The 288,358-nt window shown below is 45.6% G+C and overlaps 1 protein-coding gene and 2 long non-coding RNA genes across 6 annotated transcripts; 1 reads left to right on the top strand and 2 right to left on the bottom strand.

Annotated features, from left to right (window-relative positions):
• Nucleotides 1–45,801: 45,801 nt before the first annotated feature.
• On the bottom strand, nucleotides 45,802–178,438 carry RREB1 (ras responsive element binding protein 1). 4 transcript variants are annotated; one of them, XM_012737731.3, is made up of 13 exons: nucleotides 178,146–178,438; nucleotides 115,727–115,841; nucleotides 112,343–112,466; nucleotides 111,510–111,722; nucleotides 106,506–106,595; nucleotides 105,311–105,474; nucleotides 82,965–83,109; nucleotides 82,261–82,397; nucleotides 67,361–67,550; nucleotides 61,655–64,559; nucleotides 54,307–54,471; nucleotides 47,563–48,369; nucleotides 45,802–46,360 (listed from the first exon to the last, which is right to left on the bottom strand). In XM_012737731.3, exons 4-13 carry the CDS (start codon nucleotides 111,678–111,680, stop codon nucleotides 45,906–45,908), a joined length of 5,229 nt encoding a protein of 1,742 aa, XP_012593185.1. In that variant the 5' UTR covers nucleotides 111,681–111,722; nucleotides 112,343–112,466; nucleotides 115,727–115,841; nucleotides 178,146–178,438; the 3' UTR covers nucleotides 45,802–45,905. The 4 variants fall into 4 exon arrangements, with proteins under 4 accessions (XP_012593185.1, XP_012593184.1, XP_012593188.1 ...); XM_012737730.3 differs by having other exon boundaries at nucleotides 178,150–178,438; XM_012737734.3 differs by lacking the exon at nucleotides 178,146–178,438 and adding an exon at nucleotides 177,512–178,128.
• On the top strand, nucleotides 177,493–179,692 carry LOC142876319 (uncharacterized). Its single transcript, XR_012923210.1, has 2 exons — nucleotides 177,493–177,578; nucleotides 179,147–179,692. It is a non-coding gene; the product is annotated as an uncharacterized LOC142876319 (long non-coding RNA).
• A 46,743-nt stretch (nucleotides 179,693–226,435) lies between these two features.
• LOC142876392 (uncharacterized) lies at nucleotides 226,436–231,152 on the bottom strand. The gene is made up of 3 exons (XR_012923291.1): nucleotides 230,295–231,152; nucleotides 229,809–230,045; nucleotides 226,436–226,723 (listed from the first exon to the last, which is right to left on the bottom strand). It is a non-coding gene; the product is annotated as an uncharacterized LOC142876392 (long non-coding RNA).
• Between the last annotated feature and the right edge of the window lie 57,206 nt (nucleotides 231,153–288,358).

The following is a 288,358-nucleotide window of genomic DNA, read 5'->3' as shown; positions in this document are numbered from 1 at the left end:
AGTTATGTTGACCGTCCCTTGGATCAATGTTAAAACGCAAACTGCAATTTTATTACAGAGATCAGCCTGTTTGTCCACACCTGCTTTTAGTGAACAGTAAAATCTCTTTGTAAAGTTACCAAACTGAAGAGTCAAGATAAATAGAATATAAGTCAAGCAATGGCTTATACTGTAGCCATAGCAAATGAGGCCTACAGTGTTGTAGGATAACTTAATCTATTATTGAGTTAAAATGCCATATCCAAATTTAAAGCTAGAAACCAAATCCCCAAAGAGAAAAAGATAAAATCAAAGCAGCTTATACATAGTTATAAATGATTATTGCCATTGGCTTGATGGAAAAGAAGAGAAATCCATGTGTGTAGATTTTTTTCCCCCAGAAAAGTACAAATTATATCTATTTGGAGGAGTGCATTGGGGGAAAAGTTTTTATTGAGGCCCAAGCAAAAGGAATTGGGTATCAATAGAAATATGGTGTTCAGAGTAAGAGTGGTAATAGTTCTACCACGTTCTGAAAAGTTTTGCCACATGCAGAGGGCTCTATTTAAAAAGAGATTTTGACAAACTGGTGGGAGAATGGTGAAGAGGGTCTAGAGCTCTTGTCGTATGTACAGACATGAGTCTAATGCCTAACACTTAGTAGATATTCAGTTGATGTTTGCACAAGGAGGAAGGAAGGAAAACGAGCAGGAAAGGTAAGATCACTAAGTGAGGCAGAGGGAGGGAGGGAGGGAGAGGAGAGGAGAGGAGAATAGGAGAACTTCAATTTCCTGAGGCTGTTTGGCTAGGAAAGGTAAAGGCTTGGAGTGAACTGATACTTCTCAATATTTGAAGGGCATTCATGTGAAAGAAAAATAATATTAGTTTTGTGTAACTTCAGAGAAAAGAATTAGGATTTATCGGTCACAATTGAATGGGGAAAGACTTTTTAGCACAAAATAAGGAAAAGCTTTCTAAAAACAAGAAACATTTTTAAATGGAATGTGCTACCCTACCAAAGTAGGGAGAATTCTTTCTCTCGATTCTTTCAAGTAAGGTGGGTAAACTTCTATCAGAATTATTATAGAAAGCAATTATTTCCAGCTTGGGGTGGAAAGTTGAATTAGATGTCTATGACTAATTATGAGAGCCAATAGCTGCCCCTATATTCATCTGTTTAAAAAATTCACTCCTGAGCTCATTTCTATTCATAAACAAAAACTGGAACTTGCAGAACTAATTCTTACACCTTTACAGTGCTATGTGATAGGAAATAAATTCATGTAGTAAAAATTGACATTTATAATATATTTTTAAAGTTATTTTTCATAAAACATAAAAGGGTAATTTTAAGAAATCTAGACGTATTCACACCAAAACTTTTCAAATATTAATTTTAACTAAAAATATAAATCTCTTATGGGTCAAAGATACAAAATTTCAGCTAGGAGGAATAAATTCAAGCAATCTCTTGAACAACATAGTGATTATAGTTAATAACAATGTACTATATACTTGAAAATTGCAGAGAGTAGGTTTCTCATCACAAAAAAATGAGATGTGAGGTAATGCATAGTTAATTAGCTTGAGTTAGCCATTCTACAATGTATTCATATTTCACATCATGTTGTATGCCAGAAATATGTACAGTTTTTGTCAATTAAATATTTAAAAGGATAAAATCTCTATATAAGGATAATCTGTTAGAAGTAATAATGTTCATAGTCCATATAGCTATGTGAAAGTTCATATGAAGAAATTAGGCTACAATCTATAGACTGGCAATGAATCTTGTTATTTCTTATATTTTCCATATGCTGTGTACATATAAAGCTAGAGGCTCTTTTATTATGAGTTAGGAGTGTGGCCAAAGACAAATTGAAAAAGACAAATGAAAAAAGTACTAATTTATCTGAATAAATTGCTGAGATAGAAGAAGACAAATTATCACGAGTAAAATTTAGTGTTCAAACTTTTGAGACACTCTTCACCTGTTGTGTGACCAAATAAAGGTTATGCTGCTTGTTTCAAAAAAAAAAAGAAAAGAAAAAAGTACTAATAAACAGTTTCAGTTTTCCCACAACTTTCCTTTGTCAAGGAAACAAAGGAGGCTCTCTAAGAATCAGTCTTGGTGGCTGTCCCAGATGTCTGCAATACAAGACTTCACCCTCAAGTCCAAGATTAACGTGTAAGAGTCTGCTTGCTCCTCCTGTTATAGCCCAGAAGGATCACAAAGGATTTCGTACCATGTACTGCTCACCTGGACTTGGCAGCCCGGCACAGCCTGACCTTTTTGGCTGGCTGGCTACTGGCTACAGGGGCCATTCACATTTTCAGCCCTTTTAAATGAGATCTTTTAAAACTCTTTTAAAGCTATGCAAATGAGTTGGCCAGACTTTCTCCTTTCAAAAATGACAACAAATTTCATAGGTTAACATCTTTTCCTGTAACTATTCTAATATGTCTAAACCCAAGACACATTGATTTTTATGCAGTCAGACCGGAAAACTTCCCTTAAGTCTTTACTTCTCTGGAGATTAATTTTCGGCACTTTTTGAGAAACAACTAGAACCACTAATCAGGCTGAGATCACTAGCAAAGTGGAAGCCACGCAGTCATAACTGTGGCTCTTGGAATTGCTACTTCTTCTGCACTGTCCTGAAAACATGATGCCATCAAATATCTGCTTAAAGAAAACTCAGAAATGTTTCTCACCACTGCCCTCCCCTGCCCAGAGTCACTACCTATTAATGTTACTGAATTTATCCTTTCTTTTTTACAGGTTGGAAGGAAAAACACTATACGTGTTTTAGAGCTGCATTAATTGCAGTAATTAACATTGTTTATAATGATAAAGTTCTAAAAAGCCATATCTAAAAAGAAAAATAATTTTTGAGAACTGAAAGGCTAAAACAGGGTGAAGACTTCTGCCAAGAAAATTTTTTAAAAATCATAAAATCATGAAAACAATTATTACACTTTTGTGTTTATTTTGTAGCAATCACGTAGTTTCTAATATACAAGGGAACAGATTGATGCATACACTTTTTAAAGAAAATTTGGTAATATGCTCTTGCATTATTTGTATGGCTTTGAATGGCTGTGCTTTTCTAACTACATTTTAATTTCTGTTATACATTTATATTTATTTCAGATAGGCATTTATTAATTTTAAAACTTTCCTTCTACCCTATTAAAAGTTGCACTGAAGATAGGCATTCAAAAGAAGACTGTACTTGCATGCAATTGAACTGAAAATTTGTTGAATGAATGAAATGTGTGAAGTAACCCAACTTACTAAATAGAAATCACTCAGTATTAAGTTAAAAGCCTGCAGATTTCAGTTTTACTGATTGAAGTTCTATCTACCCAGTTCATTTCTAAATTATGTATCAGTCCTACATACTCTGGTACCATATATGAAATTAAAACTAGTTTTGTCACTATATGTTTTATATTCTTATTTTTAATAGTAGCTTCAAAATGTTTGTATGGACAAAGAATGGGATGGCCATCAGTGTTGGCAGCAGGCATGGAGAAGGGATGGGGTGAGGCATTGTGAAACTACTGTTACTTAGCACTTCAAAGAAAATTGAGAAAACATAAATTTTTCTTTCCAAAGAATGGTGGTGGAGGGCAGTGGCCACTAGAAGTTAGGGGAGGATGCTGATTCTCCAATTAGGCCATTTCTTTGTGTTGCCATTGCCAGTTCTTGACTTTAACAAACAAGGTCACTGAAATCTTTACTTTCTTATAGGGATGATTTAAAAAAAAAATCTATCCCTCTCTCTGAATTTCCTGAGATACAGATACAGAAGAAAAGACTGCTTAACAATTTCTCTCTATCAAAACAGTGAGAAAACTGTGAGAAATCAAAACAGATTTGTCCATTGAAGTTAGGAACAAACTCATCATGCCTTTCTTCCCATTAACCAACCCACTCTCCAAAAAGCCAGATTAGGTCAAGGTTACTTTTGAGAATTTTGTGCTTTTTGTTTCAAAATCCATGATAATTTCCTGTTTGCAGATTGCTGATATTTGGTGAACAATCTTTTTTTTTTTTTTTTTTTTTTTTTTTTTTGAGACAGAGTCTCACTTTGTTGTCCAGGCTAGAGTGAGTGCCGTGGCGTCAGCCTAGCTCACAGCAACCTCAATCTCCTGGGCTTGAGTGATCCTTCTGCCTCAGCCTCCCGAGTAGCTGGGACTACAGGCATGCGCCATCATGCCCGGCTAATTTTTTTATATATATATCAGTTGGCCAATTAATTTCTTTCTATTTATAGTAGAGACGGGGTCTCGCTCTTGCTCAGGCTGGTTTTGAACTCCTGACCTTGAGCAATCCGCCCGCCTCGGCCTCCCAAGAGCTAGGATTACAGGCGTGAGCCACAGCGCCCGGCCTGGTGAACAATCTTTTAGAGCCAATTCTTCCTTTCCAAATGAATCTGGCATTCTGCCTACTAGCTTGGAGATGTAGAAAAGAAGAGAGGAGAGGAAAGAATTGGAAGGATGGGAGAACAGAGACATATTGTCTCTTTAACAGTGGAGAGCTAGAAAGGGCCTTGGAGATCATTTTCAATAATTCTAAGAGAATATATGGACATATTTTTGTACTGTAATGGCAAAAAGTAGTGATCTCTGGAAGCCTAATGGGAGGATTTAAATGATTATATTTACTTAAGGAATGTTTCATACTACAAAATGATTTCTATTGTCTATTGAATATAAATGATTTATCAGTAAGAAAATGCATAGTAATATTTCTTAAAAGTGCTCATTTAGCAGGATTCAAAACAAGAGCCAAGCAAATCCTGGAGAGAAGATTGTGTGACACAATGCCAATAAAAACGGGGGTCAGAGGCTTATATTTACGTAATTTTCTTTACTTTAGTGTATAGCTTGTTAATAAATAACTTTGTCTTTTGCCTTTCATCATCTGTAAAATAAATAATACTTTTAACCATTCTTTCCACCTCCCTTTCCCAGATTTGTCTGTCTTTATCCATCAGCCGTGTGTTTTGGGAGACCACGTTGGGCTGATGATTGAACATTGATGAATGACTTAACTAAGGTGATACCCCAGAAAATGCTTAAAATAACATGAAATTATAATATCTAAAATTAGTTTGTAACACTAACAATCATTAAGCCCAGTTGGGTGTCCTTCCCACTTTTCTGCCTGCACAGCTCAGGCAGCATTTTACTTTTTGATGATTTATTTTCCTCATTGTGCCTGCTAATTATACTCAATTTGATGTGACATTATCTGGGTTAAAATGCTAAGGGAGAGGTACGATTATCCTTTACCTCCTAGAAAAGACTTAATGCAGTAAAGGGTGAATCACTTATCACTTCAGTAACGTACTGCCAAACAAAAAAGTGTGTGGTGAAGATTTCATTTAGCAGGGATAGAATCTGGATTGTTCAATAAATCCTCGTATTAGTTGGAAAGTTTATAGCTTGAAAGAAGGATAATATAAAACAGTCTGTCCATGTGACTCATGGATTGTCTCTTGCTCAGTATTAGCAGTAAAAAAATACTTCTTTTGACTTTACCATAAGTATATTGAAATACTGTTGATATTTATAGAATATATAGAAATAGATGATTGTTGCCTAAAAAGTTAGAAACCAAATCTAGCTCATATTTTTTTCCAAGAAATCATGAAAAGCTTTTTTTTCATGTTCAAAAGGTTACCACTTGCACATGCAGAGTAGCCAACCTGCTTGTCCTCTGGTCAGTACTTGATGACCAGAGCACATACAAACAGAATCCCCTTTCATTGCTGTTGTTAATTGTGAAAGAGCTTTATTCTTCCCCATGTCCCTAAATTCAGAAACTGGTACAGTTCCAAGGTGTCCTGAATACAGATATCTGGCTTTGGATTAAATCTCCAAGGAGTTTTATATTCACTCACCACTTCCTGTGGAAGGAAAAATTGTAATAATCATTACAAATATCTTGAATTGTAAACTTAGAAGCATTGTTAGGTTTTTTCTTCCTTAATTATTCAGTATTGAATCAATAACTTTATTTTCTGATTGTAAAATTGAAGCTCTTTGTTTTTCTTTATAGCAGATTTTATTTTATTCACTTGAAGGCAAGTTATTTAATATTTTCAAATGAGATTGGAATGTTATGAAATAAATATGTATTTGGATTTTATTTCCATACTCGTGAAGAAAAGGCCATAACTTGCATATGTAGATTGTAGCCCAATTTTTTCATATGAACTTTCACATAGCTATGTGGAACATTAACATTATTGTATACATAGAGAGATGTAGATGCTCAGAGAATGAACTGAAAATGTGGACTTGTCGACAGTCATTTCTTGCAAAGAGGGAGGTTGATGCAGGAGTGGTGAAGAGACATGGTCACATCAGTCCATTTATATGTTTGTTGTTTGAATATCTTATTTAAAAAGGGCACATGTATTGTAATTGCAAAAATCGGTAGATTTTAGAACAAAACTAAACCAACAAGAAGTTGCAGAGCATGAAGTTCTTATGGGTGGCCCATGAAAGAACCACACATAATCAGGGTCCCTGACTGTGTCTATTTTAAACTTCTGTATGTGACCTACAGGACCATGGATGTCAGCACTGGAAGGGGCCTTCGAGATGCCAGCAGCTCAGCCAAGGTATCCTTGCAAACGAGTCAAAATATAGGATGTGGGGGCGGGGTTGAGAGGGGACGATGGGATACAGACGCAGAAGGGCACCCCAAAGCCAATGGAAACTTCAACTCTTCTTTCACTTTGACCTCAAATAACTCTGCCATATTAAATATGTTTAAACCTTCCTAATGTAGTATTGAAGAACCTTTCCAAATGCTGTTTACTCCCAAGTCACTCTTCCATATACCCATGGTGTAGCTCTCTATCCATACCCGGACTATTCTTTCCCCCAGGCACAGAGAATCTTACAGTTTTTTAGTCCGATATGCATAGAGACAGACTTCTAATTTCCACAGGCTTCTGACGGTAGAAGTAGTTTTGAAGAAAGCCAGAACCCGTGCAGCTGGTGTTGGGCTTACTTGGTATTTAACTCATGTTCAAGTTTCACAATGTTTTGTCACCATGTCCTACCTCCACAACTAATGTTTAAGTCTCCCTGGGGACCAGAGTTCCCGCAGCACCCAGCTTGGCCACCTGCATGCAGTGGGTACAGATTCCATGTGACCCTGATTTTGACGTTAACTACAATCACTCTCCATCGCTGTTCCCGTGATATTTCCAGGAATATTTAGGTGTGCGAGGTGGAGAGTCATGAGTTAGAGAGAAAAGCTCTTAGCTGCTTTAACACGCCTGATGCCTCTTTCAAAATTTCCTATGTCAGTTGAAAATGAGCACCTTTTTCTAAGAAGCACAGGATATTCTTTACCTTCTTGACAAACACCAGTTGTGTTGCTTAACGACATTCTGAGAAAAGAGATACATTCTGAGAAAAGTGTCGTTAGGAGATTTCGTTGTGCAGGCATCACAGAGTGGATTGAGATAGGACAGCCTCCTGTCACCCAGGCTGTGCCGTGTGGCCCACTGCTCCCGGGCTACACACCCGCACAGCACGTGGCTGCTGAATACTGCAGACAGTCGTAACACGATGGCAAGTATTTGTGCATCTAAACATAACTAAACATGGGAAAGTACAGCAAAAACATGGCATAAAAGTTTTTAAAAATGGTGCCCTGGTAGAGGGCACTTACCACGACGACTGCATAATCACACATACTTGTGCTGCACTAAATTTGTAAAAAATAAAGTAACTGCACTTCATGAGGACAGCTGCGATGTCACTAGGAGATGGAAACTTTCCAGCTCCGTTATAAGCTTACAGGACCACCGCTGTACGTGCGGCCTGCGGTTGGCTGAAATGTCAGTACACGGCGCATCACTGAGTGGGAAATAGAGAAGACTTTTTGGTGCTACATCTGTGTCAGCCACGCCCATAGGGCCCTGCGACTGCTCTGACCCAACCTGGCACCCCTGACCCTGTCAAGCAGTCCCTGACCCCGACCCCGCACCCAACGTGCCCGGGAGCCGGTGGGTGCAGGGCCAGGGACAAGGTGCCTGAGACAGACGCCTCTGTCATTGGCCTGGAGGTGCCCACGCCTCATTCTGAGAATTGCCTGCAGGTGGCTTCGCTCTGGGTGTCTGCACCGATGTAGCAAAAAGGAAAGGTTCTTCTAGGAAGGGGTGGGAAGTGCTGGAGGCTGGCTGAGGGTTTGCCCGTGTCTTTGTCACAACCCACTCATCTGCTCCAGGCTGTGGGTAAAGCTTCATTCACCGCGGCACATAACTCAGCAAGTCGTCCTGTCTAAGGAGGACGTAAGCCGCTCTCTTCCCCCGGTGAGTTTGCGTCGCGGCGGCGCCTCACCGACATGCACTGCGCCCTGAATTCCTTCTGGCCATTGAATGCACCTGTTATAAAGTCCCGATGCTCAGGTTCTACTGCTGATCAACGGACCCTGAGTCTCTGGAGATGGAGCCCGAGCCGCCGCCTTTTTTAGAAGGTCGATATGTGATTCTAACGTACAGCCGGAGTTAAGGACCACTGGGCCAAGCGGTCATCCCAACTCTCTTGCTGGTAACTGGTATTGGAACATTCACACGACTGTCCTAGCTGTTGAGGCATGAGGAGAGGTCTGCAGGAAGCTTCTGGAAAAGAGCCTACAACTCCTAAGGAGGAGACCGTATCTCCTCCATCTTGTCAGGACATGACACTTGGCAGAGCCGCTACTTAGAAAAGCTTCAAGAGTGAAGCATGTGGGAACGCAGCCCGGTGTACGGTGTCTGGAGTGTCCCTAACTCTGAGCTTCTCATGGCAGGTGATAACACAAAGCCTTAGTATTATACTTAGGCTTACTTGCGGCTTGGTTTTGAGTTGTTTGTAGAGAAAACATTCTTACCGGTTCCTGGGGGTGTTCTTTCTGCCCCTGGGGAAAGAGCTTAGGAGCCAGGTTCCTGGTTCAGGCACCCACTTCCTGAAATGCACTACCTTAGTGCATTTCCTCTGTCCCTGCACCATGTTCTAGAAGGTTTGTGAAGCCCTCCTGATGCCAAGTCTGGATGAGGGGGAGGGGGAGTTGCTGGAAGTCAGACTTGATTGTTCCGCTTCTTCTGGAAACTGAGGTGCTTTCCTCCATATACAACCAGTCAGTTGATCGCCAGGCCCCAAATTAGACACTGTCATCCATGTGCTCGTGATGTCTTGACACCAACCTATAGATGAGATCATTGTCCCATTTTCAGAAGAGGAAGGTGAGGCCCAGAAAGGGCGCACAGCAGCGAAGCTGGGGTTGGGACACTCTCTTCAGTAGAGCACAGCAGCCGGGTGTCTGCCGGTTGCCAGGCAGGTGTGGTCACTGGGGAGGTGACCGTGAAGCCGTGTGGTGCGCAGGATGGAAAGACACTGCCTGCCTTTGGTGTCAGGCACACAGGAGCCCATCTCTGCTGTGTGAGTGTCTATCAGAGTGACCTCAGCATAGTAGCCTACCCTTTGAGCTCAGCTTTCTCCATGTAACATGGGGGTTAGAACATCGTCCCATATTTATTATGCGAAGGCAGCTGGTGGGGGCCTGCGTCTGCCGGGCTCAGCAAATGCCAGCTGTGTCCTGCTCACCCTTCCACAGCTCCACGCTAAATGCCCAGCTACTACCCACAACCTGCAGGGGCGGTCACAGAGACTCACTGAGACATGAGCGTGTGTCCCAGTGGCAAGCACAGAAGGCAGAGGGAGGTGGACCCCACAGTGCGAGTGGTGCAGAGGCTGGACGGAGCCAATGGGGCCAGTGCCCGGGAGCAGACCGGCGTGGAATGAGTGGAGAAGGCCTTTGGGAACCCTCGCTGGGCAGCTCCAGGGGACCAAGCTCCTGCGTGGCGCAGGGCTGGTTGAGTGCGCTCTGCCCTGGTCCGTAGGGCCTGACACAGGGAAAGCCTGATTGGCTGATGGCTTGAGCCTCTGTGAGTCAGGCTTCTCTAAAATTGCTGGCTCTATGGAGGGTAGTGCGAACTAGAGCTGTTTCCAGAAATCAGTCATGCCCTGCGCCTTTGTGCTACATCTGAGCGTCTTGACAGGGCCCTGGAAAATACAGGCTCAGGGAAGGGGACTGAGTCATCCCCGCCTGACTGTAGGAGCCAGGGGCCCACTGCCCACCTCATGTCTCCGGGAGGTGGCGCAGTGGCCCCTGCTAACTGGGAGCTGCCACCAGCTGCCCCGCCCCCTGCCATGGTGTTGTCTGGGGTGAAAAAGGGTTTGTTCTCTAAGGAATGTAAAGAGGAAATTCCCCAGGTACCGAGTCCAGTCTCTTAGCTCTGTTGCCCCCAGTTGGAACTTAACACTGAGTGGTGCCTGTGCCGGGGGACTAGGTGATAGGAAGCCTGGTGTCCTAAGTCATAACCTCATAGCCGCAGGCCCAGATGGGGAATCATGCTGTTCCCAAGGCTCCAGCTGTGGGACTCTTTGAAACCTCCAAAGGACCTGAGCTGTGGCACACAAGCCATTCCTCCAAAAGGTCCTTGCATACAGCTTTCCCAACTATGCATTGGCATTATTAAATATAAAAATAAATTTTATTCCGCGGATGCCCATTTTGTGCCTGCATTGTACAAGGTTCTTAGCCTATCTTGTTGCTGACTTGCACAGCAACTCTATGAGGCAGGTATTACTGTCACCATTTTAGCGATTAGGAAACCAAGCAGAAGTGGAAATAGGAGCTCAGAGAAAGTGGCAGAGCAAGCTTCAAACCCAGGGCTCTGAGAATACACAGAGCGTACCCTGCTCGCTTCATCTGCGGCCTCTCACCCCCATGGGCTGCACGGCTGCTCACTTTTCTTGGCAAAACATCCGACCCCCAGTCCCAACTTTGCATCCCCCCTCAAATATTTGCGCCTCCCCCTCCTCCCCCGCCAGGGCCTGGCCCTGCCTTGTCTGCCCTGGCAGCAGTGCCCTGTCCCCGCCCCAAAGGACCCTCCTGCCTGTGCTGTGCCCACCTGCTGCGCAGCCTCCCAGGCAGGAGCCTGGGGCAGCGTCAGAGGGCGGGGCCGGCACTAGCCCCCACCCCCACCCCCTCTGTGACTGCCCTTGCAAAGCCCCAGAAACCTCCCACCCCCACCCACCCAGCGTCTCCCAGGCTTGAGGTGCGGGGCTGGGAGTGCCGGCTCCCACGACCCTCAGAGCTGGTTCATGGGGCGATGCTGGGCGTGCCAGACCCAGGCCCTTCACCAAACCGCCCAGCACTGTCAGGGGAGTGATGTCTCCCAGCAGGGCCGTTATGAAAATCAGATTTAAAAAACTTTATTGTTCAAACAATGGTAGTTATTCAGCCACAGCCCCGGCTGCCTTGTGACCAAAGGTAAGCATTTCTTTCACCCAGAGCAGCCATTCTGTGGACTTGGTGGGAAGAGAAGCCCTCCCGTTCCCTGAGACTGGCGACCCCATCTCTAAAGCCACTGCGGCTCTGGCCTGGGCCACACAGACCTGACATGCAATGTGCAGGGCGGTGGCTTCTGACTCAGACTCCCTGCTCTGGTGCCACGACTCACAGGTGAAGGGCACTGTCCCCAGCAAGACAACCTTCACCTCAGGCACCAGCTGCAGGCTCTGGGGTCCCCAGGCCACCTGTACTTCTGACCAGGTGGCTACACAATCAGGGGTTCCCATGACCCCTTTGGATTTGATAATTCACTAGAATGACTCCCAGAACTAGGAAAGCACCACACCGATGACAACAGTTTTATCACAGAGGATACAACTCAAGACCAGCCAAAGAAAGGGCACCACAGCGCAGTCTGGGAAGGCTCTGAAGGCAGAGCTCCCAGGTCGCCAGGGCACATCCCCTCCCACTGCACCGATGTGCTCACCAGCCAGGCAGCTCCACCAGCCACGGGGCTCCAGAGCTTTCCTTGGGATTTCATGACACAGTCATGGTAGGTTGAGCCATTGGCCTGGGGTTAAACTGTCTTCAGTCACCTTCCCTCCTGGAGGTCAGGCCCAAAGCCCTGACCCTCAAATGCCATTGTTGGTCCTTCCAGTGTGGCCATCACCCATCCTGAAGCCATCCAGAGCCCCCACCACCAGTCACCTCATTAGCACAAACTACCAGGCCACCCTGTGAATTACACTCCTACCCTCGGGAAATTCTAAGGATTCAGAGGCTCTCTCCCAGGGGCAGAGGACACAGGCCAGTGAGATTCTTTACTACACAGGAGCAGTGTGGATGTCGTGTGAGCATTTGTGCACACCTGTGCATGGTCCCCAGTTCTCTAGAGGATAAACCTACAGCTCCTTAGCATCTCAGGCAAAGTGCGTCGTCATCCCTCATCCCTCCAAGGCCAGTGCTCCTGGCCTCCTCGGGGAAGCTCTCTCCAGCTCCTTGGAGCAGACTGGTTGTTCAGCCTTTGGGAAACCCAACCTTCAACATGTTTCTATGACTTATTGTAACTTTTCTATTTGATACAATGCCCCCCCGCCCCCCGCTCAATTAAAATGATTTTTTGGCTATAAGCAACAAAAAAACTGGCTTAAAGCATAGGACATTCCTAGTTTACTTAAGTTCACAGGTAGCTGGGCCAAGTGGTCATCGTTTAACGGGGAAGGTGGCAGCTGCAGCATGTCGCCCGCCATCGTGTGCTTCCACAGCAGGGTCCTAGGCAGGGAGGAAGGAGCAAAAGGACTCTGTCCTCGTGCCCCTGTCTCCCTCATCAGGGAGGAGCATTTCCCAGCAGCCTCCAGCAGGCTTCCTTTGCATCCCACTGGCCGACACAGGGTCACCAGCTCCTCCCAGACCAACTTCTGGCCGAGGGAATGAGCTGTGCCTCTGAGCCGACCAAGAGCCACTCCTTTGAGCCGCACGCGTTGTTCCCTGAGCATAGTCGGGTCCCCTGGAAGGACGGTGGTGGGCATGGCGGGTGCATTTGTGACATGGATTGGGCGCAGAACGTGTCCTTCCACAGGAGGAAGGCAGCAGGGCACAGGCAGGGAAGGAAGAGGCAGGCCATGGCCGGAAGGAAACAATGAAGAAAGATTTAAACCAAACAGGAACACCAGGTTCCTAGCTTGTAGATTTTTTAAATTGAATGAACTTTACAACTAAACCCTATGTAAGATTCCTGGTCATTTATCAGTATGACTTACTACAGCTTAACAGTGTTCAAAGTTTTTGGAGCAAGCAGATTATATATGTGTGTGTGTGTGTGTGTATGTGTGTGTGTGTGTGTGTGTGTGTGTGTATAAACCTGGATTGTTTGGGTTTTCTTCATTCTGTGGGTCAGTACATCACACAGGCAATCCATTTCTCTCCAGAAGTGACTTGCACCGTACACCATTAGACCTTGCCTAATCCCTCATTTTCTCTTAGGAAAAATGCTCCTCTGCTTTGTAGAATGAAGAGTCGTGCTTTCTTTGGAGATTGACACGGGCCAGGAGAGAATTAAGTATGTGCTCCTGAGAACGTAATTTCCTCAAAGGCGTGGCAGCCCCAGTCCTCGCTGCGCGCAGCGTCGCTGACGTGCTCCTCGGGTCAGGGTCTCCGCGCTGCGTTCTGGGCAGCCGGGCTGGACAGCTCTCCTCCCGCAATGCCTGCGTCATTACGATGTCTAGACATAGAGTGGGGGCCAGGCCTTGTGGTCCTGCCTGCAATCCAAGCACTCTGAGAGGCTGAGGCAGAAGGATCGCTTGAGGGTAGGAGTTCAAGACCAGCCTGACCAAGAGCCAGATCCTGTCTCTACTAAAAATAGAAACAAAATTAGCCAGGCGTGGTGGGCGAGCGCTTGTAGTCCCAGCCACTCGGGAAGCTGAGGCAGGAGGATCACTTGAGCCCAGGGGTTGGAGGTTGCTGTGAGCTAGGCTGATGCCATGGCATTCTAGCCTGGTGACAGTGAGGCTGTCAAGAAGGAAACGAAAGAAAGAAAAAAGAAAGAAAAGAAAGAGTGGAGTGGGGTCTGCCGGGCAGTGGGTGGGGAGTGGATCCCAGCTAGTTTCAATGGTTTTGACAATGAAACTCACCTAGTGTGTGTTATTTGGCTTTGTTCTTCAGGGTTAGATCCTTCCCAAAGTCAAATTGAAACCCTCTGAACTGGTGTTGAAAAAGAGGCTGACCCTTTACTAATGTATGTGCTTCAAATCATGTGAACTGAAACCGGTGGACTTCCCACAGCCCAGCGGGACCCACCTTCCCAACCAGCAGCCCCGGAGCCACGAGCCCACAAGGCAGCACCTGTGCTCGGGGCTGACTCAGCATGGAGGGTGCTGGACCCCAAATGCACGCCATTCACTTCAGACCCTGTCCCTTTAACCTATTTCCAATACGCAGTGGTAAAGTAAATCCTTCCAATTTATACCCAAATAAAATTAAAAACAAATACACATACATACATATATAAATATATACACACCTACATGTATATGTACTCACACATATGATTCTGGGTCTTACCTTTTCATTTAATATGACTTGAGGAACTTGCCACATTACACAGTTAACTCTTATCACTTCACTCTGTTTAATAGTTGCGAAATATTTATCTAGTCTTTCTCCTATTTATAGACATAGGAGTCCGCCCATGTTTTTAGCCTTGCAAATAATGCTGCAATTAACATCAACATATAGATAGACAGGAGATAGAGATTGATATTTATCTCTCATATCTATTTATGGATATTAATATCTAAGGTTGATATACCTCTATAAGATCTCTCTGTAGCTATATATCCTTAAAAATACGTTCCCAGAGAGTAAATTGCCTGAGAAAGGATATGTGCATTTTACATTTTAACAGGAATTCCCTTTTGCCCACCAGAACTGTTGTACACATGTACCTTCTCATCAGCAGTGCGGGAGGCTGCCTGGTGCACCTCCCATATGCTGGGTTTGTCAAGCTGTGTTTGTTGCCAGTGTTATGTAAATAGCTGGTTATTCTGCACTGGCATGTTGACTTGCATTTCTTTAATCACGAACGTAAATGAGAAATCTGTCCCATGTCTGAGGTCATGAACTGGCTGTTGATAGTCTCTATTTTTCAATAGAATTTTCCTCTGTTACTTATTCATATTGTCGACAAAGCTCTCTTTACAATAAGGAAATCATTTGAGTTGCAAAACTTTCCTCCATGTATTGTTTCTTTTGGGGTTTTATGAATTTTTTATGTAAAAGTTTAAACATTTTGTTTTTATAAAATTTGCCAATAAATTTCATTACTTCTGGCATTCCTGACCGGCAAGAACTACTGTGGGAGCTTCCTGTAGACTTGTCCACTTCTTCAGCCGTGCCTGTGTCACGCGGCCATCCCTGGAGGCAAGGGAGGCTGAGCATGCGCAGTACTTACCTCTGCGTAGAGACGGGAAAGGGAGAAGGTGAGAGCAGGGTTAGCCAACAGCGTCTACACGGATTCTTCCCTGATGCCTCTCCATCCTTCCCTTCTGTTTGCATCTCCGATTTGTGGTTCCTTGGTGCCTTCTGAGAATGTTTCCAGTCATGCTAGTGGCTACCACAGTGGGTGGGAGCATTTCTGTCTCTTCAGTCACAACAGATGCTACATTATTTTTGTATTTACTTTTTATAATTCTGAATTCTTATGTAATGAACATAATGTAATAATTTTATGTTTTAAAAGAACGATGGATGTGGAAAAATCAAATAACAATAATATGGAAATTTAACTCTTACAGGGTAAACAGAAAAGATCCCTGGGTTCATTTATGTTGAAACCAGTGTGGGGATGAGAATACAGGAAGTACTACAGAATCATGAACTGACAAGGGACCTTGGAGAGGTCATTTAGTCTAACAACTTTTTTCTATTCGCAAAGGCCCAAAGGAAACAAAGGCCCCAAGACTTGGTCAGTGATGCTCAGTACATCAGTGGACAAGTGTCAGCAGACGCCCAGGTCCCCACTCCCAGTGTAGTGTTCCCTATTCTAGCACATTCCTCCTCTTGCATGAACTAATGCATCATTTTGAATGTGTTTAGAAACCTGCAGGCCATAGTGCAATAAATATCCTCCTTCCTTTGAGAAGGGAGTTAAGGTGGCGCCAGGAAGCTTTCCGGAGGACTTGTGGGGCTGCCCCTCGGCCTCCGCTAACGGGGCGCCCAGGGCCTATCTTGTGCTGTGTGCTCTGCCCCAGAGCAGGGCCCTGCGACCGTGCAGAGGCTGCCATTCACGAGCACCTGCCGTGTGTGCCGGGCACGCAACTCCACTGCTCTTACTCCTCGCAGCAGCTCTGCAAAGGAGAGATGATTCGTCCACTTTGGACGTGGATATTATTAGGGGTTGCGTTGTGTCTCCTACAAGGGCATGTTGAATTGAAACCCTAACCCCTAATACCTCAGAATGTGACCTTATTTGGGAAAGGGCCATTGCTGATGTAATTAGTGAAGTTAAGATGAGGTCATGCCAGGCGGGGTGGGCCCTCTGTGCAGTGGGCTGCTGTCCTCATAAGGAGGAGCCGGACCCACAGAGAGAAGTCCTGTGGTGACAGAGACAGACTGGAGTGATGCGTCTGCAGGGCAAAGAGCGCCAAGGATTGCCAGCCACCTCCACAGCTCGGAGAGAGCAGAATCCTGCCTTCGCCTCGACCTTGGACGTCCGGCCTCCAGAGCTGCGAGACAGTACCCACCTGTTGCTTCCCGCCACCCCGTGTGTGGTAGTTTGCCATGGGCAGCCCCAGGAATCCAACGCAGATACAGAAGCTCACAAAACAGAAAGCATGCCCAGAGCCGCTCTGCCAACAAGTGGCTCGGCCAGGGCTCAAATTGGGGTTTTTTTGGTTCCAAGAGAACCATGTTTTGGCCGGGTGCGGTGGCTCACACCTGTAATCCTAGCACTCTGGGAGGCCGAGGCGGGCAGATTGCTCGAGGTCAGGAGTTCGAAACCAGCCTGAGCAAGAGCGAGACCCCGTCTCTACTATAAATAGAAAGAAATTAATTGGCCAACTAATATATATAGAAAAAATCAGCTGGGCATGGTGGCGCATGCCTGTAGTCCCAGCTACTTAAAAAAAAAAAAAAAAAAAAAAAAAGAACCATGTTTCATCTGTGTTCCACTCTGCTCACCTAAGCCCAGGTGGCCTGGGAGGGCAAGCGTGACCACTGCCGCCCCACTGCGGCCCACGGAGAATGCCGAGGGGGCGGGGGAGAGAGCCCAGGAGAACGCCTTCTCTTCTGAGCTTGGCGCTGGCAGGCAGGCTGGCCAGAGCAATCTCGGTCACCTAGAACGACCACGGCTCCGTGTGCAGCAGATGTTTGTCCTGGGAACACACGGGGTCGGACGAGGCTTGATGACAGCGACAGCAGCGGCAGAGGAGCAGCTCAGGTGAGAGCTTCACACTTTCCAGGCTGCTCGGCAAACGTCCTGGTTTAAGAGTTTCCAGGCTTTGAGACAGACATGGTGAATGTCATTGTCCCCGAGCAAGCACTACTCAGAGGGTGAGTGACTTTCCTAGACATGCAGCAGAGGGGTGGGGATCCGGATGCCGACCCACAGGACTGGCTCCACACCCCGTGCTGCCCTAACAGACAGTCTCTGGGCGGCTGAGCTCAGGATGTGGGCTTTGCTGTGTGCGGGAAGTAGGTCACTTCGGTGCTGGGTCTCCTTAACAGGGTCTCACTGTCAGCTTCCTGGAAGATGCATTTGTTGTTTGGACTTTGGGCCCAGGGCCGTTTACCAATATTGTGACCAGGAGGAGGAGGGTCGCCTGGGCGGCTCCTCAACTGCAGGGAGCAGAAAGGGGCTGGAGGCTGAGGGAGGTGAAGGGGAGGAGGTGACGGTGGTGCCCGCCTCCCTCTGCTGGGAAGTGTGTGCTCAAAAACAGCTAGTCTACAACAGCCCTTCCTTTCCCCAAATCGGGTGTCTGGTGCTTGGCACCAAGTGCCCCAACCTCTCCTCTCACCTCCAGCCTCCTGTCCCCTAAAGCTGACGCCTTGTCCAAGCCCACGGCTGGAGGGAAGCAGGTGGGAGAGGGAGGTGCCTGGGAGGGCAGCCTGTGCGCCAGGGAGAGGCTCCAGTGGGTGGCACTTTGAGCAGCATTCTCAGCCTTGCCACTGCCAGTACGTTGTCCCCAACCCTTCCTCAGCATTTAGTGACCTTTTATTAAGACGTCTCTGTTTCCTTAACCCTGAGAGGCCTGGGGACAGTCAGGAGTCAGGGCTCTTCTCAAAGTGTCTAGATTTGTGAACAGAAATGTTTTCCATTCAAAAAAACAAAGGGACAAAGAGACGACTGTGGAAACTTCCTGGGGTGAACTGATCTCCTTCCAGTGCTCTCTCTCTCTCTCTCTCTCTCTCTCTCTCTCTCTCTCTCTCTCTCTCTCTCTCCCTCTCTCCCTCCTTCTCTCCCTCACTTTCTCTGACTTCTCTCATGCTGTCTCCCTCCCTTCTCCCCTCTCTGCTGTCTGCCACTCTCCCTCATCCTCTTGCCCTTTCTCTCCTCTCTCTCTCTCCTTCTCTGTTTCTCTCTGTCTCTCAGCCTCTGTCTCTCCCCCTGCCTCAGTTTTTCAGACATCACAGAGCAGAAAAGGAACTTACCTTGTAAGCCTCACCCCGGAGAGGCACCCCACACACTGAAGACGGTGGAGGGCGGTGAGGTTAATCATTTCACAGAGAGAAACTTCTCTCTGCCGATGGCAGAGAGGGAAGAGGTTGAATTCTTTACTCACTGAGATGGATAAAATAAAATTAGAGAAGTCGGGTCTACAAGATTAGCAGGAAAGAGAAATACCGAAAGAAGAGCTCATGGAATACCCCCAACCTGTGTCCTTCCTGGCCCCTGGAAACCCGCATCTCAGGGAATTTTATCTGGGATAAAATTTTATTGAGGCAGTGGGGAAAAGAGGGTTCTAGAAAGAACTGTTACAATCAAGTAGGCGCTTTGCATTTCTGACCTCAAACCTGTGCAGACAATAAATGGAATTGTCTTGATGCTCAGTAACTGGGATCCATTTCTCCTTGATGCCGTTCCACCTGTTGGCAGAAGCCTGTTTTCAGCCAAGTCAGGCCCCCACCCTCCCCACCCAGCACTGTGCTGCGCACAGAGGCCAGCGTGCTTTGCATAGCCCACCGCCTCCAGGAAGCCCCTCTGGCTGGTGCCATGCCGGGCACCTGGAAACCTCCTGCACAGCCTCGGCCCACCTCCCAGATACACTGTTCTGTTTTTTCTTTCTTGGTAATTCCCTTTTACCCTGCAGCCATTTCCCCTGTTGCTACTGTGCCACGAGTCACCCAGGGCTTCAGAGAAAGTCTGTTCACAGCGGAAGAGGCAGAAGTCCTGTGCCTGTGTCACTCTCGGGTCCCACAGGAGAAGGACAGCTCCTAAATTGCTACCAGGCTGTTTGATTTTTGTCGTCTTTGCTATGACTTCAGGTTGCAGAAAGATCAACCAAAAACTAGAGTCTTGGCCCTCAAGAGTGCTATGCCATGTTTTGCTCATAATATTGATAACACACATGCGCGCACACACACCCACACCGCTCACCCCCACTGTTGGTCACTGCAGGAGCCTGGATGTTCCCATCACGAATGGTAATAAATGGGTGATAGGTGGTAGGTATCAAAAATCTTAAAACTTTGAACACCCATCGGCTCTACAGGAAGATTTTTAATCCTATATTTAAAAAATTACATATGCACCTAAAAATGTATGTACACAATTGTGGTGTTATGATGCCACAATATATATATTTTATTTATATATGCACATAAACTGAAACATTAATAGGAGTAACTATAGATTATAGGCAATTTAAACATTTTTTCTTTTTGTAAAATGTTTACAATGTATTTTCTATATCTGTATTATCTGCAATCAAAAATTTTGAAAGAAATTCACTGTATGGCCAGTGGAACCTAGAATCATTTTGAATATTCTGTTCTTTCCATCAAAATGTTTTCACGAGCAGAAAGCCCAACAGAAGAAAGCCCAGCACCAGCCTTCCTGACTAACGCAGGCTCAAAGGAAGCTCTTCGCAGCGAGAAACATGCTGTGTTCCTCACACCTGCCCAGTCTGGCAGTGAGGCAGGTATTTATTTTTAAACTGGAGCTTAAAGAAAATACCTCCTGCTGAATTCAAAATGAATTCATGCACACACACAAAAATCAGAAACAAAACCTTCCAAAACAAATAAACAAAAATGCCGCTCTCTGGCATGCACCCTTCCAGTGAACACTACATTTGCTTTCAGGTTGAGCGTCTCTTACCTCCCCATTGTTCCTCTTAGAAAACGAATCGCCGAGTTCAGTCACATGAGCCACACAGATCTCACTGATCACTGGCAACACTGAAATCCAAGATCAGAGAAACCGCACCAGCCCGAGACCAAGCCTGGGAGGGAGAATTGAAAAGGACAAGGGAACCATGTCCCACAAGGACTCAGATGCACACAGAAGAGGCATTTAATAATATACATACACTGTCAAGAGTCGTGAAGAAAAACTTGTAGTTTGGAAGTTTCTTAGTGAAAGGAGAGGGAATTCTTACTATGTATCATTATATGAATATATTAATATTAATTTTTGGAGGACTATACTTCACAGAAATGAAAAACCATTTGACATTGAATAAATTGAAACTAAAAATACATTTGTTCAACTTGGGGAATTAATTTCATTTTTGGTTTGATTTAAGACATTTCAATATGTTTTGTTTTGTTTTGTTTTGTTTTGTTTTGTTTTGTTTTTTTGAGACAGAGTCTCACTCTGTTTGCCCGGGCTAGAGTGCCATGGTGTCAGCCTAGCTCTCAGCAATCTCAAACTCCTGGGCTCAAGCAATCCTCCTGCCTCAGCCTCCCAAGTAGCTGGCACTACAGGCATGTGCTGCCATGTCTGGCTAATTTTTTCTATATATTTTTAGTTGGCCAATTAATTTATTTCTATTTTTAGTAGAGACGGGTTTTTGCTCTTGCTCAGGCTAGTTTTGAACTCCTGACCTTGAGTGATCCTCCCACCTCGGCCTCCCAGAGTGCTAAGATTATAGTCATGAGCCACCACGTCAGGCCCCAATATGTGAACTTTAAATTTTTAATTAAATGAAAGATACACATGAATATTCTTATTTTATGAATATGCTGGCTTTTCATCGGAGACTGAAGCCCTGTGCATGAGCCCCACAGTTACAGTTTTGAGTGATGGTGCAGATGACACCCGAATTTCAGCTCTTTCAATGTTTCCAGAACTTGTTTTCGTCCATCTTTAAGAGTCTGCAATTCATTAGATGTAGTCAAAATACCTCCTATTGTGGCACTATGCAGAGAAGTAACCACCTCACTTGGCCTGCTGGCCTCTGCCTGGGGATGTAGGTTACAGGTTTGGTCCTTGGCCACTCTGGGACCTGAAGCCCTCATCTTCCAGAGGGGAATACTGACAGTATCTCAGGATCTTCTCAGTATTGTTGAAAGATCAAAACCAGATAATGGGCCGGTGCAGGGTACTGCTGTTACTCGGTGTCCAGAGCTGATGGCCACCAGAGTGAAGAGCCTTCGGAATGAATGACATTGGCAATGCCGTGCATTGTTCCCCTCCTTCTGAGTAAACTCTCCACCGGGGAAGCAGCTGGGCATCCAGGGGGCCGGCTGTGGGTTACATCTTAGAACTCCATGGAGCACCACCACTTTCCATGAAATTAAGAAATTCATTCCGCACCTGCCCACCATTTTTATTTTTAATGAATTCTTCTCCCTGCTCTGGCCTTGGAAACACTGGCCCTCCCACTGGCCCTCCGTCTTCAGAAACAGCCCTTCTGGCCACCCTGGCGCAGGGTGCACTATGCACGTCCCCCCGCCCCCGCGCCGCGCCCTGCGTTGGCGTTTAGCTGGCAGAGCCCACCCAGCGTTTGCTTCGGTTCCTCGCCCAGCGGCGCGGTCTCCGTGACCGCCGCGGGACCGTGTTCTGAATCGGGTTGGTTGACGGCCCACCGTGGGAGAGGGTGTGGACGACACTTGGCAAATTGGGACGAAAGTCCAATTCATATACATATTTTAAAATCTGTTGCTGTCCTTCACATTTTTCTCCTGAAAACCATATAAAATTAGACCTGGAATGATCAGCCCTCATTTTATGATGAGAAAACTGAGGCTCAGAGAAATGAAGCGGCCCCTGGAGCCAGGTTAAAGGATTGGGTAGGCCCCAGGCCTGGCGAACCTGGTCCGGACGTCTGGCCCCGCGGCCCTCCCGAGCCCGAGCTCGCCCGAGAGCGCCGCCCTCCGCGGACACCTGCGCCTGGCGCCCTGCAGGAGTGCGGCCCTCCGGAGTCCAAGCCCGAGCCCTCCGCGGACACCTGCGCCCTGGAGCCCCGCAGGAGTGTGGCCCTCCGGAGTCCAAGCCCGAGCCCTCCGCGGACACCTGCGCCCTGGAGCCCCGCAGGAGTGTGGCCCTCCGGAGTCCAAGCCCGAGCCCTCCGCGGACACCTGCGCCCTGGCGCCCTGCAGGAGTGTGGCCCTCCGGAGTCCAAGCCCGAGCCCTCCGCGGACACCTGCGCCCTGGAGCCCCGCAGGAGTGTGGCCCTCCGGAGTCCAAGCCCGAGCCCTCCGCGGACACCTGCGCCCTGGCGCCGCGCCGCCCGAAGCAGGGAGGGGCCGGCGCCGGGCAGGCCGCAGCCGCCCTCTCGGTGGGGGCTTCCCGGCACCGCAGGTCACCCCGCTGCGCTTCCGGAGCGACGGCGCCCCCGCCCGGCCCCCTCGGGCTGGAATCTGTTCCCGCTGGGGGAGGCGCTCGCTACCCCCGCCCCGGTCAGTTTTTCTTATTTCCCTGTGGCGCCTGGCCAGAAATCAAAAAGAAAATTAAAGAGACCAGCGGGCCCTAGCATGGAGGGGCCGCGAGCCGGTCCGCAGAGCCGGGCGGACGAGGACGAGGGCGCGGCCCAGCGCGCAGCGGAGCGCGTCCTCCCGGCGCCCCTGCTCCGTGGCCTTTCCTCCACGGACGATGTTGGAGATTGTTTCACAGCCGCATCGATATCGGACAGGTATACCCCAGGTTAGAGTCACCGTATTAGGATGTGTGTTTTTCTTCTGATTTCAAAAGAAAAGGTAAGCATTTTTGAGGCTCCTAAAGCAGCCGGCCGGCGGCTCCTGGCGGGCCGAGAGGCGGCCCCTCAGAGCCCGATGGGCTGCAGGCGAGGCCCGCGGCCTGAGTTCCAGAACTCCTGTCTCCTCCTCTCGGAAATGGGGACAGTCGCCCGCCTGTCGCCCGGGCTGCCGTGAGGATGGACAAGACAACCGTCCATCAGCCTCCGCCGGCTCCTGGGAGACCGGCCTGCAGCACTCGGTCTGCACCAATTCTTGGTCTTGTCCCTTCTGAAATCAGAGACAATGACATAGCAAGATCCAGTTTTCCTCATTCTCAGATAATTTTCCTCCCCTGTGCCGCACTCCCTCTGCCCTGGCCAACATGTTCAGAGCAGCACTGAAACTTCCCTCCGGGCCAAACGCTCTCACTCTCCCCCACCTGCTGTACAGACACAGGCCACCCAGGTTAGAGTAACCACCGTGGGCATCTTTTTAAAAATTCACTAACTAAAAGTGCTACTCCAATCCTGAGAGACAGAGGAGGAATGTATGCCCCAACTAGTGGGCATCCTGTAGCATCTGGGCCTGCCTTACTTATTTGTCATGAAAAATTGCGAAAGACTTTGAAAGGTGCAAAAGCAAAATGGTGGGTTATGTTTATAAATCTGTATATCTACGACTCTTAAACAAGATGGGTCTGAACTGTGCGAGTCTGCTTTTTTTTTCAGTAAAAGCCATACTGAGGGTGCATGCCTCTCGTGCCTTCCCTTCCACCTCCTCCACTTCCTGATTTCTTTTTTTTTTAAATAAAAATACATTTATTATTTTATGTCCTCAAATGCCTGTTATCAAAACCATTTTCTATGTCATTTTTTAAGTGTTAAAGTTTTCTCCACAGAAGTCTTAGTTTTCTTTGTTAATTCCTAAATACCTTAAATTTTTTATTAAGAGGTACTTATTTTATTAATTTTCTTTATTACTGATGTTGAGAAATGCTATTGTGTTGATTATGTAGCTTGAAAATGTGCTGAAATGTCATTCTAAAAGTTTGATTTTGTTAGTTTTCCTAAATAATCATCTCATCTTCAAAAATCTCTTTTACCCTCTCCTATGCCTGTTTTTATACCTCTTACTATGTCTGGACTGTTGAATTATGTTAAAACTAATGGTGGTGATGATTTTTCCTCAAATTTGGACTGAAAGTCCCTTTTTAAAACCCCCAGACATAAAGACTGGAAGTAAAATGTAAGTTTATAACCTTCTGTTATCAACAGTGGATGAACCCAAAAGCCACTGTCCCTCTTTTAAAAAGTCCAAGACAGCTCTGGGAAGAGAGAAGTTTGGAGTCTCATTGGCTAAAGGACTAGGAAGACTTCTCCCCAGAGAGGATCATGAGGCTGATTTTGTAATGCAGAGCTATATGTGGAAAACTCTAGGTATTACAACATTTCCATGGAAATCAAAGAGACAAAGACCCAGACATTTGGGTTAAAAATCATAGAAAAGAAAAGAGTCATATACAAGAGGCAAGAAGATCTCTCTTCTAACTGGTCTGGTATTCATTAGTACTTTGATCAGAGTAATCCAAAGTCTACCATATTGGAAGTATTCTGGAATTCAAGGTTTTCTCTTAGACTTTAATATTCAAAGCTTTGGCTTGTCCTACTGGACCAGGCTTGCCTAGGAGATAGAGCTACAGCTGTGACAGCAAGGGTGCTGATAGAGGAACCCTATTCTCCTAGCTGGGACCTTGTGGGTGAGAGATACTGATATAGACAGTGGAAGGAACAGGATATCTCATCTTCATCAGGAAAACTGTACACTTCCATGATTTGACCTATGTCGTAAGAATCAGGGAACAAAGCAGGAACAGAGGCCACCAGCCTCTCCAACTGAAGATCCTGCATTTGGAAATCACTTGTGGGACTCTCAGTGAAGGTACACCTACATGCCCAATTAGAAGGATCCAAAGACTGAGGTGCAACGTAGCTACAGAAACCTGAAACCACAGGAAATAAAGAGTAAGGATTGGTGAATATTCTGGATGAAGTGGGCATATTTGTCGAAAGAATCTGGTTTGGTTGCTTTGATGATTGCTGTTGCTGCTGTTGCTGCTGCTGCTGCTGCTTCCATTTGAATCGTCTGTTCCTGAACCAAACCTTCACTGTTATCTCTGGTAGGTTGAGTTCCAAAGCTAGATCCTTCTGGGTATTTTTATTTGGGAACGTGGTCTGGCCAAACAGAGCCTCCAACTTTTTATACTGTTCTTGAGTGAATATGGTACGTTCCTGGTGTTTCTTTGATGTTGTGGGCCTAGCTGGATCCTGAGGTAACATCAAGTTCATGTTGGAATCATTCATGTTGATAGAAGGGTCTGGCTGGGGACTCTCTGGGGTTGTTCTCTTCATCGGAGGTTCTGAAATCTCAGGTGGAAGGCCTGCTTCTTAATCACACTCCACATATCACAGCCGATAGGATTTTTTGCTGCAGACTGCACAGTATCTTTCCTGAATTCATCCTCCTGGGGGGAGAACATGCTGTCAACGTGCGCTCCCCTGGCTCAAAGGGTGACTGTTGGTCAAGTGGTGTCAACAGAGCCTGTCAGGAATTCCCTTGGAGTGCCCATTTTCAATCCTGCTTGGTCTGTCTCTCTGGAAATGCAGTCTCTTTAGTATCCACTTCCTGATTTCTAAGGGTCCAATCAGCTGAGCAGCCTGGGGAAAGAATGCCCAAGGGCTCACTGCTCTTCCTTCATCTGGTTGTGGAGTCAGCGCGTATTCCACTGAGTTCCTACAATGTGGCAGGGACGCAGGGCGAACAAGATTGCAGTTCCAGGCCCAGGAACTCGGAGTCCCATCACACTGTGAAGAACAGTATTGCATAGTGTGTTTTCTAGTCTGTTTTATTAAGCTGAGATCTGCTCATGGGCAAGGACGTCATGTTGAGACTCTTTCGACTGTGAGCAGCAGACGAGTGCTGGGGCTAATGTTAAAATGCTTAAAATGGGGAGATTTACTGTAAGGAGACAGGGGCGTGGAGTATTCAGAAAAGTCCTGAGCTGGAATATAACTGGGCCTCAGTAAGAGACTAGAAACATTACGCTGAGTGAGGAGGAATCCAGAAAGGCGTCTCTCTCCTCCGCCTCGGCTTCTCCTTGCCAGCCTGCTCCATTCTTCATTTTTGCTGTAGCTGCTACTTGGTAGAAAACAGCTTTGACAACCACCATGTTCTATGTGGAAGAAGATGAGCTCTTTTGCTCAGCCCCCATTCTGAATTCCCAGGGAAGCACGCTGGCCAGGCTGGAGTGGAGGTGGGTAAGGTTATGTCACTCGCTGGCACCTCGTCCCCAAGAGTGAGGGAGGAGAGACACACGCCTGGGAGAGGCCTCCCGGCCCCCAGCTCGGACAGCCCGTGATCGGTGCCAGCCTGCTTGCCTGTGTGGGCCTGGCTCTAGCCCAGACCGGGCACTCAGGACGTGCTCTCTGGATGAACACACACATGAATACAACCAACGCAAAGTGACATTGTAGGGAAAGAAGGCCACACAAAGTGAACCCCACTTTAAAATAATCTAGAAGAATGTTAGCAGAAGAGAGTAAGCCACACAGTCCTGGAATGGAGGCTCCTGGAAGTCAGTGACACTGGACGCCAGACACTGTGTGTTTGCAATCGTGTATGACTGCCACGCAATGGAGAGCAAAGCCGGCACGACTCTTGGAAAACGTGCACTTTCTTAGGAGGCATCAAACAGGTAGGAAGTGGTATTGGAGTGGCATCTCTTTTGAGCTTTCCGTGACTTAGAGGTCTTTCTCAGAGCTTCTCACATCCCTTTAAAATTACTAACATCAACAAGGAACAATAACATGGACAGAGTCCTATTTGCAGTTTGCTTTCTTGTAGCTGTGACCCTCGAGCCCAAAGAAAGTTTCTAACGGAGAATCACGGCATTTTAGAGCTGAGACTGTCCCAGTGTCTCATTCTTAGCCCTAATTTTACCAGAGGATCAGCTACTCGCTGCCAGCTAGAGAGAGTCCCCTGGCTCAGTGTTCTGGAGAATCTCAAGCTTAGTTGCCACCAAAGTCACATGTACACAACACCTAAAGGCCGCACCGTCAGCCAGAGCTGCAGAGGAGACCGAGAGCAAATTCGCTCGTGAAGACCACCCACTACCAGCTCATCACCGCTGATGCTGGCCCCGAGCTGGGCATGCCCACGCTGAGCTGTGTGTCAGTGTGTCAAGCTATGTGTTTGGTATCATCTAAATCAGTTCTGCCGTGCTGATATAGTGACCTGACTTGTGCTCGAATGCCCTCATGGTTGCAGGCCCGGCTGACAAATGCTATGTCAAAGTGTTGAGTCTGCCTTGATGTTCCCTGGTCCTTGGTTCCCAGTGTCGGAGATGAGTGTCCTGGTACCGAGTTGAGCCAGTGATGGAGTGATCACAAACACAAAACCATCCCAACACACAGCATGTATTGCAAAGCGAGAGTACGTCCAGAGGAAGGGACAGGTCATTCTCCCTGAGTGGAGAAGACCCGAAGTCTTAGCACACACTGTCTTTTATATGCTCACTAGTGTGTCCCGCTCTTTCCTGGGTGATTGGCAGGCTGGCGTTACATAACAGGTTACATAACAGGCTACAGAACAGGTTGGGGTTATATAACAGTTTCCTTTCTATGCATGCAGCTTCCCAGAATCCTTTATGAGAAACCTACGAGAGGTCAAAACTATAATGCTAATTAGATTGTAATGAGCCCCAGGTCAGTTGAAGTCACTAGGAGCTCTTCACTGTACGTACTCCCTCCAGGGAAGAGTCCCTGGTCACAAGTCTCTGATGTTGCAGTTTCTTTTCTGCATTCTGATTGGTTCCCACTCTCCACCTTTAGCCACTTCCTCTACCTGCCTTGCCACCTGTTTGCCCTCCACCCAGACCTAACAAAAGCGAGGATGCTAGGCCCCACTGGCCCTGGGGTGGGGGCCCAAAGGAGGTTTCAGCTTTGTATTGTCAGCTGGGTAGGCATCATGTGGAGACATGGTGGTGGGAGAGCTGTAATATTTATGTTAAGTTATATTTATTTTATATATAGCTGTAGGAATGTTTATATCATATAGTTATATCAATTTTTTATATATTAGTTTGATTTAATATGAAATCACATTTAATATTATATGTATATATACAGACACAGTTCGTGATGGGGTATACTTTCCCTAGATTTCATCTACTTCATATCTCATAGACCTTTTTAAAGAAAGACATCTTTGCCATTTTTTAAAAAAATTTTAAGCTGACCATGATCTCAAATCAATAATCTAAAATTTTAATGTGGATCTAAAATTCCTTGAGGACAAAAGTTTGGAGGAAATTGTTCAGTACGATAATTCTGCTTGCATTGTCAAAGGACAACATACATATGTACAAAGTCAATGCATTTTCCTCTAAAACACTGCATGCATTCCAGAAATAAAAAATACTTCTTGGAGAAGCAGTTTCTTTTTGTGAAATTAATTTTATCTTTTCCTGACTGTTTTTGGTTGAATAATCATGAGAAATCTCCCCTTGATGGGGTAATTCTAATTTTGATGGGGAAAAGAAAACTTCCAATTTCTCTTTAAGAGGAAGTCTGCACCTCAGACATGTAATCACTTCCCTGGAAGAACAACTTCTCCTGATAAGTGAATTTTTTTAAACTTAAAAAATTATTTTTTAATGTTTCAAAATCAAAACTGTTGCTAGAATTAAAAAAGCAAGCACATTTTAAAGATTACATTTGTAAGTTAAATGTCAATATGGAGAAAAGGCTGAGTGCAGTGGCTCACTTCTGTAATTCTAGCACTCTGGGAGGCTTGAGGTCAGGAGTTTGAGACCAGCCTGAGCAAAAGCGAGACCCCATCTCTACTAAAAACATAGAAATTAGCTGGACAACTAAAAATATACAGAAAAAATTAGCTGGGCATGGTGGCGCATGCCTGTAGTCCTAGCTACTCAGGAGGCTGAGGCAAGAGGATCGCTTGAGCCCAGGAGTTTGAGGTTGCTGTGAGCTAGGCTGACGCCATGACACTCTAGACTGGACAACAGAGCAAGACTCTATCTCAAAAAAAAAAAGAAAAAGGGAAAAATGTTATGATGGAACTGAGTGTTGATGGCATAAAATTGAATTTTTTACATTTAAAAATATATCTGTGGGCTGGAATATTTGATGCCAGGGAGGCCTCTAAGATATTCCTCAGGATAGCAGAAGGTGTGGTCTAAGCACTTTAACAGCAGCCCTGAAGATGTTCCACATCTCCATCTGGTGGGGTCTTATGGGTTGAGTACACAAAGTCTGCACCTCTAGGTACTGTGCACTTTCCTGCATGTAAATTATACCCCAATTAGAAAAAAAAAAAAAAAAAAAAGGCCGAGTGAGTCAGTGAGTGGAGTAGAGCCAGCTGCTCTCCCTGTTTCCAGAGGCCAGAACTGTGCCCAGCCGCGCACAGGGCTCCGAACGAGCCGGGCACACAGCTCAGGTTTTGACGAGGTGCCTGAAGTGTCAGCGAGTGGCCCGGGCTTCTCCTCACCTCCGTGCCTGGTGCTGAAGGGGGACGCTCACCGCCCCTCTGACGTCCCCTTCACGTGGAGTGGAGCACCCAGTTGCTTCTACTCATTGGATCACAGCTCATCACCTGCTTGAACCTGGAAAGAGAACCTGAAGGTGCCTGGCTGTCCACTCCCCCCCTCTTGCTCTTGGGAACAAGATGCTCATGGACACCTGCGTCCCCACTGCCCAGCAGCAAGTCTTGCAGAGGCAGACCTCCCCGCCGGGAGCAGCTGTGACATTGCCGTGGCTGGGCAGGGAGGCCTAAGCTTTGCCTTCGTTACCAGTCACCAACCCATGCGACTTACTTCTCAGTGAGTGGCAGCCTCAGGCGGAATGAAAGGGGCTGACGAGGAGGCTCCACGAAGACTGACCAGCACAGACACGGTCCTCTGCCTCTCCAGGCTGGCCTGGGTACCTTGCTTTCAGCCTCACGAAACCTTGTAGAATTATCATGTAAAAGCATTGGCTGGTCTTTATTTGTTCACTTTTAAATGTCTTTCACTCCTAAGGAAAATCAAACCCGTTGTTGTTGGGGTGTGAGAATGCTAATTCAGCCTGGCAATGTGGCTCAGGCCTGTAATCCTAGCACTCTGGGAGGCTGAGGTGGAAGGATCCCTTGAGGTCAGGAGTTTGAGACCAGCCTGAGGAAGAGCAAGACCCTGCTTCTACTAAAAATAGAAAAAAGTAAGCAGGGTATGGTGGCATGTGCCTGTAGTACCAGCTACTTGGGAGGCTGAAGCAGGATTGCTTGAACCCCGGAGTTTGAGGTTGCTGTGAGCTAGGCTGATGCCACGGCACTCTAGCCCAGGTGACAGAGCAAGACTCTGTATCAAAAAAATAAAATAAAAAATAGAAAGTATGCTAATTTACCATACCCCTCCCTGTTACGACTTTGCCAACAGGTACAGAAACCAGATGCAAATCAACATCGGCTTTATTCCTGGTAAGGCTGGATTAAAAATCTTGGCTCGAACCCAAGGTCTAAATGGACCCAAACTTACCTGTATCCACCCACCCACGCAGGCCAGCCTCCCTGGCGGGGCAGCACCGGGCTCCTTGGGCTCACCCCTGGCGGGGGGAGACAGGTGCATCCTGTGGCCAGCCTGCTTAAAGCAGCTGTGTGAGAGAGAGAGCACCACGGGGGGAGCAGCAGTCTCCACCTGGAGACCCTCGCCCTTAACGGACAGCAGAAGCAGTCATCCATGCTGAGTAGTTAGGGGTAAGGAGGAGAAGGAAGAATTCTTTCCAGTACTTCCAGAAGGTCAGAACTTTCCTTTCCGTAGGCAGGGGCAGGTGGGCACAGGGAGGGTAGGTCTCCTTTGGTCAGTCGTTCCAGCAGGTCACTGAGAATGCTGTCATGGGCCAACCTGTCCTATTGAACTAGGACCCACCCTAATGACCTCCTGTAAATTTAGTCACCTCTTTAAAGGCCTCATCTCCAGATGCAGTCACATTCTGAGGTAGTTAGGGTTAGGGCTTCAACATGTGAATGTTGAGGGGTACACAATTCAGCCCGTAGCAGCCATGAATCCGAATATATATTATATATGTGGTTGAGGGCTTTGAATAATGAATTAAGAGATGCCATCTCTCAAGTTTAAATGGCCCTTCATTACCTCAGGATCCAGTTAATTTATCTTCAGATAAACATGTGATATTTGCAGCCTCCAAGCTCTTAAAAATACGCAAAGTCCCTTCCATTTTTAGAATTCTAAGCAGGTTCCCGGTGAGCCTCCCTCTAGTATCAATAAAAAATTGAACTCTGGGCCCAGAATTTTCCAACAGTCCCCAGCATGTGGCATAATGCAGAGAATATTGTTCAACAATTCTGGGACACAAAAGGAACTTGTGGGCAAGCGTTCCTGGGTGACTTGGCTCCGCCGACAGGGAGGGAACAAGGGCTCTCACTACGCAGCGCTGGGGAAGGAAAGTTCTGTCCGAGTCCACGGCCCATTCTTGGGGGGAGCAGTACCCGAAACCGCCACCAGAGGGCGGCAACACCAAGCTCACGGCAAGTGGGCGGCACCCGGGCTGCCACTGACTCAGGTCTCCCACTGCCTTTTAGAAAAGGAACAGTCATGCCTTGCAGGTGATAATTTTGCATTTAGGTAGGGCCGGTTAGGGGGACTCTGAATCTTTTCCTCTATAATCAGAAATAAAGTAAGACTTTTGTTTCCCCAGTTCTGTAAAATGATCATGGTTGACATTGTCGGAGTCACCTCTTTTGAAAGGGCTGCATTGTCCCCACGTGTCCCTGGAAATAGAAGACTGAGGGTCTATCTCAGTGAATTCTTAAGTGTCCAGGGAGGCTCAGGAACTGCCATTTTAGAAGGTTCCTACCAACTGAAGCTCTGTGTGCACTGTACATTCTGGGCAACGCATATTTTATACCCATTTTGGAGATTAAGATAATTGAGGCCCAAAGTGGCTGAACTGCATGCAAATGGCAGAGTTGGGATTTGGACCTGGGCTGCTTGGCTGCAAATCTCATAAGCTATCTATGCTGTCACGCTCCAGGATACCCTTAGCTCAGTCCCAACCCTCTGGGCACTTTAGAAAGCTCTGGGGAGTGTTTAAAATTCGCAGTGCATGGCCCCACCTAGAGCCAGGGATTAAATTGGCCCAGGGGGAGGCCCATCACCATCACCCCAGGAGGGATCCGAGTGCTCCCAGGAGCAGCCCCTGGAGAATCACCGCCTTGGAGGAAAAGCACTTGGGAAGGTCAGAGCTACAAAACGTGCGCTCAGCAAGGCTCGTGGGAAGTCATTCATTGGAAACTTGCAGATCAGCTTGACTTGGGCAAAACACCAGTCCCTGCACTGGCCTGCTTTGAGGGGTGAAGCCAAACCTTGGAGCCCCTGTCAACTGCTCAGAACACGCTGAGCCTGCTTGGGACTGAGACTCGGGGCTCTGTGCCCATCTACAAAAGGACGTAGATGGAATAGCTAAAATGTACAAGGTGCTGGGCTGTTTTGGAGGAGACACAAAAAAGAATGTTGCTCCCATCTGTCCTTTGGAATCAGACAATCTAGCTCAGCTTAAAAAAAAAAAAAAAAAAAGGCTGTTATTACAAAAAAGACGTCTTTAGGTAAGAAAAAAAAAGGCAAATATACTCCAGTGTGTGATCAGAGCCAAGTGAGTGAAGGCCAGAGGAGAGCTGGGCAGCCGCCCACTGCCCCGACACTAGAGACGGATGAGGGCCCGCACCTGACGCTCGTCTTCAACTGAGCAGCGTTTTCTTGGGCCCCCCGCATCGCTGTCATTCAGTCTGCGTCCCTCGGTCTCCGCAGGGGCTGCTCTGTGCCTTCGCTGCCCGGGCTCCCAAACCAGCCCCGGCCACACCTTGCCCTGTGCAGATAATCTGCCCCCACAGCGGCCTCGCCCTCACCCTCTGGGTCCGGGCAGGTTGACCACTGCCTCCCTCCCTTAGGCGGGACTGTTCCCGCCCACCTCTGTGAGCGTCTTGCCCCCTTTATCCTCTCTTTCCTCCCCAGGTGTCATATCTCCTTCCTAGGTCTCTAGGGCCCCCCCATCTGTGACCTCATCCACTCCTAGGGCTTCACCTCCCACCATGACTGAAACCTGGCTGCAGCCCTCACCTGGCCCCTCAGCCCCCGACATCTGCACCTGGAAGTCTGCAGCCCCCCCAACCCTCCGCCCTCCTGCTGGCAGCCCCCGGGCTCTCCTCTGGGGAACTGCCCTCTGCCCTGTCCAGGAGGTTCCGGGGTATGTGCCTTGCCTGCTGCTCAGAGAAAGGCATGAGGCCCAGAGACGGGCAGGGCCTCAGACCAGCCAGGAAGGGGACGCGGCCTTCGATAGGACGCACGGCTGGACGTGCCAAGCTGCTGGAACATAAGCCGAGCTGCTGGGGCCACATTGCCGCCGCGGCGGGCCCCACCTGCGGTTGCAGCAGCACGCAGCGAGCAGAACCGGGAGATGGACACACTAGACTTGAACACTAGCCTGGGGTGTTTGGATCTAGCTACATGTAAAGCCACTTTCTGGACTTTCCCCTGATGCAGGCTAACACAGTCTCCTTTTCGGCGAAGCTGGCATGAGTTAGATTTTTGTCACTTGCTAATAAAGGCACCTCGAACAAGATGGAGCCTGCCATCTTCAAGGCCCATTTGCCACCAGCTGCTCAGGCTGGCTCCCTGGCCCCCAGTGACAACGTGCCAGGTTGTCTGAGCCCTCACCTTAATCTCCCTTCACCAAGCAGCACGAGTGTGACCTCTCCGTCAGTCCCCGCTTCCCATCCTGCCGCACCCCTCCTCTGGCCTAGACCGTCGAGGTTCGTCATTTCCCCGCCGGCTTCGTGTGGCACACTGCCGCTAGGATGCCCCCAGAGCGCAGCTTAGCTTGGACACGCCGAAGTTTTCAGGAAGCTTCCGTGGCCCCACCTCCAGCAAGAAAACAGCCCCCCTGCGCCAAGTCTCGCAGCTGCGCGCTCCCCCCTGCGCCTCTTCACTGTTGCTGTAGGGCCGGCCGGCCGCCCCGCCTTCCGGCCACGCCCCGCCTTCCGGCCACGCCCCGCCTTCCGGCTACGCCCCGCCTTCCGGCCACGCCCCGCCTTCCGGCCACGCCCCGCCTTCCGGCCACGCCCCGCCTTCCGGCCACGGCCCCGCCTTCCGGCCACGGCCCCGCCTTCCAGCCACGGCCCCGCCTTCCGGCCACGGCCACGCCACCTGACCTGATGGGCCCCGGGTGGCCAGTCTCCCTGCTCCCTGCGCTCCTTCACGTGACCACGCGGCTGGAATCCTCCCTCCACGAGTTCGGCCTACCTGCCCCTGGCCAGCGGCGTCCCCACCTCTGCGCGCCTGGGTGCGCCGGGCTCGCCACGCTGCTCGACAACGCCCTCCTGGTGCTAGGGCCACTGGCCGTCACCTCGGCCCCCAGCTTCTGGAGGGCACAGCCCGCGTCTTGCTGGCTTGAGATCGCCTCCCCGTCAAGCTCAGGGGCTGCGCGCATTTGCGGGGTGCAGGAAGGAACGGATGCCTGCCCAGCGCGCCGCCTGCTCCCTGCCCACGCCCGGCCCCCTTCTTCCCGTCCTCCTCACCTGCCGGCCCCCAGCTCTGCTGCCAGAGACCGCGCCTCGCCTCAGAAGCCCATCTGCAAACTCTCTTCTTGCTTTTCACCCCTCAGTTAAACACACTCAAAGCACGCATATAGGTAATACAAAACAGGGAACTTCAGCAGGGTGTAATTTAATTTTAGTAAAAAATGGCAAGGTGTTTTCTTCCTTTTCTTCACACCCTCCCCCCGTTTCTCCCTCACCTGCATGCCCTTCTCCCTGCCTCCCTCCGTGCCCTCTGACCGCGCCCGTCTCTCCCCGCAGTCGGGAAGGGTCCACTGCCACGGCCAACTTCCTCCAGCGCGGTCCTAGGGTAGCGCGGACAGAGGGGCGAGGTAGGGGAAAGGCAGTGGCGATGTCGGGAACACCCCAGAGGGCCAGCGCAAGGCAGGCGTGGGAAAGATCGCTTGCTGGTGTCGCCCGCTGGGGCCGCTCTTCCCGAGCTTGGAGGAAGGGGGGCGTCCTCCCGAGCGTGGCAGGGCAGGGCACCCACACAGAGGAGCCGACACTTGCCGTGCGCAGCTGAGTCCTGGCCTCCACCGGGAGCCTAGGGCAGGGTTTGGCACAGGTCTTGTGCGGTGAAGCTCCAAGGACGCAGACCCAACCTTGGTGCCAGCTCCACCGAGCCTCGTTAGCTCTGACCATGAACCCAGGCACCTGTTGCGGGAGGGCAGCAAGTCAACTGCATGCAGACCCAGGACAGCCAGTAAGCCGGGGACGTGAGGTCAGCTGGAAGACGGGCCCCCCAGGACATCAGCAGCCAGGCCTGAAACACTGAGGGGGTTGGGGGCCATCGGTCAGGCCTTGGTGCGGAAACAAAACTCTGGGCGTGGATGGGGGCCTCAGAGACAGGAGAGTGGACAGTGCCACGAGACCAGCAGGGAGCCCAGGCAGGACCAAGGGGCTCAGGGCTGTTGGCGGGGCTGAGGGCAGGGCCGGCCTCTGCAGTGTGACCCAGGCAGTTGCCCGAGCTTGTCTGTGCTCGGAAGTTGGCCCTGTGCTTGGAGTCTCACGCTCTGAGGGCCCAGCCTTGAAACTCTTTATGATATTGTCTTTGAACCAGGGTTTGTGAGTTGAGTCCCACAGGATGATGGAGCGAGCACCAGGGGATTAGGGCCTCGGCTCCCACGTGGTCCTGCCTCCCTCCTCCCCCCCCCCTCCCGGGCAGCCGGCTCCCCTACTCTTGCCTGTCAGTGGCAGTCCCCCAGGCGTGGATGTAGGGAGGGTCGGGTGTGGGCTGCACGTTCAGGGTTGTGGGTGAGACCCCAGGAACCTGCAGGCACTTGCACACAAGTATCCCCCCCCAGGGAGTGTGACCTTAGAGAGCAAATAAAAACCACCATGACTCTCAGAGAGAAATATAGAAGAAAGGAGAAGGTGGTTTCCTGCTTTTTGAACAAGAGCCCCACATTTTCATTTCGAATTAAGTCCCACACATTATGTAGTCAGCCCTGGCTAAGGGACAAGTGAGTATCAGAAAACGGGGCAGCCTGAAGCACCTGCTCCGAGACTCAGTGCTGAGGGCCAGCCCAGCCACGGCTTCTTAGTAGTTCCCATCCAGGGGGTTGCGGGTCTGAGCCAGAGTGGGGTGGGAACACCTGCGCTGATACAGGTAGGTGAGTAAGGAGGCCCCACAGGGGTGCTTGGAGGAAAGTTTGGACACATGTCCTAAGTCTGAAATTGTTATCCCAGCCCAAACAATGGCCCCAAAATTAATATTTGGAAAGAATTTGCCTTAGTGTTAGCCTAAGGGTGAACTAGATGTATACGTGATGGGAGGAATCTGGGATAGTCTTTAACTTTTGGAACCCTGGTTTTCCTGGGCTTTAGCAAATTCTCTGGGAATTTGCTAAATAATGCATATGGCTGGGTCCCACCACCTGAGATCCTGAATCAGAAGATCTGAAATGGAATTTTTAACAAGCAACCCAGAGAATTCTCTTTTAACAGGCAGGCGAGTGGGTGAGATGTCCACATGGAGGCACCTGACAAGCGGGAGAAGCAAGGGTCTTGGAGGTTCTGCGCCGGCTGATGCCTTGTGGAGCAGAGATGAGCCATTGCAGAGCCCTGCCCAAACCCAAAGTCTTGGTGGCGTTTGTTATGCAACTGCAACAGTTGGGAATTCACCAAGTGACCTCGGAAGTATATACACCAAATATATATGTGCCGAATCATGTTTCCATGTTTCATAAAAGCCATGTGGTCCTAGTTTTGTGTAACTGCTTTTGAGTGGACAACACACACCACCTATGTTCTGGACCTTCTGTTTTAGAATTTTTCTGGTGGGCAGTTTCACCCTAACAAGACCACTCATTAGCTGGCTGACCTGGGCAAATCATTTCAACACTTATCCCTGCTCTGAAGGGATAAGGGTTTTCCCCCTTCCCATTTCACTGGACTTAGGTGAAGGCAAGAAACAAAAACTGCAGGAGAACATTCTGCAGTGTGCAAAGTCCTGCACAAACACACCCGAGAATGAGGAAGGAAAAAAGTGTGGCCCAACTAAAACAACAACATTCAATGAGTTAAAACAGTATCTGAGAAGAGATATTAATTTTTTTCTTTCTAGTTTCCTGCAGCTCCTAAATTTTCCGCATTGAGCAGGCATTTCTTTTATGTAAATTCCCACAAGAGCCCTGTGAGGTCCATGGAGGAGGCAGGCGGGGCTGGATAGCAGCTGCAGGCCCTCGCTAGCCCCTTGGCCGAGCATGGGGCACCAATTCCTGCCTGGCAGCCGGGCCAGGCTGGAGGCAGCAAGCAGCAAGCACCGGGGATATCACTTCTCTGTTCAGCTGCGGCTTCCTTCCCGTAAAAGTAAAACGGGAAATGAGTGACCACTTGTTTCTTATTTAGGACGCTGACTTTGGCAGCCCAGAATTGGCGGGGACTGTTTTGTTGTCGTTAAAGAGCAACCTTCAATTACAAGTTTAAAATAAACTTGGTCATCCTCCCAACTCTGGCTCCTCGCGGAGGTGGTAACGGGAGGGAGTGGCCCCAGAGCCTTGTGCCCGAGGCTCTTGTCATGAAGACCGGCGGGCGGGCGGCTGGCGCTGGTGCCCAGCAAGCGGGGGGCCTGCTCGCTCCTTGGCCCTTTCAAAGCAGCCTTGGAATCCATGGGTTTGGGCAAAAATGCAGAAACCCCAATCATGACTTTTGGTGACTCGTGTCCAGGCAGTGGCCACGTCTCCTGTGGGCTGGAGTGGGAGCCCTGGGAGGAGCCACCCCACAGCCCGGGGTCTGCGACCCTAAACACCGGGCTTCGCATCGCTCCTCCTGAGACGGAGTCTGTCGCCAGGAGTGACAAGCCACAGCTGTCTCTGCAGCTGGTGGCCAGGTCCACTGTCTTCTGGGCCAAGCTTTGGGGTCTACACCAGAGCGTCTCACACTTCACTGTGCACATGAACCCATATTAAAATGGGGGTTCTGACTCAGCAGCTGTGGGTGGGCCTGAGGTTCTTGATTCTGACAAGCTCCCAGAGGGTGCCGGTGCTGCTGGTCCTCAGACGACGTGCGAGCAGCAAAGCAGCCGGCGCTGGGCCCCATCCTGGGTACTAGGTCTGCACGGCCAGCTGCCTCGCCCCTGGCCCCGTGCCCTCCGCTGGAGGAGCCTCCATGCAGAGTGGGGACGTGCGACGAGTACCGAGGCCACGATGGGGTCCTGGGGCCACGGGGGGCCCAAGGCTGAGTGGGAAGGCGGTCAGGAGGGAGGAGGTGGCCAGGCTCCACAGCTGCGAGGACAGTGCCTGCAACTCAGGTGATTGCCCACCAGCCCCTCCTGGAATGGATGTGCCCCTGGAAGCTTCGCCCACCCTCGCTGGGCAGCACAATGTTCCCATAAGACTGCAGGAACAATGAGACCCTAACATGCACCTTACGTACACTGACTCATCTAGCCCTCGGGACAACCCCATGAGGCAGGTACTATTGCTATTCCCTTCTTAGGGATGGGGAAATGGAGGCAGGAGGCCATCACTGACCCTGAGAGGCAGATCCGGGATTTGCATGCGGCCAGCTTGTCCCAGGAGACGTGGCTCTTGGCCATTTCTCTACCCCGCCTGGACACAGGGGCAGGCAGCTGGCTGTGTATTCAGGCAGAAGGACCTGAGGTTTGGGGTCCCCTTACCGAGGGCTGGTTTACCCCACCTGCCATGTGGGCAAACTCCCATGTAGGCACCCCCCTCCTCTGAGCTCCCACATATACATGCCTGTTGGTTACGTTGTCTTTCAAACACGAGATGTTCTGTTCACTTATATAAGGCACCTAGAGCAGTCAGATTCAGAGACAGAAAATAGAGTGGAGGTTGCAGGGGCTGCGGGGGGCAGGGATGGGGAGTTGGAGTTCAATGGGAACAAAGTATCAGTTTGGGAAGATGAAAATATTCTGGAGGAGAATGACGGTGATGTGACCGTGATGTCGTGATGACGCACTTAAAAAGGTTAAGATGCTAACTTTTATGTTATGTGTTATGATTAGTATCACCTTGAGACAGGGTCTCACTCTGTTGCCCAGGCTGGAGTGCAGTGACGTTATCATAGCTCACTGCAGCCTCCAACTCCTGGGTGCAAGCAATCCTCCTGCCTCAGCCTCCTTAGTAGCGGGCACTAGGGGTGTGTGCCACCATGCCCAGTTAATTTTTTTCCAAAAATTTTTTGTAGAAATGGGGTCTTGCTATGTTGCTCAGCTTGGACTCGGACTCCTGGCCTCAAGTGATCCTCTTGCCTGGGCCTCCCAAAGTGCTGGGATTACAGGTGTGAGCCACCTCCCCCAGCCTGTTATGTGTATCTTATCACTCACACAAACAACACGTGCTGCTCTAACTTGACATCAGTTGCAAGAGGTAACTACCCCTTAAAGCTACTTCCAGCAGTAGGGGGACAGTGACAAAGGACACATCAGAATGGCCCTGCTGGGGCCAAAATCCTCCAGGCACAGAGGGGCCAATGGTTGCTTCGTGGGCGAAGAGCACCACCCTTGGAGTCCAGTGGGTTAAAGTCGATTGCAGCCCTGGCTCCTCCAGAAAGTTCCAGTTTCTCATATTAAATCATGGGTCAATGACCTTTATCAGGAACACTGTGCGGCAGGTCAGGCGGTGCACGTGGGAGAGGTCTGCACGGGCAGGCGACCCGAGCCGCACAGCACACTTGGGTTCCGTCACGTCTGTCTGTGTTGCGTGCTCGTTTCGCGCCCTGTGGGCCGGCTATCAGGAACCGCGGGGGGCCACCTGGACTCACGTCCACGCAGACCGCAAGCTGTCTTGCGCAGGCAGAGCTGGCAGGCCGCAGCCGGGATCCCAACCCCAAGGCTGTCCCTCCGCTCAGGGAGTCCCACCGAGGACTTTTTGTGCTGCTCCTTGTTCCTCACTCGCGGTCTCAGGAAGTGTTTCCAGCCAGCGGGCGCCGCCTTTCCTGGAGCCTCTGCTGGGTTAGTGGGAAGACAGGCGGGACGGGCTGGGTAAGGATGAGGGCTGTCAGGACGCAGGGGCAGGCTCGGCAGCCAGGGAAGTGGGGGTGAGGAGGCTGCTGCTTCTTGGGGACCCCACAGATGAGCAGGGTGACCCCAGTGCCCCTGCCAGCAGCCACTCGCTACAGCCAGAGTGCTTGCGGGGGGCAGACAGGATCAAGGATTCTTGTCCTTGGCACCACACCCTCTACCACTGTTCTGTGTCAGGAGGGAAGCCCCTCTTTTAAGTTAATTCCTAACACCTAGAAGTCACAGCTGGCCTCCAAGACTGTGTTCTGGGTGGACTCTTCTCCGTAGCTCACACACCGTATTTGATTCAACGTCCAATCTCACTGGCTCCCGTTGAAAGTGTGCCCTAAACCCAGCCTCTTCTCAGTGGCTCCCCTCATCACTCTGTTCGAGCCACTCACAGTCTGTGTGAGTGATAAGGCTCACACTTCTCTGTCGCCCGGGCTGGAGAGCAGTGGCTGCCATCGTAGCTCACCGCGGCCTGGAATTCTAGGGCTGAAGCAATGCTCCCGCCTCAGCCTCCTGCATCTGGCCATTTTAAAAAAAATTTCTTTTGTAGAGAAGGGGTCCTGCCATGTTGCACAGGCTGGTCTCAAACTCCGGTCTCTAAGCAATCTTCCCGCCCCAGCCTCCCAAAGTGCTGGGATTACAGGTTTGAGCCACCGCTCCTGGCCCACTGCCATCTATTGCCTGCAACACTGTGGCCCTGCTGTGGCGGTCCCCTGCCCCCATCCGACCCTCTCGCCCCACTGTCAGCCTGAGGCCAGCGTCCCCTCTGCGCCCTCGCCCACTGCACTCTCGTCTCACTGCAAGGGCCTCGCCCTCCGTGTCCCCTCTAGACTTCTGCGTGGGTGACTTCCTTACTGCTGGCCGTCCCTCAGGCCTGTCTGGCCCTCCTGCCCCCGCCCCCTCGTGGCTTCCTCTTCCCCTTGGATGACTCTGACATATTCTATCTTCCGCCTAATCTGTTTACTGTCCATCTCCCACTGTTGGAGCTTGGATTCCACAAGCAAAGTCTGTTCTGCTGTGTGCTGGCTCCTCAGTGCCAGGACAGTGCTGGGCACACAGCGGCCGCCCTGCAAACACTCTGTCGAATAAATGCACGATCGAGGTTAACTGGGTCTTGGGAAGGAATAGACAACTGAAATGTCCCCCAAAGCTCCGTGTCATCCACAGGCCATACCCACTTTACTTCTGACAACTACAAAAGCAAAACTGATTTTTAAACATAGGCTCCTTTCATTTCCCCCATCTTACAGGTGAAGTAAACACAGAAAAGAGTTCAGAGGAGGAAGCAGAGAGAGCCACAGGTGAGGCCATCGCTGTTGCTCGGGATTCTTTGAAGGCACTACAGAAACCCAAACCAAAGTTTTTACCTAACAGGTTATTCTTAATGATGAAGCTCTTATTAATATAAATCATTATCAGAGCCTAAAAATAAATTCTGCAAAATGTGCCCACTCTGCATGTGCCTAACTCCTTCCCCCAGGACAGGCGAGGAAGAAGCCGGCACGGGTTCGAGGGCCTTCACCGCTGCACAGGCCCTGCCCGCCTTGGCAGCCACTTGCTCCCAGACCCCGCCGGCCAGTGCCAGGCACAACAGTGTAGGTTAGGCTCCGCCCTGGACAGGGAGATGGGCACCCCAGCGTGAGGGCACAGGGACGGAGCCGTCTGCAGGGGGCTCTGAGGTCTCGGGAAGGGGCAGCTCATTCCCCTCCAGGCCCTGAGACGGCCCCAGCCCGCTTCCGTTCCCCCGTGCTGGAAACGGGAAGTAACAGCGCTGGGTGACAGCATTTGCCCAACATCAGACTTCTTTCTGAGTAACCCGCAGAGCTTTTAATTCCTTCCATCCCTTCCCCTCCGAAAAGCCTTCTCGGGTCCCCTGTGCTCCGCACGGAGAGGCGGGGCTGGGTGCGGGCGTGGTGGGCTGCAGGCCGGGCTCCAGGGTCTTTTCTATCTCAGCCGCAGGGACTGCCCCTTGCTTCGCAGTGACCAGGTGGGGATGGCCCAAATTCCATCAGGAAACCAAGTCCATCCACACGGGGGCTGTAAACAGTGCTCAGAGGGGCCAGCAGCACGCTCCCCCAGATAGCGGGCTGTCCCCTGTGAGCTGCTTGTCAGTTCTGAGTTATTTGGCTGTTTTATTTAATACAAGTCAGGCCCTCACTGTTACTTCCTCAGAGCCAGTCTCCTGGTGACAGAGGGGTGCGGGAATACCCAACAGAGGCGCCTGGGACGGCTTAAGCACCGCAGGGCCACAACTCTAGTCCCGCAGCGATCTGGCACTTAGAAGTGCATAGCATAGCACACTCGACACATAATTCTAGCATATCCACAATTAGCTTCCTCCATGACCAACTTCCTTCAATGTTGCTACTTTAGAAGCACTTCCTAGTTAGAGGACATGGAGTTTGCCCATTGCTGTTTGTGACATATTCCTTCTGCTGTGGGTCCTGACCTGTCCCTCCCTGGCTCACCGAAACACGCCTGCACTAGCAGATTTGTTCTCCCTCCACCTGGTGCTCAGTCCCTTGCAATGGGCTTGGAGGAAGAGGGAGGGGCAAGGTGGACTTCTCAGAGGTGGAGCGCAGAAAACAGAATCGCTGGCTTTCGTGGCTGAACGACGACCCCCAGAGTAGCCTGCACCATGGTGTCCCCTTGGCCGCACCTGCTGGCCCTGTGCACCCAGGATGAAGTCTCTTGATCTGAAGCTCGGCCAGAGGCAACCCCATTCTCTCTCGAGGCAGCCGCCCCCCATGACTGCGGCCAAGTGCTTGCTGAAGATGCCGCCCAGGTGACAGCACTTTCTTGGGCACCTGGGACGCCCGCAGTGTCGGGAAGCAGGCCTGTGACTTCCCTACGGCACCTGATACTGTGATCTGCCCCGAGTGGGCTGCGGGTTTGGGGACAGGATTACAGCAAATCACAGGACGGCCACATGACCGGCAATCAGCCGCTTTTAAAATATAACATTTATTGCTTAGATGGTTTGATACAGAACAGCTTTCTTTTCATTCTGAATTTGGAAGTTCTATACAACTGAATACAAGAGGAACAAAAAGTACCAAAACCAAACTTGTGATTCTCTGTTCATGTGGCATAAACCAGTTTTGTACATAACATGTAGCAGCAGTTTTTAAGTTCCCTTTAGAGAAATATGAATTCTACACATTTATTATTGTTTCCTGTTTAATGCATGGGCTGAAATCACTAGGATCAACTTCCTTCTTGAAGAAAGAGGAGAGGAAAGAGACAAACAGAGGGTCAGAACATATGATGAATCTTTCTGAAACTGGCATCCGACTGTTATGTAGCTTCCCCAGCGCTGCTTGGAAAAACAGCCCTTTGGGGTCTTGTTTGTTTTGTTTTCACAGCCAGGTGTTTCATGTAGTGACTGAATCTCAGCATTGTGTCCATTAATCAAAGAGAAAAAACAAAAGAGAAAAAACTTGCACCTCAAAAAACTTTTCAGAAGATCCATATATATATATTTTTTTGTAAAAGCCCTGAGAGAAGGAGAAAGAGAATCAAACAAAATGTATAGAAACAAATTAGCTGGACATGCAAACTATGCTATGATTCACCCAGAGTTTAAACAAATCACAAATTTCACAGTTTAATATTGGGGGAGGGACAGAACAACAAACAAATAATACACTTCTCAACCTCACTAATAAAATGTGGCAAGACCTTATTGACTACGAGGGTACAGATGAAGGCTAAATAAAGCTTTAAATCAATAGTGATTACTGCGAGCTGCAGCCCCGGCTACCCGCGGCCGGGAGCTGATTACTGCTACATCTCACCGCAGCGTAGCGCTTAGTCACGGCTTCTCCCCACAATATTGCGAGTTTAGTGTGGGGAGTTGCAAAGAAAAACAAAACACAAAGAAACCCCAAATAATAACAACAACAAAAATAACAATAATAATCGTAATAATAATAAAAAAAAAACCCTAAGGGATGTATGAACTGGTTTTAACTAAGTAGACCAAGGGATCATTGGTTCTGATTTGCATTCATCTCTACAGTAAATAAAACTTTTGTTTTTAAACTGGTTCATACATCCCTAATACAGTTAAAATCATATATACCTCAACCTTTTTCCTTTCGTATGCAAAGACATCACTTTTCATGACCTCACGACTATCTATCTTCCTTTGAAGTCTGGCAGGTTGGATTCCGGCCACTAGAAACGGTGAAGTGGAGGAAAGGCGCGTGTGGCTCTGTGTGCGCAAGTCTCAGGACAGGAGCCCCGGGCCGGGAGGGACGCGAGGCAGAGGGACGCCCCCGGGGGAGGCAGGAGCTCCACGTGGAGCGGACACAGGGTCCCCGGCAGCAGGCTGGCTCGGCGTCCTCGAGCTCAGCTACAGCAGGACATTCTCGCGGCAGGCGCCAGCGGGGGTCTATCGCCTGCACAGGATGCTCGTGGGGAAAAAGAACTCTGCCTTTTTGCACCCAGGGGTTTGGGCTATTTAAAAAACTAGACACAGCACATTTATATTTAAGCACCAACCCCAAATCGCAGGAAGGTAAATATAAACCTATTTCTCATCTGACATCTTGCATGTGTAGTTTTATTACCAGTAGTAGTAGTTCCTCGCTTTGCAAATGACAGTAGCACAGCTGGGTAAGGCTTGGGCTGGGCTTAGCAGGAAGACCGGGGATACCTTGCTGGTGAGTAACGTGCTCCTCACTGCCCTGCTTTCCCGAAAGCCATCTCTGCAGCGCTCCGGGCACACCCTGGCCTCGCCACGCCTGCTCCCCGGACGCATGCGTGCTCGCTCTCCCCTCTCTGAGCTGCTCCTCGGCCGTGTTCGGGAGGACTGCTCACGGCCCCTGCTGGGTTCTGCAGTCACGGAAGAAAGGCTTGTCTGAGTATAGCAGAAGAGCTACCACCCAAGGGTGCCAGCGGCAGCCACAGGCAAAGGTTTACGTGGGGACCCGGGGGCAGCACAGGTCTCCCAGGACAAATATTGCCCATTTGTTTCTGCTGACTGCAGAGACCAGGAAACTGATTAACTAAAATAATATTAATAATAACATTAATAATACATATACCGAAAGGGGAGACAGGGAAAATCAAATATATGCCATCCATACATGTTTTCCAGAGTCAAGTTGCTTGGGGGAGGGGGTTAAACTCTTCTCTGTAAATTAAGAACAAATGCCTTGAAACTTGAACAGTGACCATGTCTAACGCTGAGAGAATAGAAACACACATGAGGTTGAAGCTAGAATCTTTCCTGGGTTTGGCTTGAAACCATATTGGAAACCTTCATCAACCACATCCTGCAATACCAAGGACCCGAGGACAGCTCCCCAAAGTAGCAAACAGGAAAAAAAGGTCTGTGAGAAGCTATCATCTTATCCCCCTCTCCTTGGGCCACTCGTGAAATTCACATCATTTTCTTCCAGTTATTGGCGATGGTACCCGAGGGTGTGGTTGTTCTTGTTTCCAGCTCACAGAGCGGACAGTACTGTCACAGGTTCACAAGGACAAGCTCACACACAACACAAAGGGTAACGTTAATGCTCAAATGAAGAGGTCCTCTCCAGACAATTCATTACAATATTTGTTTCCTTTTTTAAAGAAGTCATTTTGGAAAAGTGGCGCCCGCGGCGGGCGCAGGATCCGGTGAGTAGCTAAGGCACTGGGCGGCGGCCGCTCGCCGTGAGCTATGGCACTGGGTGGGCGGCCCGTCGCGTCTCTGCTCGCTCCCCGACAGCCGGGGCGCGAGGAAACCTCGTGAGTACAGATTTGGACGCCGTGCTCTGCTGGCTTTCGTCTGTGTGCTGAGGGACGGGCAGGCCGTCACTCCATCCCCAGGAGCTGCGAGGCCCCGTCCCCGGCCAGGGCCGGCTGCGCAGGCCTCCTGCCGCGCGGCTCCAGCAGGTCCTGCCCCAGGGCGGCGGGGCTGTCCGCGTCGGGGTCACCGCGGCCAGGCTCGGCCGCCCGCCCCGCCGAGGCCTTCTCCTCCCTGCGGCTGCAATCCTTGGCCGCGGGGGCCACGCTCTCCTTCCGGCTCCGGGTGACGGCCATGTGGTTGCTGGTGCTGGGAGCCGCCTCCGCCTCGTTCTCAGAAACGGGGTTGTTGCCGCTGTGGGTGGACTCGTTCTCGCTGTCCTCCTCGCCCCGCTCGTCCTTGTCGCTGTCCTTCCCGTGGTGTTTGGCGTGCCTGGCTTTCTGGTGGATCCGCTGGTGGCGAACCAGGCTGTGCTTCAGGGTGAAGGTTCGCTCGCAGGTCTGACACTTGTACGGCCTTTCCCCTGGAGGACAGGAGAAAGAGATGGTGCGTCGTTAAGCTGAGGCCCCAGCGCCCATCTCCCCGGCGGGGCGAGGTGGGGACGAGGCCCTCTCCTGCCCAGTGAGAGCGCTCTTCTTCAGCCGCTCTGGCGAGCCGAAGGGGACACGTACAGGGCCACGCTTCTCTCCTGCTCCTCTCTCCACAGGAGTGTTCTACGGACTCACCCAGGAAACCAGAACCCCGGAAGCAGAGGCCTCGGCGGCACGCAGACTGCCCCGACCAAGTCCGGGAAAGAGTGCAGGGGTGGGACACGCCAGGCAGGAGGAGGGTCTCCCGGGCCTCTGCAGGGCAGCGGCCCCCGCCACATCGAGGGCAGGAATGCTCTCTGCGCCTGGCATGGAGCGCCCCGCGCTTCTCTGACGGCTCACACACCCAGCCAGCAGGAGCGGCTGGACTGTCACCTGTTGGGCCCAGGAATGCCTGAGCCAAGCGTGCAGCCTTCTACCGCTGAGCAAGGGGCTGGTGTGGGGCCGCACACCTGCCATAGGCTGGACTTGAAGGGGAGGGAAGCGGAGACAAGACCAGGCCTGGGGCTTACTGAGGAGGGAGGAAGGATGTTTCTATCTTTTGGCTCCGTGAGTATATCCAGGTCTCCTTTTTTTCTGCCTAAACAAAGGCCCCTGCGGCCTGCACTCTGCGGTAGGGAGTGAGCTCCAAGAGGAGTGAGAGCCCTGTCATGCTGGTGCGGCAGCAGCAGAGGAGCCAGTCACCTCGGCCCGGCTGCTGTGCACCAAGAAAGGAAAGACCACCCGACCCTAATGGATGACACAGCGCCTTCCCCATAGGGGCCTGGGGCAGTAGGTGTCTTTCCTGCCACAGGACTAGACCTGATGAGACTACGTGGCCCCATGTGCCTAGCATTCACCTCCTTCTAGATACCTGCCGAGACAGGGCAGCCACCACCCCATTCTACAGATGGGAAGACTGAGGCTCGGAGGACTAAGGGACTGGTCCTAATGCTCTCGAAAGCACCACTGCTGAGGGCCCACTCTGCTGCCTGGCTACAGGAGGCCTACACCATTTTCAAGGTCTAAGAGGACAATTCCTTAAACTCCCGGTTTACCCGGGCCCTCTTCAGAGGGCACCCCAGCAACCTCAGTGAAGGCTGAGGCCGCCGCCCACAGCGTTTCCGCAGCGGGCGGGCCCAACCGTCCTCCCGCCTACCTGTGTGGGAGCGCATGTGCCGGGTCAGGTCCTGCAGCGACCAGAACCGCTTGTTGCACACGCTGCAGACTTTCTTCCTCTTGTCTGCCTTGCTGGCCATGCTTTTAGGGGAGTCTGTCTTTGGCTTCTTGTCATCGTCACTCTTCTCCGAGGACCTCTTCTCAGCCGCGCCCTCCCCGTCGGAAGGGCCCTCGGCCTCCTCCGCCTGCTTCTCCGCCGAGGCCTCCTCCGCGCCCAGGGCGGGCTCCGGCGCCATCGCCTCGGGCTCCGCGGGCTCGGGCTCAGGGCTGGGCGCTGGCCCCTCGGCCTCGCCCGCCTCGCCTTCCGCAGGCGCCACACCCTTCTCCTCCCGCGGCTCCTGGCGGCCGTGCGCCTTCCTGTGGCGGCTCAGGGTGCCCAGGAACCTGAAGCTCTTCCCGCAGGTGTCGCAGGCGTGCTTCTGGTCCTGCGGGGCAGAGCCGCCGCCCACAGCGCCCGCCGCGCCCTCGGCCAGCTTGAAGTCCATGAGCTTGCTGGCGAGGTCCAGGTCCAGGCTCTTGTTGCTGGCCGTGTCCTCCTCCGCGTCCCCGGCTCTCTCCTCCGAGCCGCGCTCCTCCTCTGGCTCTCCCTGCTGGTTCTCCCGGGCCCCCTTCTCTTCCCCACACACAGGGGAGCCCCATCCCTCCTCGGCTTCCTCCGCCGGGGGGTCCCCTGAGCCTTGGCCCAGCTCAGCGGCTCCCTGCTGGGATGGCGGCTGCTCCTTGTCCCTGGAGGTGAGATCCAGCACTTCACCTGCCGTGGCCGGTGGCTCAGCGTCTGACTGGCTATCTGTGTGGGCAAGCACAGCACGGGGGGAGTTCAGAGGGGTGCCACCAAGGACACCCCTTCCAAGGATGCCAGAGGGACTCACCTAGACCCACCCCGCATCCCCCACCCCTGACCCAGTAAGGACTTCTTTCCCCCCACATTCTCAACACCCCTTACATCCATCCCTGAGGACCGAGATGAACCTGGGGACTTCAGAGAGGCAAAAACAGCCTCCACATCCCCGCATGTGGGTTCCCAGGGCTGGCTGGACCTCCCCTGCCACACACAGGGACGCTCAGCTGCCCCCGCCCCGCAGGAAGGTGTGAGCGACTCAGGCAGCGCAGACAGGGGCTGCGAGTAGGAGAGGGTGCATTCCAGAGACTCGCAGCACTAGGGAGGTTGAGGAAGCCAAGTTGCAAGTTATTTTTCCAGTGCAAAGAGATTATACAAACATGCAACATTCACAGGACCACCCCAGAATCCCCCAAAGCATGGTCTCTCAAGAGTGTCCTAGGACATGGCCCCCAGCCTGCATTCTGTGTATCCACATGGTACATGTGTTCTTGCCTGACAGCTCGCTTCCAGGTAAAGAGTTCAGAGGCTACAGGAGGCGCATGCACACCTGAAGGTTTCTGGCTGCTGTCAGCCCCATGGGTGGTGGGAACATCACAAAGGGAGGGGCTCCGTATGCCAGGCTCAGCAAGAGCGCACAGGAGGGAGCTGACATGAGGGGCTGTGTGTGGTTTGGAGAGGAGCAATTTTGGGTTGCAGGCTCTCGTAGACCCTGATTTCCTGCCTCGATTTGTTCTTATCTGTCCACTGCCCACAGCAAAACTGCATGTAGCAAGTCCACCAGTTTTCAAAGACCCTCTTAAGGGAGGGCACTGTGGCAACATTAATGACACCAAACAGTGTCAAAAGCACTGCCTCACCTTCTCTTTGTTCAGGTTGAACTAGGACTTAATGACTTATTCTTTTAATGTGCTGTAACAGTGAATCCCAAGTTGGCTAGGACCTGCTATTTAGCTGTAGGTACAGTGGCTAATTTACTACTGCAGGGGTTCAGGAGTTCCTTGGATAATCAGGCAGATGGAATTCCTTTTTTTTATAGTACACGTATTAGATGCACCTTCCTCCACATGCTAGATCTGAGTACAGCGCTTGAGCCAGCCGACTCATGCACCTATCCTGGACTCGCACTTGATGTGACCAGACACAGCACAATGTCAATTCTCATCTAGTATTCCTCTTTAATGACCCATTCACAATTATTTGCCATCAAGGTGGCCATGGGGGCTGGGGTGAGAAGCTGGTCCTGCCTCCTCCCGTGGTGTAAAGAGATAGCACCTACCCTGCCTGGGGCTTTTGGCTTACCTACAACCGTCTGCACAACTTCCACTCATTTCATTCATTAGTTTTATTCTGACCGCACCCTTTGGCAGCCACGGTTTGGGTATCAAAAGAAGTTTCAAGCAGGGCGTGGTGGCTCACGCCTGTAATCCTAGCTCTCTGGGAGGCCGAGGCGGGCGGATTGCTCGAGGTCAGGAGTTCGAAACCAGCCTGAGCAAGAGCGAGACCTCGTCTCTACTATAAATAGAAAGAAATTAATTGGCTAATATATATATATATATATAAAATTAGCCGGGCATGGTGGCGCATGCCTGTAGTCCCAGCTACTCGGGAGGCTGAGGCAGAAGGATTGCTTGAGCCAGGAGTTTGAGGTTGCTGTGAGCTAGGCTGACGCCATGGCACTCACTCTAGCCTAGGCAACAAAGCGAGACTCTGTCTCAAAAAAAAAAAAAAAAAAAAAAAAGTTTCAGAAGGAAACATAACTATGGTGTGAATATAAAATTTTTGACAAGAAATGATTTTTGAAAATTATCTGGAAGTTTAAAGATTATGAATCCTGATATATGAAGACCAATGTCTAGGCCACATTCTGAGGAAAAACTAAATGTTTGTTTTCTTGAATCATTTCAATACAGAGCATCTATAGAATGGATTTTGATATAAACTTTACAATAAAAATAAAAAATGCTCGATCTATTTGTAGATTTTGTGGCAATTTTTTTAAAAAGGGTTTAATCTCTGGTAACTTTCTTTTTGTCTCAGAACATCTTATGCTGTTTCCATTAATTTGTTTTTCTCAGCAAAGAACATGGATTATTTTAACTGTACAGAACATATTTAGAATGATAAACCTTGAAAAAAATCAAAATGAATTCTAAAACCAAATCCAAGTAAATATACTAATCAAACTGTTCCTGCTCTTGGGCCCTTCCTTTGTGGGGATAATGGAGTATTCACCCAAGTACAACAAAGGCCAACCCACTTCTCTTTGGACAAAGGAGGCTTGGTTGTATCCTACCAAGGTTCCACTAGGGGGAGTGTTTTAGCAGGGTAGCCCGTGCCTTTCAGGTTCCAAAAAACTCCAATTGATTTTTATTTTTTTGAGACAGTCTTGCTCTGTTACCTGGTAGAGTGTCGTGACATTAGCTTAGCTCACAGCAATGTCAAACTCTTGGGCTCAAGAGATACTCCTGTCTCAGTCTCCCGAGTAGCTGGGACTACAGGCGTGCACCACTACGCCCAGCTAGTTTTTTATATTTTTAGTTGCCCAGCCAAATTTCTTTCTATTTTTTAGTAGAGACAGGGTCTCACTCTTGCTCAGGTTGGTCTCGAACTCCTGAGCTCAAATGATCTGCCTGCCTTGGCCTCCCAGAGTGTTAGGATTACAGGCGTGAGCCACCATGCCTGGCCAACTCCAACTGATTTTTAAAAATTACTTATTTGTTATTTTTTAGTGATGAGGTCTTGCTGTGTTGCTTCGGCTGGAGTGCAGTGGTGTCATCATAGCACCACTGCCCTCCTTGAATTGCAACCTTGAATGCCTGGGCTTAGGCTATCCTCCTGTCTCAACCTCCTGAGCTGCAGGAATTACAGGCACGTACTACCACACCTGGCTAATTTTTATTATTTTTTATAGAGATGGAGTCTTGCTGTGTTGCCCAGGCTGGTCTTGAACCCATGGCTGCTAGCAATCCTCCTACCTGGGCCTTCCAAAGTACTGAGATTACAGGTGTGAACCACTGTGCCTGGCCTCAACTAAGTTTTATTAGTGACTCTTGTGAACAACAGCCTTCACTTCTTCACATATGGTGAATATGTAACTTACAAGGCCACGTCCCATTTAGATCCCTACCCCTTCTCAACACCCAGCCTAAATGCAGGTAGCTGAGCTGACTGATGACTTTTTATACACAATGCTACCTTAAAAACATGCATTTCTCCTCTGTCCATTAGTTCCTCATTTGTGTTGTTAAACATCTAAGAAAACTGCTAGAGGAAGCAGAAGGAATCCTAGTAGACTATAAACTCAAAGCTCCCCCTACAGGACACTGGAGACTCCCCTATTCAACCCAACAATTAGGAAGCTTATTGCTTCCTAAAATTTAAATGTTCTTCCACAGTGGGGGCAGGTAACCAATCTAAATAGTTACCTGACTGGGCAGCGCGCATCGGTAGCAAGGACAAAGGGTATCCCCCAAGGCCAAAGTGGGCCAAGACACCTCTCTGCCCAGGAGACTGAAGAGTTTCAGTTTAAGTCTGAATATTCAATATGGTCCCATTAAGGGAGACCCACCCTCTACCATGGCTTTTTTAGTATTCTTTTGGGGGAAAATCTGGGGAACATTTTATTAAAGGACCTTACATGACTGAAAAGTCAGACCTACATTATAAAACATGTTAGGGAATTTTTAAAAAATGTGATCTAGACTAGGCATATAAACCTAGAAAACCCCTCAAGAACTTCCTTGGTCACTTCCTGTTTTTTGTTTTTTTTTAAAAAGGTCTTCCTCCAAAGCTTCACTTTTAGCTTCATGGGAGGGAGCCCCATATGAAGCCTTCACCCCATCTCCATCAGCTTTGCCTGGTTTTAAAATTTCTCCTTGAAATCTCCAAACTCTACCTCCCTGATCCCCTTTCTCCCCTCTGAAATCTCAGGCCTTTTTCTCACTGTGGATTGCAACCACCATTAAACCAAGCATATTTTCTCTTTGCTGGTTTCACATTACAACTTTTAGTGACTTTTCTTTTCCTAGAGGCTGTGTCCCTTCAAGAAAACCTATACAATTTCCGGGGCAGGGTGGAGGTGGGAAGGGCTTTGATGGGATGTGGAAAAACAGAAACTTTTAACTGTGAGCTTATAATATACCCACAGCATAAAACCTGGTGCTGAGCTGAAGCTGTGCCCACGACTTGGATTTGTCACTGTGTCCGCAGCATCTGGTGTGCCCGCAGACGTCAGCGAGTCCCAGTGAGACCCCATGTGGTCTGAATGCAACACGCACACCCAGTGTGAGTTCCTACACTTTAAACATGGAACCCAGGGGCTCCCTCCAACTCCTCCAATATCAACTGCTTTCCCTCCTTTGGAACTGCTATGGGAAGAATCACACGGCTGTTTTCTAAATCAGGCTGGGAGAGAATGCTCCAGACTGACGGGTAAGACGGTGGCCTGCGGTTACGTTAAACGTTAGTAGGACGGTCTGCAGCAACTGTGTGCTCTGCCAGCATACTGTGGCTTTCCGTGGGTTGCAAAGCAGATCACCCTTGGCTCACGGAGATCTGAGTGGCGGCAAAATTCCGTGGGCATCCACGCCATTACTCAAAATCCTAGTGAATTCTGTGGAGATGGGAGCTGGGGAAGCAGTGAGCCAACTGACCTGCACTTTTATACCCTCAAATGGTCTCTTGAGGACCGGGGGCCAGGCCGGCAAGAGCCCTCATGATCAGCTTGCCGGGGCTCCACGGCAGGGCGGGAAGGCTGAGCACGGCTTCTCCGGTGGAGACGGAGTCCTGCTCCCGGAGGAGCTCGGTTCGGATGTGCCTCGCTCCCTCCATAACTGGGGCAAGAACAAGAGGGCTGGGGCTGGGGCTAATGCCTCCCTCTGTCCACACTGACCCCTGGGGCAGGAGGTGGGTTGTCTCCCAGACACACACCCCCCCTCCCAGGACACAGTTACACCCGAAGAGAACACAGGGGAGTCTCCTTGTCCGCAAGCAACGGGCAGCCTTCTAGGCCCGAAGGACCGAATCCAGCACTGTTCCTACCCAGCGCGCCGGGCAGGGCCGAGCAATGTGTAGCAGGCTGTCTTTTTCGTCTTGTTCTGGGGGTGGAAGATGGAGAACCCCAGCAGTCAGAGAGGATGGAGCGTACTGAACAGAGGACACGAGTAAATACGGAAGCTATAAGGGAAGAAAGGGCGGCAAAAGACCTGTTGGGCAGCCGTTAATCGCTCTGTGGGGGCTGGAGGGAGGAAGCACACGTCAGCACAGAGAATGATACCGGATTCAGGTCAAGCAGAGGTATGATTAAAGAAAGGACATGCAGAGTGCTTTTTCAAACAGGACACAGTTTCATACTGGGAAGAGAGTTACTGAAGAGAAAAGCACTGTGCCCCTCACCACGCAGGGCTCACACCCCTCGTGCCTGCAAACACCCTGGCACCCCAGGCCCATCCCTGCTCCTGAGCAGGCTGCAGAGGCTAGGGTTCCCCAAACCTGTAAGGTTTCACATCCCTTGTGAACGTGTTCACACCAAGGGCTAAAAATTGTAGCTCTTCCCTTACATCCCGCCTCCCAACATCAGGAACAAAGGCATCCTCTGCTGGGAGGGAGACATTGTCCCTAGCAGACCCAAAAAGTCACCTAGGAGCACAGCCATTGTTTCCCGAACTCCCCGGGCTTCTGGCTCAAGAGCCAGTCCCGCTGTACATCTACGCAGACCTGACCCAGGACTGGTCTCCCGGGCCTCATCAGGGCCCACCTTTCCGGGCTGCCAGCTCTGGGCCCTACCAAGTAGCCCACCACAGCTCGGACACTGAGGTTTGCTACAACTCCTAACTGACCTCCTGTCGCCCTCTCTCTCAGTTCTCCATCACCTGGCGGCACTACCTGTGCTATCATGGGATCCAACATCACTCTCTTTTGACTGGGGGATAAGCCCGTTTCTTCTCAAGGAACAGGTGGTAACTCCGTGTTTGCGCAACTGGTGGCGTTCACAGTTAGATTTGGTAGAAAAGAAGGCATCGCATTTTTGACAAGGGAAGGGTTTCTGACCTGAAGCAGGAAAAAAAATATATATTTATCTGGCTTTCTATTGCAATGAAAATGAAAAGTTGCTTTTGATTCACTCTCCTAGGACTATTGGAATTTGTCCCCCCCCCTCACCCTTTCCTTTCAAAAAAATAAACAAAACACATTTTAAAAAAGATGGAGAACACCAATAACTAAAACGATCATTCTCCTGAGTGGAATAGAGTGAGTTTTTGACTTAATAATACTAAAAGAAAGATAACAATGAAACCAAAATTTGTATGTTTAAAGTAAAACAATAGTATTCAATTAAAAGTTTCAATTAAATCTTTTTAATAATAATATATTCAATTAAATAATAGATTCAATAATAAAAGATTCAATTAAATCTTTTACACAATAAAAGATAAAAACAAATGTAGGGATTTTAGAACACAGCAAGAAGACACCTACGTTCTACCACAAAGAGAAAGATGCCCTTTAATGGTCTCTAGCGTGGCGAGTACACAGTGACTACGGATGCTGGGAGATCAAATGGGACGAGCAAGCTGCCCAGGCCCTCCTGGATGGCTCCTGGACTCCCTGGATATCTTGGGGGGCCACGCAGACCCCGCCCGGGGGCCAGCGCCCTCCTGACTAAGGTGGCTGTGGCTCTCCCACACTGAGTTTCCCAGGACAACTCCTGTCTGACTTGCCGAGACGTCCTGCAGTGACCTCTGCCGAAGGTCACTGTTGTCCTAGCTGGCAAGAGATAGGAGGTCTTCTCGTTACAGTAAAGGCTCTTTGTTCCCCTTGCTTGGTAGTAAATGAGTGACCAGCACATAGTGAAGTCTGCATGAGATCATATGCTCCCCTCGACAGATGTGCACGCAAGAGAACACGCTGTAGGCCCTGCGCCGTCCCCACCCCACACCCGGCAGATGGGTGGACCGCTGAGAGAGGCGCAGCCCTCCCTCCCTTCAGTTTTCTGCTTTGGTCTGTCTATCCTCTTTTATTTACTGTAAATACCGGGTTTTAAAATGCAATGGAAGCTCTGCTGCAACTTGTCCTGGATTCCTATGGATGGATGTGAGGAAAACAGAAAGGGCAAGAGGAAAGGGAGGGGAGTGTGGCTAAGAAGGGAGGAGGGAGGGGAGGAGGAGTGCTGGAGGAGTAGAGGAAGGGGGAAGGGAGGAGGGGCTCCAGGAGAGAGAAGACAGTGGCATGTCATTTGCTATGCCATCAGGTTCTTCCCCCCTCAACCAAGTCACTAGACTCCGGGGCCCCAGTTTCCAATCTTACAGGGAAAAAGGTTTTGTGTACTAACAAACAAGACTTCAGAGCTGTGGTCTGGCACTTTTGTGTTGTAACCTTGAGACTGCCACAATCAAACAGGTGAGTCAAGAACTGGCGGGAAGAGTCACCCAGCATAGCTCCCTGGAAACACACATCGTGGGGCCTTCAGACTCCGCTCCAGCTGATATGCACAGAAGCCCGAACCGCTGCAAGTGTCCACAGCCACACAGCACTGCGCGTGTGCAGCAGGGACCTGGCACCTGGGGTGGTCAGAGGGGCGCTTTCTCAGAAGGAAGGACTAGGCTTGGGAAACCCACTGCATGCTTTAAAGCTGCGGTCAGCAAGTCCTGGGCCACCAAGCCCTGACAGCAGACAGTAACTGGTGGTGGCCTGGTGGGAGTCCGGCTGCACAGCAGGAGGCAAAGGGCAAGCGAAGCTTCACCTGTGTTTGCAGCCGCTCCCCACCCGCCCGGCCCCTGGGAAAACTGTCTTCCACGAAACTGGGCCCTGGTGCCTAAAAGGTTGGGAACCACTGCTTTAAAGTGTCCCCTCATATAGCTCGACAGGTGTTTTCTGCTAAATTTATGAAAAACACTCACATTAAAAAAATATATATATCACATGTTTGAGTGACTAGTTTGTAAAGTATTTCAATGTTCATGGTACACCTTTCAAATTACTTCTTTTCGCTAAAAATGGAACATGGTATTTAATAATTTCAAGTAAGAATAAAATACTTTTCCTTTAACATTTTATTGTTACAAGGCAACATTGCAGCTTCTCTGAGTCTGACCAGGTGAAGAGGAAGGAAACCAGGCCCAGAGGAGAACAAGACAGACACTGCTATGACAGGATTCTTGATTTCAAAGAAAACGACTGACTGGTTTCTTGCTGCCACCTATTGCGGGATTTACTCCGTAATTTTCACAACAGTGAATGTGTCACCTACACAATTGGTTAGGACAGTATGGCTGACACCATGTGATGAAGATTCCTATGAATGTTAAATTCAGGGGAAAACATAATGATGCCAAAATATTATGTCCAATTATGAAGCTTCCCAAAGTGTACCCACAAAGAGTGACCTGTGCACCCAAGGCCTATGACGTCGCTTCCTCTCCACAATGTGCGTGTTACAACTACCAGCCAGCTAGCTTTCATCTTCACAGGACAGACAAGAAAGGAAGACAGGCAACTCACACTACACGATGTTATCCAACAGAGTTAAGAGCAAGAGAAGAGTGAACAGCAAGAACACGTGTGCTGAGATAGTGACCTTGGCCACCGAGACCAAAAACGCAGAAATGAAAATGTCGTTCACTTTTCAAAGAATATCAGGGTTAGAAAGGTGGGTTATAAGGAGGATGGAAAATCTGGGAGTTACTTCTATTTTTCTTAAGAAGAAGACACAACTTGAGCCCCCACCCATCCCGCTTCCTCTCCTACCCTCCGTGGCGTGGCCCCCGTGTGAAGGCGCCTCTCTCTGGGTATTTTCTCTCGGTGTTTGGCAGAGGTGTATGTGGGCTGCGTAAAAACGGACAAAGCTGCCACCTAAACAAAGCCAAAAACAGCCAAATACAACTGGTGTGGGAGCTTTCCACACGCAGGCTTGGACTCCTGATCTGAACTCTGATGCTCACTGTCCATTAGCACGGGGAGGGTGAGAGGAGCTCTGTCAACGAGAAGCGCCCACGGCGTCGTCCGTGACAGTGAGTGAGCGGGGGAGTCCAGAATGGACGCGCCAGGATCCCCACTCCGTCACTGCAGGACGAGGAAAGGAGAAAAGGGAAGGAGGAAGAAAATCAGGACAGAGGCCGAAACGGACTGGCTGTGTTTTCTGGCACTCCCTCCTCCACCTGCAGCCTAAAAACACATGAGAGGCTCCCAAGAAGTAAAGGCAGGAACAGTGCACTTTTGTCTCGTGAAGGGTGGCACGTTCAGGGAGAGACAGGTAAGGAACCAGGAACTGTCCCCCTCAGCAGGAAGCTGCAGGCTGGGAGAAAGCTGGAGAGGAGTGGAAGGCGGAAAGGCAGGCGTGTGGGGGGACCATGCCAGGGGTGTGAAAAGCTGACGGCCACGCCAGCTTCCTCATCAGACACAGTTCCTGGAGCCCAAGCCCGAGCCCCGAGCCAGGAGTGGGAAAGCGCTGAGGCCACGCACTCCTTGCCTGCGGCCAGCAGGTGGCCCCTCACCGGGCACTTGACATCGGGTGCGGGGTGGCTGGACTGCAGATCACGTGTGAGACAAAGTAGGGTAACTCCATGAATTCGCTGCGAGGGCAGGAGGCTGGCCTCAGGGTATAGACCGTGTGCTTAAATCGCAGTCTAAACCCGGATGCCGCTCAACACTTCTGGCTGGAACTCAGCTAGATGTTAATGCCACACTTAAAAATAAAAAAAAGTCTTCCCTGTATAACGCCTTTGTTTGCGGGGTGGTTGCAGAGAGGGGTTTAATTTCTGTACTCTTGGTCTCGCCTAGGGAGCCGGGGGCCGCAGAGCTCCGAGCGACAGCAGAGCTGCCCACCAGGAGAAGGTCAGCGCTGTGGCGAGAGGGGCTGCTCAGATGGTTTCCTCGGCTCCTTCTAGTTCTCACGCTCGGCGAATGTAAAATGTTCTCACTCACTGGCACGGGACACGCAATGTAACATGATTAACAGAGGTGATGCTGAGACTGTCCCTAGAAGCTGAACAGTGAAACACAGCAAAGGCAATCCACGGAGCCTGGTGGGCACCAGCCTTTAAACAGCATCTACTCACTGGCTAACAATTTCATAGTCATCATGTCTCCAGTTAGTTAACAGCATTCTGATCCATAGCGACATTCCTCCTCTATCTCAAACCCCTTCCCAATCTTCTGCACTCGGACACAGGCAGCACAGAAGGGGCACCCTGTCCACCTTCCACGGAGGATCAGGTGGCCACACGCAGCCTGACCCTGGGGCAGCTGCAGCTCTCCCTCTCATTCCCAATGACTGCAGGCAGGTTATTCGGCCTCCCCACCTGAGCCTCGATTTACTCCTGGCAAGATGTGAACAGCATCCCCCTCACAGCACTGTCCTGAAAACTGGCCCTTGCTAGGTTTCTTCATCCTACCAAGATCGGGCATTGGGGTCAGGGCCAAACAGTCACATCTATTAAGTTATCAGTAACTCTGAAGGGAGAAGAGGCAGAGTGGACTCATATTTACATCCACCCCATCCCTTCTTACATGAACCTCCCACTTCCCGACGTTACCAAATTTTAAACCAACACTGGCATTTTGGCATCAAAAGTCAAGCAATCCTGAGTGGAGCCACAGGCAGGAATGCCCAGCAGGCATCTGCACAGGCACAAGCACAACTCTTGGAAAGAAATACCGGCCACTCCAGTCCCCTCAGGGAGACCATCGTTTGCTGGGAATAGAAACGTCCGAGAATGGGTGGCCTCATCTGGGGAAAATGCGCACAACAGCCACTAAGCACAGGCCTCTCGTCTGAGACGGGGATCGGGAGGGCGGCAAGAGCCAAGCCAGCCATCAGATCCAGACCACCTGCTTCTGAAAAGTGGTAACAGAAAGACTCACTTCTCCATAAGATTCTCGGCAGCAACAAACAGGTGTCTCCCAAAATGAGTAGCCAAAGAGACTGCTAAGTGGGCCACCTTCTCCTGAAGATGCCTTTGCCTTCCTGAACTGCTGCTGTCATCAGAAGGGTTACTTTACTTTGTCAGGCTTAAATTATCTCAATGGGAAGAAAATGAGAGCCTGAAAAGGCAGTACGTACTTTACAAATCTATTAATAGAAATCCTGGTTCCCATGAAGTGAGTTGTCCCTGGACAGGCACTCCTCATTTGCTACCAATCAACTCCTGGATTTGAGCCTCCACACCAGAGAGAAATGCCGTATCTAAGTGGCAATCTCTTAGATTGTCACTGGCGTGGCCTTAGAGAGACCCCAACCCTCCCTACCATGACTCCCAGCTTCCCTTCCCTCCCCCACTCCACTCTGTAGCCCTCCTGCTATTGCACTTTCATAGCAGCAACAGCTTTCTATGAGCTTCTCCAAAGCTCTGCAGGATCATCAACCCCAAACGGCGAGGCTCCACCTGGGCATAGTACACTGTTCACACTGAATTCCCACCACCTTCCCCTCACCACACTGCCATAAATCTTGATTCTCTGGGGTTGCCATAGTTAGCAAGTAAAAATCCAGCACATCCAGCTAAATCTGAATGTCAGATAAACACCAAATAATTTTTAGTGCAATTATTTTCCATGCAATATTTGAGATAATAGTAAAAAATTATTTGATGTTTATGTGACGTTCAAATTTAACTGTATGTTATCTGGCAATCCTACACCACACATCCAGTGCCATTTGGTTTTAGGTCCCATCGATTTATTAATATTTGGGTGGTAAACTCCAAAAGGGTAAAAAAAAAAAAATCTTAATTTACCCTTATTTGATGATATAAATCCTATGAGAATATTTAGAAAATTATAATTAAGATGAGACTTGTTTAGCCATTTGAATATCAGAAGTACCAGGTATAAAATCATTAAGTATTTTCCTATCCTAATCTCTTTAAAAATCAATTTCTAATCCTAGCACTCTGGGAGGCTGAGGTGGATCACTCAAGGTCAGGAGTTCAAATCCAGGCTGAGCAAGAATGAGACCCTGTCTCTATTAAAAATAGAAAGAAATTAATTGGCCAACTAAAAATAAATACAAAAAAATCAGCCGGGCATGGTGGGCGCATGCCTGTAGTCCCGGCTACCCAGGAGACTTAGGCAGGAGGTTTGCGTGAACCCAGGAGTTTGAGGTTGCTGTGAGTTAGGCTGATGCCATGGTACTCTAGCCCGGGCAACAGAGTGAGACTGTCTCCAAAAAAAAAACAAAAAAAAAAAAACCAACTTCTAGAAACTAACATTTAAAACAAAATTTATCACACAGCAGGTGTTGAGATAAAAAAAAAAAAATTTAAAAATTTTTATTTTAGAGACAAGGTCTCACTCTGTCATCGAGTCTAATGCACAATCACAGCTCACTGCAGCCTCAACCTCCTGGGCTAAAATGATCCTCCAACCTCAGCCTCCTGAGAAGCTGGGTTGACAGGTGTGTGCCACCATGCTCTGCTAATTTTTAAAAACATTTTTTTGTAGAGATTGGCTCTCGCTGTGTTACCCAGGCTAGTCTCAAACTCACGGGCTCAAGCAATCCTTGCGAGTCAGCTTCCCAAAGTGCTGGGATCACACATGTGAGCCACCCCACTCGGTCTGAACAATACTTTTGGGATACCTTTTTGGCAATTTACGTCTGTTACTTAGAATTATTATTTATATTTGGGTGTTTCTCCAGAACAGCTGACAATTTTAGTGCAAATGAAATTTAAAAAATAATTCTACCACCACCCATTGTAGATTTTCAAAATAAACAGGGGAAGATTCGACCACCTTAGCGAACTGAAAAAAAATGACCAATATCACAATTTGCAATATTTCTCTTTAAGAATATATGGCAGCCAAAATAATTTCAGAGTGATCAAAACTTAAATAGCTGAACTAAAGACACCAGATGGAATGTCCTGTGTCAAAGCACCGAGCTCATTATGCCCCAATACCTTGACACAAACAAAGTCCTGATTCTCTGGAGCCACCTCCATGCTTAACCAGTAGATAATCACCCCTCGCCCAATACTTCCCTTCACAGCAGCCCTGGGAGGGCTCAGCCCATGGACATAGGCCACTGTGGGTACCAGAGCACATGAGAAAAACTCACAGCACCATCAAGCAGCCTGTGGCCTCAGACACTGAGGAAGAAGCGAAGCTAGGAGTGAACGGAGTTGGGAGGAGGGCCCCTCGCTTTCCACCCTACCCCCTGCTCTCCTGCTGGCTGGAGCACGGCCTCCCCCAGGAAGTAGGACTCACCGCCTGGGACCCCAGCGGGCCCTCTTACCAGTGTGTGTGAGCATGTGCCTCTGCAAGGAGCTGGCCCAAGGGAAGACCCGGGGACAGTGGGGACAGTTGATCTTCTGCAGGCAGTTGGCGTAGGAGTTCCGCTTTGCCCTCAGCAGCCTGTCTTCTGGGGGACTGCCCTGCTCTTCGTCACTGGGCCCATGGTGGTCGGCGGCCACCTCATCCTGAGCATCCTCCTCTGCGGTCTGCAGAAACGGACTGAACTTGTTGGTGTCGGTGGTGGCCAGCATCTTCTCGATGCTGGCAAACTCCCCGCTGGAGTCTAGGTCCACACCGCCACTGTTGGCTCGGGGCCGGCTCCTCATCCCCCTTTTCCGGCCCCTCTTCTTTGATGAGCCACCTGGCCCCTGCTCCATGGGTGAGGCCACCTCCGGGCTGCTGGCAGGAGGGGGTGGGTCGGTGGACTCTTTTGGGCTTGTGGTGGGAGTGGTGGTGGCTTTGGGGACAGAGCCTCCTAAACCATCAGAAGCCATGTTATTCCCAGCGCTCGTGGGTCCTGGGTCTGCCACCTTGGTTTTCAGCAGGGTGGGGGCCGAGGACACAGATGAGATGATTTGGGCGATGGAGGCCAGTGGGGGCAGCTCTTCTGTCATGGGGGGCTTTGGCAAGAGCAGTGGGGGCTTTGGCCGCAGTGGCCGCAGCAAGGCTGGGCTGCTCAGGAGGGCTGAGTTGCCCAAGAGGGATGGGCTACTGACAAGAGCTGAGGAGTAGATGGGCACGGCCAGCTGAACGGAGCCCTGGAGGGGCTGAGCATGGGGATCCAGGGCAGTGGCTGTTGTAACAGCCGCTGCAGGGCCTGCAGGGCTTCCCAGGATCCCACTGGGTCCCAAAGTCGCTGGCAGGGAAGGGCAGGGGGGTGGACACAGAGAGGGCTGCTCACCGCTCCCTGCATCCTGGTCGGGCTTCTTGGCTTCGCTGGGAGCATCTGTATCCTTATCTCCTTTCCTGAAGTTCTTGGGGATGGACAGGTCGATGGGCTCCATGGAGCAGTCATAGGGCACCAGGGTGGAAGGGCTCAGGAAGGAGGAGACATTTTCCTGCTTCACCTGGACCAGGGCCAGGCCCTTCTGAGAAAAGTCCAGGGGCTCGTTGAAGTCCACTGCAAAGCTGCTGGGGGGCTCCAACTTGACTGGGACGTGTGGAGACAGAGGCTGGGTGGGGCCCCCGTGAAGAAAGCCATTTTGGGGCTCTGGGAAGGCTGCGAGGGGTTTGCGGTCCCCAAAGGCGGTGCAGCCTCCCTCCTCGCCCCTCCCCGAGGCCTCGGCAGACGGCGCCTCCATGGGGCCCAGGCCACCATCCACGGCCAGCACGTAGCTCTCGATGTCGCGCTCGGGAATGTGCAGGTGCTGCTTGAGGATGTGGTGGATGCAGTTGCGCTTGGCCGCGAAGGCGGCGCTGCATTCCTTGCACTCGAAGGGTTTGCGGCCCTTGTGGCCGCCGCCCAGGCCGCGGCTGCAGTGCGTGCGCATGTGGATGCGCAGGGCGCGGTAGTGCTTCAGGTCCTCCCCGCACAGCCGGCACACGGTGTCCGGGGCGCAGAAGGCGTCCACCAGCTCCGCCGCGCTGCTGCTCACATACTCGATGTTTTTCTCGATGTCCTTGCGGGTGGCCTTGAGGTGCTTCTTGCGCAGATGCCGCTCGCAGTTGGCCTTGACAGTGAAGGGGTAGTGGCAGATCTTGCAGATGTAGGGCCGCTCCCCGCTGTGAGTGCGCAGGTGGCGGATGAGCGCCGCCTTGTCGGCCGCGATGTAGTCGCAGATGTTGCACTGGTACGGCGAGATGCCCAGGTGGGAGCGCACGTGGGCGCGCAGCACCCCGGAAAAGGCGAACACCTGGTTGCAGAAGCGGCAGGGGTAGAGCACCTTGCGCATGGCGGGCGTCTTCTTGCCACCGGGCGCTGTCATGATGGCCTTGAGCTCCCCCTCGGTGATCTCTTGCTTGATCTTGGCCTCCATACTCAGCGGCAGCAGGGCCTCGATGATACTGTCCTGCTCCAACTGCGTCTTCATCTCAGGCTGGCCGGGCAGATCCACCCGCGGCTGCTGCAGGAAGAGCTGCGTGGCTGCGTTTGGCGGCGCCCCGGACTTGGACTGCAGCAGGTGCGCGTTGGAGGCCGCTTCCACCGAGCCTTTGAGGAGCTTCAGGGGTGGTGGCGGGAGGCTGGGGCTGATGCAGCCGGGCGAGGCCTGCTGGGCATTGATGAGAGGCGGGGGCGTGGAGGTGGCCACCACCGTCCGTGGTGTGACCAGGGGCTTTGGCTTCAGAGGAGGCATGTGCTTAAAAATCGCCTGCAGGGGGCTGGCGGGGGCCTTGGAGAGAGGCGGAAGACTGATCTGAGGGGGAGCCGAGGCCGCCATCTTCAGAATCTGCTGGATGTCAGCCAGCTCAATGGCTGACTCCCCAGAGATAGGCTTGACCACGATGCTACTGTCCGGCTGGATGATGAAGCCCTTCTGGAAGGGCTGCAGGGACAGATGCTTCATGCTCTCCTTGGTTGCAGGGAGGACCGTGAGAGAACCGCCCAGGGAAGCAGCTTCAAAAGGAGACAGACTCAGCACGCTGGTGCAGCCCGGGTCCTGAGGTAGCTGACACTTGAGTGTCTGGAGCTGTATTGCTTGGTTGTCATCTGGCAGGGGCTCCTCGGTGGGGGCAGGCCTGATGTCTTTGGTGTGCTGCAGGCCCAGCAAGGCCAGGAAGACCTTCTGGTCCGGGGCATCACCAGGCAGGGTCTTGGCCTGCAGTTTCTCCTGGCCCCGGTCCGCAGCAACGTGGGTCTGCTTGTGCAAGGCAAGCGAGGAGAACATGGGGAACGCCTTGTCGCAGGTGTCACAGACGAAGCGGTGCTGCTCGCTGATGCACCTTCGCAGGTTTGTTTCACACCAGGCCTGTGTGGAAACCACCAGCAAAAGCAAGGGCACAAAGGTGAGGATTGAGAAAGAAACCACTAAACACAGATGCAAAAAATATTTGTTGTACAACTGTCCCCGTATACTGCCTTTCTCCATAATATAAAAGGAGGTGACTGCTTGCTTCCTAACCCCAGACTGAATAAAGAAAGCCACAAAACATCTTAAGAATCTTATTTGTTTGATGAATGACATCACTCCCCAGGGTATCTCACCAGAGGTCCAAAGTACATTTAGGTAACAATATCATGAAGCTAGAATTAATTCTTTTTAAAAATGGGTGCATTCACTTATAATTTTGACTAAAATGATACAAAAGCAATTCATGTAATCAAAACGCTTGTACTCCCGTAGTATTCTGAAATTAAAAAAAAAGAAAAGAAGAGATTTCCAGAAAATAATTCTCAAAGAAAGGAATCTGGCCGGGTGCGGTGGCTCATGCCTGTAATCCTAGCACTCTGGGAGGCCAAGGCGGGAGGCTCACTCGAGGTCAGGAGTTTGAAACCAGCCAGAGTAAGAGCGAGATCCCATCTCTACTAAAAATAGAAAGAAATTAATTGGCCAACTAAAAATAAATAGAAAAAATTAACTGGGCATGGTGGCACATGCCTGTAGTCCCAGCTACTTGGGAGGCTGAGGCAGAAGGATTGCTTGAGCCCAGGAGTTTGAGGTTGCTGTGAGCTAGGCTGACGCCACGGCACTCACTCTAGCCTGGGCAACAAAGTGAGACTCTGTCTCAAAAAATAAAAAGAAAAAAAATAAAAAAAAAGGAATCTGGCCCACTTAGGGGAAAAGATATTGGGAACTGATGGTGGTAGCTCATTACTTACATTGGCAAAATATGTATTTGTCTATTTTTATTTCTTTTTGCTTGGAATGAAATGTCTATTGAGAGAAAGTCTTTGGGAAACCAAGTGGCTGTTACAATTGATTGTTATAATAGGAATAATAAAAAGGACTTTGGTTAAAAAAACAACGGGTGCCTTGCAAAAACTAAGTGATGGTGACGCGACAGAGGCTGGAGAACAGGCTACCTCTGTGGTGGCGGGAGAAGGGACGCTGCCTGGGAAGGGCACGAGGGAGGGTCATCAGGGGCTGCACCAGTATACACATATGGGACAATGCACTGAGCAGGAGGGAGGGTCATCAGGGGCTGCACCAGTATACACATATGGGACAATGCACTGAGCAGGAGGGAGGGTCATCAGGGGCTGCACCAGTATACACATATGGGACAATGCACTGAGCAGGAGGGAGGGTCATCAGGGGCTGCACCAGTATACACATATGGGACAATCCACTGAGCAGGAGGGAGGGTCATCAGGGGCTGCACCAGTATACACATATGGGACAATCCACTGAGCAGGAGGGAGGGTCATCAGGGGCTGCACCAGTATACACATATGGGACACTCCACTGAGCAGGAGGGAGGGTCATCAGGGGCTGCACCAGTATACACATATGGGACACTCCACTGAGCAGGAGGGAGGGTCATCAGGGGCTGCACCAGTATACACATATGGGACAATGCACTGAGCAGGAGGGAGGGTCATCAGGGGCTGCACCAGTATACACATATGGGACAATCCACTGAGCAGGAGGGAGGGTCATCAGGGGCTGCACCAGTATACACATATGGGACAATGCACTGAGCAGGAGGGAGGGTCATCAGGGGCTGCACCAGTATACACATATGGGACAATGCACTGAGCAGGAGGGAGGGTCATCAGGGGCTGCACCAGTATACACATATGGGACAATGCACTGAGCAGGAGGGAGGGTCATCAGGGGCTGCACGGGTATACACATATGGGACAATCCACTGAGCAGGAGGGAGGGTCATCAGGGGTTGCACGGGTATACACATATGGGACAATCCACTGAGCAGGAGGGAGGGTCATCAGGGGTTGCACGGGTATACACATATGGGACAATCCACTGAGCAGGAGGGAGGGTCATCAGGGGCTGCACGGGTATACACATATGGGACAATCCACTGAGCATGAGGCTTGTGTGCTTGAAGAATTTCACTGTTGACACCTTCCATCTCAATTTTTAAAAGTGGAAAAAAATAATTTCAAAGTAGTTTTAGTAGATGTTTTATAACAACGGTCCCCAAGCACCACGGACTGGTTTCATGGAAGACAATTTTTCCACTGAAGTGAGGGGGCAGGGGATGGGAGGGAATGGTGAGCTATGGGGAGTGGCTGTAAATATGGATGAAGCTTGCCTCCCTAGCCCCCTGCCACTCACCTCCTGCCATGCAGCCCAGTTCCTACCAGGCCGAGGACCAGTACCAACCTGTGGCCCTGGGGTTGGGGACCGCAATTTTATAAGCAGAGAACAAACACGATTTGTTTCTTACTCAGTTCAACGACCCAAATTGTTTTTAATAGAAACTACAATATTGGAAATATTTATCTGTAATGCAAATAATAAAGAAATATTTTTAAAAATGCAAATTAAAATTATGATAGTATGATAGGGCTGGGATGGTTTACGATTCACAATTTTAAATGCCAAAGCCCCAAGATCAAGCAGAAGGCACTGATGAGCTAGATTTACAGGCAAGCTAATAGGAAATTCGACCCAAAATAAAAGACCACTCATCCCTCTCAACCCAACAACCCAAGAAGAAGCTGAATTGTAAAAAAAGCTGTAATAACAAATAACAACCAACAATATTTTAAGGAAAGGAAACCTCCAGCTAAGTAAGTTTATTCCAACTAAGTGGACCATGGAAGCAGCTACCAGTTGGTTGCATGAGCTGATCAGAATACCTGAGAAATGCGAGGAAACTTCCTACAGGAGAAGTCAGTGAACCCTAAGTCATGGAAGCCAGCAGGAATCGAAGGGTTGTTCTGTATGAAAGGCCTTCCCGTTGCATCCCTGGGAAGCTGTTTGTGGACAAGCGCATTGTGGCGCAGCAGACCTCGATGTGTTCGGAAGGTGACGCAGCAAATGTCACATCTAAGAGAAGAGAGGGACAAGATACGAGGAGGCAGTGAGTAGGAGTTTCCACTGTCCATTAGCCTTATTACATTTTTTGTTGCTTCATTTCAATGGAACAAAATAAAAATGATAGGATATCAAGAAGCCAGTCTGGCTGATTAGCACCAAAAAACTTCCTTTTTTTTAAAAAAATTATATTCTACCAACTTCTGGATATCAAACCTTTGCAGGCAGCACGAGATGTACATATGACCCAAACATCCGATGTCTATACCACGAGAGATAGTTGGGAACTTGAAGCCACCGTTGCAGACTCACTTGTTCTTACCCAAATCACGCAGTGTAGACAGGGATCAGAGGGAGAAGTTTTCTCCCTCTCTTAGCTCAATGGATTCTAATTACTACGTAAATGTTTAAAAGTCAAAAGGCATATATTTATGTAGCATCTAGAGCAATCACATCAGCATCCCTGGCATCTGATAGGGATAAAATGATTATTTTAACTTCTCCAATTGAATTAGAAGTGACAATGATTGTGTATTAAACTGTGATATTACCATAATCACTATCTGAAAGACAATCAGAGCTCTCATCTACTGAGTCCATACTAAGTGCAAGGCACCCTGCCAGGGTAGCAAATATGACACCCCTGGCAGGCAGGTACAGGTCACAACCCTCATCTTGCAGATGAGGACACTGAGAACCAAAAGTGTTAAGCAACATGACTGAGGTAACATAGCCAGTAAGAAATAAAGACGAAATGTGAGCCCAACTTCCTGCTGTCCCCCCTTCCTTGAAAGACTCCCACAAATGCAGTCTACTTCAAAATCATGGCCCTTCACGTTAGAGATGATTGTCACTATCCTAAACGTTCTGGGCCACATGGATGCACAGCGAACACCACGTTATGATTCTGTCTCTGCTATTCATACCAGTGTTGTCTTTTAGGTCTTCACTGAGAACCATATTAAAAAGGATACAATAATTGGGACATTATCAACATCCCCTAGACCTGCAATGAATAAAGTCGTAACTAAAGCCACATGTGGCTGTTTAAATCTAAATTAATTAAAATTTCCTCAGTCACATTAGGCTGGTCGTAAGGGCTCACATGTGCCGGGCGGTGCAGATGCGGCACGCTTCCAGGACTGCGGCCGGCCCTGTTAGACAGCGCCGTGTGCCAAGCAGCATTCCGTGTGCTGACACACACAGGTGTGTTTGGTCCCCACAAAACCTCTAAGGTAGGCTCTGTTATCCCTATTTTACAGTGAGGTAAAGCAACTTGCTCACATTTGTACTGCATACACCTCAATGAGAACTTTTTTTGCTTTGAAATTCTTCTCTGAAAACAGAGATAACGAAATCCCCCATGAAGCAGCCAAACTCACTTTCGCAAAGTGTTGAAAGAAAGAAGTGCCAGGTATGTGCAGCGTGCTTGCCTTATCACGCCGTCGCAGGCATGGCAGAACTCAACCCCGCCACACAGCCACCTCTCCTGCCTCCTCTCCCCACCAAGATCCCTGTCGTCAGCCGATGCATTTAGAACGCCGGCTTCCCCCGAGCCACGCACAGCACAATGTTCTTCTGAGGGGATTCTGCCGAGCTCACCAGGGTGGTCAAGGCGCCAGGGAAAGGATGGATCCAGATAACCCAGAACACTTTTAGGGACTGGAAATCCGCACGCTGGGGGCTCAGATGCCTACGTTTCCAGGGGTCTAAGCCACAGGCTCCGCGACAGATTCAGCAGGGAGGCAGACGCGCAGGTCGTCTTCCTGGCTAGAACGTGCTGAAGGCTCCGCGCCGCACATGCAGAGGGGAGGGCGGCCCTTGGAGGCCTCCGAGAGCCTCGTGCTGCCCTCCGTGCTCCTGGACACGGAGCCCCCTCCTCTCTCCCACCGCCCTCACTCAGGCCCCCGCCCCAGCTGAGCGGCACACGCCACGTGGTCACCAGACCACTGCCTTGCCACTGTCAGCTGAACCCTCTGTACTGGACCGAAAGATGACAGAAATGTCTGAATCAGATATGTAATGAGTATTTATAAATGAAATACGGGGCACCTTCCATTTGTTTTGAAATTATGTGGGTCGGGGAAGAGACGAGGCAAACTTGGCTGTGAGCTAATAATTCCTGAAACTGAATGAGGGCACATGGGGTTCCTACTCTCCTCTCTACTTCAGCATATGTTTGAAATGTTCCTTAATATGTCCAGAAGAGAGAAATATCGCATAACAAAGAGTGGGCTGACATTTTTTCCTCTTTTCCCAAGCTTTAATGATGTCCAGACCACTCTCTATAGCACACATATGCAGGGGCTCAACTTATAAAAACTCTAGAAGACGAATCCCTGCATGGGAGTGCCCTCATGGCACATGGCACATGAAGGCGCCCACTGCATGAGGGGCTGGGGCTCAGGAAGCCTCCACAAACGTGGGCTTTATGCTCAGGGCAGGCTGGGCGCTCATGCCTATGGCCCATCTGGTTTGGTACTTAATGAACTGAGATAGTTCATGGGAGCCGTGGGGCCTGGAAGTTGGCCCGCGCCTTCCCTGAGAGGTGAAAATAAGGAGGGGGGAAGAAAGACTCAAACGGAGACCAAGTGTAAAGGCAGCGAGACCTGTCACCCCGAGGATCCTGCAGGTGTTTCCCCCTGAAGTCTACAATAACTCACTCTTCTTGTAATAATTAGCACTTACTACCTATCTTTTGTGTACAGTATTTGCAGTGTGTTTTAAATTAATTTTTATTAGTGCTGTGTACCGTCCTGGATGCTGGGACGTTGCAACACACACCTATACTCATTTCATCCAAACAATCCAGTGAAATAAAAAACATCAGTGTGAACGAATGAGTCTATGGTCACTCGGCCACACCTGAAGTCCTTCGTGTATCCCCAGCACGCCTCTCCTGAGTACAGCAGGACTCCAGATGGAAGAGGAGGCTTGCTAATCAAAGCCAGTCCAAAGGAGAGCTCATAAAATAATTCACACACACCTTAAATATTGTATTTAAGCAAACACATACATACACGGTATGTCTAAAACATCTCATTATGTATTTGATGTAAATGTACATGAATATCATAAAATGATCCTTCCTATTGTGGATTCTGTATTTACAAATTTGTCTACTTGCTAAAATTTAGTTGTAAATCCCAAATCACTACTTGTGGTGCTTCTGTGGTCATCACAGGTACTGTGTTTCCCCAAAAATAAGACCTACCCATATAATAAACTCTAGCAGGATTTCTAAACATTTGCGCAATATAAGCCCTACCCCCAAAAATCAGACCTAGTGATGGGCGTGGTTACACAACGTATCTGCACAACCATGCATTTCGTCTCGGAGCGGGTAAAGAAGAGGAGCAGCCCTTCTTATCTGCCCCATGAGAGCTCTATTGCTCGACATGAGAGATTGGGGCGAATGGTTCTAAAGGAAATAGAGTCGCAAGAAATTCAGGATGGAATTTGGGGTTTGGAGAGTTATGATCATGTTCCAGAAGAAGACGACTTAACTATATTTGAATAAATGTAGATTGTTGTACCGTACTTAAAAAGATAACACATTCCCTGAAAATAAGCCCTTGGGTGTCTTCCTGAGGAAAAATAAATATAAGATCCTGTCTTATTTTTGGGAAAACATGGTATGTGCAGAGTAATGATAAATTTGGGTTGCCTGACACACGTTTCTAGCTGAGGTAGGAAGAGACTACACTCTGCTTTTAATTCAGCTTTCATGCTGTAAATAAACGTCCTTTTGCTATCTATTTTGTGCCATGGTTTCGAAATTTTGTTGGTGATTTCAATGTTTAAAATGTCCCCAGGCACTGTCTGATGTCTCTAAGCAAACGAGGCCATGTGACATGCCTTATGAAGAAAGCACGTGCGTTACATGAGCTTCATCCAGGCACGAGTGATGGTGCTGTCAGCCACTGAGTTCGATGTTAGTGAATCAACAATATATGTTAAATAAGGTACCTTTAAACAAAAACACACGTAAAACAAGGTTATGTATCGATCAGTTGACAAAAATGTGACTAGAGGCCCTCAGGGACCTAACCCTAGGAGCAGTGGTGCAGTATTCACAGCTACTTCACAGAATCCACCTGCCACAATAAAGAACCAACTGTACAGACATTTGCCAAACTTCCTACGGAGGGCCAAGGACTCGTGTTTCAGTCTTGTTCCACTGACTAAAGTTCCACATCATTTGTCATTGCATGAATCCTACTCACAATACAACATCTTTGATTTCCAGTTTTAGATTCTTTAAAGTGGAGAAAGAACTCAGATTTTTACAAACCAAACTAAAGCAGAATCCTAGATTTTTACAATTATTTCTCTCAACTGCACTTGCCGTCTACTTTAGCAAGTAGACAAATTTATAAATACAGAATCCACAATAGGAAGGATCATTATTTTATGATATTCATGTACATTTACATCAAATACATAATGAGATGTTTTAGACATACCGTGTATATGTGTGTTTGCTTAAATACAATATTTAAGGTGTGTGTGAATTATTTTATGAACTCTCCTTTGGACTGGCTTTAATTAGCCAGTGCCTGTGCCTGTACAATTATTTACAATTATTTCTCTTGCCTACCCTAAATTTGACAGCAGTTAAAAAAACATTCTTTCCACTGTGCACTGCAAACAAGCTTTTCCAATCTAAGTTTCTAGAGAGACTCTTCTTTTCTTTTGTTAAACAATATTTCATTGGCTTATATAAAATTTAATTAAATTATAGTAAAATGATTACAAGTATTACTAACACAAACAGGCCAGGAAGACTTAACACTGACTCTCGGTAGCATGCAAGTCAACCACAAAAGGTGGGCAGGTGGGCCTGAAAAATGAGCTGCTAACTTCCTGAGCTCTGAACCATATCTTACCAGTAAAATAATTTTTGAGCGTGTGGCCTAATCTGTTTGCTCTTTAACTGAGAAGTATGTATGTGTGTATATATCTGCCTATGTATTTATACAAATAACATACATTAGCATGTATATATATATATATAAAATGTGCCAGGTAATATTATAAAAAATACAAAAGTAGAAGTTTTTTTAAGATGAGATTTAAAAAGTTCTATTTTTCCTCCCTATATCCCAGAGATCCTCCTGAACACTCTCCATTTTTGGGACTGCTATATTTGTGTATAGCCTAATGGCTGTGAATACTTAGTGTGACATCAACAAGCAGGTTTTACAGAGGGAACGGAGAATGCCTCTTACTATGGCAATTCGATTTAGAATGTACTGTGCCTCTATGGCAGCAATGAATTTTTAACAACATGGAGTTTTCATCACTTATCTCTGTGTCTATCTCTTCCTGTATTCTCTCACTCACTCTTTAATCCCTCCTGTCTCTGGACAGAGTTTCACACATAGCAGGTGCTCTATCAGCACATGGCAAAACTGCCCAGTACCAGTCACAGCTCTGCATCCCTGTGGGAGGCAGCTTGGAGCAGTGAGGGGCAGAGGGATGGGCTCAAGGTCCACAGTCACTAGTGGGGGAGTGGGGAGTTCAGATTGTGTGACTTTGTCTGCATTTTAGTTGCTAGCTGTGTAAAATTTCCCAAACAAGGCAGATTCCCTAGACCTGCCGAAATCAGAATAACTGGAGGATGGGTGTAAGAATCTGTATATGAATACGCACACCACCTGACTCTTAGACAAGTTTGGGGAATAAATTATAGTGAGAATTAAGTGCAAGAATCTAGAATCTGGAAACATCTTAAGCTACAAGCCTATTAGAGCTCCCAGAGAACAGAAACTGCTGATACTGTATTCATCTTTGTAATCTCTTTCTCCTTCCTTCTCCCAGCCTCAGTTTCCCTTCTCATCTGTAACAGGGGGATCTCTGCAGTCACAGTGAAAGTGCTTTGAAGACTGCTAGGTGCAATTCCAAATTTAACCATTATTTTATCTTGCTAGGAGAAAAAAGTAATGAGGCAAAGCCCATTTCCTAGACATTTCCTGGAACGTTTTAGCAAATATGAAAATGCAGGAAAATTTGAGTTTTAATTTCAAATGATGTATTCTCTCTTCTCTCAAGAGCTTCACAACCGACATCATTCTTTGGTGAAATCTTGAGACACATGGGGAGAAACTATTGTCCTTTCTGGCCAGCCCCTGTCCTGTCCCACCTGCTTTTCGCCTGTCTCTCAAGAAAAGGGCACGTTCCCCTGGCCCGCACACACGCTCAGTTTCCTAAGAGAGGCCGAGCAAGGTCTGGAGCCATACTTCACACCTTCTTTTTCGTGGGATTTCAACCAAGGCACTCCTATTTTAGTTCTGAAAAGATACAGAATGTCACCTTACAACCAAGTGGCTCCAAAGTGGCAGAGAAAATGAAAATCCTTCTTTGAAACCAGAAGCACATTGTGAAGTTGGTTAAAAGGAAGGAAGAAACACAGAAAAACACCTGCCTTCCTGCCTCACACTCAGCACCTGCTGATAGATCATAAAGAAAACCAGCACCCAGGAACATTTGGATCATCCTTTATCAATCAAGACACTCAGGTTCAACCAGCCCTCCCAAGGCCTCTGGGAGAACACTCTGCAACCTTGTTTCTAAGCAGCTCTTCAAGGACAATGGAGGTCACTGTAAATCTGTGGACCAAGTTGCTGGATGCAGAGCCAGAGGCTGGCTGGCTCCAGGGTATTTGCAAACTTCACTTGGGCTTCATTAAGACCCCTGCATTGGCCAGTGGTCCCCACAACTTTCTCCTCACCCCTGGTTTGTGGGGTATTTCAACCCTGCCAAGAACTTGTAAAGAGCAAGATTACAAAATATTTAGATGGGGTAGAACTGCGCTCAGAGTCACAAGAGAGGGGAGAGCTGCAGGACAAACTTCATTTTGCAAGAGACCTTGACAACGTGCCAGAGGGAAACTGCGCAAATCTGACTGGCTGCCTTATGGTATTCTGCTGACAGAGATGGCCCTATGTTGGAAACTGAGAATAATTTTTTCAAATGGAAACTGACTTCACCGTCAGTAAGGTAAATGTATTTGAGAAAGGGTATCTGTAGGATCTAAAGTAGCCCCATCAACCTTTCTAAAAACAAAACTTTCTTTTTCTTTTAAAAATCACATATGGAAATAGGTTACTCTCAGGGAAAAAAAAATGCTCGAGACATGACTCCAAAGGACAGTTTATGGTGAGGTTACATGTGGACCGCAAGATGGACATTCAGCCTAACTTCAGCTTACAGAAGCTGCTCGGAATGTGTGAGCTCCAAACCATGGCTCACAAAGTAAGTGTCTCTGTATCTCAAGGCAGTGCACAAGAACTGATTTACCCAGAAAACACCAGAATTCTAGCATGTTAGCCAACGTTTCTGTAAGAGGAGGAGAAATTTTAATGTAGGATGCTGGTGTAGCTCTGACCATTCCCCAGCCCCATGTATGACACTCCAGCCCATGGGCGCGGGGTACTGCCTCCGGAAGGGCTGCTCGGCTGTGGCAGTTTGTTTCGGGGAGCAGGGGCTGCAGCAGTTCTAGGGTGGATGGCAGGGAGGGCTGTGGCGCTGCACGTGCAGAGGGGGAGCAGCTGGCTGCAGCTTATCTCCCCCCTCCCCGCTTCCCTCAGCATCACTTGTCACTGAGGGTCCCGGTAGGTGTGAAGCACAGACAGGAGGGCGGGCAGACCCAGGGGAAGGAAACGCCTCCCAGCAGCACAAGGTGGGCCAAGTTTCCACACGGCTGTCAGAATGTCAAGGCACAGCTGGCAGCAAGGGGACTGCCATCAATGGGGCTTGGGGGCCCATGATCAGAGAGAGCCTTCGGCATGTGCTTAGAGAAGGGCCTTTCAGTTGTCAGTGGTGTAGGCAGGTGCTGTCACAGCAAGAATTAGTTCTAAACTCTCTTATCCACAGCACTTCCTGTCCCTTCTTCAAAAATCAAACAGACAAGCAAAACCCCACAGCACACTGGCTCTGGCTTTTGCCAGGCGGGAAAGAGCACGATGCTACTGTGGTTAGGAGTCTGACTCTCACAAGAGCCGAACTCCACTCTGTCCTGGAGTCACAGAGACCCAACCCTGCCAGCCACTGCTTGACCACATGCCTCGAGTCACCAAAGGAAGAGGGGACAGCAAGATGAGGGGTGGAATGAACCAGCTCCCACAGGTCAAGGAAACACTCTCATTGGTTGTCTGACGTTTTGTCCTTTCAATTCTCAATGGACTTTAATCCAACAAAGAACGTTCTCGTCTACACTCAGATTCACAATCGGTCCTAAAATTAAAAAGTAAAATCAAAGTTTTTTAAAAAATCATTGAACTGAGAACTTACTGTGTTAGAGCACACCTAATTGGACAGGGCACTGAGATATCTATTCTTTTGACAACAAATGTCCTCATAAGAAGACGGGACATTCTTCTTTCTTTTTCTCATAATTCTGGGCTGGGTAGAAATGTGGTATGACAAATATGCTATTAAAGTATGGACATTCTCTATAGGGAGTAATGGTAAAGAACCAGCCCCAAATAAAGCCAGCATTGTGATAACTCACAGTAGGGCTAAGCTACTTATCAGGAACAACTAGCACCATTAAAAGCATTAGCCCTGAAATGTGAATCTGGAATCTGTAACCACTAACTGGAGCAGTTGCCCACATAACTTTCAGGAAGTACCTAAAATGAAGAGGGAGCATGTATACATGCTACAGATTAAGGGTCAAGCCCGAAGGCAAATTTATCAGTGATGTGATTTATAGAAATAGAAAACAAGGACAAGGAAAGTCTTTTTGTTCTTCTTAACCTTGTGGCTAAATAGTTTTATGATTAGCTCCTGCAGTGCTTGCTACAGTAACATTTTATCATCTTGTGACCTTAACTCTTCAGCACAAGAGGAAAACCCTTAAGGCAACAAAAAAGGCATATCAGAGCAGCCCAAAGAGATAATAAACCACTCAGGTGTTTCCTTGGGGCCTCCTTAGTTACATAATTCCATCAATTCTATCACTGCCCAGGCTGTAATCCTAGCACTCTGGGAGGCCAAGGCGGGAGGATCCTTTGAGCTCAGGAGTTCGAGACCAGCCTGAGCAAGAGCAAGACCCGGTCTCTACTATAAATAGAAAGAAATTAATTGGCCAACATATATGTATACATATATAATTAGCCGGGCATGGTGGCGCATGCCTGTAGTCCCAGCTACTTGGGAGGCTGAGGCAGGAGGATTGCTTGAGCCCAGGAGATTGAAGTTGCTGTGAGCTTAGGCCGACACCTCGGCACTCTAGCCCAGGCAACAACAAGTGAGACTCTGTCTCAAAAAAAAAAAAAAAAAAATTCTACCACTGTGGCAGCTGAGGGTAAACACATGACCTTCCTATAATCAGCACAAAAGGGTTAATATTTTGTTGTTCTTGTTAAGAGGCTAAGCATATTGTCAAATAACTGAGTTGGCAAATTTCAAACATCAGAAAACTCATTTCTTTAGAATCCCAGGTTTCCCCAACAATCTTAGGAAAAATGATGTGTGGTTCTATTATTTCAAGGTGTCAGGTCCCTTCAAGTTTCTAAATATCTGCTTTCAACACAGCTGGATTACAAAACCTGGGAGGCAGGCCTCAAATCAAATTTAAAAAGCGACTTGGTTTTCCAATCTTTACTGAAGCGAAAGTAGATAAAAGTGGCTCTTTATAAAAATAGTGAAGGACAAATTGCTTTCTGTCCTCTGTCAAGGAAATCCTACTTGGGAGAAGCCCTGGTGATTTAACTCCTCAATTCCATGAAACTGGGGTGACCACAGAGTGGCACAACAAACAATAATGTAAGTGTTAGAAGGTTTAAAATATTTAAAAAGACATGCATCCTAAATAATAGTGTCAGCAGAAAGCAGTTTGTTTGGTATCTGTTACAGCCTGAGGATTGTGAATTATCCCCCACCATTCTTGCAACAGTCTTCAAATCTATTTTCCAGATGGGGAAACTGAGACCCCACTGGCCTGAGGTCACAAAGACGGCAGGGATGGAGCCGGCTGGCTTCACTCCACTTTCTATGCTGCAAATTCGGAGGACAGTGTGCGGCATCCTTGCTGCCTGACACGGCTCAGCAGGAGCTGACACTGCGGCTCCCACTCCTTGCAACCCTGATCAGCACAACCTGCGAAATACCTGCTGAGAAGCAGCAATTCAAATTGGCCACTTCCTTGAGATACTGAATTCCTTTCTCATTATAGTGCTTTAATCGAGGGACTGGCATTCCTTCATAAAAGGGATTTCATGCTTCGTTTTTTCGTGTTCTGTCTCTGGAGGCCAGAAGGAGTAAGTACAAACAACCTCTCCTCTGGAGCCCCACCCGGCTCAGACATCCCTCTCCCCTCAGCCCACCCTCCCCTGCCCATCCCAACACAGAGAACCGACATCCAACAGCTGCTCTAATCTCTCCCAGTTGCTGCGAGCAACAGGGACCGCCCTGTGACAGGGCCCTGGCCTGGTAGCCTTCCTTTCCTGCACCCCAGGAATCTGCACACCGTAGCCCAATGCCCTGCTCCAACTGTCTGACAAAACCAGCGTGGCGTTCAGCATGGGGCAGGGTCTGAGGGACTTCACAAGGGCCGGGCTAGTCCCCACTCTGGCCCTTGGGTGGGGTGGGGCACAGGGCAGTCCTGACCAAGGCGCCTCTACCGGCCGGGGAGAAGAGCCCCCAGCAGTGTTTTAAATGTTTCCACCTGGCCAAGCCTCAGATCCCTAGACTCTTAAATGAAAGATGCTGACACATATATATTTCGTTATATTGTCTCCCTATTTTTAGGATGCCATTCAACAAAGGTGGGACCAATGCCATGTGGATGAGTCCTAGGATCTCTCTGCAGGTGGTGGGTGTGCAGTGAAGGGAGGTGAACACTCCTTGGAACAGCTGATAATTCAGAAGAAAGAAGCTTCCAGGATCTCCCTCTGGTGGCCACACTGCCAAGATGCATGGCAGAGGGGCAGCCCTCAGCCTGCCCTCCCAGCTGCAGCAATGCTTACCCTTCCAACTCCAGGAGCCAGGGCTGCTGGCCGTACCAATTCCTGATACAGACTTGAGGGCACCGCCTTGATCTTTAAAATCACTTCAGAGATGACCAAGAGCAATAATGTGACCAGATGCAGGAGGCCCTTGACCAGGGGGAAACACAGTCAAGCGCCACAACCTCTGCTGTAAAATCTGAAAGAGAAGCTTTGCACGGACCAGACCCCTCTGCCTGGACAATGGGCAAAGCATGCCCTTCTTGACCCTGAATCTACCCCTCACTTTGTTTTATAACCAACCACCCACGTGCTAGCTCTCTGCTGAGCCTGTAGTCCATCTCTCAAACACTACTGTTGTCCTCATTGCTTGTTGGACATACTTTGGCTGAAATAATGTTAACATTGCTATTACGAGATCTCCTTTAATCGGAGAGACATCTAAGATTATACAATAACTTTGGCCAAGTTTCAGCCTCAGCAGCAGCTGCGTTGACACAGTGACTATCCAGCCACCGCCCCATGCGGCCCAGAGACAAGGCATTCACTCACAAGACGGCCTCTGTGCCCTCCCATCATAGGTGGCTTGTCTGAAACCTGCCGTGCGGGCTGTTAAGCACTTGAAATGTGGCTGGCCCGCATCGAGGTGGGCTGGGATCGCACCACGCACACTGGATTTCGAAGAGTCGGTATATGAAAGCGAGAGTGTAAACCACATCAATAATAATTTTTATTTAATAAGTATAAAAATTGACATTGTATTTTGACTATATTAGTGTAATCAATAAAGCATTATTCATTTTGTCTGTTTCTTTTTACTTTTTAAAACACGGCTACTAGAAAATTTCAAATGACACTCATAGCTTGGATTCTACTTCTACTGGCCAGTGCTGAGCTGGACCCTCCTCCTAGCTGACTTCACCCACAACAGGTACAGCCACCACTCTCTATTCTAATAGCCAGCAAGGTGTCCTGTGCCCAGGGAAACCTTCACACAGAGGCATCCTCTGTGCACCCACCTGCTCTCTGAACACTCAGTCTGTCGCCTCAGCTTCAAGGCACCAGCTGTCTATAAACCCGACACTGCCCTGCTCCCCTGCCTTCTTCCTTCGTCTCGGGAGCTGTGTGGAGGGGGATGATTTACTGTTGGTCGTGCCAGGGTGCAACCATACCCAGCCCTAAGCGCTAGCATCTCTACAAACAGCTCTGCCTTCCTTTTGTTCTACACCAACACTTCGTTCACTGGAAACACAGCGGAATGAGGGGAAATGGACTTGGTGTTTACAGGAGTTTGGATTTCCAACACTTTTTATTAAGGAACAATGGGCACCGTGCCAGCTCTGGTGGGCAGGGAAGGGGGACGAGGGCAGGAGGGAGAAGGCAACAGCTGTTTTGAGTTACGAACTTTCTGTCTGAGCTGGTAGCATCCCACTGCGGTTCTGCTGCCCTTGGGGTTTGGAAGGGAGCTGGTGCCTATTTTAGTTCTGGGTTAACAAGCACTCTCTCCCACCAGCTACTGTCCCAGTTCACAGCCTGGCCAGGCCCCACTGGCTCGGGCGGCCCGGGCCTCCTCCGATAGCAGGCTATTATGGGGAACGGCAGAGCAGAGGGAGAAAAGGGAAATTAACTATGTTCTGTAATCAGCTCTTCGCGGTTTCCAGATGGCAGCCCCGCCCCGCCTAGCAGCATCACAGACAGAGCCACTAGGCAGGGGTGGCCTGTCCACCTCCACGTGGGATGCCGGGACCTCTTTCCATCAGCCGCTGCGGGGCCAGTGGGATGCGAGGCTGCCTGGAGCGGCTGAGTCTCCAACAAGCTACAAAACCTCCTCAGCCACGCTCTTACCAAACACAGGGTGTTAGTGCTGAAAAGGCGAGGAAAACCCTCCACTGCCAGCTGCATAGCCCGTCTGCGCCACCAGCCTTGACGTCCAAGTGGGTGACTGCCCACCGAGGGACGCCCCTCCCGACCGGGAATGAACGAGCAGCATCCAGCGCAATTCCACCCGTCCTCGCTGGGGGGAGCCCGGCCCCTCCTGGAGCAGGTCCTCGTCCAGAAGGCCAGTCCCAGGGACAGGACGGCTGTCGGGTGGGGACGCCGAGGGGCAGCTGGGGTCCCACAAGGGCCCCCCTCTGCCCGTGACTCTCCACGAGGCTTGCTGGAAGCCCCGGCTCTGTGCGCTCAGGCCCCGGCTCTGCAGAACGTTCAGGATCCCCGAGCAGCACAAGCCGCACCCCGGGGATGGACGGGCGCAATGAACCGCGACGCTGTCGGAGCCGCAGGGCCTACAAAGGGACGAGCCAGATGCCTGCTCTTGGTAGACAGAAGAAACAACCGCTAAGAGACTGGTTTTAGGAACAAAGGACACGAAGGATGAGGAGGCCGAGATGCAGGGTGGCTGGCTGAAGCCGTGCGTGAGCAGAGCGAGGACGAGGCGTGGGGCCTGCTAAGCAGCCCGAGCCCGCGCCCACCACGGGGCAGAGTCCTGAGCCCGGGCACTTCCGTGAGACATTTCACAGCATTTCAGTTGCTCAGCAGTTTAAATTCTTCACAAATTCTTTCCCCCCACCAACACAAAGATGTCAAGCTAATGTGATTAAGGATCATGATATTTGACCTGGCTTCGAATTACCATATAATCTGGCTTTTCCCCACAACACAGAAGCTTTTAGCTTGCTCAGACCCTCTTACTCCAAAGTCACAGCTGAACACGTGTCCTCAGGAAGGAAATCCTGTTCATATATCAGGGATTCACGCAAACAGATACCCCAATCCCCACATTCCCGAGCTGTCTTCTAAGACCCAAAGCTGCAACCACGTGTGGGCCCACCCTCTGCTCTTGAATGAACCCTCGGCTGTGTGTGACGTCCAGGGTGGGTGACTTTCGGGACTCTCAGATATAGCAGGGGCTCCTACGCAGCTCTTCATTCTTTTCAGTGCCTAAAATCTACGGTAGTCTAACATTTCTAAGTGGTAATTCTGTAGGAAAAATTTCTAAATCTGACTGTTTGTCTATCTAGTGTTCATCAAGAACACTTGCCTGCTGGGTTGTCAGGGAAGGTAGGGAGGGAGGCTCCCCTGAATTCTGCCAGAAAGTCCTGTTACCACCCACGTGTTCTGCCTGGCCTGCGGAGGATCAGAAACACGGGCTAGGGACCCACACTCGGGGACGGAACAGCAGAACAGTCATCTGTTGCTACTTTATTGAAACATAACGGGCTTCACTTTTGGTCGAGTACCTTACACTAAGTAGAACTTTCTCTTGCCCCGAAATACTTTCTTAGGTTTCTACGATTCTGGTCCCACTCAGTCTGAACTTCAAAAAAAAACCATCCAAAGTCCCCAGTGTGTGCTAGGATTGTGCCAGGTGTGTGCAACACATGGGCCGTCCCTGTCCCGAGCACATGCTCACGTACAGCTAGCAATCATGTGGGTTGCAACACTCTGTGCAAAGAAAATGCACCTGTTGTCCAAAAGCTCCCATCATAGGAGACTGTCCACTGCGCAGGGGGCTCACTGGGGACTGCTCAAGGGGCCTCGCCAGGGACACAGGAGGCAGAGTGAACCCCATGAACACACCCCAGCTGCGGCCATGCTCTGACAGCTCAGCCCGGCTTCTTCCCCACAGCGACACCCCACTTAACTGCCTTAGCAGTGTCGTCATACACAAGTTCAATCAGGGGCTCAGGGTGGAATAACGAGAAATAAGAAAAAGTTAAATCCCAGCAAAAACGGGCGAGAAAAAGCCAGCTCGCCCCTTCTCCTACCTTAGAGGGTTATCAGAATGGGTCTCTATGTGGGTCTCCAGTCCATACTTGCAAACAAACTCCTTGAAACATATTGGGCAGTGAAAGACTTCATCAGCCTTCTTCTCCAAGTCACCTGACTGCCCAACTTCCACCATCTTAGGGAAAAGGAGAAAATGAAGTCATGAAGGAGGTCTCCCACATGGCTTGGCTTCAGAAGAGAGGCCAACACTAGATAGAGACTTCTACAGAAAGGAAAGGGTTGCGTTCCCCACCCCTGGGTATTAAGGATATGACTGGCCATTCATTCATTCACACAATGAATACTCACGGGACACTATCATCAATCCACCAACCCACCACCCATCCATCCCTCCATCCACTCGACATGTTCTCATGGAACACCTGATGTCTGCCAGGCACGGAATCAAAGAGTGAGGAATTAAAAAGTCCTTAATGCTTATGAAGCTTCCATTTTAGCTAGAAAAAAATATGTAAAAGCATGGAAACAATTCTAAAAGCTCTTCGTTTCATCTCTGGGCTCAGTGGAGGAGCTCAAAAGAGGAAGTGCACACAGGTACTACCTTCTTAGATACTCCACAAAAACAGTGTGGGAAAACATAGGTTAAAATCTGCCAAGTCCCCACGCTGGGAACATAAAGACTAGAGGCATCTCTGACAACAGTCCCCTGAGGAGGTACGTCTGTGCTGGGAGCTGAGAGGACCTTTTTAGCTGGCGCTGGGTCTTCTCTCTCTGACTCGGCATCGTGACTCAGTTTCCTTTTGGAGGACAGCCGCCTGCGCTTCAGAGGAGACGGAGGAGCTGCAGCTGTGGCGCTGTTAGGGTCCTTCTCATGGATCTTCATATGTCTGAAAAGAACACACACACACAGAGTGATCTAACAAAACCGTCAGTTCACTTCTTTCTTTTAAATTGCTCGTGTTTGGTACTGGTACTTAAAATATTTTAGTTAAGAGATACAGGGTATAAATTATACAGTAACTTCTTTTTAAAACTTTATAATTTCCTTGAACCTCTCTTAAAGCTCTTTCAAGTGCCATCCCAAAGTGTTGCTCAACGTCTTGCTGTTTGTTGGAAGACGTTCATGAACTTAACTGGCATTGGTGAGATGAAAACAAACTATCTGGTGACCTGTTCTACTTACTCACACAAAAAATACTGTTTTAGGGCACATAATTCTATGGAATAATGAATTCTCAGATATCTAAACTGTGCCACGAGCTCATAAACCGCATGATAACTCTGTATTTGCCCGAGAATTCACCCCCGACCCCTGCCAACTACCCATTGTACATGTCTCTCTCTTTTGCCTTTGGAAGCATTTTGGGGTCAAATCTGGGACGTGCTGACAGAGCAGATGTACACAGTGCTTAAGACCTGAAAGCCTTTCCATGTTGCTCATGGTATTATATAGATGTATAGATCCTGAGAGTAGTTCAGATATGGAATGAGAAAGTTACATGTTGCAACTCAGGACTAGGATACACATACAAAAAGAAAGTCTTACATATCATATGTTTATGTCTGTTCCAAAAAGAGAGTCTTACAGGTGACCCAATTTAAGTGACCTTCCTTTATTAAATTCTAAGACAAACATCCTAAGGTACATAGGAAAAGAATGACATTACAAACAGATAGTCTCAGTTCCCCTATTTTCCAACATAAAAACTGGCTGAGCATGATGACGCATGCCTACAGTGCCAACTACTATGAAGGCTGAAGCAGATGGATCATCTGACCCCGGCAGTTCAAGGTTGCAGTGAGCTATGATGACACCACTGCACTCCAGCCTGGGCGACAGAGTGAGACCCTGTCTCTACAAAAAAAAAAAAAAAAAAAGTTTAGTTTTGTTAATGAGTCATCATCAGCATCAGCATCCTCTGACTGGGGTTAGACCGTGCCAGATCTGGGACTGCAGCCTCTGCTCTTGGTGAACAACTTGTATTACTGAGTTATCTTACTTGAGAAGTTCTCAGGACTGGGGAAAGACAGCAAAGCTTTCATGAACTATCCTGTACAGAGTTCTCCCCCTCTGTTGCCATGTCTGGAGACAGGCTGAGGATGTGAAGGCCAAGGCATAGGGGAAGGCTGGGAGTGACAAGCAGCACCCATGGTTTCAGGTGGCGGAGATGATGCCTTTCCCACAGCAGGCCCAGCGGGGTCACAGAGCCCTTCATCTGTGTGCATGTGCACATGCAACACTGAAACTGCCATGGGCCCTCTCTGGCTGGGTACCACAGATGCACTCTGGAAGGCAGAGGGCACCCATGTTACCCCCTGCCAAAACAGCACCAGCACCAACGCCCACCACCAGCTAGACCTGCTGGAGACGCCGCCTAACCTTCGAAGATGTGGGACTCAGGAGGAGGCTCAGGCCAAACCTCTGCTTTCCTAGAGGGAATCCCAGTGGTGGGGCAGAAACAAGTAGTGGGAGAACATGAAAAGGAATCACAGACAACCCCCATGCTGTACCCATGCAATCCTTGCCTAGACTGGTAGGAAAGCATGCTTTATTATTCGGTTCTCGGCCACCTCAAGGCCTTCAGGGAGTTAATGGAAACAAACAGCTTTGTTCCAACTACGTCCTCCATTCCAAAGTGACCGTGGTTTGAGGAGACCATCACTTACTACTATCAGCGTTTAGAGGGAAAAAAGGCTGGCAAGTTTCTTTTGGCATTTATTGCATGGCACACCTTAATTTTGGAAATGCTAATTTTTCTTCTTTAAAAAGCATCTAAGAATTTAGGAAGTATGATAACATAAGAAATATATTATAAATTAATATTAAACCTGCCTTTCAATAAATTACTCAAAATTAGTTTTAACTAACAAAATTCACACTCTTTTCTACAGCTGATACGATAAGAATATTAGAAATTACGGATGCACAAGTGTAAACAGTTCATGGGCCCATTTCAAGCTGTATCTTTTCAATCATATGATACAATGTTTCTAGAAATACAAAATGATGCTTTATTTATTCTGTTCCCGGAACTTATGAGAGAAGCTGTTTTTACAAAGGAGCGGAAGCCGAGGGCCTGGTGGGAACTTGACACAGGTTGCTGTCTCCACTCTGCAGAGGTGGCAGCTGAGGTGCAGAGAGGCTGAGTGCCCATGGCCTCACGGCCTGAGCCAACCCAAGCGTGCGACTCTGATGTTCACGCTCTTCCCCCACCCCAACCTCCCTCCAAAGACCACGTCAGCCAGTTAACTCTGTTATGGATCCCGGGCTGGAATCTTAGGGCTATGCATAACCTGAACCTGGACATTCCTCTTTGGTGGACTGCGGCCCAAGGTGGAACAACTGGTATCAAACTCTAACCAAATTTGGACATGGGAGATAAGGGGGCAAGGAGCCCTTGGCTCAGGCAAAGAACGTTCCCTACCTCCAGAATCACTCAAGGACTGCAGAGCCTCTGTCCTCGTCTGAAAAACGAAGGCTGCCCTTGAACTGCACTACTCTAGAGGCAGATGGAGGAAAGCAGGTCAGGGCGGCCTAATGGACAGTGGCCCACACCAGTCCTCTGCCCGAGCCCAACAGAGCCTAGCGTCAGAGCACGAGCCCTGCTCCAGCTGCTGGCCACCACACAGGCAGTTCTCAATTTGTCCTCCCAACCATGTGATGACCAACAGCAGCAGGCTCCTCTAAGACCTCAATTCAGCCAACGGTGAATTTCCAGGACTGGAGAGGTGCCGCCAGGTATGACGTTGGATGTGATGTAGTCAGAGATGACCCCACCTGCTCGTATCCCTGGCCTCTGACAGCAGGAGCAGCAACTTCAGCTGCCCATTTCCTCCCAAAAGCTCATGGAAAGTAGACAATGATGGGCCTCTAGTGGCCTCTTCCCCTCAGGGTGTGGCCAGAACAGAAAGCAAGGGTGGCCAGGAAGAGACAGTCCTAGTCTTTAGAAGGCATGGACATGTTTTTCTCTCAGCTTTTATTTCAAGGGCTAATCCAGCTAATTTCCAAGTGTCGATGAATGACAACGAGCCTCCAAGCTGGCTGGGAGCTGTCATCCAGCCCCTGCTCTGCACAGGGAGTCCTTCTCCACAGCACACTGGAGAAGTCACCATTTAGTTCTGCCTGAATACTTCCAGCAACAAGGACTTCTCCATTTTCACCAGCTGTTTCAATTGTTAAAAACCATCTTCCCCGTGTTGAGTCAGAGATTCTGTCCCTGCTTTAAATGTGTATCTGTCCTCGGGGCAGCACAGCACCCGCTGCATTCTCTTCCATGAGGCAGCCCTTCAAACAGCGCAAGAGCATGACTGTGTTTCTCCAACGTTTTCTCTTTCCAAAATTAAACGACTCCAGCCTCCCCGACCCCAGCTCTGTTCCCAGGTCTGTCAAATTACACTGGCTACTAACTAACCTTGGAGCACTCACCAGTTTGCAGATATCCTTCAAGAAATGCTGGATCCAGACCCAGACACAAACCCCAGGGTGCACAGCTGGGGCTACGACCTCCAGAGGCTACATAAACGGAGTCTGGGTTGGTTCTGCAGTGTGTGTTTAGCAGGGTGTCACATCCTCCAGTTCCTGCTGTTGTCAACTATGACCCCCATGATTCCTTCATGCAAAGTTCTGTCAAACCATGTCTCCTCCACTCCATACCTGAGCCATTACTGGGCGTGTTTCCACCTTCCAGATTGGCAAGGATAAGAAATCTTACGATATGCAGCATCGGTGTGGTTCAGAAGACTGGGACTCCCACGCAGTGTTGGTGGGAGTGAAAATCAGTAGCCACCTTTCTGCAAAGTGGCTGGGCAACAGGGATCAGAATTTTAAATACGTATGTCCTTTGCCCCAGTGATTCTTCTTCTAAACGTTTGTCTTAATAACTAGTAATTAGACAAATGTGCAAAAGTCCAGATACAAGGATTGATGTAACATCATAATTCACCACTAGACAAGCTTCACAAACACTAATGACAACACTGGTCCTAATATTTTAAACTGTCCACTCTGCTTTCCCTCTTGCCCTCCTGTCATCTGTTCTCTACACAGCAGCCAGAGTGAGCTTCTAAAACAAAGGTCCAATCCACTTCTCCCTGCTTAAATTCCTCTGACGCTCCTGCTGTTCTTAGAATCTGGCCCCCACCTAATTCCTGGACCTCATTAGTGAGCACTCTTCATCCCAAGGCCCTTTCAGACAGAGTAGCCCTCTCTGGGTCCCTCAAATGGATCCAGCCAGTTCTGGACTCTGAGACTCAGGCACTTGCTGCTCCTTCGCCTGGGAGGCAGCTCCCCAGACCTTCCCGGGCCAGGTTCCTGCTGTCCAGGTTTCAGGTCACACATCCCGCCTTCGAGGCCTGCCCAGAGCCCCACACCCCCCACGCAGGTGCTCTCAGGCCCCACCCAGTTCTGCTCCCTCCACGGCACATGGCAGGAAACGAACATATCCTGTGCTTACCCTCACCCTCAATCGAAACTAAGTTCCGTTACGGAAGAACTCAGCTTCTCCCTTCTCTGCATTAGTCCCAGGGCACATAGTAGCTAGTCAGTAAGTATCGGCCAAACAGCTGGATGGAAGAAGAAACAAATAAATATTTGCTGAACCCTTAAACAGGCAAAGTAAGGAAGTAAGGAAGGAGATATATGTAGAAAATGTTTGTTTCACTCAGTATCACTGTAACACGTCCTCAGGTTCCAGGACACCTTAGAATTTACCTCACTAGGCTTTAGTGTAAACAAACTCAATACGAGATTGTATAGGAAACAGTGACCCACTGAAGGGACTTTAATGAAAAACACCCTAACAATGAATGCTGAAGACACGTTAATTTATTTTTGTATTGGAATTATCTGCACTCATTGATTCAAAATGGTACCTATACTCACAGTAGAGAAAAGTTAATGAAAAGTATTCTTCTGTATTTGCATGAAATTCTAGAATATTCCTTTGAAAGCATGACATTTCAACAGTAGAAATCCTGCCACACTGTGGTCTAAGGAAGGAATTTTACCAGAACTTCTTGAGTCAAGAGACGTTTTCTCTTATTTATAACACCCGGAGAGGCTTTTATAGTGATGAACAAACACAAATATTACAGATTTATTTTAAACTAGGGGTAAAAAAATCTAAAAACCTACATCTGATTACTTTTTAGCACTGATAGGAGTCTACTTTGAATCTTAGGGTGGACGCTAATTTTCAACTTAGAAGTTTCTCTCCTGTAAATGTAATCACTGCTTTCTAAACTTGAGAAGGTCCCTTTTAGTAGGGTGGGCTGTTCGTGAGAACACTGACGAGATCAGAGCCAAACCCAATAGTACACCTTGTGCGAGGGCTGAATGCCAATGAAGTAACTAACCCCAGGGAGACAGACCAATCCCTAAAACACCCCTCCCCATTTCCCTGAGCATCTTCCTTTCCAATTCCAAATATAGGAACTTTCTGCTGACCTTTCTTAGGCATGTTAAGTCATTAGATTTGGGAATGGGGTCAAGCTCTTAGCCATCCAAGCACTGGCTTGCTCTGAGCAGCAAACGGGAATTTGGGTAAAGAAGCAATCTGATTGGGAAGACAGTGTAGCAGAGAACACATGATGCAATGAAGTCTTGGGTGGTTTTTGAGCTGTAACACATTTTAGATGTTAGATCCTGGTTCTGCCACCGAGTAACCATCGGGACTTTACAGTAATTTAGGCTACCTCAGGTACAGTTTCATATTTGTAAAACGGGGATAATCCTGCCAGTCTGCTGGAACACTGGTTTTCAAACTACAAGCCTGTGACCAGCATGGGCATCTATCTGGGAGTGTGTCACAAATGCAAATCCTCAGGCCCCACCCCACACCCGCAGAGACTGGGAGGCTCTGGGCCAGGGCCCAGCAGCCTGCATTCCATGAACCCTGCAGGTGATACTGAAGCCTGCCCAAGGGTGAGAACCACAGGATCACAGTGAACTTCTCCAGCCCTTTGTACTGTTTGCAGTTTTGGTTAACTATCTGACTAGGATGTTGACATTTTTGGATACAAGCATTAAACCACTCCCAGACCCATCTTCTAATACATCAGCAGTATCTACATCAGTTTACCAGGCATAAATCCCTAACAAAAAAAAGTAGGAAATTTAACATTCTTAAAATTCTTCTGGGGACAAAATCCCCTGGGAATCTCTCAACAAGGTTAAAAGTGACCCAAACCAAAGATTACAAAGAGACGGCTAGTGCTAGCTGTCCCCACAGCATGTCTCGGATATTCTTCAAGCTCTCCTATACCTAGTTTACATGTGAAGGCTAAACCTCAGAGAGTTTTAGACACTCCAGTATTTGCTAACTTTTCAGTCTTCTTCACAGGTTTATTAACAGCGGGCTAATTTATTGGATCCTCTAAGAGGATGGCACTATAAGGAAGGCCACTCCATCAGTACACAGGACATTGTACACAAAGAGCGCTCAGCACTGCCCGAGGCCCGCCAGACTGAAGGCAACAGGTTCAAACAGGTCCTGGCAGCCTGGTGACAGCTACATCCCCATCCATACCTGGTGCTAGCTTTTCCTGTCCAACAAAGCCTTGTGATAACCAAAGAGGGAATGAGTAAGATTAAGAAGAATCACAGCTATACATCCTACATTTCTGGCCAAAGAAAAGGACGTCTCCAGAAAGATTTGTGCATGTTTTCATAACAAATGCTGAGGAGAGCAGTTTACAGCAAAGGGCTGTAAGTGATGCCTGCAATGCCAATCAAGTTTCCTGCAAGTATTTGAGATGATACTGTGAATAAAGTTAAAAGTCTAAAAAAACTTGTATTAAAAAAAATTTTTTTTAAATGTTTTCTGGAAGCAAATGAGGGGTGGAGAGCGAAGACAGAGCGTGAGAGGGCAGGGGAGGACAGCAAGGCAACAACCCAGCGGTTCCTGGTGTGGCCCCACCTGTAAGTGCAGAGGCACCTTCTAGTAATTCGGGTGTTGTTCAGGTTCAGTCATGCTTGTCCAGAGGCAGGTCACACCAGCTGTGCCAGGGTATGGAGGACGGTTTGGCGATGTGTAAGTGCCTGTGCTGACCCGAGAGGCTGCACTCTCAGAAAAGTCCAGAAGTCATCCTGGCATGAAGGGTAAACCTGCTGTCCGCAAGCTCGCTGTGGGAACGCGTCGGCCGCGTGGCTCTCGGGCTGCTGAGTGAAATGCCCTGGGCACCGCACCCACCTACTGTAGGCAGGTTAGGTGCCACGTCCTCCGAGGTGGACCACGCAACCAGCAGGGGCTACGACAAAGTAAAGTGCGTTGCACCTCTGTCTCAATACTGCAGTTTTTTCCCATCACCTCTGCTAGGGGAGGTGTCCGTAAAGATCACACCCTCCACGGTGCAGATTCCCTCTACGAGACCCTTTCTCCGCAGTACTAGGGCAACTTGTCCCAGAGTAGAGAATTTCTCTCATCCGTTGACTGCAGCATAGCACTCGGATGGAGCCAGTGCACGTATAAAGCTAAATTTCATTAAAAGTTAAGGAACCTTAATTCAGAGTAGAGGTGTACCAAGGTTCATTTTCACTTTCCTCATTAACAAACGCTTTTGGGGGTGCTCTATCTCCACTGCTCGTCAAACCTGAGCTCTCTCTGGCTCCAGACTCAGGGCCACAGCTCTTCCGGCTAGACAACTGTGTCGGCTCTCCCATCTCAGTTCCTCTGCAGTGTTTGGGGAGGGCAGTCCCCTTTCTATCTTGGTCCTTGTTAAAGACTCTTTGGGAATCTTGGAACAAACCCTTCCTCGATGATGGACTGAGCTAGAATTATGATGCCTGAAAAATACTTTTTCCTACCTCAAGGTTCCAGTCACCCTCCGGTAGGAGAAGGACACCAGTGGCTGCTGCAGTTCGCCCTTCCCTGCCTTCCGGAAGCCGATGGCTTTAGGAGAGAGAGGAGGCATGGCATTCTCTAGCTGTGGGCTGTCTGCTTAGGAAACAGAGGCCCTCTGTGCAGGTTCTAGAGCTCCTTCCTCCTCTCCTGACTTTCAGAGGTTGGGGGTTTGGCACTCAGCCCACGTCAGCCAGTGTCAACCTTTTAAAAATCTTCACTCCAGACACGATTCCCAACTACTGCATCTTTAAATCAGCACACCCTAAACCCTCTTGTACTTTTCTTTTTCCTTTGCATGTTCTTGTTTTGCTAAAATAATTTTTCATTTGTTATCCTCTCCATATGATTCGGTCCCCCCATACCTGTTTAGAAAACCCACAAAAATGCATACTACACTACATATTTCCATGAAAAATCACAGCTTCTTTAAAAAAAAAAAACCTTGGAGATGGAAGTCAACTTCTCTCTCACCCAGAGAGAACTCTCATTTACACAGAGCTGAGATCAGACCTTCCCCAGGTAAATCCAGAGAAACAAGTAGAGTTACCATCTCCTACCTGACAGTCTCTTAAAACATCTCAGGAAAACCACTCCTTCCCTGGGCTACACTCCCAGATAGCCAGGGGTCCAAATCCCACGCCCACAGCTGGCCTATCCCAGGAGTGAGCCCCGTATTTACAGTCTTGAGTGATGGAGCCCCAACCGAAGTTGCCATTCCCAAAGTGGCCTCATCAGCCCAGAGCCATTACTGTTGGGGGAAGTAACTGCCAGCCCCTCCACAGAGACCCGCTTCCCCTGGCAGTGCTAGAATCCCACACACCAACCCCCAAGCCGGGCGTCCTAGCACAGTGGACATGCTAAAGTCACAGAGACTGCTTCTCACTTCAGCCTTGAAGAGGGTTCACTGTAGGTTTCTTCAAAAAGGCAGACCTCATCATTCACATTCATTTTCTTTCTGTAGAAAGAGATGACTATCTTCACAAAAGCGTGGTATGAAGACACCCTCTGCCTTTTCCAGAAGAGAGACGGGAATGGAGCCATGGTGATGGTCTGCCCCACGCAAAGGAGGAATGGGGACGGTGCAGCTCGTGGGTGCAGGGAAGGAGTGTGGAGGAACAAAACTGTCACTACCGTTCTGGGGATAATACCATGGTATAATGTGCAGGGGCTGGTGAAAAACAACTGAGCAGGAAAGGGGAACCAAGGCTGGAGAGAGAACGAACAGACACGAATCCAAAGAGAAACGTTGGTTGCCAAAACCAACCAGGCAACAGAGCCCTTCTGTACAACTGACACAGTGTACAGCCACTTTTATCTAAAATGGTGGACATGGTACACATGTGGCCTCTGCTTTCTAGAGTGACAAATGACATGCTATGAGGGTGGGGCAGCATGCTGTCCTACCAACAGACACCCAGGGAGAGTGGAGAATCCAGGAAGAAGGGCTTCCATCTTGGCTGAACCCAGCATCTCAGACCTCAGTTTCCCGCCCATAAAATTGGAACAGCAACCTCTTGAGCGAGCTGAGTTATGTAAGCAGGAAGAATAAGAATTAAGTGCTGACACCACATACCAATGAACCCATTATGCAACTGCATCTCTGGTTTAAGGAAATACAAAATCTCTCCAATGAAGGCTGACAACCTCGCCATTAGGCACATCAAAGCCCCCAAAAGAAGCCGAGGAGAACTGTCCACAGGCACACACATGTGCCAAGGGTGAGAATGGGATCCTGTGCTATGAACACACACGGTAAGATTTCTGTGCTTCTTGTTCACTTTTTAGTGGTGGGGGGGATGTTGCCGCTAATCACCTTCCTTAACAAATCAGAAAAAGGCTGACAGTGAGTGGGCATGCTTCAATGTTTGCTAGCACCAGCTTGTTCAGCCCAAACAGGTTGGACAGGTTGGATATTTAAACAAAGGCGGAAAAATGCAAGGTATAAAGACCTAAGAAGTGCAGCAGTGGAACTGTAGCCAGCACTCTGCAGGTTTCAGTCTGTGATCTAACGCTAGAAGGCAGGCTCCCCTCTCCTGCTCTCAACTTTGCCACTTTTATACCGTAAAACAAACCTGAACACACAATAAGGGTCTGGTCTGTTCAAAGTTCTCAGGGTACCAGACAAAGGGCATGGTGGGAGAGGGAACTGGGACATGTCTTGTTCTCCACTCCTCATCCTACCTTGGCAAACCCATCCCTTACCTTCCCTGACCTAATTTCTAGCTCTCACAACTGTTCAAGTGTGGGCAAGCATGAAGCTCCAGGTTTTGATGCTATCCACCAGTTTTACCTGGTAAGATTGAGCTTTTGAAACATTTGGACGAGAGAGTCAAAAATATTGCACTGCCTGCATTAAAGAGAAAATTTCTTTTGCATCCGCTTGACTTTCAAGAGACAAACTAACAAACACCACTTCTGCCAAAACAAACACATTTAAGTTATAAATATTAGTGTCCAGTTGTCCAAGTGCTAAAAAAAAAAAAAAACCACCTATTTAATATGAACAAGATCAAAACTTGAGAAACAGTGACAGGACAAAAACAGCTTGACTGGCATTTGGATAGTTTATGAGTGCTCTCTCTTTGGCATAATTGAGCTCGAACTGGTCCTTCGGAGAGAAATTCAGAGTCAAAAGTAAGCACCAGCCATAGTACATTTTTTAAATGTTCTTTCAAAAAAATAAAATAGGCTGTGCTGATTGTTAAGGGGCATTAGAAAAGAAAACCAACACAAAATAAAAGCGAAGACGTTTTGAAGAATTTCAAGTCCAGCAATCACAAAACAGGCTACACAAGAGGCTGTCGATTAAAATCAGGCAACTTTCAGATTTGATATTTTCTTATGCTTTTTTTAAAATCTTATTTGAATGATAAAATTCTGTGAAAAATCACTCTCGCCTACTCTTTTTCTCAGAGAACAGTAGTAGCTGTCTGCTAGTCAGAGATCTAAAACGTAAAGTAAAAATTCTGTAAAGGACCACAGAGTTCCATCTAACAGCATAAATGCAAATCCACATTAAAAATTATAAAAACACCATAGAACAAGCAATCACATCCCCCAAAAAGGGAAATGTTCAAATAATAACGAGGATTTGCCCAATTCAGAAACGGACATTTAGGCATATGGCACACAGCAACGCCACAAGGCACCGCTGTGAGTTCTCAGAATGCTGCCCTATGCCGCCCCACCGCTAAAGCGCACAGAGTCCACTTTCAGGCTTTTGTAAGTCCACGCTTAACTGGCACATGGAAGGGTTAAATATCTTAAGGAAGAAAACAAAGGAAGGCAACTACAATTTGTTGAGCAACTAATGTGAGCCAGAGGCTTGGGCATTTATGGTAGCAGTTAACCCCCATAACAGATTCTGTGAGCGAAACGTCACCCCCACTAAAGATGAAGAGATGGAGACTCCTGGCCAGCCCATGGAGTGGCCTTTAACAGTCCAGCCAGAAAGGAATGAAGAGCTATCAGAGACTCGGAAGCATCACAGAAAACATCACCGTTTTGGAAGCCACTACTGAAATGAATATAAAAGCACGCGGATTTCAAATCCAGCCAATGAGATATAAAGAAAGGCTGAAATTGCTTACATATAATCAAACAGTAAACATATGTGCTGAAAGCTTAATAACGCTATCAGAGGAGAACTGGTAGCTTAGACACTCTGCTGTGATGAACAGATTTGCAAATGTTCACTCCTGAGGGAAGATTATAGGCCTCGCTTAATGATGTAAACTCACAAGAGTGTGAAAAGCATATGAAGTGGGATATTACACCAGAATTATGTCTATTTCAGTATACAGAGTACTAAATATGTTGAAAACTGCTTTGATACCAAGTACATTATGGTATTATGCAACTAAAACACCAAATATTCGTTGAATACCCAACATACATAAGGAGATACATATATGTCCAAAACAACAGAAAAAAAGGAAAAGAAACATATATATGTCCAGCACAGTTCCTGCAGTTATGCTATGTATAGACCATTAAAGTCACATTTATACAAACTCCTCAAAAATCTTTGCAGAGAGCTGTCTGTGTGGTCACAGAACATTTATGATCTTCTAAGTGGAGTTCAACATGCTAAGATCTCTGAGCATCCCCGAAGGACATTTCCTTCTGAACTGTCTTCCCCCTTGGTTGGTTTGTTTCTTCTTTTTCATAGAAACATTTCTAGGGAGACAAAACATTCACAAAGTCCTAGATAGGGTGACCCACAGATTTTTATCCTACAAATAATTTCTTCCCATGTGAACTGTCCTGATACCTTCCTTCCTATATAGAAATATGTTAGCAGGAACAGGCGCCAAGATTAAGCGATTTGCTGTAAGATGAGATTGACTGAACCTTGGGTGGTCACTTCCATCCTGAGAAGCAGCAAGTGCCAAAACTAGCTATAGGGAAGTCCTCAGAAAACTGAAATGACCATGACAGAAGTTCGCGGAGCCCTTCCGTTTGCTGGGCACCGAGGGTAAAGAAGTGACTGTCCTCTGCTCTGGGAGACACTGTCCTACCTCTGCTCCTTTGTCTTGTTTAATACTGACCACTTGTTCCAGATACCCAAGTGCAGTTGTGCATGCCAAGGGCTGGCTTGGCCTAAGCACCTAAGAGTAGCATGCTAAATTCAGAGCCTCTGTGCTCTCATTTGTCATGGACTAGGTCACATTTCTGTGCAGCTAATATTTTCTTCAAGCATAATAGGAACACATAAGCCTCTGTTCCTGAAGACTGTCTGTTGTCCAGAGGCATCCCCAGGGCCTATGTCTCCTATACTTAGCAACACAAAAAAAAAATCACATACATGGTACTAAGAAAGCAAACCTGTGACAAAACAATTAGACAATGTTCCAAGGATTTTCCTTTCTCATTGTCACCCTTCTAATGACAGCTGAAATGAGAACACATCCTTACTCTTGGGAGAATAAATGGAGAAGTCATGAAAGTTTGCCCCTGCCAGGGTCTTTGGCATGTCCTTAAACATAATATACACTCCACACACTCTTTATAGCTTAAAAGTCTATAGTCTGTAAAATGAGGAGCAAAGTAGGCATGAATTTCCTATTTTCCCAAGGCAATTATGGTCTACAAAAGAAAAATACTCTAAAATGAGACAGGCTTTATTCCAAATGAGGTACATTTCAATCCTCTGTTTCAAGTATCACTTCTTCCTTGTGCCGCAGCCCAGCACTTTCTGGAACAAGCTTTGCACACTACACTGTGAAGCTCAATGCCCTTTTTCCTACATCAAACGCTCCCAGAGGGCGTGCTCTGGCTCAGTTTCTCAAGTTTGTTTTGGAAGATGAGCACTGCTCAATCCAAATTTTCAACGTGGGAGCAACTGATAAAGGGTTCTGGGAAGTTAAAAGCTGGAGCCACGGAGATGTTTCCATGCCACGTGTTTTGTACTTGATGGCAACCTATTATTCTGCTCAGGAAATAAGATGTGGTTAGAAAGGGTTGGGATAAAGGATTTTCAAACCTCAAAAACACGAGAATCCGCAGACAGGGAAGTGGCAACTCAAAAAACTGTACCAGATATGGTAATAAATTAGGGAGGTCTCTCCCCCAACCTTTCTCAAATGGAGCTGGAATTAGTGTCACTCTCATCTCCCTACTTATCAAGATATAATTACTTTTAAAGAAGTATAAGAAACTATAGGCTTTATCAGTGCTACAAAGCAACTGTCCAAGTGACAACAAATAATTTAATATACTATCTCATTCTGTGGAGTCTATTTTATTTTACCAACATAACAATTCTACTGAGGATCCTCTTACAAAACTAAGATAATGGGAACTCTACAAAAAGACTGATTAGTCTTATAAACAAAGATAACTAACACATATACATAAAATGACTAGTGACCAAAGGAAAGAGTGAGTTGCTCTATAAAGAGCACCTTTATATCAGCTAAGAATAACTACAAACTTGAAAAGGATGGAGTCCTCAGACTCCATGTTATGAGATGTATAATGAGACCCTCTGAGTGTTTCAGCAGCAAGAATTCCGGGGTGGAGCCCAGATCTGCCCCACGCAGCCAAAACAGGAGGGCTGGGCTCATCTGGAAGAGTGCACACACTTGGAGGGCGTGCAGCCCACATGTGCGTGCACATGGCCTGCAGAGCAGGGCGTGAACAGAAGCCAGGGGAAGGGTGAACTGTGTGGTCTGCAACTGCTGTGTCCAGACCAGCCTTGAGGAATCAAGCCCTAGGAGAAAGAGAAATCTAGAAATCCACACTATAGGAAATCACAGCATAGCAGAGGCCCTACCCACCTGTGCCCCTCAGGGGACTGACTGAAAAATCAGAGCATGGAGCCATGTCAGATGGAACTGGCACAGTTCAGAGAGAGCCTAGAACCGGTTATAAAGAAGATGGAACAGAGACATTTGGGTGCTGGGGGAAGCCATGGCAGCAATTCAATTCTCTGATCCCTTAGCTCAGTGTTGGCTCTAGAGCCCTCAACCAGAGAGTTTCTTTCTGGGTGCTACTCGCCCCCAGCAGGTGCCAGCAGACCTCGGGAAGCAGTGGCAGCAGAAGGGAAGTGAGAAAAAGAACTTTGGTGCTAGGCAGCAAACTCTCACAGTGGACTGACTTCCTTCTAGGCTCATCAGGAACAGGGTTTGCATTACTCTGTTTAACTCCTGCACATGGGCCCCGGGGCGGTCTGGGCCCTGATTAAGGTAACACAGGGACATGCTTGGGAGACGGCATAGCTCACTGCTGGGGCTCAGATTCTGGAACACATCCACCAGGGCAAATAAATCTAATTCCACTCTCTCTGGCACATTTTTGTAAGTGTTTAAACATTTTTGTAATTTTTTCCCCAAAAGTACAGTTTCACTAACAAATGAAGGTGATAATGACTTTACTGTGATTGATTACCAAAACCTGAATGTTCTTTTAACCCATTATTTGCAATTTTCTGCACATAAGACAAAATAAATGTAGAATGAAAACATCAAATACTCCAAATAAATTTTTGTTGCTTAAATTATAGATTTAGTATAGCAAAAAGCAAAACAAACAAGTCTAAAAAACAAACCTTTTCAATTTATCTGGCTCTGTATGAATGTTTGCTCACTCTATTTTCCTTTCGTGGCATATACAACAATAATAATATTAATAATGATTTATTTATATGTACTATTTAACAAGCACTACCCTAAGAGCTTTGTAGGTATTAATTCCTTAATCGCCACACCAATCCCACAAGGTAGGTATGGATAATACTACCTTTTACAGATGAAGTAACTGAGATACAGAGAAGTCAAATAACTTGTCTAGGATCACATAACCGGTAGTGGAACTTTTCTCACAGATTGTCATTCTGGTGCTTTCAGTTCTAACAGTAAAGACTCAGAAACATCCCCTACCTGGGATACATCCAGGTACAGTATAAGCCTTCAGAACTCTTTTACAAACATTATTTCATTTGAGCCCAAGTTCTAAATAAGGTATTACTAAGCCATTTTGTTAAAGTGTCAAAAAGTCATGAGATTTGTGCAAAGTTCTACAGAATTAGGACTAGAACCCCACCCCAACAATTTAGTCCTCTCCTCCAAATCAAGATGCCTCAAAATAAAGTAAGCACAAACCCCAAAATTATCAAAAGTATTCCTAAAGCCTGCTTTTAAAAAATGTTTATAAATAACTCTAAAATACAGTAATCATAAATGAGAAATACATCTTAGGATAACATGAAGGGTTATGCTATAGAAAAAACAAGATCATTTCTAGCCTATCCAAGTACACCCAAACAACACACAGTAATAAAATTCAGTTAAAATTGTTGCCCCAAAACTATACACAGTAGCCTATGCTAGTAGGATGAGTTTAATGTTGAAAACAATGCTCTGTATCAGCATGGAAGTGTGTTGAGAATGGGGGAAAAAGTGAAAGAGTGCTTTTTTTTTCTAAAATGCAAAGTGACACAAAGGCTCTATCAATTATTTCTCACATACAGGTTTAGCATCCCTAATCTGAAAATCTGAAATCTGAAATACTCCAAAATCTGAAGCATTCTGAGCGCTGACATAATGCTGCAAGTGAAAATTTCACATCTTACTTCATTTGATTGCTTGCAGTCAAAATTTTGTTTCATACACAAAATATGAAAAATAGTGTACAAAATTAGCTTCAGGCTATGCGATAAAGTATATATTAAACATAAATAAATGTTGTGTTTAGATTTGAGTCCAGGTCCCACCCCAAAGATATCTCATTATATATATGTAAACATTCCAAAAATCAAAAAAATCTGAAGCACTCTGGTCCCAAGCATTTCAGGTAAGGGACACTAAGCCTGAAGCAGTTAACAGCATGGTCTCTGAAGCCAGGCAGCCTAGGTTCAAGCCTCAGCACTGTTCCTTTGACCCTTTCTTTATCTGTAAAATGGGATAATAATTATACAATCCTTACAAGGTAAAACGCAGAAAAATAAAATGGGGAGCAACAAGGAAATGGAAGATTTAAATGATGCTATAAAACAAGCAGACCTAACAGCCCATCTATAGAATACTCCACCCAACGATAGCAGAATATATACTCTTCTCAAACAGACATGGCACATTCCCCAGGATAAACCAGATGCTAGGCGATAAAACAAGCCTCAATAAATTCACAAGGACTGCAATCATACAAGGTACGTTCCCAGACTATAATGGAATGAAACTAGAAATCAGTAACAGGAAGAAATATGAGAAGTCACAAATGTGTGAAAATTGAACAACATACTCCTAAATAACCAATGGGTCAAACAAGAAATCACAAGAGTAAATAGAAAATACCCTGAGATGAATGAAAAATAAAACACAACATACAAAAACATATGGGAAACTAAAGCAATATTTACAGGGAAAGTACAGCTGTAAATCCCTATGTTTAAAAAGTTCTGCTGGAAATAATGGCATGTGCCTGTAGTCCCAGTGACTCGGGAGACTGAGGCAGGAGGACTGCTTAAGCTCAGGAGTTGGACACCAGCCTAGGCAATATCACGCATATATATATATATATATATATATATATATACACACACACACATACATACATACATATATATACATATATATATATATATCAACACCTAGAGTATTTTTGATTGTTGCAACCTGAGTCATGGTGTTACCAACATCTAGTCAATAATCTAGTCTTATACTTTACAACACTGATATAAGGGCAAACTAAAACTAAAGCAAGCAGAAGGGGAGGGGGGGAAGAATAATGCTTACAGCAGAAAACATACAAAATGGAGAACAGAAAAACAGTAGAAGAAAACCGATAAAACCAAATGCAAGTTCTTTAAAAAAATCAATAAAACTAAAAAACATGTAGGTAGATTGACTAAAGGAAAAAAGGGAGAAGACTCAAATTACTAAAATCAGGAATAAAAAAGACAGGACATTACAACTGACCTTACAGAATAAACAAGATCATAAGGGGATATTATGAATAACTGTGTGACAACCTGTTTGCTCACTCACATGAAATGGCCAAAATTCCTAGAAAGACACAAACTACTGCAACTGACTCAAGAAGAAATTGAAAATCTAAATGGACCTATAATAAGTAAAGAGATTAAATTAGTAATTAAAAAACTGCCCAGATGGCTTCACTAGTGAATTCTACCAGCATTTACAAAAGAATTAATACCAACTATTCACAAATTTTTCCAAAAATAGAGGAGGGGATGTTTCCCAGCTTATTCTATGAGGCTAGTATTATTCTGATACCAAAACCAAACACATCAAGAGAAAATAAAACCACAGACCAGTATCTCTTATGAATATGAACTCAAAAATCTTTAACAAAATACTAACAAACTAAATCTATCAACATATGAAAAGGATTATGCACTACTGACCTAGTGGGATTTACCCTAGGAATAAGGGTGGTTTAAATTCAGAATAGAATGGAATAGGAAAAAAAAAGGACTAGGATTAGAAAGGAACGTCTTCAAATTGATAAAAGGGCATTTATGAAAGACCCACAACTAACATATGTAATATAGGAAAACTGAATGCTTTCTCTATAAGATCAGAAACAAGAAAGAGATGTCCATTCTCTTCGCTTCTATTTGATATTATACTGGTGGTTCTAGCTAGGGCAAATAGGCAAGAAAAATAATACACACATAATATAGAAAACCCTAAGAAATCCACTAAATAGGCCAGGCACTGCGGGCACTCATGCCTGTAGCAAGTACTCTGGGAGGCCAAGATGGGAGGATCACTTGAGCTCAGGAGTTCAAGACCTGCCTGAGCAAGAGTGAGACAAAAAAAAAAAAAAAAAAAAAAAAAGAAAGAAAGAAAGAAAAAGAAAGAAAAAAAAAAAGAAAGAAAGAAAGAAAAAGAAAATACAGAAAAAAGAAAAATTAGCCGGGCGTGGTGACGAACCCATGTAGTCCCAGCTACTCAGGAGGCTGAGGCAAGAGGATCACTTGAGCCCAGGAGCTTGAGGCTGCAGTGAGCTATGATGGCACCACTGCACTTTAGCAGGGGCAACAGTGAGACTCTGTCTCCAAAAAAAAAAAAAAAAATCCCATTAAGTATTAATAAATATTAGAATGAATAAATGAAGTCAGCAAGATTTCAGGAAATAAGATCAATATATACATTTCAATTGTTTATCAATACACTATCAATGAACAATTTTAAAATGAAATTAGGAAACAATTCTACTTACAATAGCACCAAAAGAATAAAATACTTAGGAATAAATTTAACAAAATAAACATAAAACTTGTACTCTGAAAACTATGAGACACTGAAAAATTCAGGAAGACTTGAACAAATGAAAAAACATCCCACATTCATGGATCAAAAGGCTTAATATTGTTAAAATGGCAATATCCCTCAAACTGATCTACAGATTGAATACAGTCTATATAATTATCCCAGCTAGCTGCATTTTTCACAAAAACTGCCAAGCTCATCCTGGTATTCATATAAAAATTAATGCAACCAATTAATAGAATAGCCAAAATGATCTTGAGAAAGATCTAATTTGAAAGACTGACACTTTCTGATTTTAAAGCTTACCAAAAAGCTGTAGTAGTCAATACAGTGTGGTGCTGGTCTCAGGAGAGATATATAGATCAATGGAATATAACTAACAGTACAGAAATAAACCCTTACATTTATGGTCAACTGAATTTTGACAATCGTGGCAAGACAATTCAATGGGGAAAGAACAATCTTTTTAACAAACAGTGCGAAACACTAAATTGGAGCCCTTCTTTGAACTATATACAAATATTAACTCAAAACAGATCATAAACTTAAATGTAAGAACTAAAACTATGAAACTCATGAGACACCACTCCATATCTACTAGAGTGGCTTTACTGAAAAAAAAACAGAAGTAACACGTGTTGGCAAAGACACAGAGAAACTAGAAACATCATGCGTTACTGGTGGGAATGTATAATGGTGCAGACCACTTTGGAAAACAGTTTGGCAATTTCTTGAAACGTTCAATATGGAGTTACCATGTTACCCAGCAATTCCATTCCTGAGTGTCTACCAAGAAAAATAAAAAACATGTCCACACAAAAAGTTGTATAAGAATGTTCACAGCAGCATTTTTCATAATAACCAACAAATAAAACATGGTATATCCATACAATGAACTGTTATTTAACAATAAAAAAGAAACTAAAACACATTGAATTGTATACTTTACATGGGTGAAATGTTTGGTATATTAACTATATCTCAATTAAGATATAAAATAAAATAAATGCAAAGTGCTTAGCCCAGGTGCCTGATACCCAGGGCACCAGAGCCTCAGCGATAACCATCTGTGAAATGCACTGCCAGATACATCACTATGGAAGACAGAACTATGGCTTTCATAGGGGTGCTTAACGGGTTTGTTTATATATTCCATCACAGACATTGTCTCAAAGTGGAAATTATGCAATTAGGACTGACTGATTGGGCCTAAGACCAGAAAGATCTGAAGGAGGATCACAAACGGTCACTGGCCAGGGCCAACACAGTGACAAGGTTGTCCCTCTCACTAATGCACCAGTGCCCTTCTAACTTAGAGCTGGTGGCCCATAGAGAGTTCCACTGAGTGGGGGCTCAGTAGAAAAAGTGGGGAAACCACTCAAGAGGGGGACAGACGATACCTCCATGACCAGATTTTGAGAAGGGTAAAGATGTAAAACACAAAGGACTTTTTTGTGGTGAGTGGAGGGTAGAAAAAGCAGGCCTAAAAAGAAGACAAAATGATACCAACAGGCCGATTTAGTGGTAAAAAACCAAAAAGCTAAAATATCATATTAAAAAATAATGACACTGGCCGGGCGCGGTGGCTCACGCCTGTAATCCTAGCACTCTGGGAGGCCGAGGCGGGCGGATTGCTCAAGGTCGGGAGTTCGAAACCCTGCTCAGCCTGAGCGAGACCCCGTCTCTACTAAAAAAATAGAAAGAAATTAATTGACCAACTAAAAGTATATATACAAAAAATTAGCCGGGCATGGTGGTGCATGCCTGTAGTCCCAGCTACTCGGGAGGCTGAGGCAGGAGGATCGCTTGAGCCCAGGAGTTTGAGGTTGCTGTGAGCTAGGCTGACGCCACGGCACTCACTCTAGCCTGGGCAACAAAAAGTGAGACTCTGTCTCAAAAAAAAAAAAAAAAAAAAAATAATGACACTATTCAATTCCTTCTTTGCATCTAAAAACACTCCTAGGAGATGAAGGGCAAATAGAATAACCCATCAGGATTGAAATTTATGAGAGAGAAAAGAAAAAGCAAGACGTTTTGGAAAAATTCTTAAACTATTTGCTCAGGCCTATAGTCCCAGCTACTGGGAAGGCTAAGGCAGGAGGATTGCTTGAACCTAGGAGTTTGAGACCAGCCTGGACAACACAGTGAGACCCTGTTTCTTAAAAAAATTTTTTTTAATTCTTAAAATATTCATACCTTTTATGAAGTCATACTATACCCCATGTTTAGGAGTTTAGACTGAGAAATCCACAGCCTTACTCAGAAATGAAAATAACAATAAATAACATGTATTGAGTGCTTACTTTGTACCACAAACTGTGTGCAAAACTCATTATCACCTAGTCCTTATCCTAATCCAATGAAGTAGATACTATTAAAAAATCTCATTTTTAAAGACAAGGAAACTGGGGTACAAAGAGGTTAAGTAACCTGCTCAAGGACAGGAAACTTGCAAGCATCAGTTGAAACTCAATTCAGGGGCCTAACTGCCAAACAAAGAAACTTACCACTGTACCAGTAGGTCCCAAGTGTACTACCAATGGTACATAAAATGATTTTTAGGTAGAATAAACTGACCCATCTCACTTTAGTATTTATACATAACCAAATATAAGTAGCATATCAATTTCACAACAGTTACATAAAATTTTCTTTTAAAATAAATGTGTAAAAAATTTTATTCAACTTTTTAAAGAAAGCATAATAATGATTAGACAGAAATATGAAAAATATAAAGTCTAATTTTCTGAGAAGGAGAAATTTGGAATGCCTTTTTTTCCTTTTCCTAGAATTTCAATGTTCCTAAAATGTTTATGTAAAAAAAAAAAAGTCAGCATCCAAAAATTCTTCCTGTTCCAACCCTTCAAAATATATACACTCTATAAAATGTATTTTCTATTGGTTCATCTCACAAAATTTTAATATGCCCACCACTGTGCTCTCTCCAACCTCTGAGTGAGCACATTTGCTTTCAGTAAGTAAATTCTCAATGTTGATCACATTTTCTTTTTCTTCACTTTATCCTAGCTTATACCCTGAAGCTCCAGGACCAGGACACCTAACTATTTACTAAAAGGTTCCAGAAATTTTTTGCAAGGAAAAGGTCTGCGGGAACCTGGTAGGCATATGCAAATATTTTTAAAAGGGCAAAATTACATAAATGCTACTCCCTGAGGGTTCCTTGTATGTGATAAGCTGTCCACCTCTGGCACCCAAACAAAGAAACTCCAATTGGCAGAAGGACAATGACTCTGTGTTTTATCCCGAAAAACCCTAAAGAGCCACAGACCTAGCCCAGGTAATTCTGTTTCCCATGATTAGACACATCTAATATCCTGGAGATAGTACGCACAGGCAAACAAAACCATCTCTGGCTTTCCCACAGAGTGAACAGAACTCAAGAATTCTCTGCTCCTTTAGGCAAGTCCTGTGATGGCTCAGAGGCCACTGTACTGTCTGTCAATCTCCAGATACCAGTCGGCTACACAGCAAAGGACACCTACACCCACCTGTGCATGTTCCCATTGGTGGTAAATGACTGGCCACACACAGTGCACTTGTAAGGCCTCTCGCCAGAGTGCACCAGCATGTGACGATCCAGGGAGCTGGCTGAACTCAGTGATTTCCCACAGATGCTGCACGAGTGGTCAGCTCCTCCAGTGTCTGTGTTGTGCTGCAGAAAGCAATTATGGCAATGGTCACTTAAGAAGGTGGGTCAAAAACACAGCTATTAGGAAATACAGATCCACAGTTCATTAAAAAAAAAACAAAACTGTGATGTTCCTTGGCTATTTTTTTTGTTTCATTTTAAATATCTTCCTGAAGGACCAAAATGTATTGGGAACACAGGCAAATAAATATTTTGTATGATCTTCCTCCACTCTCACGTTCCTTTTTGCAAATACTTCTATTGTAAGGCTCATCGAGAAGTGGGGTCTTTGCAGGTCTTTCCTTGAAACACACGTAGATTAACCGACCACGTATGTTAACTCCTAAGAGCAGGACTCTCAACAATGAAGCAAGTATGTAAAATTCCATCCTCACATTAAGAGTCAACATTCCTTCTTCAAATTTGATGACTCGGGCCTGCTGTCAAAGAAAGAGAACTGAAACCTGCATAGAGTCGAGAGTTGGCCTCTGAAGTACGGTAAGAAGGAACATTTCTATCCAAGCCCAAGTTACTTTAGTAACTTGATGTTATTACTCAGTACTCTGTTATGATTTTAACAGATCATCAATCCTTCAGTGTTCATCAATATTCTGTCATGAATCAGCCACTGAAGGAGGGGAAGAAGGAGAAATCTCATAATTAAGGAGAAAAGCCAAAAAAGATCCCAAATCAAGTAATTCCCTGCAGCATACTGTAAGTTTATACCAAAGAACAGGGGTCGCACCTAAAACACCATTATATTGTAAGGCATTTGATTCATACTGACAGGCCACACAAAATGAAAAGTCTTCTGTTTTATGGGTGGTTAGTTAACTAGATGTTTGTTAAGTTCTGAAAAGGTATTCTGTGTTGATATGGTTCTTTGTGACAGCAACACAAAAACACACAAAAATCATTTCCATGGCTACTCCCCAAACTATTAAGATACTAAATCGAAATTAGGCACAGCCACAACTTATCTGTTAAAATCCAATCAGCATGCCCTCCATTAATGAAGAATAACTTAAAACCAAAATAGAGAAGCGGCCGCCCACCTGGCGAATGTGCATAGTCAGCTGGTGCTGGGTAGTGCAAATCTTTTCACACAGGGGGCAGTTATAGGAAGACTTCTCCTCTTTCGTTTCCTAAAATGAGAAATTAAAAGGAAAATAAATTTCAAATCACGGTGAACTAGTGCCTTTTCTTTCTGTGACAAGCACCTGTGTCTAAGTGGCTGCGAGCACGGGCTCTGGAGCCTGCCCAGGTATGAGCTTGGGCAGGTTGCTGTCCTGTCTGCCCTCAGTTTTCTCATTTGTAAGATGGGAAAAACAACCATCTACCACAGCATGATATGGATTAATTAACTGTGTATCACTGCTGTGATACGGATTAAATTAATTAACACATGCAAAGCACTAGAACAGTGCCTGGTTTATAGTAAGTGCTCAATAAATGTTAGCATTTTTATTACACAGACACCATTTATTTTTTGTCTGTCATGGCAAAAAATTAACTGTCGAGTCAAGGAAGAGCTGAAAGGGAATATATTTCTACTTGAGTCCCAACTGGGCTCCAGGCAGTATTTTCCACTGGCTTTCAAGGCCTGAAGAGGTACTGAAGTTCTTATCAGAGAAACCCACCCCTAGCAATAGCGGGAGCCCCCAGCACCCAGCTGTGTACCCAATCAGCACGACATAGCTCCTCTACCCGACACTGATCACAAAAAAAAAAACTAAAAATATGATGGGAAGAAGAATGCTGTCCCTTGTCAAGACCTTGATAAGAATGACAACTCAAAGTGAAGACTTCACAGAAAGTGGCAAAGGACCAGCTCACTACTTGCTGAGGTGGCTCATTTTATGTTCCTTCAAAACATGCAGGACAAGCTTCCTTCAAGCAGTACATTTTACCTTTTAAGGAAAAGGCCAGCCTCCTTCACCAGTCCTATGTGTCAGCTCCTCTTTCCAAATAATTCCTGGAGAGTCGCTAGGACATGCCCATCATTGACTCCTCATCCACACGGTTGCTAGACACCATGGGTCCCTGTTCCCATTTCCCAAACTAGCTGGAAACAGAATTGGACATGTCTCCCAGGAATCTGGAACTGGGATGCTCAGAGACAAATATCAGAGGGTTTCTAAAGATCGGCTTTTTGAAATACACACTTAGACCAGATTCTCAACATGCTGAATCAGAATCATGGAAGAAAAGGAAATCAAACCCCAGAAATCTGCTTTTCTCACAAGCTCCCCGAAAGATGCTGATCTGTGTCCAGGTTTGGGGATGACATGTTACTAAGTTCAGTGACCACCAACACTTGAATTGAGGGTTCAAGTAGAATTGGGGCTGAGCCCCAGCACGTTGGCAAGTCCAAGCCATGGGAAAGCAGCTGGAGAAGACAGTAGGAGACCAGGTCGCCTGGGGTGTGGTGGGAAGGAGACACTGACTCTAGGGCTAGATGCTCTGTCCAGGCTATAGGTCACTTCCTGCCCTTGAGCATCTTTCAACAGATCTCTTTTCATTTGTACACATTTAAATAAGTGTCTATTCCTAGCAAATAATGCCAATTATTGAGCACTTACTATGTTCTAAACTCTGTATATACAGAAATGTCAGGTTTTTTTCACAACCATTAAGAACAGCCACCATTGCGAATCCCATTTTCTAGATGAGAAAACCGGGGTATAGAGAGACAAGTAACCGGCTCCAAGTTGAAGAACTATTAAGTAGTAGACACAGCATCAAAACTCAGGCCATACCCTAAAATCAAAGTCTGGAAAAGTAAAAATAAAAAAAAAATAAAAAAAAAAAAAACTCAGGCCAGATGCTCACAGCCCATGCCCTAAACCGCTATGCTATATAAAGTATAACCCAAAAATGGATTAACCCCGAGGCACAAAAAGGAAACACTCTTGTGGTTGTTCATGAGAGATGATGAAAATAAAAGTCACCCTGAAGACTAAAAACAAATGGTGCCATAAACCAGACAGGTGGAGTGAAAGCATGATGGTGTCTAGTCTGCAGAAGCCTTCTCTCTCACACCTCTTCAAAGACTAACAAGTCTCATTCTAAGCAGTAAGAACCTTTTCCTAATCTGTGGGACTGGGTCTGAGAACTGGGTACTTCACACATCTTCTCACTCTAAAATTAAAGTGAATTAAGGATATGAATTCTACATAAGTTGAATATCGGAGACAGTAAAAAACATCCCCAGCCTCACCTAGCTACTCGCATACTTCTAGTCCTCTCAGAGCTATAATTGTTGGGGGGAAATGGGGTTGTTACACCTTCTCAGCCCAGTACTACAACTACAAAATCGAGCTAGCCAAAGACCTCACAGGGAAAAACAAAATTAAAAGCAACAGCAACAAAATAAGAGCACTTGATATAATAATGAGGGATGTCTCATGACCAGGCCAAAAGTTGGGGTGGAGTTCAAACTCGGTGTGTGTGGGGGGAATTATTTTTAAATTATTAGATTAGATATATATATATATACACACACACACACACGTGTATATATATTTATATATATATATATATATATTAAAGACCCAGGGGTCTCACTAGGTTGCCCAGGCTGGTCTCAAATTCCTAGGCTCAAGCAATCTTCCTGCCTCAGCCTTCCTAGATGGGATTACAGGTGTACACTATTGCATCCAACTAATAATACATATATATTTATTTTAATGTTGAAAAAAGATTCACCAGTAGAATGTAAATATATCTTTAAAAGTTAGGCCTCCAAGGGGCCAGCCTCTTGAGGGGACAAATTTTTTTAAAAATTCATCTTGTATTCACTTTGAAGTAGACACCAGACAAACTGTGCAACTGGTGGGGCTGACTGGTATTGACTCTGGGGTTGATCATTAACTGGCACCCAAACCTCTGAGGTTTGCAGTGTAACTGGCGCTAGAGAGTGTAATACAGGTCCACAAAATCCAAGGGGGTCTGGAAGGAGGTCTGTGGGCTCAGATTTAGTATCTTAAAAACAAATCAAATTTCAATAGAAAAGAGCATCATGATGCTGGAAAAGAGGTCCTACTGGAGATTTCTGAATCCAGTTATTGCAGCCTTGCTGGTGGAAGGAGCACACTTCCGGAGCCGGAAGATAAAATTAGCAGCTAATGTGATAACTAACCATTCCATAATGAAACAACTGGCACCCTTGTCAGCATCCGGCTGGGGCTAATCTGTCCTGGAACTCTGAGCTCGTGCTGATGGGACTTTCCCCAGGCTGGCGCTCTTAGCCCTCCCCCTCCAGACCCCAGGTAGGGAAGATGCTTCCTTCTTCCCTGAACTTTCTCCTCACTGTGTTGTTTTAGATTAAGCACTGTATTTACCAGGCTATCTCTGGTTCAGACGTCCCTTTCAAAAATGAAGCCAGTGCACCAGATCCCTGGAGGAGAAAGGAGGGTGATGGAAGTGGCCCAGTTACACCTGTACAATTGTGTCCTCACACCTGGAAAGGCAACCCCTACTGAGCATGCAGGCATGGGAGGTGCTGTGGGCATCCTCCAGGGCCCTAACTACCAAATCCAAACTACAGCCTGGACTTGGGCCAACTCTGTGTTATTTAAGGAAAAGCTCTTCCCTACTACACTTGTTCCTGGTAAAGCAGAGAAAGATGAGGAGGATGATGACCTTGACTATTTTATTTATCCTGAAATCCCTGGCACCTGGCACAGTAGCCAGCTGAACACAGGAGGAGCTGGGTATATATTGTTTGATGGGTGGAAAGATGGATGGATAGATGAATAGACAGATGGTCACATGAGAGTGGAAATAAACCTTTTCTTCCCAGAGCTAGTGCTCCTTCTTGACTCAGGCCACAGTCATAGAAGCCGAGTATTTTCTCAGGCACCCATAGAAGGGAGGCATATGGAGACAAGGAAAAAAAGAAAGAGAAAAGTATCAGTGCCCCTAAAACATCACAGAACGCTGCCAAATTCTCAGCCTCGAGAAAGGTGTGGAGACATGCATACTCCCACACGCTGGGGGAGTGGGGTTTTGGGCTGGTGCAATTTCTCCTGGAGGGCAAGTTGTTATCAAAAGCCTTAATTAAGGTTCTATTTCTAAGAATTTATAGAAAACCATCACAGTTGTGTACTCACAGAATTCTGTATAAGGACAGTCACAATAGGATTATTAACAAAAAAGAAAATATGTTCACAAAAGCCCAGCAAGTTTACTTTCTTATCCATCCCCGGTTCCTAGACAAACTAAGAACACCTCTCCCAGGGTTTAGTGTAGCCCCATTAAATCAGTCAAACCGAAAACTAGACGTGAAAAAGTCAACTCACATTCTATGGATTCAGAGCGAACATGAGAACTATTCAGCCTCTACTTCCTGCCTTGACCTACCCTATGTTGAACATGTTGCCACCAAGACAGCAACAACTCTCCAAAGTGCCCATGTGTACGTTAAAGATTCATCTTCCCAACAGAGGAGATAGGAACCTTTATGATAGCATTAATCCTTCCCAGTCCTACCTATTTACTCTCTCTTACCTCTCCTGATCTGATGCATACTGAAAATTCAAGAAGACTAAATATTAATAGTGTCTTAAAGTGGAATTCTTCGGAGCCAAACTCTGTGTTTTTCAAGGATGGAAAAATGAACAGCAGCCCCAGCACAAATAGTACTAATTTACTACCTAATCTGAAGACAACTTTAAAAAAGATATTAAGAAGGTGGCTTTGAAAGCCCATTTAAGCGGCTGTGTGAATAAGGAAACAAGTCACATGTCAGTAAAGGAATCAGTCACATTCTCTGCCGTGGCCATCATGTGAAGAAAGCTTGCATTCAAATCAAATGATGGGCCAGGATAAGGGCGCTTTCACTAACATTGAGCCCACAGCAAAGAAAATTTTCTCCCTGAAAGGAAAATGACATAAGTTGTGTAAAATTTGCTCTTGAAAAATTATGAAGGCCTCCGGGTATGTTTGTTTCATTCTGAACGCTTCCAGCGTTTTGTCTTAGGAAGCTGGGGAACATCTCCTGATGTTCTCATAGACTGAACCCACTGGATGTGACCACCCAGAGCACAAATGCTTACCTGGTTCCTTCTGCCAATCCGGTTTGGTCCCGGAGGCTTCGCAGGGGACCGGATGCTCTGCGGGTTCCCGCCATTCTCAGCAACCCTCCCTACGCTCATTACCGCTGACATCATGGTATTGATGGAAGACAGGTCTGAACCTTCCAAACCAATAGGCGAACTCGACGTCATTGGGACAAGGCTTTAAGCTTCTAAGAAGCCTCTGCTATAAAACTGAAAACGAGAAATTGCTGATATGATCATGGGAAGGTTAGGTTTCTGTCATAGCCAGGGGGCCCTGGCCATAACTTCTCTAACTGTAACTTGGTCAGCAATGTCTAACACTCTTCTTCAGTTCAAGCCTACACTCATGCTCAAAATGATTGAAGCTTTCATTTAAAGGAAGTCCTGGCATAGGAAAGACTAATGGATACCCTTGCTTCTTTTCTGAGTGTATGTCGCCAGTAGCACTCAAAGGTAAAGGAGGTAGGTTTCTTTGCCGTTCCTAAACTTTGTTAGGCAGAGGTGGGAAAAGCCAATCCAACAATTAAGAAACCCAGGGAGCTTCCCCTTGGCCAGCATCTTCCCAAGAACTTGTGTTCATTTACTATGCCAAGAAGGTTCTAGACCTAAAAGTACTAATGAGACACATCAGGTTTCATTTAACTCCACTGCTGCAATACAGTGATTTTACTGGGAAGCCTGAATTTTATAAGAGATTTGAGAAGCCAACCCTATCAGAATTATAACCAAATTTCAAACTGACATAGAAAAGCCCATTTCTTAAAAACAATACATGTGGGTAATATACTCCAGGAAATGGAAAGAAGATCCCCCCACATACTGCTAATTACCTCCATTTTCTGTCCCAACCGATATACTATGAAATTCTCCGCCGTGGTAGCTGATATCCACATAGGGTAGGAAATGAGTCTGTGTTGACTTTGTTTTTCTTTCTCTTGGTACCACTCGTGGATACTGGAAGGGGAGCAAAGGTAAAAGGAAAAAAAAAAAGGTTCAGTGAACATCTTTTCACTTAACGTAATCTCAAGGCCACTATATTCATGAAAATATGAAAAGCACAAATGAGAGGCAATGTCTTTTTTCTTTCCTTCCCAAACCATACTCTGTAGTTTTCAACCTTGACCTATGATCTTACAGTGCTGCCATACTCACTCCCAATAGCCAAAAAGACTGCACAGTATTTTACTTTTTGAAGCTCATATTTATCCACATACTTCAAATTTTCTTTTACACCATGCCCTAGTCCCTCTTTAGCGCTCTCAGGCTCCACCTAACCCCACCTGGTGCCTTCACCTAACACTGACCAAAACAAAACAGTTCACATGCAACAGGCTCCGAGTTTGGTCGGTATCATGTCAGATCTAAAATAAAGCTGGTGTCGCGAAAAGGAACCTTCCCAGCCAACAAGTGAACTCGATGTCACTGGGACAGGAGCAACTATAGCCATGTCAAAATTAACTAGAAGTACTGTGGCCAGAAGGTAAGAAGTCCATAGGTAAACTGTTTTCCTCATTTTATCTGGGAAGATATTTTATAGCTGAATGCCTAGCAGTAATATTTAATTTTTCTTCACATCCTATTATCCTACAGTGTGTGTTAATAAATTCTACAAGTCCACAACAACAGTCAAAGACCAACCTCATCATCTCAGCTGTAAAGAGAATGCATAGAAACAACACAAGAGACAATATGATTTCTGTGGTTTCATCCTCCAACTTTAGGGCATAACCTAGGTTATGATAAACAGCAACACCCACAGCAGCTACTAACATGCAGCCTTCCAGCTGCCATGTAAGAAATGTCTGAGGGTAGGACTTTATAATAATGCTTCTAGCAGCTTCGAAGTACCAACCTAAAATCCTACCAAAAGGGCCCAAGAGAATCTTAAGAACAAGACTTCTCAAGAGATAAAATGTGTCTTCCTTGTGAACCAATGGTTTTCCAAAGGACAGGAAAAAGGTCTAACTACAGAAGAATAAAATTTATGATGACTGCTCAAGTCTTATCTCCATCTTTCCCGACAATGAGATGAAAGCTGTGGCCAAAATTAAAGAAAAAAAAAATTGTTGTCTTTACATGAGGTCTCCCCATGCTAGCAGATCATTTAAATTTATTAAATATTGTACTTTAAACTTCCTGTTTTTAACTATCTTTCAAAGTTTATGTGGGTGATTTCTCTTTAGGAGGAAAAAAACGCAGACACAAGTGTATACATACAAGTGTGTACAAACACAAAACCTCTTTTCTTTCTTTTTTTAAATCTATTTCTTATTGTTGTTTTGCTTTGTTTTGTTTTTACCATTTATGAACATGTGGATCTTTTCTTTTTTTTTTTTTTTTTTCATATAGACCTTGGAGAATGAATGGATCTTTTCTTTCTTAATGTATTGCTAACAGAAGTATTGGCAGTTCCCTAGAATTTGTAATCAATCAGCATGTAATTATGAATTTGATTTATAAATGGATATCTTCAATACTGAATCCACTTTGTTCTTTTAAATATCTCTCCCATAATTTTAATGCACAGAAAATTATGAAATAACTGGCTAGAAATCTATCTTTACTATAATTATGTCAATAAAAAGAAAATGAACTTTTCTACTAATTTATACGAAGAGTTCTGAAGAAGATCTCACTTTTGCCTTATTACTACCTTTAGAAAAAAAAATGTAGTAGAGTTTACTCAACTCTAGGAACTGGTTAAATACATTTAGGACTAAATGTAAAATTTTAAGTTACAAAAAATATATATTAATTCTATTGATGAGTAAAGGAGGAGGGAAGGAGAGAAATAAGCAATGGGTAAATTGACAAAAATATATTCACTAAGCAGAGCCGAATTGCCAGTAAGTATTTTTGCAGTTGTCATGATATCAAAGATATATTCTTGCAAGCTACCAAAGTGTCTTCAATAAACAGAATGCCTAGCAGTGGTCACTATAGCTAACTAACATAAGAGCTGAAAGTTGTAAGGGCTCATCCCACTTGAAAAGGAGAAAAGTCATGCAAGCTAGTTTCCCATTTTGTCTGGACAGGAAGACATTTACTAAATGTATTTCCTCTTTGGGGATAAAGTGTAAAGTGTGACACTACCCATTGACAACACCAAGATCACATATATTTACTTCCTTTTCCTATTTTAAATGTAAGTAAATAGCAATTTTTAAAAATAGATGTACTTCTCATCTCTGATCTGAAAATGCAATTAACGAAATGAAATTCCTGGCTATACTGTTTGAAAACCAGAAGAGTCGTTGGACTCATCCAATGGAGAAGCTGTTTGAGAAGCAACCAACAACCAGCCCCTTGGGCTGTGACAAGATTGTACTCCAGTTTGTTCTTGTGTCTTATATTTGAGTTCTCCCTTCGGTACCACAAAGCAGGGCAGAAGGAAAAACTGGTGCAATGCACAATGCAGCTCATTGTTCTATGTTAGAAAAAAAAAAATCTACCGTAACACAAAGGCTCACCTACGTGATAATTTAACCAGAGCAAGTTGGCCAGTATTAGTCTATCCTACCTACCCCACGCCCCACCCTAGACTATACTCGAACAACAGCCCAAACCAACAAATCTAAACCCTCTGATTCTCAACCCCAGGGAATGAAAGATAGTTTAACTGTTTAAGGTCTATTCACAAAGCACATTTTTCTTTCTGAATATTTACAATCCTAGGATTTTCATTCTCTCCTCTGCACCACTTCCTCTCCCTGACATCACCTCACACTGCAAAATAACAATAATGATAATTAAAAAATTAAATTAAAAATAAAAACAAAAATTACTGTCCCTGTTTTAATACAGTCCTCTCAACTGGAATCAGAGAGGACTGGGAACCCAGATGAAGTTCCCGAGACACAGATATGAAAAACCCTGCCAAGGGGACTGGCTAGTGTTCCAGTTTTTAACACATAGGATCTGGACTTGTCGAGGGGAGGGAGGGAGAGAGAAGAAAGGAGTGAGGAGTCTGCACTGTTGCTTCCTACGAGACAAGCCCTCAGCATCCTTTCTGAGATTTCTCATCCTATATCTCAGGCCTATCAGATCAAGAAGAACCAGCAAGTCACAGTTGCAATTTCAACATGATTTTGCACCAAAGTCTCAGGTGGACCTGGAAAAGAGGAAGGACAACTCAAAGGGTATGTGGGAAGGGCACAGGAAACTCAACATTCAATGTTACTGTGACTCAGGAAAGTCAATAAAGCTTCGCTGACCTGCTTTCTGCTTTCAAGCTGCCCTCCTTACTGAGGAGCTGGCGCTAGCTGGGCCCAGACGTGGGCAAGGTCACACCTCAGAGCCACCACTCTTGGAGCATGGAGTAGGAGCAACCTAAAAAAACGAAAAAGGGTGACATTAAAATGGGGTTAAGACCAGAAACGACCCACTACTCAACATCACTGGGAGTCAAAAATTAGGACAAAGATAGCCTTTCCCATCTCCTGCCTGCAATTTCAAGCAAGCTGCTGGCTCTAGGCCGATTCCACCCAAAGCTGTTCCATTAGCATCTAAGCAAGAGCCACCGGAGCTCAGTGTGCCTTGGACAGGAACCCCCCCGCTCCCAAGCACACTCCCACAATGTCAAAGGCAACACCAGATGAGAATGGCTTGGACCACGGCTCCAAGTGGAGCTTGGAGCATCCTAATGGCATGCTCACAGCAGATGCCAATGGACCGTCAATTTAATGGAAAGAGAAAAGCAAGATAGCAATCAATAGTATCAGAAACAAAGGGGGAAAAACAAGAGAGCTTAAGAAAGTAAGAAATAGTCAACTAAACAGTGCCTTAACATAAAGAAGAGATTATTACGTCTTTTCCCAAGTGACGGGGGAAGTGTTCGTAACTCACCAACCACACATAGACCTCTTCTTTTCTGTAGGGGAAGAAAACTTCTCCAATTACATATACCCTTCAAGAGTTTGATAAAGTCTGTTCTGGGGTGTCAAGGGCTGCCAAGCCCTGCCCTGGGGGAAACCTGTGTCTGGCCCTGGGCGAAGTTGGCGAAAACTAGAATGTAGCGTTTCCCAGAGCTACGGCATTCAGCCACATTCTTTCTGGCTCTGAACACAGCATCCCTCACCTAAGCTGAAGAGTGAAAAACTGGGAGAAGACTCAAGAAGTAACATAAACACCCTGCAGACAACACCTGGCAAGAAACCACTGCTTGGTGTATTTTCTCACTTTTAGCCCCTTTTGGAGTGTCTAGAGACAAACTGCCCATTCGCTCCCCAGGGTGATCATTTTGAATCTTACTTGCTTCCTCCACAAACAGTTACTGAGCACTTCCGCACGCAAACCCTCGAGCTAGACCAGCCTGCTGGAGGTGAGAAAACCCCCCCAGCCCTTTCTAGTGGGAAAACCTCTGCACTGATTATCCCAGGACAGTTTTCTCTGCGTACTTTCACCACGATGCTTCAATTCTCCATCTTTTCCTTGGTGTCTTTCTCTTTTGAAAAGTTCTTTGGATTTCAAACAAAGTATCAGGAAACAAGGAGTAACTCACAGGGACAGCCCATGAATGGGACACAGAGACCCGTAAGCCTAGAAGTACCCTTATTGCTACCCCAGTAGTTCTCCATGTTTCTTGCAGTAGGATTCTCCTTGGGAATCGGATGAACATACAGACACCCCCACCCCAGGATAAGAGTCCTTATTTTACGTGATATACAACCTGCCCTCCTTTAACCTATGCATCAAGTCAACTCTATCAAAATCCCCATGGAGTTTCCAGAAATGTACAGAGCATCCCCACCCTAAAGATACCTAAGGTGACATTAAATACTGTTTAAAAAAAAAAAAAGCAAAGTTATGCATTTTAAAATTAATGTCAAATTTTTATTAGGAAGAAAAGTCTAAAGAGGAGTAGCCTCATGGTTTTTTTTTCTAGAAATTGCCAAGATCTCCACATAAGTAAAGTGAAGTAAACTATAGTTCTACCCATAATTAATAAAACATGCTTCAGGGTCAGAGACAAGTCTCTAGAATTAAAAATTTCCAGACTATAGCCAAGACTTCCACTAAAATGTAGACTCACTTCCTTCTCTCATTTAAAAAATATATTCAAAAAAAGTCCACTAAGAAGTTTCCCTGAAACACACAGCACATGGCAGGCAAAGGGGGATTCTTTTAGAGCAAGAAAGCCTAGCTCAGAGACTTGACCTTGAAACTTTCATCCTCTTGACTTTGGGTGTAAATGACGTGAATATTGAGAATGTCTTGCAATCAAGCAAAGTAATAAGAGTCACCACCCTGTTAGTTTAGAGTTCTTTTAGGCCTAAGGGATTCACGGAACTTGAAGAGTAATAATGCGTAAGATCCTTGCAAGAAACTGCAAGATACCCCTTACCTCTAGCACCACTGCCTCAGAGAAAAAGAAAAGGAAAAAAGAAAGACTGGATGCAGTTGCGCCTACAGGATGACTCCTATAGGTGAAATGTGATAGGCTGGGACCCTGGGTGTGGGTCAAGGACCCTGACTTTCTAGATTTGCATTCCCACAGGAAGACTGGGAAAGGGCAGAAGTCCCTCTGAGATGCCTGGGGGGAGGGTAAGGCCAGTCCCCAGCCCTGGGGAGATAAGGGACAATGCTCTGTAAAGCCAGGAAGAAAAGATTAAGGGGTGGGTCTCCAGGTCCAAGAAGATACCAGTGAAGAGATGAAAGATAAAAAAGAAGATGGTCTAGAAACAAAGGGTGTATCCCAGCTTCTGAAAAACCTGAGGGTTCTTGGAGGGAAAGTAAAACTCAGTCCTAAGCCTAAGAGCCCTAGAAAACATGGACGGAGAACGTTTGGATGCCCAGGATGATGGTTGAGACTCTGGAAAGATGCTTCCACAGACACAGAACAATGGGCTTTACAACACTTAACCGGGATGGACACAGTGCTAAGCCTCCACAATGCCCACAAATACTTGGGACAGATGGTCCATGCTGTCAAAGAGCTTAGCTGACCAGTCCAGCCCAACCCAGGACAGGCTTAGAGTTTACTTAAGAGGAGTTCAGATACGCCTGAGCTACTAGGGAGCTTGACAAGCAGCAAAGGCATCTCTTGTAGGAGCCTAGTCTTGGCTAGGCTGTGAACAGAACCAAACCAGGCTAGATGTTCCAGCAAAGCCACACCTGCGCTTCCCCCGCCTGCAAAGATCAGGGTAAAACCATCTCTTCAAACAAGGACAGCCTCACGTGCGCTCTGACGGCTGAGACGGCAGCTGTGATGATGGCTTTGAGTTCCAGGAAGTTGGTGTGTTTCTTGGCTTGGGATTCAGGCTATGCCTTGGAGAGGGCAGCAACCCCTGAAAGTAACCGTCCCCACCGATGGCTGGCACAGGCTTTGGTAAGATGGAGCCTTCAAGTATCATGTGGTGTCTCTCAGCATCTGAGCAGGCAATGCACAACTGGGCACCATGAGACCCAGCCAGCTCTGGGGCTTCTTACCCTGGTGAGGTGGGTGCTGAGAAGAGGTGGGGGAGACACTCCTTGGCACATGCAAGACCAAAGTGTGGAGGTGAGGGGGGTGGCAACACCAGGCCCCATGACATGTATGTGGGCCTCCTCTTTGGTTGTGTGCTCAGCTCGCAAACACTCTCCCAACACCTATCCCTCAAGACTGTGGGAAATGGTCAGATTCTTTAACCTGTCATTCAGGGCTCTCCACGCTCTGGCCTCAGTTTCCCTTCTGGCCTTGTCGCCCACCAGTCCCCCTGCTCAGTTCCTTGCCCCAGAATGCCATGTGCACTCTACTCATGACCCCATCGCCATCTTCTACAAGATGCCTTCCTGATTTCTCCTGACCCGTGGCTCTTGGTTTCAAACTCCAAGACAGACCTCGAACTCTGCCATCATACTTAACAAGAACAATCACAGCTAACAAATTTTGGTCACCGTGTGTCACGTGCCAAGTGGACTGTCTCATTAAATCCTCACAATAACAACCCTATGAGATTTATTCCCACTGTAGAGCCACAAACCAAGGTTTACAGATGGGGGTTATGTCACTTGTCTCCAAGATCCTAGACCTGCTAAGTGGATGAGGAAAGTTGAATCCAGTTTCTGAACCCCATTAAATTTCTTTTGGACAAAATGTGTGACCCCTGCACAGGACTTGAGCGCACAGATGTGCTTTCCCTTGGTCACATTCTTTGACTTTTAACAATCTCATCTGAGACACTGCTGCCCTTCCAGATGCTCTGCACCTGGCCTTCCACTTCCACCTGTGTATTGTGGGAAACAGGAGCTCTCCCCGCCCACCTTCACATCTGCTTTCCTCTCTCAGGCAAGAGGCAGGACTGGACTTCCACCTCGGACTAACAGGTTCACTGCAGCAGGCAAGAGTTTGATAGATTTCAGTTTCTTGAGCAAAAAAGAAAAAAAAAAAAAAAAAAAAAAAGAGTTTGGAAACACAACCCTTGCCGTGCAAAGCAACGTGCACTTCATGCTTTATACTCTTGTGTTCTAGAAGCAGCCAGGCAAGGGAGGCCAGAGGGAAGCCACGAGGCTCTGCTTAACATCCCAAACAGCCTACTGCTATCTGAGGGGCTGATCCAACTGGTCCAACATGGCAGCACAGGGACCCTTCTCCACAGCCACCCTTTGTCAGAGATACACATTCTCAGCCCCACCGCAGCCATAAAGAATCAGAAACTCTCTGGGGCTGAGCCTAGCAGTCTGTGTGCCAACAGCTCTCCAGGAGATTCCAGCCCTGAAAACCAGCTCAAGAAGAAGGGTAGGACAGAACCAACATTCTCCACAGGAGATCTGGGAGGAGCTGCTGGTTTATCACACCTCAACCCCAGGGCAAAAATCAAGGTGCTGGAGCAGAAAAAGATCCAATTCTAATTTTGGCTTTATTTACCATAATAAAAAAAAGATAATAAATAAAGGGATGAATCTATGCAGGACCTATTTATTACTTCCTCTGGATGAGAAGGGGATCTGCACCTGGGGCGGGGCAGGGTGGGGCGGGCCAGCCTATAGCCCCAGGGTGGCACAAACACTGGGCCTGGGCCTTCACTTAGCCCTGGGTCCTAAAAATCACTTATCCAGCAAATAGCATTCACCAAGCCTGGGCGACTCCCTGGAAAACTCCCTTGAGGGTATGGTGGAATGACCTCCAAACTGGAGCCCTTCAGCCAGGATTTCTGGAGGCCCAGAGTACTCTCTCTGGCTTCTGTGATGCCCCTGGGCAGTAAGGAATGTGCAACGGGGAGGGGAGTTAGGTGGGATGACCCCCGAGGGAAAGCAACCTAAGGCTCCCTCCCTAAGCCTAAGAAACAGCTCACCTTCTACCATCTGCCCCATCAGGAGCCACATGTGGAGGAAGGAAAGGAAACCAAGATCACTCCCTCGGGACAAAGCAGCGCCCCTTACTCTGACTACATTTCAGGCACCCCAGTGGTCTTGACCTGGAACATTCTACCACGAATAACAAGCTGCTGACATGCCTTTTTAAAAAGGCATGTCAGCTGTCCTTTGGTAAAAGAACACTTCAATATTTACTAAAGTGTACGGGAAGGAGCAGAGTGACAGGTTCCGTGCGGGAAGCAATTTCTCTTATAAAGAAAAATCGTTCAGACATTTTAACTGTTACATTAAATACAACTTCAGCAGGATGGCACATGTTGACTGGGAAGACAGGGTCCCTGCCTACCAACCTTATCTACGTCAGTCAGATTAAACTGTATACTGAAATCATGAACTGCTGGAAAGGTGGGGAGATTTTCTGGTAGATGCTAGATAAAACCATCCTGTGATACCCCATTCTTCTCCCTGCACCTCTCGGCAGGGCTCTGTGCTGCTCCAGAGGAAGGAAATGCAGCAGAGTCGCGATTACAAGCTGTTCTGCTGGTATGTGAAGACTGAAAAAGCTGGCTCCACTTCTTGCAGTTCTTCTCCAGGGAGCACGTGTTTCTGCCAGGACCCAGCCACTGCCAGACTCCAGAGGCTGAGACACAGCGGCCACATGGCAGCCATTTGTCACACGGCACCCTGCTCCCTGGGAGCGGGACACGGCACCCAGCTGTGGGAAGAGCCGAGTCCCTGGACCACTCTCAGACTTCTAAACTGTTTTTCAGCCTGCCCACCAGGATCTGGTATTTTATCACTTTCTTGCCTAACTTAGCAAAACCCTGTATCGCTCTCTACTCTGTGCAAGGAAGCTGGTGGGAAAGGGGGTGGGCAGCCAAGGTGGCCAGTGTCTGAATGAGGGGGCACCCACACTGGACCTGACGGGGTGGGCAGAGAGCAGACAAGGCACCCTCACCTACCTCCAGGGCAGAAGGGGTCTCCTGAGCCAAGGCTGAATCCTGCAGGGGATTAAGTTTAGCAGTTCCACCCCATCCCACGCTAAAATCTGCTATTGGCTTATCAGGTAGACACAGGTGCAAGAAAGGTTGGAGAGGCCTCTACCATACATCTTGGTTCAGGAATTTAAAAACAGAAAATAAGGATGTTGTTATAAATAATAGAAAACAGGACAAGTCAGAGTATGTTACAAGTCCAGTGTGTATCCAATTATGTTTCTTCCAGACAGAGCCCCTCCTTACCAGATAACTCAGGGGTTAGCTATTTGTGACATAAACTGGGCCAGAAATGTGTTAGGCACTTTACATATATTTAACCCTTCCCCAAATCTTAGAAGGTAATGATTAAGCTATTTGCTGGACATAACATGGCTCATAAGAGGCAGGGCCAGGATTTTAGCCTGGGGTTGTCCAACTCCGAAATTCTTGTACTTTCCACTGTGCCACAAAGAGGATCAGAAAAACCACTCAGAGAAAGGTGATAAGCAAGCTAGAGGATTGGGAAACCAAGTCAGAGGGAAAAGAGAAACGGCTAAGGGAATAGGAGATGCTCAGCTCATCAGAGATAAAAGCACTGGAGATGCAGGAGGGCCAGCTGCAAAGCTGCAGGGCTGGTGTGTGGAAGAGGGGCACATCCACCCTACAGGCCAGGCCTCCGTGGCAGGACCCAGTCATGGGAAGGCAGGGAAGCAGTCTGGCACTCCATCATTCTTTAAACCAGAGCAGCCCTCAGGTGGAATAGGGCCTGATAAGGTAATAACCTTGCTGTATTCAAGCAGAGGGTGGGGAACCACTAGTTAAAAGAACATAAAACAAAAAATCCACACAGTCCTGCAATGGGTAGGAGGCCAGGTTATAAGACTCTTCTGTCTTCCAGATTTTGTAGTTCTAAGAGGATAGTCCCTTTGACATAATACTGTAAGATTCAGAAGCACGAACAACAATAAACCATCGTAAGATAACTTAAAGAACACAGGATGTGGAATCTTAAATCTTGGACTAGAAACTCTGCCTGCCACCAAGGGAGCCACTGAACTCTCCGGGACTCAGTTCTCTCATCTGGAAGTAGGGCTGATAACACCTGTCCTCCTCACCTTACAATACAGAAATCAAAGAATTATTTATTAAAATGCTTTACAAACAGTACATGCTCCAGTACCAGCTGCTGATGATACACCATCTACCTCCCAACATTCCAGGTAACCCTAGGGTGAGTCTCCCTCATCCTGCAATTCACCCCCCTGCTTTCCCTACTAGACTGGCAAAGCTTTGGGGGCAGGAGCACAGCTTGACAATCTGTTTAAAAAACTCCTGTCCTAGCCCACAAGTTGGACAATCAAAAATAAACATGATTTGGCTTATCACAAATGCAATCCTACAGACAATAATGAGTAGAACAGCTGCTGACACTCTCCATGCTGCACAGTGAGCAGGAAATAAAACCCCTCCGGTTTCAGTTCGCTGCTGAAACAAATCCTGGTCAGCTTCACATTTGCTTCGTCAAGGAAGTCCACACCACTGGCTCCCACAAGGACTGGCTTTCTTCTCCACATTGGCCAACACCTCTGCCCGCCACAGCACCCGAAAATACAGCGCAGCTGACACCCTGCTACCTGCCCCAGGCTCTACACAATTGTTTTGTAGTAACTGGATTGTTCCCGACACTTCTCTGGAGTGGATCTAGGTATCTTCACAGTCACATTTACAGCTTCTGGGAAGCAGCTGGGGTAAAGTTCAGAAGCAGTTTGCAGATAGTTTTAGGCAATATTCTGCAACTCTTTCACAGGCCCTGAGGTCAAGGGGCAGCCTTCTGACAAGCAGCAGCAACAGGATTGTCCACTTTTCCCCAGAGCAGGAGCTGTCTACAAGCCAAGTAACCCTAGGGCAGGTGGTTAACCTCAGATCTGGGCTTTGAATTCCCAGAATTCAGGGCAGTTTCAGGATGACACTCCTTAGAAAACCAGAATGACTCTGTGGAATATAAAAGCGCTGTCTGAAATGCTTCTCCTCCTAACAGCTTAGAGACGGCGATGGAAGCAGATCACATCTTTCCTCGCCCACTGGAAAAATGGTCAGCTGTAGTCAAAATTTCACAGTGGGTAATCAGACATTACAAACCGTCAGCTGGCAATGACTGTGCTCGGCGAATTTACGCGCCCTGGCTCCCCGGAACTTGACGGGGAGCCCTCCATGCTATGTAACGGGTGGCCTTCCCTCCCCCACCCCAGCACCAATTTTGACTCTGAGAAAAGTATTCGCCACTGTATCAGTGAAGGAAAACAAATACGCTGCATGTAAGTGGTTGATTAGTGTTTATCGCAAGCCAACCAGCCAAAAACACTGGCAAGCGATGGGTTTTCTTAAAGTAAACTGAGCAAACCCAAAGTGGCTACTGGGCAAGAAGGGCCACTCCTGAGAGTCCGTGTGTGAGTGGAGGAGGTGGCACTCTAGTCCTGGAGAACACCCAAGGCACACAGGCCCTCCGGGCGACGATTAGCTCACAATGACTGCGCACCCACACAAAGGGCCACCCCCACCCACAACCCAGCACAGCCTGAGACAGGCATCATGTCCCTATAGCACACTTGTTCACTTGCCTTGGATTGAGCTCACACAGGGCACCAAATGTGCCCATGCTCTTAAATGTGGGTTCACGTTTTACCAGCCCCACCCTAAAAAACAGATAACCCCTGGCAAGCCCATAAACTTCCCCCAAAGGTTACAAACACCAGGAAGGAAGACCGAAAAGGGGGAGATAAACGCCAGCCAGTTGGGTCCTTTCCCTTAAACTCTCTCAGACCTGGGTGATAATTTGGCTGGCATCAGCACAGCTGAGAGAAGGGCACCCAGCTGAGAAACCCGCCGCCCAGGAGAGACAAGCGGTTCCCAGCAACCCGCCGACATGGCCACCCTGCCTGCTCATCTGCTCAGTCCCAGGATGGCAGGACACACCCACCCAGTCCCCAGGGGTCAGACAACTCAACGGGGAAAACCTCCGTAGCACGCGGATTTGGAAACCCAAGCGAATGCCCACTTAATGCAAGCAGTAAGTAATGTGAACATTCTCAACGCACTGGCTTCTACCAGTATGTTCACGAGGTGAAACTGAGCATACTTGTGAAGCCCGCCTGCTTCTCAGAGTTCTTCAACACACTAATAGTCATAAAACAGAGCCATCTCTTGCCCACCCTCTTTCATGTACTTGAATGCATGTGATAAAGGCACCCTTGTGTTGTTCAAAAAAGACATCCCTACTCCTTCCTTTTATCTTCCCTTAACAGTTTGCCATCCAGTGATAGGAGGGGCCCAGCCTCCAACAGTCCACACTTTTATCTCTCGCTGACCACACGAAGCCAAGGGCTGGACTTCCTGCAGCTCGCCTAGAGGGGCTGTTTGACTTGTTTAAAATACTTGCCTCCAGAACACTGGAACAGTGCCCCGGCAACACCTACCCAGCATCCACTTCAGCTTCCACTTCAACAGCAGACCAGCACTCCCTGTGCCTCCGTGTGGGAGAGGCTGATGCTTCCAAGAACACAACTTACTTTCCTTGCTCATTTATATATTTTGCTTTCTGTCTGCAGCAAACACAAGAGCTATCTTCATCAAAGTCCATAAACCCCAGAAGTTCGTTACAGTAGCTCCAGTTACACATAGTTTACGTAACTATTCTCAAAATAATTCAGTAGCATTTAACAGTGTCCTTAACCACTGGAACTGAGAGCAGAACACCATGTACCTGCATAAGCAAATGGCCCAACATACATAGGACCCCCTGGCGAGGCTGTAGTCTTTGATGTCCCTCACAGCCTAAGATTTGACTCTGTGGGGATGTCTAGGTGTTTTTAGGTCTGGTCTCAAAAGCACTTCCATCTGCCTGGTGCTGAGAGCTGTTCTGTGAATATCCAGGACTCTGGACAACCGCAAAATCCACTCCTTCATGCATCAATCAAGAGGTTTGTGAGACTGTGTGTCACTCATGGGATGGGATGACCAGAGGGAACTCACACATCAGGACAGAGGACCTGGACTCCCTGCCACACAAGCACAGGAGTTCCATTTTCTTGGCATCCTATCAGCATACATGAGGTGAATGCATTCAGAAGATGATGAAATCAGACATTTACAACAGTCTCCCCAAGACAGACTTTCTTTCTGGGGTATAAAGAATCTTTTCAAAATCAATTAAAGAAAAGAGAAACTTCCATACCCAAATACCCACTCTTTCGCCACTCACTATGACACAGGTAGAGGGTGGGTGAGGGAAAGGAGATGGGGACTGTGGGGACAGATGGGTGACAGACAGTAGGGAAGGCCATGGGGGAAAGGTCCAGGGTGAAGGACAGAAGCCAGTTATGGGGATTGAGTTCATGAGCCCAATTTCTACGCCAACACTCCAGGATGGAACCAGGTTTTAGGATCTTTTTCTGTGAGGCTAGGCAACACAGTAAGGCATGGTATGCAGCGACCACAGGCGGCGACACCCTCGTGCAGCGCCTGGAACACTGCCTGCCTACATAAGTAGCCCTCTCCTAGAGTGGCAGGCCCAGCCCCCTCAGGAACAGGAGCCAGCTAACCAGTTCGGCCCCACCGGCCAAACGGCAAGTACTCCTCAGCATCCTCAATTTCCTCCCAGCCACGAAGTCAGGAACGACCTGTACAGACAAAGAAAATAGAAAACTTGCGAAACAACAGCATCTACCATGCTTGCTGAATATGCCTGAGGAAACTTTCAAAGCCCTTGAAGATGCTTCATTACAGTTCTGGGAAAAAACAAAGTCCACTACACCCAGGCACACACATGTTCACACAAACCCAATTTCACGCTCTGCCAGCCCCACAACTAAATCACAGAAGTCAAAAGAGAATTTGAGAACAGCCTCAGTTTCTTGACTTATTTAGAATGGTAACTAACACATTTCCACTAAGTACGTTGGAGGCCAGTGACATCCTGGCAAGTTTCTAATCTGGAAACAGAATTTTCCTAAGGGGGGGGGGGTTGAAAGTGATTGGCTACCTGGCCACACCGAAAATGTTATTTGCAGGGAAGACAGGGATGTGGGGAAAAAAAATACTGTCTCTTAATTTCTTATAGTCAACTTTTAAGATGTGCTCCAGCCAAGGGAAGAAAAATTCCTCCAAGGCTTCCCCCACAAGTGCTAATTGTGGTAATGACTTTTTTGCACTATTAGCCAACATTCACTTTTAATGGGATGAGAGTCTGGAAGACGGATATGCAAAGTAATTCTATTTCCGCCTATCTTACACAGAGATTTTGAAAGCACCATGCTATTGGTTCTAATCATATATTCTGTACAACCCAAATTTATAGTCAAATATTGTTATTCACAATGACAACATTAGGCAAATCTTGCTTTAACTTTTTTTAGACTGTAGAAAGAGAAAACAAAGGAACCCATTAATGTGGCCAAGCCTTAAAACTTCCACAACTTCTTTGCACTTCTCTATGGCTTCAGCCACCAAGCACACATGTCATTAAAACAACAGGTCTCCTCAGTTTCCTGCAGTTTGAGTTTCCGGCCCACCTTTGTTGCTTTTAGAGTGCGTCCAATCCATAGGCACAGAAAAATGGGTGTTTGCTACAAGGTATTAAAATCAGTGGCTTAAAATGTTCTATGCTGTTTTCGTACCCTAGATGTAGGGCAAAATTTGGTCATCAGTGCAAAAACCTGAGATATGGTGACATTTGACCTACTAACAGTCCAGATGTTAGAAGCACCACGAGCTGTAAGACTGTGCCCCTAGCCCCATGGGCTGGCAGGCTGGGGAGGCAGAGGCGACGCACAGAGGGAAACTCCCACCCAGGGGAAAAAAGAGTATGAGCCAAATGCTTCAAGGGCTGCGGGACTCACCAGAGGTCTAAGTCATGGAGCGAGAGGGCAGTGGGGCAAAAGCAAACCTGAGCTTGAAGAAAGGATCCAACTTTCAGCCACACGCTGGAAGCTGGAATACAGCATGGAGAGAAAGTGGACAATTTGTCAAATTTCTTATAATGCTGAATTCATTTTTTTTTTTTAGGTTCAAGTGCCCCCTTTTAAAATGAGATGATAAAGATAGTAAATGGTTGGGATCATTTTTTAATGCCCTTAATTTGGCAGAAGAAAAAAAATGGCAACCCTGTGTCTAACTGCAAAAGTTTTGCGTTTCTAGCCCATGAAAACAAAACCCCTGGGAGCCATCAGACTGCACCAGTGTGTTGTGAGAAAGGAGGGAGAGTGGAGTGGGGGAAATGGCAAAGATGTGGCTGGCAGCATGACACTGGGGTCAAGCTCCCATCTAAAAGGGATGAACTTTATGCTGTGGCTGTGGAAACCCACTGAAGGGCTTCCCTCATCCTGTTATAAAGCCTAGGATGAAATACTCATACCCATATTTTTAAAAGCTCTTGACAGCTGTTTAAAAAATGGATGATTAGAGGTAGATAACCTAGTTAGGAGGTTATTGCAATAGTCCAAGGGACAAGAGGGAGAACTGAAGGAGGCAGGGCAGCCTGGCTGTGCTGGCCAGGCATCCATCCAGAATGACAAGGCAGGGCCGCCTGCATCAGGCAAGAGTCAAGGAGAGAACTCCCCATACAGGAGAGAATAAAGAGCACACAGCACACGGCAGGATGGTTATCAAGTAGCAGGATTAGGAGAGGATTTTTTGTTTAAAAAAAACAACCTACGAATGTCCATAGCCAGAAAAGAACAGATGAGAAAAGAAGGTGGTCTTTGGGGAGGCGAAAAAGAAGAGGCGGGGCTCCCAGGTACCAGAAGATGAAACACTTACAGGGAAACATAACACCCAACACAGGCAGCCATATAAATATACATGCTAATAGTCAAATCAGACTCTATAAACAAAACTGACCAAACTATAATCTATAAACAAAACTGAAAAAACTGAGCTGCTGGTGAGGGCAGGGGCAGTCTATATAATGTCATCAAATATAAAACTTAAGAAGAAAACAATATTCATCCTTTTCTCTCTTTCAAAGAGCCTATCATAAGGGCAGAAACATGGCCTAGCAGTCCAAGGTCTGGGTTTAGGCTCCAGTCTCTCAAAGAGACTATCATATAAAACGATACTGGATAAAACATTTTATTGATCTGATCACAAGCAGTACTATCCAGTTGAAGACACGTCCTCTACCAGTACTGTCCAATATGGTAGCTGCTGGTCATGTGCGGCCACCAAGCACTTGAAATGTGGTTAATATGATTAAGGAATTGAAACTTTTAAATTTTAAGTCTAACTTAAATTTAGACAGCTATATGGCTAGTGGCTGTTGTACTGGACAGTATAGGTCTATGGTTTTTCTTTTTCTTCAGTAATCTTGGGTTAACTAGATTATACAGAAGCTCCTTGACTTGCAATGGGATTAGGCCCCCATACACCAGCCATAAGTCGAAAACATCCTAAGTCGAAAATGTATTTAATACACCTAACCTACAGAACATCATACCTTAGCCTATCCTACCTTAAATGTGCTCAGGACACTTACATAAGCCCACAGTTGGGCAAAATCACCCAACATAAAACCTGTTTTATAATAAAGTATTGGATTTCACATGTAACTTATCGAACACTGTATGGAAAGTGAAAAACAGAAAGGTTGGATGGGTATCCAAGTAAGATTTTTAATGAATGCACAGCTCTCCTTTTGCAGCGTTGTAAAGTCTAACCATCCTGAGGTCATCTGTAGTCCTTAATTTGTTAGCTTCCAGAGGTTTTTAAACCCTGAGGCAGGAATAAAGATGATGTGCTATGGTTTTACCTGCAGGCATGGGAGGGGAGTTAGTAGATCTCAGAAGTAACTTACTTTGCCTAGTGTTTCAGTTTATAGAGGGAAATAACCCATGAAAGCAACTAGAGGGACATCTCCTAAGCAGGATGACCTCTTCCAGGTGAGTCATAAATATCCAGCCCCACCCACCCAAAACCTGCCTGAACCTGGTCCCACCTCAAACACGAAGGTCAATGTGTGGAAACATGGGAAAATGTTTATAAAGTTAGGTCAAGTTTAAAAAGCAAGCTGGGGGCCGGGTGCAGCGGCTCATGCCGATAATCCTAGCACTCTGGGAGGCCAAAGCGGGTGGATCGTTTGAGCTCAGGAGTTCAAGACCAGCCTGAGCAGGAGCAAGATCCCATCTCTACTAAAAATAGAAAGAAATTAGCTAGACAACTAAAAATATATAGAAAAAATTAGCCAGGCATGGTGGTGCATGCCTGTAGTTCCAGCTACTCGGGAGGCTGAGGCAGAAGGATTGCTTGAGCCCTGGAGTTTGAGGTTGCTGTGAGCTAGGCTGATGCCACGGCAGTCTAGCCCAGGCAACAGAGTGAGACTTTGTCTCAAAAACAAAACAAAACAAAAAAAACACTTTCTAAGTGTGACTGTGACCATCTCTAGGCCATCAAAGATACCTACCCAGGAGGTTTTCAGTAAAAGATGCTCCCATAGGTGTAAATATGGGCCCCACACTATCAATTCCTGGGAACCTCAAAGGGATCAGAGAATAGCTGGTGGTCTTGCAGAGGATGTTTGTTTTGCAATTAAGGAAAGGTAAGGAGGCCTTTACTGAGCCTTTTAAATAGAAGCCAAGAATTAAATATGAGTCCTCCTATGCACTGAACAGTCTGCTTACTTAAATTACAATGCATAGACAGGCTATAAAAGGAGAGGTTATATCAACTATAAAATTAAAGAGTCACAATCAAGGGACTGGAAAGAGTGATTGTGATTAAAAGGTGTTGGGGAAGGTGGTTCAGTCCTTGTTTTCTCATGTGTCCCGTGAAGATGAAAACTAACCAATTTTTCTGGCCTTCAAGCTGTCAAAAGGTTAATTAAAAAACTAACTGAAGAAAAAAAACACAAACAAACAAACAGATGGACCTGCGATCTCCCCGCAAATGATCTTGGGGGAAAATACTCCACCTAAGGCCCTCAAATATTTCTCAATGATAAAAATGCATGTCAGTTACTTCAATTAGTCACTTCTGCAGCATTGCAGGATTGGGGGGGGGGGGCTCCATGAGCTCACCACCTAGGTGAGAGCCTGGGAAGGTGAGAGAATTAAGTGCTGCCCATACATACTAATCTGAAGCCCAGAAAAATCAGAGATTGCCCTGGACTGGCGCAGTGTAAGTGGAGGGGTTGGAGGTGGAGGCTGGAAGGAGCTGAAACCAGAAAGAGCTGGGGGAACTCGGGAGCCAGGGCCTGCTGAAGGACAGGGGCTCGTTACAAAGGGGGGGGCAAATTACAGGAGCCAGGGAAGCTGAGGTTGGGTCTGGGGCAGTAGGGGGTGTAGGCTGAGGAAGGTTGTGTAAGAGTTTAAGAAAACCTGTTTAAACAGGGTTTGGGACGGTAGGGGAGGGAGACTTGACTGGAAACAGGAACAAAAGGAAGAGGGAGGAAAAGGTAACCTCAACAACTTTCAAAGAAACATAGGGACCTGGAGGTAAGTGGGGTAGAATGGAAAGGGCAGATAGGAAGAAAGTGGCTCTGGCCACAGGCAGGTGTCCTGGAGGCACCAGAATGGTGACTAGGAGGAATTTTAGATTAAGGGGGTTGAACTACATTCTTTTTTGTAGGCACTGAATGTGACAAAATGGGGAGGGATCAGAGGTTTTGGTACTGTGGGATTAATATGGATGCATGTGGGTCAGCGGGCTCCACAGAGAGGCAAGGCCTGAGCTACGTAAACTGATGAGATTCAGAGATAAGAGGGTCACTGACATGAACAAGAAGAAAACCCCTGGTAAGCCACAGGGGCAGGAAAAAGGACTGGGAGAAAGGAGGTCCCGGCCAGGCGTGGTGGCTCACGCCTGTAATCCTAGCACTCTGGGAGGCTGAGGCAGGCGGATCGCTCAAGGTCAGGAGTTCGAAACCAGCCTGAGCAAGAGCGAGACCCCCGTCTCTACTAAAAATAGAAAGAAATTAACTGACCAACTAAAAATATATATAGAAAAAATTAGCCGGGCATGGTGGCACATGCCTGTAGTCCCAGCTACTTGGAGGCTGAGGCAGAAGGATCGCTTGAGCCCAGGAGATTGAGGTTGCTGTGAGCTAGGCTGACACCACAGCACTCGCTCTAGCCTGGGCAACAAAGTGAGACTCTGTCAAAAAAAAGAAAAAGAAAAAGAAGAAGAAGAAAAAGAAAAAGAAGAGAAGAGAAGTCCTCAGCAGGGGGAAGAATGTGGTATCCAGATACTGGGGAAGCATTGGCATGAGTGGCCAGAACCCTTCTCCTGAGCTGGAGAGAGATGAAAGAGCAAAGAAGACCAATGGACAGCATGCACAAAGAAGCCAATTGTTGGATGGTCTTAATCTTGAGTACACAGTAGGCACTCAGATAGTTCACTGATTACTCATCTCCAGAAAATAGGCAGTCCCACCTGTGAGTAGGAAGAGCAGAAAAGAGGAAGTGATGGATTAAGGGAGCAAAGGGCCTCAGGGAGCTGGTGGCAGTCAAGACACAAAGGCCTCCCCAGCAGCCAAGAAGATCGCAGCCAGCTTAGGTATTTAACCTCAAGGTGCTCTTGAACAAGAATGGGCACATGGGAGCAGCTAAGTGGCACTCTGGAACCCTCTCCTCCTACTTGGGATACGTAAGGCATCCTGTTTCTTACTCTGGATGGCTAGGTAAGGAGAAGGAAGGAAAACTTATTTCAAAGGGCTGCAACTTACATATCAGCTGTTAGGGGCAAGCCTGTTACTTTTCTTCTAACAGATGCTAATTCACACACATAGCTGCTCTCCCAGAGTAAACAAGTGGATTCCATATACAAATATCAAGTGAATTCTATATACACCAGGTCTCCAAGAGAGAAAGCATTTTCCAAACACCTAAGTCAAAATGGCTTTCACATTTTTTTTCCAGGCTGAACTTTGTAATTCTAACTCTAGATGTGGCTCAGTGCTAAACAGGCCAGGGGAGTTGCAAGGAGCTGCCTGGGGTTCCTTCTTAAGAGGCACAGAGCCCACCAAGGACATGGTATTCCTGGATTTTCTCACAGGTTAAATTGGTCTGGGCACATTTGTGATTCAATTAGTGAGTTCAGTTGCTCTTTTTTAGGTCAGCCCTTTCTTTTGTTTAGATTTGATTCAAGACTTACTTCAATTATCTATAGCTCTATTGGAGAACCTAAGCAAATTAAACCATTAAAGGTGATGAAGGGAAAGGAAGTGGATGAAACTTTAAAACAACTTATGCAAATAGTTTCCTCCGTCTCCCATCTCTGTTCTCTTCAATTACTAAACTCCAAGACAAGCAGCTTCTTCTCAAAGGAAAAGTCTAGACTCTAAGTCTGAATGTGAAAACCCCATGGTTAAGCCCTGGCTCACAAAAAACTAAAAATTTCAGCGATTCTGGAATGAAATGTTATATGTTCAGAGCTATACAAAGCTTAGCAGCTGTTCCCAGCCAACATGAAACCTGAAAGGGGCGATGCTATCTTTATCCTCTACCTACAGTCAAAGCCAGTACCATCCAGAGCAGAGCTGCCAAGGAGCCATCTCAGTTCTAGTCTGCTGAGTACAAAAGACAAAGAAAGCAAGAGAATGCATGGGCCAGTGAAGGACACCTAAACAACAATAACAGACCCGCCTGAAAGAGAGAAAATGCAGTTAATAATTAAAAATTTTAAAAGAATGCAAGGAAACAAGAAGTTCTTAGTGTCATTTGGAAAATCCTTTTTGATCAGTTCAAAATTCAAAAGATTAGATCACATCTGCCTAACTCTATCTGAAGTTATTCCCAAGTGGAAAGGAGAGAACTCTTTCAAGTTTCTTGGGTGGAAAAACACATTTTCCCTATTAAAACTGAAATCTAGCTCATAAAGACTTAACAGAAACCTCCTTCAGACCACCTGATGGAATCAGGCCTCAGCTGAGCATCTCAGGGAAGGCAGATGTATGACTTAAAAATGAAAGACCAAGAATCAAATAAGAAGGTGATAAGAACAGGGCCTCTGTTCTCATAATCCTGAAAATCACACACAAGTCAACTGAAGAAAATGTTCTAGCGCAACTGAACGACCTGACCTCCCTCTGAGAAACCACTTCCCACTAGGCGTCTTGGTTCTACCCCTAACAACTCCATTCTATTTATTGTTCAGTTTTAAATGACAGGGCAGCTGCTGCCTAGCAATGCACCTCCAGGATTGGCCAACACTGTTACCAGCCCACCACACACGTAAACCACCAACGAATGAAGCTCGTGGCGAGGGGGCTTAACCTGTGATGTGAACTGTCACCGGCACACTGGCTTCCTGCTCATTCTGATAGACTGTCTCCATTCAAGAAAAACTACCACAGGGCCTGGTGGGTTACCACACAAAGATCAGCAAGTTATGAAGTGGACTCTGGAGCCACACTGCCTGGGTTCAAATCTGCCTGTACCACTTGCCAGCTGTAGTGAGCGGCCTGACCTTGAAGCACTGCCCTTAGATAGTTAGGAAACCTCTCTGTGCTGTAACTTCCTCATCTGTGAGATGGGGATGATAATAATAGCTACTTCATATGGCTGTTGTGAGAAATAGATGACTCACATCTGTAAGGTGCTTAAACGCTGTCTGGGACACATAGCACTACCGGCTAAGTGCTTCCTACTATCATATATGTGCTCATGCCAGAGCAAACAGTTACAACCCCCCCACACACACACACAAGCAAGTGCCTATCAGTGCTATCAGTGTTTTGGGCTTAATTCACCACTCACAAATTCAACAAATGCTTAAAGACATTCATTCCACTCACCTAGGGCAGTCATTTTCAAACTTTAGAGTGCACCTGCAGAGCTTATTATATCAGATTTCTGGACCCTCCAGAGTTTCTGGTTCAGAAAGGCTGGGATGGGGCCTAAGCCTCTGTTTCTAGCAAGTTCCCAGGCAATGCTGATGCTGCTGGTCTGGGGACCGCACTTTGGGAACCACTGCTCTAAGTTAACTCATTATGTTCTAGGCTTCAAGCCTAAGCTTCACCTAGTTTATGTACACAGAGAGTCTTGCAGGGATGAAATGAAAAAGGAGAGTAAAGCAATGACATTCACTGCTCAGAGAATATCCTCGTTCCTCCCCATTTCCCAGCACCCCTATACACGTCTGAGGTCAGGCAGGTCACATCACTGGTTCTGGCATACAGGCTACAGCTTCAAAACTGATGTGTGACCCACTAGCTCTTTCCTGCTGGTGGCAACCTGGAAGCATGTGTAGTGGCAGGGGTGGCTGTGAGATGACAGCAGCCTGGATCCCTGAGTCACTGCTCAGAAGGGAGCTGTACTAGAGAGCTGCTAGACCTGCAGAGGATTTCACAGGAACAAGTAATGACATTTTATGGGTTGAGCCACTGAGAGGTCAAGGTTTGTTTGATGCTTCAGCATAGCTTCTGACACAATGCCTACCATCGACATAAAAAGAATATCCACATCAGTCTTAAGTCTAACCTATCAAACACAGAAATAAGATATTTTATAAAATCAGTTAGCCAGGATTTCTACCTATCACTGCAATTCATCAAAGTAGATGAATATTTTTTAACATCCTATTTTGGATCTTTTCCTCACCAAATATAAAAATCCTTCACTGCATGATTATGTAACAGTTACTAAAAATTTGTAAAGCTAAATATGCTAAGATGTTAATAAACATGACAAGTAAATACACTGAAGGATTTGAATTAAGAGCCCCATGAACCAAAGCATTCCACTAATGAAATCCCTTGACTCCAATTCAGTTCCTGAAAGGCAGATGAAGAGTAAAGGGCTTCAGTGTTATTTATTTATTCATGTATAAACTGATAACTTATTTTGCCCAAATAGGAGAAAGTGATCTCTTTTTTTTTTGTTTTTGTTTTTTTTGAGACAGAGTCTCGCTTTGTTGCCCAGGCTAGAGTGAGTGTCGTGGCGTCAGCCTAGCTCACAGCAACCTCAAACTCCTGGGCTCAAGCAATCCTCCTGCCTCAGCCTCCCAAGTAGCTGGGACTACAGGCATGTGCCACCATGCCCAGCTAATTTTTTCTATATATATTAGCTGGCCAATTAATTTCTTTCTATTTATAGTAGAGACGGGGTCTTGCTCTTGCTCAGGCTGGTTTTGAACTCCTGACCTTGAGTGATCCGCCCGCCTCGGCCTCCCAGAGTGCTAGGATTACACGCATGAGCCACCACGCCCGGCCGGATCTCTTTTTTTTTAGACAGAGTCTCACTCTGTTGCCCAGACTAGAGTGCCATGGCATCAACCTAGCTCACAGCAACCTCAAACTCGTGGGCTCAAGCAATCCTTCTGCCTCAGCCTCCTGAGTAGCTGGGACTACAGGCATGTGCCACCATGCCCGGCTAATTTTTTCTCTATATATTTTTAGTTGTCCAGCTAATTTCTTTCTATTTTTGGTAGAGACCAGGTCTCACTCTTGCTCAGGCTGGTCTCGAACTCCGGACCTCAAGTGATCCTCCCACCTCGGCCTCCCAGAGTGCTAGGATTATAGGCACGAGCCACCACTCCTGGCCAAATGTGATCTCTTTAAGAGCATCCGAATTTAACCACAAAACTGCTTTTAAGGCCAGGCCTGGTGGTTCATGCCTATAATCCTAGCACTCTGGGAGGCCAAGGCAGGAGGATCACTTGAGGTCAGGAGTTCGAGACCAGCCTGAGCAAGAATGAGACCCTGTCTCTACTAAAAATAAAAAAAATAAGTTAGCCAGACAACTAAAAATAGTAAAAATTAGTTGGGCGTGGTGGCACAGGCCTGTACTCTCAGCTACTCAGGAGGCTGAGGCAGGAGGATTGCTTGAGCCCAGGAGTTTGAGGTTGCTGTGAGCTAGGCTGATGCCACATACTCTAGCCAGGGCAACAGAGCAAGATGACTCTGTCTCCAAAAAAAAAAAAAAATATATATATATATATATATATATATATATATATATCTGCTTAAAAAAATCATAGTTCTTCTAACCTAGGAACATTTTGCAATTTAACACATAGGTAATGAGCTGTCCACAGCATACTACTTACCAGACCATATGGAATGAAACATAAAAAAGATTCTCCCCTCACAAAAATTAATACTCTCCAGAGAAGCCAAAACAAACTATAATCTAGAACACCTCAGTTAACAACTTAAACTAAGGCCGGGCGCCGTGGCTCACACCTGTAATCCTAGCACTCTAGGAGGCCAAGGTGGGCGGATTGCTCGAGGTCAGGAGTTCGAAACCAGCCTGAGCAAGAACAAGACCCCGTCTCTACTATAAATAGAAAGAAATTAATTGGCCAGCTAATATATAGAGAAAAAATTAGCCGGGCATGGTGGTGAATGCCTGTAGTCCCAGCTACTCAGGAGGCTGAGGCAGCAGGATTGCTTGAGCCCAGGAGTTTGAGGTTGCTGTGAGCGAGGCTGACACCAAGGCACTCACTCTAGCCTGGGCAACAAATCGAGACTCTGTCTCAAAAAAAAAAAAAAACAACTTAAACTAGAAAATTCATGAAATACACAAAATTAAAAGAATTGAGAAGAGAGAATTAAAAAATATGCAACGGAATTGCACAGGACATTTCAGGTCTACAGAACAAACAGCACTTCTCTGGAGGGCTATCTATGAGGACTTTTAGTGGGATCTACAACTAATCTCAAAGGTGGTGAAGTTTCCTGCTACATTTCTCCCTAGGTCCTTCTACAGATAACAGGGGAGGACAACCCCCTTGTGCACACACACATTTTACAAACTCATTTGCTAAGGAGCTTGGTAGCTCTCTGCCTCCCACTTAGCACCGGCAATGCTAAGCATTAAGATGAGGGACCCTGCTGCTCCTGGCCTTCTCAAGTTCATAGGCCCCTTGAGGGCCTTGTTCTCTAGGTGTGTCACATTCCATCTCTTTTCGGACTTCCAGGTGGCCAAAAAGAAAAAAAAGAAAAAAAAAGAAAAATGTAAACACTCATGCAATGTATTTGGTCACATACTATAACACAGCTATAAAATCAAAGAGTTGAAAATAATAAAAAGGCCTTAATGCTAAAAGATAAATTTCTCTAACATGTAAATATCTACTTAGCAACTGCTGGGTTTTTTGTGAGGTTTTTTTTTTCCCATGTCTTTCAAGAGGCATGAAAAAGTCACTTAAAAATAATGAAAACCTAGAAATCTAACATTAGTGAGGTCCTATTTTTCAAAACATCACATGACATCCTATTAGGAAGACCAATAAAGTCTCCAACAGGATTATTTTTTAAATTTTCATAAGAAGCTAACACGGGGGGACATTCTCTTACTGGAGATTACAGGAATAATCAATTAGATAGTAAGTACATTTATTACTAAACACATAGCTAAATAAAACTCAGCATCGTGTCTTGCTAGTACTCTGCCATAAGGGCCCTGAGCTCCCTATTACTTAGCAAGGTGATTTTATAACATTTATAATGCATCCTCAAATCAGAGTCCTTGTATATGTATCTACAAGAGAAACATAATAGGAATATCCAGCATCCAGAAAATGAAAGCCATATAAAAGCGATTTCATGTAGTGTTTGTGATCTAACTTGCTCAGTTTATTTCTCTCATAGTCATATTCATCACAACGGAGAATCAAGCGATAAGGAAATTCCTCAGTGTTTATAAATGGTATGCTTTATATGGAGAAAATCCTCTTTCCATTTACCTATGCCCAAAGAGGTTTGTGGCTTCAGACTTTGACACATTGTCCACATCAGTAATTTATTTTTGAGAGATTAGCAAGATGATCTCTCTATTCCCAGCCCCAATCTGGCCAGGCTACCTTCTCCTGGGGCCACCTTCTCCTGGGCACTGCAGGGAACTACAATGTGCTCTGCAGCCAGGCTGCTACCCCTGGCCCCACTACTGCTACCTCCTTTTGACCTCTAACAACTTGCATCCAAATAAATCTAAAGCCATTCAAGTGTCATGTCTCTGCAACACACAACTTTTATGCAGACATTAAGGCCATGACTAAAACTAGTTCTTAGCTAAATGACTCCCAAGCCAGAACATCCCACCCACTTTGAAGTTCTTCCTCTGCATGGACTCCGTGGCACAGAGGTTGCCAGGGCTTGCTGCTCCTGAGGGCCAGTTTGTAGATCATATGACTGCTAAAATCCCTCAGATAAAAGCAGGCATTGTCCACTTTTCCTTGAAATCCTGAATAAGACCAGCAATCAAGTAATATTTCAATCCTCCAACAACCTTAAATCAATTGATCTAATTCTCCTCTTTGGGTCTCAACTCCCCTTCTTATAAATAATGCAATGTCTAGTAAAAGCAGTTTTAGTCAGCTTTTAAAGTAGACTGATGGCCTTGACTTTAAACAAAAGATTACAATTAGGTGAAGAGGGCAAAGCTTTTAAACAAACAACGAATGTTATGGACAGAGATGTTAATAACTGCCCCAAAATTTCTGCCCTGTCTTTAAGTGCTCTAGGCACACCACAGTATTAACTGAAAGTATGCTCCCTTCCTTCTCTCTCCAAGTTCAGCCTCCAGACACACAGATGAGTTCTCTGTGTCTATGATTCATGGAGCTGATCTCCCGGCAGCCAGCAGCTGTTCAAATCCACGCCTGGATGCTCCCTTCCCCGTACCCCCGCCATCCCAACCTCTCCACAGTTGTCCTTGAGGCTCCACCTACTCGTCAGATGTTACATGCACATCATCTCAAACTAAGTTGCCATCACTACCAGCTGCAGGTCACTTCCGCAGGTTATCACACAGCACTGAATACAAGCTCTCCTACCCGTGGCCGCATCCCTCCAGCAAGTCCCTTCGAAGCTACCACCTCCCCCCCCAAAACAGCCAGCACACACTCCTGCTACTTGCTTCTTGGGAAGCCCTGGCTTTTATTACATTTCCATCTGCCCTGAGCCGCTAACATTCAAACAACTAACTCCTATATCTTGTATGTACTTCATACACATTTCCCTTGCCTGACAGCATCACAAACGTCTACACTATAAGAGAATACTTTCTACCTTCATTCTGCAAGGCAATCAGGAGGTATGGTTTCCATGGATATGCACAAGACCAAATTTCAAAGCTAATTAAAATTTCAACAGGAACAAATTCTCTTAGGTAAAAAAATTAAATAAACTCCAAAAATCAATTTGAATCAGGAACAGAAATTTATATCAACCTTATAAATACGTTAAATGCATTATAGGAAAACTAAGTACACAGAAGATATAGACACTTAATACAATTAAAGGCTAATATGCCAATGTTTAAAATGTATCTATGAGTCTGATTATTAAAACCTGGGCCCAGCAATGCTCAATACTTATGCAGATAGTATCAAAATGTTTGAGAACCATTATCAGGTATTAGCAACTCTGGGGAGTTTTTCAACCCTGGGATTTCCATGAGAATGTCTTATTAAAAAGACAGTCTGGTGTACCACCATGAAGAGCTGAAGTGTACTCTACCTGTAAAATGGAGCTACTGAGAAGAATAATATCAGCAAATGACACGCACACACAAACAAACCCCTAATAATTTCTGCTGAGTGAGCACATTTTATTTTTCAAGTTAGGGTTATTTCTCCTGGTCCAAAAAAACACGTGGACACACTGTTGGGTGACTTATTCAGTTCTGGGCACAGACATGAACTATGAAAGAAGACTGAGTAAAATGAATATAAATTCACACAAACAGACCAAGTGACCTCTCAAGTCTCTTTCAGCCCTAAAATTCTATGGTTCTTGGAATAAGTCTACAGTTAAGATTAAGGGAAGAAAAGGACTCATTTCTTCCAGTTCATCATTTGATGGTTTAAAGCTAACTTGTTTATATATTTAAGCTTTCTGAGGCTTCCTTAAGTTCAAGACTCCTTTTCTACAAAGATGGGGTTTTCCAGAGTGTGTCTATGACTTCTCTGGTACCCAATGATCTTCTCTATCACCTGCTTTTAAAAATCCATGACATTTTATATACTCTTTTAGTTATGAATACAAAAGAACAATTTACATTAGGAATACAAACCACCTGGGGATGGTTATTTGGACCTTATTTGAATCTGCTAATGAATAACGTTTTCTACAAATCTGGGCAAAATAAATAATATTTTAGTATATCTGACAACATTGAAAGGTTTAACACTTCGTGTTAACCCATAAAGAAGCCACACACCATGGGGCAGGGAGGCAAGGAACTATTCAGAAATTAATTTTCCATATAAAACTCCTGGGTATAAATCATTCTAAAAACTCTTTCAAACTTCCCTATCTCCTTAAGCAGAGCAGGGTGAATCAACATATGATTAATTTAACTTCTGGGAGGATGACTCAGGATCACCAAGATGAACAACTCTTACACATGGCTGCCTTTGGAAACAAGCAAAATATCCCTCCTACTTTACTTTTCCCCCTATGCCACACAGCTCTGTTGGCCATGCTTTTTTTTTAACTGGAAGTTTTATTGAGATAATTGTGGATACATAATGCAGTTGTCAGAAATAATGTAGAGGACTCCTCTGTCTAGTCTGCCCATCTGCCCCAATGGTAACTGGCCATGCTGTGTGAATTCTTATCTCATCCCCTGACATCCTTTCCAGTTGCTGTCAACTATCTTCTGATGGCTTTTCTCCACCCCAACCCCCAATGTTGGTCTTTAATGTGTTGTTGATTGGAAAATGTGAGAGACAAGGTGGTCAGGGCCATCTACAGTAAGAATAAACAGTGCTAAAGTGCAGGCGGAAAGGATCAATAGGAATCAAGGGTAGGAGTGTTAGCACCAGGACTTCCTAACACCTTAGTGGCTTTTGAAAGCTTTATTTTGCACACCCCTTGCCACACACACCCTGCTGGCTCTCACTCACATGCACATCAGCTGAATGTGTCCTCCTCATAAGGGAATTACTTTTGAGTGAACCAGCTAATCAATTGCTGTTTCCACACTGGTAATTGGTACTCAGGCAGTGCCCAGTGTCTTACTCTACCCAAGCGCTATGAACAGTTTGGAATATACACACAGCTTTAAAAAGAAAATTTAAGTGGTTTTGTTGTTTTTTTTTCCCTGAACTCACTGTTGTTTCTGAGGAAGTTTTAACTTACCAGTCACTTATAAAATGGAACAATTCAATTATGTAAGTTGAAGAAATGAAGTTATGAAAAAGATACGATGAAGAACATCATGAATGTGCTTTAGAGACTTCAGTAAATAAGAAAACTATCACTTTGTTCTACTTCATTAGGAACTTCTCAAACAAAGAGGCTTGATGGAGGCAGACAGAGAAGGGCTTATCAGCTTAGGAAACGGGAAGGATGGTACCATTAACTGTCACACAGTCAGACATAATTCACTCTGAGGCCAATGAAAGAAAACAAGGAAAAGAAAAGGCCCAGCTCGTCTCTTTACACAGTACCCAAATATCCCCTCATGGCAAACCATCTTTTCCTCAAGGGTTACCTTTACGTATGGCCTGGAAAAAGGCAATAAAGCCTTTGCGGCTAGAGGGGAAGGGAGGAAAAGAAAATAAGGGGAGGGAGAAGACCTCTTATCTGAACCACAAATGCCTCCTCCTGCTCACTCCAAGCTGAAATGGAGTATCCTAGGTATTCCAGAGGGGGGAAAACAACCAACTGCATTTCTTTCTTATTAGTGTCTCTCTCTGCTCCACAGACTCGGCTCTGCCAAGTGGAAAACGGCTGCCGTCAGTTCCACAGAAAGCTGCATGCCCTACCCTGGCAATCTGAAGGTGAAGCCTGGTAAACAGACGCAGCAGCGGGGAGGAACCAGAGAGGAAGCAGAAGGGTAGACAAAAGCAACTTTTCCATGAGCTACCACCAAAATAACTCATGTTACAGGATGCCACTCACCCTCACAAAGGTAAAAGATGCTCCAAAAACAAATCGCTGACAATTGGGGAACCATAAAACACAAAACGTGTGTGATACTAAAGACACTAAGACAAACAAAGTTTTTATTCTAAAACAGATGTAACCAGAGAATTCCATTTCTCCTGCGTGACAATACGGGTTCTTCAGCTTTCTGAATGCCAAACTAGGATCAGAAACATGTTCCAAACAGTGTGAAGATGGAAGGGAAAAGAGCTCCCTATCCTCTCCCTCCCTCCCTCCCTAAAGAAAAAAAAAGAAAAAAGAAAGCCATGACACACCAGAAATAGCCTCTGTGAATCTGCTTCTAAGAGCCAAAGGATGTGTGCACTACGAGTGGTTCCTTTGCAGTGTGTTATAGTGAGCTCAAGCATGACTATATATGGTATGTTTACGGAGTGAATGGACACAAACCCAAAGCAGAACTTATAGTAGACCCGGCCCAAACTAGCTTTGAAAGAGCTCGGTTTCTCCACATCCACCCATAAGTCAGACCTAGTTAGGGATGCTTCCAGCAACAATGTCTCCTGACTTACTGGCACCGAGGCGCAGTGACTCCACCTAAGTGCCCTCGCCTGTCTGCATGTGCACACACTTCCTTCTCTGTCCTCACTCCGCCTCCCACTTTCCCCTCGCAAGCTGTCCACCCTGCATTCCCACAGAGGCATAAATGCACACTCAAGAATGTTGCTGCTGAATGGGGCCTATGTTACACGTCAAGGGCACAGGCAGGCACGCCATCACCATCGATTGCTGGAGAAACAGCTGGCAAGGCCTCGGCCTCAGCCTGCCTCTCACACAGGCTCCTCGCCTCCACAAAGTATTTTATTCACATCAAATGTTCTGCCTAGAAGGAAAGCCAGACACTGAAGGGGGGTCGCTGGAGGGGACAGTCTGAAGATGTGTTAAAAGTCCTAGGAGGTGGAGGGGTGCAGAGGGACAGAAGAGGGTGTGGAGGAGGGAGGGGGGAGAGGGAGAGAGAGAGAAGAGAGAAGAGAAGAGAAAGCCAGAGAAAGAGGGAGGGAGGGGAAGGCTTCATCACTGGCTTTAACAGTCTTGCCCAACCTGTTCTGTGGTATGTTCTGTTAACTCCTTTCTAGCAAATGGATGCAAACAGCAACCCCTTTCTTTCCTCTTCTTTTCCCCACAGCCATAAGGGGAATTAAAAACAGACTTGCAGAGAAAACTCCCAAAGAAAAAGGCTAAGCTCATTACTGACTGGAATCAGACCCATAATTTTCATCACCTAGCGTGAGACCTTCACTATCAGCTGCTGGGGCTGTCATCTCACTGGAAACTACTGAGTGCCCCAGCCCTCTTCACCTCCCAGCCCTCCTCTTCCTCCAAAATAGGTAAATGAAGGTTAGGTTGAGCTAGGTCCAGTTTTCATGCACTTGAACAAAGCACTAGAATCATAAAGTTCTTTTCTTCTTCTTTTTTGCTTGATATTAGGCATTTATAGGGTTAATGGGCAGCCTGCAGACCAGAAATTTACCTGCTTAGCAACAGAAGCATCAGCTAAGCTACACTGGTTGTTTTGACATAGGAAAAGCAGTTTCTACCTGGTGAAAATTCCTGGTGATGTTTCAGTTGCCATTGTAAGCAACATATACATTAAACCACAAGTGAAGAGCCATCAAGAAACAACAGGGAAGGGAGAAAAGTCTAATGAGGAGTCCAGTTTTACTCCATGTAAATGTGCAGATCAAAACCAAGCATCAAAACATGGGACCACATATGTAAAACGTGCTGTGAAAGTCAGAACAGACTCAGGGGTGAGAAAACTGCTCCTGGAAACACGAACCCACGAGTTCATTTCACTTTTCCCCTAAGGTGCTGTTTATAGCTGCTTAGTCTTCACATGTACCTAAAGGATACTTCAGGTAGTGGGAGGAGACTAATCTGCACAAAAAGACAAGATCTTCCCTCTATACAGTGAGATGAAAAACAAACCATGATCTAGTCTCAAAAAACTACACCTTTCTCCCCTTAACCATATTTGTATGTACCAAAATACAAATGCAACCTAGGGCCTCCTTAACCTCTTTGAAAGACAACAAATAAATCTACTTCAAAATTCAACTGCAGAAAGCTTCATTTCAGCAAGTGATTGTTTCATTTTTTGGAAGCTCCAGGACACCAAGGCTTGTAGAACTGGTTGCTATAAGATGTTTCCTCTTGTTTTGACAGAAATTTGTCTCCTCCACCAAAGCAAGGCCTACCTACAAGCAGTTCGAACTGACAATTTGGATTTTTTTTTTTTTTTTTTTTGAGACAGAGTTTCACTGTGCTACCATGCTAGAGTGTGGCATCATCATAGCTCACTGAAACTTGGCAATTTCAAACTCCTGGGTTTAAGGAATCCTTCCTCAGCCTCTCAAATAGCTGAGACAACAGGCATGCACCACCTCGCTGGGCTAAATTTTTTTTCTTTCTTGTCTTTGTAGAAGTGGGGTCTCACTGCTACCTAGGCTTGTCTCAAACTCCTGGCCTCAAGCGATCCTCCCACCTTGGCCTCCCAAAGTGCTAGGATTATAGGCATGAGGAACTGTGCCAGCTCATTTGGCCCAGTAGTTAAACACGTAAAACACAGCAGAAAAAGATGTTCATATACTCTTTTAACTAAAATATGAAGAAATAAATGTAAAGAAGGAATAATGTCAACATATGCAACTATAGAACACATGACCTATATAATAATTACACAAGGCCAAAGAATGTACATGTTTGGTAAATGCAACCAAACATAAGTGAAAGTTCTACTATTAATGGGATAAGACCCACTTTGGGATAAGACCCTATTTCAAGAAGAGAAGGATGATAAACAATTATTTATAAGTACTCTAGAAATACTCTAGAATACCACATTGTAGTTTGGTTTTGAGAGTTTTGAATTCCCTTAAATTCTTATTTTTATCATGGTATGGTGACAAAAACTATAGATATTTACAGTTGTACAGGTGATGTTTTGACACATGTATACACTGTGAAATGGTTAGATTACGCTAATTAAATCACTTCATATGCTTTTTTGTCATGAGAATATTTAAGATCTTAAATTCTAAACTGAAGACAATATTTGATGAGAAAGGGATTGTGTGTAAACTTCAAAATTAAAAAATATAGTGACCTAGGAAATAAAACTTTCTAACTTCAACCCAATTTAAAATAAAATTTCAAAGTCACATGGATTTTTGAGATTTAAAAAAAAAAGTGTGTGTAAAACCAAGCCACAAAACAATCTCCTCGTTTAGTAAAATAAATTACTTGTACATATTCAGGATTCCTAGGCCAACAGTTTAAGCAAATTAAAATCTTATTTCTGAAACTTGCATTTGAAAAACGTAAACTGGGTCAAAGGAACTCTAGTGTGGACAAAATGGCGGTGTTTAAAGCAAAAATTTGGCCTATGCAAAAAAAAAAGAAGGCTGCAGTGATGTACACTGGTTGCAGGCAGAGTGGGCTGCTGAGGCCAGTTGTATCTAACAGTTGTGCTCCAAACAACAAATGGTGCATTCATAAACTGCAAAAGCAGAGGCTGTTTAAAGGCTGTCAAGTCTGCACCCGAGATGATGAGCGGCTGACTTTCTTGCTGTTCCACAGTAAAGAAGTAAAAAAAGGACTGAATTCAGTTAGAGGCACATGCTGTCACTTCAGCTGTGGCAAAACGGTCTAGATAAAGAGCCCCCCAAGTACCATTTACCGGCTTCTAACAGGAGCTGGGCCTAATGATAATTGAATCAACACCTCTACATAAGATAATTCTGCCAGAGCCCACGGGAGGGGAAAGCCCAACTAGAAACAAGAACGTACACATCCCCACACCCTTCTTAGTTTCAAGAAAATATTTAGCAGCCCCAAATCCATAGCCTCAGACCAAGGGAGTGAACATCCATATCCTGATTACTTGTCACACTGCCTCTCCATACATACCCTTAACAAAAGAAACATCTGGTACCAACCAGCTACTCAGCATCCCTGATAACTGTCACAGCTCCAACTTCTTAAAAAATTAATGAGTGGCATTTACACCTGCCAGTGCTGAAGGCCTATCAGGGTTCTAGCACAGGTACAATACCTCACTTAACAGGAAACTCAGGTTTACAGCAAGCAAGAATGAGATGGGAAAATTTCCATATCTATCACTTTATAACTCTTTTGGTAGTGTTTCTCCCCCAGATCTCAGTAGCTCATATGTATTAATTAATATTTGTCTAAAGAGAAGTTTCCAACACAAACGTAAAAGTTACCTGTTTCTAATGCAAAGTTTTGAAGGCTTTATTAGGGCTGGGCCATGCATTAGATTCACCTGCGAAACTTCTCCTAAGGGCCATGCCCTAGCCTTAACCCAGACCTGCTCCATCAGAATTTTCTGGAGTGGGGCTCCAGTGCATGTGCAGTAGGGAGTTTTTCGTTGGCGAAGAATCACTGTTTTTAGAAAATCACCAAAAGTGGCAGAGCAAAAGTGAGACAAGTCCCAAAGTGGAGAGGCGGTGACAAATGAGCCACTGTACTCATGCTGGGGTCCTAGAGTGCCATGCAGTGGGGGAGACCTCAAGAGTCCCTGGCTCAGTGAGCTGGCCCGGGTCACATGACCAAAGACAGGTGCCAGATCAGGGGGCGGGCCTGCCAGGGGACACCACGGACTGTCCCAGGGTAAGATAGGGCACACTCAGCAAGGCACCCGGTGGCAGGCAACCTTTAGCCATCAGGAGCTGTGCTCATGGTTCCTGTTGTCCTCGCTGGTGATGTACTTCAAGTCCAGAACATTAAGAAACTGCATCCCAGCTGAATGGGCTCACTCTTATTATCAACAAACCGACCTGGAGAGAGGGACTTGAAACAGAGGGCAGGTGGGAAAGGACACCGGTGCTCTGCTTTCAGGACAGGGACAGGCGCGGGAACAGCGCATGGTGGGACACGCGTGAGAGCGGGCTCCTGGAGGATGGTTTGGCTGCTCGCTGGCCCTCTGCCCCACTCTCAGAAGGCGGGTCCTCTTAGAAAGGACAGAGTCGTTGCCCAATATTCTGCGGAAAGGGCCGGAAAGGACCTGTAGCCGAAGCTGCCCTCCTCTGGCTCAGCCACCTGGCTGCGGACGCTGCCCTGGTCCCGCTGCTCCCTCCCTCCCCCACACGTCCCCTCTCCTTCCAGGTCTGCACCTCTCTCCTCCTCTTCTAACGGGGCTTAAGAGAGCACTGTCTAGCTACACATTGTTTTCATTCCAGAACAGCCAAATGTTTTAATGCGGACTTATTCTGCTAAATAAATACCAAATGCGAGTGGCCAAGCTCAACGTCTATGCAAAACTTTCGAAAATTTAAAGTGGGCACAGGCAGAAACCCCTCAAATTAGCCAAAACGGATTTGGGGGATTGGTGGCTCACAGCACACACATTTTCTAAGCTCTCCCTGAGAGGAATTTATCTTTAAAAGAAAAAAAAAAAAAAAAAAAGCTCAGACGCAAAACGGGTCTTTCAAGAGCTTTGGTTGTTCATTAAGTTGTTGCTTCCGCGGCCACAGGCTGCTGCTATGCCCGTCGCCGGCTGGGGAGAGCGCGTCAAGGTCTCCTGGAAGAGCCCGCGGTGCTCAGCGCGGGGGAAGGCCAGCCGCAAACGCGGCCGCGCCCCGCCCCCGCCGGCAAACCGGCCAATCGGCGCCCGCCTGCCTGACTGACGGCCCCGCTGCCCGCTCACCGGGCGCCCATCGCGCGAGCCCGGACGGGCGGCCTGAACGGGCGCGGCTTCTGCAGAGTCCGGCCAACGCAAGCCGGTCCCCGCCCGCCAGCCCGCCGCCGCACTCGGCAGAGGAGGGAAAAGACAGACCCTTGAGGGCTCTGGGGCGGCGGTTGAGCGCCTTCAGCTGTGCGAACACAAAGCCGCTCAGACCGCGTTCCTGATGCACAACGGCTGCCCGAGCCGAGGCCGGGCTCTGAGGGAAGGCGCCGGCCGTCCTCCTGACGGCCCTCCCCAGGAACCGGGGGAGACTGTTGGCGGCCGGGGCAGCTCTGCCCGTCCGACAGGTCACCGACCCGGGAGCTCGAGGGTGAACCAGCGCGACGCGCATCCTGTCGCGAGCAAACCCGTCCGGAGAGCACTGGAACCAAATCCGCTTTCAAAGCTTTAAACTCAATGCTTCAAGTTTACTGACACCAGCCTAAGAACAATTCTTGTTCCCTCTTAGCAACTTTCCACTTTAGAGTTGGCTGCCAGTCTCCAGGGCAGATCCAGAACCAAAAAGCCAGGCCAGCTGATTAAGTTTATTGCCTCAATGCCTCCTGGACTGGAGGGGCAGGAAGAGGATGATTTTTATTGTCAGTAATTTTTAAAACTTGCATGTCCTTTTCACTAAAAATAAGCACAAATCACGTTCCTATTTTCAAAAATGATGCATACATATAGGCAAAAGTTTTGGAATATTAAATGATACTAGAAACGTACGTGTTTATTCTATCTGCCGGTATTTCATTCTAGCACTTTGTTTACGAGTTACTGTGCTAACTCCAGAAACAAAATTGATTATCACAGGGCAACCTAAATAATCGTTCAGAAAAGGAAAAAAGGAAATCTCTATAAAACTTAAAAAGGTCTTCAGAATCACCATGATAAATGTTCTCTTTGCTGGGACCTTGAGAACCTTTCATCCTAGAAGGAAGCCTGAATAAAAGTGAGATTTTTTTTTTTAATTGACAGGAAAGGAAAAACAATGTTTTAATATCACTTGCCTTACCACTCAGAGCAATTGAACAAATCTGTTTCAGCCTCAGTACATACTTGCCAGGCAAAGTAGCCTGGGGGTAGGCCCACATAATGAGAAGATATTTAAAGTGTAAGCCAGATGTCTTTCCCCTAAATTCTCAATTAAAAAAAAAGAACCTCAACATCCATGTAACCTTGGACTCTCATTTTCATCTGTCTCTTGCAGGACACTCTTTGCTAACTATTCAGCACACTGCAAGCCCAGATAAAAGTAGTTAATGTTTACTGAAACCTGCGCATGAACTGTACTAAACCTGATAGGAGTGAAAAGGCAAAGTTCTGCTAACAGCATCTGCGTACAATAAAGGAGTGGGGGGGGGAGAAGAAATTTTTTTTCTAGTTTAGAGCTAAAATTTCTCACTGATAAAATACAAATTTCCAAACTTTAATGAATTATGTCAATATACATCACCAATGAAAAGATGTTTTAATCTATTTTGTTATCTTTTCAGAAAATTTTTGCCACAAATACACCTCAATGATTTCATAGAATTTTCTAATTTTTGTTTTTTTATGGAACTTAAAAAACTGAAACAAATCTGTCTACATTTCATATTCTCTCAAACTTTTTTGAAGCCCACTGACATCAATAACCAATTAAATTAAACTCTCATGTATTCATCTGAATAGCTGCATATAGGTTATAGCAGAACATTTCATACAAAAATAAATTTCACTTTTTAACAGTTATCATCTACAATATATTTTTCTCCTTGTAAGTCTTTAGTTTTCCAAATTTAAACACAGTTAACTTCAGTCTAACCCGATCGTTAATTCTAACATTTCTTACCATTACATTCATTCTATGTATATTGAATTAAAAATCACAACTTACTGATACTGTATTTTCCTCCTATTTCCACACTATCCCATTTTCTCCAATTACCTCAGTTAAAATAAAATTTCAAATTACACACATACACAGACTGTATCCAGAACAGGATGCTCTCAGGTGTTTAAAGCCTACTTTCTCTCCCATCCCCCCCACCTTGCTTAAAGGGCAGCAATAGAACCAGTCACCTTGGAAACAAACATCACCCAGTGTTTGCAGAACAAACAATGGTACCTTTTCAGCCAGTACCAGGCAGGCAGGGCAAGGGGCAGCCAAGCAATTCTGGGCTGTACAGGAGTGTTAACATATTGCATTCATTCAGCGCCCGAAAAAGTAGTTGAGTACTAAAAATGAAGTGCTCTCAAATGTGTGAACCTTTGGCTAGAAACCATACACAAAGTGAGTGAAGCTTAAAGTCAAATAAGGCTACCTCCCAGTTAGAATAAAATCTTTTCATTATTCTTGGTATTGTTTTACACACCTCATGAATGCGTAAGGTAAACTACGCTCTTGTCACTGAGGATTACCTTCTCCAGCAATTACAAATAAGTTGCTTTAAAAAAAGAAAAAAAGCATGTTTCATCTAATTACTCCTAGAAACCAGTATATTCATGTCATTTTTTAAAAAAAATAAGCCACCCTATATTGTTTTTTTAAATGTGTGTATTGCTTGGTGCCTTAACCCACTTGTGAATTTCTGGTATTGACAAAGAATGTAACTCTAAGTTAGAAAATTAAGTGTCTATTTTCAGAACACTTTTAAAACAGTACTAAACAGATACATAAATCTATAAGGGCCTTGGATAACAAGAACTACTTTTTGACCTTGGATAACAACCATCACTGAACTTTCATTTACTACACAAAAGCTCATCATTTTAGGTAGCTCAAGTTTTAGGGGAGATTCTGTTGTTACTGTTTTTAAAAAGCTCAACTGGATAGTTAATTAAAAAAATATTGAATCGTTCTTCAGACCCTTCAGAATGAAATTTTTAAATGTTCTATGTAAGTAACAGTTTCCTCCTTATTCTGGGTGTTTGCCGAAGTTTTCCTTCCCACCAATTAAGAGGAAAAACTGGGCCCAACTGAGTTATTTGGACAGGAGTTTGATGTCAGTTAAATACCACAGTAACTGGCATTTTTGTCACCTCCAGACTAAAGGACAAATGCCTAATTAACATGGACCAACATGCAGCTTAAACTGGAAAAGTGCCTGTCCTTTTTCTTTCTTTTCTTTTTTTCTGAAAGATTTAGGTCTTTAACATCCTTGAGTTAAAGTGCACAAAGGGTGTCTAATGCCATCTGACTGAGGTGTAAAAGTCTAATTAACTAATGCTTTTTGCAGCGACAGTAAATCAGTTAACATTATTAATCTTCCTGACTGGGCATAAGTGAGTGAGGAAGGCTATTGAAAAGGAGCTAAACGGTTAGACTGGGTACCCTTGAAAATGAAAAGGAACTCTGAAAGTGATGACTGATGACACTGAAAACTCAATACTTTAAAATCCAACCGCTGGGCCTAGCCTGGCTGAGCTACTCTGAAAGCTGAAGCTGCAGCTCCAGGGCAGGGAGAGGAAGAGGAGGAGTCAGGCGAAGGTGAAATGACTCTCATCTCCTATCCTTTCCTTCCAGCATCACCAAGAGAGATGAAAGCACAAGTGAGCCTTCCACACCTTAATTTAATACTGTACCTTTCCAAGTACTTTTTTTGTACACCAAACAAAAGTTGCTACCTGGAGTAGTCTGGGCAAATGACTCTAACAGTTTAGCCAATTAAGCTAGCTTCAATTCATCAGTAAAACAACAACTATCTCAGCATTTGGCTCCTTATTTTATTTACCTATGTATTCAGCACCCAAAAATGTAGCTGTGTATCATACTCATGTTAGCAAACCATAAACTTATCAAATGCATTCCCTGAACACTAACATCTGAAGAGAGAAAGCTAACACCAAACAACTTCTGAACCACATAGGTTGGTCTGTACTGAGACAATGTCAGTGACTGCAGTCAGCCCCTACACCCTCTTCTCTGGATTCCAACTCCCTATCCCTCTCTCTACACCCCATCCCAAAGGGCACCACCTCCCCTGACAGCCCTGGGTGTGTCCACTGGAACAGGGCACTCTCCAAGTTCCTCCCTGCTCACTGCTTCCTTCTGGGCCTTCCTGGGAAAGAAAGCCTGGAGAGAAGACTGCCCACCTCCTGACAGCAGTTGAATGTGACAAGTCAGCTCTGGGCTTTGGGAAAGGAATTCTCAGTGCTGAGCCACTGATCCAGAGGAGCAGCCAGATCCAGGGTGATAACCCTAACTGCAGCAGCTTCCTCCATCTTCTTGAAGAACATCTCAGTGGGGCAGAGCTAGGAAAGGAAGTGAAAGAGGGAGGCCAGGTGCCACGGTGGCTTTATCTTTTTACCCTCCTTAATATTTCTATCAAGTTTCTGTTTCACTGCCCCCTCAATGTGGGGGAATGTGAACCTACCTATGTGTACCTTTTTAATGAAATGCTGAGGGAAATACATGTTTGATTAAGGATAGGCTTCCACAAGCCACTTGATAATAAAGAACTCTTGAAAGCATCAGGCATCAAAACTCAATCCATTTTGAATAAAAATATTTATGCTTTGTTTCTAGATTTAAATATCTTTAGAGATCGTTATTCATTACTTTGTACACTATTATGGCTAAAAATCACCTTTTCTCTTGTTCACAAAGGTAGGTTCAGAGAAAACTTTATGTATGTATTCCTGTTTATTATATATTCACAACCCCTTCCTCAAATAATATCTCTTATAAAGAGCTTATTTATTTACTATTAATATTATCTCAATATTGCCTAGCTATTGGGACCTGCAACAAGCTACTGAAAGGGGAAAAATCCTAGCCAATTAACCAATTCTTCAAAACAAACCAAACTAAAATCCTTAAGATATACTTTATAACTCATTTCTACTTTTTGAGAAAACCATAATTACTGATAAAACAAAGGCAAAAGAGAAGGCGTAGATGGAGTTGCCTTTCAAATCAAACTTCTACTGGAATCGGAATTGTCAAATTGCTTTGGAATTCTTGAAATTATGTTTGGGTGTTTTTTTCCCTGGAAACCTCTATGAGGTCAGTATCTACCAAAAGTAATCATCGTCTCTAATCTGGACGTGGGGGTCTCACAGCTGAATTCACCAGTTGGAGGAGGTATTGGTCCCATTGTACAGCTGAGGTCTGGCATCTCTCTATTCATAGGCCACTTCTCTCACCAAGTCTACTACATAAAAGCAATTCTCCCTGCCTGTGTTGTAAAATCCAGTTTTAGTATTAGGAGAAACAACATGGTCTTTTCAGGCTACTGGCTTCCCAAACCCAACTCTTTCTTGGGCTCAGATGATCCGTACTTACTGTCTACCGGTTTTGCTAAAAACAAAAAACAATACAAACTGCAGATGATTCCCTAAAGCAACTGGAAAAGGCTATAAAATCTTAAAATAAAGATCACATTAAATGTTTTTGAAAATGTACAGACACTGCATAAAACTTAAACAATACCTGTTTCCAGCCCAACCCCGAGAAAAAGGTGGCACACATCGGGATGCTACTCCTGCAGACAATACAGGCACATCAGAAACGAAGCAGCACGTCTCCTACCCACATATTGGAGAGTTAAGCAGTACAAGAACTTTGTTGTCAGAACCCTAAGAATAGCAATAGAAGAGGCAGCACTGTTGAATAACCACAACAAAGCTACTATGACACTGCCCCCCACCCCGATTAAAAGAGGAAAATAGGACTATAGGCAAATGGAGATAAAGTTTCTAAGGAAGGTCTCACTCCACCAGCTGTTCATTTGGCTGCTACCCTGGATAAAGGCAGGTTTCAGGATACTTAGAATTTCCCTAGATTTATGGTACCATCCCTTTATATGGTACTTTCCAATAGCTTCTATCCTCACAAAGGTTTTTCTGTTTGCTTTTACTGATTAAAAAGAAAGAAAATGCTGCATATGGGCATCGCTATGTCATGTCCTAAGACTATGGCACAAGGAAGATAATCTGCCCATTTTAGAGATGGAAAAACCAAGGCACACAGTATTATCTTTTCATTAATCATAATCAAGGTTGGGTTTGGGCCCTTTGTCTCAAAGATAATAAATCCAGCCCTCTCTCTAATAGATTAATTAAAAGGGCCAAGGGAGATATGCATGGGGTATGCTGAAATGTTTCTGACAATCTGGCTGATTTAATTCACTTCGTCAATTCAACTCTTTCCTTTGAAAGGATGAGAAGAATGAGGAAGTATGAAGGGTCACTCTGGAAACTGTTCAGTACATGAACAGGTAGAAGAAAATGCATCTTCCTAACTTGTCATACAATAGCCTTTACTGCTGGAGTTAGAGAATTACACTTGCAGTTCAGACTTCAGAACTGATCCCATCTTTATTTTCCTTACATTAGGCCTTAGAGTTATTCATATGAAGGATCTGTCTTCCTCTGGAGCCAGGGCTCCCAGGGAGTCATTTCAAGGGATCCACTTACTCATCTGCTCATCATGCATATAAAAATCAAGTAAATTTACACATATGTATACTATTATTTTGCAAATGTATTAAGACACTGTAATTAACAGAATAAGTTTCACTAAAATATAATTATTGTATTATTATTATTATTATTTTTGAGACAGGGTCATGCTCTGGCTGCCCAGGATGGAGCGTGATAATGCAATCATAGCTCACTGAAGCCTTGAACTCCTGGGCTCAAGAGATCTTCCCACCTCAGCACCGAGTAGCTGGGACCACAGGCAAGCACCACTATGCTCTGTTTTTGTAAACACCGGGTCTCACTATGTTGCCCAGGTTGGTCTCAAACTCCTCACTAAAAAAATAATTAAAATCATACTCAGTCTGGAAAATTTTTTTACATTAAAAGGTCCTTATATTTGAAAAGATTGGGAATAAATCTTCAGAATGTCCAAATAACATGACATTGATTAAAGCAAAATTTCCAACAAAAATATAACCACAAATACATATCACACCATTCCTAACATTCACAACACCATGCCCTAAGTAAAATGACAAACACCTTCCTCTCAAGGTCTGACCCTCTAGAAGGACTTTTTTTTTATTTTATTTTTGAGACAGAGTCTCGCTTTGTTGCCCAGGCTAGAGTGAGTGCTATGGCGTCAGCCTAGCTCACAGCAACCTCAAACTCCTGGGTTCAAGCAATCCTGCTACCTTAGCTTCCCGAGTAGCTGGGACTACAGGCATGCGCCACCATGCCCAGCTAATTTTTTCTATATATATTAGTTGGCCAATTAATTTCTATTTATAGTAGAGACGGGGTCTTGCTTTGCTCAGGCTGGTTTCAAACTCCTGACCTCGAGCAATCCGCCCACCTCAGCCTCCCAGAGTGCTAGGATTACAGGCGTGAGCCACCACGCCCTACAAGGACTTTTCAAACTGCTTGATTTGTTTTTCATCAGCAACCCTCACTTGTTTGGGGGTAACTAAGATGACAGATCACACACTCTCCAAAAAATAAATACATTTTGTCAGTTCAGTACTTTCCTTTTTAAAATAAATCGATTTCTGATTAACTACATATTAATTTACAGTAAAAATTTTAATTCTAGTTTGGCTTCATTTAACCTGAAAGAATACCTTTCCCCTGCTCACAAAGTGAGAGCCAGTGAATGCAAAATAATTAAAACACTAGCCTATGGCCCTACCTCCTCAAATTATGGCACATCAAAATGTGATTTCATGTCAAAGAACATTTGAATATACCAAAAGACCTGTCATATCATATTAAATTCCTAACAGATACGGTATAATTTAAAGGCACGTACAAAAATGGGTTTATTGTCCACAATAAATCCCACTTTTTAAATATATGTGTGTATCCAAAGAAAACCATCTACAAGAGGATATATAGTAAAGTATCAACAATGGTTATCTCTGACTTGTGGGACTCAATAATTTTTGCAATATTAGATGTTTTTCCCATTTAGTTCATTTAGAACTTCTCTATGGTGAATAGGAGTCATATGTGCAATGAAATAATAAAAAAAACCAACGGGAAAAATAATTTTTAATCCTTAGAATTATTTCATTTGAAATCCTGGGAGTCATAGGACAACAGGTTGTTTTGATTTTCTTCATATTCCTCCTATTATCTATAGTGAATAAAAACATTTAAAAAAATTTTTTTAAGAGGCAGAGTCTCTATATGTTGCCTAGGCTGGTCCCAAACTCCTGGGCTCAAGCAGTCTTCCTGCCTCAGGCCTCCCAAGTAGCTGGGACTGTAGGCATGTGCCACCGTGCCTGGCTAAGAACATTTTATAATGAGTAAAAAAAGCGTTTAAATAGTAGTGATTTTGATTTATTGGCCCTTGGTGGATTATTGATATAATCTACTCACTAACATCATAGCAGGAATAATTGTGGCTCTACCACACAAGTGTTCAGACAAGCCCATGAGGACAAAACTATAGGCTCCTGGTCTTGGCAGGGTGTGCTGACATCTGAGAGAATCTAGCATGCAAGACCAAGGTTCCACGCCCAGCCCTACCCTGTGTCTCTCCAGGCGTCATTATCCTCTCCTATAAATTAAGGGGGTGTGAGGAGAATAAATGAACCATGACCCCTGAGGCCCCTTCCAGTACAATACTCTATGAGTGTAAACAGAGAAAATGCAAATATGGTTAATCAAGTCTTGCCAGTTATAACCACTTGTCCAGGGTAGATCTGAACTGATTTCACTACTTTTACTACTTGTATCACGTGATGGATAGTATGGCAAAGACAGGAACATTAGGTTAATTAAATATGTTTTTTAAAGTTCTGTGGCTCATAAATTTTCAGCTTTATTAATCTGTGCGGCAACCCTACCCAAAATGAAGGCACATGCAGAAGAAAAGCTCCAACCACAACAAATATGCCACTTATTGAATGTTTACACTGCACCAGAGTCTGGGTAAGTATTTACAATGTTTTGTATCACACTCTGCAATCCCATGATATCAATCTGATTACTCTCATTTTACATGTGTAAAAAGGATCTGTGTGTAAAAGCAAAAGTTGTCTTCAAGGATGGTGTGTGCCTATGGGCAAGTAAGCCAACTGTCCTGCCTTAGTATCTCTACTGGCAAAATGGGTCACATAACCCCTGCCTCACTCATTCCTTGCACAAGTATTGACTGAGCACCCAGTATATTCATGGGATGCATCCGTGAATAAAATGTTTAAAAAGAACAAGAGAGGCTGGGTGTGGTGGCCTCAAGGCAGGAGGGTCATTTGAGCTCAGGAATTCGAGACCACCCTGAGCAAGACCAAGACCCTGTCTCTACTAAAAAAATAGAAATTAGCTGGACAATATATATATATAAAATTAGCCGGGCATGGTGGCACATGCCTGTAGTCCCAACTACTAGAGAGGATTGCCTGAGCCCAGGAGTTTGAGGTTGCTGTGAGCTAGGCCGACGTCATGGCACTCTAGCCCAGGCAACAGAATGAGACTATGTCTCAAAAAAAAAAAAAAAAAAAAAAAAGAAAGAACAAGAGGTCCTCATGGAGCTTACACTCTAGTATGAGGAAGAAAAAAGATTTTTCTGGATGTTTTAGGCAGAAAATAGGCTTAAAACTTAGTGGGTACTTGATAAACATTAGCTTCCTAGGACTCTTCCCCCACTTAAAAATGGAAAAATCATTAGAACACAAATCTAAGATAATCCATCCGATTTGTCAGCCCAAACTAGAAATTTTTACTTAATAAACAAATACAGAAGAGCCAAGATTAAGAACACTTGTACTGGAGTCCGCTGGCCTGGGTTTGAATTCAGATGCCTTCACTTACTAGCTAGAGTGACATTAGACAAGTTTTTAAAACTCTCTAAGCTCAGCTTTCTCACCTGTAAATGGAAATAACAATGACCTCATAAGGTTGATGTAAAGATTAAATGAGATGAAGTACAGAAAGTGAGACGTGCAATGCCTCCTACATATCAAAGGTAACTGGAAAGACTAGGGTGATCTGCCCAAACACCACCATCCATATCTGCAAAATGAGGATAATTATATCGATTTGATAGGATTATTGTGAGGACTATGGAGAAAATGCAGAGAGAGGGTTTAATGTGACTGGCATATGATGGTACATATTTGCCGCTTAAAAATGAATATTAACAAAAGTGACTGTGGCGGGGAGGGGTGCAGGCATGGTGTCTTTCCCTAGCAGACTGTTTGGAAAAGCCATCCCGGGGAAGAGTGGTGGTGTGCTCCCAAGACCAGGCGCCATGCAGAGGCTGTCCGGCAGAGTTTGCCCACACAGTAGGATCAGATGCAGGTGGTTGTGAAATGACAAATGCTACCAAATCTGAGTCACCCGGGGTGACGTCCAGAGTGTGTGGATTATGTCGGCCCTGGCTCCAGTTGCCTCGCTTTCAGGCCCTTCCAGCTTTATCAGAGGACTGAAAGAGCAAAGGAGAGGAATGGAAAGGGATTTAACTACTGCTTTGCAGGTTTTTAGAGGAAGGAGTGTTGGCTGTGTAGGATAAAAATGATTTGGGGGAATTATCAGTGAGAGTCGCACGTCCAGACTTGCTCTTGCCCCCAGTGAGGGTAGCAAGGGCACCTTCTCTCCTTTTGGGCGGAGGCAGAGAACACCAACAGCCGAAGACTCGGCATGACTCTAAAACTGGGCTGGGCAGGGGAGTTGGCAGAGTAGGCTCAAGTGCCACATACAACACCTGAGGCCAGGGGCAGGCCCCCAGCTCCAGGCCAGGTGTTCTGACTAACCCAAAGCACCACTCAGTGCAGACAGTGCAGGGCAGCTCTCCGGGCCCTGCCTTCAGTAAGCCAGTGGTATTCATATATAAAGCCACCTACCAACATTATAAACTAATACATCATTTAAGTAAATAAGCACCCAAAAGGAACCTACCAGACCAAAGGGAGATGAACCAAAACTTATGTCAGGGTAAAACGGAACCCAGATTCCCTTCTGCTGGCCGCACCCTTCCTATGACAGGATGTTACCCCTCTCCAAGGTGGCTCACCTAGAATTGGTAACTACGAAGTCAAATATTAAGCCAGAGTATGTGATTCAGCTTCTCAAGTCTGGCTGTAAAGAAATCAAGCTTCCCTGTGTGTGTACATCACTGCAGTGGCTTTAGGCAATTCAGAGATCCTGAGAGCTGCACTTGGTTCATCTTGTACCAGCTCTCCTGGGATGTGCTCTGCCTCGGGCCAGAAGCAAACAGTGAATCCAGCCACGGCAGCCAAGCAAACCACGTTCCCCCTTTTGAGGGTGTCTCCAAGGCCATGGCAGGCCGACTTGTCATTCCCCTGCTCAAAAACTTAGGACGCCCTACCACTTACAGAAGAAAAGGTAGAATTCTGTCCCACCCTCCACCTTGCCCCACATATCCCTCCAACCCTGCCACCTGCTAGTACACAGTGCTCAACACGAAATCACACCCTAAACTCCCAATCAACCAGTGCTTTCCTGCTGGGCTCTCAGCCCCTGCTTGTGCTTTTCCTGGAAGCACAGACGCAAACCTGTTAGCTTCCATGAGTCTCAGCCTTCCCATGGGAACTTGGCTCAGGGTCCACATGGCACTGCGAATTCCTTTCACAATATCTGTTCCCCAAAAGCAAGAACCACCATGCTCCACCATGTCTAGACCTAGCATCCTAGACATACCCGTTGCTCAATTAAGGGAATTCCAGATGAAGTTGGATTCATCAAATAATAAGTTACACTCAAATCTAAGCCAACTGTTTGAAAGGAATCAAGGCAAACGAATTGAATTAGGTGGTAGAAACTCTGCAGATACCAAGCTATGGTGAGATTATCTACAACAAAAAGAATGCTTCTTCTGACTGGAAATGCACCATGAAGCTTCCTGTCATCTGTCACTAGCTGCATGATCTCAGAAATAGGAACATCTCTAAACCTCAGTTCCCTGTCTTTAAAAAGGGGGAAATTACAGCTCTGCCTCATCAGGTTGTTGAGACCATTACACATGGACAAACAAAGTGCCTTCCCTCCCTAACTAGTGTGTCCTGTGTCACACATGCAGAAGGAAGCCCCTGGGCAACATTGTCAGATGCTGCCCCCACCCCAACTCCCCTCCAGCTCCCCCAAAGTCCCATTTCAGTTTACCAGCACCCTACCTCCTCCTGCGCAATCCTAGCTCAAATGAGAGAACACGTTAAAAAACAAAACAAAAAAGGGTTGCCAACAATTTGGAAAATTATAAAATATATCAATCCATTTTAGGTGATAAAAATGATTAAGGTATGTGTTCTGTCCAATAACCAAATTTCCAGGGTGCCCACCCTTGCACAACCCTCTGAGCCAGATCTGCTTAGTTTGTGAGCACGAGCTTTGAAATGTATAAAGTCAGGCTATAAAAAATTAATATTTCCTCCCCAGAGGACTCTGAAAAACCTGAGGGTACAAGGCAGTATTGTGCCTTTACAATAATTACTACCCCACTAATTGTCTCTGGGGCTGCAGTCTGACTTCCCTCACATCCACCCCATTTTTCAAGCCTTGGGCACACGCTGCTCCATTTCTTGGCTCTTTCATCTGTAGTGAGGGAGGGTGGATCTGAGCAGAGGACAGGGAACATCCGAGGGGCGGAGCCGTTACCTGGGTGAGGGCCCACATTCGCAGGTGAGCAGTGAGCTGGCAACTGCTATAAGGCAGCTCCAGCTCTGAAGAGATTCTGTTTCTACCAGCGGCCTTCAGCCCCCACAGCCTTCGCTCACAGGGCCCTCGCCCTCTCCCCGCCTGTTCATGCCCAGCTGACAAACCAAACCGGTGGTTACCAGGAATACATCGTCCCCCTCTGACTCCCAGTGTCCATCCTCAATATTTTTGAGAGAAAAGAAATGAGTCCCTCTCCTCTGTCTAAAGAATTCCACTCCCTAATGAGCTTAAATAAGTACCAATTAGTAAAATACAATTAGGGAAGTTTCAACATTGTCCAGTTGAATTCTATTTTCTGAAAATAAATGTTCCCACCTTTCCATTATCATTTAACAATGCTTTAGAAGGCAGCCCATAAGTCCTGGCCTGAAAATCTCTTTAAAAACAGAAAAAAGAAAAAAAAAAAGGAAGAAATTATTCTGTTAAAGAGGGTACCAAATTCCAAGCTCATGCTGCACTTTGCTGAACACAGTTGTCTCCTCTCCTACTTAATTTTTCTAAAAGGTCCCTAACACACAGAGCTGTTCACATCATGGCCCTGTGTCAAGCACTCAATGGCTCACGTGGCCTACACAGCCTAGCCTCTGTCTATTTTTCCAGGGTCAACCCCCCTCATCACCCTAGCTAGACACAACACTCCACACACCCAATCCTCTGGTCCCACTCCACTACTTGCACTGCCCTGTCCTCAAATAAGCCTTGTATTTTCACACTCCAGGGCCTGTACTTAAACTGTTCTTTTTGCCTAGAAGTCCGTTCTCCCTTACCCATATCCTTCTCCTCCACGTGGCAAGCCCTGCACATTGGACAGCATCACTTCCTCTTTCCCCAACCACTTCCCATTTGCAGGTCCTCTGCATGTCCTTGCTGGCTGTGAGACACTGGTGAGTTTTAGGGACCGTGCTTTACTCATCCTTGTGTTTCTAGAACCTGGTACCAGGGGTAGGTGGTCAAGAAGTGGTTCCTGATGCAAGCTCGCTGATGGTGATATTCCACAGATGAGAAAAATGAAAGAGCTCAGAATGCTGGTGTCCTAATCCAGATTCTTTTTCACTATTCTGCTGGAACTACTGAACTGTGTGTGATGAGCAAAATAACAGTGATAATAATAATTAGTAGTAGGAAACAGAAAAGAGAGGTCAGTTATAATTGAGCTGGTAGCTCACAAGGCTTAAATTCTCTACTTGTTACTGGTTTCAAAACAGTCCTCCACAGACCCACCAGAAACAGGAAACAGACCTTCAAGTGCTCATCGCAATTCAAGACTTGCCAGTTCCATAACTTGCCCAGGCACCCTCATAAAAGGAACAACGTACTCTGGTGACCCCCGCCACGAAACACTCTACGATAGGACATTCTCCTCTCACTGGCCTCCAGTCCACATGGCTCCTCTTGCTTAAAAAGCAAAACAACAGCCGGGCACGGTGGCTCACGCCTGTAATCCTAGCACTCTGGGAGGCCGAGGCGGGTGGATTGCTCGAGGTTGGGAATTCGAGACCAGCCTGAGCAAGAGCAAGACTCTGTCTCTACTATAAATAGAAAGAAATTAATTGGCCAACTAAAAATATATAGAAAAAATTAGCCAGGCATGGTGGCCCATGCCTGTAGTCCCAACTACTCGGGAGGCTGAGGCAGGAGGATTCCTTGAGCCCAGGAGTGTGAGGTTGCTGTGAGCTAGAATTACGCCATGGCACTCACTCTAGCCTGGGCAACAAAGTGAGACTCTGTCTCAAAAAAAAAAAAAAAGCAAAACAACAAAGAATGACACCTCCCAGAGGCTATCCCACTTGAACCTGGACACATTTTTAAAATTAGGTTAGTGATTACATCAACCCAGTTGCTGTCCCTACTTCACTAGGTCCACAGATCATTGGGCCTCTTAGAATTACCTCAATACCAATTCTGAGACAAAATCTCAAGCTTATACATTAAATAACAACAACCTACTATAATATAAAACAACAATGGACCTGTTCTCAAGGCATTGGCCCTACCCAAAGCAAAGATGAATTCCCCAAGCACTTAATAGAGCTTACAGTTCCTGGTCTCTCCAAAAGTGGCCACTATACACGTCTCTGAAACAGGGCTCAGGCACTTTCAGAGAGGTCAAAAGTAGGTGTCCACAAGAAAGGCTTTAAGAGACAGGATATGCCCTCACTACCTACGATGCAGAGGACCAGGAGAAGCCTAGAATGCAAGCCTACTCTCTTCCACTTCCAGGACATCTGCCGCCATATGGAAGACCACCTCTTTTCCACCCATTAACCTTTCCAATGGGAATGTAGTGAAAGCTCCATCCTCAGCAGGACTTGTCAGCCCCAACCTCTGCTTTAGCATCTTGCTGACCCCTCCTCCTCTGAAGCACCCAAAGCCCAGCCAGCTGGCTCCGGTACTAACATCACCTCTGCAAGCCCCACACTCCATAAAACACCGATCTCCCCTCCTCACTGCACAGAAGTGATGCTCTAGCTCATTTTGTCCAACACCAGCTAGAAAGAGCTGTCCCACCGGTAAGCTGTCATCTGCTATTTCCAGAAGCCAGAAACCCTTTCACAGCACACTCGTTCTTGCCCATCTCTCCCCTTGACATGCATCCTAGGGAGGGTTTTGCACATAGCAGGTTTAAGGAGTATTTGGTGAGTGGACCATATCACTATGGGAGGTAGTTGAGCAGGACTTAGAAGCACAGGTCACTGTCTGAATCCTCATAGGGGCTGCCTCTCTGGGTCTCAATTTCCTCTGAATCATGGGGATAATAATTGCACCTACATCACTGAGTCAAAGAGTCATGAGGAATGAACGAGATGATGCATGTAAAGAATTAGGACGATGGTAACTAGTACGTGCTCAACAAATATTAGCTCTTATGAGTGCTGCTCCTACTACTATCATACTCCATGAAAAACCTAACAACCAAAAAGAGGTGGGAAATTAAAGTGTAATGACTTTAGATTGTTGACTTGTCAGATTGAAGTTGTACAGAGTTAAGTCTAGCACAGGAGGAAGAGAAACTGAAATACTTCTGGTTTATCTGATTTAAAGTTTTTGCTGTTTAAGACTGGATTTCTGTAGATCCAGTCTTCTGAAGAGATACAAGAGGCAGCATTAGCTATCATCAGACTTCCTAGAGACAAGTTGGCCAAACGTGTCCTTCCAAAATTCCACATACTGTAAAGATAACAATGAACTAAATCATGGTCCTTTTTTTTTGCTATCAATTTTATCCAGTGAACATGGTCCTTAAATATAACAATTTGGCCAGTTGCTAACCATACTACCTTCCAATACACATGTACTCCTCCCCATTTTTCTTGAGTACACCACAAAACAGGCACATGACCACATGCCATCTACTCTCCAGTGCAGACTGATCTCAGAGACAAAGGCACACAGCAAGCTTCAGAATACACCTGCCACCCACTCACCCACATCTCCATCAAGAGCCGCTTAAGGCTGGGCGTAGTGGCTTAAGGCTGGGCGTAGTGGCTCACGCTTGTAATCCTAGCACTCTGGGAGGCCAAGGTGAGTGGACTGCTCGAGGTCAGGAGTTCGAAACCAGTCTGAACAACAGTGAGACCCCATCTCTACCATAAATAGAAAGAAATTAATTGGCTAACTAATGTATATAGAAAAAATTAGCCGGGCATGGTGGCGCATGCCTGTAGTCCCAGCTACTCGGGAGGCAGCAGGATCCCTTGAGCCCAGGAGTTTGAGGTTGCTGTGAGCTAAGCTGACGCCATGGCACTCCCACTAGCCTGGGCAACAAAGCGAGATTCTGTCTCAAAAAAAAAAAAAAAAAAAGCCGCTTAAAAAAAGAAACAAAACCAACAGCAGAACTGAGAAGAGGGGTGCCCACCCCTGCGCTCAGCACTTACACTGCCATGACAGGACCAAACATGCATATGCTCGCCTGCTCTGAGGCAGAACACCCATTTTCCTGAGAAAAAGTAATTTTTACGGCACATATCCCAATGCCAGATTCTCAGCCAGATAACAATGGCTTTGGGTCCACAGAGAAGGGCTATATCACAGATACCCTCAAGATATATCACGTGGCCTGGCCTAACTGATATCACTTTGAACTTCTCTGGGAAGAAAGCTCACTAAAATTCCAAAGCATTTATTTATTAACTTATTTCATTAATCTCCTCAGGAGCTTTACATAAAACATATTCAACTTTCATTCATGTAATCTTAACGCAACAGGTGGTCTAACATATCCTGAAGACAGCCATATGTAAGACATGCCAATACCCCAAAGCCTAGAGAACTTAACACACCAGGCCCACCAGGCCTGTGAAGAAGTGACACCACAGTGGTGCAAAATCACCCAACAGAGAGGATGTGTGGTCACCACTATCTTGCACTTTCCAAGTAAGTAGCTATGAACAGGTTATCCAAAAGTGAGCTTGCATACGTCTATCAGCAGAAATCAGTTACTGAATGTACTCCTGACACCAATTTTGGATATTCATCACAAGGCAATTATCTAGTAAGCTATATTTATAACAAAGTTCTCAGCAGACCTCCAAATTCACACACTTGCTTGGGTCAGTGTGGAGGACTCTGGGTTGTTTGTAGAGAACCTCACAATTTAAATGTTTTAAAAAATACCCTCAAGCCCAGTTGTAAAAGTTTTCTTCACAGCATCTCCTCACTAAGCTATTCCAATTTTAAAAAGTGGGTGGAGGTGGGGCAGGGGAAGGATCTTTGTTGAGTTCTCTCCCCCTCAGCCCCTCCCTCATCTTATCTATACAGGACTGGAGTCTGTCCTTATGGTGTCTGTCCTTATGGGATATATGGTTGTGGTGACGTGAAAACATCCATGCTCCGAAGTAAGAGACGGAAAATCATGTGGGCAAACGACCAGCGCTACCTGCGGCCCAAAGGGATGTTCAGGTCACATCCATCAGGACTGACACCATAAAAGAGAAACTTCTCTGGGACATGCTGGGACTCACCTGAGGTTTTGATGAGTCATTTGGATGACATCAGGGACAAGCATTACCCCAAACAGGAACCCTGATAAGCCTTTCCTGGAAGATCATCTTAAAGGATGGCGGCACAACTCACACCCAAGGGGATGGCTAAGCAGATCCCTCAGTAGATATCCTAATGTAGGAGATGGCCACCAGCTGACCAGCCCAGAGGACTCCCTGATGGAACTGTCTGAGGGTCAGATTGCAGGCTGCCTCACTAGTTGCATAAAGCACAGGGCAGCATGCCTGCACTCCAGCTTCTAGTGTGTACCAACTCAGCAGAAAACACGTCATTATCTAGCTTGCTCCAAAAAGATTTTGTTTGCCATGGAAAAAAAGTTAATTAACACAGTAGAAACCCAAGGACGGCCTGGGGGTACATATCAAGTCTGCCATCACCAGAGGTGTTTAAATACCGGCTAGACAATCACTCCATGGGGACAAGTTCCATTCCTTATGGAAGAGGATGTATCTTTTCCTTTGGCACCCACAGATCTAGTGGAGAGCCCAGAACACAGTAGATATACAAGTTTTGTTTACTGAATGAACTTTGTTTTCATATAGATTACTGGTCAAGCAAAATATTGATGTAACTCTAAGACATTAAGGGCATCAGGTGACCACTAAGGACCTTTATGTGGTTCCAATTAAGAAATAAGTTAGAAAATCAGGTCATGAAAGTTGTTCTGATACTCCTAAGCAAAAGGCTTATGCAATTGTGAGAGTCCTAGCTTGGTTCTTACCCAAAGCTTCTTCCCACAAAGCCCATGGTCACAGATAAAGAATCACTAAAACAAGCACAAACTTAAACGCTCTGAAGATACAGGTGTCCACCATTCAAAAGCTCAGCCCACCTACAAGAAATCTTTCCTGTTCCTTTAAGCATCAGGAAATTAAAAGGAAAGAAGGAAAAGAAGGAGAGGAGGGAAGGAGGACACTAGTCATTTATTTCCATTGGTAGGAACAACGTCTGTTTCTATTACAACTATTATTTAAGCACTTTTCATGATTCATCCATACCAGGTACATAGGTACATAATTCTTAACCAACTAAAACATAGAAGTAGATAAAAAGCTTTAAAAACAAAAACAAAACGGGAAATTGGCCCAGCACGGTTGCTTAAGCCTGTAATCCTAGCACTCTGGGAGGCCGAGGCAGGCAGGTCGCTCAAGGTCAGGAGTTCGAAAACAGCCTGAGCAAGAGGGAGACCCTGTCTCTACCAAAAACAGAAAAAAATTAGCCAGGCATGGTGGCGCATGCCTGTAGTCCCAGCTACTTGGGAGGAGGCTGAGGTAGAAGAATCCCTTGAGCCCCAAAGTTTGAAGTTGCTGTGAACTAGGCTGATGCCACAGAACTCTAGCTGGGGCAATAGAATGAGACTCTGTCTCAAAATAAATAAATAAAATTTAAATTTAAAAAATGGAAAACATAAACTCTTTAAAGGATAGGGAACATACCTTGTGCATAAACCTTGCTTAATCCAGCAGCATTCCAATTTCAGAGAAAGGCACCACCATCCACCTAGCTACAAAAGCCAGAGGCCAGGGAGTCACCTCTCCCTTCCCCCAACCCCTAGTCACCAAGTTCTGTCCCACCTCTTAAATCTCTACCAAAGCCACTGAAGCTCCCACATCTAGCACCATTGCACTCCAAGCCACCACTTGTTTTCAATATTTTCAAAAGCTAACCTTCTAACTGACCTTCTTGTAAAAAGAGGGCAAAATAGTTGCTTTTTTCTAGCCAGGTCTATTCTTGACTCTGGGTGGGAGTAATCTTTAAAAATGTAAATTTCATCATGCCACCCTTGGGCCTAACACTTTTAACAGCTTCCCAGAATTCTTAGCGGGCTGCTCTAGCCCCACCTACCTTACCATTCCTGCCATTCACTTGCTCTGGGTCTTTTCTTCCCCCAAACACACTGTTTCTCTCACTTCCCCCTCCAACCTCAGGGCCTTTGTATGAGCTGTTCTTGGAAATACTCTTTCCTTCCTCACACCATCCTTCAGACATTAGCTCAAATGTCACTTCCATAGGATGCCCTCCTTGACCTGCCTCCCAGCATCCTCCACACCACACAAAGCCCAAACTTCACCTCATATGCTTTTGTCATACTTAACTTTTAGCACTTAGCACAGATATAAACGACCATTAATTGCTGAATGTGTCTCTTTCAATGTGATATATTCTTGATGAGGCTAACAACTGTCTCTTTCCGTATCAGCGGCTTGGTGCTTAACACAGTACCTTCACATAGTAGATAATTCAAATATTTATTAAAGCCTGAAGCAGAAGGATCGCTTGAGCCCAGGAGTTGGAGGTTACAGTGAGCTATGATGATACTACTGTATTCCAGCCTGAGTGACAGAGCAAGAGCCTGTCTATCTATCTAAAGTTATTATCTACATAGATAGACAGATATAAATGAATAAATAAATAAAACTTGTAAATGTTAAAAAGTAACACCACAGGGCTGGCAAATCTGGTGGTGGAAAGCTGCGTGTTTTCCAAAAGGAGGCTGACTCTGACACTGAATTGCACTTGGAAAAAAGGGGCCATAAAGCCATACTAAGGTCTTGAATGACAAATTGTTCTCAAAAACCTAATTTTCATGATTTAAATACAAATCAAATTCAGAGACACACGAGTTAAGCATCCTTTAAATTATACTCAGTTTAAAACTTTTAAGTAGAACAGTTTAACCAAATACATACAGATTTAAGTAACTAAGTCATGGAAAACCTGTTTGAGATGTTCACTAAACAGTTTTATCCCCAAAATAACAATAAAAGCCCTAAAGTGAAAGAGAAAAATGGCTTTTAAAACTCTATTTTCTACATCAGAGAGGAAAATATACAAGCCTCTTTCAAAATAAAACTAAGAATATTATATCTGAATGTATCTGTCAGATCTGAGCCTAAACTCTAAATAGCAGGTAAGGACTTACTAAAGAATATTTAGGCCGGGCGAGGTGGCTCACGCCTGTAATCCTAGCATTCTGGGAGGCTGAGACGGGTGGACTGCTCAAGGTCAGGAGTTTAAAACTAGCCCCAGAAAGAGCAAGACCCCATCTCTACTAAAAAGAGAAAGAAATTAATTGGCCAACTAAAAATATATAGAAAAACATGAGCCGGGCATGGTGGCGCGTACCTGTAGTCCCAGCTACTAGGGAGGCTGAGGCAGAAGGATGGCTTGAGCCCGGGAGTTTGAGGTTGCTATGAGCTAGGCTGACGCCAGTGTACTCTAGCCTGGGCAACAAGAGTAAGACTCTGTCTCAAAAAAAAAAAAATTTTAACTTAGTAATTTTCCACCATGCAATTTTTTTCTCTTTTTTAAAAAGAATTCATTGTTTGAAAAGGAATCCCATTTATGGGGTTCACCCTGTATTTAGAAACACCCACTCCATCTTCCTGGTATCTCCCCTATTTCTGAAGATATATGTATCTCTTTTAAAAGAAAGTTAAGATTTGATTTTGTGTATTCAGAAGTGTTTTGTTTTTTTAATTTTTTACAATAAAGTCCTAGGATAAAGGAAATTCCCCTAAAACAGTGAAAATTATAATTTTTATAAATATGACCTACAATCAACTATTAATAAGTATGTATTTGCACATACACAAAAATAAAGCAAGATTTATACACCCTGTAGGTTTCTGGTTTGGTATTTTGTTTTAAATCCAAGGAGTAACGGAAAAAAGAGAAGTTAAATTATACACAGACCAACACTCCTATTAACTCATACCACTAATGAAACAAAACTCTAACTAAGCAGAGAAAATGGGCCCACACATTGGAGCTCTGAAATGATTTTGGTCTTTGATCTGTGTGCCCATCTCTCCTATTTAATGTAAACTTCAAACCAAGAGCCATGAAAAATGGTTATAATTAGTAAAGGCCCCAGTGTGACAGCTTTTAGCGCAACCAGGCATTAACAAGGATTTTTTTTCCTCTTTAAATTAAGCTGAGCCAACTTTAATTTTAGAATTTTTGTCATTTAAAATTCTTTCCTACCAGTGTACACCTAGCACCAAACCTCTGCATCACGATGTGCTGAAAATGTTAGTTTACGTCCATCTCCTTCACTGAATTTGTAGCGCAATTTGGGCCTTAGCTTCCAAATTACATGTGGCTCTTCTCCAAAATCTCCAAAAACCCTTCTTTTTTGTATTAGAAATCAACACAAAGTATCAAGTAAGCACCAATTATGCAATCTTGCTAGGTACAGGGAGTGGAAAAATATTCTTGAGGTGGGGGAAACATGTTAACAGATAAATGACAACAGACAGACTTGACAGAGATAAAAGTTATTCAGGACAGAGGGCCTAAATCTCCCTAGAAGAGGTAATATTTGAACTAGGTCTTGAAAGAAGAGTTAAGAAATGGTCTTTGCCAGGGGAAGGGGATGCAGACACAAAAGAAGGAACAAACCATGCAAAAGCAGAGGCGGTAAGAAATTATTCAGTGTGGCAATGGCGTAGAATGGAGTGACAAGAACTAAGACTCTTGAAATTTGGTTTGGAAGCAGGTGAAAGTCCTTGTATGCCAAGTTAAGGAGTTTGGATTTCTTCCTATAGACAACTGGGAGACAAGAGATGTTTTTAAGCAGGGAAAGAATATGAGCAACTTTAGTTTTTGAGGATGATAACTCTAGCAGCAGAGTGGCTAATAAACTGCAGTAGGGAGAAACTGGTGGCAGGAAATTAACTTAGGAGGCATTTGCAACTTGATGAAGGCCTTAGGTCAGGAGTAATGGAACAGCCAGTGTCAGTGCCAGACTGGAGCATGGTTTCAGGGAGGTTCTGTTGACTGAACATGGGGGCCGAGAGAGAGACAGGAGTCAGGGCAGCAGTGAGTTTCCTGGCCTAGAAGACTGGGTGGATGGTGTTTAAGATCACCTTCCACAAGGGAGTGGGATGACTTTCATTTTTACAAGTACCTGCAGGGTGAGGTACCTGCAGGGTGATAAAAGGTTCCAGCTTGGGAGAAGTTGTAAATGGAGATAGAGGGTTGGGAGTTGCCGGGATGGAAAAGCACGGGAATGCATGGGGCGTTCCACAGGACCACAACTGTGCCCAGGTACAGGGCTGCAAAGGTGGCCACAGAACAAAAGCACTAATCGCCATAGGTGTAACTGCCATCAACAGGGTGCTTATAGCCTGTCCAAGGGTCTCAGATGTAAAAAGAGCTATCTTGCAGCGCTGCACATGTCTGTAAAGTAAGTGAGAGTCCCTTTTGGGGCAACTGTCTGCCCACCACAGGCAGCTGGTGGTGGGGGGCAGGATGTGGGGGCACAAGGGTCAGGCCAAGTAGCACTTATGCCTAAAAGATTACTCCTGTCACACTATACAAGGCATTTCTGGTCTGAGGTCTGGGGGTCCTGGGACATAAATATCATCACTGTCTCTTTCCATGCACCCTCTTATTCCCTCCCACCAGCCACTCAAGAGGACACGTATGGACAGAAGACCTCGCTCAGAAACACTGCCCTATAAAAAGGACAGACAGTTATGTAAGAATTTTGCAAACACTTGGGAAAATAAAATAAAGGAGACTACAAATACAAGTAAGGGCTAGTCAAAACATTTAAATTTTTTTTTTTTAAAAAGTATATTCCACATAGCTTGAAACACAAGGAGACTAACAGATGACAGCACCAGAGCAAGTGTCCAAAATAACTAAGGAGGGGACTCGGAAAGCTGAGCCACCTACCAGAACAGTTTCATAGGGCCAGTGAATCTGATTTGTTTTAGAAGCAGATGGGTTCTAGAAGTTTTCTTTACTAAGGGGTTTTCAAATACATTTAACACCACTTAATGTTTCCCCCAACCCCAAATTTTTTGTGAAACCTTGAACTTGCCAACCATGGTAACATACAGGCACATAGTAAGAGCTTACTTGCATTACAGAATTTCAGATCTCCAAATATATCACACACAACACTGGGAGCATACCCAGCGTACTTGTAGATATGACACAGGCCACGGCTACTGTACCTTCCAAGCAGGCTTTCTCAACCTCAGCTCTGCTGACATTTGGAGCTGTCCTCTGCATTGTAGGATATGGAGCAACATCTTTGGTCTCTATGCACTAAAGACCAGTAGCACCCCTCCCCCCTTACCCCACCTTCAGCAAAACACTCAAAAATGTCTCCAGACTTTGCCAAATGTCCCCTGGGGACAAAATCAACAGGTTGAGAACCACTGCTTTGAAGAGTAAGTCCCAAGCCTGCCACCGGCCTTTTCTTTAAAACTTATCCCTAAGTGAGCACTGACTGGTCCAGTGCTCAAAGCAAAAAGAAAGTGCTGCATTTCCTCAATTTGAACATCAACTCCTAGGCACATTTTGCCTAAGGTAATAGAATTGTGCAAAATTCTGGAAAGGAAATCCAAAGTGGATACCCACAAAGCTTCCTGAGCTCAAAATATATCACTTTCTTCCATATATAGACTCTTGACTTTCTGGAACACTTATTTTACCCTTACAACAATCTCATGAGGTAGAAAAGCTACTGAAAAGATGTGGATAATCACATTCATCAACAGAAATACTACCAAAAGCTAAAGTTTCTTTTTAAATTCCCTTACACCTTCAAATTCAACCACAGATTTATTTTGAAAAGGACCTGGTCTTATTTCAAAGAAAACATCACACATATAGACACAGACATAAACAGGTAGGATATATTTAATGCTAAGTCCACTGAGGCCAAGCTAACTGTAAAAAGCAGCTGTTCTACTAAGCTAGGCTGGAGTTAGGAGTTCTGGGTCTTGATTAATTACCAGTCCTGGGTGGACCACAGAGCAGTTGTAAAATGGGTCAATATACCCAACCCAACCCTCATACTGTTGCTCTGAGCATAAACTTGGAATCTTTGCTAATTAATGGCCTTCACAAAAGTAGGATAAAATTAACTGAATCCAAAATTTTAAAGGAAATTTTTTAAGTAATTAACACACCAGAAATATCATGTATTTCTATAACAATCCTACCCCACAGTCTCTGAAGAAGGGAGAAAAGGATGAAACATTCAGCAAGCTAGGGGAAAACAAATAGAGCATTTAAAAAGCTTTATCTAATTACCCCCACTGAGACTTTTTCTTCAGTCTGGCCATCTGACAAAGCCTGTGGGGGTTTTCATTCTCTTTCTCCACCCACCGCCATGAGGTCTGCAAGCCCTCAGGTGAAGCCCTGCAGGAGCAGTCAGTACTCAGCCCGGGACTTTACAGAGGTTTTCAAATTCTCTTAGCATTACTTGCCTGAATCACACAGAACAAACAATCTCCACCCTCTCCCACTGCTTTTGTCTGAAGCACCTATTCACAGGCAGCCACTTTACTGATGAGCAGACTAGCCAACCAGTACCCTAAAGTCCCACCCAAAACAAGATGTACTGGTCGCTCCCTGCCCCCTTCCCCCTGTCCGTTCCACCCCCCAACCCCTGCCTAAGGCAGAGTGCAGTCCCCAGCCACACTCCGCTGCACTTCAGACTTCGAAAGAACACCCAGGGAACGTGACAAGAGAAACTGAGAGGAGCACAGCTGATGACACTGCCTGACAGGACTGCTAAAGTAAAAGGAAAAGCTCCTCTCCACCTTCCTCATTCTTCTACCTCGGTAGCATGAAAACAGCAGATGGTTTTCCTTTCTGTATTCTGCCTTCTATGAGAGTGGGGAAATTAAAAATAAGTAATGCATTTCAGAAAGCACATCGTATGCCTCTCTGTGGGTTTCATATGGTACACCTTTTACCTCTGATATATGGGGAGGGCCCCCCAGCTCCCCACCCCCAAGTGGAAATCACCATCTGACTCCTGCTTTTTGAAGAGGGCCATGGCTATTTCTGCTCAAAAGTCACTCTCCAAGTCTAAAAGGAGAAGAAAGAGAGAGAGAGAGAGAGAGAGAGAGAGAGAGAAGAAACAAAGAAAACTCATTTATCAATTTCTTTATATTTGGATATTAAAAATGAGTCAACATTGCCTATTTGACAGGTCAGATGTATACACAAATAACCCTGAGACAGGGAAACGTCTGATGTATATAGGCTTGCCATTCAACCAAGAGATGATGGTTACCGACTGTGTGGCTTCAATTAGATTTCAACCATTTTATCTCACTAAAAAACTTCAAGATCCTTAAATATACTTCTAGCAGAAATATAATGTAAATCACACTTCTTTTTGTTTTCTAACATTCGGTCAGTCCTTCCAAAGATACTCTGAACCTAGCATAATTATTTTTAAAAAAGTATCCCTGAACTGGGTGAATAAACTGAGCCTAGGAGGTGGAGTTACACAGAGGAACCCTCCCTTATCCAGACCTAATCTAAGGGAATGGTAATCTCAGGAAAGGGGGAAAGAAAACTATTTTCCCCTTACCAGGAGAGGCAATATCACATACTTTCTATTGATACTATATTGCATTTCTATCTTTTGAATGCAAATCTGTTTAATTAGGAGTAAAAGTGAAAAATCACTTTATGTAGAATTTCCAAAAAAACCAAAAATCTGGTATTAACAAGTGAAATAAGGTGATGTTATACACATGCATCCTTAGGGAAGGTTTAACCCAAATACATGGGTGTAAACAAAAAGTCCACCCAGACAAGCTGCCATCTGACACCACAGGGCTGGTAAGAGAGTACTGAACTGCAATGAAAGACACTTACAAAAGAGATTATTTAAATATATATATATATAAACAAAAACTTTAACATCCTACCTTCCCAGGTCAAAGGACATAGAGGATTCAGAAATTAATTAAACCTAGTAAATAATGTAAAACAGAGAAGGACACCCTTTCAAAAATGCTTCAGTTAATTTTAGCATCCTTCTGTTTAGCTGCTTAGCAACCCTTATCCTACGACCTTCTAAGCACCACCTACTTTCAGAAGGATAATGAATAGAAACATCAAAAGAATTCACTTCTGACTGTTTCCAGAGAGCACATTTAACCAATTTTTGTAGGAGTTAAATTTATATTAATTATGCCATGCAAAACCCTACAAGGGTAGATTTTTTTAAACTTCATCAACCATGAAATTTCCTTAGCTGAAAGTGATAAATGATGTCAGCAAGCGAGCATTAAGATAGCAGGCAAAGATTTTCAAACTGACCTCGGAAGTGGACCAACACAGCAGTTCAAAATTGAAGAGTAAAAACAAAAGCCAGGTAAGGGCAGCTACACTAAACAGTGCCTGGCCTACAGCAGAGAACCAATAAACAGCTGTTGATCAGATGGAGGACTAATATGGTTAGGCTTATTTTCCTCCCGCAATATGCTGGTACCTGTGCTGGATGCAGATAAGACCTGAGGAGTCTGTCTGAAGAAATTTAAAATAAAGACCCTTCAATCCAAATGATGATGTAAATAGTTAGGAATGGATGCACTACCTGTACCAGCTGAGTAAGATTCATGTTCCCCATCACATAACAAGCACTTGTCTGCCATTTGGGCTTAGAGTTTGAATTTCTAATAAGAAATAAAGTGGTATAAGAAAAACCCAGAGGATGATATTCCACATAACAGTAAGCATCAGCAGCATTCTTGAAAGTATCACATGTCCAGCAAATCTTCTTTAAAGACAAAACATCTTAAAATACTACCAGTTTAGCAGTATTTTTAACAATAAGAGCAAGTTCACTAACCTAAAATGGAGCACAAGCTACGCAAATAACTAAATCAAAGAGTTACTTTCTCTCTTTCTTTTGTAAAAGGGGGGGGGCATTTTTTAACACATTTAAAACTTGATTAAAGCCATTCAAATGTTTAATTCATCACTGCAACCAAAGCTCAAAGCACATCAAAGCAGGACCCATCAGCGGGTACCCAGAAGGCTCCCTCCAAAGGGCAGAGGTAAAAAAACAAAACCAAAAAAATCCTAAAATTAGTGGTCCACCTTTGTATAAATTATTTGAAGAGTATTTCGAATCCATTCATCCAAAAGTTCTGTGGACTCCTACAGGCAGCACAGAACAAAATGTTTGGATTTTTTTCTTTAAAGGAGGTTTTAGCCAAGACTTTAGCCTCTAACTCAGACTTCCGGGTTAAAATATGTCTTTAGAAACCATACCTGCCTACTTGAAAAAGTACCAAATCTAGAGGATGCTTTTCACGGGTGTGAAAAAACAAAAACACCACCATACATTCTTTTCTTTGCAGTTCTCTTTCTCCAACCTTCCACTTTAATAAACTTATTTCAGAATAAACGCAGAGACCACCACATATCTAAAAGCAACGATCTCAAAAACACGGGGAGGCACTAGCAACTTTGCCTCAGCAGAAAATCATTTCAAGTCTCAAGACTGAGGAGACTCCAATTCCTCGCTACTTCCAGCATCCCCATCCAACAGGCCAACTTTATTTCCATTGGCTTTTAAAGGACTAAGCTTAAATTTAAACTCTAAAACATGAATATTCACTTTTCTACTAATGAAAACCCCTAGACAGGTTTTTCAACATACCAAAAAGTTACATTTTCAAATCACCCTTCCCTCTCTCCGTCACCAACAGCAGCAGCATCCTCAAAAGTAGAAGAAACCCCCTCCAAAGTGCCCCGAATGTGCGCTGCTGCTGGCTCGGAAGCCGTGTAGAATTTCGTAATGGAATGTGAACTGCTCGTCCGGATCTGGGCTCACGTTCTATCTCCTAACCAGTAAGGAGCGAGGGAGGGCAAATCTGCTGAGCAAGGAGAAATACTTTCCTCCTCTTTTATAACCCATCACGGATGCCCCGCGAGCGAGGGACGCGAGCTGCACGCGGCGCCTGTCAAGCGGCCCGCCGGGCGTCCGGCCCGGCCCGCGCCCGCCCCGCGCCCGCCGGGGAGCGGCCCTGCCGGGAAGGGCCCGCCGCCGCGTCCCGCACTCACGCGCGGCCGGGGAGCGGCTCTCATCCTCGACGCGCCCGCGGCCGGGTCCAGAAAACACGCCGCTTCCCCGGGAGGGGGTCGGCGACGGAAGGACCTCCCTGCTCCTTAGCGACCATTAAGGTCGCGGTTTCCTAAGAGACCGCGAGCGGGGAGGGGGCGCGGGGGCCGGGCCCGGGCTGGCGCGGGGGCAGCGACCGGCCGCCCCGCCCGCCCCCCACCGGGCCGCCCTCCGCCCCAGCCCGGTGGCGCGAGCCGGGATGGGAGGCGGACGGGAAACCCCAGAACTCGCGAAAAATTGGTCCAGCGGGCGGCGGACAAAAGTTTCCGAGCGCGCCCCACAGCTGGGCGGCGGAGCCCCGCGGCCGGCCCCGCCTCGGATGCTCCCGGCCTCCTTCCTGTGCTCGTGACGGCGCCGGGCGCCGACCCCCCCGCCCGCGATGCAGGCTCGCTCCACACCGGTGGCTCCCACGAATCACGTACCCCGCCAACGGAAGGGCAGGGGAACAATACGCGCCCGCACGGCGGCCCGGCCCCCTCCTCCCCGGCCCGGGGCGGTGGTCGGCGTGACCACTACCGCGAGCCCGTGCGGCGAGGGCGGGGGGCTGCCGCGGCCCCTCTGGGCCGGCGCCGTCCGCCCGCGAGGATCAAAGTCCGCAGAGCAGGGCGCGGCGGATGCTCCCACCGAGCGCCCCGGGCGGACCCCCGCGCGGGCACCCCCGAGCGAACACCCCGGTACCTTGCGGCAGCGGCGGGCGGGCGGGCGCCGTCATCTCCGCGCTTCCCGACCCGAGCGGGACTCGAAAGTATGTAGGAGAAAAGTTTCCCCTCCCACATGGGGGAGGATGTCGGGGGAGAGGGCGGAAGATGGAGAGCAGCGCTGGGAAGATGTTTCTGGCCGGCGGTGCGCGCACCATCCGAGTCCCGGCGGTGCTGGTTAAAAATAAACTCGGCGGCGCGGGTCGGGCCGGATTCCTGCGCTCGGACGGCTAATATGGATGCGCATCAGGTCCTGGGGCCGGCGCTGCGGCGGCCGCGGCGGCCGCGCCGGGAGCTGGTTGGCAGAGCCGGCGGCTCGGGAAGGGGAAAGGAGCGGAGGAAGGGGAGGAAGGGGAGGAGGAGGAGGAGGAGCGGCCGGCACAGCCTGAGGGGAGAGGGCTGCCGGCTCATCCCCGCCGGCCCCCGCCCCAGCGCAGGCTGCGCGGCGTGGGGCGTGCGGGTCCTCCGCTCCCGGAGACGCCAAGTTTCAGAAGTACAACGCGCTCTGCAACTTCACCCTCCCCATCCCCAAAAGTTCTTTAAAAGGTCGCTCCGGCCGTGCCCCAGACATCTCGCTGCCACCCAAGTCCCGCGAGCCGGAACCGGGCACGTACTTACGGCCGGCAGGGCGCTCGGCTCCCAGGCATGATGCGGTGGGCACCGGTGGGCTTCGGGGAGAGAGCGAGGAGAGATGCAAACTTGTTCCGGAAAAGGAATCAAAATGGCGTTTCTGGATGTGCAAAGTTCATCAACTCCGCAGTCACTTCCCCTCCTCCTCTTCTCCCACAGGGAGGGAGGTGGGCGAGGAGCTGGCGACCCCGGCGCTCCAGCCGTCGTCCCGGCCCCCGGCCCGGCCCCCCGCCCCGCTTTCTCGCCCGCACGCCCGGAGACTCGCTCTCCCCCTCTCACCCTGATAAGTAGACACATCACGTGTTGCTCCTGCGAGTCTCCTGGGGACGTGTTACTGAGCGGCCGCGGCGGCGGCGGCGGCCCGAGCTGGGGGGTGGGGGGGCCGCGGTACCCGCTGGTGCCCCCACCCCGCCACCCCGGCTTTAGAGGGGGGACCGCAGTTGCCATCCCGGGATGGATGGAGGTGGAGTCCCCACCCCACCCCCCACCGCAGCCCCAGGTTTGCCCTGCGCCTCCCGAGGCGCCCCGGGCCAGGGCAGGGCCCCGCCGCCCGAGGGGAAGGGTCCCGGAGGCCACAGCTGGGCGCGATCCCCATCGGCCCAGCGCCCCGGCCGGCCACCTTCGCCGGCCACCGCGACCCCTCCCCTCCAGCCCCTCGCGGCGGGCCACTCCCCACCCCCTCTGTCCATCACTTCACTCCACAGTTTGTTTCACTATTTTAACAGAGGAGGGGAGAGACGGCGATGCCCGGAGGCGCGAGAGGGGCGCCCCGGAGGCCCAGGGGCGGGGTGTGGGGCTCGGGGTCCCCGGCCCGGCGCCGCCCCTCTCGGTCTCTCAGAGGCATCTGGGCGGGGGCCCCACCCGCGCCGTTTCCTTTCCACGCGGTCCTCGCGCTGCATCCAGGTGGGGCGAGTAGATGATGGGGCAGGAGATTAAGGAGCAGGCGCTTCTCCCCGCCCCCAACTTCAAACTGTTTCTCTCCCAGGCCATCCTCCCTCTAGGGCTGCCGCCCTGAATGTGCTCTCCAACACAGTCAACTCCGATCGACTTTTGCCACCTTCCCTTCCCCACACCCCACAAAGATGCTTCATCGGGGGACTGCCTGCCCACGAGGGGCCAAGGAGGGCTCCTACGGCCGCTGTGTCCCCAGCCCGCGACGCAACGGCCGATGCTGTGTCATCCGCGTCGCCCTCCAAGGCATCAGGGAAGCCACACGCTGTATCTCCTCTCAGAGGGCCCCCGTTCACCTCTGAAAAGCAGGACCCTCCTCCCCAGCCTCCCTCCATCGCTCCGGCTCCTGCCACCACGCTTCGCCGGCTCCTTGCCCCAAGTTATCACGGAGCCCAGAGAAACCAGGCCTCGGCTGTGCTTCCTCCGTACAGCAGCTGACGTGTTTCCAACTGTTAATACTTCAGCCACTGAGGTTCTGAAAGGGGTCTGCTGTCGGCCTTTGGAAACATCCTCAGAAAGATACGGATGATTGTGATTGTTGAAAATAAACACCACCTCTCCCCCCAGTTCTAAAGATGAATATGCAAAGAATACTACTGTAGAATTATGCGTTTGAGACTGGTTAGGCAAGATGATGTTATACCGGCAGAAAGATGGCTACTTTCTATTTGCTGTGACCTTTGACCCTGGCCCCCCCACACCAGCTCTCTGAGAAGGCTTCAGCACCATAGAAAGTTGTAAACCCAATTGTGGGCCTTTAATTTGAGGTCTTCCACTGCACTCTAGTTTTCAGGGCTAGAGACATAAGCGTCTGTCTCAGGATGGGCCCTGGCCAGGATAGAACTCTCTAGAACCAAGGAAAAAGCAGTTGGACCATTCGATCTGAATTGAGATAAGTAGGTTAAACCACTGCCCAAGAGGAACCAGTTCAGCTGGCTGTTTCTCTGACTTCCAGTCATCAAAATTAAGTTTTCAGAACCTGTTATGTTTCCCAGGGTCTGCTATTTACTGAGGAAAAATCTATCCAGAGAAATTTTAGCAGTTGCATTTTTCTGAGCCTCCCTCCAAATGCTTTTTTGAAGACAAGCCTGTCGTTGAGGGAACGGGCAGGTCTTTAAACAGAAGTAATAGTTCACACAGTCATCACAGAATTGGTGTCCTATGCTTCCACGCTGTGACATGTTCCATTGAGAGGGCAAAGGCAAGGCCCTGTGGGCACTGCTACTTTATTTATTCACCCTGCCTCTGAATCATAAGTTAGCCTTGCCTGGGCTCCCCATTCAGGGATAGGTTTTTAGTAGGAAAAGTATCAAAGTTGGAATTTTACTTGTAATTTAGTACATCTAAAACATCTAAACCTCCAAAGCTACATGAATTTTCATGACAAATCACCACCTTTATAATGCCATCCAGAAAATACTGGCATCCAGGTGCGATGGCTCATGCCTGTAATCCCAGCACTTTGGGAGCCCAAAGCAAGAGGATCACTTGAGGCCAGGAGTTTAAGACCAGCCTGAAAACATAGCAGAAGGGACCCTGTCTCTACAAAAAATAAAAGTTAGCTGGGTATGGTGGCACATGCCTACAATTCCAGCTGCTCGGGAGGCTGAGGCAAAAGGATCGCTAGAGTCCTAGAGTTCAAGGCTGCAATGAGCTATGATTGCACCACAGCACTCCACTCTGGATGACAGAGCAAGATCCCATCTCAAAAGAAGAAAAGAAAATACTGGCAATGAAAAAGAGTGAAACAGTTTTATTACAAAAACAAAAAATCATTTTTTTACAAATTGGATTCTAATGATACTGGGCTCTTTGATCCTCATTTCTAGATAATTATTATAATAAACTTGGAATTCAAACCACCTGTTAAAAGTTTGTTCATATTTCATATATATATCATTTATCCAACAAATATTTATTGAACATCTAATAAGTAAAAGGAGTCCTGCTGTCAAACCACAGTGAGATGCCACTTTGCACCCACTAGGATGGCTACAACCAAAAAGGCAGACAATAAGTGTTGGAGAGGATGTGGAGAAAATGGAACCCTCACACATTGCTGGTGGGAACGTAAAATCATGCAGTCACTTGGCATAATAGCTTGGCAGTTCCCCAGAGTGTTAAACATGGCGTTGCCATATGACGCAGCCATTCCACTCCTATGTACATGCACAAGAAAATGAAAACATGTATCTACACAAAAACTTGTATTTAAATGTTCACAGCAGCACTACTCACAATAGTCAAAAAGTAGAAACAACCCAAATATCCATCAAATGATGAATAAATAAACAAAATGTGGTAAATTCATTCATGGACTATTATTCAGCCATGAAAAGGAACAAAGCACTGGCACATGCTACAACATGGATGAACCTTGAAAATATTATGCTAAAGGAAATAAGCCAGACCCAAAAGGACAAATAATGTATGATTCCATTTATATGAAATGTTTAGAATAGGCAAATGATAGAGACAAAAAGTAGATTAATGATTGTCTAGAGCTGAGAATCTCAGGGGAAATGGGTATTAACTGCTAATGCATATGGGGTTTTTGTGGGTAATAAAAATTCATTCACAAGAATTGATCATGAAATGCAAACCAACATATATCAGAAGCATTAAATAGGTACAAAATCCAAGAGTTCAGAGCAAAGAGATACCTTCTAATAAAAGTGATCAGGAAAAGCTTCATGATGGAGAAAGCAATGGATTTGGGCCATGGGAAATGGCTAGACATTTAGTAGATGGAGACTGGGATTAAAGACAGCAGATACAAAGGCACTATGGTACCAGATTATGGGTCCAACTCCAAGATCAGTAAGGATTCAAGCACGGCTGAATTATAACATGCACAGAAATAGTCAGGTTATGAGACCAAAAGACCAATAAACTGAGGCTGTCCCACAGATTACGCTGATATCACCATAGAAACGCTCAGGTACTGAGGGCCTGAACTAGGGTGTGGGCAGAAGGGGCAGAGAAGAAAAGATCAAGAAACACTTCAGAAGAAGAATGGACAGAAAAGCACCTACTGGACCAGGAATGGCAGGGCAGTGAAGAAGTCAGGGCCAAGATGGTGCCTGTGTCTTAGCCAAGAGGCTGAGAGAATGACAAAAATGAAAGTCAGAGGTGACTACCCCTTTGAGGTGAAGGCAATAGAGTAGGTGATGTTGAGCCTCGAGGCAGAAATAAATGGAAAACAGAGCTAGGCCAGGGAAGAGGATCGTGAAGAAAAAGGATGTGGATGGTGGAGGCCACTTGGATGAGGGGACACAATCTGCAGAGTCTCATCAGACACATAGGTGTCCCCTAGGCACAGAGGAGGGGCAGAACACTGCAGAAGGGGGCAGGGAGCAGCAAGCCCAAGGGTAGAGAGGTGTAAAACAAGGTCAGTTTCCTGAACTGCAAATACCTCCTGGTGGCTGCAGCAGCAGAGGAGGAGGGGAGGCAGCTGGAGATGGGGCTGCAGAAATAGCCAGCGGCCAGATCGCCAAGAGTGCTGTGCACGCAGCTGACTTGGACATCATCCAGCAGGGAGGCCAGGGAAGGGCCTGTGGAGGAGGGTACATAGGGCCTCCTCCTGGTACTGTGGAGGAGGGTCTAAAGATGGCAAGATGAGACAGGGAGGCAAGTTAGCAATTAATAGAAAGGGTTCAGCTAAGGAAGAATAAGGACCTATTAAGGTGCCAGCCACAGGGGTGGAAATGAATAAATTGGTTTGAGACATAATTAGGCCATAGAATCAATAGAACTTGATCAATTGAATACTGGGAGAAAGGGAAACAATCCCTCTGGAGCATTGACCAAGGCGTGTGGCAACAAAAGAAGGGAAACTGCCATGGCAGCATGACTAATGGCAGTGCAGGAGGGGCAGAGGCGGGAGGTGTTGAAGAGATGCAGACCACCACCCACCAGCGGTGCTTGGTCCCAATGGTTGTGGAGTGAGAAGATGGGGAGTTCGCAGGCAGATTCTCCAGCCCAGTTGTGGGCTTGGATAGCTGGGTGGAGGGTGGGCAACTTACCAGTGGCATGCCTTGTGGGTGGGGGCGTGATATGTGGAAGAGGACAGGAGGTGGCCTCAGGAGGGAGGCCTGGAGAGACATCTAGGGACAAGACAATGGACAGTCAACGGCTAGCAGCTGAACCCAGGGGAATGCCTGCATTTGCTAGGAAAAGAAGAGGGAGTACCTTCTCTTTTTCCTTCGAAGAAGCAGAATAGCCAAGGAAGCAGAAGCTTCCAAGGGAAAAGGTGGTCTACATTGTTCAGACAGAGAGAAACAAAGCAAGTAGCAGGGGGAAAAGGTGAGAACTGAGAAAGTGAGTTGATGTGAGTGGGAAAGGCAGGGACCAGAAAGCAAGGGGTTAAAGAGTGAGGAGAAGAAGAGGAAGTGAAGGCCCCTGCTCTGGTGAGAACTTAGGTGAGAAAGGAAGGGAGAGAAAGGAAAATAGCAACAGCGACCATAACAGCAGTTAACAGTAGTGAATGCAGTTCCAGGGCCTTCTCTGTATGGTCTTGCTCCACCCTGTCCACCCTCAGTCAGGTAGGTGCCAGGATCACCCCATTTTGCAACTGAGGAAACTGAAGCAGAGAGGTTGCTCAACTGCCCCAGAGTTACCAGGCTGATAAGTGGGGGTGCTGAGATGCAATCCCAGAGGCCACACTCTTTTACTGTGGTTGTCCTCATTGTTGTTGTTATCAGCCAATTGAGAATTAATAGTTTACTAATTTTTTAAAAAATGCCTTCTTGATTGTCTTGACTAATCTCAATAAAACGCTCCTGGAGTTTTGCAGAAGGGCCATTTTTTTTTTTTTTTTTTTTTTTGAGACAGAGTCTCACTGTGTTGCCTGAGCTACAGTGCCGTGGTGTCAGCCTAGCTCACAGCAACCTCAAACTCCTGGGCTCAAGCAATCCTTCTGCCTCAGCCTCTTGAGTAGCTGGGACTGTGGGCATGCGCCACCATGCCCAGCTAATTTTTTTCTATATATTTAGTTGGCCAATTGATGTATTTCTATTTTTAGTAGAGACAGGGTCTTGCTCTTGCTCACGCTGGTTTCAAACTCCTGACCTTGAGCGATCCTCCCGGCTCAGCCTCCCACAGTGCTAGGATTACAGGCGTGAGCCACCACACCCAGCCCAATAAATAGACTTCTTAAAATTATCTCTAGGTTCAAAGAGTGACCAAGGTTTTAAAAAAAAAAAAAAAAAAAAAAAATTATCTCTAGGAGTATCAGAGTCTGAGTAAGGGGTTTTAAAATGGGTAAATCACCCAGGCAGTTTATGTCAACAGGAAAGGAATGTAGATCCAGAGAGGGAGCAAATACACATATATGAAACAGAAAACATATACATGGGGGGAGAGAGAGAGAGAGAGAAAGTGTCTGTGGCAGAGGAAAAGAGAGAGAGACAAGCCTAAGAAAGAAATGAGGGATAATTCATATTCTAAGATGAGAAGGAAGGGAGAAGAGTAGTAGGAACACACTGAGAAATATTAGTGAGAAAAGGCACGTTGTGGAAGCTGGTATCTGAGGGCCTTGCACGTGCAAAGCAGCAGCGAGGAGCACAAGGGGAGAGGCCCAGGGCTGAGGCTGAGGGGAGACGAAGGCAGGAACTGGTGCTACACGACTTCAGCTCTGTCCCAGCTCCCTTCCTACGCCATGGAGACCACAGAGAGGAGAAAACTTAGAGTAGGGATGATGATTGGCAGGTGGAAACTTCAACGAGCAAGGCAGACACAGAAGAATGGGGTCCAGAAACCTCTGGGCAGGACTGGGTGCCAGTGTGGGCTCAACCAGGTCCAAGCGGAGCCAGGAGGACGAGGCAGGAAGGGTGCTGAGCTGGGAGGGAGGGGGCACAGGGACTCGGGACGGCAGCAGCCCTAGTGACGGGCAGGGTGAGGCAGGTGCTGGGAAGCGGGTGGTGTCGAGGGTGGAGACACAGGGATGGAGCCTTGGGGGCAGAACTCCATGACTGTCTGAGCTGACGCAGAAATCCCAACTATGGGCTGAATCTGCGTCCCTCCAAATTCCTGTGTTGAAGCCCTAATTCCCAGGACCTTAGAAAGTGACTGTATTTGGAGACAGGGCCTTTAAAGAAGTGATTAAGATAAAATGAAGTCATTGGGATGGGCCCTCAGCCCATCGGACTGGTGTCTTCCTCAGAAGAGAGGAGGACACAGGCCGCGGGCAGGGAGAGGATGTGCATCCGCAAGCCGAGGAGAGAGGCCTCGGGACACCTCCATCTCCGACGTCCAGACCCCTTAACTGTGAGGAAACAGCCGCTGTTGTTTAAGCGCCCAGTCTGTGGCACTTGTTCCCGCAGCCCTGGCTGGCTGATACGGGGAGGAGGGAGGATGGACAGGATGGTAAGCTGAGGGGGAAGGACTGCAGAGAACACGTCCTCGCTGTGAAGGGGTGAACTGTCTTGTTGAGGAAAGGCTCTAGGAGGAAGTGCTGTCTCTAAAGACAAACAAGCTGCCATCAGGGTGGGCGGCAGGGGAAGTCCTGTGGACAAGGCTGAGAGTTGGAGTTTCTTAGAACAGGGAAGGGGTTCCAAAGCCTCAAAGAAGGGGATGTCTCCTGGGAGTAGGGACTTGTCTTGGCAAATGATTTCCCTATGCTGGCACCAGCACAGGGACTTGCATGTTGGCTGTCTGTCTTTTTTTAAATTTGTTTGTTTTACCTGCCACTTTAGGAAAGATGCAGGCTCTTAACAAACATATTTTGCAAAGTGTACAGAGGTAGAATAGGCAGGGAGAAGGGGTGGGAATGGGCTGGAAAGGGGTAGGAGCATAAAGGAAGCGTCTGGAGGAGGGTTTGCCAGCAAAGCAGAAGGCCGGGAGGCAGGTGGTGAGATGTTATTTGCAATTTCAGAGTCTCTTTAGTAATGAACCCAATTAAACTCTTTCAGACAAGCAGTGCCCAGGCATAAGGACGGGCTACTGTGAACACCTTAACAGGTCTTCTGTTGCCCTGAATGCATTATTACCCCAGCTACCCAGATGACTTAAGGAATGCATTATTTCTGGTGGTTGAGGGCATTTCATTTTAAATGTTAATCATTCAAAGAAGAAGTTTTTTTTTTTTTCAAATGTATTACATGATGACTTGAATTTTCTCCCCTTTCTAAAAATCAGAAAGTTAATTTGTGAACAAAATGATATGATCATAAACTTCTAATGTCACAACACTGGATTGTCACACAATGATTACTTTTTATAAATACTTTTATAGTGAGCCACAAGATGGTTACAACCTCAAGAGATCGTCCATGTTTGAGGCACGTCGTAGCTATTTGCTAGAATACTATATGACTCCACAGTAAATTCCAAGTTGAGTTTCTCTGCCTGCTTTTTGTTATTTCTCCTCCCTCACTCTCTGGCTGTCCCCTGTCATTTTTTTTCCGAACTCGGTGTGCCTGCCAATAGCAACCTCCTCTTCCCTTTCTAAACTGATCATTTCTAATCTGCAGTGGTTAGGAAACGGGGTAACCAAGATTGTTAGAAATGTGTCAAAGTCAGGCTGGGCATGGTGGCTCACGCCTGTAATCCTAGCACTCTGGGAGGCTGAGGCAGGAGGATCACTCAAGCTCAGGAGTTCAAAACCAGCCCGAGCAAGAGCAAGACCCCATCTCTACTAAAAATATAAAGAAATTAATTGGACAACTAAAAATATATAGAAAAAAATTTGCCGAGCATGGTGACGCATGCCTGTAATCTCAGCTACTCGGGAGGCTGAGGCAGGAGGATCGCTTGAGCCCAGGAGGTGGAGGTTGCTGTGAGCTAGGCTGACGCCACACCACTCTAGCCCAGGTAACAGAGTGAGACTCTGTCTCAAGAGGAAAAAAAAATGTGTCAAAGTCAGTGTGAGGACCAGCATCTCCTTTTACCGCCCAAGAGTTGCTTATTTCCTGAATCTTAAATGGGTTTTGGATGGATGAATTGTTATCATGCTTCTGAGCTATACACCTGTTTCAAAGATACAGCTATTCAGGATAACATGGAAGGTTAAATAACTCTGCCAAGCCTTCCATTCATGACCCAAGTTCATTGCTTAACTAGATTTTAAAATTATCTAATTCAGGGGACATGGGAAGGGCCAGTCAACCCTCCTTCTGCCTTAGGACAAGATGACAGAAATTAGAAAAAACTGCTCTACTCGCCTTGGATGAAGATTCTTTCTTTGCCTAAAAGACTGCTATTTATAAGTCAATGGGTTTCTTTGTAGGATGGAGCTCTTCATTCACGGACCAGGGTACAAATAAGTGAAATAAATACTTCTTCAATATGTGGTATGTATGCGTATCTTTATGTGTTCAGTTGAGTACTATGCATAACCAAAGTAACATTTCTGCAGCCTCTGTTAAACAGACCCTTAAGCGGTGCTTACAAGTGGATACCACTGACAATGTTTTACTCTAATAATGGCACTGTCAACACTGCCTGGCCACTGGTCATCTCACTCACAGAATAGGCCCCCATGTTCCCAGGTCAAAGGACCATACCAGAGTTTTCAACTCTGAAACTTGCTGAAGAAGTTGCAGTAACTCACAAGACTAGTTGCAGCCATGAAAAACCCTGCCCACTGGTAAATACTGAAAATAACAATGTATATATCCTATAGATAGAAAACTCTTTCTCTCTTAGAAAGAAATAAAACCAGAGATAGTGCTTTGTGCCACTTCATATGGGAAAGTAGGGAATTGGAATGATTTTACCTACTGTCTCCTTTATAATACTTAGTAATTTTCAGCACTTTCTTATGAGGGTATGTGCTCAATAAGACATTTTAAAATACATACAGTGATACAAACTGAAAATAAAATCTTCATCTTACTAAAGAAACTTGACATCCACTTATGCATTGAATCAGCAATTGATAGGCACTGATGCTGTTTCTGGCTTTACAAACAACAGTAAACAAAACAGACAAAATCCCTGCCCTGGCAGGTCTTACAGGCTAATGATTGGTTATATGTTTTAAACAATAAATGTCACAAAAACTTCACAAGCCCCATTATGAGTTGCCTCCTCAGTGAGACTTTTTCAAATAAAGCCCATGTATGCCTCTCTTACGGGCTGCATTGTGTCCTTGCTCTCTCCCTTATCCCACATTTCTGTGTTGACTTCCCTACCCAGGATCTTAGAAGGTGATCATATTTGGAGGCAGGTGACTAAAGTAGAATGACGTCAGTGGGGTGGGCCCTAATCCAATATGGCAAGTGTCTTTAGAAAAAGGAAATTAGAACACAGATACATCCAGAGGGAAGACCATGTGAAGACACAGGAAGGAGACAGCCATCCACAAACCAAGCAGAGAGTCCTGGAGAAACCAAGCCCGAAACACCTCGGTCTCAGACTTGCAGCCTCCAGAGCTGTGAGGAATTAAGTTTCTGTTGTTGAAGTCCCCCGCCCCATCTGTGGTACTTTGTTACGGCAGCCCAAGCAAATGAATAATACAGCCTTCAAAGCTTAAAGTTTATCTGCCCAAGTATAAGGAATAGTCTGTACATTGGACAATTTCATCCGAATTGTAAACTAGGATGTTTACATATATATAAGAGCCTCTGTGTAGACAAGATGGAGTGAGAAGACCTCACAGGATTAAGTCAGTATCAGATGATATTATCATAAAACACACTTGTGATAATCCTGAAAGTAAAGCTAATTGGAAGCAATCTGTTTAAGAATCTGAAATTAACTACTAAACTTATCATATAGCCATGAAACACACATTACAGTTATTAAAATTATCGCAAGAATACTTCATTTCATTGAAAAAGTTCATAATATATTTTTAAGTGAAAAAAGCCAGCTACAAATACATAATCCTACTTTTGTAAACAAACAAAAAATTATACTCACATATAAATACACAAAAAGACGGAAGGGGTGGACACCAAAAATGTTAAACAATGGTTATTTCCAGGTAGTGGGATTAGAAAGAATTGTATCTTTTGCGATTCTGCTTATCTCTACTTTCTAAGTTTTCTATAATAAACATGAAATAATTTTGTTATAAAGAAAAATCAGTTTAATTAAATCCTTACATGAAGTGACTATTGTCCTAAATATCTCTATCAAAGTTAGGGATTTGAAGCAATCATCTAGAAAATGTGATAGGCAATATTGGTTATACAAATTTTACTTTATTGATTGATTGATTTACAGAATCTTGCTCCATTTCCCAGGCTAGAGTGCCGTGGCGTCAGCCTAGCTCACAGCAACCTCAAACTCCTGGCTCAAGCAATCCTCCTGCCTCAGTCTCCCGAGTAGCTGGGACTACATGCTCCTGCCACCATGAATGGCTAACTTTTTCTATTTTTAGTAGAGTCAAGGTCTCACTCTTGTTCAGGCTGGTCTGGAACTCCTGAGCTCAAGTGATCCTTCCTCCTCTGTCTCCCAGAGTGCTAGGATTATAGGCATGAGCCACCATACCTGGCCGGTACTACAAATTTTAAAACATGCAGCCCTCTCCACAGTAAATCTATTCCTTTTCTTCACAATTTATCTTTACACTACGATTGTACCAGTTCTTCTTCCACATTTCCTATGGATTACATCCACAGACTTGTGTATCAGACCATGATTTGTTCCTGCATTGAAATCCAAGTTTCAAGCTTCAGCTAAAAGAAGTGTGTTTCCTTCTTAGTCGATTTCTCAGAAATTAGATTTTATAAAGCAAAATGAGGACTGCAAAAGTGCTTGACAGCAACAGATTACAGTGGAAAGAGTATGGACTGGGAAGCCAGATAGCCCAGCTCTATCACTTTCCTGTTGTGTCACTGGTATAGTGGTCTAACTCTAGCAAGCTTCAGTTTCTTCAACTACAAAACACATGGAATAGCCACCCATAGCACTGTCATGAGGATTAAAAGAAAATACATGCAGGAAGCATTCAAATAATACATTTGGCCCATGGTAGGTGCACAATAAACTGTAGCTCCTACTGTATATTTTAAAATTAGATACTTAATAGTTACATTTTGCAATCCAATAAAAATGTTAAGGTTACATCAAATTGCCTATGTGACCTTTTTTTTTAACAAACAGACTAGTGCCACATCAAGGTCATTATTTCTAAACTACTACATGATGACAATCATTCATTTATGAGCATGTAGCTGGATTTATATATGTGTGCATGTGCGTGCATATAGGGTGCTTATAAAATAAAGTTGTTCATAATCTTCCCTAATGTTATTAAAATTATATTATGGTGACATCACACAGGATAAAACAGTTATAACCAAAATACTGAGTTACAAATTTCTTGTAGTCACTAAAACGATGGCTTATTTTATAGAAAGGTATAAACCTGACTGATTTGACTCTGAGACTTGTCAATTTGTTCCCATTATTTCAGGTGAATTTGATGAAAGTGCTGATTTTCTCCTGGTTACTTCAACAGAGAGCCGAAGGCTCACAGTGAACAACATGCCCAACTTCAGCAGGTGCCAGTGGTGGAGCTGGGTTGGAACCCACGCCCTCCGAATCCACAGCCCAAGTTCTTCCTACTACACTGTCTGCAATGACAGAACAATTTCAATCCTGATCAGGCTGTAATACTAGTCTGTAGTTACACACAGGAACAAACTTACCATTTTAAAAATAATAGATGGGGTTGAGGGGAGAGGGAATGAGTGCTTCCAGATATGAGGCAATAATGCTAGAATGTACACATATATGTGTTATGTTAGAGGACAGTACAACAACAGATTGATCAATGGAGTCAGACAGAAAGCCTAGAAGTTTCTGATGCATGATAAAAATGACACTTCAAATCAGTGGAGGAAAAGATAGATTAGTCAATATTACTGGAACAATCAGGGGGAAAAAGTCACAACAAATACAAAGTTTGCACTAAAGATAAAAACTAACTCCAAATGGATTAAAGAATCAAATGTAAAATATGCAATGATTAAAGAACCAGAAGAAAAGTAGGTTAAATATGAATCTGATCTTTGGAGGTATGGAAGGGTTTTTGGAAAAAAAAGAAACTAAAGGAAAAGATGTGTGTTTTCATTTACATAGCAATTTTAAACATATCCAAGAAAAAAAAATAACCACTGTAGGCTAAACTGAAAAGGAAATTACAAACTAGGAAAAAAGCATATTTATAGGCAGAGTTAGTTAAGGGCCTCAATAGAATAAAAGCTATGCTTTATTGATCCCTTATTGAGTGTAAGACATGCAAAGCACTTTACACACAATATCTCACCATAATCCTATAAGGGAGACACAATTAGTTCCACTTTTAAAATAAAGAAACAGAGACACTGAGTGGCCAAGAAGTAACGTGCCCAGGGTCTCACAGATAGTAAGTAGCAAAATAGTGACTTAAAGGTTGGTGTTTTTGAGTTTCATGCTTTTGCTCTTAATTACCATGCTCTATCGGCTCTTACAAATCAATACGAAAAAGAACACAAATACGAAAAAGAACTGCAAAATATGCAAAGGATATAAAGGAACAATTCACAAAAGACATACAAATATGTGTAATAAAAGAAATGCAAGCTAAAACATGTTGTAAGTTTTTTTCTGCTATCAGATTGGCAAAAAATATTTTAAAATTTCAATACCTAATTTTAGCAAAGCTGAGGAAAACGGATATACTTATACATTGTTGTGGAAATAATACTGTTTTCAATTGCCCTGAACAGAAACTTGGAAATCTAAGGATTATATTCTTTAAGGATGATTGTCTTTAGTTTATTTGCCATTATGAAAAACGAAATACTAGCCGGGCACGCAGTGGCTCACGCCTGTAATCCTAGCACTCTAGAAGGATCACTCAAAGTCAGGAGTTCGAAACCAGCCTGAGCAAGAGTGAGACCCCTATCTCTACTAAAAACAGAAAGAAATTAACTGGACAATTAAAAAGATATATAAAAAATTAGATGGGTATGGTGGTACATGATTGTAGTCCCAGCCACTGGGGAAGCTGAGGCAGAAGGGTTGCTTGAGCCCAGGAGTTTGAGGTTGCTGTGAACTAGGCTGACACCATGGCACTCTAGCCCAGGCAACTGAGTGAGACTCTGCCTCAAAAAAAAAAAAAAGAAAGGAAAGAAAAGAAAAACTGGAAACACCTACATGGTCACTAAGAGAGCTTTGGTATATAAATGAAAATGTATCTGCATGATGGAATAGCATGCTAACTATTAACAATCACGAGGTATAAGGCTACTTAAGATTTGGAAATTTTCAAAATACAGTAAGAGAAAAAAAAAGCATCTTACAAAATTGTATGTGGTATTTTTAATTCTTGTTTTGGTGCTTGTCCACAATAAAGTTTAAAGAAAAGAATACCTAGTTCAAGATTATAGAATTATTTAAAACTTAAATGTTCTAAGCTCTGTTATACATGGGAATCAAAGATTAAAAACCTGCCTGTGGGACCCAAACCAGTTTTTAAAAAAGGTACAGATTTCTATAATATAAAGAAATTGATAGTTAGGCCAGTGAAAGGAAAATGTCCCCACCAAACCCACTCCCCAAGCAAATGAAGTTAATTGCCTTTCAGTATTCAAATCCATAAGAGAACTCACAAAGACTTCATACAGAGACAGGTATTTTTAGAGGAAATAATGTCCGCTATATTATAGATAGGACTGATCCTTAATTTCTTCTTTCTTCTTAGGTAACATTAATATTATAATTTATAAATAAAGTTATTCAAGTTGTATAAATCTTCCAAGATAACTGACTTTTAATTTAATAACACTTAAAAAGTGAGAACTGGGGAGAAACATTGATCTTCGGGTGGAGTATCTTACCATTGGCCCATCTGAAGAGTTAAATCTGGATTTGACTGCTCTGTTCTACCTGGAATATTGTTAGGCTAGCTTTTAACCAATTCCTAAACAGTTGTAATTGTTAATTGACCCAGAAATTCCTCAAATATCAGATTAAAAAATGAACAGATAATTCTTATCTAGAGCTTCACTGTTATTAAAGACACTAGTTTTCTAAAAAAAAAAAAAAAAAAAAAAAAAAAAAAGTGAGAACTGGAATATACATCTCCAACCTATAAACAGTATCAATTTTAAACTACTGCCAAGATTATTTATTTATATTGAGACACAGTCTCACTCTATTGCCTGGGCTAGAGTGCTGTGGCGTCAGCCTCACTCACAGCAACCTCAAACTCCTGGGCTCAAGCGATCCTCCTGCCTCAGCCTCCCGAGTAGCTGGGACTACAAGGATATGCCACCATACCCGGCTAATTTTTTTCTGTATATTTTTAGTTGTCCAGTTAATTTCTTTCTATTTTTGGTAGAGACAGGGTCTCACTCTTGCTCAGGCTGGTCTCGAACTCCTGAGCTCAAACGATCCTCCCGCCTCGGCCTCCCAGAGTGCTTGTATTACAGGCATGAGCCACTGCGCCCAGTCCAAGATTATTTTTAATAGTGAAAAGCTGAAGGCATTTCTTTTTTTCTTTTTTTTTTTTTTGAGACAGAGTCTCACTCAGTTGCCCGGGCTAAAATGCCGTGACGTCAGCCTCGCTCACAGCAGCCTCAAACTCCTGAGCTCAAGCCATCCTCCTCCTGCCTCAGCCTCCTGAGCAGCTGGGACTACAGGCATATGCCACCATGCCCGGCTAATTTTTTCTATATATTTTTAGTTGTCCAATTAATTTCTTTCTATTTTTAGTAGAGACAGGGTCTTGCTCTTGCTCAGGCTGGTTTCGAACTCCTGACCTTGAGTGATCCTCTGGCCTCAGCCTCCCAGAGTGCTAGGATTACAGGCGTGAGCCACCCCGCCCGGCCTAGAGGCATTTCTTTTATTTATTTATTTATTTTTTGTCAGAGAATCAGCTTTTTATTTCGCCAGCAGGCTTAGAGAGGCATCACCGAACTCTGAGCTGGCATTTCTTTTAAAATCAAAATAAAATTCCCCTGGAAAGAATGTATTAACATAATTATATAATATTGTTCCACATGTTTTTTCTGGCCAATGCAATAATACAGATAGATATAAGAGGTTTAAATATTGAAAAGAAAAAGTTTAACATTATCATTAAGGGCCAGGCATGGTGGCTCATGCTTGTAATCCTAGCACTCTGGGAAGCTAAGGCAGGAGGGTCTCTTGAACTTAGAGTTCAAGACCATCCTGAGTCCTGAGCAAGAGTGAGACTCCATCTCTACTAAAAATAGAAAAAATTAGTCAGGTATGGTAGGACACGCCTATAGTACCAGCTACTCCTATAGTACCAGCTACTCCTATGGTACCAGTACCAGCTACCAGGAGGCTGAGGCAGGAGGATTGCTTGAGCCCAGGAGTTTGAGGTTGCTGTGAGCTAGGCTGATGCTACTTGCACTCTAGCCCAGACACCCGAGCAAGACTCCATCTCCAAAAAATAAATAAATAAATTATCATTAAGTATGGATTATATCATTATGTAACAATGGAAAATTATTTAAAGAGAAATCTAGCAGTAATAGTCATCATTTACTGAAGTCCTACATGCAAAACACTACACTAAAATTTTTTCTGTGTCATGAATCTGGTTAGCAACAGAGCTAGAATTCAAACCCAAGTCTGACTAACTCCAAAGACTGTGTTCTTTTCATTATGTTATTGCTTTGCTCTGTAGACAGTTATAACACAAACACACACACAAAAAAATACATGCTCACACATATACATTTCCTATAAGAAAGCAATAAGCATCACAAAATAAGAATTTTAAAACCCCATTCACAAATTTAACAAACTTTGTGTGTAACTAATAAAAGAATAAAGTTCGACATATAAAAGAAGAAGAGAGATGAAGGAAGATTTCTATAGGAAGACTATAATTTTATTTTTTTGATGTTCATTCTAAATTAATATATATGTTAAATGCAACTCCAATCAAAACTCTAGCTGTATAAAATATTTTATAGGGAGAAATGTAACAAAATAATTCCCACGTGTGTGAATAGCAAATAAATTTTGCTAAAGAACTATAGGAAGAAGGAGTACTAGGTATCAAAACTATTATAAATCTAAAATTAAAAGAGTAAGGGGGCCATGCAAGAAAACCCAAGAGAGATATACCACTTTACACCTATTAGGATGACTATTATCCAAAAAAGAAGAAAAAAAGAAAATAGTGTTAGTGAGGATGTGGAGAAATTGGAACCCTTATGCACTGTTAGTGGGAATGTAAAATGGTGTAGCCTTTATGGAAAACAGAATGGCAGTTCCTCAAAAAATTAAAAATAAAATTGCCATACAATTCAGCAACTCTACTTCCGGGTACATACCCAAAAGAACTGAAAGCAGGGCTTGAACAGATACTTGCACTCCTATGTTGATAACAGCATTATTCGCAATAGCTAAAAGGTAGAAGCAACTCAAGTGTCCAAGAACAGATGAATGGATGAACAAAATGTCATTTAGACACACAATGGATTATTATCCAGCCTTAAAAAGGAAGGAAATTCTGATACATGCTACAAAGTAGATGAACCTTAAAGACATTATGCTCAGTGAAATAAAGCAGACACAAGGACAAATATTGTATGATTCTACTTACATGAGGCTCCTAGAGTAGTCAAATTCACAGAGACATAAGGTAGAATGGCGATTGCCAGGAGCTGGGGGGAGGAGGGACTGGAAAGTTGTTTAATGGGTACAGAGTATCTGTTTGGGAAGATTCAAAAATTCTGGAGATGGATGGTGGTGATAGTTACACACCCTGAGAATGTACTTAATGCCCCTGACCTATACATTTAGAAATGGTTAAGATAGTAAATTTGATTTTATTTGTATGAATTTCAGGAGTACAGTGGTACCTTTTTTTTTTTTTGAGACAGAATCTCACTCTGTTGCTCCTGCTAGAGTGCCGTGGCGTCAGCCTAGCTCACAGCAACCTCAATCTCCTGGGCTCAAGCGATCCTCCTGCCTCAGCCTCCCCAGTAGCTGGGACTACAGGCATGCGCCACCATGCCCGGCTAATTTTTATATATACTTTTAGTTGTCCAGCTAATTTCTTTCTATTTTTTTTAGTAGAGATGGGGTCTCACTATTGCTCAGGCTGGTCTCAAACTCCTGAGCTCAAAGGATCCTCCTCCCTAGTCTCCCACAGTGCTAGGATTACAGGTGTGAGCCACCACACCCGGCCCTCAAGTGGTACGGTTTTGTTACATGGATATATTGCATAGTAGTGAAGTCTGGGCTTTTATTGCAAACAAAAAACAATGTACATTGTACTCATTAAGTAATTTTTCTCATCCCTCACCCTTTTCCTACCCTCCCACCCTTCTGAGTCTCCAGTGCCTATAATTCCACAGTCTATGTCCATGCGTGCACATTATTTATCTCTTACTTATAAGAGAGAACATGCGGCATTTGATTTTCTGTTTCTGAGTCATTTCACTTAAGATAACAGCCTCCAGTTCCATCAGTGCTACAAAGATGGTAAATTTTTACGTAATTTATACTTTACCACAATTTAAAAAAATAAACATTGTCACATAACTGCCAACGGCACCAGTCACATTCAGCGAGTACTTTATTCAAAGCAGATTTCTACTCAGAACGTCCTGGTGACACGGCGCACCTGCGGCGCCGCAGCCGGTTCCAGGTGCCTAGCTGAGAGCAGGGTGATGCTGGGCTCTTCTCATGACTCAAATCAAAGAACATGGGACGCCACAGGAAACCGAATGCTAGGACCCATAAAACAATGTACAGCAATTTCCTTATCACCATCCCCTCAATTTAGAACGCTTTACAAAAGTAATTGACAAAGGGCAAAGTTCTCAGCTCACAGAACTCCAGAGGTTTGGCTCCTATGGTGTGGACGGAGTTCTTACGTGCTCCACGCAGAACACTTTTCTGTGGAGCTGCAAGGATGACACCACGCCATAAATTAAAAGCCAAAATGAGATGCAAGTGAGAGGCTCTCTGAGTACTTGCTCCAATAGTCTGAGCTCCAGTTTCAGGGATTATTTTGAGAACTTAATTTAGCTATAGTCAAACATTTCAATTTGTAAGGGGCCTAAATAAGTCACCTGTCCTCAAGCCTGGGTCCTGAAGCACCATTCAACTCCTCCAGCATTGTTTGCTGTACAAAGATCCAAGCACACTTTTCTTTTCAAAGTCTGGTCCAATGGCTCTCTGAAGCTGCCTTTAGTCTTCTAAAGGCTCTCTGGCCACCTACTGGATTTCTTCAGTGCCAGAGCTGGGCGGAAAAAGAGCAACTTACTGCCCTTGTTCAAAGGAAAGTGAGAAGAGCTGCAGACTCAAAGCTAGACAGACTTTATTATGCAGTACCCTCGGGATTTGCGAGAGAATAGCTCAGACACAACCTGCCACTACCCTTCTCTCAAGGAAAAAGGCAATCACTTCGCCCACACCTAAGGAGTTCAGCAGGAGTGTGGAATGGAAACACTTCTATGACATCTTTATCCTGGGTAAAAGAAAGGAAAAAGAAAAGTGATAAAATTCAAGTACTTTTCCTTATTTTTTCTAAGTTACTGGGAAAAAGCTTTAAGTGACTCGCTGGTTTTTTCATATTTAAAAAAGGATTATCAGCTACTTTCACTTTCTAATCAACAGCTCTAGTCTTCTAATTGAGTTCTGTGTAAGTCTTTTAATTTAAACCGAAGTCCGTTCTGATTAATAGAGAAAGAGACTTGGAAAACCCCCTCCATCCCCCCCTACCCAGGAGCTTTCTGTTAGATGTGGCCCTTGAGATCAGAAAGGGAAGCCAGGAGAAAATGCGAGTGACACACTGAAAGCGAAAGATTCACCGAGGATGCGTTTCTGGCTCTCAGATTGTGCGGGGGCAGAGAAGGAGGCTCTAAGGTGGAGGCTGAGGAGGGCTGAGGGGCAGTCGAGGGGGTGCCAGAGCCTCAGCTGAGTTGTTCAAGCAACCTTGGTCATGGCTGTGTGACAGGCCCCAAAACTACAATTGTTCAGAAACAGATCAGGGTATGAGAGGTGCTGGCAGTGAGGGTCTGTGCCTGAGGTGCTGGCCCTGACAGGTGGGACTGCCTTGAAGGGGAAGGTGCCTGCCTTTCACACGCACACCAGCCAGCGTGGGAAGCACCACAGGGCCCATTCATTAAATGAGTCTAATACAAATTTAACTCATTGAACAAGGTGAGAAACTAGGACTCTGAGAGCTGATGTGACTTGCAGAAGGTCCAAAGCTACTAAAGGCAGCAAAGCTGGGCAAAGCTGAGACTCAGATGCAGACCTCCTGACCCCCAGAGTTTGCGAGTTGAGCAGTAGTCTCGCTATGAGAATTCTGAAAGCATCCGCGGGGGCTAGCATCCCTCAGAGAGCAGCTCGACAAGGCCAAGGCCATGTGGCTGTGTGCTAGCATCACCAGCCTGCGATCGGCCATCAGGGGCCGTGGCATTGGTACAGATCCCCAGAACCCCGCCGAGTGCTCCAGTCTTTGGTGGCAGCCTCTCAGGAGTGAAAGGAGTCAGTGAAAGAGGGGAAAGCCCCTCCAAGGCCAGCAGACCAGGAAACAAACCTCCCAGACGCTGCCTCAGGCCTCGCTCGGCCTTCCCCAGGCAACCCGAGCTGCCTGAAGCATTGCTTTCATCTGCCTCTCTGCTCGCTCGCTTTCTCTACTGTCTTCCACGCAGCTAAGGATAGCCCTGTGGACCTGGTCTCCTTCAGCTTTCTTAATGCTATTAATAATTATAGTGGGTTTCCAAGCAACGAGAAATTGCACTGTCAACAGATTTGGATCATGGAGTTAAATAAAAATAAAAGTTAACATGTATTAAGAAACCCGACTCAATTTTGAGCCAAGTCATTTGCCTACATGATCTTATTTAACCCTTGCAACTGCCCTTCGAGGTCTGGCTCCACTGAGAGAAAAGAAGTTTAGAAAGGTTAAATTGCCCAAGGTCACGAAGGGAGCCCAGGTCACTCCAAAGTCCCTGTTTTTTATCTCCCTGTTGTAGACAGTGAAATGATGCAATTGCCTTTGCCAAAGCCCAGAAATCATCCCAGTGAGGGTCTCTCTGACCAATGTGGTCCCCACTTAAAGTTGTAATTCTGACCTCCTTAAAAGGGGCTGTGGCTAAAACAGACCAAGAAATCTAACTTGCTTTGCTCAGGCAACTTTGAACCAAACAGGTCGGCTGATGCCTACCTTGCCTGTCTGTGGGCACTACCTGGAGGACAGAAGTGAGGGGAAGTCGAGGCTGGAAGGGAGAAGCTAATTACTGATCTTCTGAGATGAGAAAGGGGACAGAATTCATGATTACCAGCTGCAAACACAGTGAGCCGTAAATACCTGACTGGAATTGCCATCCCTCTTTCTCCCAAAACATTACGACAGCAGATTTGGGAAAGGTGGAGAAAGCTTCTTATTTAAAGGAGAGTGATACGGAGGAGAGGGGGAACGTTGCTCCGAGCACAGAAGTGTTGCTTTTCTGCCTGCCCCCCAATGTGCCAAAACTTCATCAAGCTAACAGGGCAAAGGTTAGGAGGGGCTGATCCCCAGATGAGCTCATGGCCAGGACTGCTGTGGCTATTGGAATGCCAGGAAGAGAAGCCACAGGAAGGGAGAGAAGAGGAAACATCAGTGTCCACCAAGACGGCCTGGTCAGCACGCTAACTAGAGTACGGGGCGTTCGGCCGGAGCAACCATCCGGAGCAAACTGATAAGTGGCTGTTCCTTTCTGCACATTTGACCGTCACCAGCTACCTTGGTAGGCTTCATCCCCGCACTCATGATAGGTGTTGCAAAAATGACAGTGTGACATCAGTCAAGGTAGATGTAACTCAAAAATCTGGCGAGCAGAGGCCCTAATTCCATCTTGAAATGAAGAAGAAGAAAGAATTCCATCTTGAATGAAGACTTATTTGTGAGTTTGTATGTGTGTGCTCTCCATTTAGAAGAGACTTATTGCCCGTTCCTTTGACTTCTGAAATATTCTGAAAGATTCCAGGATTATGCTGTTTTCTGGTAGGGTTAATAAACAGTCACCCAACTGAACATGGCCATAGTCACAATGTCTTTCTGGCAGTTGATGAGAAAGTTCTCTGGGAGAGTGGGCAATGCGTAAACAGCTGAGAGGAGGCTCCTATGAGAACAGAAATATCTACCGTGGCAGGTGCCACAAAACCCCAAGTGGCTGAGACTTACTGGCTTTGAATCCCAAGGTGTTCCTAGATTGGGCCCCCCCATCCCTGTAAAGGTCCAAATTAAAATCATTTACAGGTCCAGAAAGCTCACTTCTAGGAGACAAAACTCCCAACTATCTGCCCTGACAAAGACAGAAGGGACTTGAAATCTCAACTGGCTGTGGCAGAAAGAGGGTGCAAGAGCACAGACCTTGCTGTGGGTACTTTCTAGTCCCGTGGCAGCGCCCTGGTGGGTGGGCCCCCCCTCGGCCAACTGGGCTCCTCACCACCCCCAGCTGCGTGCTTTCATGCGCTCAGTTTGGGCAACTCCCTCGTAGGTAATGCTAGTTAGACGCCCCTGGCTGCGTCTGCGGGGAAGTTCCACAGCCTGGATGTGAAGGTTTCTTCACCATTGCTCTCTGCACCTGTTGGAGAACATGATCCAAAAGACACACGCAATAGTACAGCAAAGCCAGCCCTTGTCTCTAAAATGGATGTTGGGAGTCTTAAAGGGAAAGTCTGTTGTTTCCTTAGAATAGACTACCTAGGCCAAAAGTGCTATAAAACGCACCAATCCTGGCTCTATCTCTTATTAGCTGACAACTCAGACAAATGATCTACCTTCTCTGGGCGTCTGTTTCTTCACCCATAGAGACATATAAACTTACATACTGCACAGAATTGCTACACAAATTAAATAATGTGCACAAGCCCTCTTCCACTCTAACATTCTGAAATGGTTCAAAAATAATAATTATGTTAAATTTCTACCTGCATATGGCACAATACAAAACCCTGAACATCTTCTCGTGAAACTGAAAGGAGCCCAAGTAGGGCACAGAAGGCCACATCACCTTTGCACAGGCCTAAGCACTTAAGGGCAGAGCTATGATGCTCATTCACAAAACAGTTCCTGGCCTCCTCCAGCCCACAGACACCTGCCAATGCCAATCTGGTTATAGGCCATGAATGTGGCCATGATACTCATAGTTCTGAAGTATTCTTACCTGGCCTAGAGGCCAGGTAAGGACACCAGGACCAGAGGACAAAATAGGGAGGCCAACCAAATGATGACTGACATTATAAGCCACTGAAATGATCTCTCCAAACCACAGTGACTGGGCCATCTGGGTCACTACCAGAGAGATGACAATTCTCCTCTAGAAGACAAAATCCCACTTGACTGTATAGTCAAAAACAGAAGATGCAATGGATAAAAGCCAGGTTCTGGAGAGAAGTAGGCATTATCTTCACATCACAGGCATGACGTAGAAGCTGTATTACCACTAAGCCTCAGTTTCCTGTACAATGGATTATTCATAGAACGTAACAAAAAGGTTCCAGAGAGAAATTAATGAATAAATATACTTAAAACACTTAGCACACAGCCTTAGGCACAAGGTAATAGCTCTCCGGATAGCAGTTCCCGCAGCACGCCCTCTCCCAAAGTTCTCCCATCTCTATACTGTCACTTCCTGCACATGTTGGCCTCTGGTGGGGTCCCTAGTCCAAGCCATGGGAACTCTAAACGCTCAGTAAAAACTTGCTAAAGTAATGAATAATTCACAAGACACCTAACACAACACCAACGTACAATTATGATCCAAGTAGACCCTTTGGACCCATTTCTACCAGAGACTAGTTTAGTCCGTAAATTCATAAGTGTCAGGATTTTGCTTTGAAGATTCACAAAGAACATGACAATTCTGCATGACGTGTTTGACTCTGGGCAAGTTATTTAACTTGTCTGCACTCCGTTTCCCCTTCTATAAAATGGGACTAAAAATAATAGCCTACACACAGGCTTAAATGTGAAGTACCTGCCTGACACATGGCACTTAATAAGTGTTAGCTATTTTTTTTTTTTTTTTTTAAGACAGAGTCTTGCTTTGTTGTCCGGGCTAGAGTGAGTGCCGTGGCATCAGCCTAGCTCACAGCAACCTCAAACTCCTAGACTCAAGCAATCCTGCTGCCTCAGCCTCCTGAGTAGCTGGGACTACAGGCATGCGCCACCATGCCCAGCTAATTTTTTCTATATATTAGTTGGCCAATTAATTTCTTTCTATTTATAGTAGAGACGGGGTCTCGCTCTTGCTCAGGCTGGTTTCGAACTCCTGACCTCGAGCAATCCGCCCGCCTCAGCCTCCCAGAGTGCTAGGATTACAGGCGTGAGCCACCACGCCCGGCCAGCTATCTTATTTTGATTAATTGATTAACATACATAATTATATATATAGGGACAAGGTCTCATTACATTGCTCAGGCTGGTCTCAAACTCCTGGGCTTAAATGACCCTCCTGCCTTAGCCTCCTGAGTAGCTGAAACTACAGGCACATGCCACCACGCCTAGCATTAGCTATCTTATTTTAAACCTGGTAAAATTTTCCATTAAGCAATATAGAATGATCAATGAAAACCCGAGCCCGCGATACGTTCCTCATTGTTACCGAGCCCCGTCTGACTGCCAGCACCGCCAGGGCCTCAGGACACGCAGATCTCAGTGTCCTCCTCCCTGACACTTAGTCCTTCAGTCTAGGGCAGGCCCAGCAATCTGCATTTTAAATGAATTCCTCACATGTGTTGGACACAGGTGGCCACTGAACTGACAAATACGAGCAAAAAAACCCTAACAAATACTGCTCTAGAACATACTGCAGGAACTGGGCCAAATCTTGGGTGATTCCCCTGTCCCTCCAAGAGAGGGATTTATGGTTTGGGTAAAAACCATTAAGAACACATTGGTTTTTTCATGGGTTTCACTTTGAGTTTCTACCTCCTGCAACCCGAAGCAAAGTCATACAGAGCCTGGAAGCTTGGGTCTGGGCCTCCACGGAGGCACAGCCACGTGACTGAGGCTGCCTGATGCTGAAGAACTGAAACCAGAGGGACACACAAGGCAAGGGAACCCATATATATATCTTTTTCTTTACTTTTTCTTTTTTTAAAAAATTATAACTCTAGAGACATGTGTGGCATGTTGGACACACAGAAAAAGAACAACGTTTGTTCCCATCCAGAGAAAGCTTACTCACATGGGGTGCGGCTCAGTGTGTGAAGCCGTGACACTAATCTCAAAGGGCAGGGCACCTTGAGAACAGAAACTCGGAAAATACAAGGGCATGGGGAATGAACCCAAAAGGGTCTCAGGCACACTGTGGCTGGGCTGTAAGTAAATATTGAAATATCATGATCTCATCAATTAAAAAGAAATGATGAACCCAAAATAGCCTGATACACAAGAGAAAATGAATCAGGTTGCCAAAATTCTCAGATAGGTTTCAGCAACAGAAGTCAATGGGATACAATAATTTAAAATTATGCAAAATGGGTAAAATGTTCTACCCTGTGAGAATAGGGCAGATGGACCATCACTGAATGTTCATGCACTTATATAATGTCCATATTATATACGGTGAAACACAAGCATTTAACAAGCATTAATCAAAGAGACCACAATCAGCTCATAAAACATGTTAAATAAAAATAATAGTGTACACACAAAAAATACTTTAAAAATACCATTTACAATAGTATCAAAAATTTTAAGGAACTTTTTAGTATTTTATAAATTATATATTAATATATTCCTATATGTTATATGATGTAGGAGTATATACTATATACTAATACATATGTAACATGTTATCCTATATATGTTAAGATATGTAGGTATTATATAGTCATGACATTTTGGTCAACAACGGATTGCATATATGATGGTGGTGCCATAAGGGACTATATACATATATGTATATGTATATGTATATATATATATATATGTCCCTTTTATACCATATTTTTACTGTACTTTTTCCATGTTTAGATACACAAATATCACTGCGTTACAACTGCTTACAGCATTCAGTACAGTCAGTGCTGCACAGGTGTACAGCCTGGGAGCAATTGGCTATACCAGATAGCCGAGGGGTGTGGTAGGCTATCCCACCTAGGTTTGTGTAAGTACACTCTACCATGTCTGCACAACGATTATCTAACGATGCATTTCTCAGGACATATCTCCGTTATTAAGCCATGCATGGCTGCATTATATATATTAATACTACAGATAGAGTTTTGTAAAGAAAAACACAAAACTTCCTTAGGACGTTGAAGAAGATACAAATATACATAGAGATGATCAGTGTTCATGCACTTACATAATTTTACTATGTGCCAGACCCTATTCTAAGCACTTTACACATATTACATGCAACACATTTAATAATTTAATCTTCTCAATTACCCTGTAAAGCAGGTGCTATATGATCCATAGCTTACAAGTGAGAAAACAGAGGCACCTCAAGGTTAAATACATTCTCCAGGGTTGCACGGCAAATGAGAAGTGGAGCCAGGATCCGCATCCAGGAAGCCCAGCTCCATCCTTTCAAGGGTTCTGCATGCTGCCTTTCAACTGCTGGATGCCCTATCAAAAACATGTCAGTTTTCCCCAAATTAATCTACAGTTTCTGTGCAGTCCTAACAAAAATCCCGCCGGGTTCTATCAGGGAATTTGACCTGTTTCTAAAATGTACACATTTTAGAAAAATGGGGCGAAAGCCAAGGGTGAAAAGCCAAGAACACCAAGACAGCCTGGAAGAACCAGGTGGAAGAACATGCCCTCTCAGATGGCATGACTCATTGGAAAGCTTTAATAATTACGACCGTGTGGAGCTGGGTCCCTGGCTGACAAAAGACATAGAACAGAGAGCACAGACACGGCACACACGACACAGGCAGTGTTCTGGGCTGTGCAGAAAGACGCGTGCCTCAATGACCACGCGCAAACAAGCAAGCAGCCATTTAGAGAAAAATTAAAAATGGACCCTTACTTTAGGACATTCACAAAAGTCGGTTCCTGATGAGTAAAGTATGATAAAATAAAATGTGAAAGGAAAAAAAAACTATGAAGAATATGGGAGAATAACCTCAAACCTATCTTCAGAAATAGGGGAGAATTTCTTAACATACAAAAGTATTAACCATAAAAAATTGATAAATTCAAAATATGAAAATCAAGAATATATGTGCATCTGAAGGCATCATAAACAGAGTAAAAAGACAAGCTGCAAAGTGGAAGCTGTTATTTACAACACATATAGTCAACAAAAGATTCATATCAGAATACATAAAGGAGTCCTACAAAGCAGTAACAAATCAATAAGAAAAAAACAAATGAAAAAGAAAAATGGATAAAAAGTTTGAATAAACACTTAGGGAAAAAAGGGCATCCAAATGGTCAATAAGCCTTATTAGTAATCAGGGGAAAGCAAATTAAAACCACGATAAGATGCCATTTCATATTTACCAGATTGGCAAAAATTAAAAAGTCTAACAATACCAAGTTTTGGTAACAATATGGAGTAACAAAAATTCTCATTCAAAAACATTTTTAAAAAGGTAATTATGTGAGGTGATGCACAAGTTAACTTGATTGTGGTAATCATTTCACAATATAGACATCTATCAAATTATCACACTATATACTTTAAATGTATATACTTTTATTGGTCAATTATACCTCAATAAAGCTGAAAAAAATCTTTAAAAAAAACCCCTCATTCACTGTTAGAGAGAGTACAAATTAGAACACTTTAGAAAACAGTTTGGAATTATAGCATTGAGTTAAGAACACCCTGTAAAAACTTTTGTACAACTGTATAGGAGATATATAAAAGGATGTTCATGACAGCCTTCTTCATAAGAGCCAAAAGCTGGAAACAGTTCAAATGTTAGATCAATAGGAAAATGAACAAATGTATTTTTGTAGTACATAGGAATACCAAACAATGAAAAAACAAACCATAGCTATTGGCGTCAACATGGCCAAGCCTTGCAATCATATTGTTGAAAACATTAAATCAGTGAAAAGTAATATATATATATGCCTATATATATATATATATCTCTTATTTATATGAAGTTCAAACACTTAGAAAACTAAATGATGTCATTTAAGGGCTCATATGTAGTTGTAAATATACTATGGAGAGAGAGGGATATGGTTTTGAAGTAGGGAAGATTCTAAGACAATGTTCAATTTCTTTCTTTTTTTCTTTACCTTTTTTTTTGAGACAAGGTTTCGCCCTGTTTCCCAGGCTAGAGTGCAGTGGTGTCATCATAGCTCACTGCAACCTCAAACTCCTGAGCCCAATGATCCTCCTGCCTCAGCCTCCCAAGTAGCTGGGACTACAGGCACACACCACCACGGCCAGCTAATATTTCTATTATTTTTTGTAGAGATGAAGTCTCACCTTGCTTAGGCTGGTCTCAAACTCATGGCCTTGAGTGATCCTCCCACCTCATCCTCCCAAAGTGCTAGGATTACAGGGTGTGAGGCACTTCACTCAGCCAGTGTTTAATTTCTTAATCTGGCCTGGGTGTGGTGGCTCACACCTGTGATCCTAGCACTCTGGGAGGCCAAGGCAGGAGGATTGCTCAGGAGTTCAAGACCAGCCTGAGCAAGAGCAAGACCTCGTATCTACTAAAAATAGAAAGAAATTACCCAGATAACTAAAAATATATTAAAAAAATTAGCGGGGCATGATGATATATGCCTGTAGTCCCAACTACTCAGGAGGCTGAGGCAGAAGGATTGCTTGAGCCTAGGAATCTGAGGTTGCTGTTAGCTAGACTGATGCCATGGCACTCTAGCCTGGGCAACAGAAGTGAGACTCTGTTTCAAAAAAAAAAAAAAATTCTTAATCTGGATGGATGTTACATCAGTGTACACTTGCTAATTATTCTTTAAACCATATATATCTATTTAATACATTCTTCTGTATGTATGCTATATTTCATAATTTCTGATTAACCTCTTAAGAAAGCACAATGGCACCTTCCTAAACAGGAAAGAGGCCTAGTTTTTAAAAAGAAAAGCATACCACAATCAAACTTTCAAAATTTTTTTTTTTTAAGGTAAGAGTCACTTTAAGTAAGTGTCTAATCTAGAAATAACACATAAGAATACTCAGATAATGAAGTCACTTGGAACAGTATAGGGCCTAGAGCACTGCACTGAACAGGCAACAAAGTTTTTCTGTAAGCACAGTGGGGAGTTGCTGTGTGAAAATGGATAATTTGATTATTTTGACCAATTGATGAAACAGAAAAAAATTGGCGGCTTGTCTGAACTTCCATTTGTTTTTATCCTTTTGGTTTTTCTTTTGGATTGCAGAAGCAGTGAAAAATAATTCATATGTGCCTTCTCTTCTGCCTGTTTATTTTTTTTTTTCTTTTTTTTTTTGAGACAGAGTCTCACTTTGTTGCCCAGGCTAGAGTGAGTGCCGTGGCGTCAGCCTAGCTCACAGCAACCTCAAACTCCTGGGCTCAAGCGATCCTTCTGTCTCAGCCTCCCAAGTAGCTGGGACTACAGGCATGCGCCACCATGCCCGGCTAATTTTTTCTATATATATTAGTTGGCCAATTAGTTTCTTTCTATTTATAGTAGAGACGGGGTCTCGCTCTTGCTCAGGCTGGTTTCGAACTCCTGACCTCGAGCAATCCGCCCGCCTCGGCCTCCCAGAGAGCTAGGATTACAGGCGTGAGCCACCGCGCCCGGCCGTGCCTGTTTATTTTGATTGAGGTGGAAGAGAGAGTTGATAAGAATGTTTTTCTGGAAATACTAAACTTTGATAACCAATATTTACAGAATATCCCAAAGTTTCCATTTTAAATTCTTTCTGCATTAAAACAGTCATTGGTATATATTCATATACAATCAACAACAGGCTGGACACGGTTGCTCACTCCTCCTGTACTTTCAGCACTTTGGGAAGCTGAGGCAGGAGTTTAAGACCAGCCTTGGCAATACAGTGAGACCCTGTCTACACACACACACACACACACACACACACACACACGCACACACACAGAGTTTTTTAAATAAAAAAATAAAAGCCAAACAGCTCACTAAAATTTGATTTTACTACCATCTTTATAAAAGTTAAAAGGTGAAGGCTGATAATTAGCATGGATGCTGGGTTGTATTATACACTGGAGGAATTACCCTAAAAATAACTAGAAAAGAGGAAAGAAATTCAGAACAGAGCAAATATTTGATGATGTTTTAGTCAGATTTTAAAGGTGGTTATAAAATTTAAATATAGCAATACAATGATATTTTCTATTTAAAAATTCTTTTTTATTTCTTCATCTTATGCCTTAAAAAAGAATAAAGGGCCCTTACCCAAACCTACAACTTTCCACTCTGACTGCAACTAAGCACAAAACTACAAACCTATACAGAAAGTATGAATTATTTCCCTGAATGTCTAACTCACTCTCTGGCTGCAAATAGGTTTCCTTTTTTAAAAAATTTTTATTTCAGAGTATTACAGAGGTACAAATGTTTTAGTTACATAAATTGCTTTTGTACAGTTTGAGTCAAAGTTATAAGTGCCCATCACCCAGATAGTGTGCATTGTATCTGTTAGGTATGAATTTACCCATCCCTACCTCCCCCTCTACCTGCTTGGTTTTCTGATGAGTTTTATTTTCATATGTGCCCAGAAGCATTGTTCGATTAGTTCCAATATAATGGTGAGTACATGTGGTGTTTTTCTTTATTCTTTTTTTTTTTTTTTGAGACAGAGTCTCGCTTTGTTGCCCAGGCTAGAGTAAGTGCCGGGGCATCAGCCTAGCTCACAGCAACCTCCAACTCCTGGGCTCAAGCAATCCTCCTGCCTCAGCCTCCCAAGTAGCTGGGACTACAGGCATGCGCCACCATGCCCAGCTAATTTTTTATATATATATATATATTTGTAGGCCAATTAATTTCTTTCTATTTATAGTAGAGACGGGGTCTCGCTCTTGCTCTGGCTGGTTTCGAACTCCTGACCTCGAGCAATCCGCCCGCCTCGGCCTCCCAGAGTGCTAGGATTACAGGCGTGAGCCACCGCACTCAGCCATGTGGTGTTTTTCTATTCTTGTGATACCTCAGGTAGAAGAATGGGCTCCACATTGGGCACGTGGGAGGGGGGAGGGGGTGGGTATATACATACATAATGAATGAGATGTGCGCTATCTGGGGGATGGTCATGTTGGAGACTCAGACTTGTGGGGGGAGGGGGAAATGGGCATTTATTGAAACCTTAAAATCTGTACCCCCATAATATGCTGAAATAAAAAAATTAAAATTAAAATTAAAAAAAAAAAGAAAAAAGAATGGGCTCCAGCTCCATCCAAGTCAATACAGGAGGTGTTAGTTCACCATTTTTTATGGCTGAGTAGTACTCCATGGTGTACATATACCACATTTTATTAATCCACTCGTGTATTGATAGGCACACATTTTTCTACATCTTTACAATTGTGAACTGTGCTGCTATAAACAGTTGGGTGCACGTGTCTTTTTTATAAAATGTCCTTTCTTCCTTTGGGTAAATACCCAGTAGTGGGAGTAGGATCAACAAATAGATTTCTGCTCATCTGGAGTTTTCTGAAAATGGTTCTGCATTTGTTTTTACCAGGGGCCACTTAAATCTTACTCACTTGTTTAGCTGCAAGGATTGAAACAAAATGTTTGCTGGCAAAACAAACACTGGTTTTAAAATTCTCCACTTGGGCTGAGGGATAAAACACTTGTTTACTGAAACAAATGTTTTATTTGGAAAATGCCTGCCAGTGTGGACACTTTCCAAGAAACACACCAGGATGTACCAGGATGGTGATGTCAAGCCCTTGATAGAAGCTTGTGTTTTAGGGCAACTTCACAAAGTTTACTTTCAGAGAATAGGACAACAATGGGAAAATCAAGCTGTTAAAAATTCAACCCCCAAGACCTCAAATGCTCTTACTGGATCATTAAATACGCTTGTTCCATACCCCCAAATGTAATTTATTTTATAATCAAATGAGTTTTATAAATGACAGAGTTAAGCCTCTTCCTTTAAATTTAATATGTGCCTTCTGATTCTCATATGTGACGTGGTATGAAAACCCACTTCTATCTCTTAATAAGATACACTAGCACCCTGAAATGCAACTATTAGCCAAAAAATGGGACTGAGCATAAGGCAAGCCTAAATTGAAACCCATCCACAGAGATTTACTTTCTTAAGTAACAAAAGGAAGCATAATAAAAGATAGCCTTGGGAAATTAACCTTGTGGTTAACTTCTTGTGGAGGCTCTGCTACACACATATTTGACCAAATAAGATTCCCCTGATGATGCTTAAGAATTCTCATCAATAATTTCTTGCTGTGGGAGGCCAACGCGGGCCGATCGCTCAAGGTCAAGAGTTTGAAACCAGCCTGAGCAAGAGCGAGACCCCGTCTCTCTCTATTATAAATAGAAAGAAATTAATTGGCCAACTAATATATATAGAAAAAATTAGCCGGGCATGGTGGCACACGCCTGTAGTCCCAGCTACTTGGGAGGCTGAGGCAGGAGGATTGCTTGAGCCCAGGAGTTGGAGGTTGCTGTGAGCTAGGCTGACACCAGGGCACTCACTCTAGCCTGGACAACAAAGCAAGACTCTGTCTCAAAATAATAATAATAATAATAATTTCTTGTTAATACTAGGCTCTAAGAAATAAAATGAATCATTGTTATGATGTATGACAACGGTCTCTTAACTTTTTTTTTTTGAGACAGAGTCTTGCTCTGTTGTCCAGGCTAGAGTGCTGTGGCGTCAGCCTAGCTCACAGCAACCTCAAAGTCCTGGGCTCAAGAGATCCTCCTGCCTCAGCCTCCCAAGTAGCTGGGACTACAGGCATGTGCCACCATGCCTGGTTAATTTTTTCTATATATTTTTAGTTGGCCACTTAATTTCTTTCTATTTATAGTAGAGACGGGGTCTTGCTCTTGCTCAGGCTGGTCTCGAATTCCCAACCTCGATCAATCCATCCGCCTCGGCCTCCCAGAGTGCTAGGATTACAGGCGTGAGCCACCACACCTGGCATTCTCTTAACTTTTTAAAAGTATATTCTCCAACCTTACTAAACATTGTACATATACCAAAGCATATGTATATTTTTATTAATTTTAAATTATTATATACTGCTATTACACATTATAAAACATGAAAAAATGGATAATGCAAAGGACTTAATAGACATATCTCCAAAAAAGATATATAATAAGCACATAAAAGATACTCGACATCATCAGTCATCAGGAAAACGATAATCAAAATCACAATGAAGGCCGGGCGCGGTGGCTCACGCCTGTAATCCTAGCTCTCTGGGAGGCCAAGGCGGGAGGATCGCTCGAGGTCAGGAGTTCGAAACCAGCCTGAGCAAGAGCGAGACCCCGTCTCTACTATAAATAGAAAGAAATTAATTGACCAACTAATATATATACAAAATATTAGCCGGGCATGGTGGCGCATGCCTGTAGTCCCAGCTATTCGGGAGGCTGAGGCAGGAGGATTGCTTGAGCCCAGGAGTCTGAGGTTGCTGTGAGCTAGGCTGACGCCACGGCACTCACTCTAGCCTGGGCAACAAAGCGAGACTCTGTCTCAAAAAAAAAAAAAAAAAAAAAAAAAAAAAAAATCACAATGAAGCTTCGAGATGGCCCGCCTTTTTGGGCCAAACCAATGTATGCCTTCCATGTAGTGATTTATAACTACCTGTAACCCCTGTCTCCCCGAAAGGCATAAAACCAAACCGTAACCCAGCCACAGCGAGTCCACTTGCTCAAGGCTTCTTGGGTGTGGTGGCTCCAGGTCATGGTCCTCAAATTTGGCTTAGAAGAAACCTCTTTAAATTATTATTTTTTTTTAAAAAAAGTGGCTCCATGGTGACGTCTGAGCCACTAGGGAGGTCCCAATCCAGGTACTACAGAACAAGATGCAGACCATAACCAAGTCCCTTTTTGTGCCTTTCCTTTTGCTCTCCCTTTGCTGCAACAGTGGGTCTGGTCTGTTTTTCATCTGTGGCGTATGTTCATGCTCTGTAAACCTATATCTTGCTCTTGCTCTATAATCCTATCTTTCTCTCCTCAATAAACCTCATATGTTTTCTTTTCTTTTTTTTCTTTTTTTTGAGACAGAGTCTCGCTCTGTTGCCCAGGCTAGAGTGCAGTGGTGTCAGCTTAGCTCATAGCAACCTCAAACTCCTGGGCTCAAGTGACCCTCTTGACTCAGCCTCCCGAGTAGCTGGGACTACGGTATGTGCCACCATGCCCGGCTAATTTTTTTCTATTTTTAGTTGTCAGGCTAATGTCCATTTTTCTTTTAGTACAGATGGGTCTTGCTCTTGCACAGGTTGGTCTCAAACTCCTGACCTCAAACAATCCTCCCACCTTGGCCTCCCAGAGTGCTAGGATTACAGGTGTGAGCCACCGCACCTGGCCAATAAACCTTATTTTCATGCTTGCCTTACTTTGGTGTGTCTGGTCAATCTTCGCTCCTGAGACCACTAAGAACCGACATTTCACACTAAAACCTGACAAAAGCTTGCTGCTAATTCACACGTGGGACGAGATGGATTCTCTTCCACTACAGCTTTCAGCTCATCATTATCTACCTTGATCTCAGGTCACCCATGTGGCTCATTTTCAAGATTAAAATCACCAGAATGGAACCTCTCAAACCATCCATGTACTGTGTGTTCATTATCACACCCTTCCCAAACACTTCATTGATATTTTGAGCTATTTGCGCTTCATTAGTTCCATGATGGAACTCATATTTGAAAATAACATGAATTTTTCACTTATCCATTGTTTCACAAAAATTGCTCTAAAAAACATTTGAAAGATCAAATCCAGCAGCACCTTTTAAATGGAGGGTTGTTAAATAAGCTGTGAATTTCCAAAGCTGCACAAGCCAAAACATGTGTTTGAAAGACTGAGGATGTACCTTCACAATAAAAAAATGAGATATCACATCACAACCACTAGGATGGCTAGAATTAAAAAAAAAAAAAGGGAAAATAACAAGTGTTGGCAAAGATGTGGAGAAATTGGAACCCTCATACATTGCTGGTGGGAATGTAAAATGGTGTAGCCACTATGGAAAATAGTATGGAGAGTCCTAGAAAATTAAACATAGAATTACTGTATGATCCAGCAATCCCACTTCTGGGTATAGACGTAAAAGAACTGAAAGCAGGGTCTCGAAGAGATATCTGTATACCCACCTTCATAGCAGCATTATTCACAATATCCAAAAGTAGAAGCAACCCAAGTGTCCATCAATGGTTGAATGGATAAACAAAAAGTGGTAATACATACAATAGAATATTATTTAGCTTTAAGAAGGAAGGAAATTCTGGCACATGCCACAACATGGATGAAGCTTGGAAACATTATGCTAAATGAAATATACCAGATCTAAAAGGACAAATATTGTATTATTCTACTTATATGAAATATCTAGAATGAGCATGAGATGTAGAAAGTAGATTAGAGGCTACCAGGGACCAGGGGACTGAGGAGTTTCTGCTTAATGGGTATGAGGTTTCCATTTGGGATAATGAAAAATTTTGGAAATAGAGGTGATAGTTGCACAACATTGTGAATGTAATTAATACCATCGAATTAGCAGCACAATTCATAATTGCAAGGCTGTGGAAACAGCCCAAGTGTCCATCAATCCAAGAATGGATTAATAAAATGTGGTATATGTATACCATGGAGTACTATTCAGCTCTAAGAAACAATGGTGACATAGCACATCTTATATTTTCCTGGTTAGAGCAGGAACCCATACTATTAAGTGAAGTTTCCCAAGAATGGAAAAACAAGCACCACATATACTCACCAGCAAATTGGTATTAACTGAACAGCACCTAAGTGGTCACATAGGTACTACAGTAATAGGGTATTGGGCAGGTGGGAGGGGGGAGGGGGGTGGGTATATACATACATAATGAGTGAGATGTGCACCATCTGGGGGATGGTCATGATGGAGACTCAGACTTGTGGGGGGAGGGGGGAAATGGGCATTTATTGAAACCTTAAAATCTGTACCCCCATAATATGCCGAAATAAAAAAAAAATTAAAAAAAATACCATCGAATTATATACATAGAAATGGTAACAATGGCAATTTTATGTTACATATATTTTGCCACAATAAAGTAGTTTAAAAACAAAAAAGACAAAATGAAAATACAAATAGAGGCTCTAATATTTTCTTCTCACATTCCATTGGATCACCCTGCATGCTACAGGGAACCAAGAATTAATGAATTGGAGGTGAGGGAGACGGAATATCGGGGAGCTATCAGTGTCTGAGCTTTGGTAACACCTACAACTCAGTAAGAATTTTATTTTTAATTCTAAACTAAAGAGGGCCCCTTTCTGTAACCTTTCCATAGAATTAAATACAGACACCCTCACACCACAGACCTGGAGACCTGAATCACCTGAATCACTGCAGAAATACCAGGGAAGCCGTCTTCACTTCTACCACCAGGCACTGGTCAGCACGCTCGCTCCCGCGCTGCAAGGGCCTATGTGGTGCCTTACAAAATACTCCGTGTGCTTTTTCAGTCGTTTTATGGTCTCAGGTTAGACTCAAGTCCAACTTAAAATACTCCTTCTCAAAGCTGTTTTCAAAGGCATTTTCATCACTTTTCCCTCCTCTGGCTCAAAAGCATCAATCACAGGGGAAAGTGACAGGAAATAATAAAAAGATTAACAGCTCAACATCAAGAAGCACCTATACTGCCTGTGCTGAAAACCTCGAACATGAGGCTGGCTGAGGACCAAGGTAATCAACAGTAGAATAGACATGAGTTTGAGGGCTAAGGTGACATTTCGGGAGACAGAAAGTCCTGTTCAACACAGCCAAGACAAAGCAAAGGGGTGTAGCTACAGAACATACATTTCTGCCCTAGTCTGTGGTACCTAAATTTCCTAAGTTTATGATTACAGAGTGTCACCATAAAAATAGGTTTCTTGGATTGTTGGATTGTTTGGCTTTTAAGAGCTGGAGTATTTTTCCAGTAAAATGTAAGAACTCAGCTTTAAAATAAAAGTTAAAATTAAAATATGCTAGATTCTCAGGGACATCTCAACTCGCCTTTTCTATAGAAGATTTGCAATGCAGCGATGTGCCCTTTTCTTTGGCAATCCCGTTGACACTCCCAACTGCACTGCAATGGGAAGGACAAACACACTCTCGAACTGCAACATGGAATAGTTGCTTCACACCCTTCAAATCGCTAGAGTGACTATATGTTATTAAAAATAACTGTGACTCCCAAATTAATGCTTTAGAGAGAGCTCTCATCTGAAATACTATATTTCCATACTATTACAGTACAAAGTATTCAAATATCTGTGTAAGGACTGCTTCTAAACAGATTCCAGTAAATTACACGGGAGGGGGCAAGACTATGAGTATGTAGGTGTCCAAACAGTATAAATGGTCTCCAGAGGTCTTGGCAAAGCTCTAAATTGTCTATGCCTGGCTGGCATGGATCTACCATGGGGAAATCTTCCACTGGTAATTAAGTCTTATCACAAAATCTTGGCTTTTAAAAGATGAGTCCTCCAAACACACAGAAATGTGTATCATGAATATTCTTGTTTAAAAGCGTTCCGTGTCAGTTCCAATGCTGATATTGTTTCAAAACTCTTTTCTCAAGGCCTTCTAGCATGCTATATTAAAAAAGTTGCCAAACTGGTTTTAACACATCTTTTTAAGACTGATAAGCAAAAGTTTACTAAAGTAGTTTTGAATAAGATAAACTCAGAATTATTTATAAGTTTTCTCAAATCTAGCAGCACCTTTTAAATGGAGGGTTGTTAAATAAGCTATGAATTTCCAAAGCTGCAAGAGATACGTGGAGGCATTTCTCCTTTGGTAAAACCAAACCTATACCTTCGCTGGAACTGTAGCTGACATCCTGTTGGACTGACTGCCTTCAAACCTGTTTTGTGGGTATTATGAATAACTGAGTGCAAACAAGAAGTAGTTGTGAAAATAAATTTTCTAATGTTAAAAAAAGTGTACTGTTAACACATTTGGGGTGACTAAGAACCTCGGTGAACAGCAATGATGTTCTAATCCTTCTTGTGAATCTTAAGTAAGATTTATTTAACCTTAAAAATAGTTTCGTTTAACAATGTGGCCATTTACCTGGTAATAGATTTCAAGGTTCCTGTTCATTTAGATTTTTTTGGCTGTTGATGCTGATATTTTCATATATAATAGTAAGTATTTCACTAGGAAAACTAGGATAACAGTGCAAATATCACCTACTTTTCAGTGTGTGTCAAGAGAATATTTTCATAGAGTATAGAAAAACAAAACTCTGGAAACTCTAGGAAGCTGTGTAAATTAAATTCTATAAATTCACATTTGATTGCCTTCTCTCATTGTATGACTGTAGCTTCAAGAAAACTTGAAAATCTGTATCAAGATGCTAACACTATTTCTGGCTTCTTGAAGACAACTCAAGCACAAAATTGCCTTTTCCTCTGTCCTGATTAACTTCACAATTAGTTACCGTGAAAGGGTACACTCAGGCAAGCCTGTCCTAAAAGAAAAGCCATCTATGTGCCTTCTCTTTGGAAAGAACATGAATGTCCAAGTGTTTGCACTTAAAACCACTCTTTCACTTACAGTTTTTTGTATAACCTGGGTTTCATTTTCTGACATTTTTAGAATATTATCTTATATTCTAAATAAATTTTACAAACCTAGATTCTATTGCACAACAATGTGAACACACACAATACTTAACTGTTCACTTAAAAATGGTTAAGATGGTAAATTTTATGTGATATATATATATTTTCCCACAATTAAAAAAAAGAACACCTAAATCTTCCACTCTTCTTTGGCAGTGGCAGTGGGGGGAACGTTCTTCAATGACAAAATAACCCACGTTTGGCTTCGATAGTTAGAGACTGAGAGCAAGAGAGTTAGAGTTAGAGACTGAGACAGTTTAAATTCTGTGTGTGTGGACGGCAGAGGATGTGAGCAGTAGGCGGTGAAGATGCTGCCCTCACAACCTCCACCCTCGATTTTAAACAGTTTCTGCCTGCTCATCTGCCAGGCAGGTAATGATGTGGATATGTGAATTCATCTCTTTATAGCTTATAAACAAAAAGGGAAAAAATAGAACAAACGATAATTTGTAGCCAGATCATCAACATCAGACTAACTCAAAGTTGGCTGCAAGGACGCGTATGTGTAATATAACTGCCGCTCAATGGGACAGGCACCTGTTTTCTGACAATAAGAAAACAGATACCCACATAGTAATTGCTTGAGAAAGGTATCAATAGTCACCCCTTTTAGAATCTACCGCCAAATTCCTGATGATCTAGCTCTAAACTAGAAGACCTGTGGGCGTAGAGCCTGTCGCTTGCCTTGCCTCACCACTGACTACTGGGCTCCGTGGAAGAGGATCAGCCTGCCTGCTCCTGAGAACTCTGCCAAATCCACACCCTGGGCCAGCGAATCCAAAGGTACAGGAAGGGGTCTGCCCAGAGCCTGGGTATTACGTCATCCCAACACGCTGCAATGTACAAAGTTTGAGTCACTCCCCACCTCGCATAGCTCATCACCCCAAATCTCCTTCCAGCCTAGCAGGGCAGGGGACTTCTGACACGTCCCTCCACTCTTCCATACCAGTGCTAAATTTGGAAAGCTGCAGGTCATCTGGACAAAAACAACTTCAAGCACTGCCTATCAATGTCTATCCATCAGATACAAAAGCAAAAGAACAGGTTGAAACAAACACATGAAAAGTTTAGAACTCTCTTGCTGTCCCTAAGAGAGACATAGGAGGCCTCAGGGGGAGGTCTTAGGCTGAATAATAAACCAGCCAAGGAATTGGTTCCCCAAAATGATCCATACCAGAATGGCCTATAAGCCTATTACAAATATGGACTGCTGGCCCGGGGTTTTATAATGCAGTGCCAATGGGGAGGGGCCCCTCAGTCTTATGAGCCAGGTTAGGGAGCCACTGGGTTAAAGCATTTGGGTTAGAACAGTGCTGAGTCAGCATATTGGCTCTAACTAAAGCCCCAGGAATGACTAACTTGTGCTTTATGTGGAAGGACAGTTTGCAAAATTATATTTTGAGGCAAATGCTAATTGCAAATGCTCCCTGAAACTGGTCCTTTGCCACCAAGTTCAAATTTAGGAGCTCATTTGTACCTGTGAGTGACCTGTACGATCACCTCTATGTAGATGACTCACATCTCTACCTTCAGCCATAACCAACACCTCCATCGCCCTAAATCACCTACACCCAGCTGCTCATTGTGGCCTCAAACTCAAATCAACCCTTCAACCTACCTTGAACCCTGGTTTTCTATTTCCATCTCTGATGAAAGTTCCACCTCTCAAAGCATCTACGTTTAAATCCTTGGTCATCTTGGATTCTTCAAGTCTCCTACCCTCCACATCCAAACACTATAAAATGTTATCAATTTTTCTTTCATAGCAACTCACAAAGCATTACCTTCTGACTAATTCCCATTGACAGAATCCTTGTGTAGGTTCCCTTGGATCCCTGCAGTGGACACGCATGGTCCCTAAATTCCCACTCCAATCTAACCTACAAGATTAACCTTTCCCAAATCCCAACTTTGACCATGTATTACCACTGCTCAAAATCCTCAAACTTTCCCATTACCTACAGATAAAGTCCTAACACCAAGCTTGGCCAGGCATTCACGGTACCTAATTGGTCTGGCCCTACTTTATCATTCAAATGACAAATTTCATACTTGATCCATCTCTTCTAGCAAGCTGGCCTATTCAAATTCCCCAAAAGTGCCCTGCAACTTCCTGCCTCTAGGCTTATCTTGCTAGGCTTATACTACCAGGAATGCCTTTCTCTCTCTCTTAGTATAAAAATCACATACATCCTTTAAGGCCTACGTTCAAGTCTTACCACCTCCCTTTTGAAGCACTTCCTGATGCCTGCCACCTGACAGACACCCTCCCAGAACACACTTGTGCCTTGCAACATCCAGGCCATTCCCGTTTCCCTTCCCTGGTACCCTCTGCATTTTACTTCTGACAAAGCTGAACTTGGTTCCTAGCACTCCACAGAGTCTTCTCGGCCCAGCCCGCTTTGCTCCCTGCCCCTCTGGAGGTTCCTGTGGCACTTTTTGTCTGACCCCTCATGGACAGTCATTCATACACTGGCTGCCTGGCAATAGCTCCCTAAAAAGAGCAAATCTTTTATTTTTATACAAAGCAATAATACAGTTTCACTACTAAAATTTTAGAGTATAGAAAAACAATTTTTAAAAATCTCATTATTCTATTTCTCAACTCATTGTAACTTTTGTATATGAACCCATCATCTCTTCTTATGCACATATTTTGTCTAATGGTATTTATTTAACTATTGAACATTTAAACTTCTTGTATTTGTCACCTAGCTGTCTCACTCAGCTAGACCAGATTAGACTTGACTCTTTTAGGAAAATTTATTTGTTTCTCGCTTAATTCCCACAGTGTTAAACACAGTTCTGTACAGAGTAGGTGGCTTGGATGTTTAAAACATAACATTCATTCAAAAAATATTTGGGGGATGTTAGAGAGTAAATGGTTCCAAATGCATTGTCCACAGGAATCTATGTGAAAACCTGTTATACAGAAGACTTCTTGAAAAGTGCCCCCTCAAATGTATATATATCTTAAATGTTTTAAATATACCATAACACTTCACAATATTAAGAAATCTGTTGTTAATTCTTTCTTAGCAGATGTTCATTCCTTAATTTGATTTTCTTTATAAATCTGATTTATAACTTAAATGCAGATCACTCTCTATATAACTATTTTATGAATTCAGCGATGAAATTTCAGGGTAGAGACAAAGGATGAAACTTTGCCACTTCATTTTATTAATACTTAAATTTTCAATTCATTTGTATAGTAATAATTCTGGTTTGAACCAGATTTTAAAGTCTAATTATCTTTTTTCATAGAAGGAAATCATGCTCTTTAACAGGATGACAAGATCCAAGATCATGAATGTGTTAATTTTTTTCATGTTTCCAGAAACTTTTGTATAACTGTCATTTTCATTCAGAATGCAAGACTACTCAACATATAAAAGTTGTCATTTTCCAACTATAGCTTTTCTACAGTTTAAGCAAATATCATAAGTGAAAGTAACAACTTTTACCAGTTGAACTGAAGATCCTCTATCTAGAAAGCAATGTAAAAAGTCCAAGCTACTTTCCAAAAGGCCAACTATTATTATTATTCCCACTCTACTAATGAGACAACTGAGCAAAGGTCACCTAGTTACCAAACTTTAATTAATTCATTGATTAAACTGGGGATGACTGGATCCCCACAAGAGTTTTCACAACAAAATAATCTCCACTTTTATTTAGAATATGATTCAATTTATAAAAATTCAATTTATCAGTTTTTCTCTCCTAGGAATATACTGTATATTCTTTAAAGTAAATACCTCTCAATATACGTTTCTTTATCTAGGGTGCCTTGGAAACAGAAATTTACATCGATTCCTAAGTCAGCTTTCAGATAACTCTTAAGATCACTTTAGAGGGTAACCCACCCCTTTTTGCTTCTGAATAGAAATCCTGCAGTTGCACATTTCTTCTGGGTTTGCAGCTTCACTGCTCTTTGGGCCTTGGTTCAGCAGCCCCTTGCGACTAAGGTCCACTGGGCAAAACCAGACGGAAATAAAAGGGGACAGAAATCAGGAAGGGTGCTCAAGAAGAGTTTGGTCTACAAACTCAACAATGCTAAGCTTGTCTTTTGCAGTCTCATCTCTTAATACATATCTTTTCTTGACTCTGTTTGTCTCAACAGCAGATTCAAACCCAAAGCCCATCCCTTTTAAATCTCCATTCCTCCCTTTGCTAATCATGTGCTTGGGGTGTGAGATGCCACTGTGTTCATGAGGGAACTGGGCTGCCCTCCTTCTGCTTTGAGGAGGGCTGGGCTTTTTCCTTCTTCTCCTTTTAATAAAGGCCTTTTCATGTTTCTCAGGCCTTCCTCAAATACAAAACTGTCACTGTCCCCTGCTCCTTCCAACTCTAGGGTATCAACTTCAAACCTTTGTATCAACTAAGTCAGCAACTGCTGAGAACTTTGGTAAATTTATGGCAGCCCGGGCCTGCATTTGGAAGACTCAAACCCTAACGTAAAAACGTTTAATTTATGTTCTCTGAAATAGTAAAAAAACAAACACGAAACAGAGCAAAACTCCACCTCCTCCCCAGCTTTCCTTTCACGTCTTGGTCCAGTAATAAGAAAAGTCAATCCACCCCCTAGTGCAACTGCAGCCTCCTCCAAGGCCAGGCTCACCTACAACATTCACTGCATCATTGCATCCAAGCCAAACTCGGTTACTGAGGCAACTAAGTTTTTCTTCCCAAAGGGTCACAGGGAAACACATCCCTCGGGATCCCCTGGTAACCGTCCACCGATAATGCTGGGGAACCACAACAGCGAATGACTAGCTTTCCGAGGCTGGAGCTGGCTGCCTCCGTCGGCCACAGGGGGGGTGTGCGTGGGGGGTGTGCAGCATCCAGTTACATTCCTGACCCACTTTCGCATCCCCTCCCTCCCCCTCTTCTTCCTCCTCCTCCTAGGCAGGCCGCGAGGGCGCCGGCGCTCAGAGGAGCCACCCGCGAGCACTCCCCGGGCCGCCGCGGGCGGGGTGCACCCAGCGTCGGGCACCGCCGGGACCCCGCGGGAGCCCGCCCCTCCCCCACCCCGGCTTCCCCTGCGCGCTCCCTCGGCGGTCACATGGACTCGCGCGCACCTGTTGGCGACCTCAGTCCCGAGCCCTGCCCCTCCCGCCGGCCCCCGGCGGAGCCTCTGCGGGAGGGAATGGGAACACTGGCCGGTTCCCGTGCGGCCGACCCCGCCGTGCCCGGGAGGGCGCAGGGGCCGGGGGGAGACGCCTGCACAGCTGCTCGGCTTCGCAAAGTGCACAGGCGCCGCGGCCGAGCGGCTACTGCGTGGAGGGGATCCCAGCCCCCCTCCCCCCTCCCCCGAGGCAGAGCGGGGAGGGGGTGCGCCCGCCCCCAGCCCGACTCCGCTGGAAACCTGGGCTCCTCGCGGCGCGGGGCGGGGATGCTGCCGAGTCCGGGCCGGGGCTGCGGGGGCCAGGGCAGGTAGCGGGTGGTGACGGGTGGGTGTGCGTTCCGAGCTGCCGAGTCCAGGAAGGGGGCGGGAAGCTGCCGTCGCAGCTGCAACTTCTGAGCGTGCAGAGCAACTCAGCAACTTTGCCTGCGCCGCGCGCCCCTCCCCCGCGTCGCCGGGCCGGGCCGGGGGCTGCGCGGCGCCTCGGGGGACAGACCGGGGGCGCGGGCCACTGGGAGGGGCTGGGCTGGGGCAGGGGCACGGCTGCCCGTGGGGAAGGAGTTGGGGGGCGCACGCACGCGTCCCCATGCTTGGAAAAGACGCGCGGTGCCCCTCCGGCGGGGCGGGCGACTGCTGCTGGGCTCCGCGCGAGGAAGGGGGGAGGATGGCGGCGGAGCCATGGAAACTGTGCTGGGAGGATAAATAAGGAGGCCCGCGAGGCCGGCCCCAGTCGGCCAGCATCTCGGAGGCGGAGGCAGGCTCAGGGAAGCGCGGCCCAGCTCGCTCAAGCCGTTCTGCCCGAGCCGCCCGAGGCTGCCGCCCTGCGCCCCACTCGAGAGGCAGGCCCCAGCCAGGAAGCAGGCCGGCCGTGTGGACCGGCCGGGTGCAGGCGGCGGGGGCTGCGAGGCGCGGGGGAGACGAATGCGAAGGTGGCCCCGGGGTCATCAGCTGTTTGTTCCGGGCCCGAAGGCCAGCTTGAAGCCCTGGCCGGTCCTGCCAACCCCGAGAGCCTGAAAACCCTAGGTGCGCCTCTAGGAGGGTGGATTCATGCGGTTAACACATCCACAAGCTTCAGTGGGGCTAACCCTGGAGTACAGGGCAAGACGGGGAACCTGGGCCAGCCTGGGATGGTACCCGATGTCCCTGAAGTCATGTCCACACCCTCTCAGGGACAGCTGCCTGGGAGTCAGATTGGGGACAGCAGGATGTGAACCCAGAGGCTGGAGCCAGGCCGGAGCACTCATGCAAAGGGAACCCAGAGAGCCCGAGCTATCTGCCGCACCCATTCCCTGGAAGCGAGTTTAGTAAGCTTCCAGCCTTCCTCCCCAGCACTCAAGTAGTTCGTCTGACTCACTGTAGAGTTACTGACGCTTTATGCCCAAGCCTATTGCCTGTAAAGCTAGAGATTTTAAGGGGGGTGTTTGGAAGTTGAGTCACTTTAGGGTGTGGGGATCTTCAGATGCAAAGGGGTTATTTCAAGTGAAAGTAAACTACCTGCATGGGGAAGCCTGCCAACCAGCTGCATGATTAAATTACATGCCATCTTAATTTAAGGAGATTTACATGCTCATTGAGGACAGCTGGACAGTTACATTCAGATGTGTACCTGGAAATCACTTTTTAACTGGATGAGGTTGATTTATTTCACACTGTAAATGAGTGACCAGTATTTCTCTCTTTTTCTTTTGAAATTCAAAAATTTTAGTTGTTTTACTTCTTAATGGGAAAAAATAACCTTCTACCCTTTTCCTCTGAAATAATTGTGAAAGCTCTAAGCTAGAGCATAATTTTCCAGGGTGTTGTTCCAAAGAACTAAATCCTCAGTATGTCCACAGGTTATATGGGAGAACCCTTTCTCCCATACGGAGAGATTTATTACCCACATGGTAATATACCATGTATCTATTCCCAGATGCACATAGTTTTGAATTTTAACATCTCTGATGTCTTGTATTTGATGACATCCTAGCATTGAGTCATAGTTTGATTGACAATGTCTTTATTAGTGGTCCATAAAATAAGGAAGTTTGAAAAATGCTGAGTTAAACAAGTTAGACCCAGTTTATTTGTTATATAACAAACAAATACAACAACTTTCTGCAAGGCTTTTCAGAATCTTCTATGTGCTAAGGTGCTTGTGAATCACCATGAAGTTATAATATGCAAACTTTCCTAAATATATTTGTCTAGTCACTTTTTTTGTGAGGATTATTGCCTAGAGAGCTAGTATTCCTTTCAGGAACTGCTGCTGTAGGGGTTGTGCTAGATTTGAACACAGTTAAGGGAAATGTTCACGTTTCAAAATGGTGTAATTAGGATTAATTAAATGATAAACTAAATTTAGTCTAGTTATAAAAAAGAGAGAGAGCATTTGAGAAACTATTTAAAGGCAGAACTATTTGAATTTGGCTGTTGTAGAAACTTAACCAACTGAACCAGGATCATCTTTAGGGAACTGGTTCCCATGAGCATTTAGTAAGTCAGAAAATTCATGTATCTGATATATGTAATTGATGTTACAGTGCCCCCTGCATTATTTTGATTCGTAGAAGTTAATAAAAATACATTATTTAAATTAGATTGACACTAAGCTACTCAACAATTACTTCCAAAAATTTCCCCAAAACATTGTTATAGAAAAATCTAATGTGGTGGTGAATGTATAGAAGTGTACTCTAATGAAAAAGAAAGAAAGACATGTAAAATTTTCCAAAGAGATTACATTGAGCACAGGAAAGAAAAAATGCCTATCACTCATCCCTTACTAAAGGTTAGAAGCAAGGCTGGATTTTTGAAAGCAAATAAAATATTCTACTTGGAATGTTTCAAATACAATAATAACATTTTATGTTTTAAAATATGTAATGTAAAATGTGGATTTTACATAAGTTAGCTCATGTCACCATACAATAATCCTGTAAGGTAGATGGAACAACCATGCATGGGATTGCCTCCCCACCCATTCATTTATGTAACAGGCATATATCTAGTACCTACAAGGCTCCAGACACAACACTGGACTTTAATGATAGAAAGAAAAATAAGAAAGCCCCACTCTCTAGAAGTTCAAGTCTGGCAGGAGAGATGATATGTAAGATAAATAATTGTAATATAGTGTGATTGTAAGGCTTAGAAATATTAACGACTTACCCAAGGGAACTAGAGTCAGGGTTTGGCTGATCTTACAATTTCCTAAGACCTGCTCTCTTCTACTAGATGATAGCTCTCTTCTGCTATCTTCTAATAGATGGGGTCTCATCTTTGCAAACAACTTCATGCAGATAGATACAGCCTTTGAAATGAATTCAACATAAAACCAAGCATGTTGAATCTTAAGAGCCAGAAAGAAATTTAGCAATTACATAGGCTAACCCACTCATTTTACAGCCCTGGAAACTGAGATACAAAGAAGAGGGATTTGCCCAAGGTTATACAATGGGTTATATAATGACCAAATTAAGATTAAAATCAAGGTTTTCTGACTCTCAGCTCTTTGCACTATCAAGTACTACCCTACAGTAAGAGGCAGTGAAAGTCTTAACAGAGTCTGTTTCTACTGTTGTGCAGCGCTTAGGCCCATCTCAGTAAACACCTAGAGTGATTGTTGGCAAAATGCCCCCTGACTAAGCACTTACTTAAAGAAATATTTCTAAGAGAAACTGCAAGGGAATTTTACCTATGTGAGTATCTTAAAAACAGCTACTGTCCTTAAAAGTTGAAGATATAGTTGATAATAAATAAACATGGGACATTTGGGGAAATTTGCACTGACACTACATATTAGAGACTATTAAGGAATTATTGTTACTGGTGTATTAGTGGGTCATGCAATTTTTAAAAAGGGTTCTTATGTCTTAGACATATATAGTGAAATATTTGCACTGAAATGATATCTGATGGTAAAATAATCCAACTTTTCTTTTTTTCTTTTTGGTAGGGATAGAAAATGAAAAATATAAATGAAATAGGATGTCATATACTGAAACTGTGTGGTGAGAATATGTTATACTATTATCTCACTTTTGTGTATCTTTAAGAATTTCCAAAATAATTTTTGTTTATATGAAAGAAAAATTTTCCTCTTCATTTTAAGTATGCCCAGAAAGGGATGTGCTGCTATTTATTTCAGCCACCTAACATTCTTCCTTGGAATATTAAGTTGATCCCAAAGCCATATCATTATGAAATCTATAGTATTATTAAGGGCCTCTTTGTGGCTAAGAAGAGTTGGTGTGTTACTGTTTTTATTATAAGATTTATAGAGCTGGTTTATAATACTGTATTCTTAATTATATGGGTAATATATTTAAAACATATGCAGTAGCTACAGTTCTGGTTCTATTTTGAGTGACTTCAGATTTTTACCCCTTTCTATTCATATAAGGTGTATCTGCATCTGGAAACTATCAAAATATCTCAAAGACAACATAATGAATGTGGTTAATTTAAGGGATAGACACCACTGAGGTTATAAGCAAGATCATTGTCATTCAATAAATATTTAATTGGCAAAATTTCTGGTTTTGTAGAGAGCTAGAAAACTGTAACATGGGTGGGATTTCCAAACACAAAGAAATGAAACTAGTTCCAAGTTGAAACTAACATCATGTGCTCATATGATCAGGGGGAAGTATTTTTATCTCACCTTGCTTATGTTATAGAAAACACTTGAAGGATGTGTTGAGCATCCCTTCCTCCTTACATAATCATGTCTCTGCTCTAAGTCAGTGGTTCCCAGTTGGTGGCTGAATACTCCCTCAGGGACACCGAGTTGTTGCAAGGGTCAGTGATGCTTTCTGTTCATCTAACACTTCCTGTAAATGGAATAATAATAGTACTGGCACATAAAGGTGCTCTGTGCAAATGTATGTCTTTGTTACTAATTAATAAACCAAAAATTCATTTAAAGTTGTTTCTAAATTTACACTCTCACTTTGCTCATGTATCTGAAAGTCAATGAATACTAAAAGTACAACTACTGCCATATATATAAAAGGGGCCACAAAAGGGAAACCAACTCTCTGGTGAGAGGCTCTTCATCAATTTGGTAAGGCAAACTCTCTCTCTCTCTTTCTTTCTTGCCTTATTTTATGTGACACATAATTTTTTTTTGTTTATTGTATGACATATAACATGAGAGATAAAGTGGTGCTAGGCTAATTCTGTGCACTCATCAGATTTGTTTTATCATTTGGCTATCAGAACTGGAAGCTCCAAACTTCCCTTCTTTGCCACTTCTTTATACCTACCTAATCTACTTTAATGTCCAAAGCCAAAAAAAAAGGTTTTACAATCCATGCACACTATCAGACCTGACACACCCAAGATAGATGTCTCTGCTGGAACGCAGAGGGTTCTTATTACAGAGTAAATTTTTACTCTAAATTTCTCTACTTGCTTCTTATTTTCCCTTCAGCAGGACCAACTTCCTTCCTTCCTTCCTTCCTTCCTTCCTTCCTTCCTTCCTTCCTTCCTTCCTTCCTTCCTTCCTTCCCTCCTTCCCTCCCTCCTTCCTCTCTCCTTCCTCTCTCTCTTTCTCTCTCTTTCTCTCTTTCTCTCTCTCTTTCTCTCTCTCTCTCTCTCTCTCTCTCTCTCTCTCTTTCTCGCTCTCTCTTTCTCTCTTTCTCTTTCTTTCTTTCTTTCTTTCTTTCTTTCTTTCTTTCTTTCTTTCTTTCTTTCTTTCTTTCTTTCTTTCTTTCTTGTCTTAGTCTTGGATTATTACAGCAAGCAAACAAGCAGATGGCATCATTGTTGAGCAGAGTTCCAGGTTGAAGGATGATACACTAAGCACCCAAATCATAATTGGAGATGGGATTAGTTGGAAAAGTCTTGTTTATTAGCAAATCCTCTTCATTTCATTTACTGTCCAATAGTTATTTGCCACTAAGCCTTCACTCTGCACCTGGCATTTTGTGCTAGTCTTCACAACAACCCTACAAGGCAAGTTTTATTATCTTCCCTTTTAAAGATGAGGAATTTGCTGCTTAAAGAGGTTAAATAATTTAAGGTTATGCAGGCAGTGACAGAATTAGGATTTGAACCCAGGTCTGTGACTGCAAAGCCTTAACTAGCACAGCAGGGGCCTCTGCACCAGGTTGTAGGTCTAATACCTTAAGCATCCGGTATTCTTAACGCTGCAAAAGCACGAATTGCTGTAAACTGAACCCAAATAAGGACAGCTTTTCCTTAGCCTGGCATCATTAGTCACTTCTTCCTTCTTCACTTCCCAGTGGATAGTAGTTTAGTAAGTAGCTTACTTGCCACCCAGATCATCCCACATTGGACACACAGATGGCACTGGGCTGGATGTGACTTGACCTAATTATTCTGGCTTTTCTGGCTTTTACTTCTAGAAATAGTCATCAAAAAGAGGAGACTTTTTAAGACTTGTTTAAGTATTACTACCTCAAAGAAGAGGGAAATTATTTTGAGGCAAAGAGTCCCTAATTTTTCTGTAAAAGGGAGATAATTTATTTTATTATTTGTCTAAGGACAAGTCAATTAAGAGGATATGGCAAGCAACAGCTTTTTTTTTTTTTTTTTGAGACAGAGTCTCACTTTGTTGCCCAGGCTAGAGTGAGTACCGTGGCATCAGCCTAGCTCACAGCAACCTCAAACTCCTGGGCTCAAGCAATCCTGCTGCCTCAGGCTCCCGAGTAGCTGGGACTATAGGCATGCGCCAATATGCCCGGCTAATTTTTTCTATATATATTAGTTGGCCAATTAATTTCTTTCTATTTACAGTAGAAAAGGGGTCTAGCTCTTGCTCAGACTGGTTTCGAACTCCTAACCTTGAGCAATCTGCCTGCCTCAGCCTCCCAGGGCCCTAGGATTACAGGCGTGAGCCACCGCGCCCGGCCATGCAGTAGCTACTAAGTCCACAAATGACATGTGAAAGCTGGAAGATTCCACTATTTGACATGTGGTGGCTGAAAAAGTAGAGCACCTTCTTGGCTTAACCTGCAGCCCCACCAACCCCACAGCCTCTCTTGGGTGCCTGATGGGAACTCACCTGTCACTTTCTACATTTTTTTCAGGACTCTGAGCCATTTTGCCATTAGCCAAAGTCTTTAACTGGTCATTGTTTCCTCAGTGTATCCATTTTGAGATGGATGGAGAAGCCTCTCTAACCACTCCCACTTTGTTTTTTTTTTTTTTTGAGACAGAGTCTCGCTTTGTTGTCCAGGCTAGAGTGAGTGCCGTGGTGTCAGCCTAGCTCACAGCAACCTCACACTCCTGGGCTCGAGCGATCCTCCTGCCTCAGCCTCCCGAGTAGCTGGGACTACAGGCATGCGCCACCATGCCCGGCTAATTTTTTATATACATATCAGTTGGCCAATTAATTTCTTTCTATTTATAGTAGAGACGGGGTCTCGCTCTTGCTCAGGCTGGTTTTGAACTCCTGACCTTGAGCAATCCGCCCGCCTCGGCCTCCCAGAGAGCTAGGATTACAAGCGTGAGCCACCGCGCCCGGCCCCACTTTGTTTTATTTTATTTTTTCAGAGACAGGGTCTCACTGTCTGTCATCCAGGCTGGAGTGCAAGGACACAATCATAGCTCACTGCAATCCCGAACTCCTGGACTTAAGTGATCCTCCTGCCTCGGCCTCTTGAGTAGCTGGGACTTGCACTTCCATGCCCAGCTAATTTTTTTACTTTTGTAGATTTGGAGTCTCACATTGGTGCCCACGCTGGTCTTGAACTCCTGGCCTCAAGTGATCCTCCTGCCTTGGACTCCCAGAGTGTTGGGATTATAGGCATCTACTTTAAATCCAGTAGGATTGTCTGCCAGAAATAAACTCCTCCTCTCTCTTATTAGGAAGACAAGCAAATATAGGCAATAGAACAGGCTGACATCTTCTAAGATCTCCCCTGCCTGGCATAAATTATCACCACTCACCTGGCAGAGAATTAAGAGTAAGCCACTTATACTTGGGAGTTGGGCGGAAGAGGCGTGTCTCAGCAAGTCCAGAAACAGTGGTCTCTGGGTCGGGGGAAGCAGGGCGACAGCAGGGCAGGGCGCACGTGCGGTCAGGGCCCGGCACGGCCGCTGCCCCTGGGGTGTGGGGGCAGTGGAAAGGCCAGAGCACCGGCTCTCACAGCAGCCACCCTCGGTCGGTCTGAGAGGCTGCGTGCTCTGTGGAGGTAGCGGAAAACACAGCGTGGAGTTAGGCGCCGGGGGTGGGCCTCCCTGCCCACCTTTGCACGCCCTGGGCCCGCCCGCCCTGCAGACGCCCGCTCTCAGCCCTGCCTCGTAGAAAGAGCTCAAGTTTTTAACAGTTTGTTCTCTTGCCTGAATAACAAAAAAAAAAATCTAGATTAAAAGGTGTGTGTGCGTGCGTGTGTGTGGTGTGGTGTTTTGTTTTTTTCAGCCCACTTGATTGACCTGGGTCACAGTCGCAGAGTTTACACCGTGCTTCTAAATTTCATGGGGAAGAGAAAGCAGTATTTCAAAGCACAAATTCAGCTGCTGAGAGACAGTTTGCTCTATTGTTCTTAGCCAGATGAGGCAGGTCAAACTCTCGTCAGCCGCAGTTGACTCGTTAACGCTGCCCAGGTCCCAGGTGGGAGGCTCGGATGGGTCCCAAAATAGACTGGGCGCACGTGGCTGATAGGATCCCAGTGGCAGAAGGCAACGTTACACCGTCTACGACACAACTCTAGAATAATCGCCGCCGCCCTTTGCTCTGGAATCCAGCTCCCAGTGCGTGAAAAGTGGAAAGTCCTCACACAGCTGGGGGCTCAGTGTGTGCTCGCCTGGCGCCGGTTAAACGTCCACTCCGCGCGGGAGGCCGCTAACAGGCACTTCGCAGCCATTGCTTCTCTTTCTTTTCGTTTTTTTTTTCCCTCACAGGGACGGATGGCCAAACAAACTTTCTGGTGGCCGTTGAGAAGAACAAAGTTCTTTGCGGAAGCGCGAGCCAGCGTCTCACAATGCACGGCACACATCGCAGGCTTTGGCACACGCGGGAGCACAGTCGGATTCTGGCGCTCTGGGGACAAAGCGCGGCTAATCTGCGCAGCGCCGCTTTGGAGCGGGGCGGGACGCTCCCCTGGGAGAGGAAGTCGGGGCGCGGGCGGGTTGGCCTTCCAGGCGAAGGAAGGGAGGGGAACCCCACCGTGGAAGGCGCTGCGGCTTCAGGGACCTGAGTATCTGATGTCGGCTCCCCTGGCCCTGCCCAGCCCGAGTCCGGCCCCTGCTGTCCTGGATTGCGGCCCCTCTGAGCCGAGGACTGCTGGACAGACCCGTGCGGGGAAGGGAATGCCTCCCAATATTTATAGAGGAAGCCAGGAAGCCAGGAGCCGCAGCCGGCTTCCTGGTCGGGCTGCTGACTCACACGGCCATCCTTTAGGCGGTTTCCTTCATTTCTTTGCACCTCAGTTTCTCAGTTAAATGAAGGATGAAAATGGAATTCCCCTGGAGGCACTGGGAACACCTAATTAATGTTTACGTTTCTTAGCGATAACTGGGATTAGCGGGACTGTTACGGCAAAGCATCATTACACGCAGGATTGCGTCTTTATCGTCAACTGGAGCCTATCTCTGAATAGGTATCATTCAAGGTTCTGTGGGTCATCTTTCTTCCTGGCCATTCGGTGACATCCCCTCCCTCTCTCCTTCTCTTCTTTTCCACAGTGACTTCAGGTGATGTCATTTGCATGAAGTTTTGTCTTTAGACGGAAGGAGGCTTTAATTTCTCTTGGATCCTTCCAGAATCCAGTAGCCCGTGGATCTCAGCCACAGGACTGACTGTGTGGGAGATGGGATTGAGAGGCAAGGGGTGGGGTCTCAATCTCAGCCTCCAGGCTCTTTTATTAAGGACTTTAGGCTGCTCCTTTGTACTGGTTTTCTTTTTCCCCTTCAAAGTGTTGACTTCATTGTTTGGCTGGGGTGAATACATCACTTCCTCTTTAGGGGTCTGTGTTTTGTCTCCTGCGGGGTTTGAAACGTCACGTAATTTGTTGCCTTTTTGCTGGATTATGCTCGGGGTTTGTTTTTTGGTGTTCCCGAATCATCACTGGTCACCAGAAATCCCGCCACTTCTACCTCCTATGATTAAGGATGTGACAGAAATTTGCAGTCTTTGGCATTTACCAAGAGACACACATTCATCTTTAACTGCGCTCTTGGTTCTGTTGCCTGTGAAGGGAGTTCCCCACAAGGGCAAAAAAACTCAACCAAACCCCACACTGCTGCTATCTCCTCTTCCTGCTGTGGGTCAGGCTGCTCTGTCGCTGGGCTCAGTATCTGGCTGAGCCTCATTTCAGAGAGGACCTCCACGCTTCTCATCAGACTACCAACCTCTCCTTGGCCCCTCGTACGGGACTTTTTCCCATTCCTGAAAACAACGTTTCTCAGCTCTAATAAGTACATTCTAGTAGATACACTTGGAATTTATTAACTCATCCCACAAGCATTAGTGACTTACCACCACGTGCCAGGTGCTGCACTAGACGACGGGTGTGTGATAAGAACACTGAGGCCCAGCCCCGGCCCTCCAGGACTGGGTGGCAGGCAGGGCACACGTGGGAGAGGGGCAAGTGGTGATGGGGAGGGCCGAGAAAGACCCGCAGACTCATAAGGGATAAGACAAAGAGAAAGATTTCTGATGGTGCCTGGAATCTAGTAGTAATAATATTCATAAAGTTTGTGGCATAATATTATCATCTGCTATAACAAAACATGTTCCGGAACTCCTTCTATGTGCCAAGCACCATGATAAGTCATCTTAACTCCTTTTGCTGCAAGTTCTATTTTTTTTTTTGAGACAGAGTCTCGCTTTGTTGCCCAGGCTAGAGTGAGTGCCGTGGCATCAGCCTAGCTCACAGCAACCTCAATCTCCTGGGCTCAAGCAATCCTCCTGCCTCAGCCTCCCGAGTAGCTGGGACTACAGGCATGCGCCACCATGCCCGGCTGATTTTTATATTATATATATTAGTTGGCCAAATAATTTCTTTCTATTTTTATGGTAGAAACGGGGTCTCGCTCAGGCTGGTTTTGAACTCCTGACCTTGAGCAATCCGCCCGCCTCGGCCTCCCAGAGTGCTAGGATTATAGGCGTGAGCCACCTCGCCCGGCCTGCAAGTTCTATTTTAATCCTTATTTTACAGAAGAGGGAATGGAGATTTAGGTAGGTTAAGTCATGAGTGCAGAGTGATTAGTTAATTTCAAACTCCGGTGGCCGGGATGTGCTGTCCAGGGAAAGAAACGCATACTAGGGCCTTTTTGGATAGAGTTTTGCCTATACCTATGACAGCACTAGAAAACAAGTTCTCTCCTCTGTACCTCCCTAAAAAGCATTTGTTTCTTATGTTCTAGAAGGACATTGGGTAAAGTTGGCTGGTTGTTTTTTGTTGTTGTTTGTTTTTGTCTTTAGAAACAGGGCCTCACTCAGATGTCCAGGCTGGAGTGCAGTGGTGCTATTGTAGCTCACTGTAGCCTCGAACCACAGAGTTCAAGCGACCTTCCTGCCCTAGTCTCCCAAGCATCTGGGACTCCAGGCATGAGCCACCATGCCCAGCCAGAATTGGCTGTGTTTTTAAGCACGTCATCAGAGCCTCTTTGGCCCCTTAGCCTTTAGCTGTATTCTAAGAAACTCTATCTTAGTGAGCACTCTGCTGGCCTTAGGGAAAACTTGGGCCCATTTTGCTAATCCAATGAAGGGCACCTGCTTAGAATGAGATTTTTTTTAGACTGTACCTAGGGCTGTGTAGCTCTCCCTTCACCTATTCCTAAAGAAAAAGAACTCTTTCTAATATGTCCAACACTACTAAGATTGCCTTGTAGACCCCAAACGAACATTTCTGAAATGTTAGACACGCTTGCCAAGGTCTTGGGCAATGTCCTTGTTGCTGTGTTTAAGGGACACATCACCATTCTCAGTATCTGAATTCTCAGCATCATTTGCACTGATTGTCATCTTCTCAAAGAATGTATTGTCTTGGTTTCCTGTTTCCTTCCTATCCCTCTGGGCAGTGCTTTGCTTGTCTTGTCTGCGTGGGTGTTTTCCAAAGATATATTAATTCTCTTGTCCCAGGTCACTCTCGTTTTCAGAGATCTCATTCATTATCATAGTTTCTGTTGTCATCTCTGTGTGAATGGCTCCCAAGTCTCTATCTTCAGACTAGATCTTTCTTCTTGGGTGCAGAACATGTGCCCAACCACTTTGTGTGGCTCTCAACAACCTCCAACTCACAAAGCCCAACACCTCTAACTTTTCCTTTTCACCCCAAACCCTCTTCTTGTGCTTTTTCTGTATGAAGGGTACCACTGGCCATCTGTTTGCCCAAGCAAGAGCCACCATCATCCCATCCTTCCCATTCTCTCTCCTCACAACAACTATTCCTCCAACAAGTCCATCCCATAACTACTTGGATCTTTTTCTTCCTCTCTATGCCATCACTACCACCTCGGTTCATGCCACCATTGTTTCTTCCTTTCGTGAATTCTTCTTCCTGCCAGTCCATGCAATTCTGATGATGTGACTCCCCTTCTTAAAACTCTCCGATGGTTGCTGCTGCTCTTAGGATAAAGTTTAAACGCTTTGATGTGGCTTCGCAGGCCCTATATAATGTGGCCCCAGGCTTTGCTTTATTCCCTCACTTCATGCCCACACTTCTCCAGTGTAACATGCTATGTGTTGCCTGTATAGTCTTTAGTACATATACATCCGTCCACCGGGACTATTCTCCCCTCTCCTCATCTGCTTCTGCCTGGCTAACTCCTGCTTATCCTTTAGGTCTACAGCTCAGGCATCACTTAGATATGACCTCCTTGCCTGGGCTGGCTGACCCTCCTCTCTGCCTCCTCAACCTCCTGCCCGTTGGCACCTCATTCTTCTTGTGAGAGCATCTGTCACTCTATGTGAATTGGGTTTTGCCTGCATTGCCTAGTAGGCCGAGCTCTGTGAGAGCAGGGACAGAGCTAGCTCGTGCATCGTTACATCTTTAGAGCCTCGCACGTAGTAGGATAAAGGCTTATATTAACAAATGACCCTAAAACTTAGTGGCTTAAGACAAACACACACTCCTCATCAGTATGGTGGTTAGTTGAAAAAAAAAAGTAGTACAAACGAACATTTATTATGTTACGGTTTTTGTGGGTCAGAAATTTGGGAACGGCTTATCTGGTGGTTGTGTCATGCAGTTGCAGTCATCCAGAGGTTTGACTGGGACTGAAGGACCTTTTTCCAGGATGGCATGCCCACATGGCTGTTAGCAGGAAGCCTTGGCTGTTTACCACTATGTGGGTCCCTCTAAATGTCTGCTTGAGTGTTCTCAAGACGCAGCAGCTGCATTCCGCTAGAAGGGGTGACCCAAGAGAAAGAGTAGAGAGGAAACTGCTAAGCCCTGGCTGTCCTAGTCTCACTTGGAGCATTATTTTTGCCATATTGCAATGTTGAATCCATTAGGAGAGACCAAATATAGCTCATACTTAATGGGAGAGGAATTAGCCTCCACCTTTTGAAAGACACAGTATTAAAGAATTTGTGGACATATTTTAAAGCCACCACAGGACTTGTTGAATAAGTATTGAATAAATGCACTAATATAAGATCCCTTCCCCCCCCCCCCCCCCCCCGCCAATTCATTGATCCAGCCAGATATTTACTGAACACCTACTGCTGTAGACTTTCCCCTCGGTAGAAGAAAGCTGAAAATTGCCCCAGGAGAGAGGAAACCATAGAAGTGGAGGTGGCACTTGTGCTTCATCTTCTCAAATGTGTGAGTGATAAAGACGCAAGGGCCACTCTGCCCTGCAGTCCTGTCACTGCTGCCCGGAGACCATCCCGATTCCTGGTCTGACGTCACCGTCTCCGTTGTTTGTTTCTCTCCTGCTACCCCCAAGCTTTAATAACAGCTCTTTCTGTTTTCCGCTACAGATTTTGGAACCACTTTTCTGATTATTTGTCTCATATCCCCAGGTTATCAGCTCTTGGAAGACAAAGCCGAGCTGCGTCACATTTCATACAGAGCTCTGCGCCATTCCTCCTTGCGTGAACGCTAACAGCCTGTGTGGTGCCATCTGTCACACGTGTGAGCGTGTGCTCTCGGTGGTAGTTTCCGTCTGTGAAGCGCAGCGGGCTGCGGCCGCTGTCGTTGCCTGGGGATCTACCCATGGCCGCTCTCACGCCGCCCACTCCTGCCCCGCAGGCCCAGGGCAAAAGGTCAGAACCTTGACTTCACTTTTTGACAGGTCACCAAACCCTGATCTGGCCCTTTCTACTTTTTATTTTTTTTTATTTATTTTTTATTTTTTTTATATTTTTTTTATATTTTATAATTTTGTGGACGAGGTTCTGGGGCCCCAAGAGCGGGGGGGCCCCGGAAGTCGCCCCCTTTCTACTTTTTAAAGCTCCTTTGCAGAGATCACCTCATTTCCTTCCTCAGTGGTCCCTGAGACTCTGGAAAGTCAGACTTGAGGTTCCTGGGAAATCAGAATGGAAGAGCTAGAAAGTACCTGTAGAACATTGTTTGGTTAAACATGTTCAGATCTTCCTCTATTTTATTCAATGTATTAGAACAAGCTCATGGCAAGAAATAGAAGGTCTCGAGGCCAAGCCCATCTCCTGACTTCTGGCCACCAGGTATACCAGCCAGGCAGCAGGGCTCGCTATAAATAGTTAAGAGCACGAGGGCTGCAGTGAGATTGTCTGGGTGTGTAGCTTGGTTCTGCCACTTGCCAGACCCTTTAAGCCTCAGTTCATCACCTGTTAAATGGGAATAATAACGATATCTGCCTATAGGATTGTTGTGAAGGCCGAATGAGATAGTCCATGCAGACTTTGGCATGTGATAGCTGCTCAATAAACATTAACGCTTATTTTGCTATCCTGCCCATATTTTGTTGAGGGTAGGGTTGGAAAATAGAAAGGCTTGTCTGTTACCCCAGGCCAGTTGAGGATCTACATCTTTTCATTTTTGTATCCCAAATCAGCAACCTCCAATGTCTTTTTTTTTTTTTTTTTAATACAATATACTTTTTGTTTCTTTGAGTTGAAAGCTTGCTAGGAGCAGTTCTGACAGTTGAAGATCAAGGTGGTGTGTGTGTGTGTGTCTATTTACTTGACATTTTGCAGAAAGTTCCTTGTAGGTTTTTGGTTTGTGAGACTGTGTTGGTAGAGCTATTTCACTGTCATCAACTGATTGGAGACTCTTGTTGTACCTACCCAACAGAGAGACAGAGAGAGAGAGAGAGAGAGGAGAGAGAGAGAGACAGGTTTGTGGTGGATTTGCTTGACAAAACTTAGATTGGGACAGAAATTGGGTATTTGATGTGCGAGTCATGGAATGTAATAAATGGGGCTCCTCAACGTTTTGGGTAAGAAGAGAAGGGGAAAGGAATTTTAAGTGAATAGCAGCATCTGAGGAAGAAGCCACAGAAATAAGGCAACAATTCTCATGTTTGAAGTTTCTTTTTCATGTTGCTTTCTATTTGATTTAATATATTCCCACACTGATAATATATATTTTTTTAAAAATTCAAGCCAATTAAGAATAACTTTTTTTTGAGAATTGAACTACATCACAATTCCCTAGATGATGATGGAAATCATGGGGTTTTTCTAACCAGGCCTGAGAATCACTGGGCAAGTCCGTCTGCCAGGTGTTCTAGTGTTTGACGTGACTGAGGGATTTGTCCATATGAGCCCACCTATCCTGTCACCCCCTGGTACATGCTCTGGTGCCTCATTATTTTTCAAAGCATTAGTGACTTTTTCATTCTTTTAATTCTTCTAAAGGGAATTTTTCCCTTAGAAAATTCCTTGTAGCTACTTTATTTGGCAAGGAAAAAGTCCCACTTTCTACATGACCCCAGTAGCTTCAATGTGTAGCTTAAGTTTCCTTTGATTTTCTTAGCCCGGTACAGAGAATTTAAGACAGAAACTTCAGCACAGATGATCAAGGCTACAGCCAAGGCTGCTAGCCATTTTGGGGCACTAAAACTTGAGATGAAACACTTCTCACTCCCAACTCGTGAAACAGTTGTGCTCTCTGTGACTAGTTTTATTTTTGTCCTTTTAATAGGCTGAGCACCTTTACCTTGTTTACAAATGTATTGACACCATTCGCTGTAGGCCATGTGGCACTGTTTCCCTCCTTTTAAAAAACTTTTAATAAAAACAAACTGTAGAAATAAACACATTAAAATTTGCTCAGCTGTCATCTAAAAAAAAGAAAAAAAGACAGTGACTTCATATTAGGTCCAAGGCAGCAGATAGATTCTCTGTGGCAGAGACCTGATAGGAAGGGGCTTGGGTGGCTTTATTTCACCCCAATCCCAACTTTATTTTATTAAGGAAATGTGGAGATGGTGAGAGGAGGGTGGGGACAGTAATCTGTGTTCTGCTTTTAAAGTACTGAGATACTCTTTTCTCCTCCTTCCCCTTTGTTCCTTCTTTTGCATTCCTATGTGCTCTTGCTCCCAGACTGTCTGCCACACATTCCTTTCTGCCCAGGAAAGGCCCAGCGTTGAGGCAAAGGCAGACGTGCTGGCAAATCCACATGCACCTGTCAGGGAGCAGCCCTTATTTTTAATGTTCTGTTGGATCACTTCAATTGTGTGCTCCTAGTTTCTGCCTTCCTTTAATTTTGTGAATACTGGGTTCTAAATTTCAGAAGTCAGATCTATCTGTGTGAATGCACAATGGAGGACGATGGATTTTAAGAGAGGAACAGCATGGCCCAGTGCCTAGAACTTGGCCTGGAGGACCTCGCCACCTCACACGCAGAGCCCCGTAACTGTGATCAGGTGTGCTTGCGTATGACTTGCCTCTCCTGACCGGGACCACGCATTTCAACATTTTACAGAGTGTTATTTTCAGTTTGCACCCCTAAAAGGATTTTCATGTCTTGATTTTTCTGCTCTGTACTTGATGGCCTTCCCTTTTGCTTCCTGATCCATATTGCTACTGCAGGCTCTTTGTTTTTCAGACTCGGCAGCCAGGGTGGAAGAGCATGCATAGCCAAGAGGGACAGGGAAAATATTGGCCCAGAGGGCTTAGGATTCAGAGTCAAGTTGTCATTTCTTTCTTTTTTTTGAGACAGCATCTTGCTCTGTTGCCCAGACTGGATTATAGTGGTGTCATCATAGCTCACAGCAACCTCAAACTCCTGGGCTCAAGCAATCCTCCTGCCTCGGCCTCCAGAGTAGTAGGGACTACAGGCATGTGCCACCATGCCTGACTGAGTTTTTCTATTTTTTGTAGAGGTGGGGTCTCACTGTGTTGCTCAGGCTGATCTTGAACTCCTGGCCTCAAGCAATCCTGCCACCTTGGCCTCCCAAAGTGCTAGATTACTGGCCTGAGCCACCACCCCTGGCTCAAGGTTCCATTTCTCAGCCTTCATTGACAGGCAATATCAAAGCTCTGTGGGGGGAACACTTTGCATCATTATGTGCAAAAATGTGGACTGCCTTAGCAACAAGGCCCTGGCATGCAAACTCATCACCACTGTGCTGTTTTTACACCTCAATCTGCATGGTGTATTAGAAAGAAAGGGGGTGCCTCCTTTCAAGAAATTTGTGACAAGCCTGTCATTCCCAAGGACCAGAGAATGAATAACAAGGGAATTTGCACAAAATGTAATTGGAACCCGCAGGCCAAATGTAGAACCTTGACACAGATACACGTGGGTCAAACACGTTTACACCAGAGTGGGCTATTTTAACAAAAGCAAAGAAACTTTAACACTATCAGAATCTTGAAGAAGACATCTTCCTTACTTTGCAATAATGGCTGCTTTCATGCTTTGTGTTTGTGTGCATGTTTTCCCTGGATGAACTCATCTTTGCAGGGTGTGTTCACTCCCTAGGCATGAATGAAATGCTTTACAAGAAAACCTCCTTAGGGCTGGGGTTGGAAGGTCATGGGCCTTAGAACCACCAGGACCTGATTTAGACCTCTGCCACTCACATTAGCTGCGTGATGTTCCATATAGTTCTTGACCTCTGGGAACCTCTGTTCCTGAATTTTTTTAAAGCTAAATGTGTGATTTTTTTCTATTTAAGATCGATCTGCAAGACAAGTTCCCTAATTTTTGAAATGGGACCAACATTATCTTCCTTCCGAGATTGTCATGGTGAGGGAATGAAAGAGTAGCTAGTGACACCCAGTAGGCTCCTGGCTGATAGCAGTTCCCCTTCTCTTCGTGTGTATTGTGCCTGGACTGCGGGTGGGCTCCATTTTACATGATAAAAGCTTGTGCACAGACTAGATTTCACGGGAGGATCTTAGAGGAACCAAGAAATTACTAATGAATTACTTGACAAAGTAAAAATACATTTATAAAACCAATAATTTCTTTGGTTCTTATTTCTTTTATCTATTACATGGTAAGACATACCAGTAAAGAAAAAGATCCTGCCATCAGCAGCTCCCTGTCTGTTAGATTGAACCACGTGAAGTTGCCATTTTGTAGGACAAACACAGTGGGCAGTTTCCCACGGTTGGACGTGGTGGAAGGGTGGCTCTGGGTGGGCCTCTCTGAGGTACCACAGTGCAGGGACCCCAGCACTCTCCTGTGTTCTCAGGCTCTGAGTTGCTTGCTCTCACTGACTCCCCGCTCCACCCTTTTCTTTTCAGTGTTACAGCCCAGCCCTAGGGATGGGACCCTCAGCCCTGTGGCATTGACCTTGGCCTGTCCTCCAGCCAGCTCCAGCTCCTCCTCCCTCTGGCTTGTCTTGGGGAAAACAAGGCTCCTGGTTGGATTTGGCCCTAGAATTCTTTCCTCAGCCCCCCACGCCCATATTTGGGTATGTGGGACGCCATTTGAGGTGGAGAGGACATCATGTGCAAATGTGAGGGGGTGGGGATTGGGTCGTGGCCGTGGTCCAGCTGGGCAGCAGTGCAGGGGGGCTAGTCCTCCCAGCGTCTCTCACTCACAACAGGAGCTGCCCTTGGGTGACTGCTCTTCCTGCCCGGTGAGACGCCATGTTGCTTGCATGGGGCGTCCACAACACTGACTGCACTTCCTCTCGCCCTGGCCCTGCTTGCTGTTCCCAATGTCTTCCTCCCTCCCAGCCACTGCAGCAAGCCTGCAGCCCTGGAGCCTGCCCCACCCTGCTGCGGGCACAGTGCCTGCCTGCTGCAGTGAGCCTCTCAGACCCACGGCCACCCCAACAGGACATCCACAGGGAGGCGTGGAGACATGGGGAGAGAGGCAGACCAGTTGTCCATTCACTCACTCGTCACGCATTCACTGAGCTCTTCTCTGGGGCGAGTGCTGGGTGGTTGCGATGGGAAGAGTGCAGTCTAGGGCAGGGTCCTCAAACTTTTTAAACAGCGGGCCAGTTCACTGTCCCTCAGACTGTTGGAGGGCCAGACTATGTTTTAAAAAAACTATGAACAAATTCCTATGCACACTGCACATATCTTATTTTGAAGTAAAAAACCAAACGGACAAAAACACCTGCATGTGGCCCTCGGGCCGTAGTTTGAGGGCGCCTGGTCTAGAGGGGCTGCTTGGTCTGTGAGCAAACAGTCTAATACAGGACACTGAGCACTCACTTGGAGACAGATAGATGCAGGTAGATGAGGGGAATGGAGTGGCCACATTCCCGTGAGGAGGGGATCTGGAGGACTGAGAAGGGAATTCATTTGTTGTTTCAAGGAGCAATTATTATTTTTTTTTGAAGAGTCTGGGAAATTATTTTACTTTTTCTAATTATGAAAGTAATAACATTGTAAAACATTTAGAAAGCATAAAATGTATAAGACAGAAACAAATATTACTTGCAATCTCATTGTCATTATTAACGTTTTGGTGTTCTCCTTTTTGGTTTCAGCCTGGCTTCAAGAGAGATTGTTTCAACTGGGCTTTGAAGGATGAGTAAGAGTTTACTGGGCTAATCAAAAATGGAAAGGCCTTCCAGAAAGAGGAAATGACAAGTGCGCAGGCCCAGAGATGTGAAAGTGCATGAGCATGGTTTGCAAAATCCGATGAGAAAAGGACAGGAAGGCCAGAGTCAGGAAGCAGATATAGGTTGAGCCTCTATTTTGTGCCAGGCAGTGAACCAGGCACTGGGGGCGCCATGATAAGCAAAGCCAGAAAAAGTCCTGCCCTGGGGAGTTCAATATCTTTTAGAGGAGACAGACATGGATCAAATAAACACACAAATAAATGAACACTTAAAAACTATGGGAAGGCTGACGGAGTGGGAGTAGAGCTTGTGACAAGGTACCTTGCTGGGCTGGGGGCAGAGGAAGGATTCGGGAAAGGAGAGCATCATTTGAATTGAGGTTTGAAGAGTGAACTGAGTCAGCCAGCGAAGAGGGTGACTAGAGAGCATTTCGGACGGAGAAGTAGCCGGTGAGGCTCCGTGGCAGAGGGAGGACCGTGCATGGCGAGAGCTGTGCCTGGAGCACAGAGCGGCGAGACTGGCTGGGCCACACCCCAGGCCAGGATAAAGATCTGTTTAGGCTTTATCCTAAGAATGATGGGAATCCAAGGTCGGGTTTTAAGGCAGGGAACGTGGCGGGTACAGGGGCTGTGGTGCAATCAGATCTGAATTGTGAAAAGGCCTCTCTGGCAGCAGCATAGAGGATTACAGAGGACAGAGTGGAGGCAGGAAGACAGTATTCATTTATACCAGCACGAGATCCTACTGTGTGTATTGTTCCACAACTTGCCTTTTTTTTTTAATATCATATTGATCTCATTCAATTTAACAATGCCACCCAATATTCCATTGTACAGATGTATATAGTCTATGTAACCATTCACAGTTTATTTGACCATTTCTAGGTTATTTCCAATTTTGTATTTTTACGAGCTCTACTGGCAGGAACATTCTCGAGCTGGGGGTGGCAGGTGGAATTCTGAGATTGCCCCAAGATTCCCAGCCCCCCAGTACACTCACCGGTGTTATCCTCTCCCCTTGAGTGTGGGCAGGACCGCAGACGAGATATGACCCTGTGTTTCGATTGACTGACTTGGACTATGCTGGGTGGGGCTGGCCTAAACAGGGGGTCCCTTAAAAGAGGATCCCTGAAGGGAGGGATTTGAGGTGCGAGGGGGCATGGGAAGGAGGTCATATGGCGAGGTCATGTGCCCCCCAGGACCTGATAATGAACTCTAGTTGCTGAGTGGGCCCTTCGACAGGTAGGTAGGAAACGGGGACCCACGTTTATACAGCCATGAGAAAATGAATTCCGCCAAGTGGAAGGAGCTCGGAAGCAGCTCTTTCCCTGGTCCACCCTCCTGAGGAAAACGCACTGGCCGTCACCTTGACTTCCACCTTGTGAGTCCTCGGCAGAGGACTCGACTCAAATGTGCCCGACTCCTAGCCCTCAGAAGCTGTGAGATGATAATTTTGTGTTGTCTTAAGCTACTGTTTTGCAGGAATTTGCAATAGAAAACTAATATCATGGCCATTTGGATACATTTTTCAGTATTTTTCTGGGATAGACATCGAGAAGTGGATTTGCAGGAGGTCAAAGGTATGCACTTTAAATTTTTAATAAGTATTTTCAAATTGTTCCCTGAAATGATACTGTACCGATTAGCATTCCCACCAGGGAGAATGAAAGTATCTATTTTCCCATACTATTACTGACAATGATTATTGTAAGTTTTTTCAAGTTTTGTTAATCTGATGGGTAAATTTTGGTGTCCTAGTTTTGTTTACATTTTTGCTTCCCTCAATATTATTGAAGGTAAGTTTTTTTGAATGTCTTTCTACTCATCATGATCTAACTATACTTGCCTACTTGTATCTTTGGCTTTTTACTCCATTAAGTTATTTGTCCTTTCCTCTGCAGAAAAAAAAATTATATAAAGGTCATGGCACATGCTAAGTGCTTGATAAATGCTAGTGTCCATTATCACCATCATTGTCATTGTTATTGATTTATAGAATTAAAAGTATAATATTCTTTTAATCTTTTGTAATAATCATCATGTTTTATTTTAGTCTGATTTTTATTTTTTTTGAGACAGAGTCCCGCTGTGTTGCCCAAGCTAGAGTGCCATTGTGTCAGCCTAGCTCACAGTAACCTCAAACTGCTGGGCTCAAGCGATCCTCCTGCCTTAGCCTCCTGAGTAGCTGGGACTATAGGCATGTGCCACCATGTCCAACTAATTTTTTTCTATATACTTTTAGTTGTCTGGCTAATTTCTTTCTGTTTTTAGTAGAGATGGGGTCTTGCTCTTGCTCAGGCTGGTCTCTAGCTCCTGACCTTGAGCGATCCTCCTGCCTCTGCCTCCCAGAGTGCTAGGATTACAGGCATGAACCACTGCACCCGGCTTATTTCAGTCTGATTTTATGTGAAATATCTGTTTTAATTTTTTAATGCTTTATTATTGCTTATTATTTTTTATCTTTTCTAACCACTAGACCACCAGGGAAATATGCTTGTTTTTAAATGTTGGCCAAAAATTCAACCAATTAAAATGAATAAAGAGAGACAACAGAATGGGTCAAACAAAACTGAAATGCTATTTCTGCTATCACCTCCCTTTTTCTCTCCCTCCTTTCTTCCTTCCTTCCATTTTGTAGTACAGTGATGTTTGTCCCTATGACATGAGTGGGTATTTTCCTACACCTGGAAGCAGCTCATAAGTAAGAAGTATCTGTTCTTCAAGGGGTTGAAGAACGTACCAGTAAAGCCTCTCTGCTGCTGATGCTCTTTTCTGAGGGGGCAGGATATATTTTTGGCTGTCTTTTGAATTCTTTATCTGGCCATTAGCCTGGTCTGGTTTTCTACCTTTTTTCAAAGTCAATTTTTGACATGTATTTTGTCCTAAAAATTACTGTTTTCATCTAGAGTTACATATGTATGGGTCTGAAAATATAAATGAAGTTCTCTAATAGTTTTTGAATTTTTATTGTGTCTGTAGTTATGCCTCCTTTGTCATTCTGAATGTAAATTCTTTGTAAAATGTTATTTTATTGATTTGTTAGTGCATAGGTTATATATACACTAAACAAAATTCAAGGAGCGCATGGCACAGACAGTAAAAATATGTATACACAGGGACACCTCTGCCCCCAGCTGTCAAGTTCCCTTCCCAGAAGCAACAACTGTCATTTGTCGCTTGTGCAACCACCACCACAGTCAATTTTAGAACATTTTCATCATCCCCCAAAGAAACCCCATGCCCATTGGTTGTCACTGTCCGTTTTTCCCTTACCTCCTCCAGCCCTAGGCACCACTAATCTAGTTTTTGTTTCTAGATTTGCCTCTTCTGAATATTCATGTAAAAGGTAGCACGAACATGTGGTCTTTGTGGTTAGCTGCTTTCACTTAGCATAATGTTTTTAAGGTTCATCCTTCTTGTAACATATATCAGTACTTTATTTTCTATTGCCAAAGTATATTTCATTGTATGGACACACTACATTTTGCTTATCCATGCCTCAATTGATGGATATTTGGGTTGTTTCCACTTTATGGCTATTATGAATAATGCTGCTGTGAACATTCTTGTACAATTTTTTGTGTGAATATATGTTTTATTTTCCTAACAGTCGAGTTTGCTGGGTCATGTAACATTGTAAGGAACTGCCAACTCTTTTCCAAAGCAACGGCACCATTTTACATTCCCACCAGCAATGTACAAGGTTCTATTTTCTCCACATTGTCTCTAATGCTTGTTATTTTTCATTTTTTTTATTATAGCCATGCTAGTGGCTGTGAAGTGGATTCTGATCGTGGTTTTGATTTGCATTTCCCTATTGACTCATGATGTTGAGCATCTTTTCATGTGGTTATCGGCCATTTGTGTATCTTCTTTGCAGAAATGTATGTTCAAACCCTTTGCCCATTTTTCAATTGGGCTATTTGCCTTTCTATTGTTGCATATTGTTGCTTTCTTAGGAATAAATTCTTAACGACTGCATACAGCTTCATAGCCACATGATCCACAGTTATTTAGCAGTGCTGACTGATTGAAATACTAGCCATAAATGGAAAGTGTAAATGTAATTTAAAATTTTCCAGTAGCCATATTAAAAAAGGAAAGAGGAAACAAGTGAAATTAATTTTAGTAATATATTTTATTTAACAACATAGTTTATTTAGCCCAAAATTTCCAGAGTAGTATCATTTCAACACAGACTCTATAAAAATTAGTTACAGTCTTTTTCTTTGTATAAAATCTTCTAAGGATATATTTTATACTCCCGGCACACCTCAATTCAGAATAATCACATTTCATGTGCTAAATAACACGTAGCTATTGTCCACCATTTTGGACAGTACATATTTAGATTTTACCTTAGGTCTTACTATTGCCACTTTTCTTGAATTCTGTATTTTTATCTCTCTTGGCTTCATATTTTGTTTTGCTGAAGTGTATTTATCAGATAATTTTTTCTAAAAAAATTTTTCAGTGGTAACTTTTCTAAGTGTTTGTATGTCTGACAGGGTTTATTTGCCTGTGTCACTTCAGTGCTAATTTGCCTGGGTATAAAATTCCAATTTTAGAATAACCCTTAGAATTTGCAAGACGTTCCTCCACTGTCTCGCAGCACCTTCCGTTGTTGATGAGACATCTAACGCCAAACTGATTTCATTATTTTAAAGATAATTTGTCCTCCCACGTCTGAAGTTTAACAATACTCCCTTTATCTTTGGAGTCTTAAACTTTTACCACATATTTATAGCGACTTTTTCATTATTTCTGCACAATAGTTACTGAGCCTTTTTGTTACAAAGACTCGAATCTTTCTTCAGCACTGGGAAATATTCTTCCATAATCTCTTTATTCCTGTCCTGAGTCCTCTGTCCTGCCCTTCTGGAATCCCTACAAAACAGCTGCTGTAACTCCCGGATCTTTCTTCCAAGCCTGTTAATTTTTAGCTTACATTTTAAATCTCTTTGATCTTTTGAACTTTTTGGGGGGAGATTTAGCGCAGTCTTCCATTCGATGGGTTCATTCTTCAAGGGCAACCTTCTGTGGTTTATCCCATCAGCTGAGTCTCCCTTAGTAATTATGTCTTCAATTTCCGATCACTCTGACAGCTTCTCTTCCTGAGCAGCCAGTCGTCCATGGGCTTGGCATCCTCGCACGTCTCTCTCGAGACACCAATTATACTTAATTTCATGTTCTCATCTCTCTCCTGTGGTGCTTATTTCTCCTGGGCCTATTTCGTCAGTGCTCTCCTGATTGTTCTCACATGCATGGTGATCCCCGGTTGTGCTTACGTGCTGGAGGGAGAGCCGGAGGCAGACTAGCATCGGTAGCTGGTGCACGCTTTTTAGCCCTGGTGAGAATCCCTTAGTTTCTGGCAGTGACCTGGGTACTGACCGTGGGAATCGGACCTTGGAGGTTGTACAGAAGAGGGAAAGGTCCAGACGAGAGGAAGTAGAATCTGGAGTAGAGGTGGAAGGGTGCGGAGAGGAGCGCAGGTGAGGCTCAGGCTGCACTGGGAGGACGTGGGGACACAGAGAGGCGGTGGGGGGAGCAGGCTCGGTGGGGTAGGGGCTTGGGAACATTCAATCCTAATGGTCTCTCTTTACTCTGAGCAGCACGAAGCCAGTTTAGAGATGGCACTCGGGACCTGAGGAGGGCAAGTAGAGACAATAAGTAAGTGTCAGAGGCAAGGAGACCATTGCGAGGCAGGTGCAGCGGTCAAGGTGAGTGGCAGCTGTGACAAGGATGGTAGCCAAGGAAAGGAAAGGAGAGGACAGGTTCCCAAGGCGTGGAGGGAATAACATAGCCCGGGCTTTGCTGATCAGTGGGACGTGGAGAACTTGGGAGAGAGAAGAGAGGAGAGTCACTGAGGACTCCAGTCTGAGTGGACGGGTGACTGCACTGTCACGGAGAACTGGAGAAGACAGAAACGGCTGGGGAAGATGGTGAGCGATTTGACCCCATTGCGTCTGAGAGGCCCACACGACAGCAGGGCTGGGCAGCAAGGTTGGAAACGCGGGCGCCAAGCCCAGCGGGGAGGCTGGAACCCCAGAGAGTGGCGTGGGATTCGTCCATACAGAGGAAATAGCTGTGGAAGAGATCGAGGAACCCCTAGAAGGTGAGCAGATGAAGAGGAAGCGGTAAAACAATCCAGAAAGGATCAAAGAAAGCAAGCCAGAGTGGCCCGGAGTCACTGGGGCCAAAGGAAGACAGAGAGTGTTAAGGAGGAAGCGAGTGACCAGCCGTGTGAAGCCCGGCAGGAAAGTCATCAGAGCAGCAGAGCAACGATGGCACTCGAGTGTTAGGTGTTTACTCTGCGCCGTGCTCCGGTCTAGCTACTTGTATTAACTTATTTAAGCCTTACAACAGCCCCATAAGGTGGGTCTTGTATTGTCTCCCATTTCACAGGCAGGAAAACTGAGGCCCGAGAGGTGAGCAGCTTGACCCCCATCACGCAGCTAGCAAGGTGCGCTGCCCCGTGGGCTCAAGAACCCGCATCCTTATGAAATGCTGCATCTCTGTTTAAAGGACTAGTGGATTTCTGGAGTAAATCCATATTTTATATCCACATGCCTTAAGTTGGAATAATCAAATTCTCTCCTTTACCCACTGAGCTTTGGGGAATGAGAAAACCATTGTTTCATGTGTGAGAATGTGAAGAATGTTAATACATTTCAGTAACTCAGAAAAACAGTGTGGATTTTTGGGTCTTTACCGATAGAATTTATTCCACACACTGGGTCCTTGTTATGTGGGGACTCCATCACCTCAATATCACCCACAATCCAAAGCCACTGAGCTTAGTAAAGCGCAGTCGTGTCAGTCCTGCCTGCAGGCCTCCAGTGGTTCCCCGAGTCCTGCAAGATGACGCCACCGTGCACGGTGTGGCGAGCGTGGAGCGGCATGTGAGAACCTTGCCGGCCAATCCCTGGTGCGAGTCTCTGGCCTCGCCTCTCTGTGTCCCACCTGGTGCTCTGATTTGGGGGAAATAATTATGAAACCTTTAAAAATCAAATTCCTGGATTTAAGAGCTGAACATTAGGAATTAATATTGCTAAAATTTAGCTTTTTAGATTGCTTATTGATTCTTTTTAAATGCCACCCTTAGGCGTGAACTCGATTGCCTTTCCATAGCTGTGGTGCTAAGATTGAAGTGGCGTAATGCCTTAAGTAATGTGGGGTGGGAGATGTTTGGTTCTTACCACTGAGGGGAAGTACGGGTCAGTAGCGCACATGTAAATAAAACAGTAATCAAAAAATTAATCAAAGTAAATCCAATTAAATGCATGTTCTTTTGCCCTTCTCATTCCCATCCTTCCACTCTCACTTCTGGCTGCACTCGTCCCTTCCGAAGCCACTTCCCACCAATTCTGACCCCCAGCTGCTCAAAAAGGATTTGGTTCCAAGTCATACTTCCTTGCTCAAAACTAGAGCCAGCAGCATGGCCTCAGAAGGCTGGCATTCAGGTTGTGGACCTCACGGTGACGAAAGCAAGAGGGGAAAAGTTTGTGGCAGAATGAAGACAACACAGTGAAAGAAGACAGACTTATTATATTATAATAAATGCAACTAGACACAGTAACGTTGGCATTACAACACAATATAGTGTTGCACACAGGCATTCTGCTGCCCAGAGACTCTAGCCCTGCCCCACAAGACGATCCCCTTCCACTGCAGCACTGGCAGAAGTGCCGGAAGGGACAAGATGTCCCGGAACTTGAGGGGACCATCTGCTAGTCCCTGTGTACTGTGAAGCCACAAGGGACCCTTCTTTGATCCACTCTTCAAATGCATTTCCAAAAGGGCAGGCAGTGGAGTTGACTTTATTCCTATTAATACTAACTTCCCCTCCTTTGTGTTTACTTATTTTTGTTTTTGTTTTTTGAGACAGGTCTCACTCTGTAGCCTGGGCTACAATACAGTGGCAACATCATAGCTCACTGCAACCTCAAACTCCTGGGCTCAAGCTATCCTCCCACCTCGGCCTCCCGGAGTGCTAGGATTATAGGTGTGAGCCACTGTTCCTGGCCTGTGTTTACTTGGTTTTGAGAAACTTGTATTGCTGTTGTTTTTTGGACAGCGTGTGGTGGAGTAAAGTTCTCAGAGACCCTAGCCCCTACCCCTGCCAGGGCCTGCTTTTTCCTGGACTGGTGTCCTGATTTCATCCTCTCCCCAACTTTTACTGTCTCAGGCCTGCGGCTGGGACGGACATTCTTGCTGCTCTGGCCAGTGAGCCCTGCAGGTCAGATGGGACTCCTGGCCAACCTGGCGCCACGTGTCTCTGGAGATGCCCACGAAGGCTTCTTCCAGACTGGCATCTTCATCTTGACACTGAAGATCTTCATTTAATCTATTGACTTTCATATTTGCTCCCATGCCAAAAAGGAGTCATGGTGTTTCCAAATGTTTTTATGCAGCTTCTAATACTGCTAAGCTTTGGGGATTTTATTCCTCATTCTCTTCTCCCCGAAGGCATAAGCTCCACCTATATCTTGTTTGGGCTTTCCGTGGAGACAGCCCCTAACTTCCTGTTTCTGTCCCTGTGCAGCCTTTCCCATCTTTCTCTTTTGCCCCTCCTCCCCGTGACTCAGCTGTTACAAGGGCACGTTGGGTTCCACCACGCTGATCATTGCTGTTTCCCTCCAGCAGCCTGGGGCTTGCCTGGGGCGCTTGGGGGCTTCAGGGCCTCAGCCGTGGGGACATCGCTGCAGGCGGACACTTACTGCAGGTGAGAACGAAGGAGCTGGCTGTTTTGCCAAACCTGCAGTCCCCTCGGAGTTCTCTGCGAAGCCCTCCAGAGGCGGCAAAGACAGGTGGTCTTCCCCGAGGAAGCATATATCCCGGGGGGATAAGAGAATTCGCAAGGATGCTAACCGAAGAAAGGTGGGGTGAGGGAGGAACCAGTAACTTGTTTTCTCGCCTCGATGCTCCTTCTCACATGCACTCGTAGTACACAACGGCAGGGAGCAGAAAGGACAGGGAAAAACGCACCGTTGTCTTCCTTGCCCAACTACTCATTTCAGCCATCTCTCCAATCCTGCTTCTGGGCCCGCCTTCCCCAGGCACCTCCTTCTCGCCGTGGGTGACGGGTGACGGGTGAGGGGACTCCTGGCGGCTCTCCCTCCCCCAGGCACACGGGGGCAGGTGCAGTGGATTCTGCACCGCTCTGGCGTCTTCCCTCACTTTCCTGCTGCGCTGCTCTGGTGTCCCTCTCCCAGCTCCTAGTGTCCCGTGCTCCTGTCTGTCCCGTCCCGGACCCTTTAAATCTGACAGCTCAGCCCCCACACCACACCCTGGGCTCTGTCCTCCAACTTGACCCACCCCACCCTCTTTTGGTGTCCTAGACGTGCTGCCTTCTTGCACTTGCGACCTTTATTTGGGCCTCTGGTCCCGCTGTGGTTTCTGGTGTGGCCGGAGCGCCCCTCCGGCAGGGCGTTGTCATAGCGACAGGCATCCCTTTGTATTGGCGTGGCTTTTCCTCAAGCAAGAAGGGTTTGATGGAGAGAATGGCTGAAGGGACAGGTTCTGGAAGGGCACTGTGGAGGCCAAACCCTCTCTCACACCCCTGCTAAGAAGCCCACAGGAGCCTGCGGAAGACCTAAGATCTGAGCCATATTTGTGAAACAAAAACACTGGCTGCAAAACAGGGCAGAAGACGTGCGTGCAAATGCTCAGAAAAGGCGCTGGAAGAACATCTGCCAAACCGATCATGCTTCCCGCTACCGCCCTTTCTAACAAGTGTGTACGAATGTCATGTGTTTCGTGCGTATATTTGTTTTTTAATAGAAAGATAAAACCGAGCTTACAAGTGCTGGAGAGGATTCTGACAGTCCCAACCCAGTGCTTGGGGCTATCAACACCGCAATAAGATCCATAAAAATGGATGTGCTGTGGTCTCTGTCAGTTAGGGTTAGCTCAAAACAGTCCCGTGTGCTTGCTTAGGCCGCATGAGACAGAGGCTAAGCTCGGGGGAGAGTTTTAATAGGTAATGTGAGCTCGGCCTCCTGGGACATGGGAGAGGATAAATAAAACAGATGTTGACTCAATTCACTTGCCAGTGAAGTAAACCAAACAGCACCACAATGGGAATTGGATTAATGTTACTATTTTATTTTTATTGTTTAGGTTACTTTGGTGTGAACTTATTTTTTTACTGTGGACAATACTTATGAGATACTATACACACCACAACGGCAGGACCTGCCTTCTGGGTTCTCACCAGAGCACGGTAGATTCCTAGTTTCATTAACTCTATAGCAAATATGTGTAAACTTCCTTAACACATTAACTGCCATGTGAGTTGTATTTAATTCACACTAGTTTTGAGCCAGGGGCCTCATGAAGCATATGTAACCCACATGTCTCTTCACCTTGGGAGCTGCATGAACAAACTATTTTTCAAGTTGCATATAATTCATGCACAGAAACAATAAAAAATTACAAATGCTTCTTTAAATTAGAAAAGATCATTTTGTTTTAGAAGTTTTTCTTCTATTTTTGTAATAAAACACCGTGGCCCCAAGGAAAAAAAAAATTTTTTTTTTCTAATGTGGCAGTCAATGTGTTAGTTTCTGTGATATCTGGCTTTGTTTTAATTACACGATTTCCACATCATCCTGACTCCTTTGCAGATGTAACAGTAAATCTCATGTCTTATGGTCCAATTAGTTTGTTGTATACTGTCATTATTATTATTTTAACAAACAGAAGGGTTTCTGGTCTCGTTAGCCTTGATTTTGGGGGTTGCAAAAGGCCCTACCTTTGTGGTTACTGTCAGATGTACTTGTGGGTGCATGTTTTCCTTGGGCCACCATAATTCTCTTTTCAGACCTTGTTGTTCTTCCTCGGGCCCAGGTGGAACCACTTCACAGCGTTGGAAGTGAGGGTAGAAACAACACTCCCCTCCAGAATCGACCTTGTTATGGAGGAACAGCATGGCTGCCGTGTTTACAGAAAGCCGTTCTGACGGGAGTGTTGGGTGCGGTGCAGGTGAGCTGTGTGACTGTGGAGCCCTGGTCTTAGAGCACTGAGTCTTACTGACCGCTCCCTCCGCCATCGTGGAATACGTTTTGGCGCTGGAGACTGAAACCTGTTCAAACAAAATGACTTCCTCAGTTTGGGCATTTTCCATTCTTGCTAAATGGAAGAAAAACCTTTTCCTTATATGGCTGAGAAAGCCTAGCAAAATACGTCTTGAAGATCCAGAACTGAGTCACGGCCCAAGTCACTCAGGGAAGTCCTATACTTTGCACAAGGCACACACGGCAGTGCTGCCCGCGGCGGCCTTTCGCCTCTTCTAACTTGACTTTTCAGGGTCTTGGCATCTGAGCACTGGTATTCACTGCCCTTGGATGCCTGGAGCTCCTCAAGAGGCCATTGTCTCCCTGTGGGGCATCTGCTGGACATTCCTGGAGACACGGCCTCCTCGGCCTCCTCGCGGAGCTCCTTGTGTCTTCCTTTTCTCTAGGAACCCCACTCTAAGCTTATTGTTCTGTGGAAAACCAGTCTTTCAAGACAAAGAGTTGTGGGACAACAATGACTTTCCCTTGGAGCTATTTTTATTTTACTAGGAGATTCCTGGTAAAATTACCAGTGTCTTCATCTAAGTAAATAAATCTCTGGTGTGGGGAATTTGAAGTATGTGGCATGACAAGTTGGGTGGATAATTGCCTGGGAGAGGGGTTTCTTTCCAACAGCCCCTCCTCCCCAAATGCAGGAACTGAACATTTAATAATACAAACCATCCTAGTTAAGTCACTTCATGTCTGTTTCCTTGTCTATAAATAAATATAGATGATGATTTTATAATTGTTTCCTGCTCTAACGTTTTCTGATTCCATGAATTGAGTGATTTCCTGGTATTAGTGAGACAGTGGTCATCTACTTATTTTCCTGGACACATAGGGTTCATCAGTTCTTAAAATTTGCATTGAATATTGGTACATCCAAGTTAATAGTAGCGTTATTCACAATAGCTAAAAGGTGGAAACAACCCAACTGCCCATGGACAGATTAGTGAATAAGCAAAATGTGGTGTATACATACACTGGACTATGATTGAGCTTTGAAAAGGAAAGAAATCTCACCATATGCTAGAATATGGATGAACATTGAAGACATTATGCTAAGTGAAATAAGCCAGTCACAAGAAAGCCCAGACATTGCATGATTCTACTTATAACAGGTACCTAGAGTAGTCAAATCCATAAAGACAGAAAATAGAGCAGTGAGTTGAGAGTATGGGGAGTTGAGGGTATGGGGAATTGTTTAATGGGTGGAGTTCTAGTTTGGGAAGACGAAAAAGTTCTGGAGATGGATGATGGTGATGGTTGCACAGCAATTAGTGCCACTGAACTGCACACTTAAACATGATTAAAATGGTAAACTTTAGGTTTATGTATATTTTACCGTAATAAAATATCTGTAGGCCAGGTATAATGGCTCATGCCTGTAATCCCAGCATTTTAGAGGGCAGAGGCAGGAGGATTGCTTGAGGGCAGGAGTTCAAGACCAGTCTGGGCAACATAGTGAGACCCTGTTTTTAATCCCCCCCCCAAATAAAAGTAGCTGGCTGTGGTGGCATGCCCCTGTAGTCCCAGCCTATTTGGGAGGTTGAGACGGGAGCTTGAGCCCAGGAATGCAAGGTTACAGGGAGCTATGATTGGGCCACTGCACTCTAGCCTAGGCGATAGAGTGAGACCCTATCACTTTTTAAAAAAACAAATTGCATTGAACTTGGAGTGAGCACTCAATACTTAATGATTGATTAATACATGGATACAAGTACATCATACTTCAACTGGGAGTCATTTTATCTTACCTTTTTGGTTTGTACCTGTGAAAAGTAGTTGAACCATGTTGCCATGACTCTTCTGTTTGTTTTTAAACAACAGCTTCTCTAACCATGGTAGATTTAGAAAAAATGCATATGCATCCAGTCATGAGTTTGTAGATCATCAAACAGGAAGGTGTGTGACGTTATTTTGCCAAGTATTATCACCCATTTGAAAGGAACGAATGTGAGGCAATACAGGAAATTTACAGGTAATATAATGCTATCCTCAATTTCTCTTTCTTGTGATTATGAGAAAAAAGGTCTGAGCAAGTATATTTATACCCCTTAAGCATTGAGTTTACATTTAGAATTTCCTTTTTAAAAAATACTTAGTTTAGGCCAGGCTTAGAGGCTCTCACTTGTAATCCTAGCACTCTGGGAGGCTAAGGTGGGAGGATCACTTGAGCCCAAGAGTTTGAGACCAGCCTGAGCAAGAGCAAGCAAGACCCCATCTCTACTAAAAAATAGAAAAATTATCTGGGTGAGGTGGCACACAGTTGTCCCAACTACTTGAGAGGCTGAGGCAGGAGGATCCCTTGAGCCCAGGAATTTGAGGTTGCAGTGAGCTACAATAAAGACACTCTAGCCTGGGCAACAGAGTAAGACTGTCTCAAAAAACAAAAACAACAATAATAAAAACTTACTATAAAACATAAAGCAACTCATTAAAAAGAAACACTGAGGTTTAACTCTTCCTAAATAAGAGCCTCTTCCACACACCTGAGATTGGAGTCTGAACATCTCTCTTTGGCTTGAGGCAGTGAGTGCTGGAAAGGAGAGTATCTAGTCAAAACCAGAATAGCAATTTAATTTCCCTTTAATTTTATTTTTTTCTCCCAGAGTAAAATATGTACTTACAGGTATTTTTTCTTCAATTATTTTTTATTTTGGTAAAATATACATAACATAGAACTTACCATTTTTAAGTGTACAGGTCAATGGCATTAAACACATTCATGCTGTTGTGCAGCCATCACCACCACACATCTCTAGAACCTTCTTCAGCTTCCCAAACTGAAACTCTGGCCCCATTAAACACTAACTCCCCATGCCCATCCCCCCAGCCCCTGGCAACCCCCACTCTACTTTCTGTCTCCATGAATTTGACAATTCCAGGTACCTCCTGTAAGTGGGATCATACAGTATTTGTATTTTTGTGACTGGCTTATGTCACTGAGCACAATGGTTTCAGGGGTCAGCCATGTTGTAGCATGTGTCAGAATCCCCTTCCCTTAACAGGCAGAAGGCTGTTTCACTCTATGTGTGCACCACATTTTGTTTATCTCTCCATCCGTTGATTTATACTTGGAGTGTTTCTCATTATAGCTGATTTTGGAAATTACAGAAACAGGTAAAGAAAGAGAAAAAAAAGTTCTAGCATAATCCCATTGCCTAGAAGCCATCACTGTTAACACTCGGGCACGTTTCCTTCTTGTTGTGAACACTGAGATTTAAGTGATGGATATCTCCAGACATGTATCTCTGTCTGAATTTCTGCTAATGATTCTTATAAAGGGAACCACTGGGTCAATGAGTGTGAATATCTTAAAGCACTTGATGGATAATGCCAAAAGGGCTTCTGGACATAACTCTGAGATTTTAACAGGAGGAAATGGGGGAGCAGAGAGGCTTCCTCTGTGTCTTTGTTGCTCTCTTTACAGTGAGAAAATATTCCGATAAAAAACCGAATTTAAGAATTCAGCTGAATAGTTTCTCATGTGCGTATTCTTGGTACCACATATATAAAACGTCTGGACACTTGACTTCTCTTTCCCCGTGTTCTATCAGAGACGTGGTGCCCTGAACCCTACCCCTCCGCCAGGACAGAATTATTGCTTCTCTGTGCGGTTCTGTTGGGACTTGGGACGAGGGGTTGGGTGGGGCTCAGGGTTTATACTGCTGTGCTGATTGACAGGAGGTGTTGACAGGCGGAAGGAGGATCTGAGGCAGGGGACACCACGTGGCTGTGTCGAGCCTCACTTCCTGCTGCCGGAGCGTGCAGCAGAGCAGTGTCTCCAGCTCCAACGCCGTGGGAGGGCCGGGCCCAGAAGGAGGAAGGCAGGCTTGCAGGCTGGGCGCGCGGCGGCACCCTCGGCACCTCTCCCTGTGATGTCGCAAACCAGCCCAGCCACCGTCCTGGGTCCTGACGAGTCTGTCAACAAGGGGCAGCCACTTCTCCGTACCAGTCTGCCCAGACTAGGCAGTTTCTTTTGCAGAGGTAACACGGTTTCTCGACAGAATGCCTCATTTAGCATTGGAAGCCCAGCCCTGCCGTTCTTTAACTTGGTGACCTTGGGGATGTTGCTGGCTGTTTTGTTCCTCATTAGTTTCCTCGGTGAGAATCAGTGCAGATGGCTGTATTAAAAGCACCTGGTAACCACGAAAGCAAAGGTCTACATAAGTATCCGGTGTTATTATTACTCTGGGGCAATTATTTCGTGCTGCAAAGATGGAGCTGTTTATCAGTTTGGATACCAACTGGCTTTCTGAAATTTCGCAATCATTGTATAGCATTTCTTACCCATATTACTGCTTGATGAGTTTCATTTAATGCCATTTTACATTTACAAAGTTCTGTTACCTACATATCTCATTGAATCCCTGCAACGACACCGTGAATAAGTGCTGCCACTTCTACTTGCAGAGGAACGTGATTCCTGTGAGCTCTGGGACGTGTCCAAGGTCATGCAGCATCAGAGCTGGGGCTGAAACGCAGGACTCCCGGACTCAAGGCCAGTGTACTCTATAGCAATCCCCAAACCTTAACAGCCTTCTACTGGAAGATTCCTGTGGCATTTCCTGCTTCACCTTGTGTGACCTTGGGCAAGTTACTGAACACTGAGGACCAGGCTAGCTGGAGTTCAAGGGCCACAAAAGTTCTTTCCAGATTTAAAATTCTGAATTTCTCTGGTATTACCTCTTCAGTCAGATTTTGCTCCTGTCACTGCCTCGTGTGGCCCTGCCTTGCCGCTGTGTTGGAAGCAACTGTGAGGACAAGAACCAGGTCCTGAGCATGTTTTACTGCAGCCCTGTTGGCCCAGTGAAGGCCTACACACAAAATGCTGCTTCTTTGTTGTTAATTTTAAAGGCAAGAAGCTTATTATTTTTTAGCCATTCTGAGACAGTCTATTTTGAGCTGTTACTGCCTTTTTTGCAAGTACTCTTTAGGGATATGTACATATTGTGGCGTTTGACCCTGCAAATAAGAGTTTATTATTACTCTCAAATGCTCACACTGCTGGGTAAAAAAGTGACATTAATATCTTACATTTTCCCTCCCTGTGGCTAACGCTAACCAGCAATCTGTGTTAACCATTTTCAGACTGTTCTCAGAAGAAAAAAGACTTCTTATGCTATTTGTGAGTGTGGAACATGGAAGAAAGTTGAAGAAAGGGTAGCTGGTTAAGGGTTTAGTGCTTTTTCCATTTTCAGATGTGTGGAACCCCTGGGGAAAGCCTTGCTGGGCACAGAGCGGGAGTAACCAAACTCTGGCATGCTGGGCCTGACTTTATGCAAACTTCTCACACTGCCCAAACTTGGCTTCGGCATGGGATGTCCAGACAGCCCCCCGTGAACTGCGGCCGTGCAAAACCAACTGCCGAGACGAGCAGCTTCAGAGTCTGCTCAATACCAGCAATTGTCCCGCCCAGAGCAGTTCTGTGCTCTGTGGGGCTGGGTGATGCCAGTCAAGCTAATTATAGGCTGTCCGGCCACCGGGCCTGCTAAAAAAGATTATGGGGTGACTTACTGATCTTGAGGTAGGCCAGGGGGTTTGAGGGAAGGTTAGGCTTAAAGGCTGTCGTTAGTGTTTGGAGTCTCAGAGCCCAGGAGATTGCACAGGGAACCGCAGAGAGACGTAGGAACAGTGAAGAAAGCACCAGGCAAGACGAGCTCTCCCCGGTTCCGACACCGCCAGTGGGTGAACGTGGTCCCTTATCCTCTCTGAGCCTCGGCTGGCTCATTCGGGAGGTGGGGCGGCACAGCCAGCGTGTCTAGCCTCTCCATCTTACAGGGCAGGCCACTGCAGCTCAGTGAGCACAGCGACTGGCTCAGACCTTCCCGGTGATCAGAGTCGGAGCCAGGGCTACGCCCCACGCGTTCTATGCTCAGGCCAGCCAGACGCCTCTGTGACCTGATGTCATTTAATTTCAGTGATTCTTCAAGAGATTTTCTTTCTTTCCTTTTTTATTAATGTGTAAGGAAAATAAATTTATTTCTTACAGTTATGGAGGCAGAGAAGTCCAAGGTCGAGGGGCCTCACGTGGTGAGAGCCTTCCTGCCAGTGGGGCTCTGTGGGGCCCCAAGGCAGCGCAGGGCGTCACATGGTGAGGGGACGATTGTGTCGGCTCTGCTCTCTCTTCCTCTTCTTATAAAGCCACTAGTCTTACTCCCACGCCATCGGATTTTCTATGCCTGGTTGGCGGCTTTCCTGGTGCTTCAGAGAGTCTACTTTTACCACATTTCCTATTTCATGAAGGAGGCATCAGTCCCTGGGGGTGACCACAAAGAGTGAATATAAAAGAAAGAATTTGGGAGGCTTCAGTGTGAATTTTCCCTTGTGGTGGGCTGAACTGTGTCCTCAAATTCATATCCCAAAGTCCTAACCTGTACCCCAGAATGTGACCTTTTTCGGAAACAGGGTCTTTGCAGATGTAATCAGTTAAGATGAGGTCATACTCAAGTGAGGTGGGCACCTAATAGGATATGACTGGTATTCTTATAAAAAGGGAAGTTTAGATGCAGAACACACACATGGATGAAGGCAGAGATTCATTCGGTGACCTTTCAACATGCCACGGCACACCAAAGCTTGCCAGCAAGCCACCAAAAGCTGAGAGAAAGGCATGGAACAGATTCTCCCTTACAGCCCTAATAAGGAAGTGTTAATTTAATTTATTTAATTTAAATAAGCAGGAAGTCATTGGCCTGAGGCTGTCTCCATACTCAGAGCTCCTATGTAACAAGCTGCAACCTAACTTAGTAGTATATTTTTTGTAATAGCTGGATTCCAGCCAATCACAAGCAGCCAGCTGATCATACCATGCCCAAATAAGGCAAACGCCCCTCACTGTAGCCAGTCAGGTGATTTCTCTACCTTGCTTCTGTATTTGGCCTATAAAAGCTTCCTGCTCTGCTGCTGGGTGGAGCTCTCAGAACCTCTTCTTGCTCTGAGGGCTGCCCTGTCCATGAATCATTCTTTGCTCAAATAAACTGCTAGATTTAATGCGTCTAAAGTTTTTCCTTTAACACAAGCAACCCTGCCAAGACCTCTGTTTTGGAGTTCCAGCCTGCAATACTGGGAGGTGGTGGACGCCTGCTGTTTAAGCCCCAGTCTGTGGCACTTTGTTTGGCAGCCCCAGGAACTAACGCGCACCCTTCCTTCCAGCTCTCTCGGGGCAGCACCTCACTGGTTGTCTGCAGTATTCTTCTCTTCAGACATTCTCTAAAATGTTTTTGTAGTACTGAAAAGAGCTTGGTTATAGGCAAAAAAAAAAAAAAAAAAGCGAAGGAAAAAGTGAACACTTCATTTAATTTTAAGACAGTTTGCCTTAGTTTTTTTTAAACACTGAAAATGCAAACACTCTTCCTGAAGCAATATATTTGGCAATTTTTCTCAGGGACTTTATTGACATTCTACTGTTGAGGCTAATATCCCAGGGCCATTTATTCCTTAGTCCAATCCTAGAGTTTCTATTGCCTGCAAGATTTGTGTCCAACTCTACCTGACTGAAAAAAATGCCCTTTTTCTTTGGCCTGAATAATCCCCACGCTTTCTAGCCATGGCGGAAGGACTGCAGTAGCACCGGGGGACTGGGTCCATGGAGCAGCTGCCGGCAGCCGGCTTCTCCTTGTGGGTCTCTCTGAGGTCCACTCTCCTGGTTGTGTCCTTGGCCTGTGCTGACCACTCAGAAGCCATGTCACAGAGAGAGCCTGGCTGCCCCTCTTTGGTCAGTTCCCCAAGGCACAGCATGGGCGTGTGCTGTCATATGCTTAAGGGTTATCCTGGGCTTTGTAGGGCCTGAAACTTCAAGTTGTGCACTCACCAAGAACTGTTCTAACTGTGGTTTGCTAATGAAACTCTTCTGGGAAGGATAGTAGGCTTGCATGGCAAGAGGTGTGCACCCTCCCAGGGGCTACAGGCGACCCACGTTCCTAGCACTCGTGCTGGTTAGTGAGGGTGGAGTTGGAACAGAGGGAGCGGGGAGCCCCTGAGGACCTCATGACCACACCTGCTCCCTGCAAGCCTTGCTGAATTAAAGTTGTACTCGGAGCAGGTTGCCCTCTGTCTGTTGCCACAGCTCTTTCAGACAGGGTCAAATACAACTAATTCAGTTACAGCTTTCCTTTAGATTAACTATGTAGTTAACTATATGAAATTGCCTTATTTGTGGGTCAAAGACAGTCCAATAATGACAACTTCATGTAGTTTAACCTAATAGGTTTTTTTTTAACTTTCTATTTTAAATTAGCTATAGGTGACAAGAAGTTGCAAAAATAATATAGAGAGGTCACATGTACCCATCACCCAGCTTCCCCAATGGTGGCATCTTACATAATATGGTATACTAATCAGAACTAGGCAATTGATATTGGTATCATATAGTTAACTAGATTATAGGACTTGCTTGGATTTTACCAATCTAAAAGCTTTTAGGCCTGTAATCCTAGCCCTCTGGGAGGCCGAGGCGGGTGGATTGCTTGAGATCAGGAGTTCAAAACCAGCCTGAGCAAGAGTGAGACCCCATCTCTACTATAAATAGAAATTAATTGGCCAACTAATATATATATATATATATATATATATATATATATATATATATATATAATTAGCCGGGTAGGTGGTGCATGCCTATAGTACCAGCTAGAAGGATTGCTTGAGCCCAGGAGTTTGAGGTTGCTGTGAGCTAGGCTGACACCATGGCACTCACTCTAGCCTGGGCAACAAAGTGAGACTCTGTCTCAACAAATAAATAAATAAATAAATAAATAAAAGCTTTTAGGGGTTGCCTCCTAGTTACTTCCACCTTGACACACTTAACAAAATTTCAGGGTATTTACTTCATAGATCATTTCATTTGTAAGTTTTTGCAAATATTGTGTTCTCAAGATAGAAATTCAAATGATATAATTGTGTATAAAGTAGAACACACAAGCCTTCTTCTTCCTTTTCTCTCTGAAGAAGTAGCTACCATTAAAAGTTGTTTTTTTTTTGTTTGTTTTTTTTTTGAGACAGAGTCTTGCTCTGTTGCCCGGGCTAGGGTGCCATGGCATTATTGTACCTCACTGCAACCTCAAACTCCTGGGCTCAAAAGATCCTCCTGCCTCAGCCTCCCAAGTAGCTGGGACTACAAGCATGTGCCACCATGCCCTGCTAATTTTTTCTATATATTTTTAGTTGGCCAATGAATTTCTTTCTATTTTTAGTAGAGACGGAATCTCGCTCTTGCTCAGGCTGGTCTCAAACTCCTGACCTCAAGCGGTCCTCCTGCCTTGGCCTCCCAGAGTGCTAGGATTACAAGCGGGAGCCACTGTGCCTGGCCCCATTAAAAGTTTGATGTAAGTCTCTCTTTGCCTTTCCCCCATGGAAACACACAGACACACACATACACATACACACATACACAGATAACATTTTTTTTTACAACACCAATTACGTTTCATAAACTTTTTCTCAATGTTATAAACATATTAATTGCAGCTGTACCATAGTTTTCATTTATTACTGTTTGATTTTCATTTGTTTCACTAAGTGAAAGATCAAGTTTGAGAGTGATTTACTCTGCCCTAGCAGGTAGCTCTCACGTTGAGCTCTCGCCCTTAATCCAGCCTCTGCACTGCAGATGAAATTGTCTCCCCTGGATACTGTGTCTCTTTGTCTTTCCATTTTCCCAAGATGATTCCACTGTTCTTTGCCAGGGTCTGAATTTCTAGTGTGGCCTGTGCAGCTTCTGGGCCCTCCCACTCTGCTTGCTGTGTCCATTGTGGGCAGCACGTTTCCTGGGCAAGCTGGGAGCTCCTTCGAAACCCGCCACGTTTAGGAGTTGTCATTGGTCAGACCGTGTCTCTCTCAATATTGTTTAATTTGGGGCATGGTTACTAAATCTCTGTGGACTTCTGTTTGCTCATCTGTAAAAGAAACACCTACAGGGCTGTAGGGTTTAGAACAGGAGGTGGCAAGCATTTTTTGTAAGGGTCCAGGTAGGTAAATACTTTAAACTTTTCTGGCCGTAGGGTTTCTGTCTCAACCACTCAGTTCTGCCACTGTAGCACAAAAGTAGATACAGATGATATGCAAACAAATAGGTGGGGCTGCGTTCCAAAAATACTTTATTTGTGGACATTGCAATTTGAATTTTATATTGTTTTCACGTATCGCAAAATATTCTTTTTTTCCCAAGTGTTTAAAAATGTGAAAAACATTTTTGCCTCAAGGTAGTACAAAAATAAAGCTGGTGGGCAGGCTGCAGTTTGTCATCCCTAGTCTAGTGGAAAGAGCCTCGACTTTGGGGCCAGCCAGACTAGGATTTGGAGTGCTTTCATCACTTGCTCACTGTGTGACCTTGGGCGGGTTATACAACCCTCTCAAACTCCAGACCTTGAAGAGTTGCTGTGAACACTAGAGATAACGCGTGAAGAGTTCCCCACGTGCTCAGGGCACTCAATTCTTTTTATTTTGCTTGGGGATATTTCTAAAACTAGAATTCAGTATTCCAGAGCACGAAGTCCATTTCTGATTTGAAGCCTTTTAGGGTGGAGAAGACTGAGAAGTGTGTATACGCTGGTTTCAGGATACTTCTTGCCCTAATGGCAAATGTACACACATGTGCACGGAGATTTTATGTTTACATATGGATTCCAAGCCTCTCTATGACCACAGGGAGAAAATGACATCACACTGTGTCCAATGACAAGGGGTCCTGAATTTTAGATTGTTAGGAGATGCCTCCAATTTGGCAATTTCTTACTCTTTTATCCTTTATAGCTCTTTATGGTATGTTTGCTAAATAAGGAATAAAATAAATTTTAATTAAATAAATATAAATAAAATAAATTTTAATTAAACAAAAAATTAATATGTATTATATACTCTATAAAAGAGACACTTCAGTAACTCAAAAATTCTATTTTTCTCCAAGTGCCCTGCCACAAAAGGGGTATAGCCCCTGGGTGAGGAATCTTTCCAGTCCTCTTCTGAACTTATCCATTTCCCCATTCAGACAGACCCCATGCTGGAACATTTGAACCCATCATAGAATTTAAAGTGATTTACATGTTGTCACAGTCCATTTTGTGTTGCTATAACAAAATACCTGGCACTTTGTAATTTATAAAGAACAGAAATGTATTTCTCACGGTTCTGGGGGTTGGGAATTTCAAGATCAAGGCGCCTGTGTCTGGCGAGGGTTCTTTCTGCTTCTAAGACGGCACCGTGAATGCTGCCTCCTGCCGGTGGGGAAGAACATTGTATCCTCACATGCAGAAGAGGGGGACTCACTACTGAAAGCCCTTTTTATAACAGCATTAATCCATTCATGAGGGCAGAGCCTTTGTGACCTAAGCACCTCCCCAAAGCCCCACCTCTCAGCACCGTTGCATTGGGGATTGTTTCCAGCACAGGGATTTTGGGGGACATATTCAGACCATAGCATATGTATTATTTCATTTGACACCAAGAACTGGTTTTATTAGTATCTTTTTATATGATGAAACAGGTTCAGAGATATTAAAATGATTACCAACATCACACTGCTGTGAGAGAGACTAGAATTCAGGTCCTTGGACTCCTGGTCTAGTGTTCTGTCCACTGTGCAGTCTACTTCCAACACTGCTTCTAAATCTTATATTTGGTCCATTTGACATCTTCATGATCTAGCTTTTGAAGATGTTGTCTGCATCTCTTTTGTATCCTGTAAGAGATCCTAAACAACTTTACACAATGCAATTTGCAATTAGCATTCAATAAATCCAGATGCTCCTCTATCTATGACAAGATTATATCTGGATAAACCCATAAACTGCAAATATCATAACTTTTGACTTAATGACATTTTTCTCTTGATAATAGGTTGATTGGACATCCCATAAGTTGAGGAGCGTACTGAATACTTATTGCTTTCACACAATTGTGAAGCCAGCAACCAGCTGTGGTCATTTATTTATTAACACTTTCAGCACATTCTCCTTCAGTTAGTCGTGCGCATTTGCTGAGCCTCCAGAGAGAGCAGGGAAGACACCCTAAATGCCATGGGGGATATGCAGGAGATGGGCGCATCTGCAGGTGGCATTAAACTGACTCAGGCCCAGGTCTCAAAGCTGCTTCTAATCAGGTGTCAAGTCATTTCGCCTCTGCAGGTCTTGTTTCTCGGCTGCTAAATGGAGAGACAAATATCTATCTCGTGATGGTTTAGTAGGAGCACAAATGCTTGTTTACAAAATAGTAACCAAGCGAGTAACAAATGTTCCTTACAAAATAGTAGCTATTACCAGTAATAAGCAACTAATAAGCTCTCAGGCAGGATGGGCTGGGTTACACTGTGGTAGACAGGGCTCCACATCTCAGCGTCACATTTATGTTCTACATTCATTGTGGGAGCCGAGGCTCCAAGTCACCTTCCCAGGGGACTCAGGCTAACCGAGAAGCTTCTGTTGGGAACACCGGAGACAGGCAGAGGGAAAAGCATGGCAAAGCCACACGGGCTCTCCGAGCTGGAGGTGACAAGCGTTACTCTCACCTTTCCCGGCCAATTAAGTCACGTGGGCAACCTGACCACACCGGGAAGAGAAGATATAATTCTGTCTTGGCAGAGGCAGTGAACGTTTTTGAGCACTAGTACAGTTCACAGTTGCAAAATAACCCGTAGGAAGTACAAGAAAGTGTGGTGCAGCAAAGACACGCAGATGGGGAGTAAACAGTAACTCTGAGTGGGCTTTTAGACTTAATTGCTTCCAGAACAAGCACTTTAAGAATCTTCTGAGAAAGCTTGTCATTGTCACTGTCTTGTCAGGTTTATATCAAACCAAAGATTACTGTCCATACACCCCCAGCAGCTGTCAAATACACAGCGTCTGTGTAGCCAAGTTTCTGTTTATCTGAACTCTTTCAGAGGCAAACACCGATCAAATCAAATAATTTCTTTTCGTCAATCAGGATTTAAAATTGAATTTGGAGAAATCAATAGCATCTTGGAGACTCATTTACTCAAGTTCGCACAAACGTGCACGTGTCCACACACAGAGTTGTCAATCTTTTGGATTCTGTGTCCATCAGTGTCTTTTAGTTACAAATAACAGAATCCATTCTAGGAAAAAAAAAAAAAAAAACTAGTAACAGCAATTAGATAGCTCAGAAAATTTCCAGGAGAGCTTTGCACTTAGAAATGATGGCTAAATTACATTGATTCCATTGTCAGACTGTTCTAGTAGGAAACTGACTGCTGCCAGCATTGGGCGTGAAGCACAGCTACTAGAAACCTCTGCCAAGTCCCCGTGAAAGGTAGATGCTGCCCTTCCTTGTGCTCTGTGCCCTGGCCAGAATGGATCTCGGGTGACTTCCTCCTTTTTAAAAACCATCTCTTTTATTTTTTAAAACAATCCTTTCTAAATCAACATCACACGTATTCACCACCTTTACCAAGTGATCAAATTTGGCATCCCTTATAGTGAGAAAATCTGGTATAGCAGAATAGGGTCCACTGTGACATACACAGCGTCGCTGTGGAACGTTCTTTTACCAGGAGGCACAGAACAGCTGGTGTCTTTATTGTGATGACAGCAGCTATTGGTGGTCATTGTCTAGATCCATTAAATCACTGGAGGTTGCAAAATGGTGATATTCTATTCATTTTTAAAAAATTTTTTAGTTGGAATAATTTAATGAAGATACTCTTAACCCTTATCTACTTTTTGGTTATAGGTTGTTCAGGTCATAATACAAAGGCAGGATAAATGTTTGGATCCTTCCTTTTATTATGTTTTCAAGATCATGAATTGGTTTCCTATCACCCTATCATCCTCTAAAGATGACCAATTAGTTTATTTTTTTATTTTTTACCAGCCAAACTTTGTCAACTAATAGTTTTTTTTTTTTAAATCAACATGACTCCATGAATTGTAACATATATGATGAGTTTCGGTCACTTATAGTTATTGTCTTTGAAGCTCCAATTATTCTATCTTTTACTAGTAGAAACCTTTTCATTTGGCTCCTGAGTTCTTTTGACATGACTCTGTGGTCCTCAATGGTTTCCTCACTATCTCGTTTGAAAGAAATTTCAGGCTCATATTGTACACTTTGTGTCTCAGACCAGATTCTTCTTTCTTTAATAGTCTATTTCCTTTCAGTGAGAAATGGCATTTCAACATCACAATCTGACCACTAACAATATTTGTTGCTATTGCATTGGCAATTGTTTCTGGGCCTCATCAGAGGGTGTATATTAATATATGTCTATGCACATATATGTATGCATGTATATAACACATACACATATTATATATACACATGTGCATACATACACACATATATATTTATGTGTATATATATTTAAGATAAAAGGTAAGATAAAATAATGCATGGGTTTATATTGGTACTTCCAATTCAAATCCATGACTCGTTTTTTTAATTTTACTTTTTTATATTGAATCTATACATCCTTTCTTTCATATTGAAAATCCTGATCCTCAAAAATACAGGGGTTGATATAATTATAATTAGAATATTCTATAATTATGCATTTACTTTATCTAGTAATGAACACACAATAGTCTCAGACTAACAACACTAATAGTACCACAGCCAGTAGAATTACTGTGAACAGTTAAATACATGTATTGTTTTCATATGTTCTTCCCGTTCTCCCCATGGGTATTCTTTTTATTTATTTATTTATTTATTTATTTATTTTTTATTTCAGCATATTATGGGGGAACAGATTTTAAGGTTTCAATAAATGCCCTCCCCCTCACACACACAAGTCTGAGTTTCCAGCATGACCATCCCCCAGATGGTGCACATCTCACTCCTTATGTATATATATACCTGCCCCCCTCCCCCCTCCCACCTGCCCAATACCCTATAACTGTAGTACCTATGTGTCCACTTAGGTGCTACTCAGTTAATACCAGTTTGCTGGTGAATATATCTGGTGCTTGTTTTTCCATTCTTGGGATACTTCACTTAGTAGTAGGGGTTCCAGCTCTAACCAGAAAAATATAAGATGTGCTATATCACCATTGTTTCTTAGAGCTGAATAGTACTCCATGGTATACATATACCACATTTTATTAATCCATTCTTGGATTGATGGGCACTTGGGCTGTTTCCACAGCCTTGCAATTATGAATTGTGCTGCTATAAACATTCGAGTGCAGGTGTCTTTTTTGTAGAGTGTCATTGGATCATTTGGGTAGATGCCCAGCAATGGGATTGCTGGATCAAATGGTAGATTCACTTGTATCGCTTTAAGGTATCTCCATATTGCTTTCCACAGAGGTTGAACTAGTTTGCAGTCCCACCAGCAGTGTAGGAGTGTTCCTCTCTCTCCGCATCCACGCCAGCATTTGTTATTTGGAGACTTTTTGATAAAGGCCATTCTCACTGGAGTTAAGTGATATCTCATTGTGGTTTTGATTTGCATTTCCCTGATGATTAGAGATGTTGAGCATTTTTTCATATGTTTGTTGGCCATTCTTCTGTCTTCTTTAGAAAAGTTTCTGTTCAAGTCCTTTGCCCACTTTTTAATAGGGTTATTTGATTTTTTCTTCCTGATTTTCGTGAGTTCTAAGTATATTCTAGTTATCAGCCCTTTATCGGATATGTAGGATGCAAAAATTTTCTCCCATTCTGTAGGTTGTCTGTTTACTTTCATGACTATTTCTTTGGCTGTGCAGAAGCTTTGTAGTTTCATCATGTCCCATTTATTTATTTTTGTTGCTGCTGTGATTGCCTTTGGGGACTTCTTCATAAACTGTTTGCCTAGGCCGATGTCTAGGAGAGTGTTTCCAACATTTTCCTCTAGAATTCTAACAGTTTCATACCTTAGGTTTAAGTCTGTTATCCAGCGTGAGTTGATTTTTGTGAGAGGTGAAAGGTGTGGGTCCTGCTTTAGCCTTCTACAGGTGGCTATCCAGTTTTCTCAGCACCATTTATTGAAAAGGGATTCTTTTCCCCAGCGTATGTTTTTGTCTGCTTTGTCAAAGATTAGATGGCTATATGAGGATGGTTTTATATCAGGATTCTCAGAGCTGTTCCACTGGTCAATATTCCTATTTTTGTGCCAATACCAGATTGTTTTAATTACTACAGCTTTGTAGTACAGTTTGATATCTGGCATATTAATACCTCCCATTTTGTTTTTGTTGCCTAGAATTGCTCTTGATATTCGGGGTCTTCTTTGGTTCCATACGAAGCGTAAAATTATTTTTTCTATATCTGTGAAGAATGCTGATGGGATTTTTTTTTTGTGTGTGTGTGTGTGTTTTAAAAGCAGAAAATCTGCTGTTGTTTTTTTTTTTTTAATTATTTTTTTTATTTTGGCATATTATGGGGGTACAGATTTTAAGGTTTCAATAAATGCCCATTTCCCCCCTCCCCATGGGTATTCTACATCTACTTCACTGAGTGTCTCTAGTCACTGCATACTGTGCTCTCTCCCCTCCAAACCTCAGTTAGTGCCAGTTCTACGGCTACCTAGATGACTCACGCTCAGCACCTGTCCTTCTGTCCGAGTCCCGCTGGCCATTTTTGTTGTCTGAGGCTTGCTCTCCAGCAGAGTCTTCAGAAGAGATTTATGGCAACAATATTCCCTGAGTTTCTCATGTTAAAAGTTTGTGCCTTTTATACTCTAAAGTCAGTTTTACAGGATATTAATCCCTTGGATTTAATTTTCTTCCCTTGAGAATCTTAATACAGTATTTTAGTCTGGTATAAAGTCTCACTATCAAAAAGTTTGATGATAATTTTATTTCCTTTTTTAAAAGGTCACTGTCTGCTTTTGCCTAGATACCCAAAGGTTTTTTAAGTCTTCTTTCAAAGTCCAGTAATTTTTACTAGAATGTATTTTGGTGTTTGGTCATTCTGGGTTGGCATTTTTAGGTATTCATTGCGTTCTTTCAGTGTGTGTGTAGTTTCAACCAGTTTTTTCCTTTGCTAGGAAAGTTTTTAGTATTTGTTCTACTTCCTTGCTTGGTTTTTTTTTTTTCTTCAGAGCTTCTCATTATTCCAAATGTTGGATCTTCTTTGCTTAGTTTCAATATTTGTCATATTTTTTCATATCCTGGTTATTTATTTATATCTTTATTTTGAGACAGTGTCTCGCTCTGCTGCCTGGACTAGGGTGCCGTGGTGTCAGCCCATCCTACAGCAACCTCAAACTCCTTGGCTCAAGTGATCCTCCTGCCTAAGTCCCCCGAGTAGCTGGGACTACAGGCATGCGCCACCATGCCCGGCTAATTTTTTCCATTTCTAGTAGAGACGGGGTCTCGCTCTTGCTCAGGCTGGTCATGAACTCCTGAGCTCAAGCGATCCTCTCGCCTCGGCCTTCCAGAGTGCTAGGATGACAGGCGTGAGCCACTGCACCCGGCCTTTTATTAATTTTTCTTTATTTTTGACCTTAAAAAATTCCTTTCTTTTTATTTTCTATTTCTCTTGAGGCATTATTGATTATATTTATTCATTCTAATTTTCTCTTCATTTTAGAAGTGATGTATCTTTTATATACAATTATTTCCTGAGTTCTGTTACCTCATTTCTATGTTTTCTTAGTTCTGATTTATGTTGTTCTTTTATGTGTTATATCCTTTAAAATTTTATTTTAGTTTTTTCTTTTAAACAAAAAGTGACATTTTCTATCTGTTCTTTAGGCATCTTTTTCTGGCAGGCATTATTATTGATTTAGATGTTTTTCAGCTTCTAATTCTCCTTTTAAAAAATAATAACAGCAAATGGGATTTGATCTTGATGATGCTTTTTTTTTTTTTTTACTGTTTTTGTTTTGTTTTGTTTTTTGAGACAGAGTCTCACTCTGTTGCCCAGGCTAGAGTGCCATGGCATCAGCCTAGCTCACAGCAACCTCAAACTCCTAAGCAATCCTTCTGCCTCAGCCTCCCGAGTAGCTGGGACGACAGGCATGTGCTACCATGCCCAGCTAATTTTTTCTATATATTTTTAGTTGTCCAATTAATTTCTTTCTATTTTTAGTAGAGACGGGATCTCGCTCTTGCTCAGGCTGGTTTCAAACTCCTGACCTTGAGTGATCCTCCTGCCTCAGCCTCCCAGAGTGCTAGGATTATAGGCGTGAGCCACCGTGCCCAGTCTTTACTGCTTATTTTTGAAATTAATTCTTCTGAACGTTTAGAAAGAGGCATGGGTAAGAGTACTGTCTCCAATTTTACCTTCTACTGTGTTGACGTAATGTTGAAAAATATGGTAGCTTAGATTCTTGAGATTTCCTGACTCTGTTCTTCTCTCCTACTTTTAACCGGACCACCCCTTTCCTTTGTCCCTGCCTGCCTTAATTTTGATTCCACTCCCAGAAGTGTCTCCTCAGTGCGGGCCGTGTCCTGAATGGAAGCCTGAGTTGCCAGTTTCTAGGATTCGCAGGAGCTGATTTCTCCTGGCGCATTAGTCCTTCCTGCAAGCCTCCTGTACTCAACAACTACGTATTTGGCAAAAGCTCTTCCAGTTTCAGCCGCTGTTCTCAAAATGTCCCACTGAGCTCTCCGTTAAATACCTGCTGGCTGTGGTGGGGTTCTGGCATCCTCAGGCCCGCCAGCACACCTCTCTCTGCTTCCTCCCACACGGACCATGCAGCCACGTGACTGCTGATGGTGTGTCTTCGTGAGCTCCCATTCTGGGGTTCACCGGGGGAAATGTAGTGGTTTGTTTTACTGTAATTGTTGTCTATGGCAATGAGGTTTTGCTTTTCAGTTGCTTTATCTGTTTTTATGTGGGGATCCTGAGAGATTAAAAAACTATGCCTCTGCCTCCATCTTCCCAGAATTCTACATGTGTTCTTGTTTGAAACATCATAACTCAGCTAGAAGACAATCACGCAGGTATATCTGATTGGCTGGGAAAGGTAGTTTCTGGTATCCACTTTGGGAAAGTGGGGCCCATAAGCTTGGAAATGCAAAACGGGGAGGATATTGAAATTGCATGAACTATATCCACTATGGAGCCACATGTCAAGGTTTGGCTTTTATACATTTGAATCAGCTTGATGCCTTTGCAAGAGTCATTTGAAGGGTTTCGAAGTTTCTAACTGCCTGAAACATTTGTCATAATGACTTCCCACAAATAAAGGACCGTAGAGTTATTCCCAGGACAAAGACATTGTTTATTAAAGACTCCAAATTGCATTTTAATAATGAAATTATGGGCCAGGTGCAGTGGCTGAGGCCTGTAATCCCAGCACTTTGGGAAGCTGAGGCAGGAGGATTGTTTGAGGCCAGGAGTTCAAGACTAGCCTGAGCAATATAGTGAAATCCCATCTCTACAAAAAATATAAATAAATAAATAAATAAAAAATTAGCCAGTTTTGATGGAGCATTCTGTGCCTGTGGTCCTAGTTACTTGGGAGGCTCAGGTGGGAATATCACTTAAGCCCAGGTATTCAAGGTTGCAACCTGAGCAACACAGTGAGATCCTGTCTCTAAAACAAAAGAAAAAAATAATGAAATTATGATATTTAATAGGTTAGGTCAGTTTATCTGATCAGAGGACTGGGGGACTAATTAAATGTTTAGGTCATAAACCAGTTGTTTGAAGAAATGGTTTTTCATTGACTTGAGTGCAATAAATTGGCTGTGCATATGCATAGAGCTTCTGACTCTAGAGATTAACAGAAGAACCCAAATTTAATCTGTGCACTTTGGGATATATATATTTTTTGAGACAGCATCTTGCTCCATTGCCCCAGGTAGAGTGCAGTGGTGTCATTACAGCTCACTGCAACCTCAAACTCCTGGACTCAAGTTATCCTCCTGCCTCAGCCTCCCAAGTAGCTGGGACTACAGGTGGGTGCCACTATGCCTGGCTAATTTTTTCTATTTTGGTAGGGATAGAGTGTTACTTTTGCTCAGGCTAGTTTCCAACTCCTGACCTCAAGGGATCCTCCTACCTATGCCTCCCACAGTGCTAGGATTACAGGTGTGAGCCACCATGCCCGGCTGCTTTGGATATTTCTATGGACTGAGGACAAGCAAGTCTGTCACCTGTCTTAGGGCCCTACATATTGTACTGCTTGGCACCTTTTTTGTGTGTGCTAGTACTATGGTTCAATTAATTTTGACTTCTCCTGGCATATCCCAACACGTTCACCTTCCCCACTGGCCTGCCACAGGGTCCTTAATGCTTTAGAGTGAACTCTAACAGCTTTTAAATAAAGGCATTTAGGAAAAAAAACCTTTAAAATCTGTACATAGCTGCCTGTTAGCTAAAGTACACAAGGTTTCTTTAATTCGTTTATCATAATAGGGATTAAATAAGCATCCTGCAGATGACGTTGACAAATTTGTGATGTATAGTTCTACATCCATCTCAGCCCTTTTAGTATGTGGCCTACTCGTTTCTGCACCAGCCAAAGTTTCCTGGTAGAACATGTTATTTATAGCACCACGTACACATGCCTTGCAATACGATGTGGGCAACAGAACGTGACAAACGCAAATCCACTCCTGGAGGAGGGAGGCTTCCTTTAACATTGCCTCGTTTCCTGTTTTGCTACTATATTTACAAAAAGTGTTCAAAGCATGTCATTTCACGAGTGCCTAGTCTGAAAACTTTTTCACCCAGACAAGCCAGGACTACCGCTGACTGTCTCCTAAGGAGACATTGCTCCTCTGCGGTGGAGACCCCTGTGGCTTCTGAGGGCAGATGGAGCTGGGCTTTGGCACGAAAAATCCTACCAGGAACTGTGCACTTACTCTGAGTCAGGTTCATTGTATATACACGTTTGTCATTTAAGCCTCCCTAGAACATCAAGAAACAAGTGCTGTTTCATATTTTACAGAGGAAAGCTCTAAAGCCCAGAGAAATAAAATTGTCTGAGTTCACAAACCTGTATAAACTTTTGAGTGATTATATATTTTTTAGTTACTTCGATTTTTGAATTTTTGGTCTTTTTTTTTCTTTTTTCATCTCCAAGGGTAATTGTGACACATGAATTTTGTATTTTTAAACAGATAATCAACACACATGTATTACTTTTGAATCAGAAAAATGCCATCAATAAATATGTATTTTAGAACTATTTTAAATGGTGTATGATTAACATACAATTAAGTGCACAGACCTTAAGGGCTTAGTTGGATATGTTTTGACGATTGGCTTACACCTGTGTAACCACCACAAGCAAGACAGAATGCGTTTGTTATTTTAGAAATGACATATGTCCTTTCTGGTCAAGCTCTCCTTGCCCTTAAGAGTGACCCACTTTCTGATTTCTGCCATCGTGAGTTAGTTTTGGCTGTTCTAGAATTTCATATAAACGGAATCATACAGTATGAATTCTTCTGTGTCTGCCTTTTACCCCAATATCACAATGTTTTTGAGGTTGTCCACTTAGCAATGGTTTACTCCTTTTTGCTGATGGGTAGTATTCCATTGCATGAACGTCCGAAGTTCATGTACCCATTCTCCAGATGGGGAGGGAGGGTGAGTGAGGGAGGGAGCGATCTGGAACACCTGCAAGGCACGAGCTGCCCTGTGGGCTTGAAGGGCAGTATCAGCGACGCAGAACAGCCCGTCCAGCTCCGATCACGGACCCTCAGGTCTAGGTAAACAGGTCTGTGTCAAATGGCCCCACACCGATCTGTTCTTTCTGTCGCAGTTGTCTCGTTTGCTGTCAGACCGGTGGTGACACACCTTTCTGCTCCCGTCGTGCCTGCGATGGCACTTCTCCTCCACTGTGTTGCCACGAAGACAGATAACCAAACGTCTTAGATCATGCTCTGACCATGGGCCGAGAGGGGCTCCTTTATGAGGGACCGTGACGTTGGTTTTGGCTCCTTTGAGGTCTTTTATCCTGCTGGTCTTTCCACTTTCTCAGCCACGTCCTGGGCGCTTGCGGCTCTCCTGGAGGCTGCCCCCGGGCAGATGGGTCTGAGCCCGCTCCCCCGGCTCTGGACACAGGCCTGGCGCCGCCGCCGGGCGCGCCTCTCTCTTGCTGGCCCCGGCCTGCACACCGCCCGCCCTGCCCACCCCGTCTTCTTGGGGTCCTGGGCACACAGCAGTCTCCTGCTTCCATCTCGAAAGCTGTCTGTGTCCCTGAGACCAGCGCGGTGCTCCAGCCCTGCCCTCGGCTCGCCATCTGTGCCCCTTCGGTCCAGCCCTTCCTGGCACAGACTCCCTGTCAGACGGAAACTGCGTGGCTGCCAGTCCTGGGGCTGGGGTGGCCCGTCGCACCCTCGCTATCACACCGGCCACCACCCTCCTGACGCTGCCGGGTGTAGGCTCCGCGCACTCACACAGTGGGATACGTCAGCCCTCGCAGGGGCCAGTGGCAGTGCCTCTGTCCTTTGACAGATGTAGGAACAAGTACAGAAAAATGAAGTGACTTAACCAAGAAGAACCCCCCTGCCCCAAATGTCATGCACCCTACAATGGGTTCCAGGTTTCCCATCATTTAATAGGGTGACCAAGTGTCCCTGTTTGTCTGGAACTCTCCCCCTTTTACCACCCAAAGCCCTGCATTCTGGCAGACCCCTCAAGTGTGGGAAACTGGGACAGTTAACCTAAAACGTAAAAACACCTTTGCAAACACAGCCTGTTTCTGTCAGAAGAACCTCTGCGTTTAGTTCACCTGTTGAGACAATGGCGCTGTGATCTCAAAGTGCATTTCTTAACGCAAAGGAGGTGAACATTTAAGGAGCGCAGCTTGTGTGGAGAATGCCCACCTACAGGAGCCGGCGGCCGCGCCTGTCGGGGCGGCAGGGTTTGGGCCGCGCCAGCCTGAGGAGACGCACGCGGGGCTCAGGCGCCCACGGCTGGAATGCGACACGCTGCTGAATCGCCGACACTTCCGGCACTGGGTTCCTAGAACGTCCATAGTTACCCAACACCGCGCCAAGGGAGGGGACATCTACTCCGTCTCCTCACGTTCAGGGAGTGCCAGCTCGTAGGATCTCTATTTTGGAAAATCTCCTAGAAGAAAACAAAAACAAAGCCCAGGAACGCTGTCAGCTCTCACTTCTCACCCGGGACCAGGCGGACGTGCCGCTAGGACGGCAGAGATTTATGGCTCTTTGTTTCATGTTTTTTCAGCCGTGGGAGAAGGATGTTGTAACGTCACTGAGGTGTAGGTTGCTACCGACGCAATGATTCCTTCTTGGCAGATATCTGAGGTTCAGGGAAGACTTTTATTTTTTTATTTATTTATTTTTATTTTTTTTTATTTTTATTATATTTTTTTTTCCTTATTGTCAAGTATGGAGACAGGGAAGACTTTTAAACACAAATCTGGACCGTCGAGGTGGAGGAGGCAGAGCCGAGCTGGGCCGAGACGCAGGTCTGGGCGGCCAGGCCAGGACGCACCTCCATGAAGCTGAAACGGCTTTCTGGGCAGAAGGGGATCCGTTTTCAAAAGTGATGGGGACAAACGCCTCAGAGGAGGGCAAGGTCAACAGGGGTCACAGGCGCTGGGGGAGGGGGCGACAGAAGGAAGGGCAGTTGTGTCATACTTGGACGAAGGCACACAGCAGGGAATGGGCCCCAGACGCAGGGCACAGGTGCCCACGTGCCTCCCAAGGCCACGTGCTGTTCACTCCTGGGGCCTCTCCGTTTGTGCTGCCCTGTGAAGCGTCATAGCAAGCACTAAATGCAGGATATGTGTTGTTACTTGAACCAGTGAAATTCTCTGCTTTTGTGGAGGACCCCGGAGTCCACTGACCTGGGTTTGAATTCTAGCTCTGCCACTTACCAGTGTCGTATCCCTGGGTGAGTCGCGGAACCCGGCCTGCCGATTCTGTGCAACAGGTCACTCCTGCTCGTCTGTCTCCAGATTCGTCGGGAGGACGAGACATGAGAATGTCCGTGAAAGTGCTTGGAAACTTGTAGACACCTAGGCAAAGAGGGCAGCAAGCTGTTGTGGACTGAATTGTGCGCCCCCAAATTCATCTGTCGAAACCCCAACCGCCAATGTGACTGTGTTTGGGGACAGGGCCTTTAAGGAGGTAATTACGGTTAAATGAAGCCGTAAGGGTGGGGCCCTAGGATAATGCCGGAGTCTTTATAAGAAGTGGAAGAGACACCAGAGATCTCTTTCTCTGCAGGAGCACAGAGGAAAGGCCGCAGGAGGTCACAGTGAGAGGACGGTCATCTGCAGTCTAGGCAGAGAGGCCTCACCAGGGACCGCCCTGCGGGCACCTTGGTCTTGGACTTCCAGGCTCCAAACTGAGACAGTACATTTCTGTTATTTAGGCCACCCGGTCTCTGGTATTCTGTTCTGGTAGCACGAGCAGATTGGTAAAGAAGTAAACTCAGGCCGGGCGCTGTGGCTCACGCCTGTAATCCTAGCTCTTGGGAGGCCGAGGCGGGCGGATTGCTCAAGGTCAGGAGTTCAAAACCAGCCTGAGCAAGAGTGAGACCCCGTCTCTACTATAAATAGAAAGAAATCAATTGGCCAACTGATATATATATAAAAAATTAGCCGGGCATGGTGGCACATGCCTGTAGTCCCAGCTACCAGGGAGGCTGAGGCAGAAGGATCGCTCGAGCCCAGGAGTGTGAGGTTGCTGTGAGCTAGGCTGACGCCACGGCACTCACTCTAGCCTGGGCAACAAAGCGAGACTCTGTCTCAAAAAAAAAAAAAAAAATAGAAAAAAAAAAAAAAAGAAGTAAACTCATGTTTACATAGCAATTTAAAGCTTGCAAGCTTATGTTGACACTGTCACTAGTTCAGTCATGGAAAATGAGGTCTCTTCTGGCCCTTTCTCCTTTATGATGTATGTTAATCTTGCCCAGCTGGGGGGAAGACTCATCCTCTGAAGCCTTTGAGCATCTCCCTGTTGCCTATGAGGAGAGTGGTTTTTAAGGTCTGGGTAGGAAGGGTCAGGGCCAGGGTGGCCACAGGTATTAAGGGTTTGGCGGGTTGTATTATCCTTGGGGCAGGCACTGCTTTTCTTTTCTTTTATTGTGGCAATATATATATATATATATATATATATAATGAAAGTTGTCATTTTAACTATTTTTATTTTATTTATTTATTTTTTGAGACAGGGTCTTGCTCAGTTGTCCAGGTCAGAGTGCAGTGGCATCATCACAGATCACTGAAAGCTCAGACTCCTGGGCTCAAATGATCCGCCTGCCTCTGCCTCCCAAAGGGCTAGGATTACAGGTGTGAGCCACTGCTCCCGTCTGTTTAAGCATACCAACTCCGTGGCATTAAGTACATTCACATTGTGCCACCGTCATCACGATCCATCTGCAGGACTTTTTTATCTTCCCAAACTGAAACTATGTATCCATTAAACAATAGCTTCCCATCCCCCCAACCCCTGGCAACCACCATTCCACTTTCCGTCTCTACGAATTACATTATTGTAGGTGTCTCTTTGAGTGGAATGACATTTGTCCTTTTGTGTCTGATTTATTTTATTGAGTATAATGTCTTCAACATTCATCATACTGTAGCATGTGACTGAATTTTCTTCTTTGTTAAAACTGAATCATATTCTGTTGCATGGATATACTACATTTTGTTTATCCATTTGTTGATGGATGCTTGGGTTGGATCCATCTTTTAGCTATTGTAAATTATGCTGCTATGAACATGGGTGTACAAATATTTGTTCAAGTCTCTGCTTTCAATTCTCCTGGGTATATACCCAGAGTAGAATTGCTGGGTCATATGGTAATTCTATTTAATATTTTGAGGAGCCCTCAAACTGTTTCCCACAGAGGCTGAACCATTTTACATACCCACTAGCAAGGGTGGGCACCCTTTTAATACATGTGGTGATTTATCGGGCACCTTCAGATGTTCAATTAAAACTATAAATAATACACATTCTAAAAAGTTCAATGGCCATACATAATGGTTTATGTGCTGTACACAAATCTATTTTCTTCGTGTTTTCCCATTCAAGCTGGTAGAATGTGTAACAGCTTTGGGGTTGGGATTCATTCTAAAGTTTAATATATAATATTTTACCAAAGACAAACCAAATTCCTCCTGCTCTATTGAAAGTGACTTTCTCTTCTAATAATAACTCCATGGACAAACTTGTAACCTTATGCCCAAGTATGACATGGCTATTATATACTCAATAACAAAATCTATTTCTTCATTTATTTCATAAGAGTTTGTTGAGCTTATTAGAGAAAATTGTTCCTTAATTAAAATTTTTACTCTCTTTATTTGAAATCCAATAAGTATACACTTTTTCTTCAACTTAAAATTCCATGAACTGTACAGGCATCTGGAGGGTGGCTTATAGAAGGTGCTCAGTAAATGTTTCCTGAGTGGAACAGATTATTTTTGATTAGGTTTTGAAACCTGTGGCATATCCGCTCCTCTGTTCCCCTTAAATTCCAGGGGAGGAGAAAGGGAGAATTTAGTTCCAGGTGGTTGTTTTAGAGAGATATTTTAAGTGTGACTGCTGTTGTGCCTGCCAGGGACAAGCAGGACACTTGGTTTTGAAGTGACCCTCTGCTTTGTCCCAGGTAAGTCCCTCCCACAGCTCCGACTGTGCTACACCCTAATAATCCAATTCAGTAGCTGACTCTCCTACTAGAAGACTTCTCCAGGGCTAGAAGGTTCTCAAAGGTAGGAATCACGCCATGTGTGGTTCCTCATTTCTTAGATTCAGCACAATGCCTGGTACATAACATGAGCTCAACTGTACAGAGCCACCGTGGACCAACATGTGGGCACAGGCTATGCCTGCCGGGCAAATGCAAGTCACTAGGAGTTGACACTGATGAGCGTGAATGCAACATTCTGTATGTAGCCAGGTCTTTTGTGTTTAGCTTTGATGCTCATGCTAAAGGGTCTGTGTTTGTCTGTGGCAACCATTGGGGATATAGAGCAGAAATAGGAGGAGAGGTTGGATGGGACCTATATCATTACCAACTCAATTTAGACCAACTGTGGGGGTCTGCTCTCCCCAGAAGGGTAAGAGGAGGTGATTGAACTCATGCTGGGATGGGCTGAAAGTCTGGCTCAGTCTAGAACTTTCAGGGCCAATCCTTTTGGAGTTCTCCTAGAACCAACCAGGCTGACTTGACGCATGAGACACAAGGGTTTTGAGAGAAGAGGAATGTTCCAGGTCCCAGGACAAATGATGCTGCTCCTCTGGGCCTCAGTTTCCTCATGGCAACAATGAGAGGGTCACATTAAGTCAGAGTTTCCCAACTTGTGGTATGTTCACCACTAGTGCTAGAAAGAGATTAACTCGGGCGGTAGACATTGGAAAAAACATAATTAACACATAGAGCCTGTGATGCTATTATTTAGGGCAACTATAGAAACACTCAAGTAAATAACAGCGCAGATAGAATCTTGATTTGGCATGTAGTGAGCAGGTGGCAGACAGGTGACTGGCTGGACTAGCTCATCTCCAAGAACCTGTTCAGTGCTGAGATCCCCGTATTGAAGCAGGGACAGATGGGTGGGGACACACAAGCCCCCTTATCTACCAGAAGGGTTGGATGGTCTCTGCCGTCCCATCTTGCAGGGGAGCTAAAAGGATCAAAATAAAAGCTGATGACTGGCCTGGTGCAATGGCTTACGCCTGTAATCCTAGCACTCTGGGAGGCTGAGCTGGGAGGATTGCTTGAGACTAGGAGTTCAAGACCAGCCTGAGCAAGAGCAAGATCCTCCCATCTCTATAAAAAATAGGAAAATCAGCCTGGCATCATGGTGCACACCTTTAGTCCCAGCTCCTCAGGAGGCTGAGGTAGGAGAGTTGTTGAGCCCAGGAGTTGGAGGTTGCTGTGAGCTATGATGACCTGGGCAACAGGGCAAGACCCTGTCCCCCCGCCCCCCCCCCCAAAAAAAAAGCCATGATACACAGGAAAGTCCTGTGCAAACTGCTATGGGCCGAGCACAGGTGCCAGACTGTGTCTTTTGACCAGCAGTGGTGAAGCCAGAGCAGGGCTCTTGATGGGAGCCTTCCTGCTCTTGCTCCTGCTCCTGCAATGCCCTGGTCCTCCCAGAGGAGGACCACATGCTGATGGAGACCCCGAGAGGGGCATCCAGCCTCTCTTCCCCAAAGCTTTGCCCCCATTGGTGAATCTGCCTTTAGCTTGAGGTTTCTTATTTGTCTCTTTGATAATGGAACTTGAGGAATTGTCAGGGAGTTTAGATTCAGGCTAATCTGGGGACTGAAAAACCAGGGCTATGGGTTCTTTTGCAACTCTGTATCCTACTGTGAAACCTGGTCTCAAATCAGAAATGAGAAATTGGAACTAGAGGGATTATTACTGCTGCTTCCTGCACTAACAGAGGTTATGTTCCATGATTGCTGCTGTGCAACCTCATTTGGACTAGAGACCATGGAGAGCAAATTCAGGGACTTGACCTACAGAACCGCAGGCACGCCTGTCCCTTTGGTTAGCAGGCTGTGGGCAGCAACCTCACAGCACACAGTACGGAGGCAGTCATCCAGAAAAGACTTTTAGGTTGAGAACTTCTGGGTAAATCTCCTGTACTTTGCATTTCTACCTCTTGCTGGTGTTCACCATTTACATTCTTGTACTCACTAGCTTCGCAGACATGAGCTGTGCAAAACCACGGTTGCTGTTGTCTCTTCTCTGTCCTCTTTTCCAGCCCTTTTTAAACAATGACGTGTCGCAGTTACATCCTCAATATATTTTTCACCCCATCTAAACCCCTCTGCATTCATCAGTTGGCAGTGAATTTAGTTGTAGCAGAAAAGACCAGCTATAGTTGCTACACCAAATTATTGTTTCTTCTTGCCCATTTAACAAGCAGTACAGAGAGGACAGACCAGAGCTGGCCTGTCTGTTCAACAGCGTCTCCAGGGATTGGGGTCTGTCTGTTTCTCCATCTTGCCATCCCTAGTCCATTGGTTCATCATATTGTCTGTCTCCTCGGGGTCCCCGATAGCTGCCATGCCTCCAGGTATCATGTCTGAATTCCAAATAGGAAGAAAGGGGCAGGGAAAAGGGGAGTGTGGATGTAGGCTGAGAGAAACCAGGAGAGGCAACCTTGCAAAATGCTGTACAAGTTTTTTTTTTTTTAGGTGAGTAAACATTTATTAATGTATTGAACAAGCATTTTAAACTATCTACTGTCAATGGTGTTAAGTTCTAAAGATACAGAGATAATTATAACATCTATGTCTCGGCACATTACAGTTTGTCTAGACTTTGCGTCCATGATGTCATCGTGAGCATTAAACTCAGTTCTCCCTCCTAAAGTACAGGGCACACGGCATTCTGCGGAAATGCTCTTCTCCTCCGCGCCCCACCCCACCCGGTGGCTGGGATGAGCTTTCATAAGAAGAGAGTAGTGGCCGTGAGGGTGTGGGACCTTCCCGAGGGGGGTGAGCGCGGTGGGTCAAGGCCTGGAGAAGAGGCTGAAGCCCTGGGTCGCTGCTTCCCGCCTGCTGGGGCGTCTGTGTGCCGAGCGTGGGGTCCCTTCTCCCATCTCTGGGAGCTCCTTTCTCTCACGTGACCTGTTCTCATTCTGCCCTCACTCCTTCTGCTGGAGGAACTGAAAAGAAAAGTGGCAACTTTGGGCCCCGACGCCCAAACTCCTGAACACAAGGGCTCTTCAAAGGGACGCTGAGGAACTGGTCCGGATAGATAGGGCAGGGGCCATCAGCATCACCTGAAGGGCTTCTTCAATACAGCTTTCTGCGCCCACCCAGGGTGTCTGATTTAATGCGTGGGGGTAGGGTTGCACATTGGCATTTCTGATGAGTTCCCAGGCCGCGATGGTGATCCCAGACCACGCTTTGAGAACCGTTGCACCAGGCCAACATCCGTTCCCTTTACATGTCCACCTGATCGGGGCAGCGTGGGATGGCCAAACACTTTCCCTGGAGTTGCGGGTAGCTGCCACGTCCTCACCTCTCTTTGGGTGCGCAGGCCTGGCCTTGTGGCCCTCCGAATCCCACACGTGCTCACCGCCCCCTGGATTCCACTGTTGGACCTTGCTTGTCACCTGCGCCCCACACAGAAGCCTGGGGACGAGGGAAGGTCAGCGTTTTGTGGGGACACTAGGAGACACCAGGACAGGCAGCCCCAAGTTAGGTGGAGGCTGGCTGACTCGTCAGGGTGAGCCCCTGGAGGGCCCGGCTCCTAAAAGTGACCCTCTGTGCCCTGATGAGCCAGCCTGGAAGCCGGCAGAAGAGCGCTCAAGGCCCGTGAGGAACAGACACGACCCAGAAGAAACAGGTGTGACCGTTTCAGGCAGCGGCGGCTGCGGTACCCGGACTCACTGCCACGCAGGACGCACGGGCTGCGGGGCGGTGTGTGCGCGGCCACCCAGTTACAGTCGCAACCCTAGGGGATGCGGCCTCGCGGGAGGGGTGCCGTGTGGGGCACGACGGTAACAGCACATCACCAACCTCCTGCTCACTCTCTCATCTTCAGGGGCGCCTGGTGGCCGGCGGTGCCGCCACTCGGCAGAGCCTGTGCCCGAGCTGCAGCCCTCAGGCAGGAGAGAGCTCGGGTCCTTCCCGTGGCTCCCAAGGGCTGCGGGGCCTCGCAGCGTGGCCTCTCCTACACCCCTGCGCAGACGCGCGGAACCACGCGCGGGGAAGGGAGGGTCGCGGTCTCTTGTCAGCTTCTTTGGTTTCCAGTCTGCTTGTCCTTTCCTACAGCCGTTCACTTCACAGCTTGGTCTTAACGTCCGCGCTTGCTCGTCGCAGGTTCCCTCCCTCTGGCTGCCCTCTGTGTCCAGTCGCTCGAGAGAGGGCACCTGCGCCCACAGCGGCAGAGGGGCGTGTGGGCTGCAGCATCTGGAGCAGCCCCAGGAGACCCACGTTAAGCCAGCGAGGACACACGCAGGTTTGTTTTTCATTTTCCTTGCCTTTTCACCGTCGGCTTCCCTGCCAATTGACTTGAGTTGGTGTCTGGAACCTGGGGAAGCTAGCTGTGTGGGAGGCTTTGCTTTGGGGATGTTTTGCCTTTTTGCTTCCACATGTTTTTTTTTTTTTTTTTTTTTTTTGAGACAGAGTCTTGCTCTGTTGTCCAGGCTAGAGTGCCCTGACATCAGCCTCACTCACAGCAACCTCAAAGTCCTGGGCTCAAGCCATCCTCCTGCCTCAGCCTCCTGAGTAGCTGAGACTACAGGCATGCACCACCGTGCCTGGCTAATCTTTTTTACATATTTTTAGTTGGCCAATTAATTTCTTTCTATTTTAGTAGAGACGGGGTCTCACTCTTGTTCAGGCTGGTTTTGAACTCTGACATTGAGCAATCCTCCTGTCTCAGCCTCCCAGAGTGCTAGGATTATAGCGTGAGCCACCGTGCCCGGTCTGCTGCCACATGTTTTATACCTACTTTGTGGCCAAAAGGGAGGACTTCTGAGGCCTCTTTCTTTCTTTCTTCATTCCTTTTTTTTTTTTCGATAGCTGTAGAAGATGAATCTTTCTTTCTTTTTTTTATTTCAGCGTATTATGGGGGTACAAATGTTTAGGTTATGTGGGTTGCCTTCCTCCCCAGAGTCAGAGCTTCAACGAGGGCTCTTTCTTGCATACAGTCTTCCCAACAATTTGTTCGTCCGACTGACGTGCCTACCTCCACGGCCTCACCTTTCTCATGGCAGCATGCGCACTAAGCGGGCGTGTGGATATATATTTTGGTGGTTGATGAAGAGCAATGGTTGGTATTTGAAATACTCTTTTGACCTTGATGCTCTGACTCACAGCTGATTTTATTGTGTAAGCAGAAGTGAAAAATAATCCATGTCTGAAATGTATGTTGTCTGTGATAACTGGCATGGGGTCGTCTGTAGAAGCCGACTGTCGCTGAGGGCAGTGTGAACGAGACAGCGTGTGGATCCTGGTGGGTAGATGCTGTTTTCAGACATGCTGTACAATTACTTCTGGCCCTGATCAGACTCAGTCACCTTCTTCTTTGCGTGTCGGTGGCCGAAAGCTTATGATGTGCCCTGTCCCAGTGGCATAAGGAGATGAAGAAGACACATTCCTCGCCCTCAAGGAGCTCAGGAAAGGGACTCAGAGGTGAACAGTCACGTCAGTGTGATAATCGCTGCAGGAGAGGCTGGCGATGCGGAGAGACTGCTTCTCTCTTTCTTGGAGGAGGGGGGTTTGGGGAGAGGGTCGCGCGAGGGGTCGATCTGGCCGGGGCTGGAGAATCCTTCTCTGCGGGGCTGTCCCGCGTGCCGTAGGATGCGTGGCAGCAAGCCTGGCCTCTGCGCACGAGCTGCCTGCGATACCGCCCTCCCTCCTCCAGGTTATGTCCATAAAAATGTCTCCAGGAGTTGGCAAATGTGCCCCGGGAGACAAAAACGGGCACTTGTTGAGAACCACTGAGTCACCAGGGGAAGCAGGGGGAACCGCCTAGGCTCAGGCCCGGGGCGGGACAGAGTGCGGCCCACTCCGACACCCTCGGGTGGTTCAAAACTGGTGTGGGTGGAACTTGGTATACCTGGAGGCTGCAAGGTGGATGGGCCTGACCTTGAAAGTCTCATGGGCAGAGCCCAGAGGACCACCCGGGCACAGGGGCAGCAATGGGAGCAGCACTTTCACACCAACCCAGGGTGCTCTGGATGGCCGTCCGTGGGTGCCAATAGCAATCTGCACCATCTGGCAGCTTCTTTTTCTAACTAATGAGTCTTTCTAAGTGCATGCTAAACTTTTAAAATCATTATTTCAAAATGCTGCACACACTAAACCCAGGTACCCTGGGGCTGAGCCCAGGTCTCTCTGCTGTGGCCATGCTTTGGAGAGAGGGCTTCGTGTGCATTCCGCAGGGAAGGACTTTTAGCAAGGATGACCTCTATGAAAAATCAGAGGGCACCGAGACTCGAGTCTGGGAGACCAGGTAGAAAGCAACAGAAGTAATGAGGACCTGAGACAAAGACAGAGTGCGCCCAGGGGGAGAGCAGGGCTGGCCCGCAGTCTGCTAGGAGGTATGAGGGCCTGGGCTTGCACGCGGGGCGGGGGAGGAGGAGTGTCCGGCAGTCCCTGCTGTCTGGGTGGCATGGCCTTTGGTAGGTGCACAGAAGTAGGAGGTAAGGGAAGAGCCAAAGCAGGTACAGGGGGGGAAAAGAGATGGCAAGTTAGAGTCGCCAGCTGGGATGCAGGGAAGGCACCTCACAGACCACTGGAGTCTGCAGTTGAGGAGAAAGGGCTAGACGGGAGATAAAGATTTGTGAGTCACTGAAGGTGGTAGTTGAAGCTGTGGGTGAGATTGCCCCGGGGGAGTATGTAGAAAGAGAAAGAATAAAGAGGGTAGGATGGAGTCCTGAGGAGCAACAGCTGTTTTCCATTCCAAAGTCCTTTGTCCCACGATCTCTTTCCAAACCTGCAGTCCACAACGATTGCCCTGTCTTCTGTGCACGGCCTCCTTTTAAAAATCTCAGCGGCTCAAGTTCCACCTAAGCAATGGCCATACTGGAGATGTCTTGGATCCAAATACTCAGCATTTCTGTTGTCTTTTCTGTGTTTGCTCTCGTCTTCCCAACTCCACTGCAGGCTTGTGAAGGCTTGGGCTCCATTTGTGCAACCTGTCTCCACTTAGTCTAAATTAGTTGACGCTAGTCACAGTCCCCCTCTGAGTGTGCTGATGGTCCGTGCTATGGAATTCTTAAAGATTCTGGGTCCAGTTGAACCTTTAGGCTAGAGGAAAAAGTTCAGGTGCCCTTGGAAGAGCCCCCAGCCACATCCTGCCAGCGGCTGGGGTTCAGGGTGACTCAGTAAATCAGCTGAGTCACCCTGGATCTGCTTGATGGGTCCCAAGCCCTGCTCAGCCTGAGCAGCCTGAAAGCAGAAAAACCACATTGGAAGACCGTGTTTTGCTTTACTAAAAAAATAAGCTAGAACACTTGAAAAAGTGGGATGGAAAAGAAAGCACCAGGCTTATTGTTTATTTTGGAAAAAAGTATTCAAATTCTGTTAATGCCATTGCAGTTGGTGATCAGTACCAGAAAGACTGGTTAGAGGCCTTCATTAGCGAGGCCAGGCTGCTGGAAGGGCAGCTCAGAGGCATTGTCAAATGTTTTCTCTCCGCTGGGGTTATCTGCCAGGAAAGGCACAGCTTATCTGCAGGGATGTTTTCACCAGGCTGCTTCTGAACTTTAACCCACTGTCGAAACCAGGGTCAGGGAGTGACAGGATCTGGGCCCCCAGCACAGCTCACCCAGACTGCGGGCCCATGTCAGCCGCGTGCTCTGACCCGCACCTGGGGCACAGGCTGGCGGGGATGCTGGCGGCCAGCGGGATGGGTCAGTTCTGGCGCAGGAATCGGGGCATGACTGGCCATGGGAAATGGTGGCTCCAGGCAGAAGCCAATGTGGTCCAGAGAGAGCTCGGCTTCTCCCCTCACGGCTTTCCTCTGCTCTGGGGGACGTGTAGCTGTCACCTGGGGCAGAGAGTGGATTGGGCAGTTGTACCGTTTCCTTCCCCACCCATCTGTGTGTTCGAGTTTGCACTCTGCAGTGTCTGCCCAGAGTGCTGGGTCCTGGCTGACTTCCCTTCATGCCCAAGTGGCTGGTTTAATAATGGTGTGAATCAGAGGGGCGATTAGCCAGCGCCCACAGCACGGAGCACCCGGGCATGTTGCAGCAGAGCAGAAGCTACCTCGTTCCAGCTCCTGAAAGCCAGGGCTTTATTTCAGGGCTGTGGCCAAGGGCTGGGTTTACAGCAGCTGCGCCTGCAGCCCTGCCTCTGCCCAGTGGGGGTTCTCCCCTGCCCCCCTGCCCCCCTGCTCTCCCCACGCCCCAACCCACCCCGATTCCACCTCCAGCCTCTGCCACCCTTAGCGCAGGATGGAGAGTGGCTTTCTTTGAACTTGCTGAGGTTTCTGACACTCCTGGCAGGGTCGGGCCAAGAGGATGGCTGCACTCATGCCAACATCCCCAAGCCTGTCTCAGCATTGCCGCGTCTTTTCGGTTTAGAGGCATCACAAGGAGCAGGGCAAACTTCCATTCAGGACAATATAACTTAAAATCTGTTGGTCCTACTCTCCCTCCTCTTTGTAATTGTCCATTTCTACCATACCAATTGCTCATCCTTAGTTTTGGTGGGAGGCACGTGGGGCAGGAAGAAAAGGCTCCTGGGGCCCAGCTTCCTCATCCTCGCCTGAGATCCTGGACTGTGCTCTGGGTGTGTGGAAGTGTCTAGCTGGAGGGTGGGGACGGGGTGGAGAGGCAGAGCGACCTGGGGTGTCTGCAGTCCGCAGGGGCGTGTTGGAGGGTCTGAGGCTCGGCAGGCGTGCAGGGTGCAAGGAGCTCCTCCTTGCCGTGCCAGTAGCCCTCACGCCACAGCACCCTACTGCCCGTGCGTGTTAGTTAGCATGAGTGGGTGCAGTGGGTCGGTCCTCTGGACACCCACAAGGCAGAGGGAGCAGTGGGGAGCCCATCAAGGGAAGCGTTTTGCGGAACTGCTCGGAATCCTCTCTCCTTCCATTGCCGGGGCCCCTCCACCTGGCCTTTTCCAACGGAGAAACTGAGAACAGCAGTTTCCCTCCCTTGCCTGAAAGAAGGGCCCCCTTCCGCTTAGCTCCAGAGGACCCAGGAGGCCGCGCTCGCTGCCACGTAGGCCGTGACTCAGCATCCCACTTTCCGCAGGGCCCTGGCACGGCTGCCCCGCGCCCGGGT

This window comes from Microcebus murinus, chromosome 15, assembly GCF_040939455.1.
Source record: "Microcebus murinus isolate Inina chromosome 15, M.murinus_Inina_mat1.0, whole genome shotgun sequence".
NCBI classification, from domain to species: domain Eukaryota; kingdom Metazoa; phylum Chordata; class Mammalia; order Primates; family Cheirogaleidae; genus Microcebus; species Microcebus murinus.
The sequence above is the reverse complement of the archived record's forward strand: the minus strand, read 5'-3'. Positions and strand labels throughout refer to the sequence as shown.

Bases quoted from the DNA above. Each gene is read 5' to 3' on its own strand.
- RREB1 (XM_012737731.3), bottom strand. From the start codon at position 111,680: ATGACGTCGAGTTCGCCTATTGGTTTGGAAGGTTCAGACCTGTCTTCC. The intron at 105,475-106,505 runs GTGGGCGGCCGC...TGCTTTCTGCAG, and splicing joins TGACTATGCACATTCGCCAG to CACAACACAGACACTGGAGG. The intron at 64,560-67,360 runs GTATTCTGATCA...GTTTCCACACAG, and splicing joins AGTTTCCTCGCATTTCTCAG to GCCTGGTGTGAAACAAACCT.